The following is a 288358-nucleotide window of genomic DNA, read 5'->3' as shown; positions in this document are numbered from 1 at the left end:
ACACTACACACCAGTCTACGTCGCCTACCATTTACCCAACCACACTCCCCTACACCATGCATGTCTCAAATTAATTATATACACTCAGGTGTGCTTCTTCGTCTCCAATACAGTACGGTACCATTGCCATCATTTATAGACGTCTCTCTGCGTTGTCTTAAAGAGAATACAAGTTTGAGCTTGAATTTAAAACCATGGACGTTAGCAAAAACCGCGCACCTTTTTGTCTTTCGCTGACGACGGATGAAAGCGAAGCTTTCCCGTGACGGATTATTTAGTTTGCCAACCCCACTCGGCGAGCAGGTGCTTTTCTGGAGGTACGCGCCAGTTTTTTTAGAAAACCCACCCCAACTGTCGGGTGTGTTATTCGCAGGCCTAACGTTTGGATTTAGAGTGTACTGCGCGAATCGGCACCTGCTGCTTGGGGTTCGCTTCGACCATGTAGAAATGGAGCAATCGGATAGTAGTAGTAGTAAGAAGTTTATTTTGTCCAGAAGCTTAGGTGATTTGACCACTGACTTGTTCATTCCGTAGTCAAGACCGCGGGGCTCCCGATGTTTTGGGAGCTCGCTGTCTTCAGCCAACTGGGCGAGGGCTTCTCGCACAAGGGGCGCTGGGCTATGGCAGCCTCCCACTCTGGTAGAATGATAATTTATGCAGGACGGAATAGGAGGCACGAGGCCCAAAGTCCTCAGGCAGCGCCGACAGGCTGATCTGCGAGAAAGACTCTCTAGCTGTGCGGTTCGCTTTGCCTCTATATATTGGGAGAGGGTATTGTGTACTTGGGGTGCAGTAGGTCTGCAGTTAATGTGTGTTGGGGGAGGCCGAGCGCTCGCTTGCGTGCCGTGCGGACGAGGCTATGAACCTTGTCCTGCTCCCTTTTCTGCATGATAAGAAAAAGCATTGCGTATGTAATGCGGGAGATAATGAAGGCCTGCACATGTTTAGTTAAGTTACACTCCTTGATGCCCTGGTGCCTTGTCGCAACCCTGGAGATAAGCAGGGTGAATTGATATACCCCATTCTGGATCTCCCTGAATTCATCTGTATAGCGACACCCGGCATTTAGGCGGAGTCCCAAGACTTTACGGAGTGAACTATCGGAATGTTGGCCCCTGAAGATGTGGTTACGTTTAATATTGGTGGATGTTTATGGGGTGGTTTGTTGATTAAAAGCTCTGACTTCTATTTTTTTTTTGGGGGGGGGGGCATAATAAGCCACGCACGGCTGCGTACAGTTAAACGGTTTGGGTTGCCCATCGCAGTTCTTCCTGGATTTGTCCTTCGGAGCCTCGAGTCATCCACAAGGTGGTGTCGTCTGCGCAGATGGAATGATGTAGGTAAAATATGTCCGAGAGAAGGGCCAGAAGGTCCGTCTTGGCGAGGGTAAACTGGAAAGGTGACAGTACCAACCTTGGGCAGGTTGCCAGGCTACACTGCTTAAAGCGGTGTGGAGAGTGAACGGCTGTGTCCAACTTCGTATCTTGCTAACTTCGCTACTTTTGGAGCTATCGACTTCACATTTTGGAGGGGATGTATATTAGATGTCCCCTAACTGTTTGCAAAATTTCATGCATAAAACCTATTAGTTCCTAAAAAAAATTGTGGCCTTTTTAGATTTGTTTCGGGGCTTAAGGAACATTTTCAGAAATCTTTTTACAGGCACAGGGCTGAAACATTTTCTATCTGTGTTAAATGCCTCAGGATTTCTCTTGAACCTCAATAATAATAGTAGCCATAACCGTTGATTTATAAAAAATATATATATACATAGCACAAGCACAACCTTTATTTATTTTTGAGAGAAAAAAGTGGGAACAAAAAAAAGAAATCGTGGCGAGAAAGTGATTTTTCTGGTTCAAAATGTGTATATTGCATTGATAAAGAACTTACAGAAGAAAACGGCAGTAGTTGAAAAAAAAAAGTTCCTTTTCTCAGGGGAAAGGGTGTGTTGAGAAATCGCGCTTTCATATTTTCGTTTAATATTGAAATTGTTCTTCCTGCGCAGATTCCAAGAAAAGCTAAGCAGTGCTACTAGCACAATGGACTTCAGGCTTAAAAGATCGGTCTGGTATGTCGAAAAAGTATCCAATTACATGCGCACAAACAGAATGATAGGCGAATGACCTGACGTAAACAAACGTTTTGCAATGCACGCACAATGCTAGTTCCACCACCACAGTGCCATAGCGACTCACAGGTTACTGCAGAAAATTTCAACTACCTGTGCGCACTATCTGTAAGTAATTCGAAAACTAAACGTTATCACACATATTTAAAGCAACAATAACATTGCAAATACCCCAGTGCATCGCACGAACTTGAAGTGATTAAGTGGGGTCACATAGGGGCGCGTCTGGCGCCATTTTCAAATAACTTCTGTTGCGCATCTTAGGATGCCACCTCGTGGGGACGTTCAAAAAGAGTGTTAAATATTTTGGCACTATACTAAAATCCAATTTTCAGTCGGTTTTGCTACCCCTCCCGCCTTAATATGGTCAGAGTGAACGTTTCCGAAATGAAGGGTGAGTATAAGAAATGAGCGAAACGATTTATTGCAGTTCTACATGCGCTCTCCAAAGCCATTCTTGTTCTCCATCTGTACTATGGCCGAGTGTTGCACAGGGTCGAAGGCTTCGGGGATATCTAAACCGAGGATAACCTTAATTGTATGCTTTGGCACGTATGCCGGATCCAAGATGTGATGTTGTAGTTCCAACATAACATCCTGAGTGCACAGAGTGCCTAGAGTGGACGGACGCCGGCTTCTTAACGCGAGGGGCATATGGTCCATTCCGGCCGCGAGAAGGGTTTTTTATTCACTTGACCCACAATCGTTCATCGTTATTGCCAGAGAAAGTTGGCTGCCCTGCAGGGAGTATTCGCGTACAGCGGCATCCCTGAGGACAAGACAGCTTCGCTTTAGCAAAACACGAACACTGTGCTGCGGCATGAGATATGTCACGCCGCATCAGAAGACAAGAAGTGTTGGCTAAGGTAAAGCGCTCCTTTTCGGCGCGTTGTGCCAATCGCGTGGGCACGCGAGCATGGTGGCAAGTATCGCCCCGTCGGAATAGAGCCCGCAAGTGCGACTTATAATAGATTTTCTGCGGGTAAGCTCAACCAACCACTGTGTCATGGCCCGGCCCTCCACAGCAGTTACATTGGGGAAATTGTACATCCCATTTATGCAGCCGTAGTGGCGTTACGAGGGCATGCTTGAAGTGAACACGGTTCCTGCCCAAGACGTCGGGATCGCGCGAGTGTCCGATAAGGCAACCCACGTTCTAAGGAGAATCGAACTTTTCTGTGCAACAAAATCTCGAAAACACCCAAAAGGTCCCCCTGGTCTAACTAGTGGATCGTAAGACCCCGAAACGCCAAAAGTCTCGCATCATAAACGAAGGGCTGGAATAGCCTTCCCGGCAAAAGATGGCGCAACAAGGAAGCAGGACTGCGGGGCTACCACTCTGGACCAAAAGAGAAAAACCTTAATCCATGCCAGCACTGTGTTTATATTTTCTTAACACCTAAGATGTTTAGCCAATCGTCACAGTCTGGTGTCCGCGGTTGAAAATACCAAGAAGAAGTCGCGCGCACGTGAGCGCGTAACTCGAGGTTACCAGACGGCAGTTAAAAAACCAAAAAAAAAAAGCCGAGCGCTCATGTGTGCCCGCCTCGCGGCGACCACCTTGCGTAATCCGCACACGTTTGTCAAGCCAAGCATACCCAATTAGAGAGATTGGCCGAGATTACCAAAAAAAGTCACCACTTTTAACGTGAAACCTGGGGAGGGGCAAAACATGCAGTGAATGAGAGTATTCTTGGCGACTTGGCATTTTTGCCTTCCGAAATGAAAGCTTTGGGAGTAGAGGTATAAGGGTTTGAAGTAAAAGTCTCGCTTCTTTGAAGCACGAAGCGTTCCAGCGAGGGGCGCTGGAAAAAGGGTGCCAGGGTGTGCCTTTTTAGTACGCATTTTCACCCACGGAGATTAACTGTTCTAGAGTAAAACGTTTAAAAATGATTGTTCCGGTGTGGTCTTCAAGTACGCGTTACATTCCAGCGCGAGAAGGTGGAAAACTAGTTTCCCGGTGTTTTAGTACCGTAAATACATGAAACGACGAAAACGAAAGGAGTCCCCGACATCAGAGCTCCTACGGGTCTTCGCCCCTAAAAAACTCCTTCGTTACCCGTAATCGCGGCAACACTTGCTCGGAACGACAAAACGTCCAAGGAAGCTCGCACATATAGGAACAATGTCGAAGTAAAGATCCTTGCGGCAGCGAAAAAGAAGCAAATCGGCCGCAATCTCGGCCTGAAATCGTCGGGATGGCAGGGATGGTTGCGCAGGACTTCGCGACATTCCAGGCGTACGCGTTAGTGTGAGTTTCTTTCATTTTTTGCACCGCCCGTGATTTCTACGGTCAAGCTGAAATTTCCAGTCGATGTGAACCCCTCGCCCAATTTCAACCAAGCCTTTATGAGACATTGTGTTCTCGCGTTCATATCCATTCTGCGCCATGTGCAGACTCTGTTGCACGTCACGCTTCCAAGGCCGCATGAACTCGCTTTCCAAACATTGTACTGACGCGTATACATACCACTTTTCGTCACTGAATACTCCTTGTGGGCCTCATCTCCCGCGCAGTAAGTTACCGTAAAAACCCGCGTATAATACGAGGTTTTTCTTCAAATTTGACTATGTCAAATTGGTGCCTCGTATTATATGTGGATCCCAAAGTTTTCAGCCAAAAATTTTCACTTTCGGTTTCAGCGGAGGGTGCGCCATCTTGCGGTGGCGTTAGCTGGCTGCTGCTTTTCTCAGCCGGCGCCATTTTTATTGTTTTGACCACGCGAAGAATCTCGGCACGTTCACCGCAAGTCTATCACGATGTCGGGTGCACGAAAACAGTATTCGGCTACAATTAAAAGAAAAGTTATTTTATGTGCCGAGACCATCAAGAATTGCTTCGCAGGATGGCAGTTCGGCGTCACCGAAGGCAACATTCGTGGGTGAAGAATGTTAACAACTGGTGCTTGGCTGGATAAAGTCTGTGTGGTGTCGGCGGCCTGGAGCACTTTTGGGGATTCCCGTCAGTGCTCGTGTTGGACGCCTTTCGTTGCCGCCTGGCCGATTCCATGACTAAGTTGTTGCGAGAACCCCGCACCGAACTCATTGTCATGCCAGGAGGAATGACATCCCTGCTGCAACCGCTAGACGTTTGCATCAACAAGCCTTTCAAAGACAGCATCAGGTCCTGCTACCAAGAGTGGATGAGGTCATGAGACCCGTAAGTGACAGCTACCGAATGGCTGACGCGGGTTTCTCCAGCGGTGCTTTGTGGCTGGATCGCGATTGCGTGGGCCAGCATCCCAGAGGAGCTCGTCAGTCGCTCTTTTAAGAAATTCGGCATCTCGAACGCCCTTGATGGCACTGAGGACCACTTTCTGAGGGAAGACATTTCCGACAAGGCGACTTCAGGAGACAGCGGCAGCGAACCTGACGATTACTGCACGCACGTCGGGAGACAGTGCAAGCGAAAACTGACAATGACTGAACGGTAACTGCATTGCAAATAAATGTTTTCTGTGCTCTTTACCTCGCATTATATGCGGATGAAAACTTTTTTTCTGATTTTGCTGTCCCCGAATTACACCTCGTATTATACGCGGGTTTGTATTATACGCGGGTTTTTACGGTACGTTGCGAGTCTTGAAAGCGCCCATTTGCCAGAGTTTGTCTCTTGTTGGTATGCAGTGGGAAGTCTCCTCAAGATCACCTAACGCAATCCCTGTTCCCTCTGCCATGATCTTCCCATATGTATTCCAAACCCTGTCAGCTCCTTTTCCTTAGCAAGCCGTATTGTGTAGACTGAATTGTTCAAATTCGATCACAGATGCAAATAAAGCCTTGCTTGAAAGCCTTTTAAGGCAACGTCAGAACACTCAAATTCATTGAAAACTGACGAACTGCCAAGCAATTTTAGTTCCGTTTTATTAACTTGTTGGAGCACAGGTAGAGCAATTCTATGGACCTTTTTATGTAGCATCGTATACAATTGTGGAGCATTTCTAAGACGCGTTCTAAGTTGCGCGGAGTAGAAAAAACTGTGGCCGCATCAAAAGGCAAAATCGCGCAGCTCTATTCTGTAGACCCGATTTAATTAGGTCGAAGATATGAATATTTAAAGCTCCTCCATTTAAACTGTTTTAACGCCATAGCGCCGTTACGCTCATTTTTCGATTCCCCGTGGCTCCTAACTGTCCGCTGTCAGCAGTGCTCATCGGGCGTCCACGAATACACGTCCCTGCTGCCACTCGAAAGCTACGACTGAGGCAGCAAGATTCGCATGACTGAGGGCATCGATTATAAGCCAAAAATAGCACAAATCACCCCCCCTATTACGTGTAACTTATCAGCTTTCAAAATAGTTTTGAATATTCGCACGGTTATGTCTTCGCTGAAAGCTCGGTAAGGTGCACGAAAGAAGGCGCCACGCGTCAAAGTTAAAATCACCCTAAAATAGGTATGAATATCCTCCTAGAGAAGACCCACGTAAAAATGCTCGGCGTGGTCTAAGAATAGCGGGTAAGTTCCAACACACAATCGCCATCAACAGAAAATCTTGAATCAATATTTGCCCACAAGCTAAACGTACAACCAAGTACGAACAAGAAAAAGAGAAAAGAAACGATAAGACTCATGCAAACAGAATATCGCCGAGGCTCCCGCACCACAAATGTTGCCGCACCAAAGTGAAAGAAACATCATTAGGACAGTATACAGGGCAGCTCTCAACCTCGCAATTTTTAACATGAGACAAACTACAAAAAGGGTGCACCACCAGGGTAACAGTATGAACATACATAGACGGGTCTAGAAGAAGGGACGGCCATTTAAGTCGACTGAGGGATACGGAGCAAAAAATGGACTCGGGGAATACAGGACAACTGCGGGTGAAGGTCAAGAGGAGGGGCCTTCACGCTGCAGTCGTCCTATATAGGACGTTGGTAATACTGACAATGAATTGCTCCTCGACTTGTGTCTTCCTAACGCATTTGAATAAATCGGAGAAACAATGCACTCTCCTAGCACTAAGAAAGCGGATGTAAAAACAAAATCAGGAGCGACCATCGTATCCCAGAAAAGAAACAGGCACCCCCAAAAAGAAAGGAAAGACAGCCCCCTGACCTTTGAAAGGAATGCACGCCATGATACAGACAAGGCCCCGATTCAGCGACCTCGCATAAAAACTCTTCTCTTCCAAAAATATGGATACGATCCTACACAAAAATGGACGGTATGGCAGACTCAAGTTCATTTGCAGAAACTTTAAATATCATGAGACCAGAGTATGCACCGACTCCGGGATGTACGAAAGCACGAGGCCCCGATTGTCGTAGTTGATTACTCTGGCAATCTTTGTGACTGCATGAGCCTCCAACATACATGAACAAAGAAGGGGAAGTTTGGGCCATCCTCTTGGCAATCTCTGCAGCGGAAGTATCAAATAGAAGCGTATCATCATTACAGACACACAAAAGACATTATACAGTTTTCTGGATGCAGAATACCATGCGCTTTGATAATAAATTTGCATGCATAATGAAGAAATTTAACAACGTTACCTGGACAGTCGGATCCAATGGTCTGAAAGCGAACGACGCACTATGTAAGCAGCACAAAAACTCACATACCGTGATGCTTGTGACCATGACTACCCCACTGCCCTCTTCTAAAAACGTTAAGAACGAATCCTCATCCTATGCCTAGTAACAAAATATTTTCCCTTGCTACAACGAGGTCTCACTTCGGAAGAATCACAACCTCTGTGGACGAAAAACCAACACAGTTATCTGAAAATGCATGGTCACTATGTGTTCGGAGGAACTTCAGACATTAAAATGGGGGAAGAATCCACCCTCTTGCGCGTAACCTAGCCATGTCCAAGGGTATCCCCAGAGGAGAACAATTGAAACATAACATATTCCACTGCGAAGCATGGAAGGCAGATTTAACCAGCTCGCTACCTCAAGATCAGCGCGAGCTGATTGAGAGAGCAAGGGAAAAAACTGCTGCAAGTGGCGCTGTAGACTCAGGTTCCACCTTTGAGCTGCATGCCATCTCGCTACCCGATTTCGGTAAACCACAGCTATTTCTTCCTGAACAAAAATATTCCCTTTCTCTCTCTCTCTCTGAAAGAAAGCAAAATTGTTCAGCCCGGCGTAGACGTCACGGAATGAACATCTTGATACTCTTACACTGACTCCACCTCGCTGAACCTGACCAACACCTCGTATTTTCAGCCTTTCACGCTCAAAGTGTCAGCCGCAGAAGCACAGAGCGCCTTTGTCTCTCCCAGGACACAGCGATTAAAAGCCATGGTTGCTGGTTTTTCTCTTTTCGATACCCTTTCGTGCTCGTGAAGCAAAGATCGGAAATGCAGCAGCCGCGTACATTAACGCTCAGTAGGAGTCGAAGTATTGCTATCGCGCCTTACATCTTAGGATATAAACGTAGATATCTCTGCAACGTTTTTGTAGTTCCCGAACGTTAAGCTGCAGCCCAGAGTAAAATAATTCCGAAAGGCGTGAAAACTGTTGTGTATTTTAATGTTATAAAAATGATTTTCCAGTGTGAAAAGCAAATTCATCTTGGGCGGCTAAATAAGCAAACCAAAAAACGAGAGAGAGAGAGAGAGAGAGAGAGAGAGAGAGAGAGGGAGAGAGAGAGAGAGAGAGAGAGAGAGAGAGAGAGAGAGAGAGAGAGAGAGAGAGAGAGAGAGAGAGAGAGAGAGAGACAGACAGAGAGAGAGAGGGTAGAGAGAAAAATAATAAACTTCTAGCTTATCCTTAAGAAATCACCATTGTCTCTCGCTGCAAAATGTAGCTGGTGGAAATGTTGAGAGAGGGGGATATAAAAACAGGCTAAAAACACAAAAAAGAAACCGAAATGACAACTTGAAAGCTTGGCGTTGCAAGGATTTTTATAACAGCTTTCGAAGAATGGTCGCCCGAGCTTGGGTGTCGATTCGACAAGTAATTTCGTAAACTTTTTTTTTGCGATATAAACTAATACACAAATGTGAACCGAAATGATCTTGTAAATTCTATTTGAAATGGGCAAATTAATAACCCGATTTGTGCAAATATGAGTTGTACAATTTTTTTGCGAGCAGTAGGATTAACATTCTGCCGCAAAAAAAGGTTCTTGGACGCCAAACAATCTAGCGCACTTTTCTGCTGTGGTCTATATATTAAAATTCGCGTTTTCATTTTATGAAATGCCGATAACTATAGTCTGTTCTTTCTGGAATGCGGCCAGTATATTTTGGGTTTACAAGGCGCAAAAATATTTGGAAGCGTCATGACAACACGAAAAAGAATTGATTTCACAGGCCACAGCATAACATTATTGAAACTGTTGAGGGAAAATCGAGATTGGAAGTCTCTATTTCTGCCTGTGAACGCGCCGGTTTACGGCCGTTACTCCGCAGAACGCTTGCTGCTGGCGGAAGAAACTTATAACTCAGACATCCTACGGTGCAAAGTACATATACAAACAAAGCCCGGAACCCGTCTGCACGATCAATTAATTACCAATTCGACTTCCTATTGGTATTACTAGCGCATCACAGAGTGCGCCGTTACTTTTCCAGTGACGTTGGGTACCTGCTGAAGCTTCGAGAGCCCGCAAGATATTCAAACGCATCGCTAAAGATAGTAGAATCCTGCTTGGACGTATTGCAACTTAGCTAAATTCTACAAGTAAAGTGAAAACTCACGTAAAAAGGGTCGTTAAATACTAGGCTAAACACGTGAGTGCGTTACGAGGGCCCTGTAAATTTCCCGCCAGGCAGCAAAAAATACCCTGCGTAAAAAAATTACTGAGCCGTTTATGGCCTGCGCTAAGCTAACTGCACACACTACTGTGCTCTCATAACCGCTGCAAACGTGAACGACCTCCTGCCTTTGGGACAGTGTTCTTTCTTCTGCACTCCCTGTTTTGCAGTGGTTTCATATTACCCGAGCCTCTACCTTTTGTCCATGTTCTAATCGCTACAATCTCCGTTACCGAGCAGCCGTCCACCTTCTGCGGACTACGGCTCGTCCTGTCTAAGCTCCGTGTATCGAACATATAATGTCTGCTTTTTTCAAAGAGCCGCGAGAGCAAGTCAGCCAATCGATAGAAATTCCATCCTGTGTTTATTTAAAATGTATTTATGACAATATTATTTTCCATTTAAGCGTGTTTAAAACAGGCTTAGTACGTCCGCTTGTTCAGCTACCTAGTGGTTGGTTTTAGTTCCATACTTTTCTTGCCCATTTTATATAAATCGTTTCCTAAAAACACGGCTGCCGATTTTCTTTTCTGTAGCCTGCATGCTTCGCGTTGCGAGAAAAGGCCATTAAAGGAAGCGTTGATTTCCACCTACTTCCCCTCCCCCCTCCGAAAAAGTGGCGTTTTATCCGAAGCGTCGCTTTGCATTCGCAGTTTCTCTTTTACGTTCATAGATTTGCTTCAATGTGCGTGCATCTATGGGCAGAAAAAATTACAACGAAGTTTCCTACTTCTTCAAAGCACCCACTTTTGTAAACGGCTGTAGGACATTCACCCTATGCCTCCACATCTGCCACGCGTATTCGAGAAACGTTTGAAATTGGGGGAACATAAAATATACTTTATACCTTCCAACGTCACGGCAAAAGTAAGATTGCAAATATTCACAAAGTTTAGCAATGAATATGTCACCGTGCAAGGTAGGAGCAAGTAATAGAATTCAAAGCGTTGTATTTATCATCGTCTTTCTATTCACTTTTATATTAACATGGCGCACAAAATTTCTTCTATATTACACAGTAACATTATATCGCGTATTTTACAGCAATATTTCACGACACAGTGGCCAAATTGAATTTCAGAATGAGCTGTCAGCCAAGCAGAAATTATTTAGACGATGGGTTATGCAGCCGGAGACAACATTTATGTCTCACTTTGCTGTTGTTTCATGTACGCATAGTATCGTTTATAGTCAGTACATTTAGGTGTAGCTCAACGTCTTAACGAAGCTCGATTCTTATCGTCATTATGTAAGAATTATGTCTAACATACTAACAGGGTGTGATCTCATGCAAAGCCAAACCAGCCACACAGTGAAACTAATTCACTACGTCACAAAGTTCCTAGTTCCTCACCTACGGTCTTATGAAGCTCGCTCACACACACACACACACACACACACACACACACACACACACACACACACACACACACACACACACACACACACACACACACACACACACACACACACACACACACAATTGAAGCAATATGAGTCGCGCTGATAACATTATTACCCTTACTACAGCCCGGACAATATTATTAGCACATATAAATCGTCACGGAACCTCCCTGCCATCGAAATTCACGGCAACGTTTCTCGACTCTAGCTTTTACCGGTACCGTGCTGAAAGTTTTACGCACATGTCAGTGCAGTTCTTCTGTCACCCTCCTATATCGTGTTGACCCAAACTAACAATGTTTGCAGCGATTATGCAACAGCGCTAATCTACTTTCCAAGGAGTTTGTTCTGCCTACCGCCTTTCCAAATTGAAATAACCTGCGCGAGCACGTAGACAAGGCCTTCTCCCCTGTAAGCTTTGCAATAGTTGCACTTTGTTTCGTGTAGATTTAATTATTAGCTTTTCTTTGTACTCCTTTGATTATGCGCTTGCGTTACGTTAGGGCTTTGTGCGATCGACCATCCCGTTTTTGAATTCTTTCTTACCCCTGCTTACTATAGTATGCTTCAAGCGTTCTTCAGGGTGCGGTAATCGATTATATTTCTTGCTGGTTGTTCACGTCCAAATAAAAGAGGGCAAAGGCTTATTCAACCATGCCGCGTGCATTTGACAAAGCCAGCTTTAATAAACATCAGTTATAAATGTTTTACAAGAGAGACCCTTTCTGCGCTGTGCGCGCAGTGTCTTGGGTAAGCATACTAGTTTAAATAAGTTACATTATTGTTCGTTCCCGGTAAGCGAAGCTGTTTATGGCCTTTGATCTTCCGCTCCCACCACCGCGCTTTTGTACAGTGCCGGAGGATGCGATTAGGATTACCAAAGCTCATAAGGTCCACTGCCTACACCACACGAAGAAACAAAAATAATGCACATACCCCATTAGGAGCACTCTGGACTCGCTAACGAACTTACCTACCTACCGAGACGGAAGCGTGGACTGACCGAAGCCCTAGGGGATTTGGAGAAGATCAAAGTGCGGGCCTGCGCCATCGAAGCTGTGTAGTTTGAAAAGAAAAGTGGAGACAAGTCGGTATATAGGTGACGCCACCTACTGTCATCGTGGGTATACTAACTGCACACACATCTCTTGAGAAATAGTGATATTTGTACCTTCTGTCTAATAAACAGCCCAAAACACAGGAGAGAAACCAAGAGGGCAAAACACAGGGCACTAGCTATCAACTGATATCAATTGTTAGCGTCACGTTGGGGTTCTCTCTACTTCTTGTGACATGTTTCTGGCGCAGTTATTAAGCATACAGCTTTAAAAAAGGTGGACAGGTTTCTGCTCGGTGATGCTCACGTTGTATGCTGTACACATGAGAAAAAGAAACATTTGCCGTCTCATTGCAAAAGCCGGCACTCATTGTTTTTACTTCATATCTGAATGTTTGAAACATGTAAGGGTAGTATGACTTATTTGTGATAACGGAAAGTGCACCGAATATTGGAGCAAATAGCACGGCAACCTGCAGTAGCGAAAAATGTGGGAATCGAAGCATCAATGAAAATTCCCCACAAAGATACTCCTCAGGCGGCGGCTGATAAAAACATTCCTCTCACCCAGGGTTTTACCGCACAAACTTTTTTTCTCACACAGGTTGCTTTCCACACTAACAATGGTGCCCAGTACCATTGCGCGAAACGAAGAAGCCTAGGAACATTCTAGGTGAAAACTTAATACTACAAGAAAGACATTTGGTGCAGAATACAAGCGTTCACACGACATAATAATGCCAATGTATCCTCGCGATTCTTCTACGGGGTGCAGTGCATGCCGATGCACTAGAATTCACAGGGTTGCGCTGCTGAGCACGAGGTCGCGGGTTCGATTCCCGACCGCGGCGGCCGCTTTTATGATGGAGGCGAAGAGCAAAAACGCCCGTGTGTACGAGATTTCGGCGCACGTTAAAGATCCCCAGGTGGTCAAAATTAATCCGGAGCCCTCCACTACGGCGCGCCTCATCGCCTGCGTTGCGTCGGCGCGTTAAACCCTGCAATCAATCAATCAATCAATAGAATTGACAGGTCGAAGATGTGCCACCGCACTTTGATTTCAAAGAAATAAAACAGACCTCAAAGAAAGATGACGGTTAAGTGAAATAATGGATTCGCAACGCTGGACCATGATGTGCGCTGCTTAACGCTCAACCTAACAATGCCCTAGTTCTATTCGTACGAAATACGTGCACACATCGGTAATTTCATCTCGCTTTTATTTGTCGGCTGTCATTTGTATAGAACATGCAGACCTCTGTTTTGCCTTCACGAGGCGTGTTTCCGTACTATGTGCAGAAATTTGCCTAGTTTTAAAGCCGGCTCGAAACAAATTTGTCACAGACTCTCCTACCGAACGTCGATTTTCAAATAAACTCCGGCAGAAAGCATCGGCTTTGGCGGCACAATGCGTTCGGGGTGATTGCATGCAATGGGCATTCTCGATTTACCAGTCCTGGACGATCAGCGGACAGTCCGAGGACTCTGTTCCGACCGGAAGTCCCGTAGGATTACATGGGAAAATCGAGCGCCGGATCGCGTCTCGGTCAGTTCGCGGACGATCCGGGACTGATAATCGAAAAGGACCAATGAATGCACATAGAGTAAAAACTCATTAACTCGTACAGGGATAATTCGAACTGACGCCCTCGTCCTGCTACCGCCGTGTATACTTCAATGGGGGAAAACGCGCGATAATTCGAACGCGTCGGTGTCCAGAACGGGTAATTTTAACTGGCATCGCTTGTTTCGATCGCTCCTCGGAGAAGTGGGATTTACAATGTGTTGCAAATCCAAGCTAAACCAAATTTACCAGAGGTAACGAGTATAATCAGGCTTATAATAAGGCGTATAAATGACTGATCATTTATTTCGTTCGCGGTTTTAGCTCCCTGAACACTATTTACGAAATCAGCACCCGCAGACGTGTAGCAGTGCCTAATTCGTAATACCGAATCTGGAGGTGGCTTCTTTGTTTTCTTCCCGCGCAGTGCGGCGCGATATACATTATTCTAGCACTCGTCCGCTATTTTCAAACTCCGAATAATTCGAACAATTTTATTGTCCCCTTGGTGTTAAACTTATGGCCCCTTTAAAGCTAAAATTAACGAGCCTTTTATGTATGTGTACGGCGCACATTTCTGAAGAATATCTACATGACAATGGGGCCAGGCAGACAAGGGAGCTATAAAAACGAGAAGAGGAAACAGCAAGATAAGGTAGTAGGTGAATGGATAGAGGCAAGGATGCTTCTGTTGGGGCGACCGCGGCGAATAGAGGCGGCGCAGGGAAGCGGCCGGGAGCACTTCTGACAGGTTCTCGCAAGTTAGCAAAGAAAACCAAGGCGCAGCTATTTCTTCCTTGGTTCATCGATTACCCTGGAAGACTTCCATGCCCCTGGGGTAGCATCCCGAAAGCACTAGAAAACTTTTTTGTTTTATTTGGTTTCGTGTATGTGTGTTAGGTCCTGGTCAGTATAAAGGCGTGACGCGATTTTTCTTCTTTCGCAAACAGGTAGTTGGGCTGGAGTGACTTCCCCCCCAGCACCTCCCTCGATTCAATCTTCTGAGCGTCTCGTATGTGGATTTTTCTGTTCGCGGCAACAACAACAAAAAAGGTATGTGCCCGAACAATTGCCTCACTGTGCAAATGCTGGGATGGGAAGCTTCCACCCGCAGCGGGTTCCTGGAGATTTTCGCTGCGCCTAAACCACAACTATGGGAATCTTGGGAGTCTTGGTACTCTGACATATGTAATTATACATAAGAGAAATTGGTACCTGTTGAACCGGAATGAACTTAGAAGTTTAAAAGAATAAAAACGATGCCTATCCACTCATCCAGGAAAGATGCGATAGGAAACAGAAATTAAATAACTGAGAATATTACCTGGCTTATTATTAGCTTGCTTATTGTAGCTGGCTTATTATGAGTTTAGACGGCAATTAGGAGGTCGCCGAAAGATCTTTTCAACGGTGTCAACGACGAAGTGCACAAAAGTGAACGAAATGAATCTGACAGATGTGAAAAAACGATTTTAGTTCGCCTCACACGACCCCACGAAATAACTCGGGGTATAATTATTTTTTCACTGCCATATTTACCATTTTAGCACGCAAAATTAATCGCCACTGCTCACAAGTTCTTGCGAATCTCCTTCTTCCCTCCCCTCCGCACCCCCCGGACAGTGCGAACCACTTTATTAAGCTGAAGAAGAAGATGTAAGACGCCTTCCTGTGAAGCGTTTTACAAATTCATGGCAAACAAATGAAGAGCTTGCTTACTTCGTGAGTGCCTTCAGGCGTGCCCAAGAAAATTATTGTCGGGAGGACTTCAAAAAGAGCTGGTAATGGTGCCAAAAGGACTCGCCTGCTCTCCTTGTATGTTGTACTGTTCTTGCAGCCTTGTTGCATATTTGTAATGCCTTTTCCACCAAAACTCAAGCGCACGATGCATGAAGGTAAATTTAAATAATGTTTTCATAACAATGCCGCATCAACTTCAGTGTTTTAATTCAATATGAGCCAAATCCAAACTTATCAAACTGTAAAATTCGCGGCATAACTTTTAATTAGGTGTGGCCATGTCCCCTAGCTGACAAGTAAAATATATCATATAATACCTTTGATGGCGTTGCATTTAAGTGCGGTAACAGACTTCCGCTTCTTTCTGATATTCGCTTTAGGTTGATCTGGCTCATTTAAAAAAACGCCTCAATTGTATGTAACTTCTGTTGTTGCGTGATAAATTCTAGTTGCGAAATCCCTCTCATGAAGGATAATTGCGTTCGACAGGACTATTTCGCGCGTTACAACACCAACAACACGCGCGAACTACCAACTATCTTGGTGACGAATGAAGGTGCACCGAATAAACGCCTCGAACCGTACAATACAGCTAGCACACTCTATTCATTTGCCGCAACCCGGATCTAAGCCGTCGACCACCGTCCTCCTTTTATAAAACATGTCGGTCCGTGTTTGCAACGGCGCACCCGACATACAATGAGCAGTTGCGGAAGTTGGAGTGAGCCTTCACTTTCACTGCACATAAGAGCCATGCGAGGCGACGCACGTAGGCGGGTACATCCGACTTCCTCGGAAACTCTGCCAGCCGCTGACGACATGCACAGTGCCGGACAAACTCCTTGCCGTCACCGCCCCGCACAGTGTGAGTTGAGGAGCTCATTGGATGCTCGTTAGAGCTTGCACCCAAACCTTAGCCTCGCCTCGTTTCGCGTGCATTGTTCTCGTGGCTCGTTAGGATTCTATGTAGAGCGGGTGCTTGCGAAGAGAACCTACAACTCTGGGGCCGCCATACTCCCGCAGAAGTTTATTGTGAAACTTTACAACAATAATTATAACTCAGTGGCGTTGTTAGATTGCTGTATTGAGCGAGGAGCGCAGGGGAGTGAAATTTGTTCATTACAATTTACGGCGTCAGTGAAAAATGGCGGGCTTGAAAGACAACCGCTTCTGTGACCAACAACGAGACCACTTTGAAGCACTCGTTGGTATAACAGATAATGATACTTTCACGCACTAGTTCGTAGATTAAACAAGGTTAAATGTACAGGTACGTGCAGAACTAAACAGGGAACGAGAGGGGATGTGGAATTGCATGAAAGCGCCCCCTACATACGGCGATGGTAAGCAACGGGCGGCGTAGTGGGGCTAGGTGCGACTGCCCCGCCGCGCTATCTGATATGTTTAATCGTCGCTCTGCCGTAATATTTTTCAAAAGGCAACGTTTAGACGTACGATAGCGCTGGTGAAATTGCGCTGGCAGCCGTCACCAGCGACCGAATCCGCCGCTGATTACTGTGCAGCAATATATGTCAAACCCTCCCAGTTTTCATTCCGGTGTAGCCGATTTACTCGGTGCCCGGCGGCGCTTATCCTACCCACCGGTGACACCGCTTTTACAAATGTTACTCCCCTCGTCACCACCGATGCCTCTTTCACAAGCTGTGCAATCGGCTGGTAACGGCGCTAGCGCTCGTATCAGGCGTCACCAGAGCAACTTGACAACTTAGAACGCCGACTGGAGCCCATAATTCTTTTACAGCATGAAAGGCATTCCACGCGACATTTTCGCTCGTGTATTGTACGCCTAAGCATGAGCCCCTCAATGGTTGCTGGTTTATGCGTGTACTGAATGGGGTCATAGCAGAGGCGCATGCGTGCGCAGCTAGTCTTCTTGCCGCTGCCGAGGACATGCGCGTTGTGCTGGCGTAAATTTGAAACGTGGAAGGCTAGCGCCTGATTGCGACCTGTCAGCTGTCCGCAATGGTCGAGTGGATTGGGTTTGGGTCGGCGTGTTACACAGCCAGTGAAATGCCTACGACACGGGACGGGACAGGACAGCCACATGTTTGTCCACTAGAATAAAGCTCGAAGCCTTCCAGGTGTTAACTCCCTATTGACTACGCGTGTCGTTCGTTCGGAGGAATAAGAGCAGGAATCGAAGGAGCATCCGCCGGAACAGAAGCGAGAATGCGAGCAGAAACGACAGAAAGCTGCTGCAGCCGCCGTTTCCACCGATCGTTCCGACTCGCCGAGTAGCTGGGAATCTCTCCCGGATAAACAGATCCGTCGACGTGAGTCAATATTTCTTGTTCACCTTGAAGGACACTTTTGCTGTGCCTTTTTCTTACAAGCCCACGCACATAACCTGTTACTGGCTTATTAGGAAGGAGTTGGCAGTGAAGCGAAGGGTGGAGGGGCGTGCAAGCGCAGATACAGGTTACATAGCCTCAGTGATGACATGTCCTTTGTGCTTGCGGGATGTTTGGGCGTGTACGTTCACTACCCCAATGCGAACTTTCCAGAGCCCTCAGTGTTTGGCGGACTTTTCGGGCGCACGGGTTCGCGATGGCAGGGCCGGCGAAGATACGTCGGCTAGGCTGCACCAGCGGCAATTCCTACCTCTCTAGAGTTCAACGTGGCGGGCACAGCGTAGCTATGCGTAACACGATAGGAGCCAGGCTGGCGCATGCGCAGAAGGTTTGCGACTAGTGCGCCGACTGTAGTAAACTTCACAAACTGCCGTGACGTGAACTAGCGGGTGCAGGCGTACCCAGTCTGGGCCTCCTGTCGAGGTGCCCGCGGAGTACGGGTCCGGCGCGTCTGGCGTGCCGTTCGCGGAATAGAGACATGTGCTACCTCGGTGCCCTGATCGACGAAATGCGCCGAGATATGCTCAACGCGCAAGCGTTTTAGAACGTTGGAGTATTGCTGGTGCGATGCTTTAGTGGCGCCCCCGTTCTCTGTCGTCGGCGTATAAACTCGTGCCGCTGTAGTCTGCTACACTCCACTTGGGAGGGGCAGCAGTGCCTGCGCTAGAAATCGCTCGCTTTGACGCTGTAGTGCAACAAAAAGGGTATTTCTGGTAATTCAGTTATTTCTGCCAGCTTCTGACAAATATGAATAATTTCAAGCTGTATCCTCAACAAGTATGTAACACACCAGAAGAGAGAGAACAACTTTCTTCAGAGCATCGGTCCGAAGATCAAAATGTAACTCGTCCTTTCTAGTATGTTAGCAAGGTTCAACGCTCAGAACTCCTCGAAAAGTATTCAATTCAAAATGCGTAGGCTTCCCTACAGTAACTTTGTGATGGTATTAGGAACACTCAGAAGTATAATGCTACGTGTCATGCAGCTGGCCCCTACACGCTTATTGCACAGCAGGAAAAAAAGCGGTTGCCTTTTACTGTGTTCGTTGAGGTTGACTTGTATCAGATGAGTGTTTTTCGGCTGTGCCCAAAGCATTATTTATAAGCTTCGTCACAAACGTCTTATTATGAGGTTTGCGTACGTTTGGGAGGCTCACAAAGTTCGTGTGGACATTTTTTTATCCCTTCTTCACAAACTTGGCTTTCGTTATTTCTGCGTGAAAGCTTGTGCATATCCGCAGCGTGCGTTGTTTATTCATATGCAAATACGAGCAGGAGGTTTGTGCTACGCCATCGCCATCGCGCCAGAGACAGCGTTGTCCAGAGTACTCGAAGGCTGGTTTTGTGCTCTGAATATCTATTGTAACCATCCTTATCATAACGAAGTGGCTAGGATGCTTGGATTATACCGAACAATGAAGACATGATTACGGTATTGAAGGCTTGATCTACTCGCTGACGAAAGCAATAAATATCACAGGTGTAGATTTACAACAAATCAAAAACGATCAATTTTTTCATGCAGCTCTTTATTGTTTTCCATCTCTACCAGGCGTAAAGAAAAATCCTGGTCTACTTGGGATGGCGTTCTATGAAGTGAGGAAAATTATTCTTACTCTTTTGTCTTGGGCTGAGGTCCAGGCTCACTAATCAGCTCGATTTTACTGCTAAATAAACTTTTCTCCTCTTCGCCTCCTCCTTCTCTTGGGAGCAGTTTTCCGATTGCAGATGTCTGAATATTGGGAGTATATGGGTGTGGGAAATGAACCCAACTTTCCCTCCAGTTCTGAAAAAACACAGCTTCACTGTATCTTTACCGTAGACGAGAGTCGTTTTGCTCAATAAACCTCCATGCTGGTTTGAAGCCTGGTTTATAACCAGCACGTGCCTATACACACTGTGCATTATTTGGAACACAGCCTACACTTTTCGCAGCCCAAAGCACATGTCGGCATACTTTCATACGTTACGACGTGGACTGATGTGATACAATACTTTCGAGTGCTCGGCAGGCTGCAAAAAGTGTTTCACCGTGCAAATTAATACCGATAATGGTAAAGCCTTCCTTCAAAGCCGACAGCCCCGAAGGCCTGGAATTTATTTTGGTCGTGTATTTTCGCTGTTGCCGGTTACTAGCAGCTGGCTGTTTTCTTTGTTGAAATGATTGCCTAATGCAGAACCTGACCCCCAGATCCGGCTTTTCGCGCTCCGCACAGGACCGGCTTCGCAAGGCTGGGGCGACGCCGGCAATGTTTCTTTCGTAACCGTATCGAAAACTTAACTGTATCTCAAGCCTTGACCTAGTGTTTGCGATTTTAAATCTTTTATTACTGTAAACAGTTACGCACATGAAAAACCTCTTTAAGACAAGCATCAGACGTTAACCGAGCGCAAAGAAACCGCAGCGAGAGTGAAGCAGAAGACAATTGCAAGAATCCCTAAGCCAACGTTATGGACGCGCGTTTCGCCGCGCCACTCGTGGTCGCGATCACCGCCTATAGGATTCCGCGGTTTCACCTACGTTGCGTAACCGTGCCGCGCACGCGCGCACGGCTGCGTTACGCCGGAGTTTGAACGCGCCTTAAGAGGGCGAGTGAGTGGATGCATACACTCGCATTCGGGGCGGGCTGGAGGGGCGCATCCGGGCAGCTGGGCCGGCGTGGTCGAGGCACCCGTCGCGGAATAGAGACGTGTCCTATTTCGGCATCCAGGCCGCCGAAGTGTGCTGAGCTTTGCCGAACGCCCTGGCCTTATGGGACGTGGAGTATAGGAGTCCCCGCATTCGCCTACGTAGCGTCCGTGCCACGCACGCGCGTACGCTACGTCGGAGTGTAAACGCATCTTAAGATGCCTACCACGCGTGAGGGAAACACACAGTTTCAGGTATGTCCATTAAAAGCAACCTAGAGTACTTGAAAGTTTCATTGGGCTAAGTGCGAATTAGCGAATCGCAAATTACAAATGAACGTGTATACTATACTACACTTTGTGAGCTGCGTCCAGCTTCACAGCTCATTCTTAGTCACATAGTGGAAGGGCCTTGATTTTTTTTATTACCAGCCAGTTCTACAATGCAATTACTTTTCGCGGGCCGCTTTGTATTTCCAGCCTGCTATGGATAATTTTTTCGGGCATGCTCGTTTATTGCGTACATTTCATCGGAATACACCTGCGCAGAGATGATGATGATGATGATGATTCAGCGTTAATGGCTGAAGGGTAATTGGGACAAAGCGCCAAAACTGTGGTTATATATGGGAAATTAGGACATAAACACTACAATCGGTTTGCATGAACAAAAGGGAAATCCGTCAAACAAATCAAAGATTATGCTTGTGCATAAAGCCATTTTGTGATTATGGATGGTGAGAAATTACATCTAAAAATGCCACTTCTGTTAAATAGTTATTAAAGCCCTTGACGAAAAACATCGGATTGTCAGACAGGAAAAACGCTGGTTGTGGTGAGATGTGTTGCCTGTAGAGCTGTGGCAAGTGTGTGTTGCGTTCTGTCGAGTGCTTTGTAGAGAAGTACGTGGATCACGAATAGGCCCTCTACATGCCTGCTACACAGGGGCCTTGGAGATCCCGTGAGTAGGTGTGTGTTTCATGGGTGTGTCCTATCTGTAACCTAGTCAAGCTAACTTCGTTGTATCCGTTGTGTGTGTCTGTGTCACTGGTGTATGCTCCCAAAAGCGGCGTTATTACGAGTAGTTTGTTGTCTATCGGTCCATGCCAGTGTGCTTGCCATCTTTTGCGAAGGTGCTGTCTGATGCGTCATTTAAGGTCAGTGTAAGTTATTCTTATGTTCACTGTATTTGTTCGTGCAGCAGCGGCGGCCTTTTTATCCGCTGTCTCGCTTACGGTGAACTCCGAGGGACCTGCGCGCAACATACGGTCGCTTCAAGATTTAATGCATGTAATGACAGAACGGTTTTATAAGCTAAATGAATGAATTTTACAATACTGCTTAGCTGTAATTCACGTACAACGCTCAACAAATCTGGGAAGAAGATGTTCTTGGGGATTTGATGTTGTACTATGTGATTTAGAATAAAAAAATTGTCACAGGTTTCTGCCATAAAAATGGTTCTTTTGACGTTCAGGGACTTACAGACGGTGAAATCCGGTCGGTGCGCAGCACACGGCACACTAAGGCCGGTTTTTAATGCGTAGTTAAAAAAATCTGCCCACTTGCACTTCCTTCGCAGAAACGAGATGTGCTGCAGAATGGCAGTTCTCGGTCTTCATTTTATTAAATAATGTTTAGCAACGACACGTTCACACGACAAGAGGTGAAGCTGCCATTGCGGTAAAAAGTGAGGAAGAGTTGGTTTGCAGGTGTCGTAAGAGGTACAAGCCTATTCTGACGCTTCCTCTACTCTATGTGAGAACAGAGCATGAATAGATGGACGATTTAGCAGATGTTGTGACATCAGTGTGTCAAGAGTAAAAGGTGTGGAAGGTGTGTGTGTTATAGACGAATTTTGTTTTTAGTTTAAAAATGGGTGTATCCAAAGTAATAGGGGTTGGAAGGATGGTGCGTTATTGACGAAATTTTTTACCCGTAAAAACACCGGTGTATGCTCCCTGGTGATCTAGGGAACGTTTATCAGACTGAACGTGTACGCTTTGTACGGCGCTAGTGCGGAAAGCACTCGACGCAAGGCGGAGCCCCCCTGCAGCACTGGGTCTAGCATTTTCAGTGCTGTTTTTGTTGCCGAACCATACACCACACTTATTTAGTCCAAGCGTGACTCTGTGAACCTTGTAAAAACATGCAAGTGGAGCTCCTTGTCCGCACAATAGAAGTTGTGCGAAAGGACCCCTAGAATGTTTGTTTCAAGGCATTTATTGTTGAGTTGTTTGATGTATGGAATAAATATCGGTTTTTTGGCTAAGACCACACCTAATATCTTGTGGCTTTTTTCCAGGAATAAAGTCATCGTTCAGTGTGATGTCATGATTGTGCCTGATAACGCGCCTCGTTGAAAAGACGTCGCTGGTAGTTTTCGCAGGGTTAAGTTTAAAACCACGTTCGCGTGCCCAGCGGGCAAGCTTGTTTACTCCAAGCTGGACCTGTCGTTCATTTATGCACATGTTACAGTATTTGAAAGGTATTTGTACGTCGTCCAAATACATCAAACAAAAGATTAATGGTAGTGATGCCTTCCTAAGCGACTTCATCTTGACTATAAACTAGGTACAGCTCCGAACACCACCTTGTGCACACTATTCTCCTGCACGTGAAAGTTTTAAAGTGCCGACCAAAATCTGACACGAAACGTTTGTTTAGACATGTAACTAGAGAATGTTCACCATGTTATCTGATATACCAGAAGACTTTAGGTATCGAGGAATGTCATAGTGCCATGCAGTGTCATATGCCTTTTGTATATCATAGAACACCTTCATGAAATATTGCTTATGTAGGTAGGCTTCTTTAATGCATGCTTCTAACGCAACTAGTTATCTTTTGTGGATCGCCCCGCCCGGAAGCCTGGCTGCCAGCTGGGGTGTAGCCCGAAAGAACCCATCCCCGTTTGACCCCTTCCCGTTAGAACCCATTCCCGAAACGCCCTTCCCGCTTGACCCGTCCAGTGTGCGCCCGTTCCCGAAACGACCTTCTCGTTTGGGCGCTTCCTGTTTCAGCCCGTTCCCAAAACGCCCTTCCCGTTACAACCCGCTCCCAAAGCGCCCTTCTCATTTGAAACCGCATCGTTCCAACCCATTTGAATTTCTGAAAATATGCGTTACCGTCTTTGAAACTGTTCCCCAAAATGTGCTTACAAGCAACGGGTCATGCACTAAAAACTTGTATGCACCAAATTTTCCGGAATCGACCGATATTTCCAGCCGATAAAAGTTTCCGAATGCCTTAGGCCGGTCCTGCCCTCTTGACACAAAACGTGTAGCGGCGAAAGTGTACTATAAGGATATCCAATATCTTGAGGAATGCACGCATTGGATTTTTCTGCAGTTGGTGTTCGTACGTGCGGCTGAAATGTATTTATCAGCCGCTCTTATGCTCATTGTTTGGAGCGTAGCTTTGTCTTCGGGTTCGTGAGATCTATAGATGAAAGATGTCCGTAGGAGAGACTTTAAAAAAGGCAAAAACATGTGCAGAAATCTGAGAATTGGCTACAAATGCCTTTCCTAAGTGAGTAATGGGCAGGTATTTTTATTTATTTATTGATACTTTACGGCCTGGTCGGGCTCATGCAGGAGTGAACATAAAAGCACATCAGTATTGGTTGGCGTAGTTTAAAAACGCCCCACAGAAATAAGTAAAAGACATAACTATGTAATAGACGCAAAGGGGTCCGAGCAAGGATATTCATTCGTAATGTATTCCAATTTTAAAATACGACGATTCAACCAGAACACATATTTACAATACGTGGGGAAAATTCTTCTAACGATACAGAGTTCACTGTTTGTTCAGTTAACTTATTCCAGTAAGAAATTGCACGAGGAAACAAAGAGAACTTTGAAATAGTAATTCAGCTGATTGGCTGCCTAATAGTCTTACAATGATGTCTTCTTGCTGAACGTCTGAAAGGCCCTTGTAGGTAGTATTCCCGCGACAATTTTAAGTTTAAGTTAAGTTTAAATAAAACGCAAAGCTAAGTTTATAATTTTCGCCGCTTCTCATGACTGCGATTTTTTATAGCCAGATGTATGTATCCAGATACTTAGGGTTACTTTATTTTTATACGTCTTTTTATCTTTTATAGTTTTCTTCTCTTTCTTTTCGACATTGATGTACACTTGCTCTATTATAACGATTAAATGTGTTAGTCCGCCAAATACGATTTCTTTCAAAGTGTATTTTTGAAGGGTGTTTCAAAGGGTGTTTTTGCGATTTTTTATTTCTGCTTCCGCGGCGCTTTTCTGGGCTTTTTGATGTTATCATTTTTTGGTTTGTTAATTTAAAATACTTGTTGGTAATTTAAAAGATTTTTTTAATAATTTGTTAATTGTTAATTTGTTTGTTAGGCTTTGTTAATTTAAAAGATTTTTTAATTGGTATGACAAATTGTAACCAAATGTCGTCGTCTCTAGATTCAAAAAGTGAAGCCCAGGTTTGAAAAGCAGTCAAGGACTCTGGATGTACTGAGCATGCTATCGCAGCGGCTGTGAACAAACGGAAATAAATGAAAAACATTGCAATATGAAAATGTTTTTATAACGTTTCATGAACTGGGTACGTTATTCCGGGAACGAGCTAAATAGGAAAATACGAATCGGGAAGGTTCTTTCGCCCCGGGTTGAAATGGGAAGGAACAAACGGGAAGGTTCAAATGGGAACGGGTTCAAACGGGAACGGGCCAAGTGGGAAAGGGCGAAACGGGAAGGTCGTTTTGCGCCGGGTTGAAACGGGACGGAACAAGCGGGAAGGGTGAAATGGGAATGGGTTCAAACGGGAACCTCCCGCCAGCTGTCGAGAACAACAGTGTATTTTACAAACACACGAGTTTCATGTTTATCATTTTCTAAAAAACTTGCACAGGCAGCCTTTTAAGGCGATGGATTTATAGCTGGCAAAAAAGGAAGGGTCATTCCCCTCCTTCAGAACAGCCACAACTATGGCCTCCCTTCGAGACCTTGGAATGTGTCCTGAAAGCCATAATTGGTTGTATAAGAGGAAAAGTGTTTGAAGTGTGTCTGTGTGTAGGTGTTGTATCTTTGGGTATGTTATATTGTCGGCACCCGGGTCAGAAGGCTTAAATGTGCTGAGGGCAGCCCTTAGCTCATTAAGTGTAAATTCACAGTTTTAAGCAGACTTCTACTTCTTACTGTCGCGTTAGGGTGTTTTTTGCAGTTGTTTTTTGTTGCATGAAAAAAAATCCTTAATGTGCAGAACTGGACACGTGTTAGAAGTGTTGTGCAAGTGCAATCGCCTGGTCTTGAAGTGGGTCATCTGCTGTGATAACCTGGGCAGGCGGTGTGTTTGTTGCCCTACGAGTTTACGTATAGCTCTTTAAACCCTGCATGTTTTTGTGTATAAATAATGGATGTCCGGAAGGAGCGCCAACTCTCGCGTTTCACCTCACAGGGCACAGGCTTACCAAGTGCCTTCGCCCATTTATACGATACAAGGTTATTGGACGTGGGATAACGACGAAACATACACCAATGCTTGGTCTGGGCCTCTCCAGCTCGCCTACATAAAGCTAAAGGGCTATAATATAAAATTAAAGCCCACCGCGTACCACATACGTATCACGGGTGTCGCCAATTAAAAATAAACAAACTGGACCGAGGTCAAATAGAGTTTTGAGGAGAAGGAAATACCCACCGAAGTGGAAAATAAAAGGGAAAAATGCTAAACAGCGACATCACAGCCAGGAGAGCGGGCCCGGGGAGACTCCCCTGATCTCCCATGGGACGGTAGCAGCAGAAAAGGTTGGGATAAGGGATGTGGATGGTGGTGATAAGGAATGGGTTATGGGAACGAGGGTGGGAATGGGGACAGCGAGGTTTTTGTTCTAATCCTTAGATGTCTGACACCTAAAATATGCCTGAAAACTCACGATAAGCGTCAGACGGTGCCAATTGGAATTCAGCGGACCCCACTATAGGTTCCAAACATCTGAGCTCCGACATCGAAGAACAGGGAGAACCTGCGACGGAGTGACGACACCTAGTCTCTGGACCCCTTTCACAACCAGCCCCCCAGCTAGCACCCACCAGGTCCCCCGAGTACTCAAGAGAGCCTGCCCAGCCTACATAGGTAGTAATCCCCCTCGTCTCAACGGTTTCATATACTGGTAAAGCTAACTGTCTGACAGACGGGGTAAACTGTACCCTGTAGGCATCAGTCGATCCCTATGTGCATCTGAATCACCTATCTCCATAGGAAGGCCTATGTGACTTATAGTCCTCATTCCACCAAGGCCTCCTTGGTTTGCACGGGGCAACGGAGACCTGTGAAATGGACTGTTCGGCGGCGTCGAGGATGTGCGCCGTGTGGTATTGGGCGGCCTCTTCCACGTGCAGGTGTGCTATGGATGTGTAGTGTAGTTTCAATGCTTCTGTAAATGTACACCAGTTTGCTGTAGCTTCATTGAAGTTTTTATAAAAAGGTGAACAGTTTCGGCTTTCAGCTATGTATCTTAAAGTGGTTCAGAAGTGGTCACTACCATATGGGTTAGTGCCAGCATCCCGCTCAAGAGATGGAAAGAGTATTGCAGAGCCAAAAGCCAAGTACAGGTGTGAACAAGTTGTGTCCTATCTTGTGGTATATAGGCTGCTTTGTTAGTATAGCCATGCTCCCGAAGAAGTTAGAAAATTTCAGTAAGGCCGCGTGGGGCATCCGTGTGAGAAGACCCCCACAGTGGATTATTTGCGTTGAGTTCGCCTAAAAGAATTAAATGTTCGGGCATCTGATCTATCAGATCTTTAAACTCAGAGCCAGAGAGCTGGAAATCCGAAGGTATGTAAACGAAGCAATATGTTATTAACCTATTGAAAACTAGGGTAAGAATGGCAATAGTCCCAAGGATGGTAACAATTGGTCAGTTTGACATGCCAAAAACTTTCGGGCGATGATGGTCGCACCACCGGAAGATGTACCACGACGATTCCTGTCCTTCCTAAATACCCTGTGACTATTCAAAATTTTGTATGGTTGAAATGTAAATCTGTTTCTTGCAGAGACATCACACTTGGCTGATAAGAGTGCAGTATCTCGTACACAAGGTGAAGATTTTTAAGGCCTCCTCAGTTCTATTGAAATATTTTTTCTGTTCCCAATATTTATTGTCAGGGCTGCTAGAGTGTGTATGTTTGTGTGCTGTCTTTCAGGGCAGGAATTCTATGCTTCTTGGGCTTTTTTGAAGCTTTGGCATCAGGACACGTTCTTTGGGCTTCAGCGCAAGAAGGAACGGTCTCATACATTTCGCCGTAAGACGTCCTCTGAGTACCCCGGGAATCGGGCTCCTCTGAACGCGCACCTTTCTGGGTGCTCTTTGCTGCGCAAATGACAAGGCTGTCTGAGTTGCTACGGCAGGCACAGACGATTTCAACAGGGGTAGGAGCCGTCATGGCTTCCTTCGTCTCCGTCTTCATCTCCTCCGAGCCCACGAGATTTCTTTGGAACTTTGAGGGGAGCAGCGGACGCAGCATCAGTCTTGACAAACAAAGTTGTCACCACAACCGCTGGTGACTCAAAAACTCGTGTGGTCGCGGGTTTGGCTGCTGGAGACAACCCAGCGGCGGGTGGACAGGAGGGGAGGTAGCAGGTACGACTGCTGAACTGGCTACCCGTGGAAACCACACGAGCTCCACCACACCGCGAGCTGTGTTGACGTACCTTCCAGAGGTAAACATGTGATCCTCTCTCGCGCCTTCGGTAAAGTGAACTTCTTCTTGACCTTAACGTTGACAATTTGCGACTCCTATTTGAACTTCTGGCATGTTCGAGAGAAGGCCGCGTGGGGTTCCTGGCAGTTGGCTCCCGTGAGAATTTGCGATGGACAGTTTTCACATGAGTGGTTGTGCTGGGCATACTTTGAACAGGTAAGTCAGACAGGGCAGGAGTTAGCACCATGCCCAAACCTCTGGCACTTAAAACAGCACCGCGGCTTAGACATGTGTGGCCGAACTGAACATCGCATGAATCTTGCGTTGATAAACTGCGGGAGTGTTTACAGGTCAAAAGTATAGATCAGGTGTTTCCTAGAGATTTCTTTGTCTTCTCTGCGTATGCGCCTCAGTGGTGCTCCGCCCTGACTTCGCAGGCCTCGAGCATATTGGTTTCCGTTTCGTTCATGAGGTCAGGATCTTGGATTGCGGCATGTGCGCTGTGAAGGCGCGGTTGGGGCGTGACCCGGAAGTCAAGATCGGCGATGCGTGTCTGACTGAGGATATTTGTTGCCTGGTGCTAGATACTGGCTTCCACCAACACTTCTTCAGTTCTCTGTTTTGTAGCCCTGTCCAATTACTCCATCTCTGAACTTAATGATCAAGGGCACGGATAAGCAAGGAACATGCTTGCCTTTTTCAGCAGATTTATTTATCAGAAAATAGAGGTAGCTATCTAGCTTTAAGGAAGGAATTGTTGGTGGGGATGGACAAGAAATTTCAGTGCGGCCATTTTTCAGGGACCGATCAAGAGTTGGGGTGGGGGCTAGAAAATACCATATGCTTTAGTATAAAGTAGTAGATGAGGGTACTTCCATCGCTCGGTTAATTGTGATGCCGAGAGAGTGCCCGGATCTCCTTACCTGGTAAACAGTCAGGGAGCCCATACGCAGGAGTTTTACCAAGGCTCCGGCGGCCGCCATTTATGCTTTTTCCCCCTCCACCTATAGTGGTATCGCCACGGTTGGTTCTAGCTTAAATATGGGGACTCGGGGTTCGCAGTGTCGCCCACACCGTCACCATGAATACTCAAGGTGCCCCGTTCGGGGATAGTCCTGAGCAAATTGTTGCATCTATCACAGGCACACATGGCGCATCCGCGAAGAAAGAACAATATATGATGCGCGAATAGTTCTAAAAAATAATTTTTAGATATCTATAGTTGGAATGTGCGGCGTATGTTATGTAACAACTTATTGCCGGTTTATTTGTTTTATATCTCGAAGCCGGCACTGGGAACACATTTAGGCATATGACAGTATGCCTCTCTTAGTCAGGATATAGATTGCTGGGCTTTATTGCTTGCAACAAGGCACGTTTTCAAGCGCATAGCTCACTCGAACTCGAAAGCGTCAGATACACTTGGCTCTTACGGCTGGGAGCTGCAATATAAGCAGCGCCATCGTGCAGCCAAGCACTGCCTTTGAAGATGTTTTATGCCCTGTCAAACCAGCCAGGTGAGAAGCGATTGAAAATATCACATAAGGTGACAGATGCAGAACGCACGTAACACCCGAACGCCGCTTTTTGCTTCCCGTCAGCGTTAATACGCGGCACCGAGATGCAATTTGGCCACAGCTTCCCTGCTCCGTTTACTTCTGCGCGGACCTGTATTCCTCGACAGCCTGTTCCCTCCAGGTGAATTAGGTAATAGCTCCTAGACTGTGTGAGTACTGTCACTGTAAGTATCATATTTATAGAGAGCAGGCAACGTTCCAAGGATAAGTCGCGATTACCTTTTACCAGAGTGGGTGCTTTCTCTCAAGCAGGACCGAGTTGAACTTACGAATGTACTTGAAGTCCTTACGCCTTAACCAATACGGTTTCACTAGGTGAATCCGTAAGAGCTGCCAACATTCGTGAAATCGCTTTTCTTCGGTTCGATTTCAAAGCAAGGCGTCTCAGGCGGAAAGTTAGCAAAACCTTGTGACAACGCAATGAGACAGCATCAAGTCTAAGCCGTTCAAATAAACATTCTTGCTGGCGGCTAACTTCCCTTCCGAAGTGGTTAGGTGTTCTCAATTTTTTTCCTTAGCATGTGCCCGATTTCGTGATTCCACGAGCAAGTGCTAAGACAAGGTTTTATGTGTTATTTAAGGGTATAAATAACCAACTGAAGGATGAGTTACTCGCTAATTATTCGGGAACGGTACAGCAGTGGATATCATATAGCGTTCGATGCTTCTGCTGCTTTCATTGCTGGTATAAAATTATGGTTTCAGTATTAACCTTAATATTACTAGGATATAGCAGCGGGTACTTCTTTTACAGAAGATATTCAGACTTCTAAACGAATCTTTTATCGTACCCCAAATTTTATTTATTTTTACTCAAAATATTTTTAATTCACAATGTGTAGATGCCGAGGTTACTGGTTATTAGCGCTTCAAAAAAATTTCAAAATATCTCACCAACTTTGTTTAGGACAGTTAAGGAGCAGTGCTCTTACCTCGCAGAAGACAGTCTGGAACACAGAGAGCACAGAATAGCTATTAGTTTTTGTTTATGTATCAAAGATCGCTAAATTATAGTGGGCAGAAAATTTCGACTGCAAACAACGCATCCTCATCACGTGTTCCGTTTTGCAGTGAGCTTCAAGAAGCAGGATAATTATTTTAAGCCCAAACTGAGAATTGCCTAGCCACCTAAACTCTGTCAAAATTTTTTATGGCACGTCGCCAGCTATTAACAAAAGTTAGTTACAAAATTTTAGTAACAAACTTTTTAACGTGAAAATTTAGTAACAAACTCAAACTCCTGGACAGCTTCTCGAGGGTGATTGAAATGTGTTATTTGAAAGAGCTCGCAAAATCACGTTCATTGCTACTTCCAAGAAAAGAAATTGGACAACACTTGAGTTCAGCTATTGGTTTCAGTTCTCTGTGGCCGAGAAACACTTCGCTTGATTCGTAAGCATTCAAAAATATTTTACACAGACAACAAAGATGTCGGCACACAGCGCTGACAAGGCCAACCATATATCCACTCCGAGGCCAAATGTATAACACACCAGACATTTCGTTTCGCAAACGGTAGACAACCGGCACTTCCATTGCGGGGATAGGCAGCGTGTTGCACTTTAGGCAATCGTATGTCCACATGATTTACCCTAAAATTGATAAATTTATGGTGTTGAAAATTCCGCATGAATGAGTTTGTTCACAAAACAAATGTATTTTTTTGAACATATTTGGACCTGAAAATTTATTTATTTTGACCTATATTTGATTATGCTTGGACATATATTTATTGAAAATATTTGCTTGAACATTGAAGCTCAGGCTGCTTCTTGCCAACGCAGCCTTAACGGCGTATGCATTTTAGTAAACGCTCAGGAGTATGTCGAAAGTGGTGAACGTAGACTCATAGATGTGGATCAGTGTATACTGATATTGTCTGTTCTCTACTCCTTGGAAAACAGTGTCGTGGGGTAGGGCTCCCCCGACCGTTCCCCAACAACGAGAGGATTTGTGTGGTCTGACTAGACGATTATTGTCTACACGAACTAAGGCCACGAGAGAGGACGGCTAACGTACCTCAAACATCTAAGCTCTAAGATTGACTAATCAGAACGAAGGAAAAAAATTCGCTTCAATCCAGGCTGTGAAGGTGGTTGGAAAGCAAAGCTTAAAGTGACACCCACAATTGCAAATGCGGAGTCACTTCATTCACACACGTGGCTCTAGAAAGGGTGAAACCAGAGCTTCTAATAGCCGTTAACTGGGATTCGCGGGGGCGCCGTCTCGAACGCAGCATCGTCGGCCACGGCCGACCGCGAGCGGCGGATGCCGTCGCTGTAGCCCAGCCGTGTGTCGGCAAGGGTGAGACAGTAAAACCAAGCCATCCTTATGTGGTAGCTGCAGACCCCGAAACAATTCGGCATGTGAGCTTTGTGATTCACATTTAGGTCGATAAAAACGATTTATTTTAGTCAGTTTGCAAATTGCGAGAAAGCTGAGGTAATCCTAAAATCGCTATTTAACAGAACCAGTTGCTCCTTTTGCTTTTAGTAATACCTCTAACACACAACCGCACCGGCATTCAGTAATTTAGAAAACTGATTCCCATTCGTGGCAAGCAGTGCGTGAAAGACAGCGTTTCTCTAGCGGCCAGATGTCTGTATGTTGTCTCTACATTTGGTTTTCCCGCCCTGCAAAACCAATCCTTAACGTATCTTTGCCGTACGACCACTTATTTCCGTTAGGTCCGGGTCAACCAGGAGGTGCTGTCGAACCGTCATGCCGTGCACAGAAAACGTGCAATGGACGCGAAGATGCGCCAAAATGAACCGAAAACTACCGTCGCTAATGGAGACGACAAAGCCGTCCCGGCGACGTGCCCGACGGTGCGAGCAGCGCGAGTGGAACGCTGCGTGATCATTCGCCGCGCCATCTACACTTCGCTCCGTGGGTTAAAACCGCCCCTTCCATCCCTAGCTGCGTCGGGAGTTTTCTGTCGTGCACGCCACGAAGGAACCGTTGGCTGGTAGAGGTAAAAAGATTTTTTTTGAAAAAGCTTAATTGAACTTTGAGAAGTTGAATCAGAAGTTGAATCTGCTTAGACCAGCTTTCATTTGGGTTTCAACGCTGTGCCTGAGGGTGACTGGAAACATTACCTCGCCGTTTTTAAAGCAAAGACATTAATCAAGGTATCTTGGGTACAAAATACCGCAAAGAGAAATTGCACCTGTGTATAGATGGTACCTAACGCAGTCGCGTGAATTCCTGTGCCTGAATTTTAAGCTATACTGTCCAAGTGCTGCATGTTCAATGTCAACGTGCTACGCTAGAAAACCTGATATGTACCCCGTATTACGTCAACTTCAAGAATGCGAAGCACATCGCACAAAAACATGACAACATAAAGCGCAGAAGAAAAGTCAAAGGAATACATAACGCATTAACTTGAGCTTTTTGTTTCTTTTAGCATTCAGATTGTATAAAAAAGCCTCAGGGGTTGTTGAGATTTTTTCGTGTTTTCATTTGCGATAGTATGCCCGTTGGCATAAGAAAGCTATTTTGGTTTCTATTCAGTTGCTTTTCACTTATTCTCTCCCGGCCATCGGCCATTTTAGGAGTTCTTTCTCCACTTCAGGGTGTTCTGATCATACTTGAACTTATTGCTTACGCAATAAAAAAAAAACACTTCCATTTGATCCCTTACAGTCAACGTCAAGTTATCACTCGGTGCATGTTTTGCGGTACATCCAGCACATGGCAGAATTTCGCCAATAGTTTTGCACCCGAAAAGCCATAAGGGAGGTATTCATGTATATAAAAATTTTTACCGCTCCTTAAAAATACTCTCGCTAAACAATGTTACTGCCGCAGGAAATTCGAACACTATAATGGTAGTGCTAAACAAATGGGGCATCTCATTCTTGCGAATGCTCTTTGCGGAATGTAGGCTGTAGGCTCTTAAAATATGTTGCTGTGCTTATGCTTGTGGAATGGCTGAACAAAAACCAAATATTGTTTTTTCTTGCGACCGACGTCCCAATAGGTAGGTAGAATTTATAACGACAAGCTTCATGCTGAATATTTTGTGGAGTTAGGAGCATCGGAACAGCAGTGCCGCGTGGTATAGCCATTCACTTACACCTGAGGCATTGACACTAAATGCCTGATTGAAGCGGCGAAAGTTCCCATGGTGTACAAGGAAGAGCTGCAAGTAGCACCGGAAAATGAAACCAAGAAGCTGTTGGTCGATTTTTATGAACGCAGTAAGGCCTGCACTAGCAGAGAAATTCCGGTTTGTATAGCAGCTTTGTGTTGACTAACTGAACTCTCTAAGCTTCTTCTACCATTTTCTCTTCCCATCTTGCTTAGCATAGGTCCACTCCATCCAGCGTTGTTTGTTTTCTGTCATAACGTTTGCTTTCGCCAATGCATCGCATAAAAAACGACAGCGATGGTTTCTTGTGTGATGACACTGCACTGCCACGTACTATGAAGTGAAATATAGTCGATCAGTAGGAGGCAACTCTTCAGGACGCATGGTTTTCATGTTAGCGTAACCCTTAACATTAGCCTTGTAGATCTGATGCCCCAATGCATGTTTTATGAGGAATAATTTCCTATTCCTCTCCTCTTCTGCAGTATTCTTAACTCAATCCGCCTTCGCTACATCCCATCCCCAATCTTCATCTCTTCCTCACCCCTTCCATCCTTCCACGCCCTCCCAACCCCAACCTCCATCCTCTCAGCGTCATTACCTTTTCTGTCCCTGTCCTCCATTTCACGCCGCCTTTTTAATCGACTAACCCTCTCTCTCAACCTTTCTTTTATTTTTCGTCCGTCCGTATTACCCTTCCATGACTTCAAAATGGGCGGTACAAAGCAGTGCCTTCTTGAAGGCTGCAAAACTAAAGGGTCGTGTGCAAACTTTTAAATACAGCTCGTCATCAGTGAATTCTCGGAAAAGCTTGCGAAGGAGGGTAAATTACATCATCAACAGAGTTGCATCAAAGGATATTGTTCATGGAATGGAGGCCTTGAGGTTGGCATAAAACGCCCCCAATGCGCACGAAGCACCGCTGCAATAAGGAGGATCAAGGCCAATATTTTATATGTGGGTGTACCCGCAGCACAGGCCATGTGGTGTGAAACCTACGTGGGCAACAAAAGTCAGCGTGACAAAATAAAACCCTAGTGTTGTAAGGCAAACTCTGGCGAGTCGACTGCTGCGCATATCTGGCTTGAGAAAAAATAAACAAACGCAATGTGAGCAACAGACCGAAGACGTTGTAGAAGAGAAGCAAAAGAGATGAGTGAATGAAATGCGGTGACGATTGTGGGCGGGCAATCCTACGCCACTTTACAGGCGAGTTCAAAGACGGGGGAAATCTGCAGCAGTTGGCGTACATACCAGTGCTTTTTTTTACTTAAAGTGAGAAGTTTGATTTTATTATTTCTCTGTCCTCTATCACGTCTCTGCAACGTGGCCACTCAGTCATAACGGCGCAAGTGCATCGCGCTGGCAGCTCCCTGCATCTTAAAGTGTTTGTCAAAAGAGAAAATGTAAGAAAAAGTTTGAAGCAAAAAATTCCTCTGACATCTCAGAGAACTTCCGAAGCATGTGGACGGCATGCTGCTCACAGAAGTGAAGACAAGCATTTCTTTCTGGCTTCAAGCATAATACCGGTTTATTGCAATTCTGTGCAGTTTATCGAGCTTTTCTGATGGCATTTAATTTTTTCTGCGCGTGAACTAGACTTCAATCGTCACGCACGACACCATGCCGTTATACCGTAAAGCTTACTAGCTTCTCCCAGACAATTATTCCGCTCTAAAATGTTATTGAAGACGTCACCAGGAGGTTGGAATAAATGTGAATGAAGATCTAGGGAATACTTATGGTCAAAACTCTGCATATAAATCGACATTCAGACAAGATGGTATTGGTCAACCATCTAGAGCGGCAGCGTAGCAGACACAACACGAGAGGGGCGAAGATGACATAACTACGTTGTACCCACAAATAACAAAAATAAGTACTACAACCAAACCCGCCTGCTTTCACGTCATGACGCCATTGCTAGATTACCACACATCCCAAGCAGTATGAATTGAGTGTGCATATTAAAGCATGGACTTAATCAAAAATAAAAAAATTACACCATCTCCCCGAAGGGAACTCTGTGGTGATGCAAAGCGTGCCGAAGCGGCTTCGCTTTCTTGCAGTGCGGGATCCGCTGCTCGACACAGGCGTTTCGAAGCGGCTTCACTTTCTCGAAGTTTGGCATCCCCTGCTCGACGTCGACGTTTTGAAGTGGCGTCGCGTTGCCGAACGCCATTTTGATACTCTGCTCGGCGTCGACGTTTGCCTTCTGCATCTCGAGCTCTCCTATGCGCAGCCTTGTCTTCAGAGGTGCTCGTGGTTCTGGGAGTAAGCTGGCTGGCGCTGGTTGATGGTGTGCCAGCCCGTTTGCTGGCAAAATTGTTGGCGTCTATATAGTTCATCAGACAAGCAACAACTGGGGGAGCGGTGCACGGAGAGGAGGAGAGCAGGAGCAGAGCGCGCGCTACCGCACAGCTGGTGGGGAAAGGGGGAGAGAAGCAGCAGCGCGCGCGCTATCACACAGCTGGCGTGGAGAGAGGGAGAGCAGGAGAGCGGCGTTATCGCACAGCTGGTGGGGAGAGAGGGAGAGGTACGGACGGACGCCGGCGGACGTAGCCCCGAGCAAGAGATGCTTTGCATCTAAAATTCTTCTTTATGAAGCGTTATTGACGATTCGTGTGCGCAGATATCGCCTCTTTTTCTATTATGAAATCCCTCCATTATTTACCTTGAGAGCTGATTTATGTGAGCCGGTTTCTTCACAGGATTAGTTGTGAGCTCAGTGTCGTTCTGTCGCCGTCTTTCTCCGTGTTGTGTCAACTACGCTGCCGTTCAAGATGCGTAAACCTCGGCGTGTCTTTGGTAATGACTCTGACAGTGCAATGGGTAATATTACCTCATGCCAGCTCTTGCACGGCGCTACCTCACACAGCTACACCGCAGCGTGGCGGAGGCAGTAAGCCTAAAATACTCCTGCGTGCGTGGTGATGCTATTCTATGCTAGAAGATTTCAAGGTGGGGACGGGGGACGGATGAGGATGACGTGGCCATGCCAACGCCGCAATATCGGCTACCCGCTTTCCTTCGTGCAGCTGCCCACATCTGGGATCGTATGGCTCAGTTTTCCGCGAAGGATACCTGTAGTACGACCTCCCGTTGCGCTGTCGTACGTTTCACGTTGCGCCAAGTCTGATGTGCGCTGTAAGATTATGGTGTCTAACGGGGCAGAGCGGAGGTTCATTATATCTTAATGTTGACTAGGAAACAATACTCCCCTAGGAAAATACATGTATGAGGGTACTGCTCAGACCTGAGCAGATGTTGTGATTACAGCTTTACTTTAACCGTCGCGCAGTGTGACCTGCCTTACACCTGTAGACTTTCTCACATCAACGAACACGGCACGAGTTTTACACATATTCAATACAACCATACTTCTTGACTGTTTTTTGAAGGGCTCTGATACAACTAAGCAATTGCCCAAACTGAAGCTCTCCATTCAAAGTCTCTTCATAAAGCAAAAAGAGCCTATCGACTTGAGGGTGGTTTGGCGAGGTTGTAGGATTGGGTTGCAGTTAGTGCGGATCTAAAGTGGGGGTTTGGGTGTATTGGTTTGACATGAGCAACACCAAACCACCACAGCAGAGTTGGGGACACAGTTAAGGCTCTACACTCACGTGAGGGCGCATGCAGAGCTGATGAGTATTCCACTTTCTTCTTTGTAGACTGCAAGTGTGTAGTCCACCGCGTGGTTTGTTGGAGCAGAATCCTTAGGAAGCAAGCATTAGTCATTAGTGGCGAATGCAGGCGAGATACAGCTGGTTTTCACTGGTGACGCTGCACCGGAGTGCGAAGGTCTATGTTTCCCTTTCTGAAATAACTCTTACTGCCGCATTCATTGCCTGTTTTTCTGCGTGTTTTTCTTTCCGTTACTATTACTGAAAACCTCGTCTGATCGTAATTTTTAGCCAGAAACATAAATGTGCGATATATAGGCGTAGCGTTGAGGCTTACTACGCGTTATGCACCACAAACACACTTGATGGTAATATGCGCACTCCAGTACGCAGCTGGAGCTCAAAGCGCGATTATGTGCTTAAAGGGGTCCTGAAATACCTTCCGCCGATGCATGGATGTACATGTGACCAAAGAAAGCAATGCATTAGCAATCTCGTCTCGCAAGAATTTTGTTAAAGCGATGAGTATTAGCTTAGCAATCATATATCAAAAACCGCGCATTACCGTCGCTCCGCGTTTTCTCCTCTTTTCAACTTATTCTTCGCTGTTGACGGCGTGCGAGCCTTCCCTCCGATGATGCTGCACTCCTCGGCGGTGACGTACTTCCGCTATTGCGCTCCTCAGACTTCCGTCTGCTACGGGCAAGCTTTGTTGACACCATGAATTTTGCACTCCGCTCAAAGCTTGAAAAGCGAACGAAAAATCTGGCCGCATCTGAGCGCCGGCCAGGCCTTGCCATTTCATGGTGTACGTTGCTGCAGTTGCTATCGGCGGCACGTGACTTTTTATCGACGGCAAAATCGCAGCCGCACGGGCAGGATCGTGTGCTCATTCCCTTTGATGCACCGCGCACTGTTTATCGAAAAAGCGCCGTATCAGATGTAGCCCCGCTGTTGCCGGGTCTTATATTGCGGTGGTGGTAATTTCTGCCGGCGGCATGTGAAAAAGACATTTTAAACCGATACAGAACCCGTGCACAAAACGCTTCAACCATATGACCAGTTGAGCTTGTGAGGACACGTGGTGGAGAGCGGCAACGTTGTCAAAACATGCTCCGCCGCGGCTCTGAGCTTTCTAGCGATGGAGCGAGCGCCATTTCTTTGACAATCTCAAACATCCGTTGCCTTGGCAACAAGGCACAAATCGCTCTAGAAGTCAGTTGCGGTTGCGTGACAGCGGTTAAGCTTGGGGCCCCACCTCGAGACATGTGGGACTGCAGGCGTACCATTCACTCCCTTTTGGAAGTGCAAGATGCGTTTTGCATTACAGGAGGCGAGGGTGTGTGTGTTGTGGATGCCTTTGTTTTGCGATGAAATGCCACGTTGTGCTTCTGTGGGTGGATAGTGCTTCCCATGGTCTGGATTATCTTTCTCGAGTGACGTACGACTGAACATCGCATGGCGTATGTGCAGTGTGCATGGCTAAAAGCCATCTCGGCCTGTGCGCCAGAGTTATGTGACTTGCTGTTCGTCCCCACAAACCACGCGCGAGGTAAGTGGCGACTTTACGACGGGCAGGAGGAGGCAACCGATCGCCTGTCAATCGCGGTTCACACTTGCAACGCATGTAGTGACGTTGTGTTTGTTCGAAACGCATCTCTGCATTGTTTCGAAGTTGAATAAAATGTATGCGTCAAACACGAGCATTCGGCTCAGGGCGTTCTCTGCGACTGCACGAAAGAAGTGGCACGGGGATTCAACGCTTTCTTTATGGAACATACTCAGGTAAGAGAATATCCATGTCGTGTTATGGACGGTTCAGCTTTTGTTTACAGTTGTTTAGTTTGTCGTAAAATGTCCAAGCACTCCGGTACTCCGCTGGCAGATCAGCCGGCGAGCCGACGCTGAGCAGACGACTCATCCCTTTGCCGGAAGTGCCTGAAAATGCCGCCCAATAGCAGGATGTCCAGCTCATGACGAACACCTGGGAATCGATGACGTAGACATGTGAGTATGGCGGCGTCCAAAAACACGAAGGGAAGGTTGAGGAAAAAAGTGACAAACTTTGCAACAAAAGTGTGAGCTTTCCGCTGCGCGTAAAAGAGTAATTCTTGGCACAGATGACGTTGACGACCCAATCTAACGATTGCGCTAGTTCATTTAGTGTGCTCAAAACGCCTTTTAGGGCCCCTTTAAAGTGAGGCAGTCACATTCCTGCGTTAGTATCGCCAACCAAACATGACTTAGCCAAAACGTGCCTTCATACAGTCCTAATTGACACTTCTGTATTTAGCATCCTCAAATTATGCTTATGGCTCCATCGCAATTTTATAATCTATGTTCTGAAATTGAAGGCCACAACGCATGTTCTAGGCCCACCTAGGTCCGTAGAGCCATAGCGTCGTCCTTATTGGAGGCCCGTCTTCAGTTCGCGTTACGAAGGCCATTAGTTTTATTCTCATCCCCAGACGTATTTACCCATTCTTAAAACATTTTTTTCTTTTGCTCTTCGCGACGTCGGCTATTTTGTCTGCAATCTCTCCATTACGATGCCAGAATCCATACCTATTGAGTCCTGCAATGGGTTCGCATTAAACTCTCATTACCGATACGGTAATGGCTTAAAACAACAAAAATGCCGCGTAATGCTCGATAAAAGATGTCGTGGGTCGTTGAGCAAGAAATGAAACAAAAAGGTATTCCCCCCTTTTTGTCGCAGGACTTCCTATTAGACAGTAATATGTAAAGCTATTAGCTATTGTTGTGTTGATTTTGTGAAGCTAGGACGTAGATAACATTGTGTGCGGTCGGGGCGTGTAATTTTGGCTGCGCGTATGTTGAGTGATCTCAAATGGAGATGACTCGACCCATTTATTTCTGCGTTTATATGCGGAGTCTCGGGTCCTCGTACGTTCCGTGCTTTATGCGCTACTAGTGATCACCACTTTGCGTGCATGTCTTGCGCACACATTCCAAGGTCAAAGACGCAAATGGCGCTTGCGAAATATGGATTGCGGCGAAGCCTTTCGAGACCTCTGCGGGAATGTATTTTGGAGCACACGTTTTCGCAGTTTCCAAACTAAGTCCTAATTATGCGTCTTTGCACAGTCGATATGCCCAAGGTGCCAGTATAAAACTTTTCCAATACCTCAGAAATGCACGTGCTTGAAAGAAATATAAACATGTAACATCATATGCACTGTTAGTCAGTGACCGCTACGCACGGTCGTCCAGGAAGGTGGGCCAACAACTCCGAAACGCAAGATTAGTACAGTAGAGGACTATTGCCTTCTCCTTTAAGCCACGACCCGCCGCGGTGGCTCAGTGACTAAGGCGTTGCGCTGCTGAGCACGAGGTCGCGGGTTCGATTCCCGACCGCGGCGGCCGCTTTTCTGATGAAGGCGAAATGCAAAAACGCCCGTGTGTACGAGATTTCGGCGCACGTTAAAGATCCCCAGGTGGTCAAAATTAATCCGGAGCCCTTCACTACGGCGCGCCTCATCGCCTGCGTTGCGTCGGCGCGTTAAACCCTACAATCAATCAATCAATCAATCCTTTAAGCCACGTAAAAAGACCTAAGTGAAGCGAGTTGCTCTAGTTTGTTTTCAGGTTTCATTCGCCAATGTCATCGATTAGTACAGTAGAGCACTATTTTCTTCTCTTTTAAGCCACGTAAAAAGACCTAATTGAACCGAGTTGCTCTAGTTTGTCTTCAGGTTTCATTCGCCAATGTCACCGATTAGTACAGTAGAGCACTATCTTCTTCTCTTTTAAGCCACGTAAAAAGACCTAATTGAACCGAGTTGCTCTAGTTTGTCTTCAGGTTTCATTCGGCAATGTCAGCGATTTGGAGGCAGAATATTTTTGCATGGGATTTACGCCATCATAGCCTGAAACGGACGGCGATTAGCCAGGTTTAAAACACTGGCGCAAGTACGTGCTACAAATTAGTACTCAATTTTTGCTAATATGCTCTGGAATAGGTCACTCTAGATAAAAAAAAATTGTCTATCATGCCGTTAACTACTACTTTTTTACTAAACACTTGCTCGGCGGTGTTCAAATTATTTTATAAGGCGTAGAGAAGCGGGAAGGTACGGGATAAACTCGACCACTTGCGCATCTTAGGCATAAGTTGAATCGTTTACGCATTGGCCCTTTTTGTCAATTTCTGACAGACACTACGGCGATGCAGAGAATCACTGACCTCTTTCTCTGCGGCACAACGTCTAGCTAGTACATGCAGTGTACTCTCTTCCTAAGTAAAAATGCAATAAATCGGTTATTTGCTCTTATTTTTTTCAATCACGCAAAAGCTCTAAGCATGTTTTCAGGACGGCTAAGTTAATAACCTTTTCATCACAAATTTAAAGAGACGAAAGGGCAGAACTGAAGTAGTTGGCGCCAAGCAAAGCAAAAAAATCTGGCGAAAGTAATCAAAAAATACAAATAAAGGGAAACTATCACAGGTAAAAAGGGCATCGATGTGAATGTCTAGACGCCCGACACGCTAAGATGCAAGCGCCCACTCACTTTCGGTCAGCGTCTTCATGCGTAGAATGTAATAAATTCCGGTCGAGCGCTTCATTGCACACATGCGGACGACAGAGGTCATTAAACCCTCGAGGGCTGCATTTCACATCGACTTGAATGGGAAACATTTACCGATACGCGCGACAAAGGACAAACAATTGAAATAAGGCATTGTACCAGCTCCAAAAGCTTTGTCGTGGAGTGCACGTCGTCGCGATTACTGAATACCAGCCGGCGGCTGGAAGCGGCGCCTCGCACCTGGCGCAACAAACAGCAAGGCTTCTGCGAGATCCGCTCAGGCCGAAGTAACGATCGGCCTGCTAATGGAACGCTGGGCTCCTGGCGGGAATGCAAACACGGTATTCCCTATAGCGTTAGTATCGTCTGCGAGAGCTGACACCTTCGGAAGAGAAGAATAACATAAAATTGTGACTGTTTCTGAAATTTCCACTTCAGAACAAAGAAGCCTTAGGATGTTTCGAAACGCGAGACTAAATGAGTGTGTATTGGGCTCAACATACTCGGCTCGCTACCTTTGCTTTTCGGTTGTTGGGGCTTTCAGGTTTCCTTGGAGACGTCCATGAAAGCTCACAGGCTGTCCGTGCAAATGCGTTGCTTGTTTCGGGCACATGGTTAATGCCACATTCAATTCTGGGGTTAGGGAACCACCAGGACATGTGGTATTGTGCATTCGATCTTTGACATATGGTTATTTTTTGTGAAACACATTGCGCACATGACTGAAAGTATCATTTCGTCCCGCGAATAGCTTCAGTTATACTATAGTGAGCTTGTTGATAGCAAGCTAACCACTGCCTGTGCAATATTGGTAAATAACTTGTAAAAAGAAACGTCCAGGCTGAGAAGTCCGTAATCGTTAAGGGCTTTGGTCTTTGGCGTCACTTTTGTCGTGATTTGGAAATATATTGTCACCATTCCCTGTCAGGGTACCTTTGAGGACCGGAGCCGCTGCGAGAATAATTTTTAGATGCGAACGCATCTCATTCACTCGCCTTGTCCCTGCATCCATCTGGCGTTGTCGGCGTTGTCGGCGTCCACCCGTCCCTTATTCTCCTCGCCGCGCCAGCTGCGCTCTCCGCCGCTCACCCCCTCTCCTCTCCGATAGCGAACACTCTCTCGTGAGGGGCATTAGATTGGATTCGATTGGCTTGGCTTGGCTTGGCTTGGCTTGGCTTGGCTTGGCTTGGATTGGCTTGGATTGTATTGTATTGTATTGTATTGGATTGCCTTGGGTTGGCTTGGCTTGGCTTGGATTGGATTGGATTGGATTGAATTGGATTGAATTTGGATAGGATTGGATTAAAGTGGACTGTGTTGGATTGTGTTGCGTCATAGCCGCGGCAGACGCCCTGGCGCCGGCGCGTCCACTCACCGTTATGCGCGCTATAAAACGCGGTGCCTGCGCCGCTCCGCTCCATCGTTCCAGCGCCGTTCCTCCGCTGTCCAACGCTGCAACGTGAACTCCCTATGCGTGGCATCTACACAGGGTTCCCGCCAGGGGAGGTGGGAGTTTTTGTATTCTAGCTTTTCGGGCACTACGTCACCGCCATTTTGTAGCAGTTTCACGGCTATTCCACCACCACGTGCGGCTTATGTCGTCGTTCTCTTGAGCGTTTTCCACATTGCATTTTTACAGCTGTAACTTCAAGACAGAAACCGGTTTGTTTAGTACTTTTTCTTATTGTAACATTGGAAGAAGACCCTGTGAGCTGTCCGCAATGGTCGAGTGGATTGGGTTTGGGTTGGCGTGTTACACAGCCAGTGAAATGCCTACGACACGGGACGGGACAGGACAGCCACATGTTTGTCCACTAGAATAAAGCTCGAAGCCTTCCAGGTGTTAACTCCCTATTGACTACGCGTGTCGTTCGTTCGGAGGAATAAGAGCAGGAATCGAAGGAGCATCCGCCGGAACAGAAGCGAGAATGCGAGCAAAAACGACAGAAAGCTGCTGCAGCCGCCGTTTCCACCGATCGTTCCGACTCGCCGAGTAGCTGGGAATCTCTCCCGGATAAACAGGTCCGTCGACGTGAGTCAATATTTCTTGTTCACCTTGAAGGGCTTTAAGGCGACACTTTTGCTGTGCCTTTCTCTTACAAGCCCACGCACATGACCTGTTACCGGTATATTAGGAACGAGTTGGCAGTGGAGCGAAGGGTGGAGGGGCGTGCAAGCGCAGATACAGGTTACCTAGCCTCAGTGATGACATGTCCTTTGTGCTGGCGGGATGTTTGAGCGTCTACGTTCACTACCCCAATGTGAACTTTCCAGAGCCGTCAGTGTTTGGAGGACTTTTCGGGCGCACGGGTTCGCGGTGGCAGGGTCGGCGAAGATACGTCGGCTAGGCTGCACCAGCGGCATTTCCTACCCCTCTAGAGTTTAACGTGGCCGCCACAGCGTAGCTATGCGTAACCAGATGGGAGCCAGGCTGGCGCATGCGCAGAAGGTTTGCGACTAGTGCGCCGACTGTAGAAAAATTTCACAAACTGCTGTGACGCGAGCTAGCGGGTGCACACGTACCCAGTCTAGGCCGCCTGTCGAGGTGCCCGCGGGTACGCGTCCCGTCTGGTCGTGCCGCGCGCGGAATAGAGACATGTGCTACGTCGGTGCCCTGATCGCCTAAGTGCGCCGAGATGTGTTCAACGCGCAAGCGTTTCAGAACGTTGGAGATGCTTGATGCTTGGTGAGATGCTTGAGTGGCGCCCCCTGGCTCTGTCACCGCCTTATGAACCTGTGCCGCTGTAGTCTGCTACACTCCGCTTGCGAGGGGCAGCAGTGCATGTGCTAGAAATCGCTCGCTTTGACGCTTTAGTGCAACAAAAAGGGTACTTCTGGTAATTCAGTTATTTCTGCCAGCTTCTGGCAAATCTGAATAATTTCAAGCTGTATCCTTAACAAGTTTGTAACACACCAGAAGAGAGAGAACAACTTTCTTCAGAGCATCGGTCCGAAGATCAAAATGTAACTCTTCCTTTCTAGTATATTAGCAAGGTTCAGCGCTCAGAACTCCTCGAAAAGTATTCAATTCAAAATGCGTAGGCTTCCCTACAGTAGCTTTGTGATGATATTATGAAGGCTCAAAAGCCTAATGCTACGTACCAAGCAGCTGGCCCCTACAGGCTTATTGCACAGCAGGAAAAAAAAGCGGTTGCCTTCTATTGCGTTCGTTGAGGTTGACTTGTATCAGATGAGTGTTTTTTTTTCGCTGTGCCCAAAGCATTATTTATATGCTTCGTCACAAACGTCTTATTAGGAGGTTTGCGTACGTTTGGGATGCGCACAAAGTTCGTGTGGACATTTTGTTATCCCTTCTTCACAACATTGGCTTTCGTTATTTCTACGTGCAATCTTGTGCATATCCGCAGCGTGCGTTGTTTATTCACATGCAAATACGATGAGGAGGTTTGTGCTACGCCACCGCCATCGCGCCACAGACAACGTTGTACAGAGTACTCGAAGGCTGGTTTTGTGCTCCGAATATCTATTGTAACCATCCTTTTCATAACGAACTGGCTAGGATGCTTGGATTATACCGAACAGCGATGACATGATTACGGTATTGAAAGCTTGATCTACTCGCTGAGGGAAGCAATAAACATCGCAGGTGCATATTTACAACAAATCAAAAACGATCAATTTTTTCATGCAGCTCTTTATTGTTTTCCATCCCTACCAGGCGTAAGGAAAAATCCTGGTCTACTTGGGATGGCGTTCTACGAAGTGAGGAAAATTATTCTTACTCTTTCGTCTTAGGCTGAGGTCCAGGCTCACTAATCAGCTCGATTTTACTGCTAAATAAACTTTTCTCCTCTTCGCCTCCTCCTTCTCTTGGGAGCAGTTTTCCGATAGCAGATGTCTGAATATTGGGAGGATATGGGTGTGGGAAATGAACCCAACTTTCCCTCCAGTTTTGAAAAAAACACAGCTTTACTGTATCTTTACCGTAGACGTGAGTCATTTTGTTCATGTTGGTCATGTTGGTTAGAAGCCTGGTTTATAACCAGCACGTGCCTATACACAGTGTGGATTATTTGGAGCACAGCCTACACTTTTCGCAGCCCAAAGCACATGTCGGCATACTTTCATGCGTTACGACGTGAAGTGATGTGATACAATATTTTCGAGTGCTCGGCAGGCTGCAATAAGTGTTTCACCGTACAAATTAATATCGATAATGGTAAATCCTTCCTTCAAAGCCGACAGCCCCGAAGGCCTGGAATTTATTTTCGTCATGTATTTTCGCTGTTGACGGTCACTAGCAGCTGGCTGTTTTCGTTGTAGAAATGCTTGCCTAATGCAGAACCTGACGCCCAGATCCGGCTTTTCGCGCTCCGCACAGGACCGGCTTCGCCATGCTGGGGCGACGCCGGCAATGTTTCTTTCGTAACCGTATCCAAAACTATACTTTAACTCAAGCCTTGAGCTAGTGTATGCGATTTTAAATCTTTTGTTATTATAGACAGTTACGCACATGAAAAACCTCTTTCATATTTCGGCATCCAGGCCCCCGAAGTGCGCTGAGCTTTGCCGAACGCCCCGGCCTTATGGGACGTTGGAGTAGAGGAGTCCCCGCCTTCGCCTACGTAGCGTAGCATGCCACGCACTCGCGTACGCTACGTCGGAGTGTAAACGCATCTTAAGATGACTACAACGCGTGAGGGAAAAAACAGTTTCAGGTTTGTCTATTAAAAGCAACCTAGAGTAATTCAAAGTTTCATTGGGCTAAGTGCGAATTACTGAATCGCAAAATACAAAACGAACGTGTATAGTATAGTGCATTTTATGATCTGCGTCCAGCTTCAGAGCTCATCTTTAGTCACATAGTGGAAGGGCCTTGATTGTTTTTATTACGAGCCAGTTCTGCAATACAATTACTTTTCGCGGGCCGCTTTGTATTTCCAGCCTGTTATGTAAAATTTTTTCGGGCACGCTCTTTTATTGTGTACATTTCGTCGGAATACTCCTGCGCAAAGATGATGATTACGATGAGTCAGCGTTATTGGCTGAAGGCTAATTGGGACAAAGAGTGCCAAAACTGTGCCTATATATGGGAAATTAAGACATAAACACTAAAACCGGTTTGCATGAACAAAAGGGAAATTAGTCAAACAAATCAAAGATTATGCGGGTGGATAAAGCCATTTTGTGATTATGGATGGTCAGAAATTACATCTAAAAATTCGACTTCTGTTAAGTAGTTAAAAATGCACTTGGCGAAAAACATCGGATCGTCAGACAGGGAAAACGCTGGTTGTGGTAGGATGTGTTGCCTGTAGAGCTGTGGGAAGTGTGTGTTGCGTTCTGTCGAGTGCTTTCTAGAGAACAAGAACGTGGGTCATGGATAGGCCCTCTAGATACCTGCTACACAGGGGCCTTGGAGATCCCGCGAGCAGGTGTGTGTTCCATGGGTGTGTCCTATCCGTAACCTAGCCAAGCTAACTTCGTTGTATCCGTTGTGTGTATCAGGGGTGTATGCTCCCAAAAGCGGCGTTATTACGAGTAGTTTGTTGTCTATCGGTCCATGCCAGTGCGCTTGCCATCTTTTTGCGAAGGTGCTGTCTGATGCGTCATTTAATGTCAGTGTAAGGTATTCTTATGTTCACTGTATTTGTTGGTGCAGCAGCAGCGGCCATTTGATCCCCTGTCTCACTTACGGCGAACTCCGAGGGACCTGCGCGCAACATGTGGTCGCTTCAAGATTTAATGCATGTAATGACAGAACTAGTTTATAAGCTAAATGAATGAGTTTTACAATACTGCTTAGATGTAATCCACGTACAACGTTTAACAAATCTGGGAAGAAGATGTACTTGGGGATTTGATGTTGTACTATGTGATTTAGAACGAGACAAATGCCACAAGCTTCTGCCATAAAAATGGTTTTTTTGACGTTCAGGGACTTACATACGGTGAAACCCGGTCCGTGCGCAGCACAAATTGCGTGGTTAAAAAAACCTGCCCACTTGTACTTCCTTCGCAAAAACAAGATGTGCTGCAGAATGGCTGTTCTCGGTCTTAATTTTATTATTAATGTTTTAATACGACACGTTCACACGACAACAGTCGAAGCTGCCATGGCGGTAAAAAGTGAGGAAGAGTTGGTTTGCAGGTGTCTTAAAAGGTGAAAGCCTATTCTGACGCTTCCTCTACTCTATGTGACACTTGAGCAGGAATAGATGGACGATTTAGGAGACGTTGTGACATCAGTGTGTCAAGAGTAATAGGGTTTGAAAGGTGTGTGCGTTATAGACGAAATTTTGTTTTAGTCTAAAAATGGGTGTATCAAAAGTAATAGAGGTTGGAAGGATGGTGCGTTATTGACGAAATTTTGTACGCGTAAAAACACCGGTGTATGCTCTCTGCTGATCTAGGGAACATTTATCAGACTGAACGTGTACGCTTTGTATGGCGCTAGTGTGGAAAGCACCCGACGCAAGGCGGAGCCCCCCTGCAGCACTGCGCCTAGCATTTTCAGTGCTGTTTTTGTTGCCGAACCATACACCACACTTATTTAGTCCAAGCGTGACTCTGTGAACCTTGTAAAAACATGCAAGTGGAGCTGCTTGTCCGCACAATAGAATCTGTGTGAAAGGACCCCTAGAATGTTTGTTTCAAGGCATTTATTCTTGAGTTGTTTGATGTATGGAATGAATGTCAGTTTTTTGGCTGAGACCACACCTAATATCTTGTGGCTTTTTTCCAGGAATAAAGTCATCGTTCAGTGTGATGTCATGATTGTGCCTGATAACGCGCCTCGTTGAAAAGACGTCGCTGGTAGTTTTCGCAGGGTTAAGTTTAAAACCACTTTCGCGTGCCCAGCGGGCAAGCTTGTTTACTCCAAGCTGGACCTGTCGTTCATTTATGCACATGTTACAATATTTGAAAGGTATTTGTACGTCGTCCAAATACATCAAACAAAAGATTATTGGTAGGGATGCCTTCCTAAGCAAATTCATCTTGACTATTAACTAGGTACAGCTCCGAACACCACCTTGTGCACACCATTCTCCTGCACGTGGAAGTTTGAAAGTCCCGACCCAAATCTGACACGAAATGTTCGTTTAGACATGTAACTAGACAATGTTCACCATGTTATCTGATATACCAGAAGATTTTAGTTATCAAGGAATGCCATAGTGCCATGCAGTATCATATGCATTTTGTATATCATAAAACACCTTCATGCAATACCGCTTATGTAGGTAGGCTTCTTTTTTGCATGCTTCTAACGCAACTAGTTCATCATTTGTGGATCCCCCCGCCCGGAAGCCTGGCTGCCAGCTGTCGAGAACAACAGTGTATTTTACAAACACACGAGTTTCATGTTTATCATTTTCTAAAAAACTTGCACAGGCAGCCTTTTAAGGCGATGGATTTATAGCTGGCAAAAAAGGAAGGGTCATTCCCCTCCTTCAGAACAGCCACAACTATGGCCTCCCTTCGAGACCTTGGAATGTGTCCTGAAAGCCATAATTGGTTGTATAAGAGGAAAAGTGTTTGAAGTGTGTCTGTGTGTAGGTGTTTTATCTTTGGTTATGTGATATTGTCGGCACCCGGGTCAGAAGGCTTAAATGTGCTGAGGGCAGCCCTTAGCTCATTAAGTGTAAATTCACAGTTTTAAGCAGACTTCTACTTCTTACTGTCGCGTTAGGGTGTTTTTTGCAGTTGTTTTTTGTTGCATGAAAAAAATTCCTTAATGTGCAGAACTGGACACGTGTTAGAAGTGTTGTGCAAGTGCAATCGCATGGTCTTGAAGTGGGTCGTCTGCTGTGATAACCTGGGCAGGCGGTGTGTTTGTTGCCCTACGAGTTTACGTATAGCTGTTTAAACCCTGCGTGTTTTTGTGTATAAATAATGGATGTCCGGAAGGAGCGCCAACTCTAGCGTTTCACCTCACATGGTACAGGCTTACCTAGTGCCTTCGCCCATTTATACAATACAAGGTTATTGGACGTGGGATAACGACGAAACATACACCAATGCTTGGTCTGGGCCTCTCCAGCTCGCCTGCAGTCCTCATTCCACCACGGCCTCCTTGGTTTGCGCGGGGCACCGGAGACCTGTGAAATGGACTGTTCGGCGGCGTCGAGGATATGCGCCGTGTGGTATTGGGCGGCCTCTTCCACGTTCAGGTGTGCTATGGATGTGTGGTGTAGTTTCAATGCTTCTGTAAATGTACACCAGTGTGCTCTAGCTTCATTGAAAATTTTTTAAAAAGGTGATCTGTTTCGGCTTTCAGCTATGTATGTTAAAGTGGTTCGTAAGTGGTTACTGCCATATGGGTTAGTGCCAGCATCCCGCTCAAGAGATGGAAAGAGTACTGCAGAGCCAAAAGCCAAGTACAGGTGTGAACAAGTTGTGTCCTATCTTATGGTGTGTAGACTGCTTTGTTAGAATAGCCATGCTCCCGAAGAAGTTAGAAAATTTCGGTAAGGCGGCGTCGGGCATCCGTGTGAGAAGACCCCGACAGTTGATTATTTGCGTTGAGCTCGCCTAAAAGATTAAATGTTCAGGCAGCTGATCTATCAAAGCTTTAAACTCAGAGCTCGATAGCTGGAAATCCGAAGGAATGTAAACGAAGCATTATGTTATTAGCATATCAAAAACTAGGGTAAGGATGGCAACAGCCCCAAGGATGGTAACAATTGGTTAGTGTGACATGCCAAAAACTTTCGGGCGATGATGGTCACACCAACGGAAGATGTACCACGACGATTCCTGTCCTTCCTAAATACCCTGTGACTATTCAAAATTATGTATGGCTGGAATTTAAATCTGTTTCTTGCAGAGACATCAGACTTGGCTGATAAGAGTGCACTATCTCGTACACAAGGTGAAGATTTTTAAGGCCTCCGCAGTTCTATTGAATTATATTTTCTCTTCCCAATATTTATCGTAAGGGCTGCTAGAGTGTGTATGTTTGTGTGCTGTCTTTCGGGGCAGGAATTCTATGCTTGTTGGGCTTTTATGAAGCTTTGGCATCAGGACACGTTCTTTGGGCTTCACCGCAAGAAGGAACGGTCTCATACATTTCGCCGTAAGACGTCCTCTGAGTACCCCGGGAATCGGGCTCCTCTGAACGCGCACCCTTCTGGGTGCTCTTTGCTGCACAAACGACAAGGGTGTCTGAGTTGCTACGGCAGGCACAGACGATTTCAACAGGAGTAGGAGCCGTCATGGCTTCCTTCGTCTCCGTCTTCATCTCCTCCGAGCCCACGAGATTTCTTTGGAACTTTGAGGGGAGCAGCGGGCGCAGCATCAGTCTTGACAGACAAAGTTGTCACCACAACCGCTGGTGACTCAAAAACTCGTGTGGTCGCGGGTTGGGCTGCTGGAGACAACCCAGCGGAGGGTGAACAGGAGGGGAGGTAGCAGGTACGACTGCTGAACTGGCTACCCGTGGAAACCACACGAACTCCGCCACACCGCGAGCTGTGTTGACGTACCTTCCACAGGTAAACATGTGATCCTCTCTCGCGCCTTCGGTAAAGTGAACTTCTCCTTGACCTTAACGTTGACAATTTGCGACTCCTATTTGAACTTCTGGCATGTTCGAGAGAAGGCCGCGTGGGGTTCATGGCAGTTGGCTCCCGTGAGAATTTGCGATGGACAGTTTTTACATGAGTGGTTGTGCTGGGCATACTTTGAACAGGTAAGTCAGACAGGGCAGGAGTTAGCACCATGCCCAAACCTCTGGCACTTAAAACAGCACCGCGGCTTAGACATGTGTGGCCGAACTGAACATCGCATGAATCTTGCGTTGATAAACTGCGGGAGTGTTTACAGGTCAAAAGTATAGATCAGGTGTTTCGTAGAGATTTCTTTGTCTTCTCTGCGTATGCGCCTCAGTGGTGCTCCGCCCTGTGTTCGCAGGCCTCGAGCATACTGGTTTCCGTTTCGTTCATGAGGTCAGGATCTTGGATTGTGGCATGTGCGCTGTGAAGGCGCGGTTGGGGCGTGACCCGGAAGTCAAGATCGGCGATGCGTGTCTGACTGAGGATATTTGTTGCCTGGTGCTAGATACTGGCTTCCACCAACACTTCTTCAGTTCTCTGTTTTGTAGCCCTGTCCAATTACTCCATCTCTGAACTTAATGATCAAGGGTACGGATAAGCAAGGAACATGCTTGCCTTTTTCAGCAGATTTATTTATCAGAAAATAGAGGTAGCTATGTAGCTTTAAGGAAGGAATTGTTGGTGGGGATGGACAAGAAATTTCAGTGCGGCCATTTTTCAGGGACCGATCAAGAGTTGGGGGGGGGGGGGGTAGAAAGTACCATATACTTTATTATAAAGTAGGAGATGAGGGTACTTCCGTCGCTCGGTTAATTGTGATGCCGAGAGAGCGCCCAGATTTTCGGGCCAGCTAAACCGTCAGGGAGCCCATGCGCCGGAGTTTTACCAAGGCTGCGACGTCCGCCGTATATGCATTTTCATCCTCCACCTATAAACGTATCGCCACGGTTGGTTCTAGGTTACATTTGGGGACTCGGGGTTCGCAGTGTCGCCAACACCGTCACCATGAATACTCAAGGTGCCTCGTTCGGTGATAGTCCTGAGAAATCATTGCATCTATCACAGGCACACATGGGGCATACGCGAAGAAAGAACAATATATGATGCGCGAATAGTTCTACAAAATAATTTTTTTATATATATATTGTTGGAATGTGCGGCGTATATTCTGGAACAACTTATTGCCGGTTTATTTAATTTATACCTCGAAGCCAGCACTGGGAACACACGTAGGCATATGACAGTATGCCTCTCTTGGTCACGATAAAGATTGCTAGGCTTTATTGCTTGCAACAAGGCACGTTTCAAGCGCATAGCTCACTCGAACTCGAAAGCGTCAGATACGCTCGGCTCTTACGGCTGGGAACTGCAATATAAGCAGTGCCACTGTGCAGCCAAGCACTGCCTTTGAAGATGTTTTACGCCCAGTCAAACCAGCCAGGTGAGCAGCGATTGAAAGTATCCCATAATGTGACAGGTGCAGAACGGACGTAACACCAGAACTTCGCTTTTTGCTTCCCGTCAGCATTAATACACGGCACCGTGATGTAATTGGGCCACAGCTGCCCTGCTCCGTTTGCTTCTGCGCGGACCTGTATTCCTCGACAGGCTCGTCACTCCAGGTGAATTACGTAATAGCTCCTAGACTGTGTGAGTACTGTCACAGTAAGTATCTTATTTATATAAAGCAGGCAACGTTCTAAGGATAAGTTGCGATTAATTTTTTCCAGAGTGGGTGCTTTCTCTCAAGCCGGACCGAGTTGAACTCACGAATGTGCCGGAAGTCCTTACGCCTTAACCAATACGGTTTCACTTGGTGAATCCGTAAGAGATGCCAACATTCGTGAAATCGCTTTTCTTCGGTTCGATTTCAAAGCAAGGCGCCTCAGGCGGAAAGTTTGCAAAACCTTGAGACGACGCAAAGAAACAGCATCAAGTCTAAGACGTTTAAATAAACATTCTTGCTGGCAGCTTCACTGCCCCTCCAAAGTTGTTATGTTTTCTCAATTTTTTTAGCATGCGTCTGATTTTCTCATTCCACGAGCACGTGCTAAGGCAAGGTGTGATATGTTGTTTAAGGGTTTGGATAACCAACTGAAGGATGAGTTACTCGCTAATTATTTGGGAACGGTACTGCAGTGGATAACAAATAGCTTTCGATGCTTCTGCTTCTTTCATTGCTGGTATAAAATTATTGTTTCAGTATTAACATTAGTAATACTAGGATATAGCTGCTGGTGCTTCTTTTCCAGAAGATATTCAGACTTCTAAAGGAATCTTTTCTCGTACCCCAAATTTTATATATTTCTACCCAAAATATTTTTAATTGACGCTTTAGATGTTTCGATGCTGAGTTTCGTGTTAATTACGCTCCAAAAAAATTTCAAAATATCTCACCAACTTTGTTTAGAACGGTTAAGGACCAGTGCTCTTACCTCTCTGAAGACAGTCTGGAGCACAGAGAGCACAGAATAGCTATTAGTTTTGTTTATGTATGAAAGATCGTTATATTCTGGTGGGCAGAAAATTTCGACTGCAAACAACGCATCCTCATCAAGTGTTCCGTTTTGCAGTGAGCTTCAAGCAGCAGGATAATTACTTTAAGCCCTAACTCCTAACTAAGAATTGCCTCGCCGAGTAAACTCTGTCAAAAGTTTTTATGGCATGTCGCAAGGACTAAGAAAAGTTAGTTACAAAATTTTAGTCACAAACTTTTTAACGTGAAAAGTTAGTAACAAACCTAAACTCCTGGAGAACTTCTCAAGGGTGATTGAAATGTTTTATTTGAGAGAGCTGCTCGCAAAATCACGTTCCCTGCTACTTCCAAGAAAAAAAAATCGACAACACTTGAGTTCAGCTATTGGTTTCAGTTATCTGGGGCCCAGAAACACGTCACTTGATTCGTAAGCCTTCAAAAATAATTTACACAGGCAGCAAAGATGTCAGCACAGAGCGCTGAAAAGGCCAAGCATATCTCTACTTGGAGGCCAAATGAATAACACACCATGCATTTCGTTCCGCAAACGGTAGACAACCGGCACTTTCATTGCGGGGATAGGCAGCGTGTTGCACTTTAAGCAATCGTATGTCCACATGATTTGCCCGAAAATTGATGAATTTATGGTGTTGAAAATTCTGGTTGACTGAGTTTGTTCAAAAAACAAATGTATTTTCTTGAACATATGTGGACTTGAAAACTTATTTATTTTGACCTATATTTGATTATGCTTGGACATATATTTATTCAAACTATTTGCTTGAACATTGGAAGCTCACGCTGCTACTTGCCTACGCAGCCTTAACGGCGTATGCGTTTCAGCAAACGCTCAGGAGTATGTCGAAAGTGGTGAACGTAGACTCGTAGATATGGATCGGTGTATACTGTTATTGTCTGTTCTCTACTCCTTGGAAAACCGTGTCACGGGGTAGGGCTCCCTCGACCATTCCCCAACAAGGAGAGGATTTGTGTGGTCTGACTGGACGATTATTGTCTACACGAACTAAGGCCACCAGAGAGGACGGCTAACGTACCTCAAACATCTAAGCTCTAAGATTGACTCAGCAGAGCGAAGGAAAAAAATTTGCTCCAATCCAGGCTGTGAAGGTGGTTGGAATGCAAAGCATAAAATGACACCCACAATTCCAAATGCGGAGTCACTTCATTCACACACGTGGCTCTAGAAAGGGTGAAACCAGAGATTCTGCCAGCCGTTAACTGGGATTCGCGGGGGCGCCGTCCCAAACGCAGCATCGTCGGCCACGGCCGGCCGCGAGCGGCGGATGCCGTCGCTGTAACCCAGCCGTGGGTCGAAAGAACGAAAACTGAGAGGAGCGTCTTTCGAAGGGTTAGACAGTAAAACCAAGCCATCTTTATGTGGTAGCTGCAGACCCCAAAACAATTCTGCATGTGAGCTTTGTGATTCCCATTTATGTCGATAAAAACTAGTTCGTTTAGTAAGTTTGCAAATTGCGAGAAAGCTGAGGTAATCTAATAATCGCTATTTAACAGAACCAGTTGCTCCTTATCCTTTTTGTAATACCTCTAACAACAAACGCATCGGCATTCACTAATTCAGAAAACTGATTCCCATTCGTGGCAAGCAGTGCGCGAAAGACAGCGTTTCTCTAGCGGCCAGATGTCTGTATGTTGTCTCTACATTTGGTTTTCCCGCCCTGCAAAACCAATCCTTAACGTATCTTTGCCGTACGACCACTTATTTCCGTTAGGTTCGGGTCAACCAGGAGATGCTGTCGAACCGTGATGCCGTGCAAAGGAAACGCGCAATGGACGCGAAGATGCGCCAAAATGAACCGAAAACTACCGTCGCTAATGCAGACGACAAAGCCATCCCGCCGACGTGCCCGATGGCGCGAGCAGCGCGAGTGGAACGCTGCGTGATCGTTCGCCGCGCCATCTACACTTCGCTCCGTGGGTAAAACCGCCCCTTCCCTCCCTAGCTGCGTCGGGAGTTTCCTGTCGCGCACGCCACGAAGGAACCGTTGGCTGGTAGAGGTAAAAAGATTTTTTTTGAAAAAGCCTAATTGAACTTTGAGAAGTTGAATCAGAAGTTGAATCTGCTTAGACCAGCTTTCATTTGGGTTTCAACGCTGTGCCTGAGGGTGACTGGAAACATTACCTCGCCGTTTTTAAAGCAAAGACATTAATCAAGGTATCTTGGGTACAAAATACCGCAAAGAGAAATTGCATCTGTGTTTAGATGGTACCAAACGCAATCGCGTGACTTCCTGTGCCTGAGTTTTATGCTATACTGTCCAAGGGCTGCATGTTGAATGTCAACGTGCTATGCTAGAAAACCTGATATGTAGGCCGTATTACGTCAACTTCTAGAATGCGAAGCACATCGCAGAAAAACATGAAAACATAACGCGTAACAGAAAAGTCAAAGGAAGACGCAGCGCATTAACTTGGACTTTTTGTTTCTTTTAGCATTCAGAATTTATAAAAAAGCATCAGGGGTTGTTGAGATCTTTTCGTCTTTTAATTTACGATACTATGCCCGTTGGCATAAGAAACCTATTTTCTTTTCTATTCAGTTGCTTTTCACTTATTCTCTCCCCGCCATTGGCCATTTTAGGAGTTATTTCTCCACTTCAGGCTGTTCTCATCATACGGAAATTTATTGCTTACGCAATAAAAAAAAACACTTCCATTTTATCCCTTACAGTCAACGTCAAGTTATCACTCGGTGCATGTTTTGCAGTACATGCAGGCACATAGCAGAATTTCGCCAATAGTTTTGCACCCGCAAAGCAATAAGGGAGGTATTCATGTATATAAAAATTTCTACCACTCCTTAAAAGTACTCTCGCTAAACGTTGTTACTGCCGGAGGAAATAAAAACAGTATAATGGTCGTGCTAATCAAATGGGGTATCTCATTCTTGTGAATGCTCATTGCGGAATGAAGGCTGTACGCTCCTAAAATCTGTCGTTGTGCTTATGCTTGTGGAATGGTTGAACAAAACCCAAATTTTGGTTTTTCTTGCGACCGCCGTCCATACGCTAAGGGAAAATTTGTAACGGCAGACTTCATGCTGGATATTTTGTGAAGTTAGGAGCGTCCGAACAGCAGTGCAGCGTGGTATAGCCATACACTTACACCTGAGGCATTGACACTAACTTCCTGATTGAAGCGGCAAAATTTCTCATGATGTACAAGGAAGAGCTGCAAGTAGCAACCGAAAATGAAACCGAGAAGCTGCTGGTCGATTTTTATGAACGCAGTAAGGCCTGCACTAGTAGAGAAATTCCGGTTTGTATAGCAGCTTTGTGTTGACTAACTGAACTCTCTACGCTTCCTCTACCATTTTCTCTTCCCATCTTGCTTAGCATAGGTCCACTCCATCCAGCGTTGTTTGCTTTCTGTCATAACGTTTGCTTTCGCCAAGGCATCACATAAACAACGACAGCGATGGTTTCTTGTGTGATGGCACTGCACTGCCACGCACTATAAAGTGAAATATAGTCGATCACTACGAGGCAACTCTTGAGGACGCACGGTTTTCATGTTAGCGTAACCCTTAAAATTAGCGTTGTAGATCCAATGCCCCAATGCATGTTTTACGAGGAATAATTTCATATTCCTCTGCTCTTCTGCAGTATTCTTAACTCTATCCGCCTTCGCTACATTCCATCCCCAATCTCCATCTCTTCCTCACCCTTTTCATCCTTCCACGCCCTTCCAACCCCCATCTCCCTTCTCTCAGCGTTATTACCTTTTTCATCCCTGTCCGCCATTTCACCCCGCCTTTTTACTCGACTAACCCTCTCTCTCAACTTTTCTTTTATTTTTACGCCCGTCCGTATTACCCTTCTATGATTTCAAAATGGGCGGTACAAAGGAGTGCCTTCTTGAAGGCTGCAAAACTAAAGGGTCGTGTGCAAAATTTTAAAATACAGCACGTCGTCCGGGAATTCTGGGAAAAGCTTGCGACGGAGAGTAAATGACATCATCTACAGAGTTGCATCAAAGGAAATTGTTCATGGAATGGAGGCCTTGAGGTGGGCATAAAACGCCCCCAATGCGCACGAAGCACCGCTGCACTAAGGAGGATCAAGGCCAATATTTTATATGTGGGTGTACCCGCAGCACAGGCCATGTGGTGTGAAACCTACGTGGGCAACAAAAGTCAGCGTGACAAAATAAAACCCTAGTGTTGTAAGGCACACTCTGGCGGGTCGCCTGCTGCGCATATCTGGCTTGAGAAAAAATAAACAAACGCAATGTGAGCAACAGACCGAAGACGTTGTAGAAGAGAAGCAAAAGAGATGAGTGAATGAAATGCGGTGACGATCGTGGGCGGGCAAGCCTACGCCACTTTACAGGCGAGTTCAAAGAGGGGGGAATTCTGCAGCAGTTGGCGTACATACCAGTGGTTCTTTTTTACTTAAAGTGAGAAGTTTGATTTTATTATTTCCCTGTCCTCTATCACGTCTGTGCAACGTGGCCACTCAGTCATAACGGCGCAAGTGTGTCGCGCTGGCAGCTCCCTGCATATTAAACTGTTTGTCAAAAGAGAAAATGTAAGAAAAAGTTTGAAGCAAAAAATTCCTCTGACATCTCAGAGAACTTCCGTGGACGGCATGCTGCTCACAGAAGTGAAGACAAGCATTTCTTTCTGGCTTCATGCATAATACCGGTTTATTGCAATTCTGTGGAGTTTATCGAGCTTTTCTGATGGCATTTAATTTTTTTCTGCGCGTGAACTAGACTTCAATCGTCACGCACGACACCGTGCCGTTATACCGTAAAGCTTACTAGCTTCTCCCAGACAATTATTCCGCTCTAAAATGTTATTGAAGACGTCACCAGGAGGTTGGAATAACTGTGAATGAAGATCTAGGGAATACTTATGGTCAAAACGCTGCATATAAATCGACATTCAGACAAGATGGTATTGTTCAACCATCTGGAGCGGCAGCGTAGCAGACACAACACGAGAGGGGCGAAGATGACATAACGACGTTGTACCCACAAATAACAAAAATAAGTACTACAACCACACCCGCCTGCTTTCACGTCAGGACGCCATAGCTAGATTACCACACATCCCAAGCAGTATGAATTGAGTATGCATATTAAAGCATGGACTTAATCAAAAATAAAAAAATTACACCATCTCCCCGAAGGGAACTCTGTGGTGATGCAAAGCGTGCCGAAGCGGCTTGGCTTTCTCGCAGTGCGGGATCCGCCGCTCGACACAGGCGTTTCGAAGCGGCTTCACTTTCTCGAAGTTTGGCATCCCCTGCTCGACGTCGACGTTTTGAAGCGACGTCGCGTTGCCGAACGCCATCTTGATCCGCTGCTCGGCGTCGACGTTTGCGTTCTGCATCTCGAGCTCTCCTCTGCGCAGCCTTGTCTTCAGAGGTGCTAGTGGTTCTGGGAGTAAGTTGGCTGGCGCTGGTTGATGGTGTGCCAGCCCGTTTGCTGACAAAATTGTTGGCGTCCATTTAGTTCATCGGACAAGCAGCAACTGAGGGATCGGCGCACGGAGAGGAGGAGAGCAGGAGCAGAGCGCGCGCTACCGCACAGCTGGTGGGGAAAGGGGGAGAGAAGCAGCAGCGCGCGCGCTATCACACAGCCTGCGTGGAGAGAGGGAGAACAGGAGAGCGGCGTTATCGCACAGCTGGTGGGGAGAGAGGGAGAGGTACGGACGGACGCCGGCGGACGTAGCCCCGAGCAAGAGATGCTTTGCATCTAAAATTCTTCTTTATGAAGCGTTATTGACGATTCGCGTGCGCAGATATTGCCTCTTTTTCTAATATGAAATCCCTCCATTATTTACCTTGAGAGCTGATTTATGTGAGTTGGTTTCTTCACAGGATTAGTTGTGAGCTCAGTGTCGTTCTGTCGTCGTCTTTCTCCGTGTTGTGTCAACTACGCTGTCGTTCAAGATGCGTAAACCTCGGCGTGTCTTTGGTAATGACTCTGACAGTGCAATGGGTAATATTACCTCATGCCAGCTCTTGCACGGCGCTACCTCACACAGCTACACCGCAGCGTGGCGGAGGCAGTAAGCCTAAAATACTCCTGCGTGCGTGGTGATGCTATTCTATGCTACAAGGTTTCAAGGTGGGGACGGGGGACGGATGAGGGTGACGTGGCCATGCCAATGCCGCAATATCGGCTACCCGCTTTCCTTCGGGCAGCTGCCCACATCTGGGATCGTATGGCTCAGTTTTCCGCGAAGGATACCTGTAGTACGACCTCCCGTTGCGCTGTCGTACGTTTCACGTTGCGCCAAGTCTGATGTGCGCTGTAAGCTTATGGTGTCTAACGGGGCAGAGCGGAGGTTCATGATATCTTAATGTTGACTAGGAAACAATACTCCCCTAGGAAAATACATGTATGAGAGTACTGCTCAGATCTGAGCAGATGTTGTGATTACAGCTTTACTTTAACCGTCGCGCAGTGTGACCTGCCTTACACCTGTCGACTTTCCCACATCAACGAACACGGCACGAGTTTTACACATATTCAATACAACCATACTTCTTGAATGTTTTTTGAAGGGTTCTGATACAACTAAGCAATTGCCCAAACTGAAGCTCTCCATTCAAAGTCTCTTCATAAAGCAAAAATAGCCTATCGACTTGAGGGTGGTTTGGCGAGGTTGTAGGATTGGGTTGCAGTTAGTGCGGATCTAAAGTGGGTGTTTGGGTGTATTGGTTTGACATGAGCAACACCAAGCCACCACAGCAGAGTTGGGGACACAGTTGAGGCTCTACACTCACGTGAGGGCGCATGCAGAGCTGATGAGTATTCCACTTTCTTCTTTGTAGACTGCAAGTGTGTAGTCCACCGCGTGGTTTGTTGGAGCAGAATCCTTAGGGAGCAAGCATTAGTCATTAGTGGCGAATGCAGGCGAGATACAGCTGGTTTTCACTGGTGACGCTGCACCGGAGTGCGAAGGTCTATGTTTTCCTTTCTGAAATCACTCTTACTGCCGCATTCATTGCCTGTTTTTCTGCGTGTTTTTCTATCCGTTACTAATACTGAAAACCTCGTCTGATCGTAATTTTTAGCCAGAAACAAATGTGCGATATATAGGCGTAGCATTGAGGCTTACTACGCGTTATGCACCACAAACACACTTGATGGTAATATGCGCACTCCAGTACGCAGCTGGAGCTCAAAGCGCGATTATGTGTCTAAAGGGGTCCTGAAATACCTTCCGCCGATGCATGGATGTACATGTGACCAAAGAAAGCAATGCATTAGCAATCTCGTCTCGCAGGAATTTTGTTAAAGCAATGAGTATTAGCTTAGCAATCATATATCAAAAACCGCGCATTATCGTCGCTCCGCGTTTCCTCCCCTTTTCAACTTATTCTTCGCTGTTGACGGCGCGCAAGCCTTCCCTCCGATGATGCTGCGCTCCTCGGCGGTGACGTACTTCCGCTATTGCGCTCCTCAGACTTCCGTCTGTTACGGGCAAGCTTTGTTGACACCATGAATTTCGCACTCCGCTCAAAGCTGGAAAAGCGAACGAAAAATCTGGCCGCATCTGAGCGGCTGCCAGGCCTTGCCATTTGGTGGTGTACGTTGGTGCAGTTGCTATCGGCGGCACGTGACTTTTTATCGGCGGCGAAATCGCAGCCGCACGGGGAGGATCGTGTGCTCGTTCCCTTTGATGCACCGCGCACTGTTTATCCAAAAAGCGCCGTATCAGATGTGGCCCCGCTGCTGCCGGGTCTTATATTGCGGTGGTGGTAATTCCTGCCGGCGCAAGTGAAAAAGACATTTTAAACCGATACAGAACCCGTGCACAAAATGCTTCAACCATGTGACCAGTTGAACTTGGGACGACGCGTGGTGGAGAGCGGCAACGTTGGCAAAACATGCTCCGCCGCGGCTCTGAGCTTTCTAGCGATGGAGCGAGCGCCATTTCTTTGACAATCTCAAACATCCGTTGCCTTGGCAACAAGGCACAAATCGCTCTAGAAGTCAGTTGCGGTTGCGTGACAGCGGTTCAGCTCGGGGCCCCACCTCGCGACATGTGGGCACTGCAGGCGTACCACTCACTCCCTTTGGAAAGTGCGAGATGCGTTTTGCATTACAGGAGGCGAGGGTGTGTGTGTTGTGGATGCCTTTGTTTCGCGATGAAATGCCACGTTGTGCTTCTGTGGGTGGATAGTGCTTCCCATGGTCTGGATTATCTTTCTCGACTGACGTACGACTGAACATCGCATGGCGTATGTGCAGTGTGCAATGCTAAAAGCCATCTCGGCCTGTGCGCCAGAGTTATGTGACTTTCTGTTCGTCCCCACAAACCGCGCGCGAGGTAAGTGGCGACTTTACGACGGGCAGGAGGAGGCAACCGATCGCCTGTCAATCGCGGTTCACACTTGCAACGCATGTAGTGACGTTGTGTTTGTTCGAAACGCATCTCTGCATTGTTTTGAAATTGAATAAAATGTATGCGTCAAACACGAGCATTCGGCTCAGGGCGTTCTCTGGGACTGCACGAAAGAAGTGGCAAGGGGATTCAACGCTTTCTTTATGGAACATACTCAGGTAAGGGAATATCCATGTCGTGTTATGGACGGTTAAGCGTTTGTTTACAGTTGTTTAGTTTGTCGTAAAATGTCCAAGCACTCCGGCACTCCGCTGGCAGATCAGCCGGCGAGCCGACGCTGAGCAGACGACTCATCTCTTTGCCGGAAGTGCGTGAAAATGCCGCCCAATAGCAGTGTGTCTAGCTCATGACGAACTCCTGGGAATCGATGACGTAGACAGGTGAGGATGGCGGCGTCCAAAAACACGAAGGGAAGGGTGAGAAAAAAAGTGACAAACTTTGCAACAAAAGTGTGAGCTTTCCGCTGCGCGTAAAAGAGTAATACTTGGCACAGGTGACGTTGACGACCCAATCTAACGATTGCGCTATTTGATTTAGTGTTCTCAAAACGCCTTTTAGGGCCCCTTTAAAGTGAGCCGGTCGCATGCCTGCGTTCGTGTCGCCAACCAAATATGACTTAGCCAAAACGTGCCTTCATACAGGCCTAATTGATACTTCTGTATATAGCATCCTCAAATTATGCTTAGGGCTCCATCGCAAGTTTATAATCTATGTTCGGAAATCGAAGGCCACAACGCATTTTCTAGACCCACCTAGGTTCGTAGAGCCATAGCGTCGTCCTTATTGGAGAGCCGTCTTCAGTTCGCGTTACGAAGGCCATTAGTTTTATTCTCATCCCCAGACATATTTACTCATTTTTAAAACATTTTTTTTTCTTTTGCTCTTCGCGACGTCGGCGATTTTGTCTGCAATCTCTCCATTACGATGCCGGAATTGAAATGGGTTCGCATTAAACTGTCATTACCGATACGGTAATGGCTCAAAACAACAAAAATTCCGCGTAATGCTCGATAAATGATGTCGTGGGTCGTTGAGAAAGAAATGAAACAAAAAGGTATTCCCCCCTCTTTGTCGCAGGACTTCCTATTAAGCAGTAATATGTAAAGGCATTAGCTATTGTTGTGTTGATTTTGTGAAGCTAGGACGTAGATAACATTGTGTGCGGTCGGGGCGTGTATTTTTGGCTGCGCGTATGTTGAGTGATCTCAAATGGAGATGACTCGACCCATTTATTTCTGCGTTTATATTCGGAGTCTCGGGTCCTTGTACGTTCCACGCTTTATGCGCTACTAGTAATCACCACTTTGCGTGCATGTCTTGCGCACACATTCTAAGGTCAAAGACGCAAATGACGCTTGCGAAATATAGATTGTGGCGAAGCCTCTCGATACCTCTGCGGGAATGTATTTTGGAGCACGCGTTTTCGCAGTGTCTAACTGAGTCCTAATTACGCGTCTTTGCATAGTCGATATGCCCAAGGTGCCAGTATAAAACTTTTCCAATACCTCAGAAAGCACGTGTTTGAAAGAAATATAAACATGTAACATCATATGCACTGTTAGTCAGTGACGGCTACGCATGGTCGTCCAGGAAGGTGGGCCAACAACACCGAAACGCAAGATTAGTAGAGTAGAGGACTATTCTCTTCTCCTTTAAGCCACGTAAAAAGACCTAAGTGAACCGAGTTGCTCTAGTTTGTCTTCAGGTTTCATTCGCCAATGTCACCCATTAGTACAGTAGAGCACTATTTTCTTCTCTTTTAAGCCACGTAAAAAGACCTAATTGAACCGAGTTGCTCTAGTTTGTCTTCAGGTTTCATTCGGCAATGTCAGCGATTTGGAGGCAGAATATTTTTGCATGGGATTTTCGCCATCATAGCCTGACACGGACGGTGATTAGCCAGGTTTAAAACACTGGCGCAAGCACGTGCTACAAATTTGTACTAATTTTTGCTAATATGCTCTGGAATAGGTCACTCCAGATAAAAAAAATTCTCAATCATGCCGTTAACTACTACCGTTCTACTAAACACTTGCTCGGCGGTGTTCAAATTATTTTGTAAGGAGTAGTGAAGCGGGAAGGTACGGGATAAACTCGACCACTTGCGCATCTTAGGCATAAGTTGAATCGTTTACGCATTGGCCCTTTTTGTCGATTTCTGACAGACACTACGGCGATGCAGAGAATCACTGACCTCTTTCTCTGCGGTACAACGTCTAGCTAGTACATGCAGTGTACTCTCTTCCTAAGTACAAATACAATAAATCGGTTATTTGCTCTTATTTTTTCCAATTACGCAAAAGCTCTAAGCATGTTTTCAGGACGACTAAGTTAATAACCTTTTCATGACAAATTTAAAGAGACGAAAGAAAGAACTGAAGTAGTTGGCGCCAAACAAAGCAAAGTGAAATCTGGCGCAAGTAATCAAAAAATACAACTAAAGAGAAACTATCACGGGTAAAAAGGGCATCGATGTGAATGTGTAGACGCCCGACACGCTAAGATGCAAGCGCCCACTCACTTTAGGTCAGCGTCTTCATGCGTAGAATGTAAGAAATTCCAGTCGACAGCGCTTCATTGCACACATGCGGACGACAGAGGTCATTAAACCCTCGAGGGCTGCATTTCACATCGAATTGAATGGGAAACATTTGCCGATACGCGCGACAAAGGACAAACAATTGAAATAAGGCATTGTACCAGCTCCAAAATCTTTGTCGTGGAGTGCACGTCGTCGCCATTACTGAATACCAGCCGGTGGCTGGAAACGGCGCCTCGCACCTGGCGAAACAAACAGCAAGGCTTCTGCAGATCCGCTCAGGCTGAAGTAACGATCGGCCTGCTAATGGAACGCTGGGCTCCTGGCGGGAATGCAAACACAGTATTCCCTATAGCATCAGTATCGTCTGCGAGAGCTGACACCTTCGGAAGAATGGAATACCATAAAATTGTGACTGTTTCTGAAATTTCCACTTCAGAACATAGAAGCCTTAGGATGTTTCGAAACGCGAGAATAAATGAGTGTGTATTGGGCCCAACATACTCGGCTCGCTAGCTTTGCTTTTCGATTGTTAGGGCTTTCAGGTTTCCTTGGAGACGGCCATGAAAGCTCACAGGCTGTCCGTGCAAATGCGTTGCTTGTTTCCGGCACATGGTTAATGCCACATTCAATTCTGGGGTTAGGGAACCACCAGGACATGTGTTATTGTGCATTCGATCTTTGACATATGGTTCTTTTTTGTGAAAGACATTGCGCACATAACTGAAAGTATCATTTCGTCCCGCGAATAGCTTCAGTTATACTATAGTGGACTTGTTCAGAAAAACTTACCCATTGGCACCGCAATATTGGTAAATAACTTGTAAAAAGGAACGTCCAGGCTGAGAATTCAGTGATTGTTAGGGGCTTTGGTCTTTGGCGTCCCTTTTGTCGTGATTCGAAAATATATAGTCACCATTACCTGTCAGTGGTACCTTTGAGGACCAAAGCCGTTGCGAGAAAATTTTTTTTAGCTTTTCGGGTACTACGCCAGCGCCATTTTGTAGCAGTTACATGGCTATTCCAGTGCCACGTGCGGCTTATCTCGTCGTTCTCTTGAGCCTTTTCCACATTGCATTTTTACAACTGCAACTTCCAACCCCAAACTAGTTTCTTTAGTACTGTTTCTTACTCTAACATTGGAAGAAACTAAGCCGGCTTAAAACTCTTTGTCGAAAGAACTGCACACCTAGCTTAAATTCAATGTTTTTACGAACCTGGAGTACCTTCACGACTTTAAAGACCCCTGCTTTAGAGAGAACACGCCAGTTTGCGCCACTAAGTACCAAAAACACCTGAACCCAACTCCGACGGACATCGTTCATAAGTCTCGTTTATCTCAAAAATTATTAATCAATGTGTATGCATAACAAGCACTTCGATATTTCATTTGTTGGGATGGAAAACTGTGAATGCGAGCAAATGAAGTATGTGAAAATTTTATATACTTGACCGACTATACAGAGGAACTACGTTTACTGTAGCAACAGTCGTCCTTATTGTCATGACGAATATTTCGCTGGTCTCTTCGGTGGGAGCCTCCTTCAGAACCCTGGTTTTTGTGTTGAATGTCTTCAATTTAGGTGAAGCTGTAAACCTAGTACTACGCAATCCTCTCACCGTCACTTGAAACAAACACAGTGTCCGGTTTTCCGGTTTACCACCCAGCTATGTCGAGAAGTACGTGCCATATGGCAACGTTTTTTTTTTTGCAATTACAATTCAAGGGCCATAACTTTTTAATTTCTGAGCCATATTATCTGGCACAGCGAGAAATCTTGGTAACTGAACCTAAGTTGGTCAAGTTTAAAATACGCAGTTCTTAAATTGCGCTTAATGATAGCTTCGAATAATTTAGCAAAATTTAGCAATTACAACTCAAAGAACAAGTAATCCGAATCCTTAGTCACCCCGCCCTCACAACTACATTTTACAATAAGTTTCTCTCTTCCCCACTCTGCACTCATGGGATCATCGAAGAATAATACTGACTTTCGACATGCAAGGATTCTTCGAAAACATATAACATTCTAAAACTGTAGACAATCTTGCCTCTACGCACTGCGGCCATCGAACATTAAACAGGGTCAAGCCTTTCCTCCATAACGGAAAGGCCAGAGTTCGATTGGGTCCCGCACTCTACCCACCTTTTTCTATGCCTGCGAACGGCACACCCTAAGGCTCCGTTATATCACCTAGCCTCTTCCATATTTCTTTACACCTTGTGTAGCCGTAGAACTGGACCATATCCTAGACCTTCACCACGGTTTCTATGACGACGCAAGCACGCTGTGCACAGCTGAAGCGCCAGTTGGTGCCCAACAAGATACACTAGAGCAAGCCAAAAATACCTTAAACATATATCTCTTAACAAGAGGGCTGCGTTGTGATGCCTAGAAGACTGCAGTACTCATGCTTCATTCACACACACAAAGTACACCTCATCTGAAGATTCAATACACTCCTATCTTCAACGGACCTACTTTACGTATACTCTTGGCGTTCTTTTCCAACAGGCTGGCTCGGCAGCTGCCATTATCCCTAAAATCGCCAAAACATGCGTCCATCTTAGTCATCTAATTAAACGCGAAAGCCACCTATTACCAGGGTTAAGGGAGAATATATCTTGCGAGCTCATACATGCTCTGCTGGTTTGTCGCATCACGTATGGGACAGAGTGTCGAACCGGAACCGGAACCGAACCGAAAACCGGAACCGAACCCGAATTTTTGCCCGGAACCGGAACTGAACCGGAACCGTATTTTTTCCGCCATTTTGGAACTGAACCCGAACCGGAACGAATTGAAGGAATCGTTCCGAACCGGCTCCGGGGCTCAAAACTGTAATTTCTAGTTTTTCTTCGCGGTACCCTACCTTGCATCCAAAGATATTTTTACCATTCGCCAGACGGCACCACGCAATATTTTGCATAGTCTGCAGTTCCCAAGGCCCATAAGGTTCTCATCTTATTATTACCCTAAATTTAATGTAAAGTCCGTATACACTATTAGTTTGCTTTAGGTATTGCCCATCTCCCCAAATTATCTTTTTGCATTTACAATAACCTAAGTTAGAACGCATATTCCGTGGCAACATATCATGGGGTATTCTTTATGGTTTCTATCTGCAGTGTGTTTAAAATCGTGTGTAGTTTTCATGTTGTTATTTCGAATGCATCCGTGTCTGCTTGGGAAGGCCTTCAGGGACACCATCAACAATAAATCAGTATCATTAGTTTGAGTGGGCACTTATATAAAAACAGCACTGAGACACAAACACTCACAGTTGTCTACGTCACCATCACTTTTTCTTGTACAGTGCCGTTATGTCCTTTGCTTGCTGCCCTAGGAGAACATGAGAATTGAAAAAAAAATTGGGGCCGCATTTTTACTTTTAAAGTAAATGCGATAGCATTTCGATGCATAGATTTAAGTCGATTAACGCGGATTAGCGGGTAGACTAGGGTGGTTTAGTGTGATGAGTGAATGAACTAATGTGAATTAGTGGGACTGCGGTGTTGATTAATATGGATTAGAGGAATTAGCGGGTCAGTTAAGGCGGATTAAAGGGTTGGACCAAACATGATAGATTTGGGGTCCTTGGCATTTGTAAATTTTGCAGCGTTCTCTTTCTCGACCAATCAGGAAATTTAGTTACGCACAAAATAGCCGGAAAGTTATGTGTCGACCACCTGAATGCTATAAAAGGCCTTTTTTATGCACGTATTACGCTCTTATGTTATTTCTCGCGTAAGATTTACATCTCGCAATCAAGTTAAAAACTAATTGCCTAATGCATGTCTTCTATTCACCAAAAGGATCTCAAAATGTGTATATATATGAGGTAAGACTAGAAAGCAACTAAACTGGAAGAAAAAAAAAAGGAACGATCAACTGGTTTGATGCGAAAGACACCCGATAGCATTCTCCGATGCCTTCTCTTTCTTCGTGCTACCGTTCTGCAGCCTTCACAGGTGTAGCATCTCAACCCCCGAACACAGCCCCTTCCAAGCTGAGGAAGAGGCGATAGCACGTACGCTTAGCCAAAGGGCCGCCAAAAGTCAAATAACAGACTCTTATCAGGCGTGGCGCAACTTTGACAACAGTCTATTGCATGTTACATCACTTCGAATGAACAAGTAGAGACCACCAACGAGACCAGCCAGGATTGTATGGGCACCAGCTCATACTGGCATCGCCGGCAGACAAGATCACCAACCTCGTGGCCGAGCCCGAGCGCATGCATCCTGTATACATTCCAGGAAATTAATTAGCACTATGGGCTCTCCCGTAGAACGTATTCCTTCCCGCACAAATTGCTAGCGAATAGCCAGGAAAGATTATTCCGTGGACTGCGGATTAACACCTTCCCACACATCACCAGTCTTCACCTCTTTGACGGGACACAATTCTCTCCATTTCGTCGCTTCTGTGGGGAGCCTGGGAACCTCATACACACAGTAGGCGGCTGCGACAAGTCCACCCTAGATCCACCCAACCTACACGTTTCCATAGAGATTTGGGAGAAAGCCTTGGCCATCTCCGGCCTGGAAGATCAGTTTCTCTCGATGGAAACGACTGTCGACTCTACCCCTTGAATGAGGACGCCTCTCTGAAACTTCTCCTCGATTTATTTAAAGTGCATTTTCCCTCTATCTGCGAGGGATAATTACTGCTGCTTGTGACTTCACTCAGCTATTATCTTTCGTAGAGCCCAACCGCTCACCTGTCGCTGAAGTGCCATTTAGCAAGTTCCTATCTCCGGTGGTTCCCTATCCAATGCAGTCCAGTACACGGCGTCCAATGAGTCATTGAAGCCGTTCTTTCTTTCTAACTTGTACGTTAGCATATGAAAGATGAGCAGAAGGAAATCGCTTTAAACGCCACCAGCCACGCTTGACAGTCGGAGGTTGACGCCGACGCGGGACTGTTTTCGACTTCTAGCAGTGTTAATGATTTCGTGTTAAAGCTAAAGCGCCGTTGAAACAAGGGGTACACCAAAAGCGCAGCAGACCAATCAATTTATTTAAATGCAAAATTATTTGCCTCATTGTGCGAAAACAGGGGTGCATGCGCGCGCGCGTGCCTAGACATTTGGTGGAACCAAACAAAATTAACGCCAATCCACTCTGTGAATGTGTTTGGAAAGGAAAGCTGTAAACGGCACCCACAATGCTTACTGATGCGACGTCACATAATTCACTCACTTCGCTCTACAAATATTGAAACCAGAAAGAAGTGAAATTCACTTTGCATACCCTTACCCTCTAGTCCTTCAAACAGATATTCTTGGTAAGGTTAGATTAATGCATGAAGCATGAACGGTGGTTGGTTGAGTTGTATTGGTATAGTACATGAGTGGAAACGGCTTTCACGAAATTAAAGCTCAAACCCGGTATTAGACGATCTCACTTCTCCGTCTCTGCCGTCGCGTCTTCATTAAGTGAAGACGCGTCGGGTGTGGGAATGAGCCGGATTGTATGAGCCGTAGGGTAGGTTGTTGTTCTATGGAAAGGCCAGGGTAAGGCGAAGGTAGGGTCTGTCTCAGAAGGCGATAATGCTGGGTTACGTCCCTGAACGAGACAAGCGGGTGACCGTCATCATGCCGCTTCATAACAGGGGGGCTAAAAGTGCGGCTTGGTGGACGTATTCGTTGCCTTCCATGGAAGCATGAGCGGGTATCCAGTTGAGCTGAATGGAACCATTTGGGGAGTGGTTTTTTAGCACACGCAGTGCGGGTCGGGACACCAAACTCGACAGGTAATTCCGGTAGGCTTGTTGGGAAGTGGTGACTACCTTACGAACCCATGGTTGAGTGAGAGCCAAGGCGATGGCTGCCTCTTCTGCTGCCATCATGTCTTCAGTCTTGAGTGAGGCACAAGCAAGGAGGTTGGTTCTGAAAGTAGACACGATGATGGTGTACTGCTCCCTCGATGTTGGGAGGTGTCTGTGTAGCTAACTGCATGATCCCCACCGAGGGTGGTGTTGAGCGCTTGAGCCCGTGCTTGTCGGCGACCCGTGTAGTCTGAGGGGTTCATATTTCTAAGCAAAGGGAGCATTTTTGTTTCTTGTCGCCAAAAGTCCGGGAGTACATCAAGCGGAGTGACATTCTGTGCTGCCCGGCGAACCTCGTGAAAGATAAGGTGACCCGCCGCAGTTCTGCTCATTCGGAGCTTCTGGATAGAAAGATGGCCCTCTATCAGCTCTTCCACCGTGTTGTAGAGCCCCGTGCTAAGCAGGGTCTCTGTGGACGCACTCATTGGAAGATCAATGGCTTGCTCAACCATCTTTCTAATCATTATATAAGGCATGTTTACGTCCTCCTTGCCGAGAAGAAGACACGGGGTTGACGTAAGTGATTCTCGAGAGGACAAAAGATTGAAGTAATCGAACGGTATGGGATTCCTTGAGGCCTCGCTTCTTGGTGGCAACTCGCCTGATCATGTGTATGATTTATTGATGGTGTGTTTGAGGCGCTGCAATGATACGTCACTTTTGGTGTTGGCCTGAAGATGTAGGCCCAGAATCTTGATGCTGGGACTTTGAGTGATGGCCTGGCCATCAAGGAGTATTTGAATGTGTTCATTGAGGTATCGATTGGCGTGAGGGGGGAGGACAAGGAACTAAGATTTTTACGTGAACACTGGAAGCCAGCCCATTGGCGTACTAGAAGTGAGATGCCATGGGTTGGTGTGAGCTTCCTTTAATCGCTTTCGCGTGGCATTTAGCAAGAATGCAGGGGTTATACCCCTAGATGTGCTTGGTGAGTGCACCACTTGTCTTCCCCGACTCCGCGTGGGCTGGTAGCTTAATCGGTAAGACAACGGGCTCTTGCTTTGTTGCTCTGTTAGCTCCAGGTTCGATTCCTGGCGGTGCAGGAAGTTCTTTTATTTCTTCGCGGGAGTTTTCTGGTGACACCAACGGTCGTGAAAGAACCCTTGGGGGTAGAGGTAGAAAGCTTTGCTTTAAAAAGATGCTGGGCGCTCGGGATCTCCTGCGCGCCAAAAAGACTTCCCGCTCATCAGTAAACTACCTTCCTGCCTGGCTGCCGGCCAGGCAGGCGAGTCCTGCGAGGATGCGTGATTTCGGGACGAGGGGCGGCCCGCCACAAGACCTCCGGGCGGAAGGTGGAGGAGGCGGAGACGCAAAATACTGTACCATGGCGACACTCCAGGGTACTAAAAAAATTCTGCAGAAATTCCAACAATTATCTACTAATGCGTAGCATTCCTATGCCGCTTGTCTTCAGTGTGAGTTTCTACAGCCAATTTTTTGGTTTTTATTAATCCTGTCCGACCAATTATCCAATTGACGCTGCTATAATTACAAATGGAATATTCGCGAAATCTCTATTATTGTGTAAATGCAGGCAGTTATACGGTTTCCCATTTTCCTTAATTGCTTAACATTTATCTTATTTTATAGTTTTTCAAAATTTCGTTCGACCAATTATTTCCATTTGCGCTATTATAACGATTACATTTGTAACTCGCGAAATCTGCCTTATTGTGGATATGCAGGGCGTTACACGGTTCGCCAGTTTCCGCAATTATTTTAGATTTTTTTTATTTTTTACATTTATAAATTTTGTTCGACTAATTATCTCCATTTACCCTATATAACGATTACAGGTGGAAATTTCCCGAAATGCTCATTATTGTGTAAATGCAGGGTGTCACACGGTTTGCCAGTTTCGGTGATTACTTTTTTATTTTTTAGTTTTTCAGAAATTTTTCGCGACCAGTTATCTCCATTTACGCTATTACAGCGATTACAGGTGGAACTCCCGCGAAATCGGTATTTTTGTGGAAATGAAGGGGGTTACACGGTCCTTGCTGTGGGCAAAGAATGGTACGCATTAAAACGATTGTGGACGGACGGGTCGTCTGCTTAGTAGGACGGGGCAATAGGCAGTCTGAAGGAAGGCTGCCCATTACCAGAAGATTCTGGCGATGATGCACCGAGGGGGAGGCGTCGGAGGCACCCGTGTGCTGCCCACTGGTCAGGAGGCTACCTGTTTGCCTTCCAGAAGACTGTGGCGAGAACGCATTATTTGGAGACGATGTGCGGCCCGTCACTTGTCGGCGAAGGGAGTGGATCACATGGCTGCACAGCGGCTACGTAGAGCCATGCGTTAGAGCGCAGCCCTTAAGCACCCGCTCCTGTGGTTTCGCGTAGTCCCTCAGCGTTGGACTCGTTGTAACCGAGAGAACGAAGACGCCACCGAAGATAGAGCTAGCAGGAAAACGGAGGTTGCAAGTATGGCGAAAGTGTAAGGGGGAGGGCGTAATTTTGTGACCGTGCGAGACGTGCTTCACAGTGGCGACCCCTTACAAGATAACCACACAGTATGCCGCGCGCCGTCGTGCCTTAGCTGATGACGCGATCACTTTCTGAGGCATAGCATCTATGAGCCGTCGCCGAGAAGACTACAGTTCGCGCTGCACTCAAATTTCGCATTAGCGAGTGTCGTAATCCTCCGTCATTTTCTTCCTCAAGAAAACAACTGCGGGGTATAAAACTGCAGTGTTATGATCCAAGAATAAATTAAATTAAATTATAAAAATGAAAGAAACTAAATCAATAAAAATAAACTTGCGGCCATAAAAAGCAGGGCTTTCAAATTCATGCAAATACGCAGTCTTATGTGTCCGAGCGAATTTTTCATTTCGCTTCAGTTAATGTTGTAATCGTGGACCTACTATAGAAAACATTTTGCAGTACATTTTACAGTTAAAGGAACTCTTCAACACTTTAGATCAACGCTCTCACTCTTATCTTCGCATCTGGAAGCACTGCAAAAGTTATAGCTATTGCCAGCACAGAGGAGCAGTGCGGGATTTGCTCGTCCCAGCAGATACGCCTTCCGTTTCTGCTTCGCTGTTGTGGTCTCATTTTAATGTCGCAACTTAAGGGAAGCCGGCAAATAGCCGCTACATCACTGTAATGACGTCATTTCAGCGGTAGAAGAACGCCAAGACTGGGGAAGAGAGAAAAATATTTTAAGCAAGTTTGTAAGTTATCTGATGGGGACAGAGCAGTACTTATTGTCTGAGGGACTTTCCGGCTCCCTGATCTAAGTACTGGATGTGTTGGTTGACTACTTTCTCCAAGCATTCAAGATTTCGAACAAAGTACAAAAAAGTGTTGCAGGGTTGCTTATTTGTGGCCAAAACAACACATTTGCACAAAAAAAAACCTACATTATGGCTTCGTTTTTGACAAGGAAACCTGACAAGGAAACGAAAACCGAGGAGGAGGAGGAGGAGGAGGAAAACGTTTATTCAGAAAAAGGGAGAGGGGAGGGGGAGAAAAAGAGTTAGGAGCGGTGGGTGGCCATCCTATTCCGGTAGGCCGCGCAGGGTCGCCGCTGCCTTCTCCCGAGAACACAAAAAAAAATTAACAGAAAAAAACACGCTTGCTTTTTTTTGTCTCCGAACCCGTTCGAACCCGTTTGAACCGGTTCGAACGGGTTCGAACCGGAACGGAATGGTGCGCCGGAACTGAACCCGAACCGAACCCGAAAGGCTTGAACCCGAACCCGAACCGAACCCGAAAAAATTCCGGTTCGACACCCTGGTATGGGACGACTCATGTTGCACTCAAAGCCGCCGTATTAAGAAAACTTGACGCATGATTACGGAAAGCCGACAAAACGGTCCTTCAGCTGCCTGCCCTTACGCTGAAACAAAAATTTCTCGAACTGGATACTCACAACGCCGTTGCAGAGCTCGTCGAAGCACAACGAATCACTCAAATTCATCGCCAACTTACTCTTAAAGGACAGCTCCTCGGTCTTCTGGGATATGGCACCCCAAAAGCTCAGGACACGGCCCACCCAATCCCCATTTCCCTACCTTAAAGAATTCACAACGCCCCTATTCCCAGACACACGTGCTCAACTCACAACAGGGGCATAAGACTAGCTCGTTCCCGAACACTTCAAAAACTTTTAACAGGGATCTACACTTCCGATATACAACATTGCGCGCACTCAACATGGCTGTCGCACTATAGTATGGCTCTCGCAACGTAACACGAAATCTCTTTCACTGCTGTTGAATATATCGCCATTCGTCACGCCGCTACCATGCACCGCAGTCAACGCCCCCCTTGCAATTACTCCCGACTCCCTCCAGGCAATCCTACACTACCGTCGTGGACAAGCTCCCCTTGCAGTAGCTCACACCGGCTTGCTTAGTGAGGAAGCAGCCCATCTTGCAGCCTGCGAGATGCACAACAGGAGGTCCTCAGCATCCAAATCTTCAGCCATACAAGACATCCATACTACCATCTCCCTGGCCACCATTGAAGCCATTCTGACCCACTACAAGCATCTTCGTTGCAAATATCTTCCACCAAACGCCTTCCCTTAAGAATTCATAACTATACACCTGGATACGCCTACAAACAGGTACCTACCGCAACTATTCATTGAATTCCCGCACTCTCCGCCTCTACCTCTCCGACTCACCCTCAACCCTTCCCTTGAGCCGAGGGAGAGGCTGCTGACCAGCTCACACAATGTAGATCAAGCTATGTTGGTCGACCGGGCCGTGAAGACGCAGTTCCGTGGAGGCCTCCTAGACATGGGAGGCTGAATACACCCCCTCATCTCAGTGCTTTCGTCTACAAAGAAGGTTTATTCATCATCATCATATTTGTGACAGGTAATCCATTTATCTATACATGACGGCCCCGACCCACACAATCCAATTCATCTTGGTGGCTAAATTTCGTCACTGATTCTTTGGCGGAGCCTTTCAAACACTAGAATAGCCTAGCAGCTGCACTGCTCAACAGCTGTTTCTTTTATTTTAGGAGCACATAGTCTGTACTGTGGTGCAAGGCGCCTATGTGTAATAGCAGTTTTAATTCCTGCTTATATCAATAGATGTTTTACCCTTAGAACTGCAGTTGCAACAGCATATTTCTGAAAATATTGAAGAAAACTCCTTTCTGTGCAAAGGGTTCAATATCCTGACCCCGCCCGACAAAGCCAGGCCGAAATAAAAGAAACAGACATTGACTGTTTATTCCGGGACAGCAGAAAAAATCCACATGAGCAAAAATTACCCACATGTAACAGAACGGTCATACGTGATGCGTGATATTGGAAAACGAAGAAACCCGACTGCCCAAAAAATAACACAAGGCTTCCCCTGACATTCACAAGGTTTTCCAAGTCCTTTGTACCAAGCCGCGCCGACCACACCCACCACATGTGCTGGTTAGTCCGGTCTGGCCAAGAGTCGTGGTTGCGGTTGACTGCCTCTTTCCGCTCCCATCCTAGTGGCTATCCGCTGTGGCCGGGCTATACCATCTAACTCCCCCTGCTGCCCTCGGGAGCGCCACTTTTCAGCCAGACTTAGTGCTTGTGCGCATGTTACCGGTTGATGCGCACTACACGTGGTCGTTGCGGCTCGTTGTTCATCTCACACGCGTGCACGTGGCACATGACACGTCGAAGCTGACGTCACTATGTTCCACTCGCGCTCCTTGCACTGCAATCACAATGCGTGGGTACCCCAACCGTAAGGGCCGAGTCCCTGCAATATTTACTAAATATGTGACAGATTTTGAGATGAACGCCCTTGCAGTTGTGTTTTGGCTGTCCAAATTTACAAATGTTGAAACTGACGTGTTTGATGTCGGTGAGCCTCTTCCTTGGTTTGATAATTTGTTATGAAAGGCGAAATATGGTGAAGTAGCGCGGTAAAGACGAAAACATACGTAGATCCCACACAGGAGTAGCGTTAGACATCAACTTAAATTTTTACTACACACATAGGAAGATATACAGGAACGGCGCATTCGTGAACATGGCGAGAGCACCAAGAAAAGAATCACGCGAAACTCAAGTGGTGCATTTTGTTTCGCACGTGGCAAGTTTGCATTCTGATGTTTTTTTTGACAAACTAATAGGTGCCATTCTTACACAGTCATCACCAGCTTTCATGATGTACCACGACTCTAACAATTCATTGCTGGCTTGGTCCTTGAAACAGCGCAATATCAGTGTCTCCTCAAAAAGCGGAACACAGTGTGGAACGCACAGGGAGGGCGGCACTGTTCAGCTGAATGGCCCCCAGGAGCAGGCGCTTCAATAGCTGTACGGTGCTCTCGGATCCTGTGATTATTACACCTACCAGTCTGCCCTACCGAGCATTTTCCACAAGATAGAAGCACTTTGTAAACACCGCTTTGTTTGCACCCAACAAACTGCGTGGCTTTCCTCTTAGCACAGCTGTTGCGCTTTTTCTCGCCGTTCACAGCAGAGCACATTCGTGCAGGTTTTTCTGCGGCGGAAAACACAACGTCGGCACCATTCCCCCGCCACCTTTTAGGATGGTGGGAGAAATTGGGCACTTAAGGGACGACCACAGGCCTACTTTCTTTGCTAGCTTCGTCTCGCCCTTGACATCTTACCCCTGACTTAACGTCACGCAAAAGGCCTTCCGCCACTGATGCTATTACTTCCAGAGAGAAGCCGGCATCTTTCAAACGTGTAACGTGGTGTTGAACACTTCTGGTGATTTGTGCTGACAGGACCTCTCGAGGGCACCGCGAAAATGGCTAACGTCAATACCCCTTTTAAATACCTTCGAATGAGCTGAACGGTAATCCAAAATTGCCTTTTTTGACGGCGGCCTATACGCCCAACACACGTGTTTTCAACTGAGATCGAAACACACATCGAGGAACTGCAAGCAACCTGCATTCGGTAATTCATGAGTGAATTTCAAGCCGTACGAGCACTCGAGAAATGTTTTCTTAACCGTCTTTGCTAAAAGGGCTACTTCTTCTGGCTTCGCCAATCTAGTAAATACCATGTAATCATCGACATACCTAAATATCCTAAATATGTTAGCCATCGCAATACGCGTCTCAATAAAGCCTTAGGAGAAAGCCTTAGCGCTATGTGACCAGCTTAATCGCGATGGCGTTCGAAAGAATGTTTCAGCTGCAAAAAAGATGGCCTTTTCAATTTCTTTTCGGCTATGACCCACAAGCAAGCCATTACATTTAGAGCGATTGTGACTACACGGGTCAACGCTGCGTACTCGGGTGAATGGTGGCTGGTAGGACCAAGCTGGTAGGACGTTATTATAATTACGTCCTGAGATCATACGAAAGAATTCCAAACGCAGCAAGGTTTTGGTCGACTTGCGCTGAACATGCCTGACACTGCCGTCTTTGCGTTATTATTTTTTCTTGCTAACTTTAAAGTTTGATGCGGCATTGAATAATGAAATTTCGAGTGGCTTACTCTACCTTATCTAGGAGTGTCCCTTACATAAAAAAGGAATGGCCCCAAGAAAAAGTACATGCCTTCACGCAGACTACAAGCAATCATCATGCACGAAGCATTGAATGCGTGATAGAGAATATTTCAACTATTTCAGAACACCAGGGGGGAGCTCAGTACAGCAGACTCGACATTTTGGTTGTACGAAAATGTCAACCAGACTGACGACAAGGTCCGCATGTGCGCCAGGAGTCCTGATAGAAGCTACGAGGTAGACTGCGTTAGAGACTCGAAGCAGAAGCGGAAATTTCAACGCATAGCCTGACAAATACCGATGGCTGAATTATTTCGCTTTGCGTGAGGGCTAGTACTGCCATGTTTGTGTAATTCTCGCTGTTAACAGCGCTTATCTTGTGCTGATGTCGGTATGTAGGGATGGTGCAGCTGGGTAGGAAAAACTCAATAATCCAGCTCCAAAATTCTGGAAAGCTCCAGCTATTGCAGCTAATTCCTCACGGCCTCACTGTGTAAAGCGTAGAGAAAACATAATGGAAAAGAGAAAGTTAGAAAATTAGGGTTAGGGCACCTACCGGCCTGAGTTCACCAAAGTGGGTGTACATCTGTGGGCCTCGTGGAGCTGTTTTAGGTCACCGCGGTACCACTGCAAAGCGGAACTGGACAAAATACGAAAACCTGATGCTAAAATAAATTCAGTTTCGAAAACCTAAACACTATTGAACTTTCAGGCAATAGTACATAATCGGAAAACTTTGCTATTGACTGATTTTCGTAACAGATCCGAAGTACGTCTTTCGACAGCGCTGAAATTACCGACAGTTTTCTCGACAGCTCGTGTGGTCAGTGAGCTAATGTGGTCAGTCGAGTGAGCTCCGCTGGGTCTGTGTCGCACACCGAAACTAGCGTCCTTAGGGAAAGGTGGGTGCAAGTTATTAGTTGGTGCCTGTTGATCCACATCACTCCCTTCTCCGTCACTTACGCTGTGGAGCGAAGATGAGACGACGACGAGGGCTTTGTCTTGGAGACACGCTGATGCCGCTGACTCGGAACTTGGCTTTGCAATCCTTTGGCTCTGTTGAGGATAGGCAGTCGCCCGTCCGGCACCCCGGTGATGGCAAGTGGGGAGCTGGGCATTTCCGAGGGCCTTCACGTCGATGTAAACACTGGTTTTTATGGTGGACTCGATGCAGATGAACCCGCAACGCGATAACCCGCATACAAAGCCCGCACACAAGTCAGACAGGTGGCGTCCTTGTGGTTTGTACAGCGGTAAGACGTCGAAGTAACGGGGCCCTTTATTCTGCTGGTGAGCGCTGAAGTCGTCTGGCAGCTTCTGGTAACTACCCACACGCTGTCCCCTGGTCGCGGATGGCGAACTCATTCGGGGACTGCTGCACGAACACTTTGAGGAAGTTGACGAGGAGGCGTACTTTGTCCTTTGTTCCAGCGGCTGCTGGGACAGGTTGCCTGTCGATTTCTGGAACGAAGTGCCCTGGTGCGTATCTATGTGCTCCTTCAGAAACTTGACCATAGCATCGCTAAAGTTGCTGCCCCGCTTAGACATGGCTGCCGGAGAGGTCACTGATCCGCGACTGGAACAAAACTCTGGATGTTATTTTGGATGTTATTTTCAATCGGCGCAGCAACACGTGAGATCGACTTCTGCTCTCGCTTGCTGAGAAACTAGCCGTACGAATGCTGAGTGTGCACTGCGCGCTCACCGTTTTCTCTTTCCTTTTTTGCTGCAAGGGTTGCATCTTAATCCGCAGCAGGCCCTGATGGTCGGCGTTCGGCGTATTCTACGGTGTTCCCTGCTGCGGCCGCTCGTTGACAGGGGCGAGGAACAAAGGCTACTGGCAAGAAGATTGGTTAATTGGTTGGTTGCCTCAGACCATGGAACAGATCCACGCGGAGGATTTGCGAAGAAGCTTTGCACATAATCAGGATGTGAACTATATTATTTTAGTTCTCAAAATTTATTAAAGCAAGAACATCAGGAAAATCGCTGCCTTTTCTTCTTCTCCTTCGTCTTCGTCTTCTTTCATTGAGGTAAGACGTCTAGCCTTTGACGGGGATTCGCCATGTTTTGAGAATCGGTTAGTTGAGTAAAGGTACAAAATGTTGAATTACAAAAAGGTAAGTAGAAAAAACATGTAAAATCCGTGGGGACGGGGTAAGACATAAAGGAAATCACAACTCGACACAGCAGTCTTCCGGTGCCTATGATGATTTCATGGAGGCCTGAGTAAATTTCGTTCCTTGCTTTGCCAAGGCTGCTAGCACAGAGTGGCAGGAGGACAGAAGCTTCTTGTTTCAGGAACAAGGCGTTGGAATCGAGCAGTAAAGTAAATTGTTATTGTTCTGAAAAGTGGGGACAATCTTTTGCGGTCACGTCGCGTCATGCTCTTTCTCAGTGGAGCTGGTTGGTTGGCTCTGTAAAGCGTATTTGTTGATTGAGAAAAGGTATAAAAGGCGCATACACCATTCCGCGGCGATTAGACACGACGAAATATTCATGCTAAATTATGGTTGAGGAATAGCAGTAGGCGGAAATAAAAATGATAACATTTCTTGCAGAAGAATGTAAGTTTTTGAGGAAAATAGAAAGAAGCGCTGATCGAATAAAATTCCTCAGTGCACTTAAGCATGCTTGTGTACGTTGAAGGTGGCAGCATGGTGATACTTACCAATCATTTCTGTTCTGCGAGATTGTACTTGCGTTTTTTTATTCGATTTCGTTTTATCGCAAATTTCCTATAAAATATTCTTTCCTGCAAGTTCATGTATACGCTCCAATCTTCGATTTTATTCCCTGGTATCTAGGCGCACGCGACAGAGTAGCATCAACAAGACTTGCGCACGGCACAGCTTCCCAAGAATTTGACTTCTGTGCGGCTGGTGTGCACTTGTACTCCCGTACCATCTAGGTCAAGTATCACGCGGTACACACTCTTCCACCACTTTTAGATTACTAATGAATGGTTTTGAAACAAGGCAAATAATCCCTTCAAGGATACTGATTCCTGGCGCATCTCCCAATTGGATATCTGTCACAAAGACAGAAACCACAACAGCAACATCATTTGTTCAACCAGCGTGTGGCGATGGTGCACTGGTTACAAAACCGGCTCCTACCCTGGACACCCGGGCTCACATTCATATGAACTGAAATATGTCTTTAAATTGAGAGACTTAAGTACCCCATTCTGCGAAAAACAGTCGGCCTTGGCGCTGTCGTTGTGGTAGTCGTTGTTGTTGTCTGGTTAAGAAAATAGCCTTCGCTGTTAATAGTAAAGAAAAAAGGACGCTTCTGCATTCTCATGATGTTTCAACTGAGGTGTCAGCAGTTGGTGCCCAGTTGGCTGCCACTATTGTCAGCGGTAGAACAAGAGCGGAAGAAACCTAATTTGCGGAAAATGTAGTAACCGAGTTGACGTTCTAGAGTTTGTTTCGTTTTTTCTTCGCTAAATACTGCGGGATGTTCGCAAGTGCGATGTATCACTCCAATTTAAATAAAATATGCACAAACTATTGAGAAAGAACAGGAGAGAAAGACTAAGAACAGGAAAGAAACTTTTTGCGTTTAATATTTATTTTATTGTTCATTGTCGTGGAAATACGACCACGGGATTTTTGCAAACGAAACCGTTATAGTTGCGATTGCCAGCCCAGCTGACATGCAAGCCTTAACGTTGCTTGTCCTTGAGCTGCGCATGGACCACACAAAAACTTGTAGCGACTACGCTCTGACAAAGTAATATTGGACGTCACCTGGCGAATGACAATGGGCGAAAGAGCGAGAGAACATGAGCGCAGTTTCGAGAAAGATCTCTTCGCGGCATTTCCTCCAAACACAGCTGTTGCAACACCCGCGTTAAACTGGCCCCTGCACCACGCAGCCCCATTTTGGAATCCCAATATTTTCGCTTTTTTGACTTTACTTTCTTGTTCCATGTGGAAAATCTGATTTTCGCAGCAAACGGAAAAACACGCGTGAACAAAATGTCACCCCTGATGGAAATTGATGACGGCGCCTGAGAAACTACTTTTGTTATTTTGTAATCATTTTGGGAAAACCTTGCACCTGTACAACTATAGGAAGGCATGTTCTGCGTGCTCTTCAATTCTTACTTACTTTTATTCCGTTCAGGTGCCTTGTCTCTTATGCCAGCTGTTACAACCAGCTTCATACTGGGCCGCGACTTCAACATCACCACTTTCTGTTTTTTGGGGGGGCTCATGGTTATTCTCTATTTTTCTACTCGAGTCTTAACCTGATGGCTCATATAAGGTGGTTCTTTCGACGTATTTTTGATTCAAAAAGAACAGACTTACGGCCGCGGAGGAAAGCACAGTCTTCAAAAAAAGCAAGTTTTAAATGTCTGTAAGATTAACTGGCCTTGTTGCGTTATTCCCAAGCTATTACTTTGTCTGATTACTCATTTGTCTAAAGCACTGGTGCGCGCCACCGTTTAGGGCCCACATGTTCCGTGTGCAAGGCGAGGGGCAAACAATCAGCCCTGATTTTTTGGGGAGCGACAGACCTATCTTCCACCTATGCATACTTGTAAACTTCCCCGGAAGCTTGCTCCTGAAGTGCAAGCTTCCCTGAAAGCTGGCACTGACGCACAAGACTTGAATGGCGAAGCTGTTGTAGGTGATTATTGATGGACACAAAGTTGAGTTTTAGTATCACTGTGATGTCCTGGTTGGTTGACGTCGGAGGAATGGAATTTAAACGATCTTATGTTAAGAACGGCAAGAATGAACTCTACGTTTTCATCGGTAGCTTAATAGAATGCTTTCTTGGGCGTGTTGGTTCATGGCTTCAAAAAATTAAAACGAGCGCAAAGGACGAGGACAGAGAAACACAGTACTGTGTTTCTGTGTCCTCGTCCTTTGCGATCGTTTTCTCTTTTTGAAGTTTTAATCGATGTTTTCGTACGCCCCTCTGCAAGCGCGACATATTGTATCTAGCGGATGCTTTTCACGCGGCGATTCTCGAAGCGAGGCCTCTTCCTTGGTCATGCGAACAATCCGCTCCCGGACCACCTGCAGCCAATGATCAACTACTGCAGCTTCGGCATTCAAGTTGCGGCTGTTATACGGTACAGAGCGCATGCGCATGACGACACGAGGATGAACTTGCGAGGGGCGTACGCTATGGCGTGTTTTTCTACTTTCGAGCAGTTGTTGCCACGTATGGCCAACGCTGCAGAATTAGGTGGCCAATGGTGGTCAATCTCCACAAGCGGTAGTGCTTGGCTTGATGATCGTGGGTTAGGGGCACGCGGCGAATGGGGAATTTTTTAAGTGCGAATGCACTTTATAAGCGACCCCAAACCTTCCACCGCCGGCGGCGGCGGCGGCGGCGGCGGCGTCCGCAGTCCTCCTCTCCCTAGCAACGGCGTGGAGCGGAGAGGAGCGTCGGTAGCAACGGCGCGGTGACGTCACTTCACCACGTGACCGCGCTCGCTCCGCCTCCTCGCCGTGGCTGCGCGGGTGCGCGCCGCTCCCCGCACCGCTCCTCGCGCCGTGACGTCATGGTATGACGTCACAGCGCGCCTCCTCTCCCCAGCAGCTGCCGCGCGCCTCTCTCTCCACCGTGACGTCACACTCTCTCCTCTCCCCCTCGCTCGGCTGCAGCTGCCGTGCGCCGCTGTCCCTCTCCCCTTGCGCTCGCCTCCTCTCTCAGCCACCTGGCTCGGCGCGCTCGGCGCGGCGTACCCCCCTATATATGCAGCGATAAACTGCCAGACCTCCGTGGGTCGGCTCGCGCGCGCTCACGGGCGAATGCCAGCGGATTTTAACTTTACTCCCCCTCATAGCATCACCCCGTGCATTCGCACTTAACCATGTTCACCCTCGGGGAAATGCTTGGGAGTTTTTTTGCCAATATTTGCCAATCTCACTACGTGGGTATGCTTAGGTTGACTAGTGTGCGCTCTGCTACGCGAGCAGGAGCACTTGCCTTTTCTTCGTATTTTTAACAGCGGACAATATAGACAAACCATTTGCTCCACATCTTCGCTGTGAAAATTAGTGGAGTAGTTACGGCGAAGGCATGCTCCTTAGCCCCAACTCCATCCACGCGTGCTACTCCGACTGTCATGGTGAGGCCAAGTGTGGTAGATGCGACGGGAGCAGCCAGCTGATGACACCTGGTTGACATTTCATTAGGACGCTAACCCCGTTGAGTGTGTGGGTGGGCTCTTAAGCAGTGAAAATGTAGAAGAAAAAGCGATCAAGGAACAAGGAACAAAAGCGAACAAGGAATGTCAGCAATACAACACGCGTATTCTAGGGAATCTGTGGTGTGTACTAATCTAATTGTTGAAGTAAACAGCGCCGTGGGACGACGAACCGGATCTGAAGAATGAAACGCAACCCCGATGGTGCAGTAAAAAAGCCTGTCGAAGCAATTCCCGTCCAAATATGAACATACAAACGCGCGGAAATTGACGCATGTACGAGGTTTTCTTAGAGGTCACTGGTAAGTACCCCCAGTGCTCACATTCAAGGCGCGTAGGCATACTTAATTGCCCCGAAAAAATTCCAACACCGGCGCTAATATTACTGGCCGTAATTTTGGTGTTGTATGAATAAACATCAAGAACACGCCGATCGCTCGTGGATTCATCCGTCGCGGGGTCTGCCGAGAGTCCCCGGCACGCGCAGTGGCTTCAAAGGTACGTACGCAATAGTGTCGAACTTGCCGTGCGGTCCTGCTTACGGCGCTTGCTGCGTCACGCCACGCTACGTGTGAAAGCTCCAGCGCAACGCCGCTGGCAGCCGTCGGCATGGCGGCACGGCAAGTTCGACGCTAGTGTGCACGTACCTTAGCACAAATCTCCAGCGTTCGCCGTACTCCCGGCCACAGTTGCTCGGAACGGGAAAAAGGCGTCATAACGTGCGCGCCTCGTTCGTTCGTGCTCACGTCGTCGTGGGCATGCGCTTCAAACCTTGGAAGAGACCTAGCGCGGCAGCATTTAACAGACACTCTGCTTTGAAAATGTAACCGTGGTCGCCGCATTCTCTGGAAGTCTTTATGGGCGCTTGGAGACATGGCTACGAGGGGGTCAATCCTGTCGAGACGACTTGCAGATACCATCACAGCTGCCTGGAGTCGCTGACGAAGAGCGTGTGCAAGTCTACATGGCTGAAGATGGCTTCGCATGCACTACTCACCGCAAAGAACACGAGGATCTCTTGGATAGTTATGGCCATGATTACTAGCAGCGCAAATAGGAGAAAGACAATAATAATGAAACCTAACTATGCGTCTGGCAATGCTCACCTACAGCAGATACGGCAATCGGGCGTGACTGCAAGCTTTCCTGAAATTTTTTACCAGCAGTTTTTATTTTGTACCTAAACATTTTTACATTCTTATGCAAGAAACGTTATCTCCTGGAGTTACGCATTCAGAATATTTCAGCTTGTCATTGCTAGTGTCCTGGTGTGGGAATGTGCCGTTGCTTTTTTTCCCCAACAAAGCAACCAGCTCCATGCTAATATAGGGCGATTCGAAGTGACCCCGGAAGATTGTCCACATTTCTCAAAACAAAAAAAAAACTGACCTCATTGCTCAACCGAACGCCTTGGCATTGAATAAATGCTTCTGTAACTCTTTCATTCGGCGCTAGCCACCTGCACATAGCAAGAGGGGAAATTTAGTCTCTCTTCCATCACTTCATCATGGCCACCCCAAAGACTCCTGTGTTGAGTCGTAATTTATGTCTTCCCTATCACCTAGGGAGTATGTGTTTTTTACCTATCGCGGTTCTCCAATACGAAAGTACGCTATTTTAACTAAGCCCGAATTATACAGCCGTGGCGAACACCCTCCAGGAGTTACGCACCTTTACCCCAAAGCAGAAGAAGAAAAAATGCAGGAACCTCACAAATATCATCACCATCATTCTCAGTGATTCTCCTCGGCATCCGAAAAGCTTTCGTTCCTCCACCCTCCCACCTAGCCGCCACCCCCGGGAACATCACGCTACCCGTCGAACGCCTCCCATCGAGACTTGCATCGGAAGGAGCCCGAAACCGTGCCGCGAAAAAGGCGAGACGAGAGCACACTCAGCCCGCAGTGCGCCCTACGCGCTGTCGCTGATCTCGCCGACCGAGAAGCCAGCGTAAGATACAACCATCGGCTAGTTCGTTATAAGCTGGGGTGATGAGTCACCCACGTGAGCTCTTGCGCCCATCGATAGGATTTACCGTAGCTGTGTGGGAGCACTGATGGCCGATCGGCGGAGTTTCAGGCAGCCTTGTCTGAACGGAGCATCAACTTGAGCGGTGCTATGGGTAATGCCAGTAGAGTCCAGCCAGGGAATCTCACTCCAAAAGGTCACCGGCCACTGGTCCAAGTTACCGCCTAACCCAAGGGCCAAAGACAACTGCCGCGTCTTTCGTCCCTCAAAGTTTTTTCCTGCGGATCTACCCGAAAGTGTTTGCCATCGGCGAACTGGGCAACGTGAGCCTGCTTGCCAGAAGCTTCCACACGACTTCGTCGCTCACCGGCCGTCTGTAGATCTTCGCTACTTCACAGCCGGAGCGTGGTGAGAACAAGAAGTACATAACCTTCTCACTACGCGACTGGTTTCCGGGGCACTGGATACCCAAATCTCAGCGCCTGCGCATTCATCTCAGTCGAGTCTCCCATTAAGTCGAACGTTCACTTTGATGTGCAGGCATTCAGGAAAGCTCAGCCCACGAGCTTGCCATCGTCAGGTTTGTAGGAGGGCAAATTCGCCATTCTCTGTGGAACCCAAAGATCGAAAAGTCAGGTACCGAGCCAGATACGTGAGACGTACCTCCCAGCAAAGCTCTTCTCGTCGCCTCGTGCCTCTATCCAGAGCGTAAATGACGGGGGAAGGGTGATTCGATCATGTTATTGGACCATCAGGCTCTCAGCTAATAACTTCCTCCAAGTTTTGCCTTTAGATGCTATTTGAATATGCGAAAGTGACGTGACAGATCTCAGTGAGCTTAATTTTACCACGTGAACGGGCAAGCAAATTGTCGGTGATTTCGACTTGTAGAAAGGCTTATCCTTTGTCGGTAGTTAGTAAGAGCAGACAGTCGCCAAGCTTTTTAATTACGCACAATTACCAGAAACGACTTAACTGTGCTTTTCTTAAAAATGAATGTGACAATACTTATTCTGGCACACTTTAAGATTTGCCGAATAAGCAGTCACTCAACGAGGATGTATTATGATGAGATGTGACGAATGAGCCTGCCTATAACATGAAGGAAAAATACTTTCCTGCATGAGCTACAGGTACTCCGTTGCCCCACCCCTATACGTTTGTTCTTATTTTTAACCAAAAAATTAGCCACAATCGACGATGGGAGGGCGGTTGGAAAGGAAAGCTGTGAATGACCTCCACAACAATTTTACACGCGAGGTCACTTCAATTCACACACGTGGCTCTAGAAAGGGTGAAACCAGAGACTCTGCCAGCCGTTAACTGGGATTCACAGGGGGCGCCGTCCCGAACGCAGCAGCGTCGAACACGGCCGGGTGCGAGCGGCGGATGCCGCCGCTGTAGCCCAGCCGTGCGTCGGAAGAAAGAAAACGGAGAGGAGCGTGTTTCAAAGGGTGAGAATTCGGAACCTGGCCATCCCGATGTGCTACCTGGGGGCTACACCACCGCGCGACACAAGCGCAGACATCAAAACAATCCGTCATGTGAGCTTATGGATTCCCATTTATACCGATTTAAGCTAGTTTCGTAAGTCTGACAATTGCGAGAAAGCTGACGGAACTTTTGTAACCGTTATTTATCAGAACCAGTTGCTCCATTAGTCTTTTGTAATACCTGCTAAAGCCCAACGGAATTGCTATGCATTTATTTGGAAAACGCAGTCACATTCGTGACGAGCAGTGCGCAAAAGGTTGTTTCTCTAGCGGCCAGATATGTGTTAGTGGTCTCTACATTTTCTTTTCCCGCCCTGTAAACCAATCCTTAACGTACCTTTGCGGACGACCACTGAATTCCGTCCTCTCCGGGTTACCCAGAAGATGCTGTCGAACAAGTTAATCAAGTCGTGTGAAGTAAGCTCGCAATGGACGCGAAGCTGCCCCAAAACAGGCCCAACACCGCCGCTAAAGCGGACGACAAAGCCTACGAAAGGGTCCCGCCGACTTGCACGTAAGGGTGAACACGGGGAACTCTGGATAATAGCGCGCTATTGCCACTTCATCTACAATGTGCTACGTGAGTGATGAGCGTTCTCCGCCTCCCCGGCCGCGTTGGGAGTTTCTTGCCCCGGTCGCCACGAAAGAACCGTTGGCTGGTAGAGGTAGAAAGCTTTGCTTTATTAATAATGTGTCCATGAAGGCCACACACGAGTTCCCTTGAATCAGCCGAGGCCAGGCTAAAGTAGATCATTCCTTATAGGTGCATGTTCACGATCGGGTAGACCCCAGTCTACAATAACCTGGAGAGACCACTCTCTACTCCGAAGAGCCCAAGACGTGTAAGAAAATTCTGTTCTGCAAATGAAGGGTCATCTTAGGGAGACATCGGGAGGCTTAGCATTTCTCTGTGTGGGGAGGCCGACACAGAGAAAACGCGGAGCAGTGCCAGATTACGTCGTCGAGGAGGGCGATAACGGTCGTCTGGCAGTAGGGACAGTAAGGAGGTGGAGGTGCGGTTGTATGAGTCCATTTTTTGGGATGTGGGGTGTGAGGGCTGCATTGGCACTATCTGCATTGATGAATACTTCCGCAGATCGAGGCATTGGGGGAGCCTGAGCAAGGTAGCCAGGAGGGACAACTGAAGAAAGACGACAGTATCGTGCTTGGCTTGCGTGGTCGAGTTGAGGCGATGGCAGTGAGATGGGTGTGAGACGTCGCCGTCCAGGGCAGGGGTACTAAGAATGCGCTACCGTGCTGCATCATGTGACCCTGGTTGCTCCCATCCGGGTCTGCGCGACCCGGCACTCATGCCAAATGCGCAGCGGTCAAGTAACGGGCCAGAATGGGGGGGGGGATATGTTGGATTTTTTGCAGAGTGCGATGATCCGTGATGCGGTTACGCAGGTCTTGAAGGGCCTGGTGAGAGTGTGTGAGAATAAGAATACGTGAAGGGGTGGGTTTGTAAGAGTGAAGGCGAAATGATCAATTACGCTTAGGATGCCCTGCAGTTACGCTCCAGGGGGGGATAAGTTAAAAGCTTGACTTGTGAAGGAGCCGTCCTGGTCCGGTCTTTCTGAACAGCACAAGGTCAGGCCCATATGCGAAGGGGAGTGGCGGGTGTGGGAACTTTCGATGACGACGAGGACGACGCAGCAGCGAGCGCAACAGCCGCATAGGCAATGAAGAAAACGACGACCTAGCAAGGCGCCAAGATGCCTGCTTTGAAGACGGTTCTCTGTAAATAGAGTAAATATATTGGCTTTTCCTAGACGACGACCTCCTCGCTTGCCTTCCTGGATGTTCTCCTACATGGTGCCGAAACCTGGGACATCAAGTTACACGACGAGGTGAGCCATGTAGCGATCTACTGTTCGACCACATTGCTCACTCTGTAGCGGGGAGGAGGTGTCGAGGCAGATGAATCGGCAGCAGATTGCTCACAAAAGCCTTCTTAATTTCAATCGAAAGCTTATCGCTGAATTCACACCCACTTTTGAAGAAACAAAAGACGTCGACGCCGCTGTTTCGATGGCGAGGCTCCAGCACAGTGCCGACCGACTTGCTACTACAAACGAGAAGCTGGATGCCCTTGCCTCCTTGCTTGCCGAACAACAATTGGCGGCCAACACAACGATGCTTTAGAGTTCGTTAAAGAACCGTACAGAATTATTCGCTACCTGGAACCAAGACTTTACGGAGAAAAAGCACTTACCCCTAAGGACCCACATCTCATAAAAGAAGAAAGAAGGCAACATCTACCAAAATATGAACATAGTCCTACTACCAACAGAAATGAATCCGGGGAGGACACGGGAACCCCCAAGAACCAATATAGTTGAACGACCTACGTGGGAATTCCGATAGTCTGGTGTCAACCCGAAAAACCTTCAAGCTTGGCCAGATCCCCACCCTCGACATGTGCCCCTATGAATTGCGACTCGGCTGAAAGAGCGCTTCAGGTACGCCAGGCAACTGTGCATCTTTCGCGTAGAACTGATAAAGTCATGCGGAAACGCCACACCAACAACAAAAACAAGGTCCCAAAGTGTTCCCATTGCCGGCTGCATCAGCAACAGAATAAAGCACCGTAAGCGAGGCGACCGCTTCAGAAGGGGTTACCGTCATGGTGCGCACGACGGAAGGGCTTGAACCTTCCTCTCCATGTCGGTTTGCCACCATAAGATCTCCCCCATGCGGCTTGCAGAATGACTTTCACAAGAGAGGAAATGTAGGTCTAGACGATGGTGAACCCAGCGGAAAAGTACGGAAAATTGCACCGGACAATAGAGTCGTCATTAAGAGACAAGTTTGACCGTTTCAGCGACATGTGGGGCCTTGGTGAGACTGTGCACGGCATGAGTCAACACAGAATACTCACCGATGCAAGCAACAAATCATCCGCTATATCAACGGAAGCTACCCGCACGACCCACTATGTACTCTCAGCTAAGACAGAGACGAGAGTGAAGCAGCTGCCCTGCCACAAGGGCAGCGCTAGACGAAACAGACAGGTTAAGGGCACTTCCCATATAACACACTGACCACTCAACGGCGACCCAGCAGCTGCACTTCAATCTGATGCCCACTGGAAAAGTCTACATATTGTCTCCTAGAAAGAGATCATCGAGGGATATGAGGACAACCAATATCAATCAAGCCTCCAAACGTGTCCGGAAATCAAAGAAGTGGGGAGGAATAAGCGTTGCCACGACATTTCACGGAGCAAAAAACGTGAATATTCAAGATTAAAACAGAGTTGGCAGGCACACACACAAGACACAAGACCTTGATGAAGCGACTAGCTACAAAGTCAGAGCCCACGCAGGACTATGCAGGAAAAGATGCCTGGTACTCAACTCCTGGCGAGGTCATCATGAAAAACACAGCTCGAAAGCCAAAAGGAAGGCAAAGTCCCGAAGACATACAAGGCCGAAAATCAGAAATAAATTTAAATTCAGACACCGCCTAGACACGAGCGACACACTGACCTATATCTTAGCCCACGACTCAGCTACGCAACGTTAACGTTTGTTGAAAGTAGCTGCAAGGCTGCTTCATCTCGCTTACAGAAACTCTTGTTGGGCGGGAGATTGTTGGAACTTTCGATGACGCGAGGACGGCGCAAGCAGCGAGTGCAACAGACGCATAGGCGATGAAGAAGACGACGACCAAGCGAGGCGCCAAGATGACTGCTTTGATGGTGGTTCTCTGTAAATAGTGTAAATATACCGGTATTTCCTAGACAACGGCCTCATCCGTTACCTACCTGGGCGTTCTGTTGAAGCGGGCGTCTGTAAACATATCCACCTCATCCGGCAATCTGTGCGAGGATGCGTTGAAGTGCCTTTTCGCGAGCAGTAGGACGAGAACGGGGAATTCCGGTTCGTTGGGGAGGAACTGTAACCGGCGGGCGGGACCGAAGGAGAGGGGTGGGGAAGCCAACGGAAGTACTGGAAGTATACGTTCCTCCCAGGCACAGAGTGCAGTCCCATGGAAAGTTAGGGTCCGCTGAAGCTCATGTTGTTGTACAGCTTCCGCAAGGAGGTCTTCCATCGGAGGAACTGGAACAGGCCGTTCAAGAGCATCAATTCGAGTATGCCTTGTAAGTCCCATGATCGTACGGAGCGTGGCCCAGTAAATGACCTCTAAGTGGTTGTTGTATGTCGGAAAAAGGTGATATTGGCCATAAGTGAGAAGACCGACGGCTGCTGCCCTTGAGAGAGTCAGACAAGCCGATTGATTAGCGCCGCCAAACTTGTTAGAAAAGCGAGAGATTAGGCGCAACATCATTTTCGAGTTTGCGTAGCTGTGTTACCTATTGCCGACAACTGTTGTGGGTAGCGAGGGGAACGCCTATCAGAAGCATATAGTCACACTCTGAAGCGATAGGTGGGTCGCCAATGGAAATAGTGCGATGCATGCCATAGAAAGTTTCCAGAGAGGTACGCAGTTAAATGACAATGGTTGTCATTCACATATCTTGAGCATTGAGAGCTGTGCTGCTCAGCTGACAATTCCAGGTTAAGGAAGGAGTCACCCAGCTTGCGGAGGAAGCCGCCAGGGCCCAGGGGTTCCTGACCGTCGTTTTACTGGTGTGTGCGCTGTTGCTCCAATGCAGATTCCTCGCTTTTCAGTGACGACAATAAAATTTTCTTCACTCACTCACTGCGCCTCTTTCTTCGCTTTTGTTTTCTTCCGTTTTACGTCGCGAACTACTCCAGCAAGTAGACTGGCGCATGCCAAGCCTTTCTTAAAATGAATGTTCTGCGCGTCTAGGTTGCAACCGTTCTACTCACGTGCCATCAAGATCACGTGTCACAGGTTTTAGGTGTGCAATTTATAGTTTTCTGAATGTTATGGAGTGGGCACTTTGGCCCCTCGAAGCTCCTGATAACTGGCCAATCCTCTAGGCGGTATGTGCAATGAAGGGACAAAACAAATTTTAAAGAGAGAGAGAGAGAATAAACTTTATTGAGTAGGTGGGGAAGGGAAAACAGATGACGGCTATGGTCGGCGTCATATTTCCAGGGTACCATTCCTCCAAAAGCAGGGCCGTCGTTTTGAACCGACGCGGTGCGCCATACATATGAATGAGGTGTGCGGCGGGGGCGGCGCAACAATCTGGTGAAGTAGGACGAATCCAGCCAAGAAAAGCACTGTGGAAAGGGCGCAAAGCAACAAGCAAAACGACGGGGGCAATGTCTTTCGTTCTGCGCCCTTCATACAGTATCAAGGGCGCCCCCACACCAGAACATGCATATTTATGACATTATCACGTCGTTTCAAAACAACGGCATCTTGTTTGGAAGACGTGGGCGCCAGGACTCCAGTAGGGAAGGCTGCGACCATTGCCCTTCGGATCAGCTCGACCTTATCTACAAGACAGAGCTGGCCAGGGCTGCCTCACATGTATTTTGTGATATGTAGTTTCTGTGCTTGGCATATTCTAGGAGAATTCCACACTGTATGGAATATATATTGCATTATCGCGGCATTTCTTGCAGTTCAATAAAATGTTTCTGGAAACATAAGTTACAGCTTTGACTTGTGGATGAGTTTGTGTTCGCCAGGATTGTCCTAAAGTTATCCACTTCCTGCGTGTTCAGACCTTTGTGCAGGGACAAGAAAGACCTGCGTTCTTGACCTTTCCTAGCCATACGTTCATTATGGGCTTCACATGGTGGAAGCAAATGAGTGTGCTCTTTGACCCAGAGGAAAGTGAGTTTACTTACAAATGTGCCCGTACTTTCGTTTCCTTCCAAACTCTCGTTTGCAAGGCACCACGTAATGATCTAAATTATAAAGAGGGTGCTCGGTAGTGTGAAACTCGGGCCGGTTGGTAGTTTTCTGTAATTAAGGAATTCCTTAGTTGTGAACCAACTTGCCCAATTTTCCTGTTCAGTTTCCTATCAATCTATTTTCTTCCATCTGAGAACGTCTTGGGGAAAAATGATATCAAACGTAGTTTGTCTAGTTGTGAGATACTTTGCGTACATTGATATGTAAATCTCGAAGAAACAGGACTGCCCCCCCATGCATCATCCAAAAGTCACAGCAGGGCTCGCAACGCTAACTTTGAATCGTATTTGACGTAGGCGCTATGCGAACGCAAGGCATCATTCCTAGCTGTCTGCGTCACCACTGTGCGGACCCACATGATTCGCATAGGTTGTGCCAAAGCTACCTGAACATCTTCGCCATGAAAGCGCTAGATCTTTGAACCTGATCGCAGAGAGATACCGTTGTCTGGGCATCAGTTGGGAACCTACCTCACCATCTCGTAGGAACATAAACGACGGCAGGCACTGAGAGACTTTTTTGTTAGTGAAGCTTATTTGTCCTGGGGAACCTGTGGATAGAAGCGCCTGTGCTGTGGTCGAATGAAAGCGGGGGAAAGTTTGTATTCGTGAATAAAAGAATTCTTAGAAGTTCATAAAATTTCATCCTGTATAGAACCACGTTAAATAAGAGTGTTATAATGGGGAACCATACAAGGTGTTCAATGTGGTAACGGTGCATGGCGCCTAGGTAAATCAATATCGTCATAAACAAGATTGCGGGGTGTGAAATATGTAAGAGTGTATGATAGGGGTAGCCTGATACTACCCTTTAAGACAAACCTGCTTTGGAAAGGCGATGTCGTGTATAGGAAGTTTTAAACTGTAGCCAACGTACACATGGGGCAGTCACATAAAAACATTGCATAACGTCTTGGAGTGTGCGTAAGCACATTCCTCTACTCGAGAAAAGCGCAGTTCCTTTCTTTCATGCCGGCAGATGTTCCGTGCAGTGATGTTGATGGACATATTACATATGTTCAGATTGAATCTTTAGCCAGCACAACGCCGTGCCTGGTAATCCATATACAGAGAAATCGCTTCATTTTGAAAGCAATTTGGGTTTGGAACGCGGGGCGGCGCCGTGGTCGAAGGACGGCAGCGACCATAGCCCCGTTTGCATTGGCACGACGAGGGCGCGTTAAATTGAAATAAACAGGTGGTGGTGGTGGTGGTGAAAACTTTATTCATCCAAAGCTGTTGAGAAAGAGGTGCCGACTGGGAGCACCGGCACACTACAGTTCCCTAGTCGACGGCCAAGAGCCCGTGGGCCCTAGCGGCGAGTTCGGCCATCTGGATTACACTATCTTGCACTTGTGGGTCGGAGCTAAGCAGCGTAGCCTCCCATTGCTCTACAGTGGTAAGGGACAGGGACAGAGAAGCATGGAGAGGGGGTTTGGAGGGGCAAGCACCCACCATGTGGTGGAGGAAAGCGAAAGGCGCGCCGCACCATGTGCACGTGTGGCGGTATGGCGTGGGGAAGGTGAGGGGGCACAATAAGGGATGTTGATTGATTGATTGTGGGGTTTAACGCGCCGACGCAACGCAGGCGATGAGGCGCGCCGTAGTGGAGGGCTCCGGATTAATTTTGACCACCTGGGGATCTTTATCGTGCGCCGAAATCTCGTACACACGGGGGTTTTTGCTTTTCGCCTCCATCAGAAAAGCGGCCGCCGCGGCCGGGAACACAATAAGGGATGTGGGGAGGTGTTAGTTTCAGCCGACGCCACTGGACAGACTACCTACGCTTTAAGGTGGCAGCGGGGCCGGGGAAGTGCGTCCGACTAAGGCGGTAGTGCTGCGTGATTTCCCGATACCAAACCAGGCGATCCCTCCCTCCCGCCCGAGGTGGAGGGGCATCATCCGAGGCATCTCGGCAGCAGAAATCTAGGGCTACCTCGTTAGCGAGCTCGCTACCCGGAAGGGACAAATGGGCCGGTGTCCATATCAGGCGTGGGCAATGTGCAGGCGGATTCGGGGTGCTGTCTGCAGGATGCGTGCGGTGATGGGGCATACACGACCCGGCGCAAAGTTCCGAAGAGCCGTCTGCGAATCGTAGATTATTGCAGTAGCCGGGGTAGCTGTAAGAGCCAGGGCAATGGCGACTTCTTCACCAACTTCAGGGTGAGGCGTGGAGACCGAGCACGAAGCAATAGAGTCTCCTCGGGAGTTGACGACTACGGCGACGCAGGCTGCACGGTCGGGATATTCCGCTGCGTCGACGTACAGAGTAGTGGGGGGCGAAGCATGGGCCTTGTGTAAGGCCTTGGCCCGGGCAAGGCGGCGTTCTTGATGGAAGGCAGGATTCATGTTCCGCGGGATGGGGGCCACACTGTAGCGGGACCGGAGAGAGTTGCTCAAACTGACCTTATCTCCGTGCTGCGTAGCAAAGGAGGTGCCCAGTTTTGTTAAGATGGAGCGACCCGTTGGTGTAGATGCCAGGCGGTGGAGTTGGCCAACACGCTGGGCTTCAAGAAGCTCCTCAAAGGTGTTGTATGTCTCGGTGTTGAGAAGCTTCTCAGTAGAGGTGTGACGGGGGTGGCCCATGGCCAGCTTGACCGCCTTGCGGATGGTGCATTGGAGGCGTCCAACTTCGGTCTGGGTAAACTTCAGAAGGGGGTGGCGTATGTGATCTGGCTGGTAATGAATGCTTGCACCAATCGAGGAAGGTTAGATTCTTTGAGGCCATGGTTGCGGTTGGCTATGCGGGCGATAAGTCTGCCAATCTGGTCTGCTGCGTTTTCAAGGGTGCGGATAGTTTCGGTGTTAGCCCCATTTTTTTTATTTCGGAGTCCGAGAAAGCGAATGGAGGGCACGTGCGGAATGAGGTTGCCTTGTAGCGTGACCTGAATATCAGGGGCACAGGCATCACGATGGCGACGCTTCGAGTGATAGAAGAAGAGCTCCGACTTTTGTGATGAGCAGCTGAGTCTCCGTTCATGGGCGTAAGTGGCGATGATGTTGGAGCTCGTTGAAGGCGGTCTTGAATGTCACCATTGCTGCCCCCAGCCGTCCAAACGGTGATGTCATGCGCGTAGATGCTGTGGTGCAGGCCCGGGATGCGTTCCGAGAGGGGAGGGAGTTGGAGCATAGCCACATTGAACAGAAAAGGGGGAATGGCTGATACATGAGGTGTGCCTTTACTACCCAAGGGTGCCTTTACTGCCCAAAACGAACTATAGAGAGCCTCGTCGAACGAGAGCTGTGAAGAGCAAAGGGAAACAAAGGACACAAATTTAAAATGGTGTGATTGTTGCTATTCCTTTCTTCGTAGCACATGCCCAACTAGGTGACTTGCCCGAAAATAGGAGCTTTGAGAAGCGAATGGGCTCGGTTTTTTTTAAGTTCACAAAATTGTCAATTGGAAAAGTAAAAGTTGTAGAATAATGCGGGCCGCGCGCCACGCGAATGTGATGGCACATGAGAAGTACGGGTGCACACCAGCCACTAAGAACCCCGACTATGGGGAATCTGGGGCGTCTGCCAGTCTTCTTGCTGTCGAGTTTAGTACGAAATGAACCAGAAATAGCTGACGCAAACGCGGTATAGCAGAAAAGAAGCCGGTTAAAGTAATGCCACAATTAATGCCGAAAGACAAAAAAATAAAAGCGAGGTAAAATACCCAAGTGAAATTAGAGAATTACCGACCATTACAACTTGTTAATAAGTATTGCAAGTACAATTATAAGTAGTTAATAAGTATCGCAAGCACAATGTATCAGTTGTTTTAGAGTATCGCCAAGCTTTCGCCTTCAAGTCAGGCAAGCAAACTTAGGTGCCCTAGGAGGAGAAGTAGGAGGAAAAACTGTATTGGTGGCAAAAGTAGATCTTCGTCTTCCCAAGTGAGAGGAGCTCTCATTCCAGAGCCCCTGTAGCTTTGGCTATCGCACGGGCCCTTTCGAGCAGTCTGCGCGGATCTTCCAGTGTCGAGCTGGATAGCATGGCTTCCCACTGTTCAGTCGTTGGATTGTCATTCACGGGCACGGTCTTAGTTTCGGGAAAGGCCCATGTGAACTGGTAAAGAGTAGCTTTTTCTCGCCCGCATAGTGGGCATTGATTTGACGGATGGACTGCACGGTACATCGAGTGGAGGAGGCTGAGATGTCGGTACGTGTTCGTCTGCAGCAGGCGCCATTCTACTGTCTCCTCTTTGGTTAGGTAATTTCATATCTAAAACGAATGGTGGGTTTCGACAAGACCAAACAACAATTACTTTGACTGTGGCGCGTTTCCATCGCCGCTTTCTTTTCTTGTTAGTGGCCTTAGTCACTTGATTGCATTGTCTGCCACCCACGGCAGAAATGGGCAGAAACTACATCTTAGGAGGGCAAATTTCGAATAAAAAGATAATAAGAACGCCTAAAATAAAAAGGTAATCAACTTCGTGGGGAAATATATGTTAATAAAATAACAGCGCAATAAGGCAATGTAGTTGGTTTTTCTTGCCCCCAGTAGCCACCAGTGCAGCACTGGAGTGAGAAAATGCAGTGAAACATGCGCCACGCCGTACTAGCGCAATCTTGGAACGCGCCGGCCTGGACAGATTACGTCACCCTAATTTTCAGCAAATAGCATGAATTGCATTTTTATGGCGCCTGAACTACGCCTCGAAATATTATCATTACGTGACGTGGGCGTCGGCAGAGCTCATGGTTCCCGATTTCCGCTCAATCTCGGTACTTCTGGAATGGGATCCCTGATCTGTGTGAAAAAAAAGAAGATTCGTATGGAATGTTTTTGAGAAATTTTTTTGCCATTTAGGCAAACCCTGATGCGTCCTCGGCTATCGTTTGCGTGAGCCATGTGAGAGTTGTGACAATCGTGTACTGTGTGTTCTCAAGAGAGCACGCCACTCCAATAGACGTCGTGTATGGAGTGACTGGTTCTATACGTCTCGCTGTAGGGTCTCTTCTTGAGTGCAAGGAGAGCCCGTGTGGTACGAAAGGGTAATGCAATCGGCCTAGATGGCATGTTTAAGTTTCGTGATAGCTTTCAGCAGGGGTAGAAAATTACTCTGCTGATGGCCAGCCTAAAGAGACTTGGAGAAAGTACGGCTGCCTGGGGTGCTCCTAGTGTACGTTCGCGGGCATTACGGGCATACCCGTCTACATTTATTTGAGTGAGCCGGTTGTTGAGGAAATCTCGACGATACTGGATAGCATTTGGAGGTCACCAGGTAAACAGAAATATTTGTAAGGAATGCTTCATAAGCCAGTCTTTTTATTCCAAAGCGCTTCCAATTGTTATTTATAAATCAGGGAAGTGATTTTTTCGAAAGTTCTAGCTAACTTCGCACATCAGTTCATGGCTCGTAAATAATAAGAAAAGATAAAATTCAAAGTTCAGCCACACTCAATCAGGCGCTTGCTTACAAACTCTGAACCTAAACTGAATCCTTTCAATGGTTATTTTTTGTTTTGTCTTGTTTCGCGAGTTCCCAATACAAAAGGGCATGTCGTTTTCGAAGTCTTCTACGTCTTTTGAGAAACACGGAAGCGGGACAACGCTTAAAATTCAACCTTTTCCCCCTAGCTATCAGCACATATGTTCTCTTTTATTTTCAGAAGAGCTTTAAGAAATGAAAAAAAGAAAGATTCATTCGAGAATTTCGCTCGGCATAGGAAGCGAAAGTTTTACGGCGTGCCAATTCCTTTCCGTGGCAGGTGCTCCAACAAAGCTTGACAGTTTCAACCTTAATCTACCATTGGTTCTGTGTGCGTTTAAAGCAGGCAAACATAAACAAAACGACATCTTGGTTCTGTACCAAATGAATTGGAAGGCGGGGGTTTAAGGTTGTTTTGCATTTTGTTCTGCTTCAAACCCAAGTAAAAATAATGTTGCAAAGTGGATGGCATTTACGGACTCTGTTGGGATAGGCGAAGTATTCACACACACATTAACGCAGCGGAGATTCTAAAATATTTTCCTTCTAGGAAACAAAATAAAGCAAAATAAGAAACCAGTGTATAATATAAGAAACAGTGTATGTATAGGAAACCAGATTATAATCCCGGCAACAAAATGCTTCTGAATAAAACCTATTCTCAAAGCGAGATGTTCGAGGATATAAGTTTTTCACCGCGCAGATTATAAATAGTTAATAAACAAACACTGCCACACCAAATGTGGTCCCATATGAAAATGTGGACAGCACTCCACCAGCAAGGTCTCCGCAGTTTGTGCGCACTATTTTTTATTCTGTAAGCGGGTGGTTGTGGAGAGGACCCATGTCGCCAGCAAGCACCAATGTATCCTGGACTGACGAACATCTCGCACCTGGAGAGGGCCTGAACAATGAGCATGCTGTTATGTAATGCTTATGTTGTACACCCCACCCCCTAAGTGTCACTGAAATTTCTTCTGTTCGAGTGAAATACATCGTCATCATCGTCAGAATGGGACCACTGCAGGACGAAAGCCTCAGCCGAGTACTTACAGCCGCTTCTATAGTTACCTCGCCTAGATTAAATCCAATGCAGGAGACATTGAAGGGTCCATTAAGACAAAATACAGGTGGGTTATATATAAAATATTTGGTGTAATAAAATGATCCCAGCTTTGTGCGGCAGCAAACAATGTTTTTCACAAGAAATCAAACGTTTTTTAGCCAAAAGAATAATTACCCGCTACACTGCGTGTTTCGTGATCTCGCCGGAGACCTGCCGAGGGAGGGTAGCTGAAACGGATGTCCGTATGCTGTCTAAGAATGCTACGAACTGCGAAAAGTGTCTTTTTGTTGGATTTTGTGTTATGTGCGCCTTCATGGATGGCGCTACAATACCGCTCAGAGACCACTGTCAGCACTTGCTGTTTTTACCGGATTTGTACCTGACTTTCTTTTCATACGGTCTAAGGATATCTTTTGTGAAATATTGGGTAAGCTTGACAAACAAGATCACGTAAGCGCAGATGTCGCTCATGCCAGTTGAGTAGTGTCATGTCAGACAGGCCCAACGCGCCCGATGTCTGTATAGCTTCGGCCGGCATAGTGGCGCGCCGAACGCACTGGTCTTTCTGTTTACGTGTTTGTTCGTAACTTACCCCGGTATTTCTACTGATATAAAAAGGTTGTTCACTAAGTTTAAGCGCACGAAGCTCCTCCTGTAAGCTTATAACCACAGTTTATTTCCGTTGGATTTTGTTTGCCTAAGCCCATCGCAATGACCTGCCCAAATACGCCATAAGCTCATCGCGAAAAGGTATCTATAGGGTGCTGCATTCCTGTTCGGTGTTTTATTATTATATAGCTTATTTTATGAAGACGGCTTGAAGAGTGAGGTCAGCGTTCTTCTAACGAGGATGAATAAAAGTTGAATTTTGGATTTATGGCCCCTTTTCCGCTTTTCCCGCTTCCTTTATTGTTCCGTGCACTGGCGCAGTATTGTATTCGAACTGCGACAGTGAGAGATATAGTGTTTATTAATATGAAAATATTTGCAGGGCGAAGTTTTGCCTCTCGGTAGAGGGCACAGGTCTCACCGGGGGAAGAAGGAGTGAGAGGGAATTGTTAATTAAGTATGATAACAGGCTATGTACAGACTATGTATAAAAGGCTGTGTACAGAGTATATACATACGCTCTCAGGTTACCTACAGCCTGTTTACACACACACACGCACTCACACATACACAGCCACGCACACAAGAGGGCTAACAGAGGGTGGATGGCCGGTGGGATAGCCGAAGGCCACACTTATGTTTCCTAACATCTGATCACCCCTTTCAACCCGAACGTAGCCGGCATAAATCACTCACAAAATATGATACCGGTAACATTCAAGACCGCGTTAACATCCAGAGACCACTTTCTCAGGTGTGTAAGCAGTATTAATACTGGTTAATTGGACCAAGTACGTCGCGCGCGTTGTTTTTTTTTTGTTTTTTTAGCACAGTTTTGTATGCCTCACTCATGGCGTCCGCGCACGAAAAAACGTTCTAAATATACCAATTGTACACAACCACTTCACGCAAAAATGCTTCCCGCTGTCAGGATGCAACCTGGGTCCACGCGTTATGAAGCCGACGGATATACGAGTGCGCCATTCGCAAGCGGACGAAGCAGTTTGGATTTCGGACTCCGGTTGCATGGGATGGTTCCCTCCCCCTTCTATGTTTCGTAGGCATTATGGGTGATTCTTTTAGCAATGTTTTGTATGTCGAGTGATTCCTTTATTGCTGTGACTGAATATTGTATGTATCAGGAGGGATTCCTTCGGTGTTATGAGTGGATATGTTATATATTGCGAGAGATTCCTTTAGCGTCATGTGTGAACACGGGTAGTTATGTATTGTGTGCTCTATTACGCGTCTTGGGGAAGCACAGCCACCAGCTTTATCGTGAGGAATTTATTGGCTGTCTTCTGAGTTTGGGCTGTGACTCGCAGGCAGATAGTGCTTTATAGCTTGAAGTTTGGACTTTTCCTCGTTGACCGTTGACTTTGATCGCAGAAATTTAGGATTTATAGTCGCAGCGGCTTTGACTTTGACACCTGGCCATTTCAATAGCACGCAGGAAAGTTTCGCAATTCAACAATCGTCGTCGCTGCAGGGAGGGTAGCTTCAGTTTTTAACAGCAGAACTGTTTAGGCTTCAGTTTCGTCCATTGGCATTAGCAAAAAAAACTACCAAGACAACTCCCCGGGAACGAAGCGGCCGGCATGAACTTCGCGCGCTGGCTTTTGAAATAAAAAAGAATACGAAGTGCACGTGAGCGTGTGCCCTGTGAAGAGTTCCCGGAGTCGTCCAGCTTTGCGCGGTGGGCTTGCGCCCTATGGGGAGCCCCCATCTTCGTCGTCGTCGTCTTCGCCACCGACGACGACCTTTTCTTGTATCCCGTTATCGTTTTCATGAATATTCTGGAAGTGATAACCGTAATGACACAGGGTTAAAATCTCCACCAGAAGCTTTCGGTGATTCTATCACCACACTGACTATGATGTCGCTGGTGCAATCGATTACGCGATGCGTCCAGTTATAGTTTTTTCTGACTCCTTGGCTTCATATCCATCATTCTTTATTGTATGAACGCTGCTGTTAAGCAGACTCAAAGGAGATTTTAACAAACACTCTGAGGACTCGAAATGGATTTTTTTTAAGTCACCCATACTGATCTAAACGAAAACCCTTGTACGCCAGCTTCTCCGTTACATGCAAGCAACTACACTAGACTATGGCGCACATGTAGTATGAATGCTTGATTTTATTTTTTGCCCATCATCCAGCAGCTCTCAACGTTATTCAGAGATACGCGGATATTTTCTGGGAGGGATACCATATAGCGTGTTGGCGAGGCTGGATGGTGGCTTCTCGCGTGCGGCGTCGTCCAGTGATTTCCCGAATACTCAGGTGTACGTACGCTCTCAGAGCGGCACGAAGCCCATCCAAGTGGTGAGTGATGTCATCCGGTTTGTTTTTTCAAATACACTTCGAGAGGTATAATTTAGATCGGCTGTAAAGCTAATTTATAACGTTGAGCGTGGTGGTGGCTTGTGGTTGACTGGATACCCTACGACGGGCGTCGTTCATAGAACTACCGAAACCGCTTGGCCACATGGCCCGTGACACCCTGATGTTGCTACGGGAGTGCATTCTAAGGAAGAGAAAAATCAACTACTCCGTGGTCGAAACCACGACTATGGGGGAACGTGACACTTTCCAAAACCACTTCCGACACCATACGAACTAACCCTGATGTGAGCGGGCTCTAACACGGTGCCTACCTTATATGTAAGGTAACAGGCCTTAGTCGGTTGTCCCTAGTGTTCAACCATCACCGTCGTGGGAAGGAGTGGCGCATTTTCTGTTTAATGTTGCACGTGAATGCACCTCTTTCGAAATGCGAAGTGATTCGACCGTGCCGGCATGGTGCAGTCGTGTAGACTTCAGCTTCACAACGTGACAGACCCATGTTCGGTTTCAACCCCTCAAAGGGCCTTTTTCTTCACCCACGACGACCATTGTAGGCAGAAAAAGCTGGCTTTATTGAGACGCGTTTTCGGTGGACCTGAGACGGTGCGTTCCAGGGGCTGAAAGCCTCATCATCATCGCCATCCTATCTACGCCCACTCCAGGGAAAAGGCCTGTCCATGGATCTCCTATGATCCCGGTTCTGTGCTAATTGCAACAAATATATCCCCGCACACTTCTCGATCGCATCTTCCCATCTAACTTTCTGCTGCCCCCTGCTACGCTTGCCTTCTCTAGGTATCCACTCTGCTACCCTTGATAACCAACAGTTACCTTGCCTTCGCTATAAATGCCCTGCCCACACACATTTATTCTTAAGTTCACAAGGTACGTCCTCAACACCTGTTTGTTTTCTGACCCACTCCGCTCTCTCTTTGTCCGTTAACGTTACCGCCATCAGCTACCGTTCCACTGCTTTCTGAATCGTCCTCAAATCAATTTGAAGCAGTCTAGTCAGCCTCCAAGTTTCTGCCCCGTCGATTAGTACCTGTAAGATGCAGCTGTCATACACTTTCTTCTTCAGGGGTAATGGTAGGCTGTCATTCATTATCCGATAAATCCTGCCAAATTTACTCCACCCCATTTTTAGCCTTTTAATTTTCTCTGCCTCATCGTTGGGATCCCGGGTCACTACTGGGCCTAAGTAGATATATTCGCTTACCACTATCACTGCCTCGCCACCTACCTTGAACCTCTGCACCCTACCGAGGTTATTAAGAAAACTTTAGTTTTCTGCAGATAAATTTTCTGGTCCACTATTATACTCTGCTTGTCCAGTGCGGGAAACATGCTTTGCAATTCAACTACGTCATTAGCAAATGTGAGGTTGGCTAAGGTATTCTCTATTAACCCTTATGACGACCTGTTCCCAATACAATGTTCTGAATACCTGTAGTAAACATGCTGTGAATAACATTGGAGCGATTGTGTCTCCTTGTCTGGTGCCCTTACTTTTAGGTATTTTATTGTTCTCGTTATGGAGTACGATGGTAGCTGTGGACCCAATGTTGATATCCTCTAGCATTCTTACATAGATCTCGTGTACACCCTGCCTCAGCAATGCGTGAATGACGGTTGAGGTTTTGACAGACTCAAATCCTTTCTCATAGTTAATGAAGGCTATATATGGGGGTTGAGTATACTTCGCGCATTTCTCTATCACCTGATTGATCGAGTGAATATCGTCCATTATTGAATAGCCTTTACGAAACACTGCTTGTTCTTTAGGTTGACTGTAATCTTAGGTTGGAGAAATTCTCTTAGCGATTACTTTGGTAAGTACCTTGTAGACGGCTGACAGTAAGCGTACAGGCCTGTCATTTTTCAAACCCTTCATGTCTCCTTTCTCACGGAAAGGGTGATGTTCGCGTCCTTCCAAAATTTCGGTACATTCGTGGTCATTAAGCATCGCGTGTACAGGTTTGCCAGTTTTTCTAGTACAATTTGCAAGCCATGCTTCAAGAATCCTGCTGTTATTTGATCCTCACCAAGTGTGTTCCCCGTAGCATTTCATCAAGGGCTTCTTTACTTCTGTCATTACTGGTGGGGTGTCTACCTGCTCCGATTTATTTTATCGTAAAGTAGTATCCTGGATGTTGCGACTACTGTACAGACCTCTATAACACTCATCGGCTCCTATGGCTATTTTATCCCCATTTGTGATGACATTACCTTGCTTCTCTTTAAGTGCAAACATTTGTTTTTCTTCATGCCTAGACGCCTCTTCACTGCTTTCAGGCTGCCTTCGTTCTTGACACATTGCTCAATCTTCTCCATAATATACTTCCGTATGAGAGCTGCCTAAGCTTATGGAAGGCACCATACGCTGTAAGCTTAGATTTAAAAAAAAATTGTCGCCAACCCGCTATGCGATTATGGATTTCCAGTAACGCTTTTGTAAACCGCCACACACGCTGACTTGTAAGGGCCCCAAAATGTTGCTCCTCATCTCGGAGGCGTTGTCGCTAGCGACCGGCTTCTCTGGCCACAAATTCTGTGCAGTGTTATGCCTCGCTTTACCAATCCCTTGCCCTCTATTGATAATGTCCCCCCTTTTCTAGAGCAGCTTCAAACTTTAACTTTATCAGGAATATGTGAAGTAGGATGGGTCTCCAGTCTTCACAGGCAGCTTATCATTCATGAGGTTTGGATGCTTGTTTTTCGTTTTATCAAACAAATTTTGAGCTCTATGCTCTATGCCTGATTGCCAAGAAACATGCTTTTTGCAGTCATTGTTAGACTGGGTTTTTTGCTTAGAACAACATGAAATGTTCCGACCAAAGATAGGTTAACATTTTCGCTGTAAAAGCACCGAAAGTTACAATATGTATCATCAAAGACGCGGGTTGATTTTCGGCCGTGCGGCGGCTTTCTGGTGGAAGCAAAGAGCGAAGACGCCCTTGTGTGGGAGATTTCGGAGCACGTTAAAGATCCCAAAGCGGGCAAAATTATTCCGCGCCCCTCCACCACGGGGGCCTCATCGCCAGTGTAGCTTTAGTGCGTTGAACCTCATAACCAATAAATTACAAATGTATCACCGTCGTAAATTTGGGCAACCTAATCACACCGATTTTGTATTTGTGACCTAGCGCTGCCCAAAAGTGTACAATTGAAAAAGGGGGGGGAGAGAGGGAAAGGACTATCTTTTATGAGGTCTGGCGATGTTAGCCTAGCTAATACGCCTAGATTGCTACGGTAGATGAATGTGTTGACAGTGGTAGAGATGATGAGGATGAGTTTGAATACGTTGACGCGCAGGAAAGCGTTCTGTTATTCACAGAGACTGGTCGAGGGCTGTGCGTCGCAGGTACGTGATCAGAGCTTTTGTGGCCCGTGATGTACGTTTAGGACACGCCCACCCACCTAAGTCGTCTTTCAGTTAAATTTCCACAGAACGCGTCACTCCCTGAGACTCTGCCAAAGATACCATTGCGCACTAAATCGAGCACACTCATGGAACAGGTGCTGCAGGTTTTCTCGCACATCGCTATGTGGGCAGACCTGCGACGTAGCCTGTTTCAACTTAAATAGAAAGTGGCGCGTGTATGCGAAACTGGACAGCGTGTAATATAAAATCACGTCTTCCGGTTGGTGAGTCCAGGTGTCATCTAGTATTTGCTCTGTGGTTCGATAGGATATAGCGCGCGTTGTGACGTGATACGTTAGCAGATGTAGAACGCTGCATGTTACATGCTACGCTAGATATAAGAATGAAAGCATCTTTCCTGGAAAATGGTAGTGATATTTTCAGTGCTCGATGGTCATGCGCAATGGATGCACAAAGGTGCTTTTCCACATTGCCCGTTATCCCACAATGGGCTACTACTGCGTGTGACAGTGGGCTACAATGGGCTACGTTGGACTACTGTGTGATGATTTGCTTTTAGACCTTGGAGATGCAGGGCATGTGTGTCAAACAAGAACTACGAGGTATTCAAGTAGACATACTTTATGAATAGTCAGAAGTTAAGAGGGTGTTTCAAGGCATGTTTTAGTAACTTGCGCTTTTCCATTAGGTAGCGCTTTAAAAAAGCCGCCCGCATCTTCCCACGGGGGAAACTCGAGTAAATGCGTCGCATCTACTCGAGTCAAGCAAAGCGTCACGTCAAGCGAAAGCCAAGCAAAGATGCCCTTGACTGAATTCCGAACGCGCGCTCCGCCGCTTATATACGTTGAGGGGACTGCGTAAGCCGGTCCCAGTCGACGACGTTGGCGTACTTGCAAAGCGGCGTGGACTCTAAGTGTTTGAGCCAAGCGCGGATGTTGCTTCGCCGGAGAACGGCACAGCGGTTATATGCGCAGCGCGCCCGAAGGAGAGGAAACCGCGGAAGAGAGAGTACTGCACATGCGCCGGCCCCAGCGCGTCTGCCGCGGCTATACGCAACGTGCCGCGGCTATGACGCAACACAATCCAACACAATCCACTTTAATCCAATCCAATCCAACCCAAATTCAATCCAATCTAAGCTAAGCCAATCCAATCCAAGCCAATCCAATCGAATCCAATCCAATGCCCCTCGGGAGAGAGTGTTCGAATCCAATCCAATGCCCCTCGCGAGAGAGTGTTCGCTATCGCGGCTATCGCCTCGACTCGACGCGCATGCGCAGTGAGCGTGCGGACTACGGACGCCAACGCGGGTGACATCGTGAGTTACTGAAATGCTCTGCATTTAAAATAAAATGGCACTTTATGAACTTTTTTAAATAAACACGTGTTCAGTAATATTAGCATTAAAAATCGACATCGAGCTCTAAACAGCACGAATTTTAAATGCGGGACAGACTCTAATTACGTTGCCGGTTACCTACTTCAAAAAACTCCCACCTCCCCTCGCGGGAACCCCGGTGTAGATGCGACGCATAGGCGGAGCGGCAAAGGGACCGCGTTTTATAGCGCGCATAACGTTGAGGGGACTGCGTAAGCCGGTCCCAGTCGATGACGACGTTGGCGTACTTGTAAAGCGGCGTGGACTCCAGGTGTTTGAGCCAAGCGTGGATGTTGCTTCGCCGGAGAACGGCAAACCGCTTATATACGCAGCGCTCCCGAAGGAGAGGAAACCGCGGAAGAGAGAGTACTTAACAAGCGCCGGCCCCAGCGCGTCTGCCGCGGGTATGACGCAACACAATCCAACACAATCCACTTTAATCCAATCCAATCCAAATCCAATCCAATCCAATCCAATCCAAGCCAAGCCAAGCCAAGCGAAGCCAAGCCAAGCGAAGCCAATCCAAGCCAATCCAATCTAATGACCCTCGTGAGAGAGTGTTCGCTATCGGAGAGGAGAGGTGGTGAGCGGTGGAGAGCGCAGCTGGCGCGGCGGGGAGAATGGGGGAGGGGTGGACAACGCCGACGACGACGACGACGACGACGAGGACGCCGGAGGGACAAGGCGAGTGAATCAGATGCTCTGCATCTAAAAACAACGAACAACTGTAGTGAGAAACAACACCCCTACCAGCGAATGTATTCTAGTGTGGGCGCCAATGTGGTCGTGCGGCTTACCCTACATTTATTTACAGAGGAGGATTCGGTGGCAGCAGAAGCCCCGCGAGTCGGGGAGCGCCCGCGGTACGAGGCCGAGCAGTGCACTAGCCTGGGTGTTCTCTGGCGCGTTGCTCGTCGTGCGTCGTGGACACGCGCTGCTGACGCTGGCACCGCGGTCCACGGTGATGATAGTGGGCGCATGCTTTGATTACGGCAATTGCACCTGAGTTCTCAGGAGCCGCTTGTATGAATAGTGGTAATAACGGTTTCTTGAGGAGACAGCGCGGGGCTTGAGGGATGCGGAGAGGCAGCGCAGATGCATTGGACGACGGACTGCTAGGGCGTGAGGTGCAGTCCATTGTCGTTGCGTCTGGGCTGCTATCCACTGGGTAGAGCGTGGTCGCAGTGGCCGTGGTGTCGTCGCGGGGTGGCACCGCCGACGCCAGCATGCTGGTGCTAGGAACAAGGTCCCCGGACGGGGTGGTGCAAGGCCGGGCGGCTGGCGTGGGTGGTTTGAGGTACCGACCGTAGCGCATCATGAGGACGGCCCTGAGCTTCTCGTAGGGCTGGGCTCCAGGCTCCGGCAAGCTGGAGGCTAAGCTTGATGGTAGGAGCTCGTACATTAGCCAGTAACGGTTCTCCTGGGGTGTGAGGTGGTACAGGTCGAAAAAGTATTCCATCTGCATAAGCCACACCTCGGGCTTCTTGGGGTAAAATTGTGGGTGAGGTGGCAAGGCCATTGTATTGAGTGGCTTGGCGGACTCACCAGGATCTGAGTGCGTGGGCGCAGCCAGATTGGAGTTACCGAAAGTAAATCGACGTTCAGAGAAGCCTGGTGGAGGTAGAACGTCTCTTCGCTCTTGGGTCGGAGAATCGTATTCAGGGCGCGAGGAAGCCTGCAACCACGACAGCACGGTTCCCATTTCATTGTGCGGTACGTCGTGCGAGGTCACCGCGGAAGGGGGCAATGCACCGTCCTTGTGAAAGGAAAGACTCGAGCCGAGGTGCGCCATCCCGTAGGCCTGTAGCGTGTCGTAGGGCCGCTCACCATGTTTTAGCGGCTCACAGCGTAGGTCGGGCGGAAGCAGGTTGGTGGTGATGCGGTAGCGCTCGGTCTGCGAGCCGATGCCGCGGATGAAGAAGCGCGCTTCCATTTTTAAGAACCAGTCTCGGGGGTAAGGTCGCTCGAATGCCGGGTAGGTCGGCAGAGGGAAAGTGAAGTGGGGCTCCATACAGATCACGTCCGGGTCACAAATTAACGTGGGCGCCGATGTTGTCGTGCGGCTGACCCTACATTTATTTACAGAGCAGGATTTGGTGGCAGCAAATGCCCCGCGAGTCGGGGAGCGCCCGCGGTACGCGGCCGAGCAGTGCAGTAGCCTGGGTGTTCTCTGGTGCGTGCCTCATCGTGCGTCGCGGACACGCGCCGCTGACGCTGGCACAGCGGCTTGTGGTGATGATGGTGGGTGCATACTTTGACGACGAAGAAGAGGCCGCTACACTAGGTTTACAGCCAATTAGTTATGGATGAACAGGGGAAAACCCCAGAAAGTACGTTTAAAAAAAGCCAGTGAGTAAAATACCGAGGCTCCAAATTTCTTAAACAGTTTGCCCACCGCAGCAGTTATAACCCCGCATGGTTTGTTCTTTATAGTAGCAGAAGAACAGGCCTACGAGAACCTGACGTGAGATAAGCTTTCATCCTAACGGAAGCCGTTCTCGTAAGGCAACAATTTTGGACATCTGGGAGCCGTTCTTTAAAATGATCGGAACGAACGTGCTGCGTACACGAAAGCACAATCTGAGAGGTACATGGCTTGCATAAATGTTTGTAAGTTGCGTTCAGCAGAATCTCATTTCGCTAAGAATCCTGTGCTTGCTTGTAACACGATACCTTTCGAGAAGAAAAAAATGGAGGGGTAATGGAATGGGTCTTATTTACCTCTACTTGCTGAATTCTCATCTTCCATGAAGCTCTATCGGCACGAATAATATTTACAGTTTAGAAACGAGATCCCACTCGAGCAGACGACGAGCGATAATGAACTTGATTCACGCGCACGCCCACATTTCACGTTATTACCAGTTCAGCGGCATCGGAGTCCTGTTCTCCTCAGATCTCCCCTTTCGCCGAGTGTAATCCGCTAGAAATAACGCCCACGCCTCTGCAGAACGAAATTCGCGAATGACAAAGTTGACACACGGGTGCCAGTAGATTGCAGCTGTTCCAAAAGACACTCACTGATGGCCATTAGAGTCGTAAAACTACCCATGCTTTTTCTATGATGTGGTACATGTGGAAGGAACACGATAGCTTTAGGCAATAGTAATTGAGTTGGTAGACCAGCAAGGTGCGTAGGCGGATGTTGTTCTTTCGAGCCGTAGAACTTGATATGATGTCGTCGGTTGGCAACTAAAACCTTTGACCAAAGCTCGCACTGTTTTATATTGTATAGGTTATTTAAATTGGATAGGATATATTTCTTTGCCCAGAAAGTTGATGCAGTTAGTTTTTAGACGAGCCGACTACATTTTCGCCCCCACCTACATATTCCTGTATGTTTTGTGCCGATTTCCTGAGTCGATTTCTTGAAGCCGAGTAAAGCTGATGCCAAGCTTTTGGTTTTGTAAGCAAATCAGTGATCACTACGGCTCCAAACCAAAAGAATCGAGCAGTCTTTCCAAATGGCCTTGCACACACGCGTAAAAGAAATAGTGTTTTCATGTAACCTGATCGCATCATAAAATAAAGACTTGGCACATATCCGCCAGCCGAGCAAGAACCTGCAAATTGAGACTTTCTGACGTACCGGTTGTTTTTTGCAAAAGGAGTGCCAAGCCTCGTCCGAGACAATAGCATTCAAAATAGGGACAATTATTTTATACAGACGCGTTGCTACAAATCTCCGCGAAACTTTAGAAGTAATATTTATAATTGTACTTTTGTCATGACTGGCAGTTAAGAAACCGGAATCATGGGGTTGGAGCTAAAATATGTATCGGCACAAGAATGGTTGACGATACTTGTCGTGCTGTTTAGCGCAAGTAATGTCCGGCTGGCCGAACCGCTGGAAGGAAGTGCCAGCATTTAACTGTTGCGGCTGGAGCCGAGATGCAAAGCGGTAAGGTCCTTTGTTCTGATGGGGCAGTTTCTGAAAATGTCTATGGCACTACTGCATTACACGCAACGAAGGAAAATGTGCTTGTCGCCAGGTGTCCTGTGTGTGTCTTGTAGACATTTCTCTTGTTAATATCGGCGGAAACTTATAAGAAGGGTACTCTTTTAGACTAGGAAGATCAAGCTTATCTTGCAAGAAGATGTCTGCCGACACTTAAGGGAGTCCCAGAGCACGAGGCTGCAGGGGGACCTCGGATCCAGTCAGGGTAACGTCCCCTCATGAGGGCCGTTAGCCAGACATAAGCCACAAACAGACCACAGACCAAGTTTGACCTATTTCTCCCGTATCACGGTTAGGATGTTAGTTATGTCTGCCACATAATAATCGTCGGGCGAAGGCATGGGGGTGGTAGGTTAAGCAATAGCCCTAATTTCTCAGGTAATGCTCTATATTTTATAGATACAGTGGGCTCATGTGAGACATGTGAGTCGCAGCTCTGTAAGTGTTGTTTTGACCATTGTTCTCCCGTAATCTTGAATAATTCCTAAAATTTTTATGCCGGCTTTGTGTGTTTGTGATCGGCGCCCGTCGTTGCCGCGGGTGACCAAAGAAACGTTAAGCCGCCGCAGAATGGTTTCTACCCTGGTCACCTCCCACTTTTGTGAATACAAAAAAATGAATAAAAAAGAAAGGAAGAACGAAAGTAAGGAAGAAAGAAAAAACGACAGACAGAAAGAAAGGAAGAAAGTAGAAAAGAGAGAAATATAGAAAGAAAGAGGATGGAAGAAAGAAAGAAGAAAGTAGAGAAAGAAACGAAAAAAGAAAGAAATTAAGACATGGGTGATCGCATTCGTGGCGAAAAGGTGTCTTTACACGATGAGGTGGCAGCAACGGGCCAGAAAAATGCGACCTGATGCGACGCTTTTCGCCGTGGTTCAGTCATCGAGAAAATGTAGCTTCTGAAAAGCATTCAGTGTCCCGGACACCGACATTTCCACAGGTTGTGTAGCAGGTGTGGTTGGAGATATGCGTTGTACAGGTATAGGCGCATATGTAAGTGCCGCAGACAGCCGCAGACTACAAAGAACAAGATGATGCTCGGGATCAGACTGGTCGTATGTGTACGTAGCTGGTTTCTCCTGCACAGGCTGTGGGTTTCCCGACCTTTTACATTGCTTGAAATTACCAATTGTTAAAGCGATGATGGCACCTGGGAAACGGGTCGACGTCAAAGAGGAAAGGCTCCCCTTGAGCTCCGAATAAATCATGAGTCCTTTTCGAAACACTGCGGCGTTGACAGCGGCATTGGCAGACAGAGAGGGCCAGGGGACCGTTGTAGCGGACTTTAACCCTCCCTCTCCTTCTCTACAGTTCTGAAATAGGACTTCTATACCCTATGTCTTACAAACGTCCCCTGACGACCACTGCCACTCGGCCTCCGGAGCTTGTCATGCCATCGGAACAAATCTGCGTGTTCTAGTGTCCTCTGCGCTGACTTTCACTGATAATGCATTGTTGTATACGCCTAGAAATAAAGACATCGATAAGTGATCATGACGTCCACGCATCTTTATGGAGGCGAAAAGGCCTAGTTCATTAACGTAGGCCTGTAAACGCCGAATGTGTAAATAACCGTGCTCAAAGCTAAAAAGACCGGTAACAAAAGCACAATTTAACTCACAAATGGTCTACAGGCAATGGAAGAGGAAGGCGTCCAGGAAGCACCGCCGTCAGTATCTCGTGCTGTATTGCTATCGCCCCACTGCTTTTATTTTGTTGGCATATGTTGTGTACCTTGCAACGGATCTACCGCACTCCACCTTCCATGCAAGACTATGCACAGATCCGAGTTCATACTTCTCTCAGCGTATTGGAATGGGCTTATACCGAATGCATAAGGCGGAAGAAAAGAACAGAACTCCAACAAATCCTGCATCGCCGCTTTAAAAATGTATCGTGGGCAGCCGTTCTTTTTCGGGCCGAACAAGGTGAGTAATGGTCTGCATATGGTCGGGTGTAAGCAGGTACAGTTCTGGCGACTCCTGCATGTAACAAATATCCTCTTGCATTCATCCTTTATAATGCACGAATACGGAACGCAGGTTTACGTATGAGGGGTAGGCGCCCACAAGGAGAAGCTGGTAGTCTGCCTGTGAGACAAAAAATACTGGGACCGAGGAAGGAGCTCTGGACTCTGCCTTGCGACCGGAGTGGGACGGTTTATGAATTCATGAAGCAACGTCAGTGCCCGATGGCCAAGTTAGGTTGCAACAAAAACGAAGTCTTAGCGTTTGGCTCAAGAAAGATGTTTAACGGGTTTATAAATATTCATGGTTTACGTGAATGTGCGGCGAGAGGAAAAAATGTTTTGTGACGCAAAAATGCTGGTTCAAGGGAAGGAGAAGCTGAGAGGCTCACTGGCAACGAACTGCAGTGTTTACTTTGGAAACGTCAGGAAGAAGAGCAACCTGTCTTGAAGCATAAACCGGGGCTCCTTTTGAGCCCTGTAGGTAAAGAAAAATTCTGCGCCTTTTCTACTAGTGTAAATCACGAGGAAGGCGAAGCAGGCAGTCTATCAGTGTATTCTTGGAACCTTGGCGTTTTGTCCCACGGAGATAAAACCGTTGGGGGTACAAGTATACACTTCTGCTGTAAAAGTATCGTGTCTTTGAAGCACGAAGAGGTCTAGCGTGAAGCGTTGGAAAACGAGTGTCCCGGTGTCTTCTTTTAGTGCGCCTTTTTTCCCACAGAGTAAAACGGTCTAGCACGAAAATTTGGAAAGCGAGTGTCCCAGTATATTAGTAGCGTGACTACATAAGACGGCCACGACAGGGGGTACCGACAGCCCGAACCAATAAGGAGTTTTGATCCTAAACACACTGGGGCTGCATATCAACATCATGTATGAACACTCAATAAGTTCCAATCGTTCATTGCCGAACTTATGAGGTAGGAAATCTAAAATTTGTTGAAGCGTGAGGGCAATAGGCGCAGCTTGACTCAACTTTATTACTCCCACCTTTTTGGTAACGACTGCTCAAAGCAGTATTTTTCAACCATGATGCTGCAAACAAAAAATACAAAAAAGAAGCACAATGAGGCGGCACACAGAGACTTCCGTACGTACTCAAATTGCGGTGCCAACATGATATTGATGGACCACGACAGTGACTCTGCTTTGTGCTTCCAACTACGTTTCGAGCCTTTCACCGCATGTGCTCCCGGTGTAAGTTTTCATTGGGGACAAACACTGCGAATCAAAACTTAATTCTGCTAGCGGTCTCAGTGCGTGGGAAATTCTGCTGATAGTGTTGTTACACTCTCTGATTAACCCCCCTTTCATAACGCACCATCAAAACGCCATGGCTGCAATACAGGAGTTACTACTGTCGCGCAAAGATAATTATGACACATAGCTACGCCAAAGAGCCGCAAGGGTATAGATTTACCCTTCGTAATGCAGTGGCACAGATAGGTGACCGTGCTTATGTAATCTGCAAACACTCGGTGCCGGTGATACGTACGTCCCATCATCCTGAGGTGACCTCCCGAGGGCGCGAGGGACACGACGCTCTTCTTTTCTTGGAGGTTTGGCTTTGAAAAGACTGTTTCGTACTCCTTTAACCATGATATTTAGGCGTACTAGCACCATAGGAGTCATCGTAATGTTCGCAGACGGCGACAGATTTTTGTTTAACGCAGTCAGTCGTATCTTGAGTGTTGTCGCAAAACTACACCCATGCATGTACCTTGCCAAAATTAATAAGGGAGAGCCCACGCTTCAAAATGTGGTTAAGAAACAATGCCTAAAACGCGCTTAGTTCCTCCACATGCACAAAATATGAGGAGGCCTTATTTAACCAAAAATCACCTGCAAGAGTGTGTAAGCCGCCCCGCCACATATGCGTAGTAAATTCTTGGGTCATTCGAAATTGCGCCCCGCATCCCATCGAAACATTTCATGGAGATTTGTGCGAATAAAATGTGAACGCCTAATGCACATCTCGTATGGGACTGTAATGCGACGAAACAACTGTGAGGAGAAGAAGGCCACACCGCTGTACCACAGTCCCGGCTGAACCAGCGCGTCAATTAGTGGCGATTTACTCTAATGATCTGTTCCGACTGTTGTACCATATTCCCGCTTCCAACAGTGCGCAAAATAATAGTGCTTATTGCAATGATGCAACGTCCTGACAGCATATGCCGGCACACAAGTTCGGGAATATTCGTTATAGAGGTATTCCACTTGCACAAAACTTTAAACTGGGCAAAGATTTCGCAATTCCTTCTCGTCTCACTATTTCCGTTTCCCACAGCGGCGTTCAACTTCGCTCAATCTGGAATCATCGATGCAGTACCTAGCTTCATATATATATGCGACTTGGCAATGACGCCGTGAATAAGAGGAAGGAATGAATCTAAAAGGTGTTCCCTCGTACTTGAACAAAGGCGCCTGCCATTTTGTGTGTATTAGACGCAGCACCCTGCCGCAGTTGAATTGGCAATCACATGGCGGCTGCACTATAAAGATTCCATATTTCAAGACATCATTCTTTCTGACGGTTCTGCAATGATTTTGTAGTCCATTGGCGGGGAAACTGCTGATGCTATGATATTGTTCCGCTCTAACTGCTCCCAACAGGGTATTTTCTCCCGGAAAAACAGGAGGCTGCCAATTTGAACAATGTTCTTAGCTGGAATTTGGCGGAACTCTGTGCTCTTATTGCTGAAAATTATATTTTGTTTTGTTTTATTCAACCGCGGAACCTTGGTATCGCATGCTTGTTGCGTGCGACAAAATAAAAAAAAAACGTACCGACCATTATCCCGATCGGGGAGAAGCTTCTGTAAATGCTAAGAACTTTTCCTCTTTTCCTTGTGGAAACCTCCTGGGGATCTCATCGGCCCACTTTGACTCTCTTCCCGACTGTCGACACAATTGTCTGCTGGTTGTTTAAGAAACAAGAACGAAACAAGCCACTGCTCATCAAACGCGCCCAAATGAGAAATCTTTCAACAAAAGCAGAAAAGCTGCGCCTGTGATGATTTATTATCGCCCTCGCGTTGAAGGCTAAACGGGTGACATAATTTTTTTACGGTGACACATTTAAGCGTCAGGGTGCTACTGGTCTTGATATATGATGCAAAGCCATGCGGAGAGGTTCATATCGTTCTGAATAGGGAGCAGCTGAAGTCCCTCATGCAGACTAGCCTTCCCACACGCCAAAATTATCTTTCCCCGCGGGAACAGGGCAAACAGGAAAAAGCATCGTCTCCCTATCCTCACCTACAAACATCGACAGATGGCGGTTCCTTCGTACACTGTCCTGACGACCCCACAGACGACCGTGAAAGGTGGTCCATTGTGAAATATGTGCAATCTTACTTTTTGCGCCTCGGGAACGACCAGTAGTTGTCGTTTATTAAAAGCGGTCGCGTTTCCGCTTAGCTGTTTTAAAGGGGGCATGAAGATTAAATATATTTTTTTTTCAATGTAAAAGAACTAGCATTTGGTAACCCCTCACCTTCATTCCAGCCACCAAAGACGTAGTTACAAATGGAACAATAGAAGTAGTAGAAAAAAAAAACGTTTGAATTTTGTGCTGCAGTGGCATAATATGGGCAGCACTAGAAACGGTTGTTAGTGTATTAACTGCCCGTTAGGAGTCGAGAAATGCAACCGAAAGTAAGTATAGGCCCCACTACAATCATCCAGTCACATTTCCTGGTGGTTGCTTAAGCCAGCCCTGCCCAGCGCAAAGACAAGGCTTTGTGGCGTCATAAAGAAATCGCCAGAACGTAGCTTGGGAGTCGCCACCACCACATCTCTTTTCCTTGATGTCTATATTATCTGTATGAAGTTTGCGGTATAATGTGTATCATTGTTAACGAAATAAAACAGCTTTGTTAAGGATCCAAACTTTCATTTTGTCTTCATGGCCACTTTGAGTTGTCGTCGTACTGACGACCAGCCGACTTTTGCGTCGTCGTTTCTGAAAAATGTGTCAAAATTATATAGCACTCGTTTTATAAGAATCGTTCACACTAGGAAATGGTTTGAAATTGAAATGAGTGAAATTTTTACCAGTGATTTAAATAATTACTTTTGTTACAGAATTGCCCAATCTTAAGTTGCCGCCATATGCTGTTTCAGAGTTGAGTGAGGTACGGTATTTGACATTAACACATATGTGCGTTTGTAAACTGTGGTAGTGTTGAGAATAGGGCGAGGCCGCATACGCACATCGAGATGGCGTAGTGCTGACAGAAATGACAACAAAATAATGCATCCCTCTGTCAAAAGAGGACGATGGTTGAACGCGAAACTTTGAAGTGATAGAATAACTTTTTGTCGTCTGTGTTTGGGTTGAGTTTCGACCATGTAGAAACAGAGTAAGGAGAGGATTAGCGAGGCAATAATGATAACAAAGTTTTTTATTGCGTTGCAAGGAGTTCTGTTAATTGTTAAAAGTGCGTGGAATTTTTTCATGCGCAGTGGGCGGCAGCACCAACACTGTTTGAAAATGTGTCTTGGTCACGCACAACAGTGCGTTTTCTCAGAAGTTCCACTGAACAGCTATAAGGGTAGCCGCGAGTACTTGGAATCCGAAATTGTGAGGCGGAACGAAAAGACAACGAAGTTGCGAGGTAGTCCTTTGTCTGTATTCGCGCATGCCACAGTTTTTAATCTTTTTTATGGTAGCAAAACTGTGGTACGTGGTGCAAGTCATTCATTGTTCGTGAGTTTATGCTCAGAAAGTACATCGCGTGTTTCCGGAGTTCATTTGGCCTGCAGTTAGGAAGGGTTTAAGTTGAAACAAGCTTTTTTTCAGAGTTACGGGGGGCGGGGTCGGGTTGTGTCACGTTTATATTCACCAGCTTAAGGGATACGAATGACTGTTTTCTGCGAACATTTTTAGAAAGTGTGCTGCCAAAAGCGCGCCAACGTATATTGTCTCGTCCGAAAATGAAAGCTGTAGTAGCCTTAAAGGCTCTATGAAGAAGGTTGTAGAGCCTTTCAGGTTTCTAGCACTGCGACTTTCTTTGAAGTACCTAGAACCAGTGTCAAGAGAGCCACTTACTAAAGATTTGAAGGATGTGTCGTTATCTGTGCCACTTCACCGATCAGTGTATAGATCTCTTCTTGGACAGCCCGTGTTATCTCGTGTTAAAAAGATGTCCATCCCGGCATCTGTCGAGAGAGAGAACTATATTATTTTACAACTGGGATTTAGGGGGGAGGGATAACGTTTTTCGTTAGGCTAGACATGGTAAACTTTCTGTTAAGACGTGGATGCAGGAGAAAGGCTTGTTGGACGCTAATCTTACAACTTAAACTTTCTGCAACAAACCGGAAACTGTTGGAAAAGTTTTTGCGGAGTGCTGGGACGCCATCTTTTTCTAGGATGTATCACAAAGAACCTTAAGAATAGACCTGCCAGTTTCTCCACAAAGCATACGATTTGTTTGCGTACCTAGTGACAACAGTGTACCATCATGGCTCTAGGCTTGCATGCCATTTGGAGGTCGAGGATGGCGGGGCGCCACGCTGGCCTGACGCCCTAACTGTCACCAAATACTTCGCACAAAGTATTAGTTTGCTGTTTTGATGTGCACAAGTCGCAGAAGCCCGACTTGGGATGACTACCTGTACTAGAAGAACTGTGTGCGTTTGATGTTTATTTTACGTTTTACCGTCCGACGAAGTTCTGTTAACGGTGTTTAATCTCTTCGTGACGTCTATTGTGTGCAAAAAAGGTAAAAAAGTGAAACTAGAGGAATTGCGTAGACAACGACCTCATTACACCAGAACCCAGGTTTGATTCCGGCCACGGGAAGCGTTTTTTTTTTCTTTCACGTCACCGGCCGTATTCGCGTTATAGACGCCATCAGTAAGAGCACTACAGCTTCGCTTTAATGGCCACGGCTGGGCGAGCACAGATCTGTTCGTTTGCTTGTTCTGGTTCCAGCAAACGCCTGTTCTTTTTGGCCCGAGTAGACAACAAGGCCCGTGGACTCCTACACCGCATATGGTACCTCTGGTGTTCCCTTACTGTGAAGACTATACACTTCACTCCCGGTGCATACACTTCAGCCACCAGAGCTTATCGTTAATATACTGATACGCACCATAGCTGCCGTCTCAGACATAAAGTAAGCTATGGGTATTCCATCAACTTGTTTACTTTCTTGCACTAGGTAAGATGGAAAATGTCTGTGGTCTGTCTGTCCCTCTATCTGTCTCCTGAATCAGCCAGTAATGTAACGGTACGACTGTTCGCTACTGAGTCATTGTTGTGCTTCTAATATCAACGTCATTGGTTTGATTCCACTGACGCCGCCCCTTTCCCGATCGAGGCGGAGAATGAAAACGCCAGTTTGTGAAGATCCCACGATGGCCAAAATATACGGAGCCCTGCGCTACGCCGCGTTACATAGCTCCGATGTAGCATCGCGGAGGAAACCCCCCAAATATTAGGATTTGAATTTTCTTGCGTAGTACTCTTTGCGATTATACCCCCAGCCAGGAGTTGGCAACGCCCTGCACTTCCAAAAAATGCAGATTTGGCGAAAGTGTGACCTTTATGCGCTATAATCGCGTAAATGCAGCTAATTGGTGGGAAGGAATTTTTAGAATGCAAAGAAGGAAGAAAAATAGAAAAAAAACTTGCACACAAATGACCTGACAAAATAGAAAATATGGATCGTATTCACCTCCGCCTTAAACCAAAAAATAAAAGGAAGAAGTCTGCTAACGAACGTTCAAAATGCAAATAAAAAATGCACAAAATAGAGAACCATGGGACGCCCTGAATTTCTTTAAAAACAGATTTGGTGAAAGTAACAGCTTTATTCGTTATAATATCGTAATTGGTGATAATTTTTATGACGGAATTTGGAAAACTATTGAAATAAGAAAAAGGGGAAAATCAAAAGTTCACAAAATCATGAAAAAATCAATAATATGCATTCTAAACATCTTCCCCATAACAGAAGAATAAACGAAAAGAGTCCGTTAAAGAACGTCCAAAGTACGAGTAAAAAATAGCGAAATAGGCGAAGCGTGTAAATTCAGAGCTTTAAACGCTTCGCCATTTTCGCATTTATTTACTAATACTTTGAGCGTTCTTTAACGGCTTTTTTCCTGAAGCCCTGAATTTAAACGCTTCGTTTAAAACCCTACACTTGGCCGAAATAACACCTTCGTACGTTATAACATCTCAAATGGAGGTACTTGGTTGTACACCATTTCCAAAAAACCAATAATGCATGACAATGGAAACTTGAAATTTTTTTACAAAAATCACATGACAATAAAAAATATGCATCACACACACCTCCGCAAAACCGAAGAATAAACGAAAAGCTTCCTCAAAAGAACTTCTGGAATATGTATCAAAATAGCTTAAACGGACGAGCTCTGCAGTGCTCCGTGTATCATGGAAAGTAAAATAATTAGCCAAGTAAAGACACTTTATGGTTATTATGGAGTGGATTTACATCATTTGGTGAAAAGAAACATCAGAATATTGAAAGCGAATCAAATAGTCTGGTGCCTATCCACTCAGCCTCGTTCGGCAGGAAAGAACTTTCTGTAAACCAGTCACATCAGAATTCTGCGCAGTAGCAGACAATTTTGTTAATTTGTAGTGATTGGGAGTCAATGACTCACTCACTGGCTACTAGTAGGTTACTGTCTTCTCAGAAATGACCAACGAGTAAGTCAGTACCTACCAGAAGGTCACTTCTAGGTTCCGTGGCAGAAAAAAGGAGAGGGAGGGGGTGTAAGAAGGATAATGTGGAGAGAATGGGAGGTCTTAGAAGAAGAGGGCGATGCATGATGGCAAGCTGGAGAGGGTGGAGAGGTAGGAGAGGGTCATTGGGAAGTAAAGGTGGGAGAGAGGTGTTTACCCATATCGGTAGAGAGGGAACAGATGGAATAGAGGAAGGGGGTGTTCTCTGACTTGAGAGGCCACAACGTCATGGTCTATAGGCGTTATTTGCAGCAAAGAAGGCCGAATAATGTGCGATGTCTTTAGTATTACATGTTGGCAATCTACGAGACCAAGAAATCGTAAATCACTGTGCGCTAGGGCCGTAACACTGACTTAAGGTATGCTTAGAGAAAACATCACGAATGCGAAGTGCTTTTATATTTTTACACTCTGCTCAACACAGACGCTGCCGTGAACCTGAGCAAAACACCTCAGAGGATTACTGAAATTACGAGGTTTAAACAAAACGTGTGAGTGAGTCAACCTCGGACTCCAAGAAACAACAACATAAAATGAGTTTAGGTCAAGCGTAACTCACATCTGGCAAGTGTGCAGGTGCGAGGTTTGGTGTGAAGCGCGTGTCTCAAGTTTGTTCAAGGTGTTTCGAAGTAAGTATTGTCACCCATTCGAAAGTTTCGACGTTTCTGGTAGGTGGGTCTCTCATTTCACCAAGGCATTCTATGTGTTCCTCCGTGGGCGTGTGAGCCGTGCGCAACACCGCCAAACGGGAAAGGAGAGGGCGTCACAAAAGATGCGAGAGAATGGGACCGACAAAAGAAGACTTCACAGTGGGCCTACCACTTATCCTTTCGCAGAACAGCTTTCAAATCCGTTACGGCAGCCGGCGTAAGAAGGACATCGACTGCTGCCCTAGGGATGGCCAATGAAGATGCTGCGGTGAAGGCACCGTTTTGCCATTTGAGGCATCGCGTTCTTTCTGTCCTTCTTCCTCGATCAGGCTATTCGTATGCCCTGAACACTTTGTCCTTCAATGTCAAGGGCGCAGCGAACAGGAAATGAAGGAAGAAAGAGAAAAATAGCTTGTTGTGAATCCCTGGCGTCAACCATTCAGGGTTCGAGAAGTAGCTCTAAAGTTCTATTTGGGTAGCAGCCGCCCGCATTTTGAGCGCGGCGCATTTCAGCCGAGCCGTTCCAGAATTCAGAACGCAGGAAATAATGCTACAGTGCTCTAAAGGGGACCCTCATTGTTGTAACTGTGTATTGCATAATAATTTTCATGAAGTTGGAGAGAGAGAAAAAGGGCATAAGTGAGTTTCCCCCCCGAAAATAGCCATGCGTCGATTCTCCGGTTGGAGGTTAGATGCGTAATGGGGAAAAAAAGAGCGAATTAAACTTTAGTCCTAAAATTCGGAGCTGTGGGTACGGAGAAATTGTAGCTCAAGTAGAAATGTTACCGGAAATTGTGAAATACTGGCGGAAAATATTGGCGGAAATTGAGAAAAATATTGCAAAAGGTTTGCCATATATTTCGGTTAAACTTGTTAATGAGAACATGCGACTTTTAAAAAGTGTCTCGAGAGTTATTCCTCCACGCCAAGGTTTTAAAAATGTGTGTTTTGGTTTTAAGTCGAACTTGTACATCTTTCTCTGAAAGTGTTTTTGTAGTGCGAAAGCACTACTATAGCCTGTGCACGTATTATGCTTTTGTTTGTATGAAGGGCATGAGCTAGGGTCAGGTGTAACACATGTAAACCTAATTATCACAAGCAAAAGGTTTGTTCAGCTTGGTTTGGAGAAAACTATGCCACAGTGCTTACTAAAATTTGTTTTCATTTAAACGCAATGGTCTGTCGGATTGCTAGGTTTTGCGAGGTGTTTGCTTGACCTCTATGTAGGTAAATTCTCTGCATTCACCATGTCGTATGAGATGACTGCGTGATTAGATTCAGCGTGCGTGTTAGCATGCACGGACGACCCACCGGGTGCGCCTCGAATGGCAATACTGAGCGCCCATCCGCCCCGGAAGCAGCCATAAAACCCTCGCCAAGTCACGTGGTACCACTGCGGGGAGACTCCGACCGAGCCAAGCTGCGGGGCCCCTCCGAAGCCGATCAGGTGGCGTGACGTTACACCTGTCACACTTGCGATCCCCTGGCTCAAGGTCATTGAGACACGATGAATGACCTTGCGAGACATTGAGTAGAAGAGTTTTTGCTCCGAAACATTGATTGATTGATTGTAGGATTTAACGCGCCAACGTAAGACAGGCGATGAAGCAAGCCGGAGAGAGGGCTCCAGATTAATTTTGACCACCTGGGGATCTTCAACGTCGCCGAAATCTCGTACACAAGGGCGCTTTTGATTTTGGCCTCCATCAGAAAAGTGACCGCCGCATCCGGGAATTGTACCCGCGACCTCGTGCTCAGTAGCTCAATGCCTTAGCCACTGAGCCGCCGTGGCGAGTGCTCCGAAACGTTATCGGGGCTGAAGTTTAACCAGAGTCCTGGACGTTGCGAAAAGCATTGGGCTCGGTGCCTGCTCAGTTCGCACCGCTACAGACGACGCCGCCTCCACTTGGGTGCTAGGACATTTGCTTACATAAGTGTAAAATAAAAATGAAAAATGAACAGATCGAGAATCTGGTATAAAATGTCCACACAAACGTTTTATCGCGCCGGACGCATGGCAGCTTATATGAATAATATCAACAAGGCAGGCTGACCGAAAGGTGCGTGGACGATATCCGCAACATTTCGGCTCGGGTACATGCCCACGTTTGCAAGAATGGTACATGCCCACAGTCAAATTACATTGTGAATGCAAAGCATTTATTCATGTAAAGGCCAAGCAAAAACCTAGCCATTCCTAGCTTGGTTCAATAGGATGGTGAACGCGTTCCAAGAAAACAAGCATTCGCACCACATTACAAGATTGGCGCCACAGAGCCACCAATCATGTTTTACAATCTTGTTTGATTCAAGTAGGACGCGTGGAGCATGAGCGAACAAAGCGTGGGTGATGTGTTATCCGCAATCTTGCGCTATTATTTATTACAGATAACTTTTGTTCCACCTAACTAACTTTGCCATATAACCACCAGTGGTTAAAATAAAAGGTGCAATGTACAAGCTTATTTTCTCTTCATCTCCCTTTTCCAAGCGCACCCTTCTTCCGGATTCTCAACGTGTCCCAGAAGTGCTCGCACGTCCTGTAAAATGGCGTGCGCAGTGAATCTGGGGCCTAGTAGGCGACAGAATAAGATAGAATTGAATCACGGCATCGAAATGCTGATACTGGTGAACAACAAAAACAGCAATAGGCAGCCAATGCCACTGGACTGGTGACGCGAGATTACGTTACCACTGACACGGTTGAAATGCGAAGCACGTTCGGTACGTTGCGCGAGGTGCGTGCAAAAAACACCGTGTAACAGGCTTCTAGAGCTGGAGCAAACGTGCGCATCACGCTGAGCCTCAAGTTTCTTAGGCAATGGTATAAGACGCTGAGGTATTCCGGAACATTAACCAATAGGTCTTCTATTGTTAAAGGAAGATATACCAAAAAGTCCTGCCAATGCTATTTCCCACTTCACAATTTGTAACATCATAAATCGGAAAACGTCGTAATGTATGGGGCCACAATACCCGTTTTCAAGCGTTTAAACGTCTTCCTTTTTGCGCTATTAACAACTTGTTATGCCTCGAGTGGTATATTATTAACAGAAGAGCTGTTTAGGCCGACACTAATCCGTGTGGCCTAGACAGGAAACCCCGAGTGCACGTGAGCGCGTGCCTCGCGGCGACCGCCCGGCGTACCCGGGGCGAAACGCCCGAAATTACCTTTCCGATGTTGCTTTACCAAAACAAAATTGAGAAAGCTCGCACTAACGCGTAAGGCTTGAAGGTGACGAAGTTGTACCCAACCTTAACGACCATCACATCAGTCTAAGTCTACAATTGCAGCCGATATCCTTCTTTGTTGCTACCGCAGCGACCTTTTACTTCGTCATTGTTGCTGTAAGCGCAAGGCTGCTTCATTTTTCTGGAAGTGATAATCATTTTACATCACTTTGGAGGATCGTACGCTACGACGTGCCTTTCTCGTTCCGAGGACAGGGTGCCACGGTTACAAGAACACTGGAGGTATTTTTGGTGTGGGAGGGGCATGCAATTTCCATAAGTGAGTATACTTGGCTTGACAAATGTGCCCCTAGGACGCTGAGCAGTTGCCGCGAGGCTCGGTCACAGCAATCTTGACCAATCGCCCTAAGCAGGTATGCCTGGCTTCACAAACGTGCGCTGAAGACGCTAGGTGGTCGCACCGAGGCACTCACAAAAGGGTGCTCCGCATTTTCGTGGTTTTTTAAACTGTCTAGAATTTGCCGCGAGGCTGGCACTCGCGTGAGCTCGGTATTTTCTTGGTATTTCTAACAGCGGACACGCAACTCTCATAATTTGCTGTACAGCCTCGCTATTAAAAACAATACCGAGCGCGCGTGAGCTTGTGCCCCACGCGATCCGCCCGGCGTTGCATAGGCTTGCGCGTGGCATTATGCCCCATTAGGAGCTGATGCCTTCCACATCCTCGTAGGGTGGCGACTGGCGCGCCACGTTCCGCCGCGCCGAATGGAATGACGACAAATCTGTCAAGACATCAGCAGCAGCAGCAGCAGCCTATTCACGCCCACTGCAGGACAAAGACATCTCCCATAGATCTGCAGTTATCTCTGTCCTGTGCTAACTGGGACCAATTTATCCCCCCAAAATTCTTGATCTCATCTTCCCACCCAACTTTCTGCCGCCCCCTGCAACGCTTGACTTCTCTAGAGATCCACCCTGTTACCCACAAAGCCACCCCTTCGCTATCCACATTTGTAGACAGTCACTGGACCGGCTGATGAAGTGGATGTCTACCGAGATGAGGACGCTAAACAGCAGGATTTGCCCCACGCGGCTATGCCGTCATAAGACGTCAACAAAATTGGTGACGACCACTGGTACTGAAAATTAATTTATATACTTTAATGGTCTTGCTATACAGTGACATGCAAACCGGCTTTTCACTGCTGGGATCTGTCTGCTTCCTCTCTCCTGAGATCCAGTGTCAGTGTGGGGAGGATGTAGGTCGAACCATACCTCTGCTGTTTCTCCAGCCCTGTACCGGTATTGCAAGGTGCGTAAATGTGTTCATGTAATTTAGTTTATTATATTTATTTGCGCCCTAAAGGCCCGACGGCATTACATAACGGGGCTTGCGCCACGCTATAACAATATATGCAGAAAGAACAACAGCTGAGTATAAAAAGTCTGATTGAGGCTTGGGTTCGCTCGGTTAACCTTTGATTTAGCTGTACTGCCAACCACGGCACAAAGCCGTTCGGTCCCGTGCAACGCTCACAGAAGGAGGCCCGGCGAACGCGCCGTTTCTCTCCGCCGGGCGCGAGACGAGCACGTAGCCCAAGACGACCCAGCGGCGTATGCATGGGAGGCTGCGAGGGTGGTCTGCTTCCGATCAGGTGATTGGCCGCAGCGGCGTCGGCGACCGTCTTTGTGCTGAGCAGAACGACTAAACTCATATTGGTGGCGTCTTATCGTCCGATAAGCCTCGCCAACGTAGATTACAAGATTTATACGAAGGTACAAGCAAAAATTTGTGGTTTGCAAACGATGTCCACGGGGAAGCGATGCAGAAACATTCCCCTGGCGAGGGGCACGATCAAATGCAGAGCATTTCCGGGGGCGCACGACGTTAAGTAGTTTGCGTCACGTTAATGTTGTTGCACTTGTGGCAACTGCTGACAAAAGAGCGCGGCGATGAGTGCTTTCCAGCCTCGCCGACACCCGCCTTTATCACGCCACGATCGCGCCACGCGCGCGCGATGCTGACGTCACGATCACGCCACAGATGTTGATCCCGCGACGCGCGCGCCCCCACCTGTTGGGCGCGAACCGACCGCGGAGAGAGAGCGCCATGCGAGTGGAGAGTAGGCGAGGAGGAGCGGGGCTGACGAGAGAGCGCGACGAAGAGTGCGTTCCAGCGTCGCCGACACCCGCCTTTGTCACGCCACGATCGCGCCGAGAGGGCACACCTGCGAGCGATGCGGACAACTACAGACGCCAAGAACGGGTGACATCGTGAGTTAAAGAAATGCTCTGCATTTAAACACACAATGGAAATCAACATCACCTAGCAATAGCAAAAATTATTTCAAACATAATGAACTGACTAAAAGAAGACAAATAAGGGCTGAATGTGCACAACCATTTAGCAAGGAATATCACATGAAGGCTGATGAGTGTGTAATTTGACTTGTTAGTTTTCCCCGGAATATTTTGCAATTCGTGCACAAAGCTATTTCGTTGGGTGGTATAATCCAAATGGCTATTGCGTAAGAAGGATCTATTCATTGATAATGTGCGGCACTTGAATATAGCGATTTGGTGACTCAGTGGCCCAGACGGGTAGAAAGCTCTTGGTGGTGGCGTTAATAAACTATGTCTTGATTGTGACGGGTACTAGAAAGTGTGCAGAAAGCACAAAGTAGCAATAATGCCGAGGGTAGTGAAAGTGGGGCGGTTAATTTACTGTTTCAGTGACGTGACACTTACTGTGAGCATTATGATGTTATAAAACGGATGTCAAGGTTTTCCATCTATTCCAAATAGTGGGAAAGATGTGATTTTTACGGGTTCCACATTGATGGTGCATATTCTAGTTTTGGTTGAAAGGAGGTTAGATCTGCTAGTTTTTTTTATATCCGCGAATTCAGGGTTGGAGGTTGCGGCGGAGGAAGCCAAGTGAACATGAAGCGTAGGAGCAGATAGATTTCATATGGGACACCGATGACAACAACTACGCCGTATGAACACCAAGGTATTTTGAGTGGTGGTTGAGGTTACTGGAAGTGACTTTATTTATTATGAGGTTTAACACGCCGATGATTCACTGGCGATGAGGCACGGCGTAGTGGAGGGCTCCGGATTAATTGTCCCACTTGGCATCGTTACCGGGCGCCCAAATCCCTAACACGGTTACTGCAACCTAAATAGTTTCGTACATGTTCTAAACAAAACTGCGTTTTCGGGGAAACGACATGGTATAGCATTTGTTAAGGTTTATTGGAATTAGGTATTTATCGAACGATTAAGAAATTGTGCTAAGGTCAGGTTGAAAGAGGAGGTTTAGTCAAATAGAGAGTGCCCGCCGTTATAGATGACGTAGTCTCCATCGAATAATCTTAATTTTCTTCAGATATTGGTCGGTAAATCGTTGGTAGTCTTACGTGACACGCGCCGTCCGCTTAGCAATATTTACAATGCTGCAATTGTCCCGCAGAGATCCGCCGCGGTGCCTCAGTGCCGCGTTGCACTGCGGAGGACACGGACGAGGGTTCGATTCCCGACTGCGGTGGCCGCTTTCTGATGAAGGCGAAGAGCGAAAACGCCCGCGTATTCGAAATTTTCGCGCACGTAAGGCGTATGGTAGGGTAAACCGGCCAAAAAATTGATTTGGGAATTTCAGCGCAGAAAAGTCGAGCGCATTTGGGTGAACAACCCAGTGGAACAGCAGCGTCAAGCGCTCGCTCAAAACGGTTTAAATGCCGCCCCGATGTGTTCCGCGTGTCCTAGCTTTTAAAAATTGCGGACACATTTCAGACATTGGTACAGAGGACGGTTTGTTTACGATTGCTTTTCGCGGTTCGCTGCAATATTTTACTTTTTTTGCTTGCGTCTGTGTTTCCAACATATGTAGTGTATTAAATCATCGTATATTTTTGAAATTACGAACTTTAGAAGACTTGCCGCTAGTGGTGCTCTTGTATGTACTGTTTTTGTGATTGTTCCCACATTTACGGTCGTGGGCGCGTTGCCTCTGCTTCGAGTGAATGCAAGTGAATGTACGAGTGAATGTACGCCTTTGTTCCAAGTGTGTTTTTTCTGTTGCAGGAATTGTTCCAGGTTTGTTTTGTGACATTGCCTTCGACAGGATGGATAAAGAGCCTGTTGATCAGGAAGAATTCTATAGCTCCGTCGAAAGGAAAGACGACGGGTGACAAGGTACACTAAGAAAGGTTTCAGAGACACCTCTAAAAAAGCCAGCAGTGAATTGTATTCTCCTGGCTCATTTTAAACATACTTGAGCAGTACGCAAACATAAAGCTTCATTTTTCTCATATTGGTTTTTTTGTAACTTATTCAAGTAATGTACCTTTTCTCGAAATGTATTGATTGAATTACAGTGAAACGTTGCAGACATGTTCTACAACTAATCAAAAATATTCCTAACTAAAACAATTACGTTAACATAAATATGACTACTGCACAAAACGTATACTACAAGACAGCCCCTTACAACTGTGTGCATTCAGTGACATTAGTTTTGCGTGCGCATGCTCCAAGTAGGGTTCAAATGTTTTTTGTTCAGATAAGACCAATGATAATTTAAAATAACACTGCACGATATCTTCACATTCCTCCATTTTTTTCAGTGAAAAGGTACATTTAAATAACAAAGACACCTAAACTTTTGAGAGTAGATCACAAGAAAGATACTAAATCTTGACCCAAACAGAGTGTTTCATGTTTTACCCAGTGGCATCTTGTCTGCGCACAACAAATTTGATGCGAATATCTGCAATCGTTTCGGAAATATAACGTTAAATTTAACATGTATCATTTACCCTACCATACCTACCTAAAGATCCCCGGGGGGTCAAAATTTTCCCGGAGCCTCCCACTACGGCGCGCCTCATCGCCTGTGCAGTGTCGGCGTGTTAAATATCATAATCAATTAATCCATGACCCACAGAGCAGCTTCGTCCTAGGAGGATGCGACAACAGAGCAATGTGCAACAGCCCTCTTCACCGTCGTTTTGTGGATTAAAAAATGAGGAATAGCAATAGTAATAGGCGTGTGCCCTGCGGAAATCCCGAAGTTACACTGGTGAAATATGAGCGTTCGGTATTCGCGACAGTATACTGCAAGGAGACCTTTAAAAAGTGCTCAATCTAAGGTAGTACGTAAGATCAATTCTCAGATATGAAACTTTCAGCAAGACATTATCGTAGGCATCGTGGTGAAACGCCTTAAAAATTTAGAAGTACTGCGTCCACTTGGAGGTTGTCACCCGTGTATACAGTTGCACCCAATACCACAAGTACATAATATGGTATATTTTGCATTCGATAAGTATACGCATGTAATTTACCACGAAACACAATCGTTACTTAGAGTTTCGGGCCCACTCGTGATTCTCAAGTTCCAGGTAGCATGTCTTCCACGCGGCTGAAAAAACAAGCAGCCCCAAAACAGACACAGCCAGGTATCCCTGGACGTTCACCGTCGAAACGCTTAATGTCACCAGCGGTACATGCCGCCGGCGTGTCAGCTGCAGATGACGGCACCTTTAAAGTCACGTAAAAGCGCGAAGGGGATCAAGCTTTCTTTTACTTAGCCGAAAGCAAAATCGAGGGCACAATGAAAGTTGTCGGCACGAGCGAGCCTTTTCTTCTGAAGGAACGTGTTTCTTCACGTCTCCTATCTAGCGTTTCTTCTTTCTCTTTTTGTCGCTCCAGTCCAGCAGCGTAGAAGAAAGCTGCCCCCAGTGGTTAGCTAGCTCTTTGTGGAAGCGCCAATCCAAGACGGCTTTCCGCGCTGGCATAAGAAAGGCAGCGCGATCGGTTCTAGAACGCTTTTTTACGTTGTATTTATGCTTCGAACAAAAATCTCAAAATAACTTGAGCTTCACTTGCCTTATGGACAATCTATCTATTTCATAATCTTATGGTAAACCATAACAATGAATAAAAAAGGTGAAAAGCTGTTAAAGAGAGGTGCCTCCAACTTCATTCGCGTTCCTCTCCTTCGCGTTAGGTTGTGGAAAAAAATGGAAAATGGGAGGAGCAAGTTGTATTCGAGGTCTTCTTAGGAAATAAAAGAGAAACTATAAACGCGATTTCTCTCTCCGCTTTTAAAAATTTCTCTTTTCGAAGCACCTTTCTATTGACGGGCTGCACTGAACCCCACCAAAAGGTGTAGCCTAAAATCGTTATTCTTTGGAAAATCGCGGTGCATGCTGTCACCTGCATAACCTCGGGTAAACGTTTCTTTAAATCCTTCTGTCTATGGTCGACAAAAACAAACGCGGCAGGTTCCCTTACAATTACTCTCCATTAAGCGATTGTATTTATTTCTAGTCTTCGCAGTTAAATACCCGGTACCTGCTATGGACAAAATGCTCCATTAGATCAGTTGTGCGCATAGGTTTTTATAAATAAGCGTGGTTCAGTATCCTTTAGGTATGTTAAGTGGCAGACAAGGGCGTACGACCAGGCTTAATTAAACACGGGCATCGCACCGGAAGTGCCCTACGTGCACTGACTTGGAAACGGAAGGCCGCTATGGCCGGAGACGATGTAGATGCTTCAGACTGGTAGTACCGAGGATAGCTGGGTGGCTCCCTGGTAATTCGTGGCTCCCTGCAACTGGACGTCGAACGTGGCTGCAGCCGCTTCCGTTTTCGCCGCTTTTTACATGGCTCTGTGCATGCACGGGCGTTGCCTTTTACCCACCCTAAACATCACAATAAATTATCTCATAACGCAGCGTACCATCGGAAGCGCAGTGTAAGTAGGTTGAGTGCTTCCAATACAGGCAGACAATTTGGAATTGTTGCTGAACAAAGTGTATAAAAACACGCGTCCCTACTGGGATCCGAACTTCAACGTTCGGATTACTCGTAATATGATTTTTCATTTAAACAAATCCTTCTGCATTTCAAACAACTAGCGTGCATATGGGAGCCGGTAACGACAGGGATGCCTGCCTACATGGTAAATCATTGAATGCGTTCTAAAACGTCGTGAAGGTCGTTTTAAGAGATGAAAAAGACTTCTTCAAAGAACACAAGTCCCTAGCAAGAGGTTCGCTTGCAAACATCACTCGTCCACCTCCCACGCGACCCCATAGATTAGGAGTGGTCGCAGAACCTCGTTGTAGTCAGAATTCTTCCGTAGAAACACGAAGTGTACAGTGTCCGCACAGTTGGCGTGCCTTTAGGTTGCCGCCTTGTTTCCTGGATGGCCCCTAAATGCGTCGGGTATAGTGTGGTAGGCGTCCTTGGTTCCCTGTTTTGGACGTACGCCACATTACAACACCCAAGTAACCAGCTCAATTGGACGGCGCGCCTTTAAGGACGCGAGAGCAGGACCACTGCAACCCTGCCGAACGCGACCTTTTCCGGAACATTTGGGCTATTAGTAACTGATCCGGTCGTCTGAGCGAACATCGCGGTAGGGATACGAAAGTGACTTTCTTTACAATGAAGTAACATTTCATTCAATAGTCAAGCGAAGCTTTAGTGTGCTCACTGATGCCTTTGTAAGACAATCTGCCGTGCAGGAAAGGTAACTTGCTCTGGCGATGATGATGAATGACTGGGGGGAAGGGAAATAAAAAAAACGATTCCCAATGGCTGGAATCGAACTTGCGTCCTCGCGTTATGAAGTCGCCGTCTATCCGATTGCTCCATTTCGACATGGAACGAAGCGAACGCTAAGAAGCAGTGTCCTATCCGCACCGTACACCCCTAGTCCAAATGTTAGGCATACAGAGTGCAGACACAAGAGTTGGTGGTGGTGGTGGTGGCCCAAAAAATGGCGCATACCCACTTACGCGGATTGGCCAAAAAGAGTTATCTTTCCATTAAAATCAATCATGCAAGACAAAATAATAGAACAGAAGAAAGAACATGGTATAGGGTGCTGAGAGAGAAAGAAAAAAACATAAAAAAAACAATAGAGAGAAGAGTAGAAAAAACTATACCAAAAGGCAGCCTACTCGGAATGTTTTTAACACTGCAGACGAGCTGTCCCCGAATTGAAGGAGTGCAAGAGAGAGAGAGAGAGAGAGAGAAAGAACGCCTTTAATGAAAGATGAAGAGGTCAGACCCATTAACGGTTAAGCTTGCTACTCCAGGTGAGGTGAATGTGACTGCCAAAAATAGAGAGAAAAAGAAAAAAAAAAGAAAGAGAGTAAGAGGAGAAATGCACACATATAGAAATTGTACATGCTCAGTGAGTTCACAGAACCTCTTCTAGCACTTTTTCCGACGTCGTCGACGGGCTTGTCGATAGAGTGGTGGAAGCTTTACGTGTCGAATCAATATATGAGGTGTGAGTGAATGTTTCACGGTTTTACCGATAACCATTTTAGCTTCGCCCCTCTCATCATCATTCTTCACTGAGATGGCGGAATTTTCTGGTCCTCACTTACTTTAGTTATAACTAAAGGACCAAGGCCAAAGGCCTTATCCCAGTGCTCGGAAACAGCGCTCCGGAAAGTGCGTTTTTTTGATACCCAGGTCACTTTAGTGCGCCGTCGGGCGCACCCGTGATTTGCTCTTGCGCGATGCGACAGCGGGACCCAACTATATTCACTGGTGAGGACGACACTGATGTCGAAGACTGGCTGTCGTCCTATGAGCGTGTGAGTGCCTACAACAAATGGAATGATCCGACTAAGCTGCATAACGTGTTTTACGCCCTTGATAAGCTCGCCCGGTGGTGGTACGCGAACAATGAATCAGACATTACTACCTGGTCTACCTTCCGCACCCGCTTTGTGGCAGCATTCGGCCGCCCAGCTGTACGCAAACTCCATGCCGAGCAGCAGTTGCGTGTACGCGGCCAACAAGCTGGGGAAACATTCACCAGCTACATCGAGGACGTGGTTGACTTGTGTAAGCGGGTCGACCCGTCGATGACGGAAACGGACAAGGTCAGGCACGTCCTTAAAGGAGTGGACGATGACGCGTTCCAGATGCTGCTGTCCAAGGATCTCCAAACGATAGCCGACGTCGTACGTTTGTGTTAGAGCTTCAACGAGCTTCGAAAGCAACGGGCCCTAACATGGCAAGCTTGCGCTCAAGCCGAGCCCCTGTCCAGTTTGGCTGCGACCTACACAACCGACCCGACGCTGTTCACCCGGATAAAGGATTTTATTCGGGAAGAGTTGGCTCGCCAGTTGTCCCTCCTGCCGTACACCACGGAACTGTCGTCCCCTCTAGCTCCTGCACTGAGGCACGTGATACAAGAAGAGGTTGCTGAGGCACTACCAACTGCCCACTACCAGGCGCCGGTCGCCGGCCCCATATGTACGCCGAAGCTGCAGGGGGGTCACCTCTGCGGCCTCCTCCTTCGGTCAACCCTCGAGTGATGCACCCGCCTGCTCCACCAGCCCAGCCTGGTGTGCCACTGCGTCCGTTGCAGACCACTCTGATTCCGAATGTCGTGCCGGCGAGCCGTCTTCAAACGGCTGTGGGTAGTCCTCCTCCCACGCGCACGTGGCGTACGCAGGACAATCGTCCTATATGCTTTGTATGCGGAATCGGTAAACATGTAGCTCGCTACTGCCGCCGTCGTACGCCGCCTCCGAACACATTCCAACAGGCTCCGTACTACGACCCCGCTTACGCCCAGCCGTATATTGTTCCGCAGCCAATGTATCCAGTCGCCTCTGATCCGCCGATGACGTCGCTGCCGCCTGACCGCTCTACTACGTCCACCAACCGCCGATCTCCTTCTCCACGTCTTCGCTCGCTGTCGCCTATGCGGCGCCGCTCTGCCAGCACTGGGGAGGAAAACTAACAGCCGCAGTTCCCGAGGCAAGAGCTGCGTCGCCCTCGAAAGCTAAAAATCCTCACGTTTCGCCCGAAAATGTTTTTGATGTGTTGGTTGAAGGTATCCTCACTACTGCCCTAATCGACACTGGGGCTGCTGTTTCTGTCATTCGCGCCGACCTATGCCGCTCAATTGACGCCACTTTCCGGACTATCCTTGCGCACCGCCAGTGCACAACAGGTTATGCCCATAGCAGCACGCGCGGCCCGTGTCGTTATTCAGAATATTCTCTACACCGTTGAATTTGTCCTGTTGTCGTCTTGCTCTCATGATGTAATCCTCGGTTGGGACTTTTTGTCGCGCCATCATGCCGTCATACGGTGTGCACCTGCCGAAGTCGAGTTTTCGCCTCTCTTGGAAGATTCTTTCTGTGCTCCCAACGCCAAGGTGGTCATCGCCGAAGACACTGTCGTCCAACCCCGTTCTTCCGTTCTTGTCCCTCTTTGCTGCACATCTATTCCTGAGGCCACGGTGCTTTTTACGCCGTCCGACATTTTCTTCCACCGCAGATGTGTTCCGCTACCCCTCGCCCTTTTGACTATCCGCAATAGTGCGAGTGCAATGATGATTACGAACCAGTCGACGACTTCGTGCGCCCTTTTACACGGCGAAACACTCGGCTTCGTAGAGTCGGTCGATCCCCGTCTTGTTACGGAGCTTCTTGATGGTGCGCCCCATCTCCAAGTCGACAAGCTGAGCGCTACTACGCCATGCACCCGGGACGAGACAAGTCCCGAGATTTTCTGCCGTTCAATGGACGAAAATTTGGACGCCAACCAACGAGCGCAGCTTACGGCACTTCTGAGCCAGTTTTCTTCGTCTTTCGATAGTGGGCGAAGTTCTCTTGGCCGTACGTCCGTTGTGAGCCACGCCATCGATACTGGCTCGCATGCCCCGCTTCGACAACGACCGTATCGTGCATCACCGGCAGAGCGACATGAATGACATGCTTCAGCGTGACATTATTCGTCCCTCCAAGAGTCCCTGGGCGTCACCCGTGGTTCGTGGGAAAGAGAAGGATGGGTCCATTCGGTTTTTCGTCGACTACCGCCGTTTGAACACCATAAACCGCAAGGACGTGTATCCCCTCCCCCGCATCGACGACGCCCTCGACTGTTTGCAGGGAGCAGAATAATTCTTGTCGCCAGACCTTCTCTCCGGGTACTGGCATGTCCCAATGACGGAAGCAGATCGAGAGAAAACAGCTTTTGTTACCCCTGAAGGTCTTTATGAATTCAATGTATTGCCGTTCGGGCCTTGCAACGCTCCTGCCACGTTCGAGCGAATGATGGACAGTATTTTGAGCGGACTAAAGTGGAACACGTGTCTTTGGTATCTGGACGACGTTGTTGTTTTCTCTTCAGACTTCAAAACGCACCTCTGCGGCAAGTTTTGACCTGCCTTGCAAGAGCTGGGCTGAAGCTGAATCTGAAAAAGTGTCGTTTTGCTCCGCGCAAACTGACGATCCTGGGACACGTCGTTTCGAAGGACGGGATCCTCCCAGATGGTACGAAGCTGAGAGCCGTAGCCGAATTTCTGAAGCCGACCTCCATAAAGGCGCTTCGGAGCTTTATCGGTCTTTGCTCGTATTTTCGACGCTTGATACTCAACTTCGCCAGCATAATTTTGCCTTTAACTCAGCTCCTCGGTGGTGCTAGTGACATATCTGCATGGTCACCCTCTTGCGACGAAGCATTTGTGACGCTACAGCGCCTACTCACATCCCCGCCGATACTGCGGCACTTCGACCCCTCCGCCCGAACCGAGGTCCACACTGATGCTAGTGGGATCGGCCTCGGTGCTGTGCTTGCCCAACGAAAGCCAGGTTTTGACGAGTACGTCGTGACATACGCGAGCCGTACGCTGACGAAAGCCTAGTCGAACTACTACCACAAAGAAGGAGTGCTTGGCGATAATTTGGGCACTGGGCAAGTTCCGGCCGTACTTGTATGGTCGCCCATTCGATGTCGTCACCGATCATCATGCACTCTGTTGGCTCTCCTCCCTCAAGGATTCATCGGGTCGTCTTGATCGGTGGGGTCTTCGACTGCAAGAATACGACATCCGGGTAATTTACCATTCAGGTCGCAAGCACTCTGACGCTGATGCTCTTTCACGCTCACCAGTGCCTGCTGAAGTTTCCTGCCTTGCCTCAAGTGGCAGTGACTTACGTCTGTCGCCCCTTGCAGTCAGCAACATGTCAACCGAGCAACGCAAGGACCCGTGGATTGCTTCTCTTATTGGGATGCTCTCCGGTACATCGCCTGCCGGGTGATGTCGGGCCCTACGCGCGCTGGTTTCTCTTTGCCCTCCGTGACGAGCTACTCTACCGCCGCAACTACTGCTCCGACGGCCGAAAGTGGCTACTGGTCATACCCCGTCATTTTCGCAGCGACATATGCACCTCATTTCACGCTGATCCAAGTTGCGGTCATGCTGGCGTACTAAAGACCTATGAGCGTCTTCACCTGCGATACTACTGGCGTGGCATGTATACTTTGTGCGCAAGTACGTGCGCTCTTGCCCTGAATGTCAACGGCGAAAATCGCCGCCGCCCCGCCTTGCCGGTCCTTTGCAGCCACTACCATGTCCAGCAAAGCCATTCGAACGTGTGGGCATCGACCTGTATGGCCCACTTCCGTCTACTGCAGCCGGAAACCGATGGATCATTGTCGCCGTGGATCACCTTACTCGGTACGCCGAAACAGATGCTCTTCCGGCCGCCACGGCTCGCGACGTAGCGTCCTTCCTGCTTTGCCGCTTTGTTCTTCAGCACGGGGCACCTCAGGAGCTTCTCAGTGACCGAGGGTGGGTTTTCTTGTCTGAGGTTATTGAAGCAATGCTCTCTGAGTACCACGTCGTTCACCGGACTACCACATCATACCACCCACAAACGAACGGGATCACGGAACGCTTCAATCGCACCCTTGGTGATATGCTCTCCTGTACGTGTCTGCCAACCAATCGAAGTAAGACCTCGCACTCCCGTTTGTAACATTTGCTTACAAAACGGCAACGCAGGCGACCACGGGATTCTCGCCGTTTTTCTTGTCGTATGGGCGAGAGCCGTACTGCACACTCGACACGATACTCCCCTACAAGCCCGACGCAACCGAATGTACGCCGATTTCAGATCTTGCTCGTCGCACCGAGGAATGCCGTCGACTGGCCCGTTCGTTTACATCGACCGATCAGCAGGGCCAGAAGCATCATCACGACGAATGCGTCAAAGATCGCAGTTTTGATCCCGAGTCCCTTGTGTGGCTTTGGGTGCCCAGCTCAACACCCGGTCTCTCCCCAAAACTGACCACCAAGTACTTGGCCCGTACAGAGCCATTGAGCGGACTTCGCCCATCAATTACCTTGTGGAACCAGTTGCACAAAGTACAGATAATCGCCGCCGAGGGCGTGAAATTGTTCACGTCGATCGGTTAAAGCCATACTACGACCCTCTAGTTTTCTCGGGCCCTTGAGTAGCCAGGATGGCTCCTTTTGCACCGGGGGAAATTGTAACGAGAAGAGCTAACGCTGCACAACAATATTAGATGCCGAAGCGCCATTTGCCCAATCGGGTATGCCCTGAGGATTATCATGAAGATGACGAAGGCCCGAATGGGACGTTCACGCTCACGAGCTCATACCGGCTGGACCTACGCTCGGCCCGTTGCCTTACCCTTACAATATTATCCCCCCTCGGCGGAAGCGGCCTTCCTGGCCGTCCAAATCAGGTAGAGGATGCCCGTCGAATGAAAGGCTTGATTCCGCAAACATGAACGCTCTCAGTTTCATGGCACCAGTGGTCACTGACACCGGAAATAGATGTTACGCGGTAGTTAACTGGCGCGGCCTGCTCGAGGATTGCGTAGGGGTCAATGAAGCGGGGAAGGAAGTTGTCGCATAACCCAGGGGCACGGAGAGGGGAGCACAGTAGGACTTCTTCCCTGGGTTGGTAGGAGACAGAACAATGCCTCTCATCGTAGCGGAACTTGCGTTTGTTTTAGGCGGGTACCGTGTTCATACGAGCAAGACTGCGGCAGTTCGCAAGTAGGGAAACAAAGTGGTCGAGCAGGCTTGCCGTAAAAGGACCGGGTGCGGAAAGGAAAGACGTGTGAATTACGGAAGAAGGGGAACGGCCGTAGACAAGGAGGAATGGAGAGAATCATGTGGTTTGTTGTATAGAGGTGTTGTAGGTGTAGGCGGCAAAAGGTAGAATGGTGACCCAGTTGGTGTTGACCGGGCGAATGAAAAGGAAATCATATCGGAAAGAGTACGTTGGAGCGCTCAGTGATGCACTCTGTTTGCGGGTGGTAACTGGACGTAGTCTTGTGAACGGTTTCAGCGGCACGATGTACTTCAGAAAGGAGAGTGGAAAGAAACGTTCTTCCGCGGGCACTGACCAGAACATGAGGCGGACCATGACACAGGAAGATGGCTTGCAAGAGGACTTCCGCAACCTCCGAGGCGCAACCCGTGCGAATAACCACTGTTTCGCCATAGCGGGTCAGGTGGTCAACCGCGGTTAGAAACCAACGATTACCGGCTAGGGTGGCTGGAAGGGGTTCATACAGATCGATCGTACAACTTCGAATGGAGTTGAAAGACATGGCAGGGGTTTTAGCGTCCCAGCCGGAGTCGAGGTCGGTTGTTTACGGCGTTGACATGGTTCACAGGACGAAACGTATTGTGCGACACTTGGTGACAGTCCGGGCCAAAGTAGCGGCTTTTTATGCGATCATACGTCTTAATGTTGGCAAGATGACCAGCGATAGCGTCATCGTAAAAAATTCGCAACATTTCATGCCGAAGAGAACGCGAAACCATAGGGACCCATTTTTCGCCTGTATGATGATAGTTGACGTGGTAAGGCAACCGCCATTCATAAGTTTAAATTTGTTGAGTTGGTGACGCGAACGGCTGTTGAGAGGTTGGTTGGAACCGTCTAGAAGGTCGATGAAGCTGCAGAAGTACGTGTCAGCTCGTTGTAAGAACAGAAGATTAGAAGGTAACGCTGGGCTGATGGGCTCGGCGGAGGCAATATTAATAGCTGGCTCTGTCGAGGTGGCGCTTGGCAACTTTCTTCCGTTGACAACAGCGCACAGCGTGAAAGTGGATCGGCATCCGAGTGCTTTTTGCCGGATTTGCATACCACGTCAAAATCGTACCTTTGCAGCTTAGGTATCCAGCGGCCAGGGCGTCCGTTTACACTCTTGAGGCAGGATAGCCAGAAGAGTGCATGGTGATCCGTTACAACAGTGAAGTAACGACCATACAACCATGGTCGAAACTTTTGAACTGACCAAACTACAGCCAGACACTCCTGCTCGGTTAACGCGTGTTTTCTTCACCTGGAGTCAACGTCCGACTGCCGTAGGCAACCACGTGCTGCAAAGACGATGCATTGTTACAATGTCCACTGGCGTCGGTGTGGAGTATTGTCGGAGCGTTGTCATCAAAATAGCCAAGAAATGGTGCAGAAGTAAGAGCCTGTTTGAGCTCCAAGAGCGCTGTTTCGATTTCGTTAAACCAGGTAAACGGTTTGCCTGAAGCTAAGAGCTTGTTTAAGGGTGAAGCTAATGCTGAAAAATTCAGAATGAATTGACGGAAGGATGCAGGCAATCCACGAACACTGCGAAGTTCTTTCTGACGAAGCGGTCGGGAAAACTTTTTTACTGCTTTTTTTTTATCGGGATCAGGGTGAATGTCATCCTTGCTCACAACGTGCCCTAATACTTTGATGTATGTGGTTGCAAAGTGCCATTTTTGTTGCATTGCGTTGGATACCGGCCTCGCTGAGTCAAGTTAATCTTTGGTCCAGGCGTTGAAGGTGCTCGGCAAATGAAGAGGAAAAGATAACAATTTCGTCCAGGTAACAGACTCACATTTCCTATTTAAAGCCACGAAGGACATTGTCCTTCATTCCTTCGAATGTAGCGGGAGCATTGCAAAGCCCGAATGGCAATACATTGAATTCGTAGAGACGATGGGGTGCTGCAACAGCTGTTTTCTTTTTGTCGGCTTCGTTCATGGACATCTGCCAGTATCCCGATGGAAGATCGAGACTAGAAGAAAATTCTGCCCCTTGAAAGGTGTCCAGCGCGTCGTCAATGTGCGGCATCGGATCAACATCCTTGCGAGTGATCCTGCTGAGAGCTCTATAATCCACACAAAACCTCACGGAACCGTCTTTCTTGAGCACTAGCACCACAGGTGACGACCAGGAGCTAGCCGAAGGACGAATAATACTTTTTTTCAACATGTCGCACACGTTTTCTTGAATGATTTTACGTTCTTTAGGCGAAACACGGTACGGGTGTCGAAAGACGACACAGGGACCATACGGTGAGTGGCCACAGAAGTCTGCCCGAGAACAGAAGAATGAGTGTCAAATAGAGCTTCGTGCCTTTCCATTAGGGTCAGTAGGGTCGTCGTTTGCTCCATGGAAAGGTCGGGATTGATTATCACACTAATAGGGAGAGCCGACAGTTTAAGATCACAAAAATTATCCAATGTTGCTATAGAGCCAAGAGGAAGAACGTCGACGGCATCATGATGGGGCACAGAAGCAATAGTGGCGTGTTGGGTTACCAACAAGGTCTCCCATGTCGAATGTATGGCGGCAAGACAGGCAGATTCACAAGAAAAACCCACAAGGCACGGCGGTATTAACAGCACTTTAATGAGGAATTTTCCGGTTGGAGCAATCAACATGTCACCGTCAACAATTCGTTGTGATGACACTGAAAGAACAGCTTCGTGGCCAGAGAAAAGTGTGCAGTCGGAGGCTGTCACCAAACGTAGATCTGACACGCTATCGACACTTGCGAGCTCTCTATCTGCAATATCAATGACGGGTTGACCAGAAGAGATGCTAGGAGATGCCGACCATAAAAAGTCCCAACCTAGAATTACTTGATATACGCAAAAAGAGACTACTGCAAGCTAAATGTGATGGCGAATGTCATTGATGAGTATACGCGCAGTACAAAATCCTGAATGCCGAATCATATCCCCGTTCGCACTACGTAGAGCTGGCCCGAGTAACTTTCTTAGTCGAGAGCACAAACTTTCATAAATAATAGATATGCTGGCACCTGGGTCTACCGATGCGTCAACAGGAATTCTCTCAACGACGAGTCAAAGTGTTCTATGGCCGGTCCTGGGGTCTTGCATTTTTCCTTTGTGCTGCAGTTTCGCCCCCAAAACTGCAGGACCTAGTTTTCCGACGCGTAGCTGTTATCATGAAAGACTGCCGGCAGAGGCAACACAGCCCGGCGGCGTGGTGATGGTGAGCGGCATCCTGCGTTTCGGGAGTTGCGAGGAATGTCAGCGGGGCCAGGTGTAGAAGGAGAACGACGTGGGAGTGACGTGTAACGCTGTTGGCGGAAGCCGTAGCTAAAACGCATGTTGTCGCACTCGTATGTGTCGTAGCCACGCCGCTCGTCGTGTTCACGCAGGCGGCAAAACCGGGAGATGTGACCACGTATACCGCAGTAATAACAAACTGGTCGGCCACAGCTAAGTCGTGTCCGGGTGATCGCCATGCCTTGTATGAAGAACGGGGACCCAAAGCGGTATGAATGGTTGAAAATTGTTTCTTCCCCAAGGCAGCCTGCCGCCCAAAAGTGTTTGCTTGGCCGGCCAACCCAAACTTTCTTCGCCTCCTATCGCTTCACTCGACCCTCACTGCCATTTATGGAGCCAGGTAACAGGGACCCCGCGATCAGGTGCGTCGCCTCGTTGCACCGCAGGGGTGGCTGCTGGTATCACGGCGCCTGCAGGAATGAATTGACCTTCCGAAAGCGCGCGCGCGTTGCTCCCTAAGGACACTGAAAAGAAAATTTATAAGGACAGAAATCGAAACGAAATGAGAAGCTCCAACCGACAAAGAAGCGCTTTTGTGCGTAAGTCGGCTGGAACAACGCCGCTGGGAAATGAGAATGGGGTGCTCAAGGAGCGAGCTACGTGGGCGTCTGAAAGCGGAACGGGGTATACATAGAGAAAGCAGCCGTAAAATTGTTTACACCCATTCTTTCTGTTTTGTTTCCGTCGTTGTTTTAGAGCGACTTGCGAGTTTGATTCTCGTGTCGCTATCCTGGTCCGTTTACTCTCACGAAGTGACGTTTGTTTTCCTTCCTGTGTTTGTGGCGTTGCTCAAGGTTTACCAACGGGCTATAAATGGGCGCGCTGCGAAAAGGCGAGCAGCCGATCATGGCAATCCACGTTCCTGAGTAGCCAAACAAAGCGCCAACGCCTATATTCGGCATGACTCTTGCCCCACAGCCGCGGCTGCTGTGAAGCGGGTGGCGTGTCAGGAGGAACCCTGCTGCGTCTCTGCTCAATTTATAACTGTATATCCTTGCGCACTCATGCGTTACATGCACCGGGCTGTCACTACCAACTGAGACGTTTTTATACGCATCCAACCCCATCACAGCTATCGCCAGCGTCGGCCGCGTCTTCAACACCGGCCACCTGACATCGCCCTAAGGCGGCATGCCTATTTCTAGAAATTGGCATGCCGCCTTTGGAAGATGTATTTTTAACAACCTCGAAGCCTGCGAACTTCACGGCGGCACGTGAAGCCTCTGCCGTCTAATCTGTGTAAATTATTTCCAAACACGGGAAGATACCTGTCCGTTACACAATGTGGCCGTCATCTAGAGAGTTCGCCCATCGGCTTTCAAGGAAATCTGACGCATCATGACCTTCACAGTTGGTTGAGATACCATGCCACTCACCCGTGAACTGCTTCCGGGGTGTTAATTGTATCGTTGATGGCCACCCAGCCTCGCGAGACTTTCAAGCTGACCAGAAAGCCTGAGCTCCTGCATCCTCAGCGTCCACAATGCTCACATACTAGGAAACATGAACACGACCGTAATCACCCATCAGTTACAGATTATACTTTGTACCTCTCTTTTCTGCTAAGTTTTGCAGTGCCTGCCTTCGCATCGACCACAGGCATCTGACATCTGCTCTCATTTATCTGCCCTTTATGCAGCATGCCACCCCTAACTCACCCTAACTTTCCCCGCTCTGACTAGCAGTGAACCATTTCTCTGGAACCACCCACCCAACTTTCTCCGTGCCCCACTGCCCCGATTGCCTTGACATTGATGGGGCCCTTCTTCTGCCACACGTTCGTCAGCTGTCATACGTGGTCGCCAGATACGGTAGTGATCCACCCTACTGACTGAGAATTCTATCTTCCGACCCTATCCCGACACAGAAAACTCCGTATGCGGATCCACTACCATTAGCATACCAACCCGGACTTAACCAACAACTGCATTGCACCTTCGCGGATTCACCCGGTACCGCTCCAGGAGCTGCATGCAGGTGCAGTCTGTAACACATTGCTAAAACAGGCCAACCTCACACCAAACCTCCGGTAAATACTGAGTAAATTCGTCAGTGCACAGGGTCAACTTCTCCTCATAAACCTAACGCCGGACTGGCTCTTACCGATGAGTCTTATCGATGATGTGAGCTCTATTATCATATTCATCCTTTTAGTGTAAACTACGTGTACGGTGCACATGGCTACTACAGGAGCCGAGCACAACAGGGTGGTCAGATACGCTTTTTTGAGGCATCCCTGTTTTGCGACCTGGGAGCGTTCCTAGTGTTTTAGCACCTGCCTGGACTAGGTTTACATGGTATCCGATAATGATATTCTTGCCGAACCCAATTACACTACAGAACTTGGTATATAATGTTGGGTGGTACCTGCACCAGAACTGGGCCAGTTGGAGTAGGCGGGAAGGCTTTGCTACTGACTTCGGAACGTCAACGTCAGTGTCCCCTCCCAATCATCGCCATCATCTTTCGCTTGTGTTGTCTCCGGAATATGGCATTTGATTTGTGAGACTTCTGTGTAAAAAACAACAAGGCCTTGGTGACTTTATTGAATACCTTTTTAACGCCACTGGTGTACCCGCGGGGTAGCCCGTATGCACCAACACCTCTAAATTCGGGTGCACTGATACACTTAAATGAACTGCTACAAATACAATATTCTGGAGGCAATATACGGAGAGTGATATCGGGTAAGAAGGCCCTAGTGCATTATGTTTGAAACGTGCATAACACCGCATGTAATGCTAGAGAGCGTTGCACCGACTCTTTTATAACCTGGTTGAGTTAATTACACCAATGCGCTGGTGGGGAGGCGTTTTTCGAAAGGTGATGCAAATGGTTATGCATGAACATATTCATGCGCTTGGCCCTGTTATTATGTGTTATTTGCAGCATTATAGCGACGAATATATTGCAGTGGCACCCCAAGCGTAACAAACGGGGTTGCGTTTCCTGCTTGAGTGATACTAAAATTTACTGAATTTTTTTGTACAGCACAAAATTCAGCAATAGCTAGAACACGGCGGCGCATGTTGCCTGGACGTTCATGGAGGTTATTGCTGTGCAGGGTGCTGCTGGAGTACCAGAGGACCCGCCCGCGTGTTTGGTTTACAGCATCGAGTAGCCCACGAAAGGGAGAAAAGTAGATGTGCGATAAGAACAAGCGAAGAGTTGCATGGCCCTTGTGCCATTCTACACACCCGCGCGCTCCGGGATCTGCCGGTGCTGAATACCCAATTCGCTCTACCATAGTGTCTGCTCATGCACATGCGTGAACCTACAAGTGTCTAAATCGCCTTGTTCGATTTTTCTTTCTGTGACAGCCCCGCTGTGACTGTACACCATGCCTAATATTTTACATTTTAAAGAAGTTTAAAGTGATTCACCAGTGGCTGTGTTGGATTTGCCATTTTTGCTTGATGCTTACCGCTATAGGTTTCGAAATGTCTCAACCATTCGCAAATCACCCCCACCCCCAGGTCCCCAGGTTGAGCAGCTGTTTCTCAAGCTAGGATCTAACCGTTCCCTCTGTGACCGACACCGCTGTAAAAGTTGGCAAGTCAAGCTTTCTAATGAACGAACACCTAAGAATACATTGACTTTTCGGCCGTCCTAATTTGAACCAGTTCGTACTTCTCTGCCTAATTGCAGCTTTTTCCTGGAATCTGACTTCATTGCACCCAACATTGGCCAGAAAATTGCATTTTCTTAAGTGATTTTTTTTCTTTCATGGTACAAACAACCGTGTTGCTTTGTTTTTTAAATATAGTATTCTGTTATGACAAAACCGAAGTTGGCACTCACTAACGTTTCGTGATCTGCAATGAAAACTGGCACATGTTACTGCCAGCGTACTTCAACGATTTACGACTGCTCATACCATTGCCTCCATTAGTCGGGATAACACGTGTATACTTTAGTGCAAGTTGTTGCTTTTCTGACCGGGGTTCAACTCCCTTTTGAACGGCTTCTTTTTTCATGGCTTGCGTTTAGTGTTAGCTACAACTCCCACCCGCCTTAAAATTGCCTCAACAAACCGAACCGCTACCACTTACTGAAGCCATATGCAGCCGCCGTAGCCATTGTTTTCACCACCTTACAATTCACATTGTGAGAGCAGAAACGTTTAAAGACGCTCACTTGTAGAAGCGTATTTTGGGAACTGGTCATTTGGATAAAATAGTCATTGCATAAAGTTGTCGATCATAAAATACTTTAAATGAAAAAGCGATATTTATTAAAATGTACATATTGCGGCAAAAGAATACTGAAATTTAAATAACTTTTTGGTTTCAACTGGCAGACCACGACTTTGGTAGCTCTTTAGGATGGGGTAATACAGCCCGCCATGCCTTATTTGCCCGGAAATAATTATCCGTGGTGTTTCCGATTTGTTTTCTCTTAGTCTTTCCCAGCACTTCAGAAAACGCCGAGAGCAAGCCACGCCTGACTACTGTTCAGTTGTCGCCATCTTTCTGAAAACTTGTTATACCAGCATTAACTTTCTTCAGTGTCCTGCAGAAAAAGGGTCTTTTAATTCTACCTTGTTGAGGCGGTGTAAAACACGACAGGCCACCAAGTCCCACCTTTTTTTCCGGGCATGATTACACCGGCAAAGCTTTTTTAGAAACGACCACAGGTGGTACTGCAAGCAACATAGGAGCAGCTGTTTAAAATGCATACGCCTTTGATGAAAAAGTTTGACAGCGGTCTTGGATGATGTTGATTACATTAATATTTCGCTGGTGCCACTTGCTGTTTCATTTTATGTGGTGGTCAATACTTACTGTGCGGTCTCTAATTCACCCACATGCAGCCATTTCTTAGCTGTGATTTTAGGCAAGGCAAAACATTTAAATGAAACATAAAGTGAAAAAAGCCTAGTGCCTGGGCTGAGGCATTATATTTTTTTTTTGCCACCTGATATTTCCTTCTTTTAAAAAGTTCTCGCACACACCTATTTTACATTTTCATATCCGGGAATCAGTGTTGGCTTCAAAAGAACGCAAGGACTAGAGTGCGTGAAAATTTATGGGGCCGGAATACCTCTTTTCATGCTTTGGGAATTTCATGCAATAACTGAATATTGCTGCTCTGAGAGGAATATTTCTATTCCCGATACTGTACTTTATAACATTGGCAAACTTGACTTTACACTGTATTGTTCCTTTAGGTATCTATATTGTATATTAAAGCCATTAGGAGCCTCGTGGGAAGAGGTACTGAAATGTTCTCTCGTGCTATATCAATTTGTATCTCTTTGATTGATTTCGTCTTTCTCTCTTTTTTAGAATATCAGCCTTTCATGTGCAAAGAGTATTGAAACAACAATTTTAAGTGTAGTTTTTGTGATGAAAAGGAATGCGTCGCATTGGGCTCATCTCACGTTTTTTGGCATTTAAGATGCCAACAGGCTTGAAAAAAGGGCACTACGTTTGCTTGACTTCTAACCAATTCCATTTCTTGGCAGCCAAAAGATATGAAAGTACAAAACATCAAAAGGAAAAATTAGAAAGAGACGCCTGCATCCTAGCTTGTAAAAGGTAGTCAATGCCGAACCGAAGAGCGCCATTTCAAGCGTATGCGTACAACTCATGTTTAAAACATGCACAGCTACCATACATGCTTTAGCAAAACGAAAACAAAATGAACTCGATGCGTCACCCTGTACTTTTCAGCTTCGTGATCCTCAGAAATTTCTCAGAACTCTCACGTTACTCCCTCATCAATCCACAGTGTGGCCAACAAAGAAGCACCACGCGCTTGACATTCTCCATTACGAAAATAATATCAGTGGAGGACCAACCATTCACTTATTTCAACTACAAAATGCTGCATAAAACGACGCATGCAGACGTAGCACACTAAATCGTTAAGAAAGATTAACGCTCACCATTGCCGGAATGCCCTTAACCTAGCACCCTGAGCTGTTGTAGGCAAATAAAAAGTCCAAGGCCGAAACCTTGCTCAAAACATTGGTGGCCATCTCGCCGAGCGAAAGTTGATGGCCACAAAGCTGTTGTGTTCCACTACAAATGGTGGTTTAGGAGGGTATAAAATGTGTCTCATCGTTTCGACGGGCTTGTCTGTTGCGCGTGGTAGTGTAATTAGATAAGGGCACACAGAATCGACACTCTTTTCTCCTATTGTTCCGTGCCGCTGCTGTTATCAGTAGTGAGTTTGCATTAGGTGACACTTATTTACACTGGGAAGGTTCATGGGCACGGCCATTTTGGTGTTTATGCGTTTTAGCCGGTCAACTCTGTTAGGCTTAGCTTGTTCTCCCTGTTCTGCGTCTGCACGCAGCTGACGTCGTTCCCAATGCGAATGAAAGATAACGCGTGTAACAGTATTTCAGAAGCAGAAGTGTGTACAAAGGTGCCATTTCGCTGCATCCTCGATAGCGCTGTTAAGAAACGACCTAGTCGAAGTTAACGGCGAGGCCCTTGTTGCGGTAATCTCGCAAATCTGGTGAACAAAATAATGGCCGCAGTTGCTGACTAGCGTGGCTAAGGGGCGTTACTGTGATAGCATATCTAATGACACGGAGCTCGTCCTCTCTGTCGGTAAATCCTGGGTCCTGCCTAGCCCGTCGCATGCGCTCGGTGTGGTGGGCATTAACTGCTCTATTTAGTAAAACTAGTGTTGCCCAACCTTCAAAGATAATCTGCAAACACAATGTTTACCAGGGCCGCATGGGGCGGGGGATCCCATTATTCACAAACACCTTGTCATGCATAATGCATTTTTGATGCATGTCATGTGGTTTTCTTAAACGAATACTGAGCCCTATGCTGTATTCCTGATTAGCCTGACGCACGCTCTCGGCGTCTTAGGCCTTGGCACCTTGGAGTTTTTACTCACGGAGATCATTTTCGCCCACGGCGATCAACCCCCTGGAGAATGGTGGCACACAGTTTCACTGTTAAAATACCGAGCACACATTACGTCTTTTTGAGCCGGTTTTTATGCGGTTACGTCAAACTGTCGTTCATGGCTATATCTCACAAACACGATTCCGACACGAACGACACGTACACGTTTGGCTCTAAGACTGATCCCAAAAGAACTCTGTTCTGGCACATACCAACACCAAAGGCCCTAAAATGCACTCTCTACTATTACAGGCTGCCATATTCGGTACAAAGTCATATAGGATCCTTTCAGTCAACCACTAACACATGCCTAAGGAGACAGTAGAAAGTCCTCGCTGGTCCGTTGACACCTACTGTATCTATCTTACAAGTGGGAAAATCGTCACAGCTCTGGCTGTTTTTACAGCTTTTCAAGGGACACAAGACATCTATACAACCATCTCATAATATCCCATTCACGCGGTTATAAACAGATATGAAGCAGCATATCTACTGTCATGTCATTTACCTGTATTTAGACGCCATTGGCATCTTGGGTACGAACAACACTTTTTAATAAAACTAGTCTTGCCTAGCCTTCAGGGATACTCTGGAAACAACCTTAACTGCGAACACATGGAGGAGGGGGGTCCCAGGCGAAACCTCGTGCTAAAGTTCCACATGTATTCTTAGGTCAAGAAAAAGAAAATTGCCACAGAACACTGTAAACAAGTAGTATCTAGCAAATGAAAAAATCTTTTTTCATCCCTGTTAATGACGTACTTTTTCAATGATGTGTGCGGAGTATCATACAAATTACAGTGGTGTGACTGATCAAAACCGTGGCCCACTATAAAAAAAGACCATAAAGATGTACTTGCGTTTACCCGGTGCTCATACCACACTATTCTCTCTAGAGAGTTTCAGTGCAGCAAGGGAAGAGGGAACAAAAAAGCGGAAATCACACTTTACAGATTCCCTTACAGCACCTGACGGCTTTTAAGGTTGCAGTGCCGCTGGAACCCTTAAAGCTTTCCGCACATACACAGAACACAGAGATTCATGGTCTTAGCAGGGAATCAGTTGACTTGTAAACCTCTGTTGAAATTAAGTTAAAGTAAGCTTGCTAAATATTTTATTATATGGCACCCCTTGACTTCATTCCTCATTCTGTGTCATTTGTTGGTTTCACGAGGGTTCTGCCCAGGTTCAGGAAGGCTCATGTGTCAAGACTGGTAGGTACTCCGCTTGCACAACTGTGTGCGCTTAAGTAGGAAATAGAGGCTAGTAAATGTGTAATAGCTCGAAAATAGTGTTTTCTATTCCAATTGATTCGATGCAGTTTTTACAGCGGAGCTGTTGTAGCTGGCCGTAATGTCTGTAGTGTGCGGCGTCATCACAAACCGCGGGTCATATTTAATGTCTCTCTCTACCGCGCGCATATGAGCGTGCTTCACGATAAGCGCCCGGCGTTGTCTAGGCGTGAACGTGGCGGTCGCAAAAAATACGAAGAATACAGATGACGTGCGTCCACGCGTGCGTCAAGGGGGGGCCACAAGACAGCTCGTGCTACAGGTGCCCAGATCGAGAAGCCGGTTGCTCCCTGTTCGAGCGCGTGCTGACGCGTTTTACTTTCGGAGAAACGTAGAACGGGACGCGTCCCATGCGGGAGGAAGACGATTATATAGATTGATATGACGATGACTACTACTACCGCATAAAAATGCGAAGACGGAACATTTAAATAAACTGTTTCAAACCTAATTCAGTGCAATGTCAGTGTGTCGTTTAATGACTACATAGAAAGAAACCCTCCATCTGGGCTATGGTTCAAGCAGTGAGGGACTTTGTGGAAGCTTCCACCGTTTTTTTGTGCGATGTATTTAAGGTTCTGAAATATTCAAAATTTATAAAAAATAAGCAATAATTGTGTTTTCTGGTGCACGACCTTGGTGCCTTCAAGCTTCACCACACGACTTCACTCTGTGAATTGGCATTTTTGCATGACAATAAGGTGGTGCAAAATGGCTTGAAACCTGAGCGCCATGTGTTGGAACTATGCTCATGCAAGACTATTTAGCCGAAAAACATTTCTGTCAATATAGTGGCGTAACTGAGGGATCAAGGCTTACCACATGTTGTCTTGCGCTAAAATCATGCAGGCCACCTGCACATTTGCCTTTTTCAGACACTGGAGGGACTGCAGCCACTTAAATATACTTCGTGTATTCATAGGCCATTGACAAACCTGCATACTTTCACAATAATGTGGGATTACTTTGTTTTACTGCTTTTCTGGCTTCTCTTTATCTGTTGTTTTTATTACTTGTGGGGCTGGTTATCAGTCACTAGAACATGAATACTCCATATATCAGGTGCTCACTGGGTAAGTTTTTGTTTTCTTTGTTTTAGCTACGTTTTAATAGGTCTATGCACACTAATGCTGATATATTTGCTTACGATTTTTTTGGTTTTGAGATGCAGTGAACTTTTACTAATCAGTTTTCATTTGCAGTCAGGAGTGTGCTATTCACACACCTCCGGACAAATTTTAATCCTAAATAATAACGCATAGACATTGGGAACCCAATTAGGCGCTTGTGCTTTCCAATCGGTAACCAACTCTGTAAGATTTGGCATGTGGCACCCCGCCTCTAATGCTGAGGTGCAGGGTGTGTGCGCGCTTGGCCTTCATGCTGCACCAGCTCTCGGAAAGGCGGCCAGCAGGCACTCAGCCTGCTCCACGGTCGACCCCAGGATGACGCCTGGGGCTCCCTACTTATATTTCCCATCTGCTCCAGCACGTCCTGAAAGGCAGTGCCGTAACTAGCTTTACCAGCAGCTTTAAAGTGATGGTGCCACTGGTCTCTCGGATCAGCTTCAACAACTTCGCGGACTCCTGCAAGCGTAAGGTCACACCAAGAATGTCTCTAAACGAAGGCAACTTCGAGGACAGCTGAAGCTTACTCTTTTACATATTACTTCAATAAGCCTTTCTTTATGCTCCTTTTTTCTCTTAGATTTCAACGATGGTGCATGGTATTATAGACTAAAGTCAAAGTTGAAGGAAGTTTTGTGCTGCGTAATAGTAGCCCCGGAGGTCGATGTAGACCGTCTGCGATTCTTTGTATATGGTCTATTTACCATTAACATGGCGGGAAAGTCCCAATGTTCAATACATTGTGCAAATGGCTGTATGTGCGTTTGCTGATGTCTCAATTGGTGGTGTCTAAACCAGCCTTAGAAAAAATCTATTCCTTTCGGTATGCGCCATGCATTCCGAGCTTGCCGACAGAACAGGTTAACAACCATCACCTTCTACCGTGTTCTACGTTTTTCATCAGTCTTCCCAAATTCTTAAAATTTATTATTTCAACCTGCCGTAAATGTTGTCAACAGGCATACTGTCAACTGCATTACTTGTTGTACTATTCTGTTTGTAACGGAGCGCTGCAGCAACAGCGTAATTAGAGTTAGAACCACAAATTACTCAGGTTAGTTACTTGGTCACTCTTATTGTTTCGGTGACTACAGGTCGGTGCATAAAATGCAACCATCGTCACCATGTTCATGCGACTCTACGAAGTTAGAACCTCCCGCAATATTATGCACAAAAATACGAACTGATCCATTCCTAAAAAAGTCGCTTGAAGCATAACTTCCAAAAACGAAACTGTTCCATAGGAAAAAGAAAATATCTATACAGCAAGCATACAAGGTTGGATTAATAGCCAGGTGCACGCAGAGTTTTCCAGCCCCGTCCAGCCACAACATTGCAATAAGTCACCGGGTAATAGGTAACGAAAGAACGCAAAGTTTGGACCCCTGACTCTCTTCTTTAAATCTGTCTAGTTTTGGAGCGGCCGTTGTATCCCGTGTCTGGATTGCGTTGCGTCCTCGCCTCTGCACAAAGCACATGATCTTTAGTAAGCGCTATAGCGAGACGGATTTTACAGAGACGTTTCTGCCGAGTCTTCGGTAGATTTTTTTTCTTTACCGATGAACAAATGTGCGGCTGCAAAACGACTTGTGCCAAAGCCAACGTTATCAGAATTGTTCTAGAGTGAATCGCTGTAACTGTCTTGTAATCAAAATTTCTCAAAAAGAAATTACGTGAAAATTATCCGCTAGGATAACTCCATCATTACTAAAGGTTGAACCCATAGTAATCTGCAGGAGGGGTATGGTTACGCAGAGGTTGTCTAGCTTGTTTTATTTAAACCTTCCCAACAGGAACAACATGGCGGCTAAGATTAGTTTATAATTACACCAAGCTTCATTTATTTGTCCTAAACCCTCAGTTAACACTGAAGTGGGAAACGTCGACTCGGAGGCTACTGTCACTGCTAGAGCTTCTACCGAAAAAAAAACAGATCGCCGAAAGTTATTCTGATAAAATAAGAATATAGTTATTTTATGTTTCATTATAGAATCCCAAAGCCACTGTAACTAATAGTATTAAAATACGTACACATGCTTGTTTGTGGACTGTGCAGTATTTTATTCGGGATAATTTGCCGTACACTTTGACAGAGCGAAGTACTTCCACTTTTGCTTCTGCATTTCCTTGTTCCTGTTAAGGGCAATTCTACAAACCCATTATGATATAATCTCAACACCTGTGATCTGCAACTCACGATGTTACTTACACGTCAAATTTTTATTTCCCTTTGCCCCTACCTCGGAGTTGTGCCGAGCTCTTATAACTTATGCTTTTGAACTTCGTGCCTGGTTCCGAGTCTCGTACTGCCCAAAGTGCGTTTTGTTTTGAATATTTGCGAAGTACTTGTCAATGCAGCGATGGCGTAGAGGTAGAGCATCCGCCTCGCGTGCAGAAGGACCGTGGTTCGAATCCTGGTGCCGGACAATTCCCACCGGATTGAAAAAAAATCCGCCCATTGATGGAATTGCACAAAGGGGCTTGGGGTGCGGCCTGACATCGGCGACCATTGCCGACAATGCACTCCCTCACCAGAGCAGTATTGGCCACCCTGGTGACGTAGTAACGGCCACAACCTCCCATGAATACGCCAAGTAACCCACGGACCTCAGTCCCCAGCGGCTTCGAAGCAACTGGCTACGGCGGTGGTCAGACCTGTGACGCCGCACAGGGTGCTAAGAATCCGTGGATCCGGACAGGCCGCCAATGGAATCTGAACCTGGCAACGTTTAACGCGCGAACCTTATCTAGCGAAGCGAGTCTCGAGGTGTTCGAGGAATTAGAGGGCATTAAATGGGATGTAATAGGGCTTAGCGAGGCTAGGAGTGCAGGGGAAGCCTTTAGGGTGCTGAAAAATGGACACATCTTATGTTACCGGAGTCTAGAGGACAGAAGAAAACTGGGAGTGGGATCTCTAGTCAATATAAGCATACCTGTTAACATAGAAGAATACTACAGCATTAACGAAAGGGTAGCAGGTCTTGTAATTAGGCTCAATATGAGGGACAAGCTCAAGGTGGTGCAGGGCTACGCGCCCACATCCAGCCACGACGACCAAGCAGTGGTAAGCTTCTATGAAGATGTGGAATCGGCAATGGCTAAAGCAAAAACACAGTATACCGTAGTTATGGGAGACCTCAATGCTAAAGTAGGCAAAAATCAGGCTGGAGACAAGATAGTTGGGACTAAGGTCTGGGCTGTAGAAATAGCAGGGGGGATCTACTAGTGGAGTTTGCAGAACGGAATAACCTACGCATAATGAATACCTTCTTCTGTAAACGGGAGAGTCGGAAGTGGACCTGGAGGAGCCCGAATGGGGAGCATAAAAATGAAATAGATTTCATATTATGCGATAACCCTGGCGTCGTGCAGGATGGGGAAGTACTCGGAAGGGTAAGGTGCAGTGACCACCGTATGGTAACATCTAAAATTAGGCTAGATTTGAGGAGGGACCGCAACAAGCTAGTACAAAAGAAGGCGATAAATGAGCTAACAGTAAGACGTAAAGCAGAAGAATTCAGGATAGCGCTGCAGAACCGATATTTAGCTCTTATCGAGGAAGCCGAGCTTACGACACAGGAAGCCAGCGAAAACCTTACACGTATTATCACGGAGTGTGCAGTAGAAGTCGGGGGCACTATGGCTATACAGGATACTGGCAAACCTTCACAGGAGACGAAAGATCTGATTAGAAAACGGCAAACCATGACAATCTCTACCGCAGCTGACAGAATAGAACTAGCGGAGCTTTCGAAGTTAATCAATAAGCGTAAGACAGCTGACATACGGAAGTATAATATGGAGAGGATCGAATACGCTGTAAGAAACGGAGGTAGCCTGAAAGCTGTGAATAGGCGTCTTGGCGTGGGGAAAAGCAGATGTATGGACCTAAAAATAAGCAAGGCAATGTCATCACAAATAGGGATAAAATAGTCACAGTGGCCGAGGAGTTCTACAGGGATCTGTACAGTAGCCGGGACATCCAGGATAATGCCGAACGAGACAGTAGCTCAGAGGAGATAGACATCCCACCAGTAACGACCGAAGAAGTAAGGAAGGCTTTGAAAGAAATGAAAGGGGGCAAAGCACCTGGTGAAGATCAGATAACAGCAGTCCTCTTGAAGAATGGCTGAGAAATTGTACTTGAAAAACTGGCAAACCTGTATACGCAATGCCTAATGACCGCAATGGTACCGGAATCTTGAAAAAACGCGAACATCATCCTAATCCAAAAGAAAAGCTACATGAAGCACTTGGAAAATTACAGGCCGATCAGTTTACTGTCAGTCGTCTACAAGGTACTTACCAAGGTAATCGCTAACAGAATTTCTGCAACCTTAGATTTCAATCAACCTAAAAAACAAGCAGGGTTCCGTAAAGGTTATTCAACAATGGACCATATTCACATGATCAATCAGGTGATAGAGAAGTGCGCTGAGTATACTAAACCCCTATAAATAGCCCTCATAGATTATGAGAAAGCATTTGACTCGGTCGAAACCCCAGCAGTCATTCAGGCATTACGGAACCAGGGGGTAGATGAGCATTATGTAAGAATACAAGAGGATATCTACAATGGGTCCATAGCTACCATCTTCCTCCATAAGGAGAGCAGTAAAATACCTATAAGGAAGATTGTCAGACAAGGAGACACAATCTCTCCAATATTATTCACAGCATGTTTACAAGAAGTATTCAGAACGTTGGACTGGGAACACGTGGGAGTAAGGGTTAATGGAGAATACCTCAGTAACCTCAGATTTGCTGATGACATTGCCTTGCTAAGCAACTCGGGGGACGAATTGCAAAGCATGCTTTCCGCACTGGACGAACAGAGTAGAACCGTGGGCCTGAAAATTAATATGCAGAAACTAATGATCAATAACCTCGGGACAGCACAGCGATTTGAGATAGGTGGCGAGGCAGTGGAAGTGGTAAGCGAATATATCTACTTAGGCCAAGTTGTGACCCGAGATCCCAACCATGAGGCAGAGATAATTAGAATGATCAGAATGGGGTGGGGTGCATATGGCAGGTATTCTCAGATAATGAATAGCAGCCTACCATTGTCGCTGAAGAAGAAAGTGTATGACAGCTGCATCTTACCGGTACTCACCGACGGGCAGAAACTTGGAGGCTCACTAAGAGGGTTCAACTTATATTGAGAACGGCTCTGCGGACAAGGCAGCGTAAAATGATAGGTGTCCCTGTCGGAAAACCCCGCGTTTTCCAGCATTTGGAGAGCGATGGAATACGCCTGAAAGAACGGAATACACTGGAAAACGCCAAGCCGGACGACAGTAACGCGGGGACCGCATTTTCCAGCGTTAGGAGAGCGATGGAATACGCCGGAAATAACGGAAAGCACTGGAAAACGCCGCGCTGGAAGACATCAACGCGGGGAGGTTGCTGGAAAGCATCGAATAACACGGACACGTTGCCTTTGGAGACTGGGATTCAGACATGGCGAACGGGTCAGAGTACGTTCTCACGGCGCCGCTGCTTGGCTGGACACAGCAATGCCTCGCGCCGGTTACGTGGTCGACTGACTGTAATCCAGCGCCGCGATCGACGCACGTGCTCCGAAACTTGGCGTTGGCGGCCCGTGCGGTGCCACAAAATCCCACTTTTTTAGCCTGCGCTTCGCGGAAACAATGCTCCGTACGAGCGACGATCATGTCGTTCAATTGCATTGCAAGCGTCTGTCATAATGAAAGTTTGTTGTATTGCTGCCATTAGCATTCCGCTCGTGTTTGAAAAAACCTTCGATCCAAATTTGCAGCTAACAACACAACTTCTCGCAGATCACGGTAATGTTGGAACATCTAAGCGCAGCCCGCTAACCAAACTAATGGTTAAATAAAGCCCTTCACAAATTCCTGGGGTTGTTTCAGTGAATTGCAATTGCATATATTGTACCGTGGACAACCTTTGATGAAGGAATCCGGAAATAAGGGTAGCTCGTTGGCAAAACGGGCGCATAAAGGGCAAGCAAGACTTGCTTTTTGAGGACGTGGTGTAATTATTTCAGTTCGCATTCTGACATCTATTTTCGGGTCGTTGAGAGCCCCATTGTCTCAATCTGCGTGCTGTTCTATTTTTTTAGCAAGCAAACTGTTTATTTTAACGCGAACCGTGTGTCCAATCAAGCTTCAATAGAGAAAATAAGATTTTAAAACCAGCTAACCAGTTGCCGCTACGGTGTTAAAAGAAAAATAAATGGCGCCAGTGAACCCTTTACAAAAACAAGATGTGTTAAAAAAGAATAAATGTAGAAAGAAAGAAAACGCCCGCCTTCGCTCCAGCAGGGCCGCTCGGAAAAAAGTCCGGGGATGCACCGTCACTGACGAAAACCTGTCGCGCGACAGCCCTCGCGGGGCGGGGGAGCCCACAATACGGAGAATCGAGAGGGGTGCGGAGGGGTCGCGGCGGGGAACAAGCTCTCATGATCGGCCGGGGAGCACTTCGTTCCTCCCTGCTTGTCGCCTTTCGGTCAAAATTCGTATGTGGCTGCGTGGCTGAGTGGCCCGTCCACATTTCACACCGGTGCTGTGCCTAGTTGAAGTTACGCGTAACTTTTTTGTAAAAACGTGCATCTTATGACTGCGGGAAGTGCCAGCAGCAACATGTGAAGCTACGAAAGCTGTGGTAGAAGCAAGAACAGTGGTCCGGATTCCAAGCAACTCGAAGTGAAGACTCCTCTAGCGACGATACACCGTGGTGCTTGGGATTATTGGCACTTTGATGCGAGTGGATACGACGACTCTCGGAGGCAGCGTGATTTGGAATACGTGCGATGTGCTTCGACAATGGACTGAAATTGCAAAGACCCCTGCATGACTTGGGCAGGTATCGTGCGCGCGTACTCTTCGTGATAGTGCTGCACCACTGAGACATGCACTTTTCGTCACAGGATACCCTTCCAAGCCTTGCTGTACCAATGCATTGTCAACGGATCAAGGTTCACCAAGGCAAGGAATCCAGCTAGGGATTGACTTTATATTTTAATTGTCACGTTTCGCTGTTAAAATAAAAGAGGTTCAAGAAATATGTGTTTACTTGTGTTTTAACGGCCCTAAAATTATAAGGAACGAATTTTCGAACGGTTACTTTTATCCGGGAGAATAAATTTGTCTTTATGAACAGATTGAGCGCTACTGACGAAACGCGATGATGAAACAATGCATTCAGCAGGGCGAAATCAGCTGAAAAGTGCCCAAATGAGTCTAGCTAAATTTTGTAGCGCTACTTACGTTTCCCCGAAGGAAGAAATTCTGTATGTCTCGTTAACAGCCATGCGGGTTTGTAATTACACGGCTATTAAAGAAAAAAGGCCTAGCGCGAGCACCGCTGGAGACGGCGTGGTCTCCGGCGTGTTCCTGCGTCACGTGCCAGCGCGCACCGGGCCCACGCGTTTCCGTGTCCAGCGTGTTCCAGCTCCCAGGGTCCGGCGCGCTCCAGTGTTTCCGCGTCCGGCGTATTTCAGCGTTAGGTAGTCCCATAATCAGGCATTTGCTGGAAGCGGAGCTCCGATAGGGGTAACATTAAGGGACAAGAAGAGAGTGGAGTGGGTCAGGGAATAAACACGTGTTAAGGACATATTAGTAGAGATTAAGAAGAAGAAATAGACGCGGGCAGGGCATGTAATGCGAAGGCAAGATAACCGCTGGTCATTAAGGGTAACAGAGTGGATCCCTAGAGAAGGTAAGCGTTGCAGTGGGCGGCAGAAAGTTAGATGGGCAGATGAGATTAATAAGTTTGCGGTGATAAATTCGTCACAGTTGGCACAGGACCGAGGTAATTGGCGAATAATGGACAGGCCTTTGCCCTGCAGTGGGCGTAGATAGGCTGATGATGTTTATGATAATGATATTAATAATATTAATGATGATGATGATGATGATGATGAAGTACGTGAGGCCGTCTGCCACAAAATAAAGTGGTGCAGGTGTCCTAAAGAGTCAAATCATGAACAAACAGAAGGTGGCCTCGTGGGGTGCGTGCCTTAAGCAAGACGTGTTTTTGCATGTTGCGAACTCGTACAGTGTCCCATCGTTACTATAACCTCGTTTTAGAGTACGCCATTGTGACCTGGAACTTTCGACACGAACACAAACTAGCAAAACTAAACAATTAGCCCGTTCGTGCAGCCAAGTATGCAAGAATGATAACAAAAATATAGGTGTGTATACTGCTACTCATTTTTTAGCTTTCGTCTGTGCGTCACGGATGTTATAATTGGACATTCTTGAAGTAAAAGTTTGTAATGAAAAACATCATAGAGGAAAAAACGATCAGTAACGGGGGACTGAAGCGCTGAATCCATCAGTGGCACCTTAGTCGGCTATCACTCGATAGGGATGGATTGTCGCAGGGGCCCTTCTTTACGCATATTTTACCACGTTGGCTGGACTTAATGTCTTAAAACTGCTTTAATTTCTTTTCGCATACATTTTCACTGTTGAAGTACATGATCAAGATGCCGCCGAACCAATGCATTCATTTTACCCCCCTGTTTAAGAGGAGTTTTTAGATGCAACGCATTTCATGCTCGCCCTTCAGTCTTTCCTGCGTCTGTCCGGCGTTGTCCGCACAGCTGCGCCTCTCCTCCTCTCCTCTCTCCGATAGCGAACACTCTCTCTTAAACAGTTGCGGGTTGGCGCAGCGTGCTCTCACTCCGTTGCTTAGCGCCGGTGGGCAGCGCTGCGCGCGCTGCGCATGTGCAGTACTCTCTCTCTCTCTCCGCGCTCTCCTCTCCTTCGGGCGCAGTGAATATAAAGCGGCATGCCGCGCTCCGACGGTCTCAGTCGACGGTCGTCCGCGTTACGCGTGCACTCTCTCGCAGTACTCGATGATTGCTTGATGCAATCGTCGAGCCCCTAACTGGGCCCTTTACGAACCACAAGGCACTCATTTTTGTCTGCAATAAAGACACTACCCTAGCATACGTGTACTGCATGTGCATTGCATGGTGAAAATGGAAAATTACGCCCACCTCCCCTTCGCGTGACAATACCTGCTATAAGCGTAATCAATACGATGGAAAACGCCAATGGAACCCCACATGAGATGCGCTGCATCACACCAGGGTTTCCGCGAGGGGAGATGGGCGTAATTTTTACCACAACTGTATTCCGATCGCAATAGTAAGAGATAACAGCGCTAACAGCTCCCGTAAATGATACAGTTTACATGCGCATGGTTCGTTTAGAAAAAAGGAAAATTTTTGGTAGGTTTACAAAGGCAAACTTTACTAAAGTACCACCTTTCAGTTTTCACATCTTCCCCATGAAATTAATCTCACGTACCTTATGTTGACAAGAAAAAATTTAGCATACTCACATGAACAAGCACCTAGGTGAACAAGCACCTAGAAGTACAGCCTCCGTTTGATCGCAAAGCAGACGTATTCGAGGTAAAATCACAAAAGTAAAACTGCAGTTTGACGCGACCAGGATTCAGAGAAAGGTCGAGGTGTAAAATGAGTGGGACATCAGGTCTTCTGCACGACAAGCAGTGACGCCTTCACGAGACGACCCCTTCCTTCTGTGGTGCACGTCGCTTCCCCTTCTTTCATATGAAATAAAAAATTGAGAGAAGCCAAAAAGGACGACAGCGGGAGCTACCAGTGACGCTTCTGCGCGCACTGCTCAGCTGATTGCGATGGCTCAGGCCAGTATGTCTTTCCTGGAACTTAGCGCTGAAGAGAAAGTGTAGAATAGCATGCGCAGATCCCGTTCTGCGACGCCCATCGCAGCCGTTGAGCCAGCGAGCTGGCTAGCTAGGTGAGCGGTATTTTTCTGGGTAGGGCGGGATAGCGGCACGGAGAGCTCTCCGCGCGTTTTCTTTACGGTTTCATTTTCTTCTTCCGTTCCGTTAAAGATCCGCGACCGAACAGCGGTTGTGACGGCATCACCCTGCCGGCGACGTGCCCTCGCTCTTGCTCCCATCCGGCCTGGAAGTGCGCTTCTCGCGCGATGTTCAGTCACCTAGACCTTCTTCTCCGGTCTTCTACGGACGGTCTTCTCCGGGACCGGTCTTCTCTGGCACCGGACGGCTAGTGACCGTCGAGGAAGTGGAAGTGGTTGAACAATGCCGCAAACGCAAAAACGAGATAACCAAGTGGCGACAAGGAGAGTGCCGGAAGCGGCTCAACGAAAAAGTAGGAGAGATCGATTGGTCCCCTGGCCACGACAGGCGTTAGAGCGTGCCACTTATTCAGCTGAAGTTGATTCTTGGAAGTGTGGTAGAAGACGGAGAAGAAGGCTCACAAAACTAACGCGATTTTTTATTTTGTTTTGGAAGCCTGCCATTCAGTGCTTATTTTTCTTTTACTCGGACGGAGCGCTGCTATATCGCTGAAAGAACGTGTCTGGTTACGCCACCGGATACTGAAGGGCACTTAAAACTACTCAAAAAGGCGAAATAAAAATGTATCGCGATGGACACAAAACAGCGAACTGGAAGCATGCTCGTCCTTTTTCCCCCTTCTGTTGCCGTCCGTGTGCTTAACGTACCAGAAGGAGGAGGTGGGAGAAAGGGAAAAAAAGGTGTAAGGTGCTTAACCCGCAGTGTCTTCGGATTGTTTCCCTCCACTGTAGAGTCGTCTTAAGTGATACTAAAGACGAAGAAAAGCAACAGGACTAGAATTAAGCAGAGCGAATGCTTACTCTAATATAAATGATGTCCGTAACAACTGCTTACACAGGGCGCCGATCGGGAAACATCTTTGTTCACCTTCGCAGGACGGGAAAATGGGCGCGGTATAATTAGTCATGTCGGTCAGCTTTTCCTAAATAGTGGTTCGGACATCCCATGGGATCTGCGAAGGCATTTCAGGGCTCAGCAAAGCCCTTCTTGATACTGCTATCCCCCCTCCCGCCCCCCGCTTTGTTATCTTATGCCAGTCCATGCCGGAGATGCATCAAAAAGGTCGCTTGGCTGTATGACTTGTTTTTTTATGTTTTTCCGCGTACCACATGTTTTAACGTTGTCTTTTTGAAATACACGACTGCTATGCAAAAAAGCCAAAGGCTCGTGTCTTGTACCTGCAAGACCATTTCGTTGACAACATTGCACGCATTAGCATAAAAGCCAGACACAAAATTCGGTCGCTAAATCAGTATGCGGGCGTCTTTAGCTGGAAGGGCAAATTCATTGACATGATTATATGGACCATTGTAGTTCATCGTTGGCTCCCACAACACTTCTGCAAGTCCAAAATGGGTCCCCGAAACACTCGTGGTCAAGTACCACTGCAGGAAATTTTGTGAGACGTCTTAGCTTTATTGAAGGAATTGGACGAATGTACAACACAAAAAAAAAACATTCGATTGGGAAACTTTTTTTCTGCGTTCCCGTCAACATTTACCAGCTGCAACTATCACCTATATTTGCTATTTAGTTACTTTCTTGCTAAAGACGTAATTATAGGCTGTAATTCTTTGTCGAGTACTCCTACAGCCTGAACCATGTAACGCCCTGCATTCGCCCGAAAATTCTCACTTTGCGAAATTGGTGCATTTAATAGGAATTAGAACGTAAATATACATAATTTGTGAAACAGAATTTCGAAAAATTATTAGACGCAGTCAAAAATAGGCGTTTTATACATGTCGTCTAAAAAACAGAAGACGTAACGGGAAAAAAAACCCCGCAAAGGACAAGCGAAATACGAATAAAACAATAGCGAAAATGAGCAGACAGTGTAACGCCCTGAATCTCCACAGAAATGCGTAGCTGTAGAAGCAACTAATTTAAATGTTACAATAGCGTAAGTGGCGATAATTGGTTGAACAGTATTTTGAAAAACCAAAATGTAAAAACAAAATTTCACAAACATGACACGACGAAATCAAAAACATGCATTTTATACATCTCCAGCCAAAACCGAAGACTAAACAGCAGAAGTCCGCTAAAGAACGTCGTAAATACTAATACAACCAACAAAAACGGAGCGGCCCTGCACTAGACCTTGCATTTTCTCAAGTAAAACTTGTAATTATCGAAGTATATGCACTCCGTCACTCTAATGGTCGAAATTCACATATTTGGCGAAAAGAATGAAAGGAAAACTTAAAAACAATAAAATAATGCAATATCTTTGACTAATCCTAGCCAAATGTTGTAATGAACTCACATTCGAGACAAGTGCCGTAAGAATGTTACGCATTAGTCGACAGTTCACTGAATATTGCCGATTTTCCAGTGCCATCGTATTTCTTACGAATATCAATGTATATTGTGGTTTTAAATATTTCATAGATTCAACAATGCCCATTACACGAATTCTTTAATTATTCTCCCCCAAATGGGGGCTCTAGCTTTGGTATTTGTTTGAACCATTGCAATCAAATATATGAATATAGTCTGCAAATACATGGGGAACACTTCACCAGAATTCCTGTACCCACTTCTATATGTCAAGGGATTGAGCTTATTGTTCCTGGGGGGTTGCAAAAGTGGCAAAAATTTTAAAAATGGACTAAAAACAAAGAGAAAAAGAAGAGGCCTGTTTGATGGCAAAATGCAATTTCTACAAGGTTGTAGACTCCTAAACACGTCAGGTCATGCATACGAACATGTCCGCACTGCTTCGCACACAGCAAAAACGCTTCTTTGTTAAATGTGCCAACATCGGATGCACGAGTTTCACGTTAACTAGGAGCGAAGAACTACGCGAATAGAACATGGTATTGCTAGTAACAGTAGTTTTCAGTTGCTGCTACTTTGAAGTGTCATGCACGTGGAGTACCCCAATTTTATCTTCTATCTAAGTAGAGAAACGACGTTAGGGAGAGGCCCCTGCAGTTTAGGTTTCGCAAATAGGTGAAGAAACAGAATTTTTTTATTTGCTTTCTTTCTTTGTATATTGGGACGTCTCTGACCTGTCTTCACGTTTGTGCTCAAAGAACACGGCAAGATAAAACCAGGAGTACCAGCTTTCAATGCTCCACACAGTCAGCGGTGAATGTGCTACTAGGAACAAAAGGACTGGGTTATGTATAGTGGCGTTTGTACTATTTTTCTATTGTACATGTAACGTTTTACGGCACTTTGCAGCACAGCACGCAACGACACCGCTGCACATATTGTACCGGGGTTAAATTTGTGAAGTGACAGAACTGCGCTGGTTAGAGGCAAAGAACGCGACGAATGCTGCTTTATCACTAGCTATTTTGTGCGATTGCAAATGTATTAGTTAGTTTTTGATGTGAGTGCATTCTCTTACTATCCCACCGGAATTTCATGCCATTTGGTTTGGCTGGCTTCATTACGAAAAATCTTCCTTTAGCTTTAGAAGCACTACACAGTTGCATGCACAATATGACACGAATATTCTTAATACTGTGACCACTAACCATCCGGGAGGCCATGGCAAGACAACAAATATAATGTGATTCAAACTTACCTAAGCTAGAGAAAAATTAGTGTTTAAGCCTAGTAATATACAGTGAATAACATAAAAAGTTTTATTCTCAAGCGATTTCGTCTCATGTAACACTTTTGCATCTACTGTCAATCTGCACCGCATAAATTTTATATAGTACTGTTTAAATTCAAGTAATTACAACCTACTTCAAAATTTAATAATACCAGGAAATTGAAGTAAATTCGAAACAATTCCCAATAGCGTAAAAGTTGCTGCAGAGAATTTTGATGAAATTCAAGCATATACAAGTAGATGGCAAAAAATTTCTGGTGAAGTAAATTATACTATTCCCAAACAATCCCAAAAGAACTAGAAAATCACTAGGTGTTTCATGTTCTGAAAGTAAAGTACAGGCACTTCAGCGCAATTTAATTCAATTGCCTCTAACAGCCATACTCTAGCCAATTTCCTATAACTGGACAAACTTGACTTCGGATGTATGTACAAAGAAACCCGCCAGCACCTGTAATGGGTGCTTGGAGAGCAGTTATGATATTTGCTGTTGTTATGCTAAACAATGAACGAAATAAAAAGATTAGGAGAGGACCTGACGTCACATTTTGAGCATTTGCTCCCTCCATGTCGACCCATTACCTTTCCCCACTATATTCGGCAGCACCTCGCCTTTTCGATCGCTGCTCTCGTTCAAAGGGCTGCCGATAACGAACAATGGGACACGCGAACGTCAAACAAAACTGTTGCTGAAGGGCAAGTTGTTGCAAATTTGCCGAACTCACCTTCTGCGCAGCTAATTTCGTTCTGACGCAAAACTCGGTCGGCGTGCTGCAAAATATGGCGGTGGAATGGAGCCACCGTCACTTTAAAAATCGTGGTTGGTCCCCCTTTCATAGGAATCGGTAAAACACCGAAAGTTGAATGGGCCTTCGCGGGAGCAGTGTAATGTCAAAGGAACTTCCTTTATGTGCGAAGGTTTCGCGAACCCGAAACCTCCACACGAAGTGACGCCCATACGCAACAAACAAAAAATAACCGGTCTATTCTAGGAGAACAGAAACCAAAATGACATGCGCAGAAACAGCATCTTGAAACACAACGGGCGTGGGAAAAACGTCACAGCGGAGGGTGCCTTAATTCACACGCGTCGCCCGTACACCAAGGCGCTGGCATCGAGACGCAAACTGTCGGCGCTCATTAGCGTGATGATGCACTATTTCGGTTCGCCTCTCCTAGACGGCAGTACCATCTGCAAGCGTCATAGGAATGCCATAAGCTGCGTTCGTAGAGCTGCTCACGTCTCTGCTCATAGCGCAGTCGGTAGAACGCCACCTACCTCCCTTGGGGTGAGAGGGAATGGGCTCGAATCTGGGCGCGGCAGCGTCAATGCCAGTTTTTCTGGCGACGGTATTTCCTTGACGGATGTGGGGTGAATGATATCTTGGTGTATACTGGCATAAAACACTTTCGTGTTAAAAAAACAAGCATCACTGACAGTGGATTTCTTAAAGTGGCGTAACTTCCTCCACACCTAATGTAATGCATTGGGGTTGCGGGGGGCCTCTCCTGAGTACTCCTGGTTCTATGGCCGAAACGTTGAACGCGACGTACCGATACCGTTTTGGCAACGCAAACGTTTCTAACCGACAGCCGCGCGAAAAAAAAATGGCGCTTATAAAAACGCTTCTTCAGTGGCGAAAACGTCTAGCGCAGAAAAAGTGTTTGCATGCTTCAGGCGACAGTTTCTCGATAGACGGTGCAGATTAATGTACATAAGCTTTCCGGGAAATCTGGGAAAGCTGAAAGAGCTGCACATACGCGGTTTGTGTAAATCTACCGGCCTAAGCGAAACAGGAATGCTCGCTTTTTGATTGAAAACGACAAACAAATCCCACCACAACCTGGTTTAAAATACGATAGACTTTCTAGGGCTACTTAAAAGCAGAAATTTTGGTCTGTCTGTCTGTTACTCGATTCTGCCACCCGGCCTAAGTGAAACGAAAGCTGCGCAATAGTGCTATATTCTGCAAGCCAAATCTGAACGTTTAAGTCGGGAGTTAATGTTCATACTTGTGAACATTGTTGAACAAGATCAATACATTACGCAAATATAAGGCAGCAAATCGATACATAAACGATATTTGCAGTGTTTTTTTATTACAAAATTCATGGGGTCTTCGTTTTTGCAATAGCAAATGAAATACCGTATTATTGGCAGAAAACCCTCGCCTGCCAATGCCAGCGCCACCTTCTGGCTGCATGTAAGAAATCAAACGGCAATAACAACGAAAAGTTCCGCTAGATGAGATCCACGTTCCGCTTGGAACGCTCGTTGAGTAGGGCAACGTGGTTTTATAAAAGTTGTACAAGGGTGCCTCGCTTTACGCGCGTCTCCGACGTACGGCAGCGCTGGCATCGAGACACCCGGCTAGAGCAGTGGAAGGCGGGAAATTTAAATTGACTTGAGCAAACATCTCCCGTGTTATCTTGGGAGGAACTAGACGGGGAGCAACAGCATGAGAGGTGAGCAGGAAAGAGAAGGGCGGCCTTTATTTTGCAGAGGTGCCAGTCGACTATTGTCTTTTGGTGACATTTCCAACGAAAGGAGGAGATACAATGCCATTTTTTAAAGCCGTATTCCAACTCTACAAACGCAATGGCATCAATACCGAAATTAACAAGAGGAAGCAAGAGATGGCTGTGGGCATTATGTGCCACCAAGGTAGCCGGCCGCAGCGCCGGGCCTAACGTAAACCCAGCACCGGTTTGGGGCTCCCAAAGCCATGCGGGATTCGCTAGTTCAGACCACTTTCACGTGTGCGGCTAGATTGACTCACAAATAGCTCGCGGAAAAGTCAAAAGAGATATAAAAAAAACACTATATCTGACACCTTGGCAACCATAAAAAAAGACAAATCAATAGGACGTCATGGCCGCAGGCTTTCTTTGACCATGGGCTTTTTCCCAAATAAGTTTCCTTTTTTTTCAATAAGGCGTAAATGTTTTAGGGGGAATCGAAACAGGAGCAGCAGCAGTAGAGCTCATGTCTTGGGTGGCAGAACAGAAATCTCCTCGCCAGATTTTGCTGCAAATGTGAACAGAAGAAACCTTTTTAGGAATTGGGTCAGTTTGAGTTTGGAAGAGACTTATAAGAGACTTATAAGAGACTTATAAGAGACTTATAAACGATTTATAAGCCCACAAAAAACGTCCCCGGTTATTTCCTGCCTTCACCAACTTCGTGCCGCGTAGATGACAATATCCCAATTAACAGCGCCCAAAGAGAGCCTAGTTACAAGAGAATATGTTCCGGCTCAAACGTTGGTGGGTGAGGTTAAAAATCCTGCTTAGAAAATTTGACTGCGAGCGCACCCATGGTGTTTTTTGCATGTAGCTTTATTTTCTCCATTTCGGTACTGCTCCGTGGTTACATATAATGCCAAATGCTACTTTGTACAAGTCTTCCGGGACTTTTTGCCGAGCACTTACCGCGATAGCGATCGAATTCAGTAAGTATAGCAGTGAACTAACTAGCCGTGACTAAGTAAAAAAAATTGGTAAGAAGATAGCTGCGTGAGGCGGGAAACGAGATTACCTTGGCACATCTCCTGCTGGCTCTTGTGTTAGCCGAACAAACCGTAGTGCCTTAAACCTTACCGATGCTTGGCATCCGCGACTGTCCAGAAAGTAATATTTCTAAAATTAAGCCATTATATCAAAGCGTAAGCGATCTGGAGTATTCACACCAACTAAAACCCTTCCAGGTGGATTTGATGCAACCAGCTGCGTTATGATTGTAAGGAACACTCCATTTCAATAGATTCAAAAACGTGCTGAAAACACGGGGAACTTGTGTGTCACTTAAATGCAGTTCCGTTCGCGCCTTAACGTTGCGTAGCTTTGGAGGACCTGTTCCTTACGAGAGTTTTGTGTTTACCGAGATTCTCTTATTTGCACATTCAGTTCTCTTTCAGAGTAAAAGAAGCAGGAAGGCTAGAATATAAAAATAAATAACCCAGTTTGGAATGACATATCTGGAAGGCAAAATGTTTTATGGTTCGCACATTCGTGCAAAGCAGCTACCAATATCAGAATGATTAGCTTCCTTATGCGACGTTTATAAAAAAAACTATCACAATTTGCACTAATGGGTTTATGTCCAAATGGACAGGAACCTAATAGTGCAAATTTAGTGCAACCTAGTCGTGCAATTTTAGAAGAAGCACTACGCCTTTGCAGAAAAAAGCCTGAAGCAATAGAAGGTTAGAACGTGACCGACCTTGTAGGACTGGGACTCGCTATATTGATGTTTAAAATTTGTAATTGCGATTTGGATGCGGGTAGCCCAAAAAAACCTTGCCGCTTTTTATTAGCCCAGTGTTTGTGTGCAAGGGAATAAGGGAGGCCAAATGTTTCGATCTTTTGCTTCCTTCGTCGAAATGAAGTTAGTGTTCTTAAAGATTTTCAATATTTAATTGCCCGACGCAAGCAATGCCTGGAAGAATGTTACTTCTCTGTATTTATTCTTTAGTGCATAGCATATTAGCGTATCTTTCGCTCGCTTCAGCCTTTTTCTTCATTTTTAGATTTGGTTCAATAACCCATCACTAGCGCGAACGGGTTAAAATCAGTCGCCGTGTTCCGCTGTCAATGCCTTTTCCTATTCCTCTACAATAGTGTGTTTATTTTGTCGTGCCCAGATGTAACAATTTCGCGGCTAATGTTTCTTTGAAGAGGAGGTTGACGGAGAAAACTGTCTATATATTCTGTTGGAGCGCTCACTTCAGCGCCAGTTCTAGTCACCACCCCAATTCATTGGTCCTTTTGATCAGTTTCTCGCTCTCATCTGAAAACATGATTGTCGGCGCGTGATTGCAGGAAGCGGTCACGATACCAGTTATTCACCACAGCGCTTACCAGTGATGTTAGGTAATCTCAGCTTCACCGCTTCATTATAAGTTATACCTTGTTATGGAAACTGCAGCAGAATGAATGATATCATGATCTGCATTGGCCGAAATGGGCATTATATCGTGAACGCACGGTATCCTTTAAAAAGAGCTCGGATGTATATCCCACCCATGTTTCTTCGAGTCTCCGAAAATCAGAGAACAAGGCATGTTGCGGGTGTTTTAACAGGGGCCATGATGGGCATTAGCTAGGGTCGAAGTATAAGCACTCACCCTATTTCAGTACCCGTGAGGCAACCCAATCAAGATTTTTAATAGCATGAATGATTTGACTAGGTGTCGAATCCCAAAGAAAACCGCATAATATTTACGAGCCAATGAAAGCGCCAATAACATGAACACAACGCTTTTGATTCCCACTGTACTGGCGAATGCTTTGTGCTATGTGCATCGCCATAGCAATTTCAAACGAAATACAGGAGGTCCCGGCTACTCCCAACGAAATGGCAAACGGGCTACATATTAGGCAGCGTTAGCTTCTACACACTGGGCCCCGCACGGGGCACCTTGAGTAATCTTGGTGACGGTACTGGCGATACCGCGGATGCCGAGCCCCCAAACAAAAGCTGGAACCAACCGTAGCAATATGTTGTATAGTGGAGGGATAGAAACCACGAACGGTGGCCGTCGGAGCCCAGGTCAAGCTCCGGCTGATGGACTTCCTGAATGTTCACCAGGCAGGAAGGTCCGGGACCTCTTCAGCTATCAGGGTAAGGCTGACAAAGAAAGTACCCCCTTCTACCTGCTTTTTCCTATGCCATATGAATAATTCAACCCCTCCCCCCCCCCAAAAAAAAAAAAACGTGATCAGACCCCGAAAAGGGGTCGCACCGAAGTCTGCTTTGCTCCCTTGCCAGAGTTGACATTTCTAAAACGTGATAATTTCTCCCGCTATCTAACAATGGAATCTCTTGACCAGTCAAAGCCCGTCACTGCACAGTCCGTTTTCCTCATTTCCAAGTTCCTTGAGGGCATTGTGGGGAAATCTTACAAAGGCAAGAAACTCAGAGCAGAAGAAAACCTGATCGAACTTAACAACAGGCAGCAATCTATCATCCTCTTCAAACAAACCCACATGGTAGATACAGGCATAAAGATCACGCCCCACCGAACGCTGAACAGCTCCGAGGCGTCATTTCCAATCGTGACCTAATGAACGAAACAGAGACAGGTCTGCTCGAGGTCCTTCGAGATCACGGTGTGACGGCATTGCGAAGGATAATCATGCTTCGAAATGACACCGAAATTCGTAAAAAACACTGGATCTTGACATTTCACTGCTCGACTCTCCCCGAGTAGGTCAATGCAGGCTTCATACGATGTTCAGTCCGACCGTACATACCAAAGCCGCACCACTGCTTCAAATGCCAGCGGTTCGGGCACGGTACCAACTCTTGCAGCGGCAAAACGACCTGTGCCAAATGCGCCGCACAGGACCACCCGACAGATAATTGCAACTCCACCACCTTCACTTGTGTTAACTGCGGGGTTCCACAAGCGCGTACTCCCGCAAATGTGAGAAATTCCCACAAGAAAAGAAAATATTCAATGCGACAGTAACAAAACATCACCTTCCCAGAGGCGCGGAACAGGTTCGCGCCTTTCCACCTGGGGAGGTACGCCGATGCAGCTCGCCGGAGGGCGGAGTGGCGTCAGGTGTCCACAGGAACCCAGTTCAGCGAGTCTGACCTGGTCCCTCCGCCGCCCCCCACTGGGTTGCCTCACGCAGCCCAACCCGTCACCACACCGCTTGCTGAGGCAGCAGCGGTTGTGGTGCGAACGACTTCTGTCGGGAACGGCGCCGCTCCCGCCCCTGCTTCCACGTCCTCGAGTGCGTTGGAGGGTGCCGAGGGGATGGATACCGGGGACCCCACGCTGGCTCTCACCGCAACCGCGCCACCCGTGCCGCCTCTTGCGCGTCGGCGCTGGCGGCTCAAACGAAGGGCCCCCGAAAGGGGGCCAAGACCACGGGGCCCGGTCGTGTATTCCCAAACCATATCCCGTAGGGGCCCAGGCCGACCACACCCCCTAAGAGGGGGCGCAGCCAATGAGGTTAAAAAATTTCAATTTTTTAACCTCCTTGGACGCAGCGCCGTGGCGTCTCTACCTATATGTGCGCGACTCCATGCGAGGTGGATTTTTTTTTCTTTTTTCTCCCTCCCCTCGTTTCGGCTGCTTTGCGGGTGGCCGATGGTTTCGCTCCGCGGGCAACTTGTGTTGTACTATTTATATTTTTATTCCTGCTATTTCTTGTTTATACATTTCTATACGTTTTTTGCGTGTGTGTGGCTTACAGTTGAGGCACGAGCTCTGTCACAATGCTGGCGAAATAAAAGGCCAGACACTACAGAAATATGTATATGTGGTAGCTAAAAATGCGTCGCAGGAAACAGACTCAAACTGCTCATCTATACCCATTAGTGGATCTCTAAAAGTGACAATTTTTTGCCGCTATTTGGACTCCGAGATCACTATCGTAAAAATAGTGCGCCAAGGAGAAATCTTTTTTACTTAGTTTTATCTCTGCTGCGACTACCGTGACTTCAAGCTCAAGGGCAACTACTCATTAGTCCCAGCGAAAAGAATATACGTATCTGAGTGAGTGTAACACTGCAATAAATGAGAGGCCATGGGGCCCTGGGGGAGCAAGGATGAGGAGAAAAGGGGAAGGTCACAACTCGCACAATGAACACAGTTGCAGACTTGGGGTCCTAATCCCAAAATGAACACATTAAAGTTAGTCAGTGGCAGCAAAACACACAGTTCACACTTAAATGTACAGTTTACACTGTGGACAATGCGGTTCACACTGAAAACAGTGCACGCTGCAGACAGTTCACATTGTATACCGAACGGGAAAGTCGGCCAGGCTGCTACACCAATTTGTAGTCTCTTTTCAAGGGCGCACTCGGTAATTGCATCTAGTGCGGTGGGATCGTCACGGACCCGACTAACATGTTCCTGTTCAGTCGTAAGGGCGGGACCTAGAGTTAAAAGCTGGTGGCGATTACGGTCGAATAATGGACAGAGCCAAATTAAGTGGTAACGATTTGGTGTGCCTTCCTGATTACAGGGGGGGCATCAGCGCCATTCGGATCCTACTGGAGCTGTCTATTTATAAATAACGTATCTTATGCAGCAAAATCTCTGTGTGCATGAAGAACAAATTGTTAAAAATAACTAATCGATATTGGCAACAGCGTGAGTGGTAGCACGCATGATTACTGATATCAAACTCGGCCTGGTGGCTTCAGTGAGGAGACTGTGGTCAATAGCCGTGTACAGAAGACATATATCCAACTCCTCGAGTACTTCAGTTGCTGTACAATCCAACTATTACTTAGCCCTTGGTTATTATATATTTTTGATATTGTTTCCCTTAATTGTTATGACCAGCAGTGTAAATTATGCAGAATTCATTACCGAGTGTAAAACGTGTACGTTTGAGCTGGTGTCTGCCTTATCAATGTATCACCCTTGCAAGAACGATTAATACCTTCCATTGCTGTTAACAAAATGTCAATGTTTTCCTTAGCGGCACTGTTCCTGATAAAGAATAATGCAATGAAGTTAATGTTAATGAAATTCAATGTAATAGTGCTTATGAAAGTGCCAAAATGTAGCAGCTCATGCAGCTGTAATATTTCGCAAGAGTAGGACAGTTTGTAAATGTAGTCATGGGTAATTGGCTGACTTTGTTGTAATCCTTACCTGCAGCACCGAATCGTGTTTTGAGCTGTGTATATAGTGAAAGAGCACCCAACTCAATTGTATACCCTTCTGTGTGCTGTAGAATAAGCTTTCAATTAGGGTGTTTGCTTTCCGGACCGTGTATAATTGCCACATGCGCGTGAAAGCGCCCATCCGCGCGCGCGCACTTCGGGCACCGAGTCGAGCGCTTATTTAGGAACACGATCGGAGGTCAGCGTCAACTTGCAGGTGCGCAAGAAGAATGCGGAGAGATCAGGGGCTCAGGTACAAAAGGTTAGCTTCTACTTCATGTGCGTCAGCTTCCCCAGCGCCGCAGGCCAGCCCCGCCCAAGGAGCGAAACCATCGGCCGCCTGCCAAGCAGTCGAAACGAGGGGAGGGAGAAAAAAGAAAAAATCCAACTCGCATGAAGTCGCGCACATATAGGTAGAGACGTCACGGTGCTGCGTCCAAGGAGGTTAAAAAAATTGCCATTTTTTTAATCTGTTTGGCTGCGCCCCTGCTTAGGGGGTGTGGTCGGCCTGGGCCCCTACGGGATACGGTATGGGAATACGCGGCCTGGTCCGTCGGGCACCCATCTGACATCCGACAAGGAGATGGATGTCGCGCCGTTTCTGCCTGCAACGCAGCGCAAAGAGTTGCCTCCGATGTCCAAGCCAACAGAACGTCCCAGAAATCCCAGAATAACGGCCCCGAAAGACGACACATGAACACAAACACACACAACACAACACACTCCAATTTCTTCCTAAATGTCAATAATGGGAACAGAAAACACCATTTAATGGAACTACAGAGGCCTCCTAAAAATCTTGACGATATATATGATATTCTGCATGCCAATCAGGCAAGTATTATGTGTCTCCAAGAAACTCACCTGAATTCCAAACAAACACCAAATTTCTTAAATAGGTACTTAGTATTCCGAAAGGACAGGTTTGGCTGCACACACTCTTCGGGTGGGTTGGCCATTGTCGCCCGGAAATCATTAGCATGCCAGCCTCTCTCTTTAAACACTATCGTTGAGGCTGTAGCGATCCGTACGACAATATTTAATAGGTTGATAAGGGTACGCTCCATTTACATCTCTCCTTATTTTGCACTTCTAAGCTCTGATTTCGAGGCACTGGTTGACCAGCTACCCGAACCATACATCCTCACAGGCGACCTCAATGCACACAACTCTCTTTGGGGTTTCTCTAGAACGGATGCCCGAGGTCGCCTGATAGAGAAGTTTCTTACATCCTCTGGAGCATGCCTTTTGAACAAAAAAGAGCCTACATACCATAACCTAGGACACAATAATACTCACATCTTGACTTGGCTATTGGTTCCGCAGTTCTCTTTCCATGTCTTGAGTGGGGATTGGGGGCGTACCCGTATGGTAGTGACCACTTCCCTACTTCGATAACATGTATAGGTAAAGGCCCAAGCAGTCCATCTTCCCATAACAGGTTTAGTGAATAAAAAGCAAACTGGAGTACATTCACACAAACATCTAAACTACAGCACACATCCATAAAACACCTACACGTGGAGGAGGCCGCCCAACTTATCACGGCGCACATCCTCGACGCTTGCCAAAAGTCCATTCCCCAGGCCTCCACTGCGTCCCGCAACCCAAGGAGGCTCTGGTGGAATGAGGACTGCAGGCGGGTGCGAGAGGCCCAAAACAAAGCGTGGAGTGTCCGTCGCCGGTACCCCACGCCAGATAATCTCATTTCTTTTAAGCAGGAAAAGGCTTTTGGGAAGCGGGTGCGTCGTGAGGCGAGGAGACAAAGTTGGCGCGCCTCCATCACTTCCATCAACTCATACATAGACACTCACAAGGTATGGACAAGAATAAGAAAACTCTAAGGACAACAAACACACATCCTGCCCCCTTTAAGTACTACAGGAGACACACTCGTAGACCAGGGTAACACACTCGCACACTTCCAACACGTGTCCAGCTCAGCACACTACACTAACACTTCCAGGCAGTACAAAACATCTGCAAAAAAGAAATCATTATATGACAAGAATAAGTGAAAAGCTGTTTACAACTTTGAATTCACAATTCATGAGCTGAAGCTTGCCTTGCCACTTGTAAGCCTTCAGCTCCAGGGCCAGCAACATTACATACACTATAATACAACCCCTACATGCACTCTTGAGACACTCCTACACCTATACAACCAGATGTGGCTTTCGGGGAACCTTTCAAGGTTTTAAAGGGAGGCCATAGTCGTGGCTTTTTTGAAAGAAGGGAAAGACCCTTCCTTTCCCTCCAGCTATACACCCATTTTCCCGACAAGCGGCCTGTGTAAGTTTCTCGAGAAGATAAACCGTAGGCTCGTGTACTTTCTTGTGTACAACGGTCTTCTCGAGAGCTTCCAGGCAGGCTTCCGGGCACGGCGATCCACAAATGATCAACTAGTCGCATGGTAATCATACATAAAGATGCGTTTATACACGAACAGTACAGCATGGCCGTATTTTTTATATTGAGAAAGCTTATGATACGGCATGGCATTATAGCATTCTTGCAGGCCTAAAATCCTAAGGTATAACAGGTAACATGCTGAACACTCTTTCCAGTTACCTGTCTTTGCGAACATTTCGTGTCAAATTCGGTTCGTCACTTTTAACGCTCACGTGCAGAATGGCGTACCTCAAGGTGGCGTATTGAGCTGCACATTGCTTATCGTTAAGATGAACTCGCTCCGAAAGGCGTTGGCGCCGACACCCTCATGCTTGATGTATGTAGATGACGTTGAAATATGTTTCAAATTATGTACGTCAGGTCCAGCTTGGGGTAAAAAAACTTTCTGGCTAGGCAGATGAAAATAGATTTAAATTTAATTCTTTTAAAATTACCTGCGTTGTATTCTTAAAAAGGCGCGGCATCCTGCCTAATCCTGATGCAAAACTTCATGATGATTTTTATTCCAGTAAAAACGAACACAAGTTTTTGGGTGTGGTGTTTGATGAGAAACTCACCTTCATTCCTCACATAAAATGAATCAAAGAAAAATGCTTCAAAACAATGAATATTCCGAAAGTCCTATCTCGCCAATCATACCGTGCAGACAAACAACATCTGCTTCGCCTTTATGCCGCATTAGTAGGATCACGGTTGGACTACGGAAGTGTTGTGTATGGGTCAGCCACAAAAAAAGCGCTTAAAATTCTCAACCCAGGGCTCCATTTGGGGCTTCGCCTGTCTTGTGGCGGATTCCGTACTAGTCCTCTCCTCAGTCTTTATGCAGAGTGCGACAAATGGTGCTTCGCCTACCAGTGAACTTATGTTGACCTTCTATATGCCTCCAAAATCTTATAAATGAATAAGCATCCCTTTAAACCGGTTTTATATATGTCTACAAATCAACTCTTTTAAACCGCCCATCCATTTCTGTTCCCTTGCCAGAGAGAGTGAGGGAGGAGATGACTATTCACGAGGTCTCCTTTTTACACACATTTAAATCATCTCACAGTGATCTTGTAGCCCATTCGCATCTTCGTCCTGTGTTGTGTGACTTGTCTTTCGTACAATACAATAAGAATAGGACACAAAAAAGTTGGTTTTTGCACTGAGCACGAGGTAGCGGGTTCGATTCCCGGCCGCGGCGGCCGCTTTTCTGATGGAGGCAAAAAGCAAAAACTCCCGTGTGTACGAGATTTCGGCGCACGTTAAAGATCGCCAGGTGGTCAAAATTAATCCGGAGCACTCCACTACGGCGCGCCTCATCGCCTGCGTTGCGTCGGCGCGTTAAACCCTACAATAACTCACTCATCAATCAGTTGGTTTTTGCAGCATTTCATGTATCTGCAAAATAAATACAAGACTGAGAGTTTTTCAGTGATGCATTTAAAACTTTCACTGCGGTTTGTTGTGCTGCTCAAGGTCCCAATTTTGAAGCAGGTAGAACCAGGAATGTAAAGACAAGTATTTTTACGGTGGAAGCATGTTTTATCTTTCTTGATGTAAGTCACGTGGTTAAACATAATATTCCTAAATACATCATCTATACAGATTTGCTGATCTTAGTCCGTGCATTCTCATCCGGAGAGACATCGAAAAACCATGTCATTTATTTTGTCTTCAAAAAAATTATGATAGCTGATTCTTCAAACCTTAAGGTGAGTGTGTTGGGTGCCGGGCCACTCTGGCATTGTCGAAAATGAAGTGGCGGATGAACTGGCCGCCAATGCTGCGCTCCGAAACACAGTAGACATGGCAACACTACCTTACACAGACTTCAAGCCACACATTCCACAACAACTCCGTAAAGCTTGGCAAGCAGACTGGACCGGACAGACAACAAATTACACGTAATAAAACCACACTTGGGACAATACACTGCTGACTCACACAACAGGCACTTTTAAGTTACCTTAGGTAGGTTACGGATAGGCGATACACATGTAACCCACTCGTACATGCTCACGGGATCTCCAAGACTCCTGAGTAGCAGATGTGGGCAGGGCCTATCCGTGATACACATCCTCATTCAATCCAAGGCACTCGACATTACACGACGCAAACACTTCAGTGAACTGTACAGGCTACATATTCTATTACATCAGTCCTACTTTTTAGGAGACGATGCAATGTTTTCTGTTCAGCGCACCTTTAGGTTCCTATCAGAAGTTCACTTCTTACAACTGATCTCGTGCCACCCACAATCTTACCCCTGGTTCTATACACTAGCCACCTTACTTATCTTTTAACCAGTCTTGGTCTTCGCCCTGGCCCTTTTCACATTAGCCGTGCCCATAGTCTTTAACTGATTTTTCTTGTGTTCCCTCCTCATTAGATAACTTTGTATTTGCCGCTCTTTGCCCTTGTCTGCCTTGCGCCATTAAACTCAAACCATTACCATCATTTCACACACTGGGACACAATTTTGAGAAATCTCATACGTCTGCAGTTCGGCGCTTCGTTGCTGAAGTGGTAACTTCAATTTGGGTCGGTCGTGTCAAATGCAGTCGCCTGATTGGTAGTTTGTTTGGTAATTGGGTGGTGGTTGAATAAGCGAGGAGATAATATTTTATTATTTTTTTATTTATTGCTTAACGTATTGTCGTCAATTTGCTATATTGCAAATTCGTTGTCTAGCTTCGCTCAAAACCGCAGCGTCGGAATAAATCGGGCTCTGTGCGCAGACGATTAGCACTAGTGGCGAATAAATGAATGAATGAATGAATGACTGACTGACTGACTGACTGAATGAATGAATGAATGAATGAATGAATGAATGAATGAAGGAAGGAAGGAAAAAACATTTAGTACATTTTTTCGCATTTGAGCGCAATACTATGGACACGCGTACGCAAGGCACCCGTTACTGCAGGCTATTAGCTTAAAACAAGCACCAGATTTTGGTTCACCACATTATAATTATGGCATAACATCAAATAAAATAAAATTTTTATGGCATAACCGAAATAATTTTTTTTATAATAGAACGCTCCTTGCCAGGTACATTCTTTACTAAACACGAAACATCATATAAAGCATACGCATGAATCGATATCGAATATCGCTATGAATCAGTTTACTTGATTAGCAGCCGATCCGATTACTATAAACTGACTTTAAACTACATATCAACGAAATTGCAACCCGGCTATAGATTCGTTGCATCCCTTGTCAAATGAGCCGCTTGAGGCAATTTCGTAAAATAATAAAAGCAAAAAATTCTTCTCTGGCAAAATAAAGCCAGATGAAAACATAACGCCAACCGTAGCGCCGATATAGGTTGATATTGATTGCTTTAAAAGGGTACCTGCATCCCTTAGAGATCAGTGCACACCGTGTCAGGAATTGATTCCTCGAACCGTGAGAAGAGGAGTGATCATGGATGGCCATGCTCCAACCCACCCGTGCTCATCGGCGATCATCACGTCTGCGAAACTCGCTCAGCTGGAATCGGTGTGCACGGAGCACAACGAGCCCCCGATGTAGACAGAAATTGCCTTGCAGCGTTCGCAAATGTACGGCGTGGTGCTTTCAGGCAGGCGCCACTGAGCGTGAACGGGGAAGTTCGTAATCACAGACGCTCCTCGCTCGTCCTTCGCTCGTTGTCTGTCCACATATTTTTTTTTCTGTACGCCAAAAAAAGAACATAACTTCTTTATCTGACTATTTTTCTGGCTTGTTTTCGTCTGCATTCCGCCACATGTTACGTCTTTGAGTTTTGCAATTCGTGAAGTACTTTTGCCTAAACAACCTTATCCTGACCTGTTAATGCTGAGGGCAAATTTTTCCCACTGAGGTTTTCAAACAAGTGAGCGAGAGGCTTTAAGCACGGTAGGTATGGTCCATTTTGTTTCATTAGCATGCACATCGAAACTTTGCGGCAAACGTACTTCTGTTGCGAGAAATATTGCGCTGGTCACTGGAAAAAGTTTAAGGCGCTGAGGACGCCGGCATTGCAGCGCGAACGTCTTGCTACGAGAGCTATATGTAAAGAAACTTTCGAAGATATAGCTAAGTCGCGCAAGCATTGTACCATAGCAAAGCTGCTTGGTGTCTTTCTACATGGCCACTGAAGGCCACACCACCACGCAATACGTTAGCCTTGAAATTGCTTCTTTAAGTGTTTTGTCGTCACTTTTCACGGTGATAGTATTATTCATCGTCATATCCACCTATATCGTCGTCTTCATGATGCATGCCTGGTAGCCCCGGATCGTTTTGTGCCCAGCCTTTCACAATTCCCCAAAGTGGAACGCGTCTGCACGCGCTAGAACCTGCTGCTACCGGCTTCGCGAACTGGGCGTCTGTAGCGCAAGCTGTCTTGTACTCCCCCTTAGGCGCGGACGCACGTGGACTGTTCTTTTTGGCATTTTTGCGGGCGCCACGCGCATGACCGTGCAACGCCGGGCGCTCCTCGTAAAGCACGAGATGACGCGTGAGGTCAACGGCGGGAGTAACTATAGTCTTTTTTTTTTTGACACCTGCACCGCACACATTACGGCCAGAACAACAGCTTCGCTGTTAAGAAGTGTAAAGCCCGCAAGCGTGTAGAAACCACCCACAAACATTAAGAAAAGCAGAAGTGCGCATACAACAGAGAGGTTGTAGTATGAAGGTGTTCAACGTTCCAATAATGCGGTGTTCTTTTCTGTTTATTTTTGCGACATCACTAAAACTTGTACCTATGATGTTCAATTTGTGCGAATAGCGACGCCACAAATGTTAGTGCAGAAAGCGTACGGTGCGGCGATAAATGTTTCCGGCTTTTTGCATCTCCGCCGCAGTAAACTACTGTTGCCCCTCAAATTTTGATTTTTATACTGCAAGTGCAATCTTCCAATATGTGTGATCTGATATACACACATTATTGCACCTATAATCAAGCAACGGCGAATAACGATGGAATATGAAAATAAAATAAAAGCATCTCGCGGCTTCCTACGTCACACGTTGTAGTTGTTATAATAACCGCCTTTTTCCTGTAACATTCGCTGACATTGTATACTAAGAAAAGATGTAGTGCACTTTACATATTGGTACATTGAAGTTTTTCTCGCAATCATGGCTAACATTGGAATAGTAGAACGTAAACCTTTTATTGCACGCTGTTAAAATAAGTAACAATAAAGGTAGGTAGCGTCGGCAGTTCAGGAATCCGCAGGCTTCCGCTTCCCAGAAGGGCCGGTTGAGCAGCGTCATTGGCGCCCTGGGTGCAAGCTAGTCAGTGCACATTTCTACAGCTCGTCGGATAGGGTTACCTGAATGGCTTTCTGTTCAATTGCTACCATTTGGTATGGAATGCAATCCCGTCCACCGTGTAGGGCCATTTGGCACGGAGGCCATTATAAACTAATGAATGCACATCTAGAGCGCCCTGTCTCCAAGTTGCCCGGATGCTTTGCAGCGACATGACCCAACCAGATTCGATAAAAGCCTCTGCATTCTCACCTAATTTTATTTCTGGCGCACCACTTCCGTTATTATTGTTACACCGCGTTTTTTCATGTTACCGCTTCCTCCTGTATGCAATATTCAGTAAAATACATGATCAACGTAACACCATGTGCACGGCGAATTGAAGCAATTATTACCACGGGGAATTTAGCAGAAAGAAACCATCTGTACGCTAAAGTCTAACCAGAATTTCTTGCATTCCACCAAAATTTCTCAAACCTTAAGCCACGAGGCTACGCTGTGTATGCACCGGGATATTTCAATGTACATTAGAATACCGGTAACCTTGACCATGAGCAGTCTGAGATATTTCGGCCTCTGTTGTAAATTTTTTGTCCTTGATATGTTTCGCTGTTTAGGGACGTTCATTACGTTTTTCTGCCTGAACATTGCACCCGAGTACACATAACTCTTAATTACCTTAAGCTATTATTGAACAGGGCTTCAGTTCTGAAGGAAGCCTATAAAAGAAATCTCAGGAAAAAATAATGCATCCCTCCTTGTGGTGCGTTCAATACCATTATTAATCTCCGCCAAGTCTTGGCAATATTGGCAGTCGGCCTTCGCGAAGAACGCTTCTCGCTTTGGTCTTCGTTCCACGTTTTCATATCGCCAAATTTAATCAAGGAGTCCAGCAGTTCAACAGGTCCTGATTGCTCTTTTATTTAACCATATCAAATGTGATGGCACGGCCTTCAACTATGCCCGTCATTGATCTTTGGTATGAACGCATTACCAGGTTGAAGAGGTATATTTGCGGGCATGAAGAGTGCGTCGGGCAATGTGAGGCCGGTAAAGGTTACGTAATCGCCAAATTTTAACGCGTGTTGCAGTAGATTTGCCCGTTTTATGCTTTAGGCCTCACTTTCTTTTGGATTTGTGCTTACATTCGGAGAAAAAATTCAGATATTTGTTGCGTACCCCAAATGAGAGTTTAAGTGCAACTTCGGACCGCGTTTGAATTTGGCTAGATAAATTCTGAAGCCGGTGATGTCAAAGAGGCAAAGAGGGAATGGTACTACAGAAGAGGAGGGCGCCCGAACGCAAAGCACAGGAGCGCGTAGCGGGGAAGGTATGGTTGAGTGCGTGACGGATTGTGGGACGAGGAAGGAGGCGCTGGACTCGCCACTTAAAACCACAGAGGACTGTACCTGGAAATAAAAGATAATGAAAAGAACAGAAATTTTTCCTGATCCTGCTTTTCCGGCAGAAGCCGATGAGGAAGCTGGAAGCTCGTTCACGGCCATGCCGCAGATACGAGAACCGAGAACTGCCAATCACGTGCACAACGCCGGTGCAGGGCACACTCCAGCAAACGCAAGGCGTGAGTTTGTAGTGGCGGCACAACAATCTGCACTCAGCGACACAATCATTATAAGGAGCGCACGCCACCACAATTATCAGCGGTCCCTGGTCTGACGCGTAAGGTTTGTCACACGACAGATCAAACATGACCGTGTTCCTGGGCGCTCACCTATCTTCACCGCTCCAAGTTGAGACCGTACTTACGCGCCCTCAATTTATGTGGGAGGCCACAGCTGCCCGTGTCCACTGCTACACCCCTCATGATGAAGCAGGTGGACTCTCCACGGGCTACGCGAGTTGAGGAAGCTTGCGCCTAGTCCACGTTCACCAATCAAATTTGCGTAGTAATTTTAGGTCGAAAGCCTCCCATGCCACATTGCGCGAAAAACAGGCGCCCCCCAGCCGTTGTTTTGCAGGATTCCCCCAATATCATGTTTTTTTAAGTTTCTGAGTGATTCGTCATTGCTTCATTATGCTTGTTTGTGCGCAGTTTTTTTGCCTCAGCTTTGAGTTGACAGTTAAATTTTGATTTATGCTCTGGATATGCTGATGACTGTATTGTGCAAAATTTCATGACATATGATTCTTGTACAATGTCCAAAATAATTATAATTTGTCTATGAAGCGTTTTTTCGTGCTAATTACGCTGCTTTATTCAAAAATGTATAATTGTTGCTGCTTTCAAATGGAACAATGTTTGATATCTTTTCATGGGAGGTCCCCCGGACAGTTGTCTGAAAATAAGGGACCTCCTCCTGTATTGCGTTTGAACAATAAACAAGCAAGCAAGCAAACAAACAAATAAGCACGCACAAAAATCGTTATTTACATCTTTGACTTATTCCTTCATGCGCACAGCGCAACGGTAGGCGCCTGTCACCGTTTCCTGCTGACAAGAATTTCTAGCAGACGTAGCAGCAGGGCTCAAATGCCGAAGCATGTATATTATGCAGATCTAAGCCTGAATAATAAACAAATGTACGGAATACTTATTCAGGAGAATGGCAACCGACAAAATACCGACCTACAAGGGGCACGTCCCTGCGGTGGCCGAGTATACTCCAACGAGACTCACAATGTCTGCTGAGACATCTACATAATTATGGGCACCGACTCACCCAACGCCTGCAAAATACTCTCACACAATACACTGTCCTGAGCTTCGGGGAGCGTTACCCTCAACGTATTGTACAAGATTACCCATCATATCTGCACATCGTAAGAATCAGCACACTAAAGTATGGTGAAGAAAACGAGCATGGGGGTTGTCTGATTTAACATCGTGTCGGCAGGGGTTCCACGCCTCTCTGGGACTCAGCACGTACTTGATGGAGGTACACCCTTATTGTTGGGCCAGATATTCTTAATAAGGAGAGCCGCTCTGAAACTGTTCTGAACTAGCGGTTAGCGAACGTCGTCAAGGGGCATCAGGGCCACCCAATGACGGATATTTCCAGCAGCGGTTCTGGGTGGCGTGAGCCGAACAAAACTTCAGTGATCCTGGGGTAAAAACGTAAGAGGAAATACACTTTTTGTGCCGCAATATCGGATAACTGTCCTAATTTACGGTTTTCACTACTATCTCAATGTGCTGAAGAAGACACAGTGCAACACAGTCGTATAACTGTCATTCGTATTCACTCTGAATGTAGACGCACGTTGCTGACGTATAACGGCACGTGTCTACCGTCCCTGTGCCAAACGTTTTATTGGTGCCCGCCAGAAATGCTCGTCGTGATGATCCAGAAGCAAGGTTCTGTCAACGAGTGGGAAACACTTCCTTGTGGTCGGTACCGCACTCTACGGCTGTATATTTTCCTATACCCAGGCAAAACCGACCAGCGTTGAGTACTGTACTCTTCATTACGCCATATTTTCTACTGGCCCCGATCGACCAACAGCCTGTCCCGGCCGAAAAGATGTGCATAGCGGCAGTGTCGGGAAAGAAAGTAGTGAGTGCCGGAATATGACCTTTTTGGAAGGCGAGATCTGTTGTGCCGGAGATCTGCTGCGCAAACAGAAATAACGGCTTCTAATATCGCTAGGCATTCCAAGATTCCCTCCCGTTGGTGCATTTAGAATTCCTCTATCAACATCAAAAATACCTATTTATGGTATGTAGATGGTAAATACAACGTATGCGGAAGAATAGAAATGACTTGTGGTTTAAAAGTGTAAATATCGGAGATAGAAGGCGCTTTTTGTCGAAGCTTGCCATATTTTTGATTGATTGTGGGGTTTAACGCGCCGACGCAACGCAGGCGATGAGGCGCGCCGTAGTGGAGGGCTCCGGATTAATTTTGACCACCTGGGGATCTTCATCGTGCGCCGAAATCTCGTACACACGGGCGTTTTTGCTTTTCGCCTCCATCAGAAAATCGGCCGCCGTGGCCGGGAATCGAACCCGCAACCTCGTGCTCAGCAGCGCAACGCCTTAGCCACTGAGCCACCGCGGCCTCTTGTAGTTAAAAACAGGTACCCCTTCAGTGAAGGCACTTTATTGTGACCTTGTGCGTTCCCACGTAGCACAACGTTAGTTAGTAAGGACCAGCACGATTTTGTCTTGTCAGGCATTCCCTTGCTTCGAACGGATAAACCTCATGTTAACAGAACAACTCGAAGTCCAATGAAAATTATGGATGCAATTGTAAACACTCAGGCCCGTTATCTTGGAATGCGCCCATAATTCTGATTTGCCACTTCCGCCCCTTCCTGATTCTCCTGAGCATTGGGAGACGCTGCTCTCCAGCTCCCTCTTTCCGATGAGCTCCTGCTGGTTGAGAGAGCGGTAGCATCCAGGATGGCTCATGACTATTTATAAGAAGGCTCCAGTTTCGAAAGGCTTAAGTGAATAAAGAAGTCTTCCTTCATCTCTTTCTCTTCCCCATCCAGTGTTGTTGTGGTTTACTAGTGGAAACCATGGTGGGCAGTTAAATGGTGTTTCGTTATTCTCACTAGCGTTGCTATCCTGGCGAAAGGCGCAATAAAATACACTGAATTCAAATGATTCAACCTGAATATTAAAATCGTTGAATAAAAATAATATAATTAGCTCTGAATACTTCAAGGAAGTGAATTTTTAGTGCCCGAACATGGCCTTCCTTGCTGAGCGTACAATGTTTCTTCAACGCAGTGTCGATCGTAGCGTGGAGGTTCAAGAGCCTCCAAAGCAGAGGTGCGGGTTCGAGAACTTTAGTAATCGGTCAGTAATCCATGTGAGAAAGCTGGTGCGCCACAGGTGAAGACAGAGACGCTTGCGATAGGTTCCTGGGCGCCGGATATGTGGTCATGGATAATAAACGGCGTGCGCGCTGGAAGCACAGACCCTGGTGGGATCGGTGCATCGGGGTTGATAAAGTCACTGGTGGTCCAGTGACTTCAGCGATGGATTGTTCGAAGTGCTTCGCTGGGAGTGGAGATACGAAACACAATACAATGGGAACATGAAGGTTGAAGAGGAGACTTGTAAGCGGGTAAACAGTTCAAAATAATTGTAGCGTTGTCAATTCCTTTTCTCCCAAAGGTACTCAAATTGAGTCTTTTAGGATTATGTGTTAGTGCGCGGCAGCCATTGTATTTTGTTGGAAGATGGTTGGAAGCTGTACTTTGGCCATTTTTTAAGAAAAAAGTCGTTGACTAGTGGCTTCACGCCCAGCGCGTCACTGGCGTCGCTTGCTTCGGCTTCAACCCTGAAATGGACAGGCTAGCATAGTGCCATTAGTGCGTTACCTTTAGTCTCACGACGAGATTGTGAACTACGGTGCTTCGCATATGCTTGGTTCAGATTTTACGCCCACAATAAACCGAATAATGGGCATCTATAGACAACGGTACCACGCGATGAACGAAGAAGCTTTCGCCAAGTATTGTTTCCTCCTTACCAAACGTTTCATAGTTATTCTCTTTCCATGTCCGCACCGTGAAAAGCATGGTCCACAAATTTGTGACGCTTCTGCGCACAGACCTGCTTTATCAACTGAATAATCTTGTCAATATATTTAGCATCTGTATAATAACTTGCGCGAGCATAAAAAACTAACATTTCCTATCGCGCCCCAAGACAGGAGACAATGCCTGACTATAAGCAATTTTTTCGCAATTCCTTCTTTTCAGTTCACTGATGAATGGTGTCAAGTCGTGCAACAAACACGGCCAACACATGCACCCTAACTAAAAGCCATGGTGATCAAAAGTTGAGACCAAATGTAGTAAACGTTGGTGAAATGGTGGCACCTCGTCTTCAGAAATTGTCGCATGCACGTATCCCAGTATTAAAATTGCTTTGTGCAGTAGAGTTTCAAATCCAGGCCAGGAATGCATCCTCACGAGTTTGATACATACTTTCCAATGAGCTTGGTACTTATAAAGCGAGCGAAACATGTATTGCTGAGCAACAGTGGAAGGGAGGCCAGGCCTGTTTCATTTGAAGCCGACTACTTATGTTCTACAAACTACGCGAAAAAAACTCCATTGTATCGTATTGCTGCGTAGACCCAGCGATATTTACGAGGTTCGAAACGTCATATCAATGGAAGAGTTACGGCACCAGACGGTTGGCACTGCACGAGATAAGATTGTAAATCAATTTCGTTTTAATCAGTATTTTTGACATCAACCTCTTGGTGGGCGAAACATTATACACACTAAACTTTTTTACACCCTTTTAGCCAAAAAAGGTGTAGCATAAGTGAAAAAAGGCTGTTGGGAGGCCTTTACAGCCTTTTTCTTGAATCTCAACACCCTTTTCGTAGCTCTACACCCTTTTTGTGTGACAAGAAAAGTGTTGATCAACTTCAACGCCTTTGGTTTTTCTTAGGGTGTTGAATGGATGTGGAAAAGGTGTTCAGCTGTTCTATAAATAAGGCCGTGCATGGATGCATAATAGCACCGTAAAGAAGAATTCCCCTCATATACTTCTTTACTAGCAAGAAATGTTCAAACGCAAAAAGAAATAATTGTTCGTATGCAATGATCGCTCCTTTCCATATGCGGTGCAGCTCATGCCCCAAGTTTGGCGTTGGCACGTGAAACACCAAATTGAACCTCCAAAATGATAAAAGACTATAGTCGTGTGGCAAAAAAAGGGTGTTTACCGACTGCAACGCGCTTAGCTTTCTGTAGGGTGTTGAAACGGTGTGAAATAGGTGTTCAGTTAAAAAAAAAACAGCGGAGCTGGGGGTCGACCTAGTTTCTTCCGGTGTTGCTAAGTTTTTTTTATGTTTGCTAAGCTTTACAATGTTCTGGCTAAGCTAGGATGACCACTGAGGGGTGAGGCCAAGTTTAACCGGATTTTACAAGGCTGTTCAGTGTGTGTGTCCCCCCCCTCACTCCCAGGAGATCCAAGGGGGAAACAAGCTAGGTCGGCCCCCAGCTATGCTGTTTCTACAGCCTTGCACCACTATTGCAAGCTGCGCCATTTTTATTGCCTTTTAGAATGCAGAAAAGACTAGTACCTTTGAAATGATATAGTAAGGGGTACGCATACGCATACGCCCCTTGTGCTCATACTCGAACAAGCTCGAAAGCCGACTTCACTGTTATAATATCCTGTCTGTGGTGGTGCACCCTTTACAGGAGCCGCAGTGTTTTTTCTTTGTATTTTTTGCTAACGCCATCGAAACTAGCTCAAGCTTAAAGATCTTCAGTTGTAACACATTATTCCAATTCATACTGCTTTAAACATCGTGAGGTACAAAACACCCCCCCCCCCCCCCCACTTGTAGAAAATGTTCAGTCCACCCGTGTAAACAGGTACAAAATGACTCCAAAGTTGGAGGTCTCTTCACCTTTTTTCTTAGTTGGTGGTCTTTTCTTACACCCTTTTTCTTACACCCTTTTTTACGCCCTTTTTCGGAGTTTCGAACACCCTAATTTCTAGCTCTACACCCTTCCGGGAAAAGGGTGTTAAAATAATGAACACCCTTTTCGAAGGGTGTTGAGGTGGCGGGGAAGATTTGTTTGGTATTTAATAAAATTCTATAACTTATGAAACACAAAAACTACCTCGTGATTAAAAAGTTTTTGCAAACCCGCGTGTTCATTTGTATATTTCTATAGTAAAATCCACACTTCCAAAATTAGCGCGAAAATATCTGTGTTTCGCGACAAGCCCACCGACTCGATCGGGGGGCTTTCCTCTGCTGGATATAAAAGCAAGAACAGCACATGTATATTATAAGTATGCACTCCCTGTACCGCTTGCATCCCGTTGGTTTTCTTGCTCAATTCATCTGTTTTGTAACTGTAACTTGTGTGTACTGAATGCTGCGCGCTCCGCCGATTGCCACTGCGCATGCCGTCACCTTAAAAAAAGGGTGTGAGGATGCTCAACACCCTTTTTTAGGGTGTTGAGCATCCTCAACACCCTTTTTTAAGGGTGTTGAGCTCAACACCCTTTTTTATCCGTACACCCTTTTTTTGCCAAAACACCTTTTAAGGGTGTTAGCCATGGGACAAGATTTTTACAGGGGGGTGTAAAAAAGTTTAGTGTCTCCGGCAGGCTATCTTTTAGCGCGGTAGAGCGCCTCTCAGGTTTAGGTAATTTTACCGTTACTCTTTTTTGCAGTTTTGTGTAATTGCTAAGTCTTCTATGGCTATTAGGCTGTTCGCAATGAATTGTCTTTCGATATTCTGGCCCCTTCTCACAATTGCATACACGCAAATACGTTACAAAACTACTTTAACTTTTCTGCTGTGTTTTCAGCAGTTAGAGCACTTCTAGCAGTCGTATGAATATCTTCTGTGTGACCAAATTTACCATGCCCTGCGCCTAATTTTATATAAGGGATGTGCGTGGCAGCTGAATCCCACAATAATTCCTGTAGTCCTTGTAATATAGGTCACCGTTCTACCGGCAAGGCTGTTCAGAGATCTCCAGATCCTGCCGTGCTTACAGCCAGCCGCTAATTGTACAAAATTGGGGGCGTGTCGACCGGGGGCTTCGGCATCGCCTTACTAAGGTGCAAAACGTAGGAATGTACGAGGGTAGAGGTATGCTCAGGGCAATAACGCAAGTGAGGGTGTCGTCTTCGAGGCTTATACCCTAAGAACGAACCATGCCCTCCCGGCGTCATTCAGATGGCTCCCCTCAGCAATGGACTGCGACCGCAACTTCGCATGCGCTTGAGAGACGGCGTTACAGCAATAAAATAAACGGAAAACCTCGTTTTCCCCTTCGGCCTTTGTACGTAGACTGTGTGACTGCACCTAGTGACAGAGAAGGTTTGGCACGCGAAGTATCAAATTCCCGTAGAACCTTTTACGCGCCTTGCTGCTATGGCTGTCTGAAAATGTGACAATGCGGGCTGATTAACAGCAGAAGAGAAAGTGTCACGATTAGAGCAACAGCCTGGAAGAAAGTGCTCGCACATGCGGGATTGCTCCGCGACTACACCCTCGTTCAATTCAGCGCTTTGCACAGTCCCTATGCGCTTACAAAGTCGTCATTCGTCCTGAATTACTTAAGCTCACCAAACCCTATTAAGAAATATTGTTTAAGTGCTCTTCCAGGTTTCAAAGACGTGCCTATCGGAACGTTGGTCTCATAATACAACTACGCCGCCGTAATTCATAGAGCTACCGCTAGCGTGAGAACCACCACACAGGCACACACGCACAGACACAGTGACACGAACGCTAATTCACCTCTTTTAGGAATGCTTCTCATTTAAAGAAAGTCATTGCCGATCCATCTTGCCTTCACTTTTCTGCAGTGATAACGTCCTGTGCATGGAATTGGCACAAATCCAGTGCAAACTAATGAAAAATGCTCAATTCACTTCCTCTCATGTGCTGCGAATTATGCGTGAGTGCATCCCAGAAACATCTTGCAAATACTAGCAAAACATCCCATAAAACGCGTTACAGAAGCGCATTACGTAAAGGCGTTACTGACAACGATAAAAATGATTATGACGCTGACGAGCGTTTTCAATCAAATGCTTTATATAGACATTCTCAAAAAAGCTTTCTCTGGGAAAACATGTCATAACATTTTTTTAATACGTATTGCATCCTGGAAAGATTTTGCACTTATTGTGCACCTTAAAACCACCCTATTAAAAATTTGTTTTCTGCAGGCTATAAAGCAAAAGTAAATGAAATATAAACATTGCGATTAACAAAAGTTCCTCACAAAAAAAACCTAAAATACCTGTTCGGGAAGTTTCGGATGGAGTTTGTGAAAAAACGGTGACATAAACAGCCCCGTATCTGCTTGCTTGGCGCGAAATGTCAGCCAAAAAAACATATCCTTGTGCCGCCCAGGCCCCGTAAATTCCTGCATTATGTCCACTACAGATCGATCAGGCTTTTCTTTCTACCCATACAGCGATGGATGCCATAAAGGTATTTTCAAGTGTCCCATTCTCACTATTCACTTGCCATCTGTATTGATGGTAGGCGTCTTTATTTGTCCTATATTTTTGTTAGGTTTGGGTCGGCTTTAAGTCAACATATTTTTCGGGTTTATTTATCTCGTTTCTTTTCGGTGCACTTTTAACGCGTTGTTTTTCTTTTTTTTTGCCATTGCAAAAGAAACTCAACCTGGATTCTTAATAAATTGAACGCACGTATTTGCGTTCTGTTCTATTCTCAGCATTAGGTTTAATTTGTTACTCGCAAACACTCAGGCAGCACTGCGTTGCGAAGGGCACAATTAATTAAACCGCGTGTGCAAAGCACTTATGAAGCCCTCATTTTGTTTCGCTGCGCAACGCCGTTTCATATTATACCAGGCCTGTGTACAGGCTAGAAAATTGCCGGGTATTCTTCTGGGCATCGTTATCTGCAGCCAGAGGTTAGAACACCCGAGCTGCGGTGAAACAGGCGAAATAAAATCTAATATACGAAGGTTTAAAATACAGGAGGTTAATGTCCCGAGCTGCGGTGAAACAGGCGAAATAAAATCTAATATACGAAGGTTTAAAATACAGGAGGTTAATGTCGGGCAGCGCTCAAATTAGAGCCCTGGGATGCATCAGGGGGTATGTAGGGACATGGAAGAGCAAGAGAGGATAAATGTTCCGAATTTTATATCTCAGAGAGCTAAAAAGAAAACTCATAGATAAAACAGGCTCAGCTCTCTTTTCGTTAGTCAGTCGTAATGCTTGCGCTTGCGTTGGTTTTCTACTTTCCCACACTTTCTTTGTGACACCTGTACGAAGTGAAGATGCGTATTTCGGTGTCATTTTATAACGCAAGGCAAGAGATGTGGTCCTTCCTTATTGCCTAATAAATTTTATTTTCTTGCGAGGACATCATAAATGTTCGCTGCTTCGTCAGCCCAACCATCGTACAATAAGGAATTATAAGGAGCAATCTTAAACACAGCTTAGGGAAATTTATCATTTTGTTCTCTTACCGGTTTTTTAGGTGCCTCTTTCTTCTTCTTGAAATAGCAGTTTGGTTACTCCATCTGCCATATGCTCCTGTGTATACGCCACATTACCCGGCAAAACGTGGAGCACGAGAAAAGGAATTCAAGTGGCAGAAGAAAAACCCCGGATTATCTGCGGGGACAACATTGTTCACGTCATATATCGTTTTCGCATCTTCTGCGTCTCCTGTTCACTCAACAACTCAGGTCGAGGCTTAATCGGATGATTAAGAAAGACGTTCTGTTGTAGCTAGACTAACAACTCAGGCTTCAATACTAGACGGAGAAGCCCACCGATGTAGATATTATCATGAACTTGCTGAACAATGAACAATGAGTGAACAATGATCCCTCGGAATAATGGTCAGCGCATTCATTTCTGCCCTTTACTACGACGGGCACTCACTCTGCCCACACGCAGTCGTCTCCAGAACAAATCACAGTTTCACGAGAACTTCATTACCGATACTATTGGAAAACTGCAAAAGTATACCAAAATTCTGGGAACCTTTGATTCGGCGAAGCTTCGAAACTAAAAAAAAATACTTTACCATATCGCAAAATTAAACCTTACGGCTAAGCGCTTGAAGAATAATCCTGCGACAGCTCGTGGTTGTTTCGTTGGTTTGTTCGTTGTATGGCCCTCCTGCAAGAAGCACTGGAACTCGGGTAGTCCTTGTTTTCCCGCGCAGGGATTGTCACACATACCCCTAAGACCAAAAGAAGCAAAAGTCGCTGGACGCACTGATGCAAAAAGCGTACAAACTAGCTATGGGCCTCTTCGTTCAAAGGCCTTCATTTCTTCAACACGACATTCATCCCACCCTCAAAGAACTTAATAAATTTCAATGCAACAGACAACTCATTTTTATCACCACCGGCCGTCCAGTCCTTTAGACCCTCGGTTAACCGAGCCCACCTGCTTCATAAGCCCTTCAACGCATTCCGTCTACCATCCAGCCTCACATTCCGGTTTCCAAAGGTCCATATTTTATGCACACAGAATTCCATCAAGATAAAAGCTCTCCCGCATTACACATCTCAGATTCAACTTCCACTTTCACCCACACACTCGCGATACAGACGCCGCCCCTTCCTCTCGCGCACTAAGCTCATGCTCTGGCGGTTGTCAACTCGGAAGGCGCACTCCTCATCGCACTCATTACTTTCTCCACATCAACAGCCCTAAAGAAGAAATTCCAAAGCCCTCATCGTTATCACCTGTTACAAATGCATTACCAATATAACACATTCCCATAAAGCCTGCCGCTACATTCTGCGTACCCCGGTCCTGTGCTAACTATTTGGGTACTTGGAGATTAATGAGAGAGAACTTTGCCTTGTGGCGGGCGTAGATAGGCCGGTGATGATGATGATGATGATGGTGGTGGTGGTGGTGGTGGTGGTGGTGGTGGTGGTGGTGGTGGTGGTGATGGTGGTGGTGGTGGTGATGGCATTATGCTTAGAGTAAGAGCGACAACTCTCATGTAAATTGGATGGGTCAGCCGTGCTTGCAGCAAGGCTTCCGACATGGACGCATCCCGCTACCCTGCTTACGGATAATGTCATCGATCAACCGCCTTTACTACCGCTACATCGTCTGGACCTGAGACCATTCGTCCAACCAGAGAACTGAGACGGCTCACGCCACTCACACCGACCAATTTCCTAAGCGCCGAAGCCTTTAGTATTTTATCCGTTTCTACGTTCCTCAAACTTACGCGGCACAAAGCACTTCATCTTTACAAATTAGTACGCATGCGCATTATGGGATCCTGATCAGTTCACGGTATTTCTTTGTCTAATAGCAATAGAAAATCGTTCCACTCGCTGCATGCTATCGCCCTATTCACGTACTGTAAGTGTTACGTTTTTGAAAAGAACAGTTAAGCTCCCTGACCTGCCAAGGCGTCGTACATGTTCTCGCCTATATTTATTTCGCAATATTTATCACCATATTTCACTATAAGAGAACAACTGATTAATCCGCCCCGTTATATCTTATCCCGAACCAAGCATACTTGCAAAGTTGACTTGCCGGCTTGTCGTTTTATAATGTTTCAGCTATTATTAAAATAAGTGCACCATGGAACCACCTCCATGCCTCCATCGCATCCATCACTGATACAACCCTTTTCAAAACATCGGTACATAGCGCCTATTTTTCTTAGCGTGTCATGGCACAACTGAATTGTTTAGCTGTCGTGTAAATAGTGTACGGTCATTATTGTCACAGGCGCCCCCGAATCTTTCAACTGTAGTAAACACTCCACATTCTCTTCTCTTTAGTTTCACAAGTCCTTTCTGTTGTGCCTAAGGGTCCTAAATAAATAAATGAATAAATAAGTAAATAAATAAAAAATAAATAAATAAATAAATAAATAAATAAAATCTACATAGATAAATACCTATTCACTCACCCCCGTCTCCCCTACCTCCAGCTGTTTCATTACGCTTCTACGACACACTTTACTCGTATTGCAATCGATTATTGCAGTCGCTAATTACAATGAATTATGGCAATCGCAACATCGATTGTACGCTTCTACGTTTGAACTTTGTTGACCCGAGCCTAGCAAAAAAAATGCCGGAATTACCACTTTCAAAGTGAGTTATGTTCAGTTAGATTGCGTAATTGCGCTTCTGCTGCTGTAACACGTCTCAGTATTGATGTGTGGGCCATTACAGGCCCTGCGTCCCACTCTTCACCAAAGGCCTTGAGAGGGGAATCATGGTGGTTCGAACAATGTTTCTAGTTATACTGTTGCTGATGTATAGATTTTTTTCGCCCCCGTGACGCATCAAGGATTTGGCGATAGAAGCTGAGAGCCGTGAACTAACAGCCTGTTTCGGGTGCTTGTCAAATAATATTGAAGAGGTTAAGGTCGGTAGGGGGGGGGGGGTGAGCTTGGAGTTATCTCTTCACCGTATTTCTTCAAAATTTGGCTGACGTCTTGCCTCAGAAAATGCAGAAGCAATGACGGCATAAGATTGTTCTGTTGTTTCTTTCAGGTGGAGCTTGACACCGTGCGGTGCTATCAATACCACTGCTTTTTGCTTTCACTTTAGAGAAATATTCCTGTTGGTAGGGTACCGTGTATGCAGGCGCCTAAAGTACACATCTAGGAAGTCTAACAGCATGGGGGTGAAGTGATCTACACGCCTTCTCTAAGATTCCATCCAACGTTTTTTTGCTTCAACAGAACACAATCTACAACAAAATATTTTTATATAAATACACCGTTTCTGCTAAGTTTAAGCTAGTTATCGGTGTTTTACTTTAGAAATAAGGAACCTTTCACAGTTACCTTTTTGTATTGGGACGATAGAAATTTGCTGATCGTCGGCCAAGCAATGGTTAACAGGATTCAATTTTCAAGTTCCAGTCAATTGGTTTTTATCGCTTATAGCGCTATTCTACCCGTTCTGGTTCAATCGGCCGGCCTCCAGGTGATCCCTCTGATAATTGAAACTCAGCACATGCTTTCTACAATTTTGAGAACATTCGCAGGGGATTCCAGATTCAGCTATTTCTGCATCTTCTCTGCGCACACAGGCAACAGTACACAACGGTGACGTAAAAGCATTCTTTTACTGCAAAAGTGTACAGGGAGACCTTTAAAACTTGGGATAGGCATCTCCTAGAAGCAGCAACCTTAGTGCACTAGCTTTATTAACCATTGTTTTTAAAATCTCAACTTCAATAAACACCGTAAGAAGCATTCTATTTCCATACAAAGGGTTACATTTCTGCAAGTAGTAAATGCAAAACACAGAAAACACAAGAAACGCAACCAGCCTAGTGTGGAACGAAGGAGAATAAATGCAACTGCAAGCCCCGCTTTATCTTTCCTGGCACTATAAAATCAATAACCCCTGTACGAGCTTCCGAAGCAAGCCGCAGTGACACCCGGTAACTGGAAAATGCAAGCGCAACACAGCGGGAAACTGAACGTGGTTCGTGCACGCTGCAAATATATGCTCGGAAGAATGGTGGGGCAATCTGTAGGCGGATGTCCTCAGGCACCGACGAATTTGTATAGGCAAGTACAATTCCGTAGAAACTTTTGTTGACCTGAATGCCACCAAAACTCGCGGTAACTATTTTTTATGGCGCGAAATTGTGTTTCGAATGTATTTGAATGCACGGTTCGGAGGCCTCCCTCCTATAAGGCGCCGCGCAACTTACATAAGCGAAAAACGTAGAAGAGATCAGTCTTCTTTGCAGAATTGAGAAAAACGCTACTGCTAGGGGTGCAGAACGTGTTAGTGGCAAAAGAAATTGCTTGTATTATTGATATTTTTACACCAGACGTAGAAGGCTCCTGCACGCGGAATGATTATGCTGTTGGCATGCGCCAGAAAACAGCCACAATTCCCGAGGGGTAGAATGCCGGACAGATGAATTCACTGTCTTGAAACTGAGCCATTAAAACAGCCGTGGACAAAGCATTTTCACTGGAAAAGGGGCGTGAATCTTTAAAAATGAGGCGGCATTGAGAGGTTTTGATAGTTTACTTGCCGGCATCACAATGAAGAGTTATTCTATGAACAAGCGAATTCCAAAAAAATCCAAAAAGGAGAGCCCTTCTGTACGAGCGCGTTCTGTAGGTAAAAATTGTCTTAGCACTGCTGTCGGAACATACCGGTCGTGTTAGCGACCGTGCATCAATAGAAAGTTTCCTAAATTTGGTGGCGAACCCCCAGAACCTGTATCCAGAGCATCTACTAAACAGATATTTCTTAGCAGCTACAACTAAGTAGTGCTTCACTCAGAATCTGAGACTCTCTTTTCAGGTACAAAAAACTGGAAAGGTAAAACAGAAATTTGTGGTTTGAGTATCACGTTGTGTTTGGGTTCTGGATGCCGTGACGTGTAGTGATGTGATGGGAAAACGCTTACAATAGAGGTGTAACAACGGTAGCAAAGTATTTTCGACTAAACGCAACTACTTCGTTTCAAGTGCAGATGTCTTTTTGTGGTGGCATGGAATATTCCTTGTCGCAGGAAATTCATCACAGTTTGGTGTGGCCTGTCATTAAAACCTCTTCAACTTGGCTATTTGTGTTAGTGTATAAAAAGCTGCCTTAAAGCGCTTCTTGTTGTTCGACAACATTTGCGTGGCTGGTAGTTGTTGGCGTCTACAAACACTAAAATGCGCATCGGCTTCTGCGGTAAAATATACAGCTACCAGCTAATACTAATGGCACTTGCCAGTGGCTGTTGATGTCAACAACCTTCTATCTTCCTTCATCAATGTTTGTTCGCACATAAAACGAGGGATAGAAATAACGTTCCTAGCAGTGCGGCCTCTCACAAGGGCATCCTCGGTGGGTATGTCCAACGCCAGGGTCATGATATGATCTGCACAAAGGAATGATTTTGCGAACAATATACCAAAATTGCGACCACGTGGATCAATTTCCTTGAAGCATCGTCAGTAGAGGTATTATGCAGGGCACGCTCGCTGTTGGAGCTTTTTGTCGTACCCATTCTTTCCTCCTTATGTCCACGTGGCTCCCGTGATGCACTTATACTAATGCGCTCTGCACTTCCGTTCAGGAAACCAGGGTCAATGGCAGTCGTTCAGTAAAAGTATCCTGTAGGGATTATACTTCGAAGCTTCGTATCATTGAAAATGTTTAAGCAGCAGCGATTCTAAGCATTCGATTAGACCTATTCTATGTACAAAATAGTCAGGTGAGAGGAGTATGGTAAAATGTATACCTTTTTAGTATAGTAATGGGAGATGATAAACAAAGAAACTATCCTCTGGAGAGGTAATAAATACGATATATTCTGGTCTGTTTTCTGCAGTTCATTGAATTTGAAAACCTCAAAAATCTATCTACGATAGGCGCGGTTTTAAATTATATATATATATATATATATATATATATATATATATATATATATATATATATATATATATATATATATATTGTATCAGGACACCACTGAATACACAGCAAGGACAATAACAATAAAGTTTTACTCACGTAGCGGCGATGGGCCTTGCCTTCATTGCTGGCAAAAGCATTTGGAAAACATTTCTTATATACATCTGCGGATAATGGTGAGAAGGGGAATAAGATTTTTCAGAATGGGCGAGTATGTACACAGTCGCGTTTCGCACGTGGCACAAGAATAGAGCAAGCAGAGAGTGAAGCAAAAAAGTTTACTTGAAAATGCAGGTGTCATTATTGCACAATGAGGCGCCCACTGGACATGATGTAGGGAACCAATGCATGTCGGCTGCACGTGCTGTCACCCCCCAAAAGCGCGTCCAGCTGGGAATAATGTGGTTTCAAAAAGAAGAGAAATGCACACAAAAGCTAATCAGTAGAACGGGAGACCGGTGGGGACGGGTACGTAGAGTCAATAAAGGAAGATTTCAATTTGTGTGTGCCTGTCCTTGACGGATAGGAAAAATAGATACGGTGCTAAAAATAGCAGAATAGGAAAGGCAAGTGTCAGCGGTGATATTAGTGGAAGGAGGAGGCGATATACAGTTCAACAGAAGGGAAACAGCAGAAAACCTGTCTGTACATGTGTCTATGCCGCGAAAATTTAAATAAAAGGAGCGAAGGGACGGAAGATAATCCCACAAACACGTAGTCAACCAATGAGTAAAAATAGCAAAGTAGTAGTGGGACCGCAGCTTCCTTCTCAAGGAGAATTGTGTTGTGCAGCCGAATTACGCTAATAAAGCCTCGTATGCGGGAGCTACCGCATTTGAACAGGTGTAATGCCGGGCACCCACCGTTTTCTTTAATGTGTACAGGCATCCCAGGTCCAGTGGGGACAGTTGAAAAGGGAATCTCCGCCTGGGAAGCTGCTGTTACCCTTGCGAGGTGCCCCTGACCCTTTCCCAAGTTGGGGCGCTGCCGGCCTTCTTGCCGCGTTGCCCCATTGCAAGAGGTGAAAAAGTCTGGCGGCACGTCCTGCCACAGGTGGTTACCAAGGTGAGCATCAACCATGGCAGAGAAGGTCACCACGTGCAGTAGTGTCTGTCTTGGTGGTGCCTGGCCCCTACCGGTCAAATACACGCGACTGCGTGGCCTGGCCCTTTACCCTTTTGTGGGACTACAACGCTTGGGGAGTGGGCCCGGATCGTACAGTAAATCATTCCTCATTAATGTGGGGGCCGGAAATGGCTGCTATTTAGAATAATAGTATCAAGATAATAGATAGCAAAATTAAATCATTATTTAGGATAATGAAATAGTAGATACCAGTTTTGAGGAAAACGTAACGAATATAATCAAAGGTATAACCAAAAAACGTTGCTTTTGTTTCGAAGATGAAAAAAAAGCACCACATCAAGGTTGTGGTAACCGCACTAAACAGGCGCATAATGCAAGATATCCCTTACTAAAAAATTTCTTCACATAGAACTTGTGCGTAGTACATACCATCCACGTACCCAGAAGCGAAAGTGTAATCGTGCGTAGCCTCATAACAATAAAGATGATAGTAGAGCTGCAATATTTAAAATTACTTTTGAAGATCCGTCGTTATGTAGTTACAGAAAGATGTGTGTCAACACTGATTCACGCCAAAAACTTTGTTACTGTGGTGACTTACGTCATGTTTACAGGGTTATAAGCCCGTTTCCAGCACTTTCAAAGTTATGCGCCGTCATCACTTTGAAAGCGATGACGGTGCATGCGAAGTATACCAAAAATTCTCCGGAGTGGGCTGAGGCTATGTACGGTGCATTTTAGAGTAAAACGAGGCCAAATAAAAGACACGGGTGGAAAGTATTTTTTTTTAAAGGTGAGACCGAATACACCTTTCGCATGAATTCCGCAGCCATCGGGAGAGATGGTGATTTTGCCTTATTCTCTTCTTTCACCCCAACTCTATTCTATGAGCGATTTCTCAGTAACGTGTGATTTGTATTGGGGATTTTCTCATTACTAGGTTTTTGCAGTTTCACCTTCTGGAACGAATTAGACTTGATTGCAGGCGCGTGTAAAAAAACAAGTATTTTGACATAACGCAAAAGTATTTTCTGGGTAATCAGGTGTGAGTTTTTGCCTCTAGAGTGAGAAAAAAGAACATAGGCTGAATAGAGAGATTAATGGAGATAAACAAAATTCTAAATATCTGTCGGATTTCGAGTACTCGGCTCCAGGCAGTCTGAAAAATGTACGAATTATGTGACGGTGCCAAAAAACCCTTGAGCCTTCCCTAACTTCCCTTCCAATACGGAGTTTTCTAATTGGGTAAGGGTGCTAAAAGAGCGCCCTCCGAAAGGCGGCAGGAGAATTTATTAGATCACTATTTTCCGCCCCCACGAAATCGAGTGCATAGGCAGAAACTAAGCGAAGCTGTTTGAAAAATACATCCAATTTGTCGGAAGTGAAGTGCTTCAGTTGCCGATGGCATTTTCTACATCGGTATTCTTGTTGTATTTTTTTTACCTTTTGCTCTTTACTGTCATTTGATATCCTTCCTATTTCGCTGCTCACTTGCGAATAAGTAAAATACCTTTCGTGGTATTTCAGTATGGTTCGAATTCGCCTGTGTAGACTGCAAATGAAACAAACATAAAAAAACCAGGCATGCCAAAGAATAAAATAGCAACGAAGGGCGAACTGATCGAGGAACCTAAATGTGTATGTCCATTTAATTTCAAAACGAGGCTCACTACTGGGGAACCGTGGGGAGTCCACCAAATTGTCATGAAGTCTCGCCTTTGAAGTCTCGCCTTTGCAGAGTAAGTTAAGAATTAAAAAAATGGAATGTGTAAACCTTTATTCGGACAAACCCCTGAGCGAAAACGATAGAAATTGTGGAGGAATACGGAAAGCCGGTACGATAGAAAGAAGCCACTGATCATCGGTTGGAATGCGGTATTTAAGGACAGGAGCTTTAACTAGATTCGTTTTAGCGGCCTTGGTATAATAGATTTGTCTTTTTTTTACAGATTGGTATGATAACCTCTTTAAGGGACACATACAGTTAACTGACCATTTCCGTGTATGGGCCATTGCAGTTACAACTCTTTTGGAGCAAATTTTGTTAGATTTTGTTAGAGTCTTAATCAAAGACGAACAGAACGACGGGCGGACAGACACCGGCAGACACACACACACACACACACGGACGGACGGACGAATGCAAGGGCGAAAACAGAGGGCGCACCAGAAAAAAAGAACTTCTAACATAACATTTGGTTAACGGCAGGGAAATCTAAACTGAACCAAAACTGCATGTAAAAACCACGGTTAGTTCTCTTCCACGATGAATAAACGGTTGCAAAATTTTCCGATGTTAATGTTTGCTCATTGCACTGTTTTTTGCTATAGGGCCAATATTTTTGTTCTCGTTAACAAATGACTAAACAAACACCTTCTTGTTAACTTATTATAGCGAAATAGAAGAAATCGTGAAAAGAACTGTTATAATAAAACTACTGAAAGAGAAAGGACCTCTGGCTACGGGATGGCAATTCTGCCTTTTCTCCCCAGTCATTCGCTCTGCACACGTCCACGCCCAAAACGTGCTCTCACTTTTGCCTTCCGTAATGGCAATCGGGTTTCCCGACTGTCATCTCGGAAGTTTAGAGGTGTCAAGGGATGCTCCCGGCCGCAATCCTAACGACGTCATGTACCGGCGTCCATTTCGCCGACCTCCCAACGAGGCCGACCAATCTGATCCACCCGTCGTACGGACTCGTCATCGCCGTTCGTGACGTGAGCTCGTGTGCAATAGACTGTTTTCCGTCAAGGGTTGGTTCATCCTTCGGTACAACCCACGCTGTTTTCTACGGTAGTAAACTTTTCTCCACACTCAGACATTTCAAAACGAAGAAGTACCAAAAAAAAAATAGTATGAGCTTCACGTCACGGCATTTACGGTTTGCACGGTTTTGCTTAGTGATGGTAGTAATTTTGAGCCGCTCGTAATGCGCAATTGAGCGCCTGTCGACACGATTACTTTTAGAATCAGTACATATACAAAAAACTCGTTACCCGGTCGCAGGGTAATTTCCCCGAAATTTACATGGGCACTCTGCGACAGGGAACTTCTAAATACTATACGCGCCATTTCACACTCTTCATTGTGAACAAGGGAACGGTGGGGGCCCCGAAACATATTTATTTGTATAGTTGTTTTTGACAATGCGAGTGCCTTTTTGTATTTCATCTACGCCTAATGAAAGTTTGATGGTGGTATATCTGTCGCTACGTCCTGACGCGGAGGGGTTGTTTTGTTCTATTTTCACAAATAGGAGGGTTGTACTGGTTGCTTGCATCCCTCCGCGTTGATTCAGTACCGAAACTTGAATTTCACTAATGAAACACATTAAACTGGGCCAGCCCACTGATGCGCAGTTGTTTGACATTGCATTGCAAGTGTACATAAAGTACGCTAAAAATGTTGGTGAATCTCCTAACATGTACGCTGGGCACGCAATTGGCCCATTCGTACCTTGCCCCTGGAAATACTTGTTATTACAAATTAAGAAAGAGTGAACTCCGGATTTCTCTGAGAAAAAAAAAACAATGTATCACACGCACTTGACGCTGCTGAGGGCTACTGTTCACGTTACCAACACTATGCTACCTCCTCTTTTGTTGCCTCTCGCCCGATCTTGGTGTTTCAAACGAAATGGTGAACGTTTAAAAACAATGTATCACACGCACTTGACGCTGCTGAGGGCTACTGTTCACGTTGCCAACACTATGCTACCTCCTCTTTTGTTGCCTCTCGCCCGATCTTGGTGTTTCAAACGAAATGGTGAACGTTTTGTACATGTACCTATAAGGTAACTATAACGGTAGATAGTGTTCTCTTATTTACGCAAATACATGCATGTCGTGTTATAATACGTAAACTGCATACTTTTGTTACTATAAACCATTTTAATAGCCTCTACACAATCTTGTTCCGCATTTGTTTTTCTAGAAACTGCGGGCACACAATGGGAAACTGATAGTTTTTAAAAATTGTGCTTCGAGTTTTTTTGTTAACTGCCAACTTTTCAGGCACAGTTACCATGGCGTCTTTCATGTAGGTTTGATATGTTTTAGCCTTCTTTCATTTTCTGAGAGCTTAGATTTATTAAAGGTGGGGTTTTGTCTTCGCAGGGCCAAACACAACATCTGCCCTCTAGAGTGAAAGAAACCTTGAGGTAAGGGTGGACTAAAAGTACCCATCTAAACGTAACTACGGTGAGCACCCATCTAAATATGAGCACAGTGAGTGTGACTGATAAAAGACAACGCACACAGTTGCATTTTTTGCCGCCGTGATAGTGGAAGGCTTTAAATTTAAAGCTGACACGTAGGGAGTATTACAAGCCTCAAATACAGGCTCGACGAGGGAAGGTCAATTCCACTGTCGGGGTCAGCTTACCTCGATCCTCCCGTGTTTATAGAAAGTCCATCCAAAAAATAGGGTGACTGGAGAGCAGCTGCGAACCGAAGAGGTCGCGGTAGGAGGCCTATTCAGCTTCTCCCGCCCGGCCGGCTGAGTCTGACGAGCCAGCTAACCCGCCCCTTTCTTGCGCATAGAAAGACCTCGCCTCGACGGCTTTTAAATTCAATACTTAAAAAAAAAAACATGGGTTCCAGTGGTTGAATCACTCGCTCTCAAGCTACAAACGGGCACCCTCCTAATTAGCTTAGTTGGGCAAAACTGCGAAGGGTAGGCCGTGGTGCTGTTGTCAAATCCTGGACAAGGACGAATTGTTCTTCAACTGCGGAGCTTCCAAGGTAGCTGTACAGCTTTCTTCATAGCCGCATGGCAGCATTTCCATTGATGTCAGTATTTCCTTCACATGGGTGGGTTGAGTAAGAAAAAAACTGTTTATTTTGACATAGCCCTCTCTCGGAGAGTGCATGTGTACGACGTTTTACATTCATGGGGCAAATGTTCCCGGGAAAATAAGCTATACGGGAGGGACAATGCATGGTTTGCCAGGACCCGACAATTCACGCTCATTGAGTAGTTGTAGCTAGCGACCCTTCATTTCACTGATCGCACTGGTAGAGCGCAGCGACTGAGGTGGCGGTGCTATTCCTAAATAGGATTTATTGTGGAACGTGGCGGAAAATGGGTTCATTGGTTCAAGGCACCCGCATAGACGCAACCATTAGACAGGGGAAGAGAACTCAATGGAATTCTTCAGAGCTGTGCTTGTGGGACGCCTAGATGATACTTCGCAAGAAAGAAGCCTATGAGCACAGCTCATGTGCTGGGATTCTAGCCCCTTACCATAACAGCATTCCCACCGAGCAGATACAGTGGCTGTGACTTTGATCCTCTATGCAGACAGCTTAGATCCCAAAGAGATACGCATACAAAACATTCAACAAATTGGGTAGCCACACACGAACCTCAATGAAAGTAAAAAAAGATAAAGGGAACAACAATTTTAAACACGTTTTGATGCGGAAAGAAAAATAGTAAACCAGGAGTGTAACCGGCGCAAAATGTACATTAAAAAATTCTTAGCCACAGTACGTCATGATAAAATGAAATTTTAATTTCTATAATTACGACTGATGGAGTGGAGGGGCGCTTAAGAGTGCAGCTGCGGCTGTGTGACAGCTGTGCGCTAAAGAATTCAAAGAACTGAATTAGCCCGCCTCTGTTTCCGCTCCTTCATCCTTTTTGGCATTTGGGACTCCTAAGCCCTTTCACCGAGGCTGTAAACCACTTACAGCCAAGGCGCTGGGGGTTTGTTGCGAAATGACATTGCTTCTCCCAGCGCAGTAAAACTAGAGAGCCGGTGGTCGCAAATGGCCGGTATGCGGTATTGCGTGCCCGGTACCCACCCTTTTTATTTACGACGGCAGTCGGCTGCGAACAGCAGCCACTTATAGCTCAGTGCCGCAGGCGCTAGGCTCATGAAGCTTTAAAGCATGCTGCCTTAAAATAATGCTAGAAGATGATAGCACACTCGCGGCTGCCGCTGTGGATTTCCAACTGCTGAATAAAAGCTATCAGATCCCTGAAGTGGCCCGTCTAAACCTCATTGTTTTACGACGTTGTAACAAAGCCAATCAACATACCCAATGCGTAAAAAGTCCCGGCCACACGAATACTTATTTGCCGGCCTTTAGGGCTAACCTTTGTTCCGTACTCCAGCGGCCTTTTTCTTTCCGCGTTTCCGAGGCGTCACAACTTTTGTGAACGGGTCTCGTATTTTAAGCTTAATTTCTAGAGCGCCACTGTGGGACTTTGTATATCCGTAAGCTGGCGCTCACTGAAGTTGGTTGCCTACGGCAACGGGCAACGGCTTGACTCGGACTAGCGACTCCACTGGTTCAATATCGAATGTTTTTCAGGCGTGAACAAGGGGGTTGTTCACTCCACAGAACGGGCTTTAAAAGAACTCGCTTACATTTCTGCGGGGTGGGTGCATTCTTGGGTTTCTGTGTTTGTGCGCACTCTGATTCTTTAGTGGGCTTATGAGTGAGCGACAATATGAGTTCGCGGCTAACTTCTTTTTGACCCCGCGCCTCAGTCTTACATCGTTTTTGTTGATCGCAAGCATGTTAGAGTACCGAGCTGGTCAATTTACGTATCTCACTCGCCGAAGTGTCGTCCGCGTATGCAATGTGTTCTGCTATTATGTGGCTAGCGATGTTTCATGAGATCTTAAGGGAGGTGTTATACGACTAAACGCAAATTTAGACAAACTTAGAGTAAAGGCGTTAAAAAAGATTGTTTTTTAACACATACTAATATCCGGACATTAGGTCTTCTTTTTATAAGGCAGCCATTTATGCAGGCAATAAAAGAGTATAGTTTTTTTTCTGCGTGTGGGATAACTGGGGTTAGCTCAAAGACACTACACTTAAATGTACTGCACGAGATGGTTTTGGTTTTATTATGGTAGGATTATCCAATGCTTGTGCTCTAAAGTATTTTGAAGGCACGATTGTCGAAGGAAAGCTGCTCTCTATTTTAGTGGACAGGGAACTTTGGTGCCCGATATGATTTGGTGACGTTCGGCAGCGTCCCTCCAATCAAGCGTGATTGGTGGCGCACCTTTACCCAATCAAGTGGACAGAAAATACGACGACGTCCAAAAATCAGCAGAAATTGAGATATTTGTCTTGTAATGCGTAGCATTCTTATGCTTCCTGTGTGGAGTGTAAGTTCTTTAGAGCCAAATGTCTCCACTCACGCTATTACAGCGATTACGCGTATAACTTCCGATAAACCTCCAATATTGTGAAAATTCTAGGCGTTACACGGTATTGCACGAGGGGGGGAGGAGTATACGGCAAAGAATGTTACGCGTCAAAAACACTTTAAAAACTGTTAATGTGAGAAGGAGTATGGCGCTACCGTGTATATCCGACCATGTGGACGTATGACACATGGTTTCATTGAATTTTTTTCCAGTTTGGCGCAAGTAACGCCAGCAATTGCTAGCCATTTACAACTTTTGGAAACAAAAATTCGTACATCAAACCTGCGAAAGACAGTGATCTGTGTATTCCTTTTACACTTTATAGAAATGTGCAGAGGTTTTCTCGCCACGTGGAAATACTTCCGAGCAATCCCGAAATAGCCGTCCTGGCCGTGTATTAAAATAAAATTTAATTAGAGCGACATCATTATCTCTTCCCCTTGGGCAGAAAGGAGTCGTTTTCAGGTGTGCATTTTAGCACGCGTTCATCTTTCGGCCACAAATCCCGACTGCCGCACGGCCCGTTCTTATTCCCACAGCTGCCGTGTTGAGGTCGTTATCACTGGCCTAGTGAAGCTATGGGGCCCTCTGTTTATAACAACGCCTGTAATACGGCGCCCTTACTCACAGTTTTAGGAACGATACCGGTGCTTCAGGAAACTACGGCAATGTCGTTTATTAGGCCCAAGAGAACGTCACGCCGTTAAGACTGGGAAGGGGTGCGCGGTGTAGATGGCAACGGAGCCATGCGCAGGGACTCATACTTGGGACGTTAGTCTTACATTACAAAAAAAAAAGTATATTCTGATTACCCCTCTTCCCGCAACAAAGATGACGTTTTTTCGCGGTGAAAGTTCTGCATACGCTGCGGTCTACGCGATTTGCGAGGTTTGCAACAGAAAATCGGGTTTTCCCAGTTGGCCAAACAAAATAAAAGCGTTCGCCCTTTCAACTTTTTAAGCATAGACGTAACAATGCTAACGTGAATCCAATATCCAGAAGAAGTGCGTTCACCGTATCAGACCCCACGCAGCGAGAAACGGTCTCAAAGCTTTGTAGAGTAAAAGTGTGGATCGATCGGCGTTGTTGCGCACAGAACCAAGGAAACCCCAAAGGGCCTTCTTACCGGTCCAGCTTTTTCGCGCCATCTGCTCTGCCCAACACTGCACTGCCACCCCTCTTGCACTAATGGTTGTTCTTAAGGCTTATAAAAACAAACCAATTGTTGAAACATGGTGCCAACCAGTCATGCGGTTCGCTAGATGCCTTGTGCTATTGGTCGATAGGCGCGTTGTAAACGGTCATTATCCATATGTGACCGGGAAACAAAAATTTTGCTTTGTGAGGCGCAGTAATATCTGGGTACGCAGTTCCTTTACAAGCTCCTTGTGGGGAGAACAAACGATTTGGAAGTCGTAGTAATGTACTGATGTCCCATTTGTTGCTATTTTCGTGTAACATGCGAGCTTCAAAATGCTTTGCGTCGCCCTTTTGTATATAGCTGAGTTTGTGTTCCTTGTAAGGTGATTACCGTTTTGCAAAAAAAAAAAGCGAAGAGAAGAGAAGAACTCGGCCTATAACCCTAAAAATGACGCAGGCATTTTTGGCAATTTATGAAAAACAGTCTGTGGCATAGACCAACGGTCACATTTCCTTTTACGCTTGGTGAGATTTGGCATTGTAGATTACATATAAAGATAACTAGGACATAGTAATTTGTGAAAGGAACGTCCGTTTAATAGGTCAGCACAATAGTTTTTCACCGTTGTCGTTATGTCTCTGCTGAGGGATCTTACATGAATAAAAATATTTGGTATTAAGTGCCTTCTAATGTTTCGCTTTAGGGTATAACGTGCAAGATATTATTTGGGTGGTGAAACAACAGTTATCTATATATAATATATCAGTACAAATGAAAATGTCAGGTTAGATTCATGCCAAAAGCCCTCTCGTCCCAGGCTTCTTTGCATTCGATTAAAAAAATGACCTTGCCCTTCTTATATGTCTGCATTTTTCCCTTGTTCGAAATATTGGTAAAGCACTAGCGGCTTTCTGACTAGGAGCCACTGTGGGGTAATAAATTTATTATTGAAACATAGCCCTTCAAAGTAAATAATACACAGTGCAGAAACCACACTTGAAGGCGTACGAGTGATACAAAGCCGCCAACATTTATGACGTCTTGAAGACAACGTCTAAATTTTCGGCAATCGGAAAACTGCCTCGTCGAAATAACACGGTAGTCAATGAATTACGATAGAACTACGAAAGGACTCCCTCTCTCGAAACATTGTCTACTCGCATTTAGGGGTGAAAAGTTTAATTTACTAAACCACCACCGAGGACGCCCACCACCTAAATCCGGACTACAACGCTTTCCAAAGCCCGGGGAGCTCCCTCCGTGTAAACGTCCAGCGGCCGCGAACAACGCCGATGCCTTCATAAAAAAAATTTAAGCCGTTCCACTCAATGCGAAAGCTGTCGAAAATGCAGAGCAGTGATTCGCCATAACGGGCTGTTGCGCAGTTATCCGCTCACTGCTACCAGCCAATGCAATTCAAATTTCCCGCCTTCGCAGTGCTCGCGCGCCCCTGCCTAAAACTGCCCGAGCGGGAGTTCCGTCCTTTTTGCGCCTGCTTTTCCTCCCGCAGGTGCCGTGACGGCGTTGCAGTGCCACTTTTTCCGTCTACTATCTTAAAAACCAACTGAACTAGGGCTCCTAACTAAATGGACCCAGGCGTTTCCGGTCAATTACGTATATTTTGCCTGAAACATACCTACATTTTTCTTTTTGCACTAAATAACGGGGAGATGTTAGACACGCCCCAGCGGTTCACAAGTTCTAAACGCTCTAAGGTGATCAAAATTAAGACGGAAGGTTTTTTTTTTTTAATTAGGCGCTGAGATTTACGAGATGACCTCCTCTAGAGTGAGGTTATGTGTCCTGGGGGACTCATAATTGGGTGGTAAATATTGATGTTGGCGGCTCATTAACCAAAATTGATTGATTAACTTTTCAGTGGCTGCAGTAAGCAGGCATGTTTGTATTGAAAAGTTAGACGCAATCGTGTTTCTACGCAGTTTCACTTGGCAGAATTCTTCTAGCCCATCCCTACTCCAAAATATCGAACTGCGAAGTTTAATTCCCGTTCGCATGATTACGCATGCGAGACAGTGAATACCTTCCAAGGCTCCTTCCTCTTGTTCTGTGTTTCGATAACGCCAGCGATAACGATAACGCCAGCCAAGACAGAAAGGCTGCCAGTTATCACTTTTGTCTATGCCACCACCCCGTCGTCAAACTAAGCACCGTACACAGCAGGCACTTCACGCAGTGGAGAGCTTTGCGCTGGTCTTCGCTGTCTCACCTGTGTTATCATGCGAACGGCTATTAAACTTCCCAGTTCGATATGTCGGAGTAGGGATGCGCTAGAAGACTTCTGCCAAACGAAACTGCGTAGAAACACGATTGCGTCCAACTCTTCAATATCAACATGCCTGCTTACAGCAGCCACTAAAAACCTAATTGTTTCATTTTAATAATTAGGCCACCAAAATCAATAATTACCACCTAATTATGTGTTCCACAGGGCACATAACCTCACTGTAGAGGAGGTATTCCCGTAAATCTAATCTCCTAATTTAAAAAAAAAAAAACATCTGTGGACCTAACTTTGATCACCCTGTATAAACCGCTTTGCTTTAAAAGCCTTTGGGTCACACCGGCACGACGGAACGCTGTGTGGCTCTACTTGGGTCCAGCGAGCGACCTACGACAAGGCGAGCCCCTAAAGTTCTCTGCACTTAAAAGAGACGCAGCCTGTCTGGTTTGTCTGGTTTGTCTGGCAAGAGGAGGAGGAAAGGGTAGTAGATGGGAAGGATCTAATATCGAGGAGATACCGTCTTGGCGTGCGTCATCTCAAAACGCCTTCGAGGTTATATACAAGGCGAGTTGAACCAGCGCTTGGCCTATGCGAGCACGGAACCGGCGAGGGAAGCAGAATATCAGGAGAGCATGACGAACGAAGAGCTTCTGCTCGTGTTCGACTCCAACAGCGACGCATCCTTCGAAGCCTTCAGCGAGGATGACTGAATAGAATTGATTGATTATAGGGTTTAACGCCCCGACACAACGCAGGCGGCGAGGTGCGCCTCAGTAGAGGGCTACGGATTAATTTTGAGAGCTAACAGAAATAAGGCCAATTATTTCTTGATGCGTCGACGCGGTCACGTAGTCGTCCTTTCCGCACTTGGCCTGAATGTTCGCCCATCTCGTCTTTTGTACTTGATATTTCCGCCGTTTTAGTTGGCGGTGCGGTCACCTTTTTGCAGTTTTTCGCACCTGACCAGAAAGATTGCCCATGCGTATTTCTAACTTGACATCTCTGTAGTTTTGAAGGGCGTTCTTTCGCAACGACAAGGTAAGGTATTTATCAGATAACAAAGAATGTAGTATTATCCCCGGTTATTCTCCGGCACCTACCTTTAACGCAATACCTTATGTGGGCTCATGCCCACCCGACTGGCTATTCTTGGGAAAAAGCTTGTGAAGTTCTCGCTGGGGTCGTGGTGCTGACACTATTTTGTAGTGACCATGCTATTGACAAATACCTACCACAAGATGACGCAAACAAAATGACATGAATCGGGGACGAACGCAGTCACTGTCTCTATAAACTACGGCGATTCTGCCCTTTGTCTTAAGTTGTCCTTGAAACGGAGTGTTAGCTTGGGAAGTCGTAAGAAATACAAACTAATTGCTTCTGTTGTTTTTTTTTACAAGACTCGGAGAGTTCACGTGAGCTTCATCGTCCACATCTACTCACTTCTATTGTCTGGAACAACATCAAAGACTGGCTACACTGTCAGGTGGCACAGGGCTATTCTATGATACGTCTTGCTATGTTTACGAAATTCCACCACAGATTCAAAATGTGGGATTTCTATATGGCGGCCCATATTCAGTGCACTGACTGCATGTTTTATGTCCCTACCCCAAATATGCTCACGGACTTCTTCCAAGTTACATAACGGTGCCGTAAATAGGTTATTTAGATTCCTCCCCTTCAAATAACAATCCCTTGCTATGGCCGCAACATTTCCGTTGAAGGAACTTGTACCGAGATATGAGCTTCCTAATCTTTCGGATAAACCCAAGCTTTATGTTCCTTTCGTTGTTCTTTTTGATATTCTGCGCAACAAAGTTCACAATATCAAAACTTGCGTCCAAACGCAAGAAAAAACCGGGTCAGAAAAGTCAGGATAATAGCTTGCTGAATTAGGCTCGGTGTATCGTATCTGACAGTCAGCAAGGCTCCAGGAAATGCAAGAATTCTGCGTATTCTGACTTGGAAAATTTTACTACATTTCTGTTGTCAATATTGCGTATTAGAATTCTTGGCTTGAGAGAATGTATACCCTCTGCTCACGCTACAGGTGCAATATCGCGTTCTGCGGCTCCTGAAAAAACAGGCAGCAAAGAAATGAAAGAACTTGAATATCTTAAGAATATCTTAACTAATATTTGCAATAGGCGGATGGAACGAAACATGTAAAATCCCACCACAAATATTGATTCCAAAAAGTATGAAAGGTACATCTGAGCAAAAACAAAAATTGGTTGCAGAAAAAATTGCCCCCACCTCCCCGAAGGGAATCCTGAGGAAGTGCGAATGCATTTCTTGCGCCGAGAGTACACGGCGTAGTAATTCTGACATCGCCTTGAGAGGCGCCCAGCCAGCGAACGGTCTAAACTGGAGCAGAGCGAGCAGGAGACTGTAGCGAGAGAGCGCGCGCGAGCCGACCCACGGAGGTCTGGCGGTTTATCGCTGCATATAAAGGGGGGTACGCCGCGCTGAGCGCGCCGAGCCAGGTGGCTGAGAGAGAAGGCGGGCGCGCGAGAGAGAGGGGTGCGCGCGCAGCTGCAGCCAGCGAGGAGAGAGGAGGAGCGAGCGAAGGGGGAGGGGGACGCGCGCAGCGGCGCACGGCGGCTGCCGGGAGAGGAGGTGGTGCGTGACGTCACGGCGCGGGTGAGGAGAGGGATGCGTGCGGCGCACACCGCCGCGCCGCGAGGGAGCGGTGAGGGCGTGGCGTCACGTGGTGAGTGACGTCACTGCGCCGTTGCTACCGACGCTCCTCTCCGCTCTGCGCCGTTGCTAGGGAGAGCAGGGCTGCGGACGCCGCCGCCGCCGGCGGTGGATGGTTTGGGGTCGCTTATAAAGTGCATCGCACTTAAAAGTGTCAAGTTGCTTCTTGCGAAGCCCATTACCTCATTACTCTCAGTCACCAGGCGGCCTAAATTAGGAAGAAAGGGTCCATGGAAAAACAGAGCAATAAAATAACACCCCTTTAAACAAAAGAGGATCTCGTACTCAAGTACGAAGCAACCCGAAATGAGTAGTCAGCCTAGTGGAAGTAATCAGCGCGATTAGACGTCGAGAAAAACTATAATGCCAGCCGGACAACGGAGCCGAAATTATACGTCGGCCACAAGTTGGAAAAAAAAAGAAACCGAGAAGGAAAAGGGATAGACCAAACTATGCGGTGCGTTTTTTTGTAATTCACTATGAATCACAGCCCTCAGCTGGCACCGAAAAAAGGGCTACAATGAGAAATATCGTAACTTAGAAATTCAAGCGTGAAATAAGGGTATTACGGCAATGGGCAGTAAGACGACTGATGAGTGGAACTCGAGCGATACCAATCTAATAGAGCGACTAATGAGAAAGGAAATGACGGAAGGAGTACACACAGCCTTGAGGAAAGTCGGACTAACTGAGAAGACGTTAATGTTTCTTCGTTGAACAATGCTGCAAGGCAGTAAACAATCGTTTACAAGCCATGCTGCGCCCTAATGGTGGGCGGGGTATTGTTATCTACACTACCGGTTTGCACCCTGGCATTCGCAGCCATAACGTTGTTTTTGATTGATTGATTGATTGATTGATTGATTGATTGATTGATTGATTGATTGATTGATTGATTGATTGATTGATTGATTGATTGATTGATTGATTGATTGATTGAACGCGCCGACACTACACAGGCGATGTGGCGTGGTGCAGTGGGGGAGGAGGCGGCGGGGGCTCTAGAATAATTTTGTACACCTGGTGATATTAATATCGAACGCACGGGCGTTTTCGCTTTTCGCATGCATTAGAAACGCGGCCTCGGCGGCCGCGAATTCATCCCGCGTCCTTGCGCTCAACAGCACAGCGCCTTAGCCAGTGAGCCCCCTCTACGCGTCGTTGCTTTTTTCAGCATGGCTTTACACATTCGGAAGGAGGTTCGATGTTTTTCTTTTTGGAAACCTTGAAACTGAGAAACAAGGTTTGCCTTAAAGAAACGAGGAAATGGACGTTTTGAGGGGCTAGAAAAAGTGTAGTTTTAGTTTGGGGGAGAACGCGGAGGGGGGTTGGGTCATATTATGTATCTTCCTATTCAGTTTTATCTTGAATAGTGCAATAGCATATATCAATAGAATTTTTACAGTCTTGTGTACGGCACCCCCCCCCCCCCCCGTGCCTTCTGCGCCACGCGTCAGCACCTCGAAAATAAGACTTAACATCTAACTATAAATACAGCACGTTTTGCTGTGATCTCGTCAAATGTTTAGGTGAAGCAAACCTTAAAGAATCGACAGACCATCTTTTTGGGACAATGCGATAGACAGCGTCAGCCTTTAAGATGCAGCTGTGTGGTGGGAATGATTCTCGAAGGATTGGTGAAGCTGCAATTTCTCAAGCTGTAGCTTCAAAACAATTTAAATAGGGATTGCGCATGGGCCTGCTGGCGTGGTATCTGCATAGAGCAGATGACTCTCTAGATGTACTAGTTGTACAAAGCATTGGGGTGCTGCTCACCAAGCCAGCCTCCTGGGAAGTGGTGCCATTCGACGCTGCAAGGACTATCCTGGCCCGGGTGGTGGAGGCCCTGCTTTCAGATGCCCGAGTGGTCAGTGGTCGAACCCCACGGGTCCTGCCCGGACGCATCAGCAGAGACGCCCGGTCGCTCCTGCTTCGCCTGCGGCAAAATTTCGCCAACGCGGGAGCCCGCCTGCACCACCATGGCCGCCGGGCATCGCCCACCTGCACTGACTGCCCAGAGCCCGAGATGGTCGAGCACTTACTGGGCTATGGCCACCAACATGACACCGCGAGGGAGGAACTCCGGGCCGCCCTCGAGCGATTCGGTGCACCAAGCCAAAAGCTGAAAGACTTCCTGTTTCCAACGGGTCCGGACAACTTCCGACGGGAGGTCTTCGAGCAGCTCCTTAACTTGCTGGTTATTTCAGGACTAGTGCATCGTTTGTAACCGTCGAGCCTTGACCGAGAGGAACGCTACTTAGACTGTACCCACTCACCTCCTTCTTCCCTCTCTTTCTGTCTTCGTATCCTTTGAACCCCCTTTCCCTTTCCTGGACTGGGTTGTGTGAGGGTGAACTCCCCGTGAAGTTCAACAATATCTCCAGTTCTTTTCTCTTCTCTGCTTTCTTAATAAATTGCCACCACCACCACCACTGGAGTTCCCAGCTTCGGTCAATCCTTCATCAGAATATGTGTAATATGTTGCCTAGGCATGGTTCTGGTGTAGTTGACGCATTTGGTTTCGGCGCTAGTATTTCCAGTCGCGTCAATATCTGCAAGCCATGGTGGATCTAGATAAGATAGATAAGATAAGATAAAACTTCAGTTCCGACAAGCGGGGGGGCTCGCAAAAAAGTGAAATTAATTGAGTTGACAAAGTCCGAGCCCCGGTTACAGACACCAATGGGCATCACAAAAGTTCCACAGAAAATCGTTTTTGTGGCATCATTATATAAAGTTCTCCATTGTTTCCCAGGAACTTAGAGAAGGTCATTTATCTTGAAGATTAGTCCAGAAGTACATGGAGAAAATAAGACTTCTGGCAAGCTCCGCTATCTCTTCTGCGGATTGCAAGAAGTGTGGCGAAAGTTACGCGGCTATTTCACGCTCTCGATACGTTACAAGACACGGCGTTTTAGGAAGGCCGGCAAAGGCGGCGTCACAAATGTTCTACTTCACGGAGCACACGGACCGGTATCCCAAGGTTCCCAGGTGCAGACGGAGTGAAAGACAGGCGAGACGACTAAAGCTGGAAGAGCTCACGAGTGGGCCCAACGTACAAAAGAGGAGCACCTACAATGATGTTCTTGGATCAGTATGAGGGATGTTGGGGCGTCTTCAAAGCTTTAACTTGCCAAGAATAAGGACTAGCTGCCTCGCGTTAATTTCTCCTGCCTTATGAGCAGCAGGCCCGTGTCTCGATTAACCGAGTTACAGAATTATGAATAGAACATATACCTTATTCGACCCAGTGCAAAATATGCTAAAAAAGTGTAGCTGGGGTTTTCTTGCGTCGGCTGGAACGTCAATGGGCGCTCGCCCCAAAACGATAGCGCCGTCACCCTGTAAGTTTTACGGGTCGCGGGAAAGAATAGGCGTCTATACCTGAGCGGAGGGGTCTCCTTCTCCTCTCTTTACCGTTATGGTAAGGGGAGGAAGACATCTCTGCGAGACCACGGTAACATCTTGTGATAAAAACAGCGCGCAAACTGATGAGACCCCAAGAAAATACATGGCTCCAATCCACGCTGTGAAGGTGATTGAAAAGCAAAGTTTTAAACGACACCAGCAACAATTGCCAATAAGACGTCACTTGAACTCATACACGTGCCTCAACAAACAGTGAAAGCATAGATTCGCCAGTCGTTACGTACAATTCCCGTGGCACGCATCCGCAAAGCAGCAGCCGCGTCGGCCATGGACGGGCTAGAGCGGCGGCGCCGCCGCTGTAGCCCGGTCGGGAGTCGGGAGAGAAAAAACAGCGAGGAGCGTCTTTCTAAGGATGAGAAAGCGGAACCTTGCAAACCTAACGTGCTAGCTTGGGGCTAAACCACCGCGCGACACAAGCGTAGACAGCGAAACAATGCGGCATGTGAGCTCAGTGATTCCCGTTTATACCCATTTAAACTAGATAGCTCACTAAGTTTGAGAATTGCGAGAAAGCAGAGGAAATTTTACAATCGTTATCTATCAGAACCTGTTGCTACGTTCGCCGTTTGTAATACCTCTTAATACACAACCGAATTGGTAATGAACAATTTATAAAACGGGGTCCCATTCGTGGCAAGCAGTGCGCAAAAGATAGCGGCCAGGTGTCTGTATAGGGTTTGTACATCTTGTTTTCCCGCCCTGCAAATCAATCCTTAACGTATGTTTGCAGTACAATCACTTAATTCCCTCAGGTGCGGGTTATCCTGGAGGTGCTGTTGAACTAGTTAATCAAGGCGTGCGATGTCACCGCGCAATGGACGCGAAGCTGCGACGAAACAGGGCCAAAACAACCTTCGCTCAAGCAGACGACTCAGTCGTACCGCGGACGCCGCCCCAGGCGAGCAGGCACTCTCTCACGGGGAACGGTGGGTAAATTCGCGGCGCCATCTCTAGTGTTCTCCGTGACTAAAACCCTGCGCCTCCCCCCTCTCTCCCCCTGCTGCAGCCTCCGACGCTTTAACACTTTCTTGTACCGTACGCCACTAAAGAACCGTTGGCTGGTACAGCTAGAAATGTTTGCTTTAAAGTGCACGAAACAAACGAAGACTCGAAGTTTGCTGTTTATTGGGAACCTCAATGAATGTATACACGCAAGAAATCACCATAACCTCTTTCAGTACAGGGTCCAGTAGTCCACGGGGTGCTATGAGTGCGTAGTAGCGAGGGAAGAAATGTTGATATTTCGTAGTCGCGTCCTCTCTACTAACGTAGGGTATTGTCCACTAATGTGTACACTCTTATACTGCTTGCCAAGAGTATGAGTTGTTTTAATGTTACATTTGCCTAAGAGTTACCAAACACATTGAAATATTCGATTGTCTTTAAGTTTCCTTTGTTTCTTTCCGCCAATGACGTGAATTTACCCCATTATATCGACGGAGATCCTTTACTTCTTTAATTATGTTTTTTGTCGAAGGTGCAAGGCGTAGTGCAGGACTGGTCCGTTTTCGCTATTTCTATTAATATTTGCAACGTTCTTTTGCGGACTTCTGTCGTTTGGTCAGCAGTCTAGAGGAGAAATGTATAAGATGAATATTTCTAATTTTGTCAGATCATGTCATGAAATTTTGTTTTTATTTCTTGGTTTTTCAACATCTTCTCCTACCAATTATCGCCACTTACGCTATTATAACGAATAAATTAGTTACTTCCGCAGTTATGCATTTCCTTGAAAATGCAGGTCGTTATACAGTCTGTAATTTTAAATATTTTTTACCCGGGTTTTGAATGTTCTTTGCGGGCTTGTTTTGATAACCTCCAGTTTTTGTATGAGAAGTATAAAGCGCCTACTTTTGATTTCATCGGATCATTTTTCTAAAAGTTTTACTTGTTCTGTTCCTGTTATTTTTGGTCTTTCAAAATTCTGTTAGACAAATTATCCCTATTTACACTCTATATAATTACTGCTAAATGCGAAAATTTCGCCAGTTTAGAATTGTGCGAATTGAGGGATTACAAGGTCCAGGCTGTAGGGGTTCTCGACAACGAATTACGCCTTATGATTAAAGTCGTTAGCGAGAAAGAAAATAAATAGCAAATATAGCTGACAGATCCCGCTGGAAAGTGCTGATGGGAATGCAAATAAAGTGTCCTAATCGAAGGGGCTTGGAATTTTACATTCGTCAGATTCATTCAATAAAAACAAGGCGTCTCACTTCCATAAGGAGTACTCCACCTCAAGTGTGCGGGGGACCCTTTTCGTACATATAAAGTGTTGGAGGAGCCCACGATGAGCTACATTGGTCCATAATAGAATGTCACTCAATTTGCCCTTGCAGCTAAAGACGCTCGCATACCGATTTAGTGACCGCCTTTTGTGTCTGACGTTTATGCTATTGCGTGCAATATTGTAAAACAAATCGGTCTTGCAGGTAAAAGACACGTGCGTCTGGCTTCTTTGAATAGCTGTCATGTAGTGCAAAAGGCCAACTTTAGATTATGAGCTACGCGAAAATAACAAAAAAAAATTCATGCAATTAAGCCAACATTTGGTTGTATCTCCAGCCATACCCAGCTTTCCCGCTCAAAAGTCTAACCTCGCAGGAACCTAGGAAAATTACTTTAACTTTCCTACCCGCCGCGGTGGCTCAGTGGCTAAGGCGTTGCGCTGCTCAGCATGAGGTCGCGGGTTCGATTCCCGACCGCGGCGGCCGCTTTTCTGATGGAGGCGAAAAGCAAAAACGCCCGTGTGTACGAGATTTCGGCACACGTTAAAGATCCCCAGGTGGTCAAAATTAATCCGGAGCCCTCCACTACGGCGCGCCTCATCGCCTGCGTTGCGTGAGAGAGAGAGAGAGAGTGAAAGACTTTATTCAATGCCAGCAGAGGGGAGGTCCGGGCTACACAGAGCCGCTTCCTCCCCCCGACGCGTTTACGTCGCCCTCGGGACTAGGCCCCGCCGGCGTCGGCGAGAGCGGCGCGCGAAAGGTACTCGGGAACTCGTCCCTTTCCCCCCCCGTCGGCGCCTCTCTCCGCCTCTGCCTGGCGAGAGCAGCCTCGAGCTGCTGGACGGTGAAGGTTTGTGATGTCAGGTCCGGTGAGTTCGTGGCCCTGACGATGGTGCCCCAACATCAATCAAATCAATTTAACTTTCCTGCCTTTCTTCTACATTCTTCCTTCCTACTTCAGGAAAGTGATATTTGGCACAAAGGAAGACTTCGACGGGAAGATAGAAAAACTACAAGAACTCTTCAGGATTCTGAATAGTTTATGTGTAATTCGCGATCAAGTTTTACTCCCCTTGCATTTCTATGGGATAATTTCCATGACTCAGGAACCTAGCTGCAAAATGTGCCAGACTTGACACTGTGCGCAAAACAAGTTTTCACCCCCAATATTAGCAGCCCGAATGAAGTTTACATTACGCTGAATAACTACAGATTAATCGCTGCTGAACAGACTGCCATGGCGGGAAATCTGCACATGATGGTTTGGCAAAAAATGAGAAAAGGAGGGGGCAGGAGGGGCAAGTGGGGGAAAGGCGGGGGGGGGGGGGTTCACCAGTCTCAGAGGCGTCTTTGCTGACCCCTGAAATGCCCTTGCAGACACTCTGGGGCCAACGAATCCCCGTTTGACAACCGTTGACCGACAGGAATGGTTATAGCCCGCGCCCATTATCCCGTCCTTTGAAAGTGAACAAACCTGTTCCCCGATCAGCGCCCAATGTAAACAGTTGTGGCGGATAGCATTAAGATTAGAGTGAGCATTCGCTTTGCGTATTTTTAGTCTTGCTTCCATTATTCGTGTCTAATATAACTTAAAAACCCTCTCTACAGTCGACTGCAATAAGCCGCGTTGACAGCAGGTTAAACTCTTTACTTTCGCCCATCCTCTTCCGTCTAATACGGTAAGATAAGAACATACAATAGGGGGAAAAGAGGGACCACGAAGCTTTCAGTTGGCGGTTTTTGATCCACGTCGATAGAATTTTATTTTCTCTTTGGCGTAGTTTAAAGTGCGATTATTTATCGAGTAGCGTAACCAGACACATTCTTTCATGGATAAAGCCGTGAGTAAGAGTAAAAATATCTTGGGATGTCGGGTCCCCAGAAGCAAATAAAAAAATCGCAGGTGTTTTATCTGTCTTGTCGGTCCACTGTCGGACTTCCGAGCCCCAACTTCAGCTCAATAAGTGGCATACTCTAACTCCAGCATTGGCCTGGGAACGAATCGTTATCTCCTATACTTTCTGTGAATCGCCTCCGTCACTATCCTTGCGGCCACTTTCTTAACTCGTTTTTTCATTTATGACCGCCGGTCTCTAAAAGCGGCTGTTCCAAAGACGACCGTTGTCGTGGCGGCCGGAAGGGTGTATGGGCGAACGAACAGTGCGCGGGAAGCGCACATCCAGGCCGGATTGGCGGGAGAGCCAGGTCACGTGACCGGCAAGGGGTGATGCCGCCGCATCTGGTGCTCACTCTCGGATCTTTAACTGAACGAAAGGAGAAAAACTCCCACGTCCCCTCGCGGAAACCCCTGTGTAGATGCGACGCATAGGCGGAGCGGCGAAGGGACCGCGTTTTATAGCGCGCATAACGTTTAGGGGACTGCGTAAGCCGGTCCCAGTCGATGACGACGTTGGCGTACTTGTAAAGCGGCGTGAGCCAAGCGTGGATGTTGCTTCGCCGGAAAACGGCACACCGGTTATATGCGCAGTGCGCCCGAAGGAGAGGAAACCGCGGAAGAGAGAGTACTGCACATGCGCCGGCCCCAGCGCGTCTGCCGCGGCTATGACGCAACAAAATCCAACACAATCCACTTTAATCCCATCCAATCCAAATCCAATCCAATCCAAGCCAAGTCAATCCAATCCCATCCAATCCAATCTAAGGCAATCCAATCGAATCCAATCCAATGCCCCTCGCGAGAGAGTGTTCGCTATCGGAGAGGAGAGGGGGTGAGCGGCGGAGAGGGCAGCTGGCGCGGCGAGGAGATTGGGGGAGGGGTGGACAACGCCGACGACGACGACGACGACGACGACGACGCCGGAGGGACAAGGCGAGTGAATGAGATGCTCTGCATCTAAAAGAAAAGCCAGAAGAAAAGGCGGGAGAGCTCTCCGCACCGCTATTCCGCGCTATCCAGAAAATACCTTTCGCCTAGTTGGCACAGTCGCACTGGCTCGGCGGCTGCGATGGCTGGCCCGTATCTGCTGGGTCGGTGCCCGCTACTGTACTTTTTCTCCTTCGCGCGAAGTTTCCGGCAGGAGGAATGCCTTTATTATCAGACGGCCATGAATGCCCTGTTGGGGAAGGAGAGGGACATGAAGTAAGAGAGGGAATAATCGAAAAAAGAACACTCTTTAAGGTTCAATCACATGAAATGGTGAACAGCATTTTGAAGTCCGCGAACACATAGTTCGCAAAAACCGTGAAGAGATAGGTGCGACGATTTTATAGGTGTCGGTCCAAGTTATTACACCAGCTTGTAGAGACAACTGGTTGGTGCGTAGTCAATAACTTTCTCAAGCACTGAGGGGCGCTCTCGAACGCTTTGCAGGTGCGGTTGTTCATCTCCGGTTGGGGAACGGAGGTCCAATAGTGGCTCGCGACCGGTCCAGAAGTTCGCACAGTGCCATATCAAATGGTACAGGTTAGTAAGGCAATTCTCGGCACAATACGGGCAGCAATGGATGTGCGAGCTTGCTTCGAAGAAATGCTTGCCTGTGCCCTCACACTCAGCTATGCAGTGCAAGCGGAAACGTCACTCATGAAGGCGACACGTACTTTTGTCATTTGTTGCCTCTTTGATTTTTTGTATTTCACGTGAAATAAACTGAAGCTCCGTGCACTGCAGCAGGTGGTGTCGCTTGGTATAGGCGTGGCTGCTTGTCCTGCAAACGGCCTGATGTCCCAATGTTTGGATTCCTCGACCTTATGATAAAGCATGGTCGTGTGAAGATGGGGTTTAACGTGTTTGTTTTCCCGGGAATACCGCGGGTTTCCCATCAAACAGATGCAGTGCTTCTAATTGACTTTTAATTATGCTAAAACTAGCCACCTATTTATTTGAGTATAAATAATGTTTCTCTGTCAACTTACGGTGCGTGGTATTTGTATTATGTGGGAGATGAGAAAATTCAAGGGGTTGTAGTTTTCTAGCAATATTAGAATCATTGATTGATATGGAATTTGGTTGATTGTAGGGTTTAACGCGCCGACGTAACACAGGCGATGAGGCGCGTCATAGCAGAGGGCTCCCGATTAATTTTCACCACGTGGGGATCTTTAGAGTGTGCCGAAATCTCGTACACACGGGCGTTTTTGCTTTTCGCTTTCCATCAGAAAAGCGGACGTGTCACCGTTTCCCTAATTGGGTGCGCTGTTTGAAGATATGGGGAGTCGACTCAACCGAGCAAACAAACCCCACTTAATCTACAGGGCACAGGTGACGAAGGGGGTGGCCGTCTGATGTGCGGCTTTCGCAGACCAGAGCGGTAAGAATGAGTTCACCGACCGGGCCGGATGATGCACCGCTGTCGGATGCGATTCGGCTACCTGGGAAGCGTGGCTTCGTCGTAGGCAGGCCGTCAGAGACGATGAGGGTGATTCGAGGCCCGGGATTACGTTGGAGTCCTCCAGGACGCGGTTCGCCGATTGTGGTGCACACACGGGCAGAAGCCGTAGTTGCATCATGACGTTTAAACATAACTGATTTGCTTAGGCGCGGCTTCCCTTTTTATAAGTGTGCCGGCGTGGAGAGAGAGGGTACAACTTCTGGAATCATCGGCGCGCCTTAACACTGGCAAAGCTACGCTCCCCCCCTCGAAAGTTCTCGAAGCTTTGACGAAACCGGAGCGGCGGAGGTTTTATTTTTGTTATTATTTTTCCTTCATGCCGGCGGGTAAGCGGAGCCATAGACGCCTCGTGCGAGAAAGTTCCAGGGTTTTCGCGGGGCGAATAGAATTGCAATTACCCGAATCGAACGACTGGGTAACCAGAATTAACTGCTGTTCAATATTACGAATACGATGTATCATACTTCTAGACGCCGTACTCCCTAGTTTGTGAGAGGCCGCCACGGCCGGGAATCAAACCCGCGACCTCGTGCTTAGCAGTACAACACCTTAGCCACTGAACCACCACGCCGAGTGATTGATATAGGTTTTAACGGGCCGACGCATCGCAAGCGATGATGCGCGCGTAGTGGAGGGCTTCGAATTAATTTTGACCACCTGGGGACCTTTAACGTGTGCCGAAATCTGGTACACACGGGTGTTTTTGCTGTTCGCCTCCATAACATTGTAAAGATATCAAGAACTCGCCCCATTCTATGCCACCTGTGCGCATGGAAACTTTATCAAGTACGGGATGTATTGGCCCTATTCTCTTACCATATCGGTCTGCTTAAATCTACGGTAAAAACATACTATTAACCAAGCTGGTAAAATGAACGCATAAGACTGACGTACTCTAGAATATTGTACTTCAACAGTAAAAATGTATATAGAAAGTAACGCAACAGCTTTTAGGAAATTAAGTGCAGACAAGGTGCTAAAACATTCCTGACGAAGCACCACTACGATAATGCATCCCGGTGGTATGGTACGTCACTGAGATGCTGATAATCGACTCACCATTTCAGTCAGTCTTTACAGATCGTTTTTTTCTAATTGATTTTTATACCACACGTTTTTACTCTCCGATTATTGAAGTACACAATCCATGACGTGCAGACGAAAGCGGAAAAATGCGTAGCTATATACCCAATATTATTATTTCAATTGTTCATGCACGCTTCGTTGCACGAAGGTTCCTATTGTACCGTTTCGCTGGTTTTTGTTTGTGTCGAAAAGGCGAAGTCCGATTTGGGAGAGCTAAAACGAGTTGATTGTAATAGTGGGAGACACGGAACTTCTTTGCTGCTTGATGAAAAATGTCTTCCTGCTCAAACAGCCAAATCATCATGAAATACCCTCCGATTCCGCGTTGTGTTGCTTCTTGTTTCTATTCTTTCAGGGCGACTACAGCACTTCCCTTAGTCGGGGAAGGGAATATGTGTTTCCCAAATTTTTAAAACAAAACGCACTTTGGGCAGTATGAGGCTCGGAACAATGCCGGAGGTTTCAAAAGCATCAATGATAACGGCTTGGCCACGCATTGGTGGATACAAACAGAAATTAGAATGTTTAAGTGCAAATTTATTTGCTATTCCGGCATGCCAACCTTTACAGCTGTACAGCAGTAGAAGCTGGTCCATGGTAACACATGCATGCACCCCTTCCTTTTAGGAAAGTGTCATTTTGTGCAAACTCACCGCAGTGCTGGCCAACTGTTAACGATTGCTCTAGCAAGTATGTCACATCGACTTTCATGTGATGACTATTCCAATCTATTGACCAGTTTCCCAAATACGCTTCCACAAGTGAGCGTCTTTAAACGGTGCTGCTCTTACAATGTGAATACAATGTGAATACAATCTGAATGCTCTTACAATGTGTATAGCTGGTGAAAACAAGGACTACGGTGGCTGTATGTTGTTTCAGTAATTGCTAGTGGTGCGGCTGGTGGAATCAATTCCAAAGCTGGCGTGAGGGGTAGCTAACATAAAACGCTGGTGACGACAAAAACAAGCCGTTCAGATGAAGGTTGGACCACGGACCAACACATTTATAAATGGAAGCGCAACCACTTCAACCAAGGACCACAACAGTCGTTCAGACTAATGGAGGCAATGCTATTACGAATAGTAAATCAAGGAAGGGCTCATGCAGTAGTGTTTGGCAGTTTTTATTCCGGCTCTCGAAACCTTAGTGATTGCCAGCAGCTGTTTCGTGAGGCCGAAATGCGAGATATAATAAAAACTACACCAACATGGTGGCTTGCACTATACAACTAAAAAACGCAAAGAGAAAATTTCCGGCCCAAAGTTTGAGGGCAATCAAGTAAGTATCCGAAACAATATAATTCACCAGAGAAGTAAGGACGCGTTCAAATTAAAGTTGCAAAAAGATACTTTGTCGCTTAAGGTTTCTTGCATTATAAAGGTTGACTTTACAACTTTTATAGCGGCGGCAGAAGACAGATTGAACGGTGGATCGAAGCCCGACAAACAGCCGTTCAATCTAGGCGCGATTTGCGAACGCTCGAAGCACTTAGGAACCTACAGTGCGGGCATCATCCGAGAACCCGAAATTCAATACAGGCAAGAATGAAAGTGCTTTAAACTTCTTTAAAATGAAAAGGATTTGGCGTGTTTCCAATCAGAGCGCAGCCCTGACAGAAAGAGAAATCGAACGCGCCGATTTGAAAACTAGTTTCACTCTTCACGTACTTGCTTGAGTAGAAGCTATGGTCGAGCGAATATTTCGGTTTTTAACGCCGGTATATCCCAGAGCCCAGAGAGTGCGTACCGTGGTAAAAGAGCCATGCAACCCTTCGTCTGTTCCTGATACACTTGTACTTTTCTTCCTTTCGCGGGCGGCTTGTCGCTGAAAAAGAAACACGCGGGCGGTTAATTTCGTGCTATAGCGGCACCCGCCTCAGCATTCAGGTGCCGCCGTGGGGTCCAATCCGCACTCGGGCCCCATCTCCGACCCTCTAGGCCCTGACCAGAAGACAGGGTTCGTCCCAAATCGGGGTCGATCGAGCCCTGTGGCCGACCCTGTGGGAATTTTTCGGGCCACACAATAAAGTTTTATATCTCTCTCTTTCTCTCTTCAAATCACACCCACACCCACCAACCCACCCACCCACTCACCTCCCCCCCACACACACACACGCACGCACGCGCGCGCGCACACGCACACGCACACAAACACGCACGCGCACCTGCACACACGCACACACACACACATACGTACACGCACACGCACACGCACACACGGCAAGAAAAAATCAAAACTAAAGTTCCGCCGCTCAGCTTTCACAGAAGCTTCGAGTTCTTTCGAGGGGCCGAGCGTAGCTTTGCCAGTGCTAAGACGCACCGATGATTCCAGAAGGGAGAAAGAGGGAAGTTGTGCGCTCGACGGCGGCGGGTGCGTTGTGTGTTGTGCCCTCGCTCTCCGCGCAGGCGTAGTTATAGAAAGAGAATTCGCGCCGAAGCATATTAGCTACGATTGGACGTCGGGATGTGACAACGAGTTCTGCCAATTTGTGCACCACACCATCGGCGACCCGCGCCATGGAGGACTCCAACGAACTTCCGGGCCTCGAATCACCGTGATCGTCTCGGACGGCCTGGCCTACGACGAAGCCAAGCTTTCCAGGTATCTGAATCGCCTCTGACAGCGGTGCATCGTCCGGCCCAGTCGGTGAATATTGTGGGACTCTGTCTCGCATATGCATCGAACTGTCTTTCTTTTAGTTACTTCTTTTACCTCGTAATATTTCTGGTCAAAGCTTCCTGTTGTACCTTTTGTATTTGAACTTTTTTCCACAATTGTATTTGTTTTGAGTTATTTCTCGTTAACGCTGCTTGTCTTCGTGTTTGTACCGTGTTTTGCCTGTCCAAATATAAGTCTTTGTTGTTGTTCGTTCAATGCTCTTACTCATTCTTACCGCTCTGGTCAGTGAAAGCCGCACATTAGACGGCCACCCCCTTCGACACCTGTGCCCTGTAGATTCGGTGGGGTCCTTTGCTCGCTTGAGTCGACTCCCCACATCTTCTATCACCGCACCCAATTAAGAAAACGGTGACACACTTCCGCTGCTTCGCCACCTATCTCAAACCGCTGTGCTGTCCCAAGCTTACAGATCATTACTTTAGTTTTGTGCATAATAATTTTCAGGCCCATGGTTCTACTCTGTTGGTCCGGTCGGGTAGACACGCTTTGAAATTCGTCCCGAAGTTACTTAGCAAAGCAACGTCATCAGCGAATCTGCGGTTACCAAAGTATTCTCCAATAACCTTTTATTCCACTTGTTCTCAATACAATGTTCTTGTAAGCATGTTGTGAATCACATTGGAGAGATTGTGTCCCCTTCTCTGACGCCTTTCATTATAGGTGTTTTACTGCTTTGCTCGCGGAGGACTACGGAAGCTGCTGACTCATTGTAGATATCCCTCTAGTATTACTAATTATAAGAGGGAAATAATGACGCATTTAATTATCGAACCCACACGGCTCGAGAGAGGCGTTGCCACGAGGAGGCTACATGAAGCGTCTATGACATGGTTTCATTGAAAACAACACACAACGACAAAAAAACGAATTATTTTTTATTGAACTGTGGTGTAGAATTTTTTTTTATACTGCGGAATTGAGACACAAGTATAAAGTCATTTTAACTACAGTTGGCACGGATAGCTTTTTCGGCAGTTCGTGAAACTAGACACGTTGTTTAACTGTAACGTTGTCGCGTTAATTAGCCACGTATTCAAGTCTGCCATCGAAATGATGGCGCACGGGAAATGCTCGTGGACATCAACAGCAGAAAAAACACAGTTAGTATCGCCTGTGTGTAACATTTAACTTGAGTCCGCCTTGTACATTCACGTTATTTTTATGTACACTGAAACAATATTTGCTTTATTATGATGCTCTAATAACTCAATGTTAAATGGCTGTAATGTTAATCCTGCAACTGTTTACTGCAAAGTATTGTGTTCTAACTATTGATGAATACTGTACCCTGGAAAAAAAATTCAGTAGGTCCCTGCTTTTAGTTACATGGTCACTCAACCAGGAAACGTGTCCCCGTCTGTAACGCTTCATGTGTCCTACTATACCTTCGCCGCATAGATGCTGTAAATAACACTTATTTAAGCCCGACATGCCTTCTTGCTCGTATACATGACCATTTACAGTGCCTTCGAAAAATGTCTCATACCAGTACAATCTTGTTAAGTAGTGAAGCCACTTTAAAGACGTCGGTGTAGCGCTTCCTAGGGATACATGCTGTGTTACACACGTACCAAACAGAAGGCACTACGGCCTTCTTACTCCAAAATCAGTATCCGTATATTGCCAGCTGAAAACTGATTTCCGCGCAATTCATTGGTGATTGGCAGTGCACCCTAGTTTGTAGGGCATCGGTGTATATGAAATACCTCGTAGATATTGTCACGACGCCAGAGGCGACGCAGTTGTCTTGAGGGAAAACACGTTTATTGGAGCGAACTTGTGCTCCCCTAACAACTCAAATAATACACGGGCGGCGAAGCAGCAGTCAGCAAAGTGACGTACTCAAGCGAGCGTCGGAGATCGAATGCCACGGCGTCTGCTCTGCTGGCTTGTATCTTTCGGCGCAAGTGTTTGTGGAACCGTCGATTGACATCCAGAACATTGTAAAGATTATTCTGAGCTAGCGACGTTAGGACGAAACAGTCTTCTTATCTGAATACGATCGCCCGTGCGGCATAAAATTAAAGAATGAAAGACGCGCTTCGTTTGGAACGCAGATAACACAGCCGGGCGTGGCCAGGTAGTAAAAAGAAACAATAAATAAACAAACCCGTACATGATTCGCGGCATTACCCCCCTCTAAGAGTGCATCGACCCGATGCTAAAATAAAAGACAGCCCGAACAAACAACAAAAAAAGTCCGTCATCTTGCATAGTAAGGTTTCAAGCGAACCACGTGGACAACTTCTGGCATCGTTCGTCATCGTGATGTTCCGGAATCACCATCGGGGATCACCTCGTAGGTAAGTTAGCCGACACGTCGTAGCATCTGGTAGGGGCCGAAATACCGTCGCAGAAGCTTCTCACTTAGTCCGCGTCGATGGATGGGAGTCCAAACCCACATACGATCCCTAGGGTGGTACTCGGCGTCTTGGCGTCGGAGGTTGTAGCGGCCGGCATCCACCAGCTGCTGGTCCGTTGTACGAACTCGAGCCAGCTGGCGGGCCTCCTCCACACGCTGAAGGTATCCTTGGACGTCAGCGTTGATTTCGTGTAGTTGAAAGTACTTGTAAGGCAGCGTGCCGCGTTTTTGTCGGCCATAAACAGAACAAATAAAAGAAACGTTTAAGCAAGGTTACGCAGAAGACAGCATGTTGCGCGGTTTTGCTAAATATAAGGATTTCTGGTTTGAACAGAGAACTTTTGAAGGGGAAACAGAAACTGCGTTTATATGTACTTCTTTTACTTCCTAAGACGACGTAGAATATAAACTGCTACCACCATCTTCGATTTATTTCTACAAACTACGGGTGTGCGAATATCACATTTTTTCGAATACGAACAGAATACGACTATCTAGCTTCGAATATCGAATCGAGTATCGAATAATTAAGGGGGGATGCGGCGTTCTAAGTCAACATTGATTTCTTTGTGAATTTTGATGAAAATTAGCACAGCAACTGGAAATGCTTCTGTGTACAACACCATAAAAATGTCAAAGTAATATTTCGAAAACTTTTTATTTAAAAATTTTCGTTCTCCCGGCCTTCTGCCAAGCATGAGTGGTCTATTAAGCATGATAGAAAACTTGCTGAAACGGCTTTGCATTCCGAAATGAATTGACGAGGCCGTGGCAGCCTTAGATATTTTTATTAGAACAGTTTCTTTTAATTTCAGTTTTTAGAGGTGAACGTACAACAGGATTATAGACAATGAATGACTATTGAATAAAAAAATTCCCAAAAAGCAAACCTGAAAAACTAAGAGTGTCACAACCCAAACTTTTTATCGAAAAAATGTAACGCAAAAAAAACGGAATTTAACGCAAAAAAACGGAATTAAAATAGACCTTAAGGTCACGAAGAAATCACTGGAACAAGAGACGTAGGTGGCAACGAAAACTGTTTTGAGAAAACGGCTTCCGAAGTAGCAACAAAGATTTCATTCATCAAAAGTTGCTAGGGTTGTGGCCTTTTTTGTCCGTTTGAACGCGGGGCTTCTGTAATGCCTTGCAATAAAATTGGAGTGCCTTTTGCAGCCTTTTCTTTCTATGAAACACCATTTTCAGCTCCTCTGTGAAGAGTACAAAGACCAGTTTACGTACCCAACGGGGGGGGGGGGGGGGGGGTGGCTCTCAATGCAATCTAGGGTAGCTGGTTGCTTGCATTGCACTGGAAAACTTCCATGTGCAGTGTTGCGACAATGGCAACAAGTGAAGCACTATTTTTTTGCCTAATGGTAAAAACTGAGTTGTTACATCTTTTATGCTTTATAACCTTGCTGGAGCCGCAGCTTATGCGCAGGCGTTCATTGCAAAAGACAAGGATACAAATAAGATACTTTGAAGCTCGGCATTATATTCTGCATAACTCTAACTTCAATACATTCACATTTTTTGGTACTCTTAAAATTCAGGGCATCCAATATTCCTCGCAGCACAGCCAATATGCAATAAACTATGGATGGATACATTGCTATTATAATTTCCATAAAACATCAATTTGTTATCAATTGATTTCCATAAAAAATCAATCAACGACAGCAAGGTACCTTATTAACGCCGTCTTCACGTTTTTATTCCGAACTCAGACCTGTTTGCATGATTACTCGAAGTGCACGGGAAACGTTACGCAAGAAAGCGATATGGCTCACCCGCATCGCGGCGCTCGTATGCGGCAACATGTCATACTTTATTTATCCCTGGCATGGCCCATCACGTCGCTGCTAAGATTAAGTCGAAAGTCACAGGCATTAATTACAACTACTAGCTTTCAATCGCACCAGGGGGCACAGTTAGGCGATGCTCCAACGCACACCGGCTACGCCATGCGCGCCAAAGCTTTCGACGCTTCGGCCGTTTCTTTCCCAAGGCTAGCCAGCCTCCTGTATAGCTTACCAATAACTAAGCTTTAAGCATCCCAAATAGGACCAAAAGTTCAGCGCGCGCGCGGCTGTCACAAGCGCACACACCGTGTTTTACCCTCCAGGGTAAGGTCACTCGCAGCACGACGCGTTCGATCATCTCCGCCTTTCGAGCCACGCAACTTCCCACAATCTGGCTTGCACTCTCAGGCATTCCCATTGCGATAATGTCCGTGTTGAATACCACAGCAGATGAAATGATTCAACAGAAACTTGGCCGAGCGAAGCAGTGCAAATGACCTCAGAAACGCGCGCTACAAAGTTCAGCGGCCGCCATCTTGCATTTCCGCAGCGACGCCCAATCAGGAGGGCCGTTTCAACGAGCGCCTACCGGAAGGCCAACCACGCTTCAGCATCTATTTCTGGCTTCGTTTGTGCGCCTTTCTTTTTCTGGCATTGGTGCGTTTATGAATGAACGAAGATGAAAGAGACGGTAAGGACCGGAAAGAGGATCGCTCGGCTGATCCAATGGTACAAAAATTGATTTCATTTATTGTAGGGTTTAATGCGCTGACGCAGCAAAGGTGATGAGGCGCGCCGTAGTGGAGGGCTCCGGATTAATTTTGACCAACTGGGGATCTTTAACGTGCGCCGAAATCTCGTACACACGGGTGTTTTTGCTTTTCGCCTCCACCAGAAAAGCGGCTGCCGCTGCCGGGAATCAAACCCGTGACCTCGTGCTCAGTAGCGCAGCGCCTTAGCCACTGAGCCACCGCGGCGGGTTGCGCTGACAAATTGTCACCGCAGCTTGCAAAAGTATTCTTTATACCACTTTGCGACGGTTTTCGGCGGATAAATTTCGCAAACGCACAGGACAGAAAATATAAAGCCAAATATGTCGCTTTCAAAAAAACGATGTTATGGCCATTTTTACGAAGTTAACTGACGCGTCCCCCCTTTAACTAATCAATGCAAATATTCCATAATACCTGGTTATTCGAAGCGTTTCGAATATTCGGAATATTTCGAATACATAGTTTTCGAAGCAAATACGAATATAACATATTTACTATCCAAAGAATATTCCAAATTTTCGAATATTCGCACACCCCTACTGGAAAATAATGGGCCGGGAATGAACACGTGTGAATTTGTCCGCGCCTGTCCTGAAAGGGACCTTGGCGCACTTACCATCGACTGCTCGGAAAGTATTTCGGGGTAAAGTCTATGGTACCAGCAATCTCCTCCCGCAAGAAATGTGAAAATTTCTTCAATATGACCGTAACTACGGGCGATGAGAAATCGCGCATACTTGTTCCCTCTCAACTCGTCCTCGGACAACGCACCGAAAGCTGTGCACAGTCCCTGAGAGCGGCCATGTGGCGGCATCACTTCGGCGGCCTTCGATATATAACATGACGGGGAGTTTTCTACTTTTCACCGCAACGTATAGGGGTCTATTTCGGCTGTGGTGCCACAGAAAAGCAGGCATAGCTGCCTGCTCGCCAGCGCGCGCTCAGGCTAGGAGGGCGTTTTTGAAGCAGTAAGCGTGTGTTGTCGGGTAGTGTCGTTGAAAGGCGATTATTGAGTCCGCCACTCAAACTCCGGCCGCACTCAAAGCACAAAAGAAGCATTAAAACTATGCGTACACGTTCAAGAATAGAACAGGTTGTTACACAGCCCGGACGATGGCGGGTCCTCACAGGAAAGGCCAGAAATAATACGCGAGGTTGAGCAGCGACCGCCAATAGGACAGCCATCGCCGAAATAACTTAGTCTAGGCCATGCCAGGGGGGCATAGTGAGGAGCGTTAAAGAAAGTGCGGTTATTTTTTCCGTGCCTTTTACAGTGATTTGCGTGCTTACCGGTTCACGCGCACGTGTAATATTTCGCTCAGGTATTCCTGGCAGTGTAATCTAAACGTCGCGAAGGCTTACTAACACTGCATAAAGAGTGTTTCAGGGTCCCTTTAACAGGTTTTTCTGTTTGTCATTCATTGTTTTCTTTTACCGTAAGACTGCAAAATACATAGGTCGCGCAGAAGCGTAAGCCAAGGTCAAGTAATTTCCAGATTTTTGTTCGGAGGGGAAATACATGTAAAAACGCGTTCCAGCACCGTTTGCGCAGCCTTTCTGGTGAGAGCGCAAAAAGCCGCCTTGGATTGGCGCTTCCAAAAAGAGCTAGCTAACCACCAGCAGCAGCTTTCTTCGAAGTTGCGGGGCGGGACCGACAAAAGGAGAAAGCAAAACCTCTAGATAGGAGTCGTGAAGAAACACGTGTCGTCAAAAGAAAAGGCTCACTGGTGCCGACAACGTCCATTGTTCCTTGGATTTTGCTTCCGACTAAGTGAAAGAAACCTTGATCGCCTTTGGGCTTTTACGGGACTTTAAAGGTGCTGTCATCTCCAGCTGAGCTGCCTGCGGCAGATACCGCTGTTGACATTAGTATTGCGAACGACGAACGCCCAGAGATACCTGGACCTATCTTGTTTCTGGCTGCCTGTCTTTTGAGCGGCGCGGGAGACATGCTACCTGAAAAGCGAGAACAGCGAGTGGGCCGCAAGCTTTAAGTAACGATCGTTGTTCGTGGCGAATTACATGCGTTTAACTTTTCGAAAGCAAAATATACCATGTTAGGTACTTCGGGTAATGGATGCATTTGTATACACGGTTTACAACCTTCAAGTGGACGCAATATTTCTACATATTTAAGGCGTTTCACCGCGTTGCCCACAATATTCTCCTGCTAAAGGTTTCATATTTTGGAATTTACATTATGTAGTACCCTGGATTGAGTACTTCTCACAGTTCCCCTTGCAATAAAGCATTGCGAACAGCCAACGCTCATATTTCACCAGTGTAACTTTGCGAAACCCGCAGGGTGCAAACCTATATTGTTATTCCTCATTTACATTGCCAAGAGACGATGACAAACAGGGCTATGGCTCATAGCTGTGGCGTCACATCCTTCCACGATGAAGAAGCTCTGTAGGACGTGTATTGATTGACTAAGGGGTTTAACGCGCCGACGCCACACAGTCGATGATGCGCGCAGTAGTGGATGGCTCCGGAATAATTTTGAACAACTGGGGATGGTTAACGTGCGCCGAAATCTCGACACATGGGAGTTTTCGCTCTTCGCCTCCATCGGAAAAGCGGCAGCTGCGGCCGGGAATCGAACCCTCGTCCTTGGCCGCAGCGGTACGAAGATTTAGCCACTGAGCCACCGCGGCGGGTCTCTGTGGGACAAGTGCAGCCTTGTAAAGATTTGTAAATATTCGTCTGCGTGCCACGTAACAATATAAATGTTTGCCGACCAACTCCGGATAAAATTATGACAATTCAATGATGACTTCGTCATATATAACCCTAGACACTCGCAATCCGTTCGCAACTGCGCTTTGCAACACGATCTTAACACAATTTCTTTATGGTGCGATAAATTTCTAACGCCAATAAACCTTTACAAATGCAAAGACACGTCGTTTTCCGGAAATCACACTATTGTTGAGAACATGTAAACAATTATTTCAGTTGCAGTAACCGTGTTCGAGATTACGGCGCACTTTAGCGATGCCGAGGTACGGAGCTCTTAATACGGAGCGCTTAATAAGGAGCGCTTAATTAATAAGGAGCGCTTGACTACGGCGGGCCTCAATGACACTGAAGCTTCGGTGCGTTAAAGTGACCCTGAAACACTTTCCTCAACTTGTTTTAATATCTTAAATTCTTGCAGATCGCAGTCACCCAACACACCCAGTAGTTAGATTACGGGGTCGCAAAGTACCTCAGCCAAACATTACTGCTCCATGCCCATCAGTTAACTTGAAAACTCGCTCAAAAGATTTTTTTGCTTCCCGGTCTTGACGTTCTTCGACGGCTAGAAGTACGTCACTACAGCCATGTAGCGGCTGTTCGTCGATTTTTCTTCAGTTGCAGCAATGAATGCTTTTTGACAGCAACTTAAAAAAAAGCCACAAAAACAAAGCAGAACTGTAAGGCGTATCTGGTGTGACGAGCAAATCACGCAGTGCCGCTCCATGCTGGCGATAAAAATAGCTTTCGCAGTGGCTCCAGACTCGGAGGAAAGAGTGAAAGTGCTTATCGAAAGTGTTGCAGGGTCTTCTCAAACCTCATAATCAATCAAATGAGTTCCACTAACCCCTGCCACCACAAACAAACAGGTAGGTGTTCATACGACGTCATCCTTATTCGGGTGTCCCATATGGAATCGATCCGCTCCTACGCTTCCCGTCCACTTGTCTTTCTCCGCCGCAACCTCCAAACCTGAATCCGCCGTTATTAAAAGATAGCATGACTAACCTTCGTTAAATCAAAGCAGGAATATGCATCATCAATGTGGAACCCCTCACAATCATATCATACCCACAATCGGGGAGCGATATAAAACCGTGACACACGTTTTGTAACATCCCACTACTCACAGAAAGTCTTATCGCACTGAAGCAGTGCACCAACCTCCTCACCTTCGCTACGCTTCGTATTATTGTTACTTTGTGCTTTCTGCACACTTTTTACAACCCGTCGCAATCAAGATATCCTCTATCAACGCCACAACCAAGAGCCTCTGCCCATCTGGCCGACTGAGTCACCCAATCGCTTGAATAAAGTTGCCCACATTATCAGTGAATAGCGTCTTGTCAACTTATGCAATAGAAATTTGGAATAAACCGGCAAATGACATAGCTTCGTGCACAAATCGGAAAATATTTCGCGTACAGCTTAACAGGAAAATCAATAACCTATCAGCCTTCCCGTGATGTACAGTCGCGCTCACTATCACCTACACCGCTCATTAGTATGCAGACGATTATATCGTCAAAACAATGACTATGGGCATATACGTTAGGATAAGGCTTGATTCATTAGGACGTTGTTCTCCTAATGCGCAGTTGGTCTTTAACCCCAGGGGCCAGACAAATGTCATATAAAGCTGTGAATACTAATGAGCGGTGTAGGTCATAGTGAGCGCGACTGTACCTTCCGAGTTGATTGTTCAAATTCCGTGCTTATTTTATGTTATTTTCCTCAGTATATTATGATTAAAATCATTTTTGCTATTTGTAGCTGGTGTCGATTTACATTGTGTTTTCTTAGACTATGTGGTTTTTTCTTCTCTATATATAGTTATACCGTGGCGCACGCTCCCTTATGTAATGCCCCAGGCCCTTAAGGAGCAAATAAATGAAATAAATTAAATAAATAGAAAGATGATGCAGCTTGCAATAGAGTTTGGACAATATTAGCCAGAAAACCCCGGCATTAACCGTAATCATGGCCACACTTCCTCGGAATGAGAAAGACCATTGCAAATCACTGCTAAAAAAATGAAAGGAGCTCACACACATTATCAATGAGGGACTGAAGGTCGGTGTGGCAGCGAAGAAGAAGCAAACGGGCTGCGATTGTGGACCTACACTGTCGTGATGGTCGTGAAGGTTACGCACAGCTTCGCTACCTTCAAGTCTTACGCGTTAGTGTGAGTTTCCTTCATTTTTTGCTAGAGCCACTTCGCGATGGTTGTGACCGGTGTCTCGCACTGGGGACGCCGGGCGGTCGTTGCGAGGCACGCGCTCACGAGCACCCGGGGTTTCTTGTCTACGCCCGTCGGATTTGTGCCGGCGTGAACAGCTCTTCTATTAATATACAACTCGAGGCATAAAATGTTGCTAATACAAAAAAGAAAAAAAACTTAAACACTTCAAAACGGGTATTGATGCCCCACACATTAGGACGCTTTCCGATTTGTGATGTTACAAAGTGGGAACTGGGAAGCAGCATTGGCAAGACATTTGTTTATGTTTTTTTGACACTGGAAGACTCCTTGGTAATATTTAGGAATACGTGAGCGTCTTCCCTTTCTGTAAAGAACTTGAGGGTCGGCTGGATGCTCGGCCGGATCCAGCTTTCGAATCCTGTAACACGGTGTTTCTTGCACGCACCTCGCGCAACGCACCAGACGTGCTTTGCATTCTAACGGTGTCAGTGGTAACGTATTCTCGCTTCAACAGTGGCATTGACAGCCTATCGCTCTTTTTGTTGTTCTCCAGTATCGAAATTTCGATGGCGTGATTAAATTATCTATTATTTTGTCGGCTACTCGGCCCCAGATTCACTGCGGACTCCATTTTGCAGCACGTGCGAGCACTGATGGGACGCGTGGAGAATCCGGAAGTAGGGTGCGCTGGAAAGAGGGAAATGGAAGAGACAACATGCTTGTACATTTCACGTTTTATTTTAGCCAGTGGTAGTTATAGGGCGATGTTTAGCTGAAACAAATTTATTTGACTTAAATAATAGCGCAATATTGCGTATTACACATCACCCAAACTTTGTTCGCTCGTGCACCACGCATCCTACTTGAATCAAAGGAAAACGTAAAAAATGAGCGGGGGCTCTGTGGCGCGAAACTTGTAATGTGGCGCGAAACATGTAATGTGGTGCGAACCCTTGTTTTATTGGAACGCGCTGACCATTCTATTGCAAAAAGCTAGGAATTGGTAGCTTTTTGCTTGACCGGTAAATGAGTGACTGCTTTGCATTCACCATGTCTTTGAGTATGGGCATGTACCTTGCGTGCAATTATGGGTATGTGCCTAAGCGGAAATGTCCTTGCGGATTTCGGGTACGCTCCTTTCGGTCAGCCTCCCTTGTGGATATAAGTCATACAGACTGTTACACCAATGCAAGCAGCTGTTTTAGCACACAAGGATACAGCGGCGTCGTCTATAGCAGCGCGAGCTGTGCAGGCACCGCGTCCAATGCTCTTTTTGTGGAGAACAACCAGCCCGCGTTACATGGATGGCAAGGGATCGGCTTCGCAACCGCCGGGATTCTGCTTAGACGTCGGCCCCGGTAACGTTTCAGAGCGAAACCTCTTCTACTCAATGTTTCGCAAGGTGCTTCATCGTGTAGCAATGACCTTGGGCAGCGGGATTGCAAGTGAGGCGGAAGTGACGTAACGCTACCTGATCCGCTTCGGAGTAGCCTCGAAGCTTGTCTCGGTGGTAGTATCACCGCTGCGGTACCACGTGACTGGGGAGGGGTTTGCGGCTGCTTCGCCTGCGCTTTTACGCTCAGTATCGCCGTGGCTGGCGTGCCGGCTGGGCTGTCCGGGCGTGCTAAAAGCCACGCTGAATCGAGTTATCCAGTAGTTATAATACGACACACCATCAGGTTTGCAATGAAACCTAAATTATTAAAGTACTCTGGCATTGTCTTTTTCTAACCAAGCCAAAGAAACCTTTAGCTCGTGATATTTAGGTTTACAAGTGTTCAACCTGACCCTAGCAAGCACCGAGATTTCATACAAGCGAAGCAAAATACATACAGAGGCTATAGTACTGCTTTCGCACTAAAGAAAATGCCTTCAAAGATTGACAAATCAATTGTGTGGTTTGCAGCAGCTTCAAATTCAAAACCCAAAACATTCGCTAATATTAAGGTGGAGGCATAACTATGTAGACACTTTTATAATATTTGCATTTCCTCCTTCGGACGTTTAAAGGAATTTAATGAAAAAATGCTTGCATTTGATATTTGTCCTAATGTTCAAAATTTTCTGCGACTATTTCAAACTTCCGATCACATTTTATTTAACCTACAATTTCTCCGCTACCATATCTCCAAACGTTTTCCCATAAATTTCATTCGGCCCTTTTTATCTATATAACACATTTAATCAGCAACCAGGCAATCGAAATTTGGGTATTTTCGGGGCAGCAACACACTTATGACCTTTTTCTCTCTTTCTAGCCTGGTGGTGCATTATGCAATACACTGTTACATGAATGGGAATTCTATATAGAGCGCCGTAGCATTATTCCTTGTGTTCTGAATTCTGCAATACGCTGCCTGAGTTGCGTCGCGCACAATATGCGGGCTGCGACAGCCTTAAAAGAACTTTCGAGAAATTCCTGGAAACCAGAATGGTTGACGTCAGAGATCCAAAACGAGGCATCCTTTTCCTTGTTACCTTCATTTCCTGCTGGCTACTCCCTTGACATTGAAGGACGAAGTGTTCAGGGGCTACAAATAGTCTTATCGAGGAAGAAGGACAGACTGAAGGCGATGCCTGAAACAGCAAGGCGGGGCCTTTGAAGCAGCATCTTACTTTGCCATTTGTAGGGCAGCAATCGATGTCCTTCTTTTTGCGCCGGCTGCCGCGCCGGCTGACGTTCCCGTGGGCCACTGACTCACTGGTTGGCCACAACCGGGTAATCAGTCCCCTTCTGATTGCCATTGAGTGAGTGATTGACTCAAAATCACCACAAATTCCTAGAACTCTCCACTAGTGCGCACCGTTGTTGTGCCACTTGGTTAGAGTGGTCTTCCCAGCCGGATATGACTGAGTAGCCAGAGGCACAGAACTATTTTATTTGTTCTCTGCTTTCTCATGTTTCTTTTCGCCAAACGATGTAAATATATGCCATAATAGCGACAAGTGCTTCTATTTAGAAAATGGTTATTTTAGTATGCAAGCTGTACTCTATAAATGGTTTATTTAAGGTATTCCATATACGTATTTCCCACGTTTTTTTTTCATTAAGTTTTTCGCTTATCCTCCGGTTTTTCAAAGGGAGGTGTATATAATGCATATTTTTTTATTTTTCAGAATTTTTTGGTGATTTTTTATTTTTTTATATTTCTGTTTTTCGAAATTCTGCACGACCAATTACCTCCATTTGCGCTATTATAACGTATGAAGGTGTTACTTCCGCCAAATCTTCATTTTTGAGGAAATGCAGGTTGTTAAACACTTCGCCATTTACACCATTTCTTTATTCGTGTTTTAACGTACTTTGGAGATGTTTTTTGTTTATTCTTCTTTTCTGGGGGAGATTTGTAAGGTTGAAATTTTTAATATTTTAAGATAATTTCTTCAACATTTTATTGTTACATTTTACATATTTCATTATATTTCAAATTTCTCTCATAACAATTATGTTCGATTACCATATTATAACGATTAAAGCTGTTGCCTTCACCACATCTGTATTTTTATGAAAATGCCGGCGCCTTATGGTTGTCCATTTTTTTTTGTATTGTTATTGGTATTTTGGACGTACTTAAGCGGATTTTTTTCGTTTATTCCTTGGTTTAAGGGGTGACGTATGCGACGCAGATTTTTTTTGTCAGATCCTCTGTGCGGAATTTGATTTTTTTTTAAATTTTTCTTCCTTCTTTGGATTCTTCAAATTCTTTCTCACCAATTAGGTCCATATACGCGATTATAACACAAAAAGGTCTCACCGCAAAATCCGCATTTTTTTGGAAATAAAGTACGTTACGTCCTGGCTGTGGGTATATTTGACAAAGTAGTACACAAAAAAATTCAATTTTTTGTTTGGGGGGGTTTCCACGCCGAAGCTACATGCCAGCTATGAAGCGCGCCGTAGCTCAGTGCTCCGTATAATTTTGGCCACCGTTAGATCTTAAACGTGCGTAGAAATCTGTACACAGTGCCGCTTTCGTTCTTCGCCTCGATCAGAAAACGGGCCGCCGAGGTTGGGATCGAACCGATGACATTGGAATTGGGAGCAAAACAATGACTCACTAGCCAGCAGCCTTAACCACAAACATTACTGGTTGATTCTGTGGACAGACAGAGAGACTGACCGACAGACCGAAAGACAGAGATTATCCAGCTTACCTGGCGCAAGAAGTAAAACAAGGGGATTAAATACTCACAGCTTACTTGGGTTTGGCACGGCAGCTTTGATGCCTGTAATAAGATTTGTGATGGGATGTGAATTACATGCTTTGGGGGCTGAAGTGCATGCACCGAGAGTAGGGATTGTAGCACCCAGATTGAAAGAACACCAGCGGGAGCATGTGTGCAGTACCATTTCCCATGATTTGTTGTCCACAGGCGGCCAAAAGGAGCAGGCGTTTGCTCGATGCGAGCAGGTAAACGAACAGACCTGTGCTCGTCGAGCCGTTTTTATTAACGCGGAGCTTTGAGGCTCTCACTCATCGCGTCTGTAACGCGAAAACGCCACGTGACGTAAAAGAAACACATGCTTCCCGTCGCCCGATCCGAACTTGGTCCCTCATGTTATGAAGCCGGCGTCGACTCGATTGCACTATTTCGGCATGGTCGAAGCACAATCCAAACTCATAGGACAACCAATTATTCTGTCTCCTGAAAGCTTCGCGTTCAAGCATCGTCGTCGTCAGACGGAGGGGTGCACAATTTTTTTTTCTCATTCCTGTCCGCACTTCCCTGTTACGATGAGCCTATGCGAACTTACCCAATTCTCAAAGCTACCACAGTTCGCAGACGCATGTACATGTTGACGTCGAATAACGTACGGTAATCAAATTTGAAGGAGCATGTGGCGGAAAATTAGCTTTGTGCGATTCGTATAATGAAATTACCCATTGCAATCACTAGTTGTGCCATTTGCTAGTGGACTGCACGATTGTTATAAAACGAGTGCTACATAATTTTCTCACATTCTTTGAGAAACCGTGCAAAAAGGAGACCATGAACACCAGGACATCTCAAATGGGGCTTGAACACAAAATGCAAGTTTGGTTCATTAAAAAATAAGTTTTGTTCCAATACCAATGATACGAGTTATACCGCAAACTTGATGTAGATAACATAGATATCAAAGAAAACAGATAAGGAAGTGGCGACGCCACCGCCACTTTCTGGCTATTTCTCTATCACTTCGCAGAGCCTTGTTTGTGCGCTTGGCGGGATCTGACACACGCCACCGCCAAGAAGTACGACTGGGTGATTGTGGTGTGGGCTTTACTTATGTTTGGCCGTATTTCTTGAGTGCTAACACGCAGTTAACCCTGACACATTTAAACCTGGATGTAACGAAGTTGACAGAAATGCCCGATTTTTTGTTGCATGCAGGTTTTCGATACACGCAAGTTTCGAGTTAGGGCCCGCCTGAATGAAGCAGAATCAGAACCAAACGTTGGTTATCAGTAAAGGTGAACTCGTCATACAGGGATTTATTTCCCAGTAAAAACTGCAGGATTTCTACCTGCTTCCATCGCACGGGCATTAGAAGCGAGGTCACTAACTCCCGTTATTCACAAACGTAACCTAAAGATTACTCTGGCCCTTCGCCACTTTTTGATGTCTTAACGAGTTTCAGGGACCAAACGTTTGCTTGCTTTCGCCTTTTCACGTACTTGGTGGTTTTTTTCCTCACTCGAAATTGGTGACTCTACCGGGCCTCGAAGTTCTTTCTCGGAGGCCGGAACCACAGGTACCAGTGTTTACACGCGCCTACACGCCGACAGGCAGGACTAGCACCTCAAAGACTCGAACTGACACCGCTCTCAGATAAATAGCACGGTATTCGTGGTTTGGGCGAAATTCACAAAACTAGTGCATTTCTTTATCCGATATTTAGGAAATTGTGCAAAAAAAGAACGGCTCATCAGCGTAGCCAATTTGTTACATCAAGGTTAACCGTCACAACGCCACCGTTATATAAAGGCCGCAAACACATGGTCTTCAAGGGGGCTTGATAATGGAGAATTCAGGGGCGCCGTTAAATCCAGGAATTCGTTACATAGAGGTTCGTTACATCCGGGTTTAACTATAACAGTTTCTAGTGCTCGCCCATATTAGACAGATTTAGTTGAGCGTACGCAGAGAGTTGCGCGCGCACGTCGGGGCAGCACAGCGCGCGCAGCAAAGTTCTCGCGAAGAACCAATTTTAGTTGACCGCACGCATAAGTTGGTGCGTGGACACAGCAGTAGCGCCGAAATGTGCGCTTTGTGTGTCATGCAGTGCCTATGAACTCCATATTGGCGAACGACACCGTGGTTGTCGGTCACCACCCGGCGTAAACCTAGCCAGAAGAAGCCGTAAACCAGTTTGTGGCGAGACGCCGTTCCTTTGTTCCTTCAACGCCGCCTGTATTCCTTTCGTTAACGGGCGAGAGAGACCGGAAAGCGGACGGGAGGGTCCTCCCGCACGGCCCGCAAAGCCCGCAAAACCCGCAACGCAAGAATCCAAGACTTGCGGTCGCACGCTAAGCGCACGCTACTGCGCATGTGCTCTCGCGCCTCCGCAAGTTCCTTGCGCGCGCACAGCTGCTGCGTGCGCTCAACTAAAACTGTCTATTACGCCACTGTTGCGCAAACTTTGAACGTTTTTCTGTATTTCTCGCGTTTTTTATTTGTTTACAGAGACGGCTTTGGTGGCTGGAATGATGTTGGGTGAGTTACCGAAGGCTAGTTTTTTTACATTGAACAAAGTTGCATTTGGTATTCATCGCACCTTTAAAACAGCACAGCGGAAACACCACCGCTGTTCTGAAACGACGTCTATTGGCGGATGTCAATACGGAAAAAAGGAAGAGTGCACATATTTCCCACTGAAAGACCTTAAACCGCCGTCTGTTGGGTTGTCGTGACAGTGTACAAAAAAACCGTCACGTGTTGACGTCTATAGATGAGGATAGGGAGAAGACGCTTTTTCCTGTTTGCACTGTTCCTGTAGGGATAGGGAATAGGTTAGTTTGTGTGAAAGGTTTCAGCTCCTTTCCATTTAAAACGATATGAACCTCTCCGCAAAGCTTTGCATCATATGTCAAGACCAGTAGTACCCTTGCGCTTAAATGCGTCACCGTCAAAACATCGTGTCACCCGTAAAGCCTTCAAAGCGAGAGCGATAATAAATGGTCACAGGCGCAGTTTTCCTGCTTTTCTTGCAAGATTTCCCATTTGGGCGCATTTGATGAGAAGTGGCCTGTTTCGTTCTCGTTTAATAAACAACCAGTAGCCGATTGTCTCGACATTTGGGACAAGAATCAAAATGCCCCGAAGAGGCCCCCAGGGTTTTTCACGATACAAAGAGAAAACTCTTAGTATTCAGAGAGGCTTCTCTCTGATCGGGAGAATGGTCGGTACGTTCTTCTTGTTTGTTTGATTTTTGTCACACGCAACAAGCCGGCTTGTTTTGTTTTTTGTCACACGCAACAAACCGGCCATAGCATTGTTCCGTGGTGCACTACAAAAGAAAACTAAGTAATATTTTCAAGCAATGAGAGCACTGAGTTCCGCCAAATTCTGGGTAAGAACATCGTTAAAAATGGCGATCTCTTGTTTTTTCGGGAGAAAATACCCTGTTCGGAGTGGTTAGAGCAGAACAGTATTAGAGCTCAGCAGTTTTCAGAACTGTCAGGGAATAATGATAGTGTAGGAAGCAGACTCGGTTGGCGTGATGGTAATAGCTCCTACATTTATTCAGGGTGCGTAAGGCTCGTCCGGAACTGGGAGATCGGCGTACACAAGTGGCCGCCCAGGCGCTCGGTCATGTTCGATCTTCTCTGATGTAGCACTGCTGACGCGCCAGTAGCAGGACAGCTGACGATGATGGTATGCAACCGTTCATGATAAGAATAGTGGCGCCGCAAGCAGATGACGATGATGCACCACTACAATAATGCCAATATAGCATTATACCTTGTGCATTTCTTGTAACAATATCTTGCAATACGGCCGCTTTATACCGCTGCAGCCATTTGATTGCTAATGAAAAAGGACTGGGTGCAAAGGTTAGCACAGACAAAGTGGCAGGTGCATTGGCTGAAGTTCTGGAGCACACTTTTGTAAATTCACTTCTTGCTCTTATCCTCGGCGCCACATCAAAGCCTTATATATATGCAGCTACGTTTTGCGTCGATGCTTTTGGAGTGAGCCAAGTTGAACACTACTCAGGGTAAGGGAAATAAAGTGAGATAGTAGAATTGTAGCGCAGGCTAGCCCCCGTGTTCCACCTTTCTGCACGTCCAATACCTTGTTGGAGAATATTCTGAAACTTGTTTGTGGGCGTTTGCTTTAGGCGGTTTGCATGATTGAAATAAGGACAATCACTTTTGCTCATCGATACACAGAGGAAGAAGGTACAACTGTCGGGAACCGATCAGAGCAGTAAATTGAAAATGAGTAATGCATTGGTTATGGCGGAAGCGTGGAACAGCTGCATGGCATTACCGTTTTCCGATCTAGCACGTCGTTTTCTTAAAAAACTTCTCACATATGTTCGATCACATTACAGTCCCAGGTGATAGTTGCATTTGGTGTTTTCATTTTTATAACACAACGCTCAAGGATATCTTTGGCTGGAACGCGCGACGCAAATTGAAGTAAACCGACACGTAATAAAATTAACAGAAACTACTCCGGGCCTGCGGTGGGGCCGACTGCAAATATCTGGTGGCCGTTTTCAGATAAATAAGGACTCCTCTCTTTTTATACTTGGTCAGAAGTGAGCTAGCTTTTAGGCAATATTCTGCAACAGGAAGAAACCCTACCATACAGAAAGACCATAGTTCGCAGGGCGAAGTTGCCCTTGTTTTAAAGTAGGGTGTGTACAGGCATCCGTTTAGCTTTATGACAAAATTAGAGATACGACTGACTGCGTAAACAAAAATCAGTCTCCACGTGAGAACGTTTCCACGACACGTACGGTGCTACCGTGCGCCTGACGAATTGGGTTAAAGGAGTGCGAAAAAGTATCTTCACAGTTTTAGCTCCAAGAAACAAATAGTGTCGTGTCACTCGTAGCCCACGTTGCCGCCTCAAGATGATGCGCTCGACGTATCACCGGCGCAGAATGTTTGTAGAGCACATGAGCATGCTCACCTATTTGCGCCACTGCACCTCGAGGGCTTAATCATATACCCATGCGGCTCTTTCGCACAGTTATTTGTCCTAATTACCTTTGCGTGACAGTAACTCCTTTACTACAGCCATTGCGGAAGGGTGGTGGTGGTGGTAATTTATTAAGAAATCAGAGAAGAGAAAATAACTGGAGATATGGCTGAACTCAACGGGGAGTTGACCCTCATACAACCCATTCAATGGAAGAGAATTGGGGTGTTGAAAGGACACGAAGAGACAAAAAGAGGGAAGTAGGGGGTGAGTGGGGGACAGTCTCTGTCGCGTTCGTCTTGTCAAAGCCTCGACTGCTACAAACGCTGCACTAGCCCTATCCCAACCAGGATGTTGAGGAGGTGCTGGAAGACCTGCCATCGAAAGACGCCCGGTACCGTGTGGAGCAGGAAGTCTTCCAGCTTGTGTCTCGGTGCCCCAAGTCGCTGAAGTGCGGCCCGGAGGTCCTCCCTCGCGGTGTCATGCTGGCGGCAAGAGCACAGTAAGTGCTCGAGCGTCTGGGGCTCTGGGCTGTCAGCGTATTTGGGTGATGCCGGGCGGCCCTAATGGTGAGGGAGGGCTTCCACGTTGCAGAAATTAAGCTGTAGGCGAAGCAGGATCGACCGGGCGTCTCTGCTGATGCGTCCGGTCAAGACCAAATGGAAGAAAAACCACCAGGGGTACCTGTGGTGAAAGGCTCGAAAAGTATCTGGAAGAAGAAAGCAGAGTTCCTGTCGTGGTCCATCCATGTCACATTGGTACCGAAATTTCAGTACCCACAGAAAGTCTGTACGGGACGCATAATTGTGCTTCCTTTCTGCTTTTTTTAACGTGGTTGTTGGAGAGTACTACTCGAAGCATTCGTTGTGAATGAGGGGCGAGAAATAAAGTTGAGCCAAAGTGCTCCTCTCGTCCTCGACCTTCAAAAAATTTCAACTTTTCTACTTACTTTAAATGTTCGGCAAAGCACGAACCTATTTTGTTGCGGGATTATTCATGATGTTTCTGTAGAGCCCAATATGTTTAGGGGCAGTGCTCCTTAAAGTTTTTGGCTGTCGGAGTCTCTTACCGCCATCGTCCCATGTAGTCTTGGTACTAAAACAACGGGGCTTTATTTTTCAACGCCTCACGTAAGACCATGTCGTCTCCGCGGGCAAATCGCATACTAAAAGAAGACACCGGGACATTTGTTCTCCTACGCCTCGCTCTAGAACGCTTCGTGCTTCAAAGACACAAGGCTTTTACTGCAAATTTGTATACCGCTACCCCCAATGGCTTTATCTCCGTGGGAAGCAAAGCCAAAGAGCCAAAATACAATTACGCACGGGATGCCTCGCCCTCCTCAAATTTCAGGCTGTGGAGATGGCCGGGGATTTTTTTACCTACAGGGCTCAGGAAGAGCCAAGGTTTATACTTCAAGACAGGTTTCTCTACTTCTTGACGTTTCCAAAGCCACAGCTGCGGTACACTGCCCGCGATCCTTGTAGTTCTCATTCCCTTGAACCAGAATTTTTTCGCACAGAAAACCTTTTTCCCTCCAGCCGTCCATGCACAAAAACTGCGAATATTTCCAAACCTATTACATCTTTGTCGAGTCAAACGCTAAGACTTCGGTTTCGTTGCAACCTAACTTTAAAATTGGGCACTGACGTTGCTTCATGAATTCCTATGTCATTCTACTGCGCCCGCAGGCAGCGTCCACGACTCGTACCTCAATGCTAGCTTTGTTTTTGTCGAGCATCCAGGCTTCCAGTTTTTCATCGTGGGCGCCTACCCCGTATACGTGAACCAGTGCACCATATTCGTTAATTATAGAGGATGAATGCAAGAGAAGAGCTGCACGCAGGAATCGTGTGCACTGTTCTGCTTACTCGCGGCCATACGCAGACCATTACCCACCTTGTTCGCCACGTAAAAGAAAAGGGCGTCCCCGATGCATCTTTAAAGCGCCGATGCGGAATTCCTTGGGCTTCCGTTCTTTTCTTCCGCCTTATGCATTACGTATCAGCTCATTTCCCTATGCTAAGAGACGCATGCACTCAGATCAGTGCATAATCTAGTATGGAAGGTGGAGCACGATAGATTCATTGCGAGGAACACAACAGAAGCCGGCGAAGTAAGAGCACTGGGCTCATAGGTATACAGCACGAGATTCTAACGGTGGTGCTTCCTTGACGCCTCCTTTTCTATTGCCGGTAGACCTTCTGATAGTTAAACTTTTTTTGTATAGAAGGTCTATTCAGCTGCACATTTCGCATTTACAAGCCTATTTTAGCAAACTAACCCTTTTCGCATCCTTAAACATGCGCGCACGCGGCACGTCATGTTCAATTATCCTAGGATTTTATTGCTAAGTGTATCCATCAAGGCATTACCGTGACGGGCAGTGTAGGGGACCCTACAACACGCAGATTTGTTGCGGTGACCTGACAAGTACCCGACGCCGACCGGCGATGCTTGCCAGGGGGTGTCTGTTAGACAGTGTATAGAAGTCCAATTTCAGTACACTCAATGAAGAACGAGGCGGGAAAGGTATGCTAGAACGGTCATCTGGTCCCCTGTGGCAGCCAATGCTTGCCTCCTGGTTTATCCGGTGCTCCAGGGGAACTATTTTATCTTGACGTGGACTTGTTCCCCAGATGCCATCATCGCTTTAAAAATTGAATATTTTAAGCAATGCAAAATCTCCTGAAATCCGCAGGTTGTACAAGAGAAACCCGCTACGCACTCATTTGAACAGTCTGATCCTGAGCATTGTCTTGTTCTTTGCAGTCTCCTGCTTTCGGCGGCATTCAAATATGCTGCAACACCTTTCCAAAACATAACAACAACCACCCTCGGCTGAGCCGTCCACGAATCGCAAACACCTGCGACACAACCTCTGGAAATGTGCGCGCCAGAGATACTCAAACTCACAATACACATGCATAACATGATTGTGGATGATGCTTTTCACCAGCTACATATCTGCGAGTACTCTCCCACGCTGAACTCTATTACCAAAGAATGTCGACGTCACTTTGTCGTGTAAAGACACCTTTTCGTCACGAACGCGAGCTCCCATGTTTCATATGAACCAAGAGTAGCTCTGAAATATAAACGAATACTCTGAGTAGTTAGGACTATGGGTTCAGCTACAACCCCCATGCCTTTGGCCGACACTGAGCCTGTGACATAAATACCCAACAACGTAACTGTGATAAGGGAGAAATCGGTGAAACTTGGTTTGTATTCCGTGCCGTCTATCGTACTAACGGCACCTAGGAGGGGCGTTACCACGACTACTACGAGGGCCACCCCAACCTCGTGCTCTGGAACCTCCTTCACCGATACTAACCAGAGAAAGGGCTACAAGGCTCCTATAGAGGACACTTGACGACAAGAGCAATTGCTTTTGGTGCTGTTATGCGGTAGTGTCAGAGGCATTGTAAGAAATTACCCCACCTGAACAAAGGACCTTTCCGCTTTGCATCTCGACTCCAGCCGCCACGGTTAACTGCTGGCACTTCCTTCTAGCGGCTCCGCCACCCGGACATTACATGCGCAAAACAGTACGGAAAGTATCGTGAACCATCCTTGCGCCGATATATATTTTAGCCCCCACCCCGTGCCTCTTGTTTCTAAACCATCGGTCATTACAAAAGTACAAGAAGGCTGTCTGCACAAATTTAATTTCTGAAGTCTTGCGCGCATTTTTAGCTACGCGGCTGCATAAAATTATTGTCCCCATTTCGAAATCTAGTGTCTCGGACGGGGCTTGGCAATCTTTTTGTAACAAACAAACCATTCAGCGGTAAGTTTCAGTGTACAGATTCTTGTTCTACTGCCGCATATGTGCGCAGATATTTTTTGTGTTTGATGCGAGCAGGTTACAGATAAAAACTATTTCTTTTACGCTTATGTGCAAGGCTATTTGGCAAGACAGCTAAGTTCCTACCGTCTGTAGACGAAGTGATCATTGATATGCTTGCAAGACCATACGCTTTGCATCGGCTTAACTAGGCTTCAAAAGGTCTGCTCAAAAAATTGGCACAAACCACAGAGAAAAATGGAAGTGTGGGTGAAAATGTAGTCGTGTCATCCAAATACGAACTTCATCAACGTTCTGAGCGAATCAATATATCCTATCGATTTTACAGAACCTATATCTTGTGAACCAGTACGCGCTTTTGTCGAACATTTAATTTCCCAACCAACGGCATCATTTAGGTACGACGCCACGAGCACCGGGACTATTTATATAAGGAAAAGAACATCGGGCTTGACACCTTGCTATTCTACCAGCTCTATTCGTAATACCTAAAGATATCATCTTCCTCGCACACACAACACATGGTAGGAAAGATATGCGGTAGTTTCACTTTTCTAATGCCCGTCAGTGAATGTCTTTTGGAACAGCTGCAATCTACTTGCGCCTGCGTGTCAAGTTTCTTATTAGCAAATTTTGTTCAGAAAAAGGCGTGGGCATTATTTCTAACGGATTCAATTCAGCGAAAGCGGAGATCTTAAGAGAATACGACTCGGACGCCACTGAACTCGCAGTAATGTGAAATGTGGGCGTACGCGTGAAAGCAAGTTTATTATCGTTCGTCGTCTCTTCCGATGAGATCTTGTTTCTCGACAGCAAATATTCTTCGTGCCGATAAAGCTGCCTGGAAGATGAGAATTGAGCAACCAGGGGTAAATAAAGCCTTTTCGATCCCCCTCCCCCGTTTTTTCGTCTCTATCGCTATCTTGTTAAAAGCAAGCACAGGAATCTGAGTAAAATGAGATCCCACTGCATGCAACTCACAAACATTTATGCAAGTCACGTACCGCTCCGAGGTTGCTGTTGGGTGAGTAGCACATTGGCTCGGATCAGTTTAAAGAACGGCTCCCAGATTCGCAAAACTTGTTGCCTTAAGAGAACGGCTGGCGTAGGCTGAAAACCTTTCTGACGTCATGTTCTCATGGCGCCGTTTTTTGGCTACTATCGAGACAAGATTATGAGGACTTCTAAGTGCTCCGATGGGCCAGCTGTTTAGAGAGTTCGACCCTTGGTTGTCTAGTCACCGCCTTTTTTTTCTGAAACGTACCTTTTTCGGCATTTTCCCCGTTCATTAATATCTAACTTGGTGTAAACCTGCTATAGCTTTGCTGGTGCGGGTTTGGAGGGAACGGGGAAATTAAATTGGATTTTGTTCCGCACTATTTTCTGCTGTGCTATAGGTCCATCTGGTTACTGTTATTGTTGAGCACGTTTTAATTTAGGCGCACTTGATTAAGAGCTATTTGATTGTTAAAGCGCTACTTAATTTATATGCTGTGCTTACTAAAACTTGCCTTTAAACATACATTTAACTTCTGACAATTCATTAGGTATGTCTACTTGAAGACATCCCCGTTCTCGTTTGACATCCATGCCGTGCAACTCTAAGCTCTACAAGCGCAACATCACGCAGCAGTCCTCCTGCCCGTTGTGGACTAACTGGTAATGTGAAGGCGGACGTTGCTGGATTCATTGCGCACGACCATGGAGCACCAGAAATATCGCTACTTATTATCCAGGAGAGACGCTTATGTTCTTGCATCAATCGGGGAATGTAACATGCAGCGTTGCACGGGGTCTAACGAAACACGTCCCAACGCGGGCTATATTCTATTCATCTACACAGGAAATTCGAGATGCCACCTATATAAGAAGCCACTGTATATCACACGCTGCTGAATCTCGCATACACGCGACACTTCCTATTTGAGTTGAAACGGACTACGTCGCCACTCTGCCCACATTGCAATTTGGCAAAAAACCCGCAGCCCCTGCTCTGTGCATGGCCACCGTTTGGCACGAAAATTGTTCATCGCAGAGTTCGGAACTGCCGCTTTCCGTGGACACTCAACTGAAGGACTATTTAGGTCATTGGGTATGTCCCAAACGGACTAAACGCGCCACAAAAGCTCTGATCGCGTACGGGCAGCACACACGCTTAGACCATTGTCTGTGAATAACTGAACGCATTCCTGCGCCTCAACTTCGTCAACACCATCCTCATCATGTTACTGTCACCACATACATCCGGCGTCGCAATCTAGGCGTATCAGCTAGCCTAACACCGCCAGACCTCATTATAGATCGTCCTCTCTTTGTTTCTCCGTTATTTCAGGGGTGCAATTTTAGGCAGTGCTGCGTAACAAATCGCGAACCCGTGTGGTGAGGGTGCCGCACTTTGCAAAGGATACATATTGTAATTGATTGATTATGAGATTTAACGCGCCGACGATAAACAGGCGATGAGACGCGCCATAGTGGAGGGCTCCCGGATAAATTTTGGCCACCTGGAGATCTCCAACGTGCCCCGAAATCTCGTGGGCAAGGGCGTTTTCGCTTTTTGCCTCCACCGGAAAAGCGCCGCTGCGTCTGGAAATTGAGCCCGCGTCCTTGATAATGATACATATTGTAAGGCACCACCTTAGAAGTTCCGGTGCTTTTACAGCTAAACTGTTAACATCTCGTTGGCCGGAACATTTAGAGTCGTCGTCAGCACTAAACCAGGCAAACGCATTTGTTTCTTGGCAATCAGGCATAGGCATATAACTCAGTATACATTTTATAAAACACAAAACATGCATAAAAACCTCATAAAAAATGATAAGGTGCCTGTGAACAATGTGAACCCCCCTTAACGTCTTTCTGATAAAGGGTAGGTTTCAAGCTGCTCTGGAAAAGGGGGGATGACGTCATTAGAGGGCAAGCGCATGACTAAAGCTGGGCAGGAAACGCCATTTGCCGCCAGAGAAGTTGAGCCCAGGCGGCAAAGCCCGCCGAGACAACGAGGAACATTTCATGCCCTCCCATGTCAGCATAAGTGGTAGTTTACAGCAGCTTCGCTCGACATTCTCATTCGCAGAGCACGATGGTGGCAATTTTTTCAAAGCTGACCTTGGAGCCTCTCACACACATCGTCTCTAGTCAACCGAGGTTTCGCTACAGAAAAAGCAACCTTCGCTTTCCACGATGATGAACGTGGGTGAAAAAAGGCCCTTCTCGTGGCTGTAATTCAACCTGGGTCTCTCATGTTATGAAGCCGAAGTCTATACGATAGTGCCGTTTCGGCAGTGTTGAAGCATTTCAGATTTGCTGAAGGTGCATCGACGTGCAAAATTAGACAGAAAATACACCCCTCCGTTTCACGACGACGATGGTTGAACACTAGACAAAGCAGTGGAATGCCCGTTACCATTCACATATGGTAGAAATCTGGTTACCACCGTACTAATCCTCATAAATAAATAGGGCCCACTCACATCTGGGTTGGTTCGTTTGGTGTCTGCACTTAATTTTGGAAAGCTTCGCGCTCCCACATTGTCATCCTTTCGACAAATGGGTAGTTGATTTTTCTTTTCCTAAGCATGCACTACCGTACCAACGTCCTGGTCTCAAGGGATATGTGACCAAGTGGTTTCGGTGCTGCTTTGAACGACACCCGTCGTTGGGTATCCGGGGGACCACGATACACCAGTACGCATAAGGTACAATTCAGGTTTATAACCGATCTAAATGACGCTCGTCGCAGTTAATTTGAAAAAAAAACCGGATGACGTCAATCGCCAAGTGGATGGCCTTCGCGCCCCTCTGAGGGCGTACGTATTCCGGAGTATATGGGGAGTCACTGGATGACACCACGCAATAGACGCCACCATACGGCCTCGCCACCACACTATATAGCATCCCTCCCTGAATATTCGCGTATCTCTGATTAAGGTAGAGCTCTACACGGTACAAGACAAATGAAATCAAATAAGCGTATCACACGCTCGCCATGGATTAATGAAATAACTCATATAACGAAGAAGCGGGTGTATAAACGGATGTTATTCGTTCAGTAAGGGTTACTCCAGGAAAAGTTGTTTCGACTCCGAAGAGTGGTCATTAAAATCTTCTTTCAGTCTGCTTCACAGCAGCGTCACAACAATAAAGAATGTCAGGCTGTGAGGCCAACTAGACAGAGAAAAACGTAACAGGGCGTACTGCGTTATCTATTGCGCAAGTAACATCAAAGTGCCGCAATAAAATCGCCGAAAGCTTCAGATCAAAATTTCAACCCTGTGAAAGTAAGGTTATCACTTCGAGAGCATTCGTAAAAACCACTATAAGCAATGAGGCGAGCAAATAAAAAAGTATTCGTAGTCGTCTTCGCCCCGCCGAAGACGACGACGGCAAATACGGGAGCTTCTCACCGGACGCAAGCCGACGCGCAAGCAAGACGACGTGAGGCGCTCCGTACAAGGCGCGTGCTCACGTGCGCTCAGTATGCTTTTTTTTTCAAAAGCCACGGTTCAAATGTCTTGCCCGCGTCGTCACACCGGCGGAGTTTTCTTGTTGGTGTTTGTTTGCTAACGCCAACGGAAAATTCAATCTTAAACAGATCTGCTCTCAAAAACTGAAGTTACCCTCCCTACAGAGACAACGATAGTTGAAATGCGAATCTTTCTTGCGTGCTATTTAAATGGGGAAGTGCGAAACTCAAAGCCGCTGCGATGAAAAATACAAACTACCTGCGATCGAAGACAAAGCTTAAAGAGGCAACGTCGAAACTTAAACGATCAAAGTGCAAGCTGCCTGCGATTTACACTTCCAACTCAGACAGTAGCCAACAAATTCCTCACAAAAAATCTGAACACTCCTCACTTCTCCAAGACACCTAATAAAGCACACGATACATGGCTAAACATATACACAATACGCCATGGGAATCACCGGCAATACATAACATACCGACAAATTACACTAAAGGAATTACTCAACGTGCAAAACATCGCTAAACGAATCACCCATAACGCCTACAAAACCCACGGGGGCGGCGCTCTCCCATGCAACCGGAGTCGAAGTGAAACTCCACAATAAAAACTGGTTCGACCATTTGCGATTGGCACACGCGTATATACGTCGGCTTCATAACGCAAAAACCAGGTGCGATCTCTACAACACAAGTGTTTTTCCTTAGATGCTTGTGTAAACTTGGCTTTATTCCGAACGTTTTCCGGTTCGCGGATGCCATGAGTGAGCAATATAAAACTGAGCTCAAAAAAAAAGAAAAAAAAGAAACGAAAAGGTGGACACGTACATGATGTATTTAACCAGTATTGTTGCTGCTTCAAGACCTAAGACAGCGGTCTCTGAACGGGGTCATCAATGTTACCGATGTCATAATTTGTGAGCACTTTAAGCGGCTACGCTGAGGGTCAAAAAGGCAATCACATGTTAGGACACATAAGTGGGGTCTTAGGCTTGTAAGTGTGACATTTTGAATACAATACTACGCCAGTGGGACGGAACCATGAAGGAAACAGAAAAATCGGTATTTAATGAGAAACGTAGGATATTGGCTATTAAAGGTGCCATTAACACAAAATACAAGTTTGGTTCATTCAAGAGATTGCCTCGTTCGAAGAACACTGAGACCACTTCTAACGCAAACTTCGTAGAATAAGCTACATAGTGAGGAAACAGACAATATGAAAGCTGCAGCATATAGATACTTTTCCGCACTGATCCTACGACGTATTTCGGCAGCTCATTGGGATTGGCTTGGGCCAAAAAAATCCTACAGAAATTAAACATGGGTTATAGGCGCACAGAGCCAGATTCTTGCACATAGATGTAGGGCACATCGTTTTGAACGCAGTAAAATTGGTAGGGTGATCAATGAACGTTACAAACAAACACGTAAGCATTGATGTACCAGTGGGTATGGCGCGCACTATGCCGACTTAACTGCAAAGCCGTCGGGCGGGTTGGGTTGTGTGACTAGTTGTCTAGTCAACTGCAATGAGCGACATCGTCAATTACGCGTTTTGCAAGTATGCCCAATTTTTTACGAACGATTACAATTTACCGCATGTAAAGAAGTCCAGGTACAAATACGGTTAAAAACAGCAAGTGCGGAAAGCGGTCCCAGAGCGGTAATGTGGCGCCACCCGTAAATGCGGACACTAAAGAAAAGACAACAAAAGACACCTTTCTCTGTTCGCAGCTGTCTTAGTCAGCACACTGGCACCCGTTTCTGATACTTTCCTTCGACAGGTCCTCGTCGAGGTCCCAAAACCCGCAATGCAGCCGGAGAAATATTCCCTTCGCCAAAAATGTTAAACTTTTCAGTGAAAAACATTGTCGGCTGCGGAACAAAAGCTGAGAGTACTCTAATACTCCAAATATTTAGCATAAAACAAGCCCGTATTTTGTCTTCGTGGCCGCTTCAATGACCCCTGCACTGTAAAAAAATGACCAATTTTACGGGGAGAGCTGCTGGTAAAATGTTGCCGGACACATGTCCGTAATTTAGACAACGAAAAAAATTGTAAGAACGGACATTCCGTAGTACGGAAGGGCAGTAACAAAACAAACACTCCGTTTTAAAAGGCACGTATTTCCTTAATTGATAAAACCTTCAGAAAAGAAAAAAAAATACTTCCACGAGAAATCAATCCTGCGACGTTGATCGAATGGGCACGACGCTCGAGACAACTGCACCACCGCACGAACGCTGCACTTGTGCCGAACAACCTGTATACTACATGGATGCCCACCCTGCCTGTCCCATACATGCGAGTTTACTAGCTGGATTACAGATTTCCTGGATGATAAAGTGCGATTTCTTAAATAGCGCTTGCCCAATAACATTCCGCGAAGCCCCCACAATATTTGATTGCCATCAACTCCGCTGTTTCGAGAAAGCGCTCGCAAAAATGTGTGTTACTGGCTGCGTCTGCGATTTCGCACAGCATGAATAGTGCTTGCTGTGCTTTGGTTTTAAGCTTTAGGCTAAATGCGCCGGCCGTTATTGATTCCTTGAGAACTAAATTACCTTCCGCAACTCTGCTTCTGCACACAAATGACCTTATATTTTCTACAAGTGTGCTGGTCACACACGCATTGGCAGTTTGCAGGTCCGGGGCAGCGACGTCGCCGGAGCGGCGTAAAGACAAGATACAGCGCTCGTGTTGAGTGGAATGGGCCACATGATCCTCACTAAGTTTACGACAGTTTAGACACTAACGAAACAGGGCTGTATTCATTGCGCCACGAATGTTGTTGGGGCGCAGTTTTCACTTCCCGATAGGTTCTCGACGATCGACACGACAATATATTTCTTGCAGTTATTAATAAACTGATCTGTTTCTGTTCTCCATCATGCAGAGGAAACGCCCGTATTTTGCATAGCAGAAAAAGATTCCGTTTGACGTGTAACAGAGAGAGCATCCGTATACTGAGGGACGGAGTGCACTTTCGTTAAATTACGGGTGTTTTTTTGCTGCATCAAATGGAACACGGCTCTCTTTTATTACTGCCATCTGGTCTGTAATTTGTCCGTAAAATTACGGATTTATTTTACAGTGTGCATTGCATTCAATCTAGGGCAACTAACTATAGAAGCGGATGTAAATCTTCGGGTGAGGCCTTCGTGCAGTGGTCCCATACTGAGTATGATGACAATGTACTGAACTGTAGGAAAAGTCCTTTAAATCACCTAGTGAGGTGGAGTGGAGAGAATGAACTTTACATAACCACAAGCGCAATCTTCTGGCGCTCTCCAGATGGAAGATGCTCCTCAGTCGAGGACACATTGGAGCTTCCTGGCGAGATGGGCCCTCTCCACCAGTATATGCTTACAGAATAAAAAAGAAATGCGCAGAAACTGCGGAGACGTTGCATGGGATGTGATCCCCGCCTTTTTCATCGTTGACCCATTTTTTTGTGTGGCAGTGTCTTAATTACCCCTTTGGTAATCTGCATGATAATGAACATATTTCCTTGGACATCTGGCCCTGAAAATAGGTTTTATTCAGGATACTTTTGTTGCAGTGATTATAATCTCTAACTTCTTTTTCTTATTTTTGTTTTACTTTGTTTCCTAGAAGGAAAATGTTTTGGGATCTGCACTGCATTAATGCGTCGCTGAATACTTTACCTGCCTAAACAGTCATTAAGATCCATCCCCTTTGTAACATTATTTTTACTTCTATTCGAACCTCAACAACATGCATAACAAACATATACCCTGGCCTTCCGGGGCATTGAGTTTACAACCAAGATGTTGTTTTGTTTATGTTTGTCTGCCTTAAACGCAGATGGGAGCAATGGTAAAGCCAGGTTGAAACTGTCAAGCATTGTTGCAGCACGCGCCATGGAAAGGAATTGACATGCCGTATAACATTCCTTCCCATGCCAGGCAAGATCCTCCAACTAATCTTCCACTTCGCTTTATTTCCCAATGCTCTCCCGGAAATGAAAGGGGACATATGTGCTGACAGCAAGGGCGAAAAGGTTGAATTTTAAATGTAGTCCCGCTTCCGTGTTTCTCAAAAGACGTAGAAGACTTCGAAAACGGGATGCCCTTTTGTATAGGGAACCCGTGAAACAAGACAACAAAAAATAACCAGTGAAAGGATTCAGTTTAGCTTCAGAGTTAGTAAGCAAGGGTCTGATTGAGTGGAGCTAAACTTGGAATTTTTCTTCTTTTTGTTTACTCGGGCCGAAGTGATGTGCTAAGTTTGCGAGAACTTTCTGGAGAATCTGTTTCCTTATTTTTTAATTAACAAGTAAAAGCCCTTTGGGATAAAAGGACTGGCTTCTCCGGACTTCCTCTGCAATTTCTGTGCACATCTTAGGCATTTCCTCACCAACCGGCTCGTCCGAATGAAAGTGGACTACCAGCCCCGTAATGTCTGCAAAATTACAAATGGAGTTTCCCCACAAGCCAACTACCACCAACTCTCTTTCACATGGGCATGAACAATTTTTTTACCTTTCCCATATGCTATCCCGAAACTAAAACATCCCATCTATTCACATCCTTTCGTGTCACATGGGCTCTCCTGGCACTCAAGAAAAGACGCTGCCGCAAGGCCTTTATTCGCAGTCACTCCATACACGACCTCTATTCGAGTGGTGTGCACTCCTGGGAAAACAGAGTACACGATTGTCGTCAACTTTTGCAAGGCTCATCCAAACAATACCGGAAAAGTGACCAGGCTCACAATAATTGGCAAATAAATGTCTTCAAAACACTCCTCACAGATCCTCGGATTTCACATAGACCAGGACGGCACGAGTACAACATCGCTAAAAACCATCACTACTCAAGCGAACATTCAAATAATAAACAGGGTGCCCTTAAGCAATAATGGTTTAAGGGAACATGAAGGTCACAAGTTTGTAAAAGCTCTTTTTATTCAGTGGATCACGTAGAGCCTTCCTTACTACTCTCTGGCAAAATATGAGCATGATGAACTCAAAGTTTTTCTCCGTAACGCCACCTGTGTCACAGCCGGCACTGCAAGAACCGCCGTGGTGGCTCAGTGGATAAGGCGTTGTGCTGCTGAGAACGAGGGCGCAGGGTCGATTCCCAGCCGCGGCGGCCGCTTTCTGATGGATGCGAAAAGCAAAACCGCGCATGTGTACGAGATTTCGTCACGCGTTAGTATCCCAAGGTGGTCGAAATAATAAAGAGACCTCCACTAACGCTCGCCTAATCGCCTGCGTTGCGTGGGCGCATAAACCCTACAATCAATCAATCAATCAATCAATCAATCAATCAATCAATCAATCAATCAATCAATCAATCAATCAATCAATCAATCAATCAATCAATCAATCAATCAATCAATCAATCAATCAATCGATCAATCAAGCAATCAATCAATCAATCAATCAATCAATCAATCAATCAATTAATCAATCAATCATTCAAATAAGTGAAATGGCTTGGTTTACGCCCCTGGCGTGTTGAATACACTCAGTGAGACGATTGGTACGCACCACATCACCACAAACGTCACCGAAAAGATGTCTCACCCACCTAGATCTAGGTCATTACATGACGAAGCTCTAGCATATTTCACCAGAGGTGCCATCACGGTCCTGTCCAGCCAATATAACTTTAAAGCCCATATCCAAAACAACGGGTCTTGTCCAGTCACGTCGCCGCGCTGTAAGGGCAAACCCCTACAACAGGAAGACATTATCGCCAGAAACAACCGTGATATACAGTAGCATCCAAAAAGCAAACCAGTACCAAAACAAGTTTTGCACAGCGACGTCCTCTCCGCAGTAGCCAGGTACGTCCCGGCCCCGTCGTCAACATCTCTGCAGCTGCAAGCTAGTCAAACCCGGTTATAGCGAACTGCAATATGCGCCACAATTATTTCGATATATCCAATATTTCGAAATAGCCGAACACGTGTACAGCGAGTTTATTGTTACGAGTTCGCAATTCGCAAGACCCCATCACGCTCACCCACCCTCCTCCTGCCACCCCCTCATGCATAAACGAACACAATAAAGTATGCTATTACCATACACAAAACTCTTTATTGCAATCAATAAAGATATTTTACGCTGTACCTACCTACTTTTTTAAGAAGCGGTGATTTTGTTTTCAATTTTGTTTGGCGGCGTCAAGTCCGTGTCCTCCAATATCGAAGAAATATTGGTGGAGCACATTGACCGCCATAAGCGCTTCATTAAACAATGTACGGCTTTCACTCGCGACATCCTGCGCCTCTTCGGTGCCTCCATCAGCGCCAGCAGCCATGACATCGGTGACGGTGTCGGCGACCGAGGGGTTCACAGTGAAGTTAACGTTGTCGTCGACACTCAGGCAATCTTCCAAGGGCACTCCTTTCAGGGAAACATCGGGAACAATGGCGAACTCTTCTCACAGTTTATCGATGAGTTTAACGCATCTTGGTCCGGACTCGTTAACTGGGAAGGTTTGATTGGGAGTCAGCTGCGGGAGTCAACTTCGCTCCATGGGAGGCTCAGCATCTTTATCGAAGCCAATCAACATCTCAATCGGCGCTCCGAGACCATGCATTTTGGCGGCAATTCTAGGCGTGCCGAGTTCAATATATCAGATGTGAACTTCGTTATAAGAAATATTTTTCGCATGTATTTTCGTAACTGGTCTATCCTTTGTTCAATATATAGCATTATTCGCTCTAACCAGCTTCACTATAATCGGGTTTGACTGTATTATTAGAGCCACAGAAGAATTAAACGACAAAATAAGACCGGTCATGATTACAGACAGCAAATCTGCAATTCGCAATCCATGGGAGTATCATATGCGCCCCCACATGCGCTACATTCGCCATGGTCACACTAAAACACCTCTTGCTTCACCATACTGTGATTTTGCCCAGGAACACACAGGTGTAAAGGGGAATGGGAAGGCTCAGACCTTAGCCGGAGCTGCTCTTTGTGATCCTGACACCCAATACCCTGGCGTCGCTTCTATGACCCAAACGTGCACCGCCGCGAAATGCATCACACTCGCAGACAGTATTTAGAGGATGTCAGATATCGAAAAACCAACCTACCCTACCACAGAATATTTACACACCCTCACGCTGTCATCCTTCTACGAGCACAAACTGGCACGCTACTAACGCCACACATACCACAGTAGATAGACGAGGTTCCAGGCACACCAAATACTCACGCTGCGGCCACAACTACTACAATGAAAACACCCTCTGTAAATGCTCAAACAGCCTAACCTGAGATCTCCCGTCAAGCGAATTCCTGACACAAAGTGCCTTTCTAGCTGGGAGACATGGGTCACACCCCCTAAGGAGATCGAAGATCTCTACTGGACCACGCTAGTGAACCACAGTAAAACACGCCCGGACTAGACGAGTCCCACTAACCCTACCAAGAAGCAAAGCAGTCCTTTGGACACCGGCTCCCAAATAAAGCCCTCCCCTCTCTCTCTCTCTCTCTCTCTCTGTCTCTCTCTCTATCTCCCTCTCTCCTAAAGCTCTTTGTGTTTTTATGGGGACATTAAATTCAGATCACTTTAGGAGCTCGTCTTGTTGCCGTAGCTCGTTCGCTGTTATGCTGCTGGATGTGAAGCGACTCCAGGAACCGGACGGCGCAGCGAGATAACGGACCCAAGTGCAGACGTAGGTGCGTAACACACCTCATGGCGTACCGTAGGTGCGCAACACACATTCTTCGAAAAACAAGTGGTGTATATAGTCATAACCATTCCAAACTCGTCAATTGCTGGCGCTTGTCATGCACGTTCCTATTGTTAAGCGCGAAAAAAAAACCCACATAGGTTTGAGGCAACATATACTGGCACCCTCAGCGTTTGTTTGGTTAGGAACGATCGTTAGGTTGTTTTTTAGGATAGTAAGCGAAAAACGTAGCAGTGCACTAAAAAATTGTCTGCGGCTTAGCTCCGCTAACCCGGGATATGCAATGCAAAAGCTTTATGTTGCCTGGCTTAATCTTGACTTCGCTTGGTTAACGTTTGATTTGGCGGTATTGTTGGCAACGTCTTGAGGCCGTTTAGTTCCGTGCAACGCTTACAGAAGGAGGCCGGGCGAACGCGATGCTCATTCATGGCGAACGCACCCTCCCTCTTCACAGGGCGCGAGACGAGTTACGTTGCCCGGAACGCGCATCGCTGCATGCACGGGAGGCTGCTGGGGTGGTTGGCCACCTCGGCCGCAACGGTGGTGGCGACCGCTGTCGGCTCACGCAGGCGCCAGTGTTTCTGGTCACGTGTGTCCGGTCAGAAGGTCATTTCCGCATCCTCCCCGAATTCGCTGGAGGAAAGCACTAAAGCTGTAATTTAAAAATAACGCGTTCCAAACTGCCCAGTAAGGCGGCGGTACGCGCTGAAAGAAAAGCAAGCACAAAAATAACAAAACCGCCGCTGGCACTTCTTAAAGGGGCACTGACACAAAATTTTGAAGGCGAGATAACGTCGGAGATGGATTGGTGGGAACACATATACATCATCTGCAAAATATCAGCGGCGAATACAGCCTAGAACATATTTAAAATCAATTTTGAAGTGTGCGAAACGCAACCGAGCAGCCAGCAGAGGACCACGCGCAATTGTAAATAAACAACATCCAAACACGTCACGAGTTTGTGTTTGCCGCTTCCGCACTACCGGCGTTTTACGCGGGCTCGCCCGGCTCGCCGCTCCAATCGGAGGGCCGGAGGGCGGAGCTTCTGCTCTCGAGAAGGAACGACCCGATCGTTGGCGGCGGAGGCGCCGTGATTTCGTCAGCTAATCGGGCAGCTGGCCGCGACCAAAGTTCTACAGCGATTCCAGGCACTCTGTTTCTATTACTGTTTATTACCATTGGATGCGAAAACGCGCCGGAGGCACGAAAAGCCCACTGAGCTAGCCGCACGGTCGCTGTGCAGGCGGCGGCCACGGCCGCGAAGTGGCCCAGGCCGGCGCAGGTAGCTCGAGTGATAGCTTCTTACCGCTGCACGAAAGTGTCCCCAAGTCCCGACCATAGTGGCTTACATGAGAAAGGAGTTAATGATGCGATGGCGGGTTGCATTAAAAATTGTAATCTGCACCGCTTACGAGAGCGGCACTCGAATATCCGCCGCAGTGCTGAGCCGAACACATCTGTAGTCGGACCTGTAGGCAGACCGGCCGGCTGCTCCCAGCGCGCGTCTTGCCACCCACCGTCTCGAGCGTCGCGCGTCGTTCTTTAGCCGCGGTAGCATTTGCACTCGCAGCGCCGGCGTCACATCCACGGTCGCTTTTTAATTAAGCGCCTCACGAGATCAGTACGTGGGGGCATTCGCAGAAACTGCCGTCGATGCGGATTCGACAGTGCTACGGCGGCTATTCTCTGTGATATCCCTCCGACGGTCACGTGGTCAGCTTGGTTCACACAAAATCCACAAAATCCATCGTTTCGCGGCACTCGCTGAAACCGAAACTGCGACTGGCCGCATTGAAAATGCCTCTAATTAAACAACCGTCGCACGCTGAAGCAAATGAGCTTTCTACAGGTTATAAGTAGGTCACTAGCTACTTATCGCAACGAAAAAAACAAGATGCTAAATTTTTGTGTCAGTGCCCCTTTAAGGCAAGGGGGGCGCGAGTATTTTGAGGGCGGGGAATGCGTTCAAAAAACCTCCGTTGAATTCATCCTAATGAGAGTGAGAAAGGGTGGCGAAGAGCGTGATAGATGGTCGCAGTGAGCGGATAACGGCGCCACATCTCATTATGCCTAATCACTGCTCACCACTTCCGAAAGTTTTCACATTGACTGGAGCGGCTTTGAATTTTATATACTACGAGGCATGCTGGTTGTGGATACGGTGTGTGTGCACTTGCGTCGACATCCGTGGCGGCAGCCACTGTCGGATTTATGCACGCCCTTCGCAGCCGCCGTTTCATGCTCAGGTGATGAGAAGGGGTCTAGGTCAGATAGAGCGCCACCACATTCTGGGAGTGCGATAATAATAATACATCTGTTTAACGCCACTGCCATTACTTGGGCTGAAACGCAGCAGACGATGGACGCTGGTGTTTTTTTTGCGAGATGCGGGCGCAAAGCGCATTCGCTGGCACAGGGGCCACCGACATGACGATTTTCAGTGTTGCCAAGCGAAGAAATCGCGCTAAACTTTTCAATGAATACCACCTTCCACCTATATAGCCAGCCGTCATTTGAGCTTGCTATGTTGGTTATATCACAGAAGAAAACTACCTAAAGCGCACAAAAACACCCGAATTGAAATAAATGCAGCCAAAACGGCCCTAAAAGTGATTGAACAATGTAATAGCAAAAAAATGATGTAAGTTAATGCCTGCCGCCGCAAGCTTAGCCAGCCTTTTGCTGACCTCTATGGAGAGGCGAAAGCCACCTTCAGCGAACCAAATCACCTAAAGTGAAAGCAAAAATCTTTACCGAAACGCCCTAAACACGGAAAGAACCACGATGCTAAAAATGAAAAAAAAGTTGCCAAAACCTACCTAAGAGAGGCTAAATAAAAAGAACTTCACAAAAAACAGTAGATGAAACTGACGTAGCGGTAATAAAACTACCCTAAATCAAATTTATAATGAAAAAGGCTCCGTGAAAATATTATATGTAGGGTAAAAATATTAATCTTCAAGTATGAGAAACCATAAAAATCAAAACAACAGCGGTGACAGGAATAAAACTCAAGTATTAAACAGTGCTACACAGAAGCCGAACCAGTTCACTACAAAAGCAAAGGATTCCATGGGATTAAATTGAGTGCCACAATCACAGGAATATAGCTTCAAACAAGCCCCTAGATGGCGCCATGTGTCACTCGGCTGTGCTGGCAAGGACACGCCTATACACAACCCAGCCGAGGTTTCCAAGTTTGTCCTGGAATCGAAAAGAGAAAACGCCCATATGCTGAGAGTTTGTAGCACACTAACAATCCCTAGGTGGTCAAAACTAATTCGGGATGAATTCGGCACATTAAACCGCATAATATATTAAAAATTCTACTACTGTCATTGACAAGCTATGCATAATGTGTTAAACAGTTTGGGGAGCCGTCGCATTACGCATAGAAATTCTTAAAATGGAACTTCAACCTCGAATAAAATCGGTGTCTGGATGTTAGAACAGTGGACTTATGAATTGAAGGCGAGTAAAAGTGCTAACAGATGATGTCATTACCATTGCGCTTCCTTCAACATAATATCATGGCACGTAATACTTAAACCACAAGCAGCATCACAAGAGTCTTGGCCATGAGATACAAAAACGAAGCAATAAATACAGAATATATCACGAATAAGCGAACTAAACCGTCAACGCTGTCAACGTTTTTAACACAAAATTCATTATGTCACAGGTAGGCTGGTTTTCTAAGATTGCGTGCGGTTACTTCCCTCTAGGTTGTGTTTAAACATCGTCGTCAGCCGAGCGCAGCATTATTGACTACGTTGCCAATTACTATCGTCTATTACAAAGTTGGGAAGTTTCTGTCTACAGGTTGGTAAGTCTTTCTTAGCTTCTCACATGACTGCGTGCGCCAACGAGGAACAAATGCTGTTGAAAGGGTACACAATGAATATAACGAGAAGATAAGGAGTAAAGTAAGTAGAGTAAGGATGTTTTGCCTGTACTACAGGGCAACTTTCAATTGATAGACAAACACTTGCTTACAAGCTCACCTAAAGGACAGTTACTGCTACACCCAATAGAGAATTGGTTCAAAAATCTTCAGGAGGCCTTTGAAGAACGGCCGTGCAGCTTAGGTATGAACGAGGATATTTAAAGCGGAGTTGTTGTGAGTGTTGGCACTACAGGCGCGGCGTGATAACAAATCGGAGTTATTTTGTGGGGAACGGTGCAGTATCAACACACGCGCACCCTAAGTTGTTGATGTCTTCGTAGCAAACATATTTAATAAGGTTCTCCTTGCTCCACAGCACCTCTGCGGAGGACTTAGAAAAGTTGTGTTGCAGATATGTTAATGTGACCTCAATGGTACATCCGAAAAAGATTGTTGGAGAACCTAAGTTAAACGACCGCTTTCTATTTCGCTCTAAATAGGGAGACTCAATATTCTGGGACCTCATGTTTGGAGTTTGGTGCATTACCCTGCCTGGCTATGTAGAAAAGGTGTAAGGTTTCTGAATGACGTGTACGTTCCCATTCCCATTTGTACTAGTAATTTTTGTAGAAATGCGCTGAAAAAATGTGCAGAAACAATATGAGGCTTCGAATATCGCAATCGTTGTATGTTTTGTTAACCTCACCACGGAAATGGTGCAGAAACAAGAGAAAAGCGATGACTTAAAGCATCCGAGGTTCAGATTGAGAATTAGCCTGAAGAGGTTTAACAGCGAATTTTTTCTTGGTCGAAGCTTTCATGGGACGAATTGTGGTAACGCGGTAGCAGCGACGTTAAGAGGGCATAGCACAGCGAGGAGGAAAGCAAGCGCCAAGCACACTTGCACCAAGTTTAAACAATGCTTGACAAAGGCGCTTATATAGCCAAAGCTTTTCTAAATTTCAAAATTTTGGGGCAGTGTGTATACTTGTAACCATTTTTGAGCAAAAAGAAAACATCAAGCATATTTGAGATGAGACATTAGTACGTAAGAGATATATGCATTGTTCGTTTAAATAAAAATACATGGCTGTGTCGTTTTTGCGATAGCAACTAAAAGACACGATGTGAAAAAAAAAACATAAAGCGCCGGTGGCTCCCCCTAGTCGCATTGTTCTAAGTTGAAGCGTAACCAAATACTGCAGTAGATGGCGCGATCAGTAGAACACGGAAAAACAGAATGGGCTCTCACCATAATCGATGTGCTGGCTTCGAGAAGTTCGATGAAGCTCAGCCTTTAGATTAGGGAACGCCGGGCAGCTTCGCTGCCAGCTTCAGCGTTCGTGACGTTAAGTCAGTGAAGCTGGGTTAATTTTAATGGTGTCTGCTAGATCTAGCAAGACTAAGAGCCATGGCAGAATTACCTATGCTGACGACAATAGAAGGACTTGTAAGCACTGAGGCTTTTAACCCTTTAACCTTTTAAGCACCCTGATTTTCACCAGCATTTGACCACGCTCAGTCTATATCGCGCCATGTTCTCATCACACCACAGTACTGAAGCGTTTTAATCCACCCGCTTCTACAGAAATTCACGTCGACGACAGCGGTGTCGACCGGGGCGCAGTACTCGCACAACGCAATGCCGGGTTTCTGTGGTATGTTGTTGCTTACGCCAGATGTACCTTAGCAAAGGCAGAGCAAGCTTCAAAAAAGCCATCATATCTTTATTTTCTTTAATTTGCAAGGCTGCATGGCTTACAGTCCCAATGCCAAACTGCATGCTTATAGACACGCACGTCTGTGTGCCTGTAATCGTGGATCCGCGTGGGAGATAATGTTTTGTCTTTGGGTCAATTCGCACTGCCTTTACATCCATCTTTCTGTGCTCCCCCTCTTTAAAAAAACTCTACATTACCATCCCAAAAAGCTCATGGTCCTTTAAACAAAAGCGGTGCTCTGTTTGATTGAACAGGCCACAATTGCGAGAGGCCCACGCAGTGCGAGTGCTGGAGGGGAAAGCAGTCGTTCCTGGAAGTTTGAAACACAAGTATTCGGTGGTGGCCACCGGCGAGGGATGTAAATTTTGTTTGCTCAAAAGGTGAATGTTTATTTATGGTATGGGCCAAAGCTGGTGCTGACATTTAGGGTCTCGCGTGGCACACTTAGTTTATTTTACAAATGGTAAAAATGTATTACTGGCTCTCCGGCACGTTGTACACACTGTCATCAGTGTAAATTGGTTTTGAGACAGCTAACCATGGTACGGCACTTTTTTTAATGTCTTCGTTATCACGGTTCTTTATTTCAACTCCTACGAGAAAATTTCAGGCGATAAAGTAAAAAAATAGGCAAGGAACGTGGCGTTAAAACATGTTTGACCAGTGCAAACTGCCCGTTATGTATTTATACCAGAACCTAGGCCTCTGAACCACAGCTACAGTAATTTAGGCTGTGGCAGGCAGGCAGACAGACAGCGCTTTTAAGAAACGCGTATTGAATGAAGGCCGTGAGTCTGCCTTCTTCGGTATTATATATAAGAGGCGCCAAGGTATAGTAATTAAATTGTTTATTAGCGTCAGATTGTAACCGGACCTGAGGCAAAAAGTAGGCCTTGCGTCCGTTGGTGAGACAAGAACTGATCTACGAGGGAATCGGCCAGGAAGATGGAATCAACTCGCTATCAATGTAACCACCAGCATTTAAGCGCAATGGGCCGGACGTTTGCCACTTTCTTTACTCAAAATTCCCCTTCAAAATCCCCTACCGAACCAGTCGACATAATCTGGACCCCGGCACACAGGAGGCAATGAGGGGGCCCGTACAGTAGCATGACAACGTAGCACGACCAATTGCCGTGCTTGGCTCGCCTCTGCTCCCCACCACGGTGATAGTTCTCCACGCGATCGACCACTGTCACCCCCAAAACGTCAACGACCATTACCACCTCTCCCTGCGCTGCTATCCCCCGCACTCACATCCCTTACTAACACTCAGGAGCGCCTATGGCGACTTTCCACAACTATTTCCTCGCCAGTCGTTCCTTCCTCCAGAACAGCCATTCCTCTTCATTCCCTCCCCTCTGTGACTCCCTCAACAATGTAACTCACGCCATGTGAGCCTGAGCGATCAAGCCCCTTATCCCCCGCCACCCCCCCCCCCCGCTTTCTGCAGCATCAAAAGTGGGAGGTCGCGCAATGCATCTCACAAACGGGGGTTCAACAACTGCTATTTGACTGAGCTCCCACGGTCGCTGCCAGCCTTCGGCCAAGGACACCACGCGTTCCTAAGCCGAATTGCTTTAAAATGGAGTGATTTCTCTCTCTTCATCACTCTCTCACTTCCCCTGTAGTAAGTATGCACGCTAACGTGTTGTCTATATATGGCTTACCGGGTGCGGCGTTGTGCTGGCTGAAGATTCCATCGCAAACTATTTAACACGTGCATCGATGTTCACTGCACGAAGCATCTGCCAGCATGCAAGAAATCAATTAGGCTATTCTCTCGTATGGGAATGTGCACACCCGAATACGTGCTGCAATGTTTTATGCGACTGCCTGATGTTTAATTTAAGTTCGCTCCAGTTGAAACTTTCTTCACGGCATCGCATTTTCGAAGCACGTTTGTTTTAAAGGGTAGCATCCGGCTACCCCTATCATACACTTCTGCATATTTCACACCCCAGATCCTTGTTCCTGACAATATTGATTTACCACGGCCCTATGCACCATGAACACATTAAACACTATGTAAGGTTCCCCATTATTAGCAACGCATTTAACGCGGTTCTAAACACCATGGAATCTTATGCGCTTGTAATAATCCTTGCCCCCACGAATACAAACTTTTCGCCGCTTTTATTCACCGATAGCGCATGCGCTCCTCGCCACGAGTGTCCCAGCGCACTTAAACTTCACTAACGAACCAACCTCTCAGCGCCTGCCAGCGTCTATATTCCTACGAATTCGTGAGGCAGTTGTCTATCTCATGCCAAGAGGAGGGTGTCGGGGAATCTCTTTGCGATGAGGTTCAAGGTTCGAGCCCTTTCATGGCGAAGCTGCACAGGTAGCTTCGGCAGAACCTGTGCTGAACAGATGGATTCCGCACACTGGTAAAGTAGATACCTCGGCTCTGTCCAGTGGTGGCGCAGATAGCTCGGAATGATCCATCACTTTCGCATAGCGACTACTTCCAATACGATTCGGAGTCCGCGTTGCTGGCGCTCGTGTGACCTTTCGAATGCTGCAGTAGGGGGAGGGGGAGAAGGAGTCCTGTTTCTTCAAGATTTACGTATCAATGTAAGCAACGTATGAACGACAAGCTCACACCTTACAAAACTACGTTTGAGTTTATCTTTCCCAAGGCGTTCTCAGATGAAAGAAAATAGATTAATAGGCAACTAAAAAGGAAGAGTGGGGCAAGTCGGTTTATAACTAATGAATTCCTTAATTTCGGAGGAATACCCACCGGCTCGAGTCCCTTACTACCGAGCTTCCTCTGCATAATGTAGATAATCACGTGATGCCCTGCACACGAGGGTTTGGAAGGAAACGAAAGTACCGACACCTTTGTACGCAACCTTACTTTCCTCTTCGTCTCAGATTACACGTATTTCCTTCCACCCTATGAAGTCCATAATGAACGCTTTACTAGGAAAAGGCTATAACGCAAGTCCTTCTTCTCTTTGCACAAAGATCTGAACACGCAGTACCCTGATCACTGATCACTTGGGGACAATCCAGGTGCAAACATACTCCCCCCAAGTCAAGGCCGAGACTTATGTTCCGGAAAAATGTATAGAACTGCCAGAAATGCCGAGACAACTCAACTACAGTTTAACCTCGATTTACGAAGTCACCGGGACCCGCATATTATTTCGTTAAATCAGGAACTTTGTAAAATCGAGAGAACGACAATTTTTACTCGAGAGAACGACAAATTTATTGCCTCGAGAAAAAGATTGTGATTTTTGCCGGCGCACGCTTTGTGAGCAGAATGAGCACACTCTTCTCGTAGCTGCCTGCGAATTCGACACCCTTGTGGGCCCCAGAAAACCGCCTCAGAAGGTCGACGGCGTTCATCACCTGCCTTGGTGGAGGCACGAGAGCTTGTAGAGTATCCGGATCATTCGTATCTTCAGACTCCACTCGTGCGCCGGAAACAAGCTACACTATCTCCTCCTTGTCGACTTCTGTTGTGTCAGTGTGCGTGTCTGCGTCGGCGATCACGAAGTCGTGAGCGTTCTTATCGGCGGCCACCTCGTCACGCCGACGAAGCTCTTCCCAACAACTGGGCGGTGCCTCTTCCTGCATGTGCTGCGGGCTTGAGCTCACAGCACACTGCCAGCTCGTGTGCTTGCAATGCGTTGGCCGCACACTTCCAGACGTTCTAGACGCCATAAATAAGTGAAAAGCTATTTTTCTAGGCATCTTTTGCCGCAATATTTCGCTAAATTGAGTTTCGCGGCCAATCTTATTTGGTTACTTCTAGTTCGTAAAAGCGTTAAGACTATGGGCCACTGCAGGGGGAATCCTAATATGTTCGTTAAATCGGGAAATTTGTAAAATCGGATTTCAAGGAATCAAGTTTCAGCTGCATATTCTATACATTATAGAATTCTCTAAGACTACGCCTGGCACAGAACACACACAATACTCCACAAAATACATGTGAGGCAGCCCTAGCCAGCTCTGCCTTGCAAGATCAGACGAGTTGATCAGAAGGGCGAGGGTCGGAGCTTTCCCTACCGGGGTCCTGCGGCCAATTTTCGTAAAACTAGAGGCCGTAGTTTTGAAAGGACGCGGGGGCGCCATACAGATGCATGTGTTGGGGGGCGGAGATATATATATATATATATATATATATATATATATATATATATATATATATATATATATATATATATATATATATATATATATATATATATATATATATATATATATATATATATATATATATATATATATATATATATATATATATATATATATATATATATATATATATATATATATATATATATATATATATATCGAGAGAGAGAGAGAGAGAGAGAGAGAGAGAGAGAGAGAGAGAGAGAGAGAAATAACTTTATCGGGACAGGCTGGTGATCGTAGGCGTCGGCCAAGAGCCCTTGGGTTCTAGCAGCGTCTTATATGGGCACCTGCCCACTCCGGCCAGGCCGGAGTGGGCAGGTGCCCATATCGGATAGATTTTGCCGGTCCACCCATCGCGACGGAAGCCAGATGTAAGAATTGCAGATGCTTCTGGGGAGATCCGCCCTCTCGAAAAAATTATATTGGGAGATTTAGAATCACTGATGACATATTTGATATTTGCAGAGGCCCTCATTGCCAGTGCTATGGCCGCCTCTTCTCCCACTTCCGGTTCCTTCGTGCGAATCGAGCCGAAAGCTATGGAATTTCCCTGCCGATCGACTACCACGAACGCCTTGGCGTCGCGGCCTTCGTAATCTGCTGCGTCCACGTATGCCACGTTCTCTGATTTTTCGTACTGTTCGTGGAGGGCTTTGGCCCGCGGAGACGCCATTTTTCTCGTGAAGTAGGACGAGTTCAGACAAGAAAAATGCTGTATCAAGGGCGCAGAGCGACGGGCGTTGCCACCGTCGTTTTTCTTGCCGCCTTGAACCCTTGCAGCAGTGCTTTTATTGGCTGAACTCGTCCTACTTTCACAGCTCAAAGCGGTGCCCCAGCCCACAACACATGGATTTGTATGGTGCTACCGCGTGGTTCCAGAATTATGGCCCTTTTTTGGAGAATTTGGCCCCCGGAAATAACACCCTGACCGTACCCGTTCTCCATTTTCCATTCCCCGCCTACTCAATAAGGTGTATTATCTTTCTCTCTCGCTCTCAGATTTGTTATATGTTTCTTCGTAGCACGTACCCCCTAGAGGATTCACCAGTTATCAGGAGCTTTAATGGGCTAATGTGCCCACTACAGAACATTCACAAAACTATAAATTAGACACCTAAAAGCTGTGACGCCTGATCGTGATGGCACGTGAGTATGACGGGTACAACCCAACCACGCAGAACCCTAATCGTAAGAAAGCCTTCCCGCGCGCCAGTCTACTTGCTGGGGTTATTCGCGACGCAGAACGCAGAAACAAAAGCGAAGGAAGACACGCAGTGGGTGAAGAGAATCCTATTGTCGCTAAAAAGTGAAGAATGTAAATTGGAGCAACAGCGCACCCACCAGTTAAACAATGGTTAAGAAACCCTTCGCCCCGGCGGCTTCCTCTGCAAGATGGATGACTGCTTCCTGAACCTGCAAAGTTGCCGGATTAGGTGGATATGTTTACAGATGCCCGATGTTCTCGACGCATATGGGCCTGGCCTGGTGCTACCCAGCAAGACCGGACATAGACAACTCCTTCAAAGGTAAAGCTTTTAACTCGCCCTCCCCACCTGGATGCTGAACTGCAAAGCACCCTTAGCCGAATGAGTCATTTGGACAAACGCGACCCGTTCACGTATTCGCATTCTCACAGACTCTTACAAGACCCTTCAAGAGCTGTGTAAGCCATTCACCGATCATTCGACTGTGCTTGGAATCCCACACATGACCACCATTATGGCCCGTAATTGGACCGCTACCCATTTGATATGGGTACCGGGTCACACAGACCCGGATGGGGCCAACCAGGTTGCACATGATGGGGCACGGGAGTGTATGGTTAGTACCCTTCCCCTGGACGACCACGCCTTACGCCCATCCCACTGCTCGTGCCTTCAATTCGACCACGCAAGGGAGGCAGGGAAGTGCCATCTTTCTTCCGTTACCCCTCCTGGCTACCAGGCTTGGGCTCCACCAATGCCTCGCTCTGCGGACATTTTCGTAAATAAAGCTCGGCCCAGCGAAGCTTGAGGTCACACCCCATATAAGAGGAAAAGGGACTCATCCAACGGCGCCTCTACCTTCTTACTCTGCCTACTGCGAGATGACCGTAATCGCCCCCCTCCAAGACCTAATCTGTAGCTGCTTCGCGTTTTCTCTGTGTCGACCCTTCCTCCACAATGACTCTCCCGATGCCTCACACAATGCCTCACAATGCCTCCCGATGCCTCACAAGATGACCGCCCATTTGGAAACACAGTTTTCTTGCAGCCCTTGGCCTCTTTGGAGTAGACAGTGGTCTCTCATGATCTGCAGTGTTGACATGGGTCTAACCCGGCGGTCGGGAAAATGCTCCTATAAGGTATGATCTACCTTAATTGGCCTATGCTGATTGAAGGGAACTCCTATGTGGCCTTCGTGGATACAATTTGTTACTTTCTACTCGTGCCTTCCCGCTTTCCCCCTCCCATATTTTGGCCGCATGGCCTTCCCTTCAATAATAAAGGACAACAACAACAACAACAATGGTAATAAACGGGGTGCGGGAAGTGATTTTCGCGCAAATTTGTGGATTCTCGGTGATTGAGAGCAGGATGATCCGCGGGAACGTTTGGCGACCCTGACGGCAGTGGGAGGCATCTGGCGATATGTGACCAGGTCGTCCCTCTTTGCGTCAGTGGTGGCGATTCTCCGGCAGAGGTGACCCGGTAGCAAAAACCTCGGACTGCCTCGGATGCAATCTCGTTTCCCGGGAGGGTTGGGTGTACTCGCGTCACGTCCGTATCAGTCGAGTATGGCGTGGGAGCGTGTCCGGGGCTTTGGCGCAAGACCTTCGCCGTGATTGTCGTGACCCCTTCTTGTGGGAAGCTTCGCAGAGCCGTGCGGGAGTCTGAAATAATTAACGTGGCTTGCGCTGCCTTCAGACACGGGTTAGTATATAGAAAAGAATGTCAGGAAAATATTTTGCGCCCTAATAAAAAGAAATGAAAGCAAATCAATAGACGCGATAATGATGCTGCAGCCAAAGATATAAGAAAATATTTCAAGGCTTCTGCTCCCACGCACAGAAGCAGACTTAAGTGCCACGAGAATTTTTTTGACACTCTACATTGGTGGTCATTTTCTGTTCCGGGCAACGCAACGGAATTTTTTTGCACAGTTGTGCTCATGTAATAATCATATACGAAAGATAGGGGGTAAATATTTGTTCCTTAAATAACTGAACATGTGGCTGCCGAAATTTACTGACAGCGTAAGCGACGTCTTTTGAAAATAAAAGAGTAAAGAGTGATCCAAGCATTCGATTTTCAAAAACCAAGCCCAAATTCCTGAGATGTCAAACAAAGAAAGCACAAAAACTTGGCTCTTTCGCGCCGTAGCCGGGGTGTGCTAAAGTGATTGACTGATTGTAGGGTTTAACGCGCCCATGCAACGCAGGCGATGAGGTGCGCCGAAGTAGTGGGCTCCGGAGTAATTTTGACCACCTGGGGATCTTTAACGTGCGGCGACATCTCGTACTCACTTGCGTTTGGGCTTTTCGCCTCCATCATAAAAGCGGCTGCCGTGGCCATGAATCGAACCCACGACCTCGTGCTCAGCAACGCAGCGCCTTAGATACTGAGGATGCGCTAAAGTGGGTGCGCGTCCTCAATTCTCATTAGGCTGCTTTCGACTATCACGGTGCCACTTCCAATTTTGGGCCAACGTATTCGGATGGCCCGGTAAGGTCAGTTTTTTTTATTTTCAGAAATGAGGACTTTCTGCAGCGGTCACTTACAATCGTCCGTTATCTGCCTGGAGCTGGTTGCTTGGTTAGGGAAAAGACATCAATTGCGTATTCCTACACCAGGACACTAGCTACGACGAATTAAAATTTTGTGCTAAAATGTGCTGAAGACGTCAATCGGCGTGATAGCATTTCGTACACAAGAAGGTAAAAATGCGTAGGTATAAACTAAGAAATACTGAAAAAATTTTCTGGCAAGCTTGCACTTACGCACGAATGGCGAAGCTTTTGTGCATGAGCTTTGCTGGGCGCATAGTTAGCTTTCAGACTCATTGTGTTTGATATTTAGTGTGCTGTAATGATCGCCAGATGCATCGACGAGATCTTCGTCTTCTTTGAGGCGAGTGGTGGATGGAAGCCATCCTCAGCAGTGTGGGCTTGCACCAGCTCTTCGTCATCAACTTGATGAAGCTGTGGTGGGATATGCGAGTCGTCCCGGGAAGGATTGGTTACTAGTAGCGATGTCTCCAATTACCCATAGTGACTTCTAGAGAATGCGGCGACCGCGGTGGCATCTCCAACGAACGAGGGGCGTACGCTATGATGTGTTTTTCCCGTTTTGAGCAAGCGCTGCCGCGATTACGGCCAACGCTGGAGCTTTTGTCTTGCGTCTGCCGGGGATGCTCGGCAGACGCCGCGGGACTTTTGTCTACGGGCGCTCTGCATTTTCTTGGAGTCTTTTACTACAACACCACAGTTACGGCCAGTAACGACAGCGCCGCTGTTAGAATTTACTCTGGGCATCCGTATGCTTCCGTGCCTTGAATATGACCATGGGGGGTAGTTACCAATGACTTCTACTGAAACATTGTACATGCGTCTTCTTTTGCGCTTGCGTATGTTTGTTTGTCGACGCTAATTGCTTCGACAGGCTTTTTTATGGCACCATTGTCTTTGCGGTTCATTCTTCAGTTTCGGTTCGTCGTCTTGCGGTGCTGCTTATTTCGACAAGCAGACGGCAACACACCAAAGGCTTCCTAGAATATGCCCTTTTCATGGCTGATTGCCGTTCTTCTACTTTCAGCGACTTTCCCCCAGTCACTTCCCTCACCGTACCTCAGAGGTCGGCGAACTCACTCATCAGTCCACTCATTCAGACTCATTTTGACTCAAACTCAGGCGTGAGTTTGAGTTTGGGTGAGCGCGAGACTAGTTTGGCATGGTGAGTTTGAGCTTGAGAGAGTTTGAGCCGAGTGAGCCCGGCTGAGTTTGAGTCCGGTTGAGTTTGAGTACGCCTGAGACCTAGTGGATTCTGAGTTTATTCTGAGTTCTGAGTACATTTTGAGTTTGAGTTCATTTTGAGTTCTGAGTACATTTTTAGTTTTAGTCCATTTCGAGTTCTGAGTACATTTTGAGTTTGAGTCCAGTTTGAGTTCGAGTACATTTTGAATTTGAGTCCATTTTGAGTTCTGAGTACATTTTGAGTTTGAGTTAATTTTGAGTTCTGAGTACATTTTGAGTTTGAGTCCAATATGAGTTCTGAGTACATTTTGAGGTTGAGTCCATCTTGAGTTCTTAGTACTTTTTGAGTTTGAGTAAATATTGAGTTTTGAGTACATTTAGAGTTCTGAATACATATGAGTTTTGAATCCAGTTTGAGTTTGAGTACATATGAGTAGCCTAGCAGGCAGCTATGGTTGGTTGTTAAGTTTCATGCGTCACTGAGGGCTCGGAATTCAGGTTACCTGCGGGTACGGCACCATTCGCGAACCGCGTGATCAGTTGGAAGGGAGGGGGTGTCTCGTTTCTTTACTTTCTTGTTGAATTTTCATGACCCTAAACACTTGCTGTATACCAAGTTTTCGCGGCTGGCGCGTGAGTGATAATTGCTTGGTGAGGTCATAAAAAAGGCTTGTGGTAACTTTTCCTCCTGATGGATCCACTAAGAGGGTGGTAAAGGGTGGTGGGAAAGCACACTGCACGTTTGCTTGCTTGTTGTTCGCCTGCTACTGTTAATGGCTTGATATACTAGGGGTTTCAAAGGAAGGGGTGAGAGGCGGGGGGGAAAGGGGGCGGGGGCTATCCCTTCTGCTGGTTCAAATGAATTAGCTAAATTGACTTGGCAACGCCCCTTTAGACAGAATAATGACCGCATTAGATTGGGTAAAATGTCAAACTGATGACGCTAAGGCGTGTAAGGTATCAAATGAAAGGTCGCGATTAATGGAATCACGCGGGGTAAATAAAAAAATGCTTCCTGATTGTAGTCATCAGGCAGTCATAATGAGTGATAGATTGGGTTGAAATTCAAAATGACACTGCGAGGGCATCTGCAGAATCAAATTCAAGGTCTCGATGTGGGGAATCATTCGGGACAAAATGAGTTATGGTTATATAAAGACGTAGTCATGGTTAGTCATAGATTCGGTTAAAATTTAAGTTCATTGCGCTAGGGTTTGTGGCGTATCAAATAAAAGTCTCGATGAGGGTAATCGCGTGCTTCCTGTATATTATCATGACATACTCAAGGTGGGTCATAAATTAGGTAAAATTCACAATAACACCACTGGGTGTGTGGGGCATGAAATAAAGGTTCCTATGAAGAAAATCACGTGGGACTAAAATGTGGTATGGCTATATTATGAGATAGTCATGGTTAGTCATTGATTGGTTCAACAATCAAATCCATTCCGCTAGGATGTGATGGGCATCAAATAATGGTCTTGATGAGCGGAATCACGTGAGAAAAATACAAAAATGCTTCCTGATTTTAACCATTGGATAGTTATGGCGAGTCTTATATTGGGTTAAATTTCGAAGTGATCCCTAGGGCCTGTAGTGTATCAAATTTACGGTCTGGACGTGGGGAATCACTTGGTACAAATAAAAAAGGCTTCGTGGTTTTAATCATGAGATAGTCATTATGAGTTATAGATTGGGTTAAATTCGAGGTCAGGCGACTAACGCATGTGGGGTGTCAAACTGAAGGTTTCAGTTAGGGCAATCACGTCGGACATCTCAATAATGCGTCCTGGTTACAGTCATGAGAGGCATGGTTAGTTTGACTGGTACGAATTCCATATGACCCTGCTAGGGTGTGTGGGGTATCAAATTAAAGGTCTCGTCGAGGGGGATCACGTGGGACAAATATAAAAAGACTTTCTGATTATACATATGAGGATATATCAAATGGTATCTTTCTTTAATTGCTGGGTAGGGTTTACCCAAATTTCCTGCCAAACCGTAAGGCAGTTGTGCTACATACATGCGAGGGTGTATCCAGAGATGTCCATCAATGAGGTCTTTAGTAATAAAAATATTGACGTCTTATTGCTGAATCATCGAGGCAGGATGGCATGGGGTAAGAACAAAAGCCATGCCAAGCTTTCGAACTTAAATCACCAGACTCAAAAACTCTCTTCTAATAGCTGCCATTCCAACGTTACTTCCTCCACTTCCCCGTGTCCCAACAAACAAGCAAATCCTTCGACACATATGGTGTAGTGGAAATTGTGGACGACCATAGCTAACATCAGAGCTCATCAGAAAGGCAAATTTCACATTTGTTTGTGAATGAGCCTTGCGGCCGCATTTCGTGTCCGTAATTTCCTTCCCACAGTGTACCAAAGTGCACTCCAATCCGGAATTGGCCAATTACATGTGAGACATTACCTTCTTGCTAGATTGTAGGAAATAGAGAGGCAACAGAGCCACCAATACATAAACTGACATTGCGACAGAAGGAAAACACTTCAGAAAAAAAACAAGCGCAGTTTGTGTGTGTGTTCAAACTGATTTTATAACAATGAGAAATCAGCGCAAGATATCAAAAGTAGCACATGATGACAATGAAAAGGAAGAGAATTAACTCGGGCTCTGCAGTTCTCCGACTACATTTCAAACACAATGAGAGAACAGATGACTGACACACACACACACACACACAAACACACACACACACACACACACACACACACACACACACACACACACACACACACACACACACACACACACACATGCGCGCGCATGCGCACGCGCACACGCACATGCACACGCACACGCACACGCACACGCACTCGCACACGCACACGCACACGCGTGCATGCTGGAAATTAACAGCTGGGTACGGTGGCGGTAATTGCTTACAACGATAGCGTGGTGCTAAGCCGAGCTACGAGAGCTCATCCAACCTTGCAAATGCTAAAAAAACTAATACAAGTGCCTCAGCAAACAAGGAGGCACTTTTCTGTTTGTCCCACGTGATTTCCTTCCTCGAGACCCTCAATTTTATACCCCACATTCTTTAGCGCCACACCTCTCTGAATTTTACCCAATATGAGACTATCCATGACTCACGTATTACATGGATCGCCATTTTCAATATTTTTCCTTCTTATTATTTTTTTTTTAATTTTTAACATATAGTTTGATCAATTGTCTACATTTACCATTTATAATTATTACAGGATGAACTTCCGTGATAACTGCATTTTTGTGTAAATACAGGGCGCTACACGATCCTGGTGGGCGTGGGGAGAGGGGGTACTCGGCAAAGAATGCTACGCATTAAAAAAGCAAAGGCATATCCATGAACCCCTCGCGCTTCAGACATTCGCAGGGACAGTTCGCTTTGACGCAAGGCGTTTTTTCAGGATGCAGAGCAAGAATGCACGGAACCCTAACCCTAAACAGCTTCGACATAAATGAACGGAGCAGTGAGTGCACATCCCCTCGCCCAATCTTGCTTGTTTCGACCCAGGGACCCAGAACACCATCGAGTCTGGCCCGCCTCTGTCATAAACACGAACACGGAGCCTACATCAAGAGTTTGGTATCCAATATATACGTACAATTGCTTGCAACCAGCGCAAGACATCATGGGCAGCAGGTATAGATGTATTAAATCTGCAACGAAAATTGTTTCCGAACTCACAGGAGCTGCGATGTCATGACGTGCCGAATGCAAGAGTTTGAGCTCACGAATTTGCACCCGTAATATTTTTACCACGCGTGAATTTGACAACACTGAATGCTAATGAAATCAGAGTCCATCTGTGCCACAGTAAATTCCTAGCACGAGAGAGTTGCGAGGCCATTTGAGTTCTGAATTCATTTTGAGTTCTCAGCCCATTTCGAGTTCTGAGTTCATTTTGAGTTTTGAGCACATTTTGAGTTTTGAGTCCATTTTGAGTTTTAAGTCCATTTTGAGTTTCAGTACATTTTGAGTTTGAGTCCATTTTCAGTTCTCAGTACATTTTGAGTTTGAGTCCATTTTAAGTTCTGAGTACATTTTGTGTTTGAGTACATTTTGAGTTTGAGTACATATTGAGATTTGAGTCCCTTTTGAGTTCTGAGTACATTTTGAGTTTGAGTCCATTTTGAGTTCTGAGTACAGTTTGAGTTTGAGTACATTTTGAGTGTGAGTACATATTGAGTTTTGAGTACATTTTGAGTTCTGAGTACATACGAGTTCTGAGTCCATTTTGAGTTTGAGTACATTTTGAGTTTTGAGTCCGAGTGAATTCTGAGTTTTGCGCTCAATGTGAGTTTGAGTTTGAGTGAGCGCAGATGTGCTGCTCAGCATTGAGTCTGAGTTTGATTGAGTGGTGATTCGAAAAAAAAAATTGTGAGTGAGTTTGAGTGAGCCGCGCCAACTTTGCCGAGGTATGCCGTACCTACGAGTTTTCCCGCAAGAGTGGAAGAGGGAGCAGCAGGCCTCGCCCTTACCACCAGGCCGCAACCTCACATTATAATCACTGATTTGAAGACGGCCACTAAAGGCTTTATTCGCTGTAGAATTTCGGCTACGGCACTCAAACGTCTCCCCAGCCGACATCCTCGGGACATCGGCACTCGACATCGTCTCGACCACGGCCGAAACTGTGGTGGGAGGCAACGCGGCGGCCCACTAAGTAGCACGGGAACTAACGAGCCGTGCTGGGCTCGCCCCTGCTCCCTTCAACGGTGCTCTGTCGTCGCGCGATCTGCTGCTGTCGTACAAAGAGGTCACAAAGCATCAGCACCTCTCCTGCCGCAGCTATCCCCCTGCCCACGCATACCTCACCAACGCTCAGGAGCACCTATGGCAACTCCTTCACACCAATTCTCACGCCAGTCGTTTCCTCGACTATAAGATCTATCCCCCCAAGTTCACTTCACCCTACTGTTCCGTGTGTGACTCCCTGAACACGCTAACGCAAGCAATGAGGGTCTGTCCCGTTAACCGGCGCCCCATCACATCACCTACAGCATCGAGCTGCGGGAAAACGCTCTAACAGCTGAAAACCTGGAGTGCAGCTACTTCTTGTTGACCCAGCCACCACCATCGCCGCCAGCCTTCGGTCGGCGGCCACCATGCGTTCTTAGCCAACATTGGAAGAGAGTCATTTATCTCTTTCCGTCCGCACCTACGATACAATGTAGGATATTCGTGGCCTTTCGCTGAAACAAAAAACATGGGGGAAGAGTGCGTCCCACTATTGTCTACTAATCATCGTTCATCGCATTTTGTTCAACATTTTCAGTTCTTAAGGGCCAACCTGCACTTTCAGCGGAATATTCCTCCTAACGAAATGCCAAACCAGGTGTCATCATCACCAGCTGGCTGCTCCATTCACATCTACCGCACCTGGCCTCACCATGACAGTGGGAATAGCACGCGTGGATAAAGTTGGGAGATAAGGAGCATGCCTTCGCTGTACCTACTTGACTAATTTTCACAGAGAAACCATTGCGGATATTGTTTAGCGTATTGTTAAAAATACAAAGAAAAGGCCAAGCGCTCTTTCACGCGTAGTTGAGCGCACGCTTGTCAACGAAGCATACCCACGTTGTGAGATTGGCAAATATTTGCAAAAAAAAATTCCCCGTTTGCCGCATGCCTCGAACGCACGATCGTCTAGCCAAACACAACTACTTCTGGAGATTAGCCATGATTGACCACCAAATTTTCAGCGTTCCTCATAACTGCTCAGAACTAGAAAGACGCGACATAGCGTACGCCCCTAGCTCGTTAACTCTCGTGTCGTCATACGCATCCGCTCTGTACCGTATTACAGCCGCTACTTGAATGCCGAAGCTGCTGTAGTTGATAGCTGCAGATGGCCCTGCCGCGGATTGTTGACATGGCAAAAGAAAAGGCCGCGCTTCGAGGGCCTCTGCTTGTAAAGCATCCGCTAGAAACAACAAGTCGCGCTTGCAGAGGGGTGTACGAAATCATCGACCAAAACTTAGAGTTCATTCTTGCCTTTTTGAACATAGGATCATAGAAATTCCATACCTCCGACGTCAACCGTGACATCACAACGCTACTGAAACAACTCCTTCAGTTATCATTTACATAAGCTTCGCCATTCAAGTCTTGTGCGTGAGTGCAAGCTTTCAGGTTAACTTTTGCTCCAGGAGCAAGCTTCCAGGAAAGCTAACAAGCATGCGTAGGTCGAGGACAGGTTTTCTCTTTCAAAAAAAAAATCAGGACTGATTTTTTGCCTTTGACCTCGCACACGGCAGTTAGGGCCTTAGACAGTGGCGTGATACGGTGCTTTAGGCGATCGATAATGAGACAAATTAACAGCTTGGGAAGAACGCAATACGCCCAGTAAACCTTACAGACATTTAAAACGCATTTTGGTGGGACTATTCTTTTTTTCCGCGACAGTTAGTCTGTTTCTTTTAAATAAAAATTCCTCGAAACAAGCCTCTTTTCTGTGCCGTCAAGTTAAGACTACAGTTGACAAATTAAAGATAATCACGAGGAGCCCTCGTAAACAAATAAAAGCAGAAAGTGCCCATGATGAAGTCGGGGCCCAGTATGGAGCTAGTGGTAGCAGCTTGCAAAAGAGACAAGCTTGCTCGTGAACTGAATAAAAGAACGTAAGAGTAGAAAAACGCGCACAAAATGTCTTCATATAGTTGTGAAGGTGCAAGGCATTCCCATAAAGTTGGCAAAATAAGAAAAGTAGTTGCTCAGGCGCAGTCATCAATTTCCATCAGGGGCGACTTTTTTTTAGCTTGTGATTACGTGTGTTCCCGCATTTGCTGCGTGAATCAAATTTTCCACACGGGGCAAGAAGCCAGAGACAAGAAAAGAGCGAACATGTTGGGCTTCCAAAAGGGGGTTGTGTGTCCCGTGGGCCAATTTAACACGCGTGTTGTAACAGCTGTGTCGGGAGGGCATGGCGCGGAAGAGCTCTTTCTCGAAACTGCGCTCATGTTGTCGCGCCCTTTCGCCCATTGTCGGGAACAGGGTGACGTCCAATATTACTTTGTCAGACCCTAGTCCCTACTATTTTTTGTGTTCTCCATGCAGAGCTCAAGGACAAACAACAATAAAACTTGTTTGCCAGCTGGGCTGGGAATCTCAGGCATAAGAGTTTGGCTTGCAAGAAACGCGTGGCGGTATTTCCACGACAATGAACAAAAATGAGGATAATTAGGCGCGATCAATTAGTCTCCTCTTCTTTGTAAAGTGCTAGTTTAATGGATAGTATGTGTTTAATTTATTTAACTCTGAGTAATACATCATGCTTGGAGACATTCCGCAGTACTCAGTGAAGGAAAGACCAAAGAAACTATTGAACTTCAACTCGGTAATACATTTTCCGTAGGTGAGGTTTCTAACTGCTCCCTTTTTACCACTGACAAGAGCGGCAGCCTATTGGGCAACAAATGTTGAGACCTCGGTTGAAACATCATGAGAACGCAGAAGACTTCTTATTTCTTTACTACTAACAGCGACGGCTATATCTTCACCAGATGACAAGAGCACTGACTACACCAACGACAACGACATCGGCAACGGTTTTTCAGAGAATGGGGTGCTTATGTTTGTCGTTTTAAAAACATATTTCAGCTCGCACGAATGTGAGCCCGGGTCTCCAGGGTAGGAGCCGATTTCCTTACCAGTGCGCCATCGCCACACGTTGGTAGGACAAAGGATGTTGATGTTGTGGTTCCTTTCTTCGTGACACATATCCAATTGGGAGATGCGCCAGGGATCGGTATCCTTGAAGGGGTTACTTGCTCTGTTTCAGAGCTATCCATTAGTAACCTAAAATTTGTGGAACAGTGCGTACTGCGTGACACTGGAACAAGATGGTACGGGAATAGAATATGTGCACACCAACCGCGCAGAAGTCAGATTCTCGGGAAGCTGTGTGGTGGGGCAGTCTTGTATTTGAATTTCTCTCTCGCGAGCGTCGAGAGACCAAGGAATGAAGCTACATGAAGTTTCAGTAAAGAAGCTTGTACAAGAAATTTGCGCCAAAAAAGAAAGAAGCAAAAGCGAATAAAAAACGCAAGCACAATTTCGCAGTGAAGAAATCACTGGTATCACCATGTTGTCACCTTGAACGTGCGTAAGCAAGCTCACTTTCCCTGAGCAATTTTCTTCGCTCAGCTCTTGTGTTTTTCCTCAGAATATTTACGTTCTTCTGCAATAAATTTTATGACTTTCATTTCCGCCTAGTTTTATTTCTCAACCATAATTTAGTATGAATTGTTCGTGGTGTAGAATTCCAGGAAGCACTTTTTCCACAACCACCAAATAGGCTCGACGGAGCCAACCAAACAGCTCCACGGAGAAAGAGGGCGATGCGACGGGACCGCGAAAGCTTGTCCCCGCTCTTCAGAACAATAAAAATTGGCCTTACTGCTCGATTCGAACCCCTTGGTCCTGAAACTACCAACTTTCGTACTTCTTTCACTCTCGGCTAGCACACTTGGCAACGCAAGGAACGAAATTTACTGCCACCACCATGAAATCACCACAGCCAACAGAAGACTGCTGTGTCGAGCCGTGCTTTTCTTTATGTCGTCCCGCTTCCCTACGAATTTAAATGTTTTTTCTACTTACCATTTTGGTAATTCAAAATTACGCACCTTTACTTAAATTGGCGATTGTCAAAACGTGGCCAATCACCGTCAAAGGGGGAGAGGTCTTACTTAAATAAAAGAAGAAGAGGAAGAAGAAGAAGAAGAAGAAGAAGAAGAAAAGAAGAAGAAATGGCAACGATTCTCGTTATGTGTTTCTTTCTCTAAATCTTGAGAACTAAAATAATATAGGTGACATCCTGATTATGTACAAAGCTTCTTGGCCAATTCCCCGCCTGGGTATAGGTTCTGAGGTATGGTCTGAGGCAACCAACCAACCAACCATCCAAACAATCTTGCTGCCAGAAGCCTTCGTTCCTCGCACCTCCCACCGAGCGGCCGCACCGGGGAACACCGTAAAATACGCCGAGCTCCAATTATCAGGGCCTGCTGCGGGTTAAGCTCCAACCCGTGCAACAAACAAAAAGATAAGAGAGAACGCTGAGTGCGCAGTGCGCCCTCGGCGCAGTCGCTGCCCTCGCTGACCTAGAAGCCAGCGTGAGATATAACCAGCTGCTAGTTTCTCAGCAAACGGGATCAGAATTCGATATCACGTGCTCCAGCGCAGATGGAATATAACCTCCACAGAATGTGTGTGAGTCGTCGATCGGTGACCACTCCGGCAGCCAAGTCTGAGCCCAACAGCAACTTTAGCGGTGCTATGGTCAAATTTCTGAAGTAGCGCATAGATGCGAACCAGGGCACTTCGTTCCAGAAGTTGAGCAGCAACCTGTCCGAGCTGCCGCTGGGACAAAGGACAAAGTATGCCTGCTCGTCAATTTCCTCAAGGTATTCTTGCAGCAGTCCCCGAATGAGATCGCCATCCGTGACTAGGGGACAGCGTGTGGGTAGTTACCAGAAGTAGCCAGAAGACTCCCGCTCTCACCAGCAGAATAAATGGCCCCGTTACTTCGACGTCTTAGCGCTGTACGAACCCCAAGGATGCTACCTGCCTGACTTGTGTGCGGGCTTTGTATGCGGGGTATTGCGTTGCGGGTTCATCTGCATCGAGTCCACCATAAAGACCAGAGTTGGCATCGACGTGCAGGCCCTCGTGAATTCCCCGCACACCACGTGCCATCGCCGGGGCGGCAGGTGGGCGACTGCCTCATCCTTCGACGGAACCCAAGGATAGCAAAGCCAAGTTCCTAGCCAGCCGTGTCACCGTATCTCCAAGGAAAAGCCCTCGTTGTCGCCTCATCTTCGCTCCACAGATTGACGGAGAAGAGAGTGATTTGGATCAACAGGCACGCAGCTAGCAACTTGCACCGAATGTTTTGCCTACGGAGTGGAGTTTGGGTGTTCGGCAGAGACCTAGCGGAGCTCACTGACCCTAATTTGACCACATGAGCTGTGAAGGAAACTGTTGGTAATCTCGGCGTTTTCGAAAAACTTACTTCGGATCGGATGTTGCGAAAAGCAATCAATAGCAAAGTTCTTCGATTATGTACTATTGCCTGAAATTCACTTGTATATGTTTTATATATGTTGTATATGTCACTTGTAACAGTAAATATATTTTAGTATGAGGTTTTTGTATGCTGCCCAGTTTTGCTTTGCAGTCAAATAAAGGTCCATGAGGCCCACTTATGTGCGCCCACTTCGGCGAACTGAGGCAGGTAGGTGGCCTAATCATAAATTTCTCTTTTCCATTATGTTGTCTCTCGGAAGCACACAGTGAGGCCGCGAGGAATTAGCAAAAATAACTTTAGCTTTCCAAAATTTTGACGCTGGGGCATTGATAATCGCCTACCCAGCTGCACTATCCATATACACACGGACATCAGCGCAAGATATGCGCTGTTGACAGCGAAAATTACGCGAACATGGCCGGACAAGCCCTCACGCAAAGCGTAATAATTCAGCTATCGGATTTATCAAGCTATGTCAGTTGAAAGTTACGCTTCTGCTTTGAGTCTCTGACGCAGTCAACTTCGAAGCTTCTCTCAGGCCTCCGGGCTGGTTGACACTTCGGTACAGCGAAAATGTCGAGTCTGCTGTGATCAGGTCGCCCTAGGTGTTATGAAACAGCTGCATTATTCCCTGTCAAGTATTGAATGCTTCAAGCATAAATGCCTGGACTCTGCCTGAAGGGGCGAACTATCCAGGAATATTACTGGGGGTCCATTCCCTGTGGGTGTAATTGCCACTCCTGGGTAAAATAGAGCAGGTCACTGCAAAGTTCATTATGCAATGCCGTTTGGAACTTTAAATTTAGCAAGAAAAATAATAACGCAAAGACGGCGGTGTCTGACTATACCCTCGCGGATAGTCATGTTCTGTGCAGGTCGAGCAAAATCTTGCTGCGTTTGGAATTCTGTCGTAAGATATCAGGAAGTAATCATAATAGGGTCCTACCAGTTTGGTTTCAAACAATAACAAAAGGACATACAGTTTAGCGGAGGCGTGCGCTGCCACCATTCACCCAAGTACGCACTGCCAGTTTAGTCTTTGCAGTGTAAAAGCCTAGGTAGTTCGGGAGTGTATAGGGAGCAAAGGAATTTTGTAGTTTTCATTAGTGACGTGGTTAAAGGACAATAAATTGGGAAGCTCCTTCGTCAACCAGAGACCGGAGCACTGGACAGTTGTACAGAGCCAGCATGACCTTTGGGCGTGGCGCGATGCTCGAAAGAATTCAGTAATTTGTTTCCCGGGGTGCACCAAGAAAACATGCGTAATGGCATAGCCTTCCGTGCATACTGCTACAGACTGCCATGCTTCAGCATGAAACGGGGAGTAATTGCACAACTGAAGTATTCCCTAGGTTCACAGCGACCGTTATGTTCAAACTGAAGCATAGTTTAAGGCTATAACATGACCGATTGGCTGAAAATTGCAGAGTTGTTTACAGTGATAATTCTTCTGTCAATTTAGTTGGATAAGTAACTTTGAGAATTGCTCAAAACTTGCTTTATGCGACATTTTATACTGTATGAGTAACTTTTTTGGATCCTTGATGCGTACCAGCGTGTGTGGTTGGAGGGTGGAGGTGTGCGGGTGATTTTAAGGGGTCTGGTGGTGTGTAGCCTGCTTATTTAATTACGACATTTGTTTGTCATGCCTTACCGACTGAGCATTGAATGTACAATGCGCTTACGTCCACAAAACTTCAAAGAACGCCCGCAAGAGCTAATGGAAATTGTACCAGAAAAGCACGTTCGTTTCTTCCCCACCAGTACGAAGAAATTTCAGTTGCGCATGCTGCTATGAAAATTTTAAAGTTGGGCGCAGCGGTGTTGCACGCGTCGGTATGAAATGCGGTAAGAAAAGTCCCCATAACGGCCACAACGTGCGCCAGCGCTATACCTCAAAAGCAGTAGCGTACCTGTTAATGCCGACAAACAAAACTGCAGCGAGGGCAAAAATAGGTTTCA

This window comes from Haemaphysalis longicornis, unplaced genomic scaffold (assembly GCF_048455015.1).
Source record: "Haemaphysalis longicornis isolate Haplotype H1 unplaced genomic scaffold, Haemaphysalis longicornis Haplotype H1 scaffold_3, whole genome shotgun sequence".
NCBI classification, from domain to species: Eukaryota; Metazoa; Arthropoda; class Arachnida; order Ixodida; family Ixodidae; genus Haemaphysalis; species Haemaphysalis longicornis.
This window is presented reverse-complemented; position numbering follows the sequence as displayed.